The sequence below is a fragment of the Callithrix jacchus genome, chromosome 4, assembly GCF_049354715.1.
Source record: "Callithrix jacchus isolate 240 chromosome 4, calJac240_pri, whole genome shotgun sequence".
NCBI lineage: Eukaryota > Metazoa > Chordata > Mammalia > Primates > Cebidae > Callithrix > Callithrix jacchus.
Window position 1 is genome coordinate 76309603 of NC_133505.1, and position 249017 is coordinate 76558619.

The 249017-nt window shown below is 37.3% G+C and overlaps 4 protein-coding genes, 2 long non-coding RNA genes and 1 pseudogene across 9 annotated transcripts; 5 read left to right on the forward strand and 2 right to left on the reverse strand.

Moving 5' to 3' along the window:
- Positions 1–939: 939 nt before the first annotated feature.
- On the reverse strand, positions 940–83183 carry LOC128931787 (uncharacterized). 2 transcript variants are annotated; one of them, XM_078369510.1, is made up of 6 exons: positions 82499–83183; positions 79047–79127; positions 50382–50495; positions 13888–13996; positions 8997–12447; positions 940–3504 (listed from the first exon to the last, which is right to left on the reverse strand). In XM_078369510.1, exons 1-4 carry the CDS (start codon positions 82936–82938, stop codon positions 13924–13926), a joined length of 708 nt encoding a protein of 235 aa, XP_078225636.1. In that variant the 5' UTR covers positions 82939–83183; the 3' UTR covers positions 940–3504; positions 8997–12447; positions 13888–13923. The 2 variants fall into 2 exon arrangements, with proteins under 2 accessions (XP_078225636.1, XP_078225635.1); XM_078369509.1 differs by lacking the exon at positions 940–3504 and adding an exon at positions 48229–49137 and having other exon boundaries at positions 12362–12447.
- Positions 22793–26284, forward strand: LOC108591222 (protein FAM32A pseudogene; annotated as a pseudogene). The gene has a single exon (XR_013534327.1). The product of XR_013534327.1 is annotated as a protein FAM32A pseudogene (transcript).
- Positions 82887–102902, forward strand: OGFRL1 (opioid growth factor receptor like 1). Of its 2 annotated transcripts, none has more exons than XM_008994653.5 (7): positions 82887–83246; positions 87289–87378; positions 87527–87608; positions 90255–90333; positions 90433–90499; positions 90613–90758; positions 95579–102902. In XM_008994653.5, the coding sequence occupies exons 1-7, from the start codon at positions 83013–83015 to the stop codon at positions 96237–96239; spliced, it is 1359 nt and encodes a 452-aa protein (XP_008992901.1). In that variant the 5' UTR covers positions 82887–83012; the 3' UTR covers positions 96240–102902. The 2 variants fall into 2 exon arrangements, with proteins under 2 accessions (XP_008992901.1, XP_002746756.1); XM_002746710.6 differs by having other exon boundaries at positions 87530–87608.
- An 8142-nt stretch (positions 102903–111044) lies between these two features.
- On the forward strand, positions 111045–115300 carry LOC144582163 (uncharacterized). The gene is made up of 2 exons (XR_013534328.1): positions 111045–111193; positions 112753–115300. It is a non-coding gene; the product is annotated as an uncharacterized LOC144582163 (long non-coding RNA).
- Positions 115301–146786: 31486 nt separating this feature from the next.
- Positions 146787–162872, forward strand: LOC144582164 (uncharacterized). Its single transcript, XR_013534329.1, has 2 exons — positions 146787–154280; positions 161742–162872. It is a non-coding gene; the product is annotated as an uncharacterized LOC144582164 (long non-coding RNA).
- A 16808-nt stretch (positions 162873–179680) lies between these two features.
- On the reverse strand, positions 179681–206584 carry LOC100896436 (putative uncharacterized protein encoded by LINC00472). The gene is given in 4 exon segments (XM_017971213.4): positions 179681–182575; positions 189147–202306; positions 205814–205914; positions 205917–206584. Coding segments are annotated over 3 exon segments (435 nt in total). The 5' UTR covers positions 206161–206584; the 3' UTR covers positions 179681–182575; positions 189147–202216.
- LOC144582162 (uncharacterized) lies at positions 206125–237578 on the forward strand. The gene is made up of 2 exons (XM_078369512.1): positions 206125–206855; positions 236124–237578. Exons 1-2 carry the CDS (start codon positions 206660–206662, stop codon positions 236327–236329), a joined length of 402 nt encoding a protein of 133 aa, XP_078225638.1. The 5' UTR covers positions 206125–206659; the 3' UTR covers positions 236330–237578.
- The last annotated feature ends 11439 nt before the right edge of the window (positions 237579–249017 follow it).

The following is a 249017-nucleotide window of genomic DNA, read 5'->3' on the forward strand; positions in this document are numbered from 1 at the left end:
TTACTTCCAATTTATAGCCAGTCAGTCAGCAGTTCCAGAGGCCCACATGGAACTAGCATCTGCCATGGGGGCAGTCTTTGGGACTAAACCCTTAACCTGGGAATCTGACTCTAACTCCAGGTAGACTGTGTCAGAATTGAATTGCATTATGGGATACTCAGTTGGTGTCCACTGGAGAATCAGTTGTTGTGTGAGGAAGAGTCCCCACCAATTTTGGTGACCAGAAATGTTGAGTGTGTAAGTAGGAAAAACAGTTTTTTTACATTACTTAGAAATAATTCTTGATACAGTGATATACATATAATCATTATAAATATATAAGTATATAGATATAATGGAACAAGCTAAGATATTCATTCTGTCCTAATTTGTTCTATTCTGTAGAATATGTGTTTGTTCTTTTTCTCTTCTAGCGTGGTCCATATAATTATGATAATTACCTCTTAGTTCTGCCCATTGAAATGACCTAGAAATTATAACTCTCTCTATAGGTAAGTATATATATATATAGTATGATAACTCTATATGTGTGTGTGTGTGTGTATGTATATATCCTACTTCAATCTCCTAGCTCTATATATGTGTGTATGAGTGTGTATGTATACATCTCCTAGCTCAATCTGTTATATATAGCCCTGTCCAAGGTAAAGGCGTGGAAACTATACTGAGGCTACTATATACCTAGCCCCTGGTTTTTGGTCTTGATTTACTATTTACCATTAAAAGAAACCAAGGAATTTTGGAGAAATGGCTAGTTTCAGTGCTGGACAGAAAATGTACAATAAGCTTAAAGTATAGCAGATATCAAGGAAGCCACCAAAGACTAGTAGGTTTTGTCAAAAGTTGGAACCAACTTAAAAATAAGGCAATTTGAACATCAATAAGCCCAATAACAAAATTCACAAGATTATAATGAATTATAAAACTCCATATAACTGGTTTTATTTTTAACCAACTCTTTATTTTGAAATCTAGCATTCATTTTGTTTTTTCTATATGAAATGTAACACTGGATAACCAAATAGTAGATAAGGGGAAGCCTTTCTCTATAGAAGGATCCCAGTAAATAAATGGACAAGGAATCATAGAGTTGGAATATCCCCAGTATGCAACCCCTAGTGAGTTAAAGGCCTTGGACAATGAACATCGATGGTTGCTGACATCACAAAAAAAATTAAATATCATGTACTCCCTAAAACACAAAAAATTATTTAAACAAGTTTTATTAAAAATGTTGAATCTGCATCTGATTGTGCCTTTTGATTTACAGAAAACACAATTTACAAAAAAATACAGAGGACAGAGGAACATATTAAACTACACCATGGGAATGCAATAAACTGTTGGAAATTCTATAGGATAAATGATCCAGTTTCTTACACAAATAAAATATAGTGGGAAAAGGACAGAGATGAAAGCATAAATTGAGTGATTTAAAAGACATTAAAAAATATAGATGAGCTATAAGATTTAGGGAATTGTACTTGGGTAATAAAGAAAAGTTAAGAAGTGATTATTGTCAAAGCCAATGGTTACTCTTGGGAGCAGAGGTGGGGGCTGTCATTGGGAAGGACACATGGAAGACTCCTGGGATGCTGACCACATTCTATGTCTTTGTCTTAACATGATGGTGGTTACAAGAATATTCACTTTATTTATAAGTAGTTAAGCTATACATTTTAAATGCAATTCCTGTATTTAACACAAAAATTTTCAAAGAAAATTGTCCTTTAGGAATTTGTCATCTAGTATGAGGGAAACATATTATGTGAGAATATTTAGAATATCTAGTAACACACTATTAGTGTTACATGATTGGTCTCCAAAATAGGTAAAATAGCAGTTCAAAAGAAAGAAATGTCACTTCCAACTGGTGCAGGGAACTTTGATACTCTTTTTTTTAAAAAAAGCAAGGGAAAGAACAGTACATCTCAGCTCCAAACACTCTTTGCCTTGCTTTGTAATAGGGGAGCTGGACACTGCAGACACTTCTCCTTTGCTCTCTGATTTGATGCTAAACTCTGTCGGTAAGATGCTAAAAAAGAGATTGCAAAGTGTTAATGGCAGGAAAAAAGGACTTTTCTTGTTTCACGGAGTATGCTTTTTTCCCCCTTTACCTTGAATACTGTTATATTTTATTTAGAAATAATACAAAAGAAGAGCTCAGAAAACAAATTGCTCACCACCACCAAAATGTTGTCCTGTTGGTTATCTTCTTCCTCCTCAACACTCCCTCTGTGCCCTCACAGGCCCACCACAACAGAGACAAGAGTACAAATGGAGCTTACCCACATTTTCATTTTAAATCAATAATTATGATTTCCATTAGGTACAAAATTTGAAGTTGCAGAATTTTAATTAACTTTAAGTTCTGGGGTACATGTGCAGGTTGTGCAGGTTTGTTACATAGGTAAGCTTGTACCATGGTGGTTTGCTGTACCTATCAACCTGTCACCTAGGTATTAAGCCCAGCATGCATTATTTCTGGGCAGTAGCAAGCAGATTAGTGAGGAAATGTCGAGGAGATCCTTGTAATGTTCACCAAAGCACAGGCTCCCACAGTTCAGTGCTGGGTGATTCCCAGGTGGTCTCTCCATCAAGTTTCTTCATTCTCACAGCAGTCAGATGTGCATCTCTGTGCATCCATGCCTTATCACAGAAGTTGAATATTTCTAAGTCTTGCAGAGCTCTTTCCTCTAAATTTCCACATTCCTTCCTTACTCACTTTCCCTTGGCCTTAGGGATAGTAACTGCTTTCTGGAGTTGCTAACTTTGAGTACCTTAGTATTCTCTTTTATACCTTTTTTTTTTTTTAATTCCATTTTAGGTTTTGGGGTATGTGTGAAGAACATGCAAGATAGTTGCATAGGTACACACATGGCAGTGTGATTCGCTGCCTTCCTCCCCTTCACCTATATCTGGCATTTCTCCCCATGCTGTCTCTCCCCAACTCCCCACCTGCTGCTGTCCCTCCCCTATTCCCCCCAACAGAACCCAGTGTGTAGTGCTCCCCTCCCTGTGTCCATGTGTTCTCATTGTTCAACACCCGCCTATGAGTGAGAACATGTGGTATTTCATTTTCTGTTCTTGTGTCAGTTTGCTGAGAATGATGTTCTCCAGGTTCATCCATGTCCCTACAAAGGACATGAACTCATCGTTTTTGATTGCTGCATAATATTCCATGTTGTATATGTGCCACATTTTCCCTGTCCAGTCTATCATCGATGGGCATTTGGGTTGATTCCAGGTCTTTGCTATTGTAAACAGTGCTGCAACGAACATTCGTGTGCATGTGTCCTTATAGTAGACCTGGTCATTAGAGAAATGCAAATCAAAACTACATTGAGATACCATCTCACACCAATTAGAATGGTGATCATTAAAAAATCTGGAGACAACAGATGCTGGAGAGGATGTGGAGAAATAGGAACACTTTTACGCTGTTGGTGGGAGTGTAAACTAGTTCAACCATTGTGGAAGACAGTGTGGCAATTCCTCAAGGACCTAGAAATAGAAATTCCATTTGACCCAGCAATCCCATTACTGGATATATATCCAAAGGATTATAAATCGTTCTCTTTTATACCTTTTAGTGCTTAACTATCTTTACCTAGTTAACAATTCTTTATATTAAATTTTACCAGCTCAGATTACTGGTGTTTCTGTCATCTGCTGACTGGACCTTATGTTGATGCAATGTTTGTACCTGAGGCTACAGAAGTCAAACACAGATTCACATAGATAGTGGTTAGCTGCTGAAGGCTTCTGAGGAAGCAAATGATGCTTTCTTTTAATTTTAATTTTTAAAATTACAAATTGACAAATTATAGTTGTATATATTTACAAAATGATGTTCTTAAAATATTGTATCAGAAAGTTAAATGCGGCTAACTTGTTTAGAAGGAGAGCTAGGAGGTTTCAGACATGCCAGTGACAGGTAATAAGCATGATTGAGGGTTGGCAGAGGAGACAGAAAGGAGAGGGTGATCTGAGGAATTCTAAACAAGGAATTAGCAGGATTTAGGACTGCTCGGAGGCAGAAGCAAAGGAGATGTTGAACATTTCAAGCCATATAATTTCAATATATCAGGAATGTTGATCATTTTAAACCAAGGATACTGTTAAGGAGAAGGAACTGGTACTGGGAGCAAGGTGGTGATTCAAGTCTTAGACATTTTGAGTTTTAAATGACAATGACGTATCTGGGTGAAATTTTCTCGGAAGCAGTTAGTATAAACGTCTAAAGTTCTAGGAGAGACCATTATCCCAGCTATAAGTTAAGAATAATTATTCATGTACTCTTTGAGGCACATTCAGTCAATAACTACATGTTCTGGGTGTTGGGACTTAGAGTTGACTCCAAACATACGTGGTCTCTGCCTTAGGGGGCACATATTTTACTTGGGGAGTGTAGGCAAACACCTCTGGAAGATGCCCTATAAATCACTTTAGCATCCTCCTCTGACACCTGACATGGAGGTTGTGAGGGCCTAATTGGCTGTCCAAAACTTTTCAAATCTAGTAACAAAGTCAGAAATTGAATTCAGCCATTCGGATACATAGCTAATACTTTCTTTTTACCAGACCAGGCTGCCTGTCTAGACACAGAAGTCACGGAATGCACTCCTTCCTACTCCCACTCATTGAAATATGATCTCAGCTCTTTATTGAAGTGACAGCTGCAACAGTTGAGGTGCTTCTCTTTCTGTGGGAATTTTGCTTTTAACAAACATCAAACCCTTACTCTAAAGGATGAAGTTATAGTGGTAGGATTTCAGACACCGGCCAACCAAGTTTAAGTCTGATATCAGTGTTAGCTTCCTGACACGCTTGAAGTAGTACCATGTAAGACTGATTTGCTTCCTCTAAGGATCAGGCATTCCCTTCTGCCTGGTCATTGAACATTCTCTTAAGTTCAAACCAAATAAAAGCAAATGAGTCAAATGGAGACATGCCTAAGTCATGAGGATGAATTTTAATTCCAGCTCTCCTTTCACTCATGAAAAGCTAAAATTTTGCTGACAGGGATGTGGCAGGCACTTAGTGTGTTTGGGGTTATCTGGCCAACTGTTTTCTTATTTTTTTCAGATATTGAAACTGTAATGAAAGGGAATATAGAATATATTTCTATTTTCTACAGAAAATAGAAAATTTGAGGAGAACATGTGTTTGAGGGAGGGAGCCCCAATTCTTTTTTTGTTTTTTCAAGAAAACTAGATGTTGAAATCAGATAGCCTGTTTCACCTCATTATCTGCCAGTTTTGTGCCCTTGCTAAAGTTACCTAGCTTTCTGTGACTTTGTTTTCTCATTAGTGAAACAGAGATATGTATCAATGACTACATTTAACAGTTGTTGTTACTGTATCTGACCCCCTAATAAACACTATATATGGTTAATATGTTTAATACTGCTTAGTTCATTATATCCCACATACATGACTTATTTAGCTATTCCTGATTTTCTTTTCTGGGCCCCTGAGCTAGTAACTGCAGAAGAGATGGTCCTACCCTCAAGGAATTTCACTTTACTTGGAAAGACAAGACTTAAAGATCAGAGGAGATAGCTGGCAGTAAGCATTAGTAAAAATGCCAACTGCATAACCAAGTCAGTGCTTGCTGTGGGAGGGAGTGGGTTTTATTGCTGGACAAGATTACCCAGGACAAGATCAGTTAGAAAACAGGTGTGTAGGTGTGTGGATGTGGGAGGGGCAGGGACAGAGAGTAAAGAGAAAGTGGGCAGTGAGGAGGGAGATTTAGGCTAGGCATTTCTGCACCAGCAGCATTCTGATAAATAAAAGAGGAGGTCAGTGGGGAAGGAAGGGATGAGGTGAACAAGCAAAAGGAAGTGAAAACACATGTGTGAGAGACATTGCACAAGAGGGTGAGTCTCTGAATTTCTTTTGATAAGAATAACCAAGTTCTCAGGCCTACATAGCAAGTGGAGTGATGGGACCATGGTACTGAAATAAAACTAGGAGGCAGAGCTGGCTTTGAGAGGTCAACGCATTTGACTGCTTCCAAGATTTATTTGCTGGGAAGATTGGATGAGATACTAGATATAAATCATTTAGCACAGTGCCTGGCACAGAGTCAGTGCTCAATATACACTAGCTACTATTATTTATGCACTCCAGAAGTCACATTGCAGTAATTTAAATGCAATGCTAAAAGATGCCAGCCATGAATGAATATGGAATTGAGCATATTATATTTTCTGACTTTTGTTTGTACACTTGGGTCCTTTTTCCTGAAGCAAACAAAAAATATTTTTATAGCAGCAAGATTTAAATTGAATTGTCACCATGATTTTAGCTGAGAAAAGAAAAACTGGGATAATAAAACAGTCAGACCCTAGGCAAGAACTTCTAAGAGGCCTAAGGCCTCTTAGGGAAGCAAATTAGCCAATATTCTGTCACTTTTCTCTCTGATTATAAGTCTCACTTAGAGCTGGGGTTTTTTTCCCACTTAGAATAAAGGAAATGGAAATCTTGACAGCTTTTGGTTCAGAAACAGTTGATGGTATTGTTAGAACAAGCACATTCATATGCACTATAAAGCTCACCGAGAGTGCTAATGGCATTTATAGAGCCATGTGGGTGAACTACCTGAGGGGGCTTGGTTGTATTAGAATCCTGTTTACACAATGCAATGCATTTAATTTGTGAGAAATAGATTTAATAATTTATTGACTTTTTGTCTTCTTCCTAGACCCTGTATTCTTCTTTCATTTTACTTAAAAATGCATTTATTTAAATGCTGCATGAGCATTGAAGGCAAGCATTGTAACTGAAATTTTATACCAGTGACTCCATAAAATTACAAAGTAGAGTGTAGGAGATGAGATGTAAAGGAGCAAGAAATTAATGCTGTTTGTTTTAAGATGTTTTCACTGAGAGCTGGTATCTTTTCTAAAAAAGTCATGTGTTTGTCTTTTTTCACCATCAAAGTGAGGTAAGACTCTAGACTCAAAGAAGACTCGAACTGAGAGGTGGCTTGGTAATGGCCTGGTGCAACCCCGCGCTTCATAGATGAGGACATTAAGGGATTACGTAATTTGTTCAAGACCACAGCAGGGTCCACAATCAGGACCAGAACCTGAATCCTGCTGCTGGGTTGCGTGTTGCCTTGTTCCCCAGCTTGTGCTGATACCTCTAAAGAGTCATCACTGATAACTGGGTGATGTGATTAGGCTTTGTGTCCCTACCAAAATCTCATCTTGAAGCTTTCTCTTCATCTTCTGCCATGATTCTAAGTTTCCTGAGGCCTCCCCAGCCATGCTGAACTGTGAGCCAATTAAACCTCTTTCCTTTATAAATTACCCAGTCTTGGCAAGTTGTTTATAGCAGTGTGAAAATGGACTTATACACTGGGCTAGAATCATTTAAAGCATTAAAGGATTTCTAAATTGGAAGGGGCTTTTGGGAGCATCAGCCTCCAGGCTTTCAGTGAATCTCAGGAGTTTGCCCGAAGACACAGATAAGGGTAAAAGAGGCAGGCCTGGATCCAGCTCCCATGACCATTGCATTTCTTTAAACCACTAAAAAATCCAGTGGACTAATGATTTGCAGAATTTTCATCAAATAAATGGCAATAGGACCTGTCTTCACTAAGATCTGTGTTTCATACTGCCACTTACCCCCATTTTCTGAGACTCCAATTCTCCTCTGCAGACAGGAGGGACTCGGCAGGTGGTCTGTGGGCTTGTTGAGCTCCAACATGCACCATTTTGGTGATTCTGAATTCAGTGCATGGATGAATTCCCTAGATTCCTTCCATAAACATTTTGCTGCAACCAGACTAATTATTTCTCTTTCAAACAACCCATGACATTTCCTGCCTCTGTGCCTTTGCAAAACTTTTTAAAACCTTTTTTTACATTTTTGCCTCATCTTAATTTATTTAATTATGCTCCCTCTGGAATATAAGTACCAGGAGAGCAGAGACCTGTCTTTCTCACTGCTGTAGTCCTTCGCTTGTTGGAGTGCCTGGCACATAGTAGACACCCAATAAATATTTGCTAAAAATGAATAGAAATTATTATAGGTGCTGCTTAGTTCCCATCTTCTAAAGACTTATTAAACCACAGCTAGGGGTCTTTGATTCTTACATATAGATTCAATCAATTTCATCTTGGGCTTTTTGCTCAATTCTGACCCAGAAAAAAGAGATGTCAAGGCTTTTGCCAGGAAAGATATGACTTGGAATCAACTCAGTTTTGCTGCTACTTGGTCTCTGTCTTTGGACCTTAGCACTGGACTTTCTTTTTCCTCTTTCCAGAGTACATCTTACTCTGATGACAAATCCAGTGCCCTTTCCTACCAGGTGGCAGTTTGGTGTACCTTGTTTAACTTAATGTTAAAAAGGTTATGCCATAACTTCTGCCTATTAATTCTTCTTGTGGCTAACCTTCCTTCTGGCAGCTGCCACTGACCCTCCCCACAGTGCCTCCTGTACTCTGGGGATGGGTTCCCCAGGCCTCCCTGTCCTGCTCTCATTAAGTCAGTTACCTCATGATCTGTACCCTGTATGGGAGTCACAATTTTGGTACCCTGGTGTATCAGTATATATTAAGATATTTGTCTTGCCAGGCTGTTATTCAGAGTTCTCTCCATAAACTCTGGTGTACTGGAGGATGCGGCTGTTATTCAGAGGTCTCTCCATAAACTCTGGTGTACTGGAGGATGCTGTCTGCTCGACTTGTCCATGTTCCTTTCCTCGTGCTGTGTGTCTTTAGTCATCCTTGCCAACTGGGTGTGAACTGGCAAAGCCAGCCACAATCCTGGATGGCCTCTGCAGTGTTTCATCATAAACTCCAGTTAGCAGAGTTTATTGGCTACACTGATCTTTCTCCCAGAGCTTTTGTATGGGTCCCTTTCCCAATCATCTTCACATTCAGATAGAAGGGTTTCCTCATCTATCTACAACATGGTTAAGAGCTAGCATTCCAGCGTCAGACTGTCTGAACACCAGGTGTGTGATCTAGGCAAGTTACTTACCTCCAAGCCTCCATTTTTTCACCTGCAAAACAGAAGAGGAACACAGGCCATAATAGTATGTTGTCTCATATGATAATGTTGAGGACTGAATGAGGAGTAAATGTAGCCAGTAAATTCTGTGAGACCCAGAGTTAATGGGCTCTCCCACCTGCTTTAACTCTCCAAACCGTTCCAGCCTATGAGCTCCCATATGCTTATATGCCACATCACTTATTCTGGATTTAAGGTACAGTTATGCATTACATAATGATGTTTCCATCAATGATGGACCTCTCATGTGATAGTATTATAAATTACAATACTGTATAAAATTATAAACAAATACAACTATAATATTGTATCTTTGTTCAGATACACAAATACTAATGTTACAATTAGTAACATATTAGTATTTCTATGTTCAGATACACAAATACTAATATGTTACAATTGCCTACAGCATCCAGTACAGTCACATGCTGTGCAGGTTTGTAGCCTGCAAGCAATAGACTACTCCACATAGCCTAGGTATGGAGCAGGCTATACCATCTAGGTTTGTGTAAGTAGGTCATGATGTTCTCACAAGGATGAAATTGCCTAATGAAGTGTTTCTCAAGACATATTTCCATCGTTAAGTGACACATGAATGTACTAAATTGCAATGGCACTTTCAATTTTTAGATCCAAGTCTTGCACCTGCAGTTATATTGTCAGTTCCTTCAGGTAAAAATATGTGTCTGGTGCCATCTTGTATCATTCAGGCCAAGCCCAGAGCCCTGCATATACTATACAAACAACAAACCCTTTTTTATTGTTGGTATAAATATCATTTATTCTAAAAATCAGACACCATGACTCCACAAACTTTGATGAGACTGCTCATCCTGAAGTACATTCGTTTTGTTGATAGTGCATTGGCAAGGAAAAAATGCTAAGGCAGACAGAGACACTTACTAACCATCCTGGGGATTATGTGGGTGACAGCTATCCTGGGACAATGTTCCTTGTTAATGCTGTTCTTAGAGTCACTCACAGCAATGGTGAGAAATAAGTGATCATGTTGAAAACCTGCTTTTCTATTGGCTTAGGATAAAGATGATATGTGGGACTTAGCCAGTTGGAGACTAAGAGATTCACTCCATGGTATTTTATTTTATTTATTTTATTTTATTTTAGATGGAATTTGGCTCTTGTTACCCAGGCTGGAGTGCAATGGTGCCATCTCGGCTCACCGCAACCTCCGCCTCCTGGATTCAGGCAATTCTCCTGCCTCAGCCTCCTGAATAACTGGGATTACAGGCATGCACCACCATGCCCAGCTAATTTTTTGTATTTTTAGTAGAGACGGGGTTTCACCATGTTGACCAGGACGGTCTCGATCTCTTGACCTCGTGATCCACCCGCCTCGGCCTCCCAAAGTGCTGGGATTACAGGCTTGAGCCACTGCGCCCGGCTGATATTTTATAATACTGCTTTACGTGTAATGGCAGGCTCTATTCCTCACTGGACAGTTTCATATTTGCCCAGTTGATTGATGATTTTCCTGAAACTATGCATTTTTGACTTTGCCTACTATCGACCACAATAGAATGAAAACTGCCACAAGGATTATCACTAAGTTCAAACTTCTTAAAGAAGGAAATTTAGTACAATTAACTGAGCACATGAGAATAGCATTAAAAAAAGAGCTTATTTGGGTTCTGAGCACAAATCAACTGGCTTTTGTGCTCTGGTACTGTAACATATCTGCAGTGAAAGATTATAAGAGAGGAGAGAATAAAACAAGTAGAGTTATTATGGTATTGTCTTAGTCTGTTTTGCGTTGCTCTAAAGGAATATTTGACACTGGGTAGTTATAAAGAAAGAAGATTGATTTGGCACACGTTGTTGGGGCTGGAGAGATCCTGACTGGGCAACTGCATCTGGTGAGGGCCTCGGGCTGCTTCCACTCATGCCAGAAGGCAAAGGAGAACAGGTGCACGCAGAGATCACGTGGTGAGAGAGGAAGCAAGAGAGTGGGGAAGGAGGTGCCTCACTTTTTAAAATAAATGTTTATCTCAGGAACTAAACACTCACCCATGAGGGAGGGCATTAATCTTTTCATGAATGATCTGCCCCTATGACCCAAACACCCTCCACTAGGTCCCACCTCCAACACTGGGGATTAATTTCACCAGAGGTTTGGTGAGGGATAGGCAAACCATATAACAGGGATATTTCAGGATTAAGACTAGAGGCTTACAGGTAGAGGTTGTGAAGACTTGAAGAAAGGAAAATTGGATTCTAGTTCTTCCTTTCCTAAAATGCAAAAGTGGTATTATTATTATTATAGTCCCATAGTCTCTATGAAATGGGGGAGTAAATCTATTTCCCTATCAGGTTATCCTCAGAGATTTGTAAAAATTACACGTTTGCTAAAGGTCCTTATAAGCGTAAAAGCACTAAGTGCAAGGTGAACAAGATGGTTTTGTTGACAATAGTCCCCTGGGCCTATGTGTTCCCAGTGCTTGACACAGTGACCTACCTGGACAGACCAGGCAATGGGGCACAGAGTGCATGGTTCTGGTGGCTGCCATTATTTAACTAGAGATCAGCTGATCTGAAGGAGGGCAGGAATCCTTATGCAGTAAGCCATACATTCCCCTTAGACTGGATTTGCAAATTCTGATATAGGAACATAGAGGCCTTTGTTTCTGATTTTAGGAAAAGGGTCTGGAGGAAACAGGATGTCACATCTCAGGGTTTCTTTCTTTCTCTCCAAAAGAAGAAATCTTCAACCACATCGAGAAACAGATGATTGTTTTTTTATGGGTCAGTCTTATTTTGAAAGGAGAGGATTGAGAAGAATGGCCTTAAAATTACAGAAGGGATATTGTTTGGCAAAGAGAAGAGAAGGTGATTTTTCCAGGGGAAAGAAAAATGTGACAGCGAGAGAGCTGAAGGGTTTTATGTCAGCTTGAGGGTTGGCGGTAACCCAGTCCATTACCAGCATAGGCCTGGGTAGACTTCTGGATATTTTTTTAAAAAAAGAGAGGTAATTACCTTTCTGCGGTGACTTAAGGGCATTTCTGTTCAATGCCTCTTCATTTCTTTGTTGAGTCTATAAACTTGGTGAGGTAAAATAGAAATGTATATCTGCTTCAAGAATAACGTGACAAGCTATCTTTTACAGTGAATTCTTGCCATTTAGGACTTTGTATTTTTTAGTACAGTGACCTCTAAGAAATGAGAAATAATGACATTTGAAAGCAAGATGTCATGAAAACACACATTAGTGACTAATTTTTTAAGCATGTAATATGTCTTAAGTGTTAATTCCCAGAAAAGCAGCACCCATGTACTATCTCTAAATGGAATGGGAAAGATGAAAAACCAAGAGCCAAATATAGAGGATTTTGAAATTGAAGTGATTCATTGTCCAAGTTCCCAGGGGCTCAGAAAAAAAGCGACCAACGTCAGATTGTCCACTTTTCTGCAAGAGAATAACAAAGTAGTAAAAGAATAGAAATAATTTATAAAAGTAACTGACCCAAACATCAAAATTGCCACAAGGGAATATAGGTAATAAAATTGTACTGTATTTGGGATCCTGCTAAATGAGCAAATTTTAGCTACTCTTGCCACAAAAACAAAGAAGTGAGTAACTATGTGAGGTAATGGATATATTAACTTGCTTCACTATAATAACCTTTTAAACTACATACATGTATCCCACAACATGATGCATGTATTAAATATACAAAATAAAATTTATTTTTTTAAAAACAACAACAATCCCTCCCCCTACCTAAAAAGCCTAAGGGAGTCTCCAAAGGCTACCCTTAGGGAGAGATTCCTATAAAAATGTTTTCAGAAAAATTCATCTTTTTAAGTGTTAATAACATTAAAATTTTAAGAAGTACTTTCTGTCTATTAAATTCTGGGGGGAAACACTTATCCAGAGGCAAGAAACAGCTTATGCTAGATGATCCATTAATCCCTGAAGTAGACCTATAAATGAAATGGTTTATAGGGAAAAGAATTAAAGAATTTACAATCTTTGTCAAAAACTCAGAATAACTCCCATGATTTCTCTGTTTCAAATAAAGATTCATAGGCAGATCCAAAGAGTAATGATTTTTAAATTAAAAAATTTTATGAGCATTTCAAGAGAGGAATAAAGCTAGAGGGTCAGGGTCTTTCTCTGAGCGGGGAAAATGGATAATGTGGGAAGGACTATAAAAGCAAAACAGGAGAAGAAAAACCTTTTGAGGCATGCCCATGAAAATGCATTTACAGAGTACAGTAAAACTACTTAATACCCAATTTTTATTACAAAGAGAATGGTTCCCTAAGCAAATTAATAGCAGAAAGAAGATTTCTGGTAGGATCTAGAACTCAATTATGAGAATAAGTCATGCTTGTCATTAGTACAATTTACAAACCAAAAACGTCTCACCTGATGCTTATGTGTTTATAACAGAAGGGCTGCAAACAACTCAATAATGTTTTGGTAAACCACTGGGTTGGGTTAAATGTTTGTAACAATCATCACAGATGTTTCCAGTGGGAGGGATGTTAGAGAAAATCTAAATTGATTCAGTCTCTCAAGGTATACATGAGAAAAAGGGGTCCCTCAAGGACTGGGTGTTTGGTGAAAAGTCACAGCTAGTTAGTAAAAAACTGAGACTAGAATCATGCTTTAAAATTTCCTGTCCAGATTTCTTTTCTCTACTATAATCCTTTACTTAAATCAGTAATAGAATCATAAATTAATTCAGGTTGGAAAGAGGCCTTACAACTCATCTAATTTGGAAGTAACCTTTTGGTTGAAGTATAACATACACACTGAAAACAGCACAAGTCATAAATATACCACTTAGTGAATTGTCTCAAACTGAACACATCCACACATCAAGAAAGAGAGCATTACCAGAATTCTAGAAGATCCCTTGTGTCCCGCTTCCAGTTACTGCTCGTTCCATGTCCCAAGATCAAATATTTTTATGCCCAGTTCAGGAATGAATAAACTGAGGTCCAAGCTGAATAAATGATTTTTAAAAGCAAATTATTAGTGAGAAAACAAGACAGGGTCTTGTGAAGCATACTTTAATATTTTTCCATTACTTAATTCATCAAATTAACTAATTAACTATTTGGAATTACTCAAATTCCATCTCATTCAACAATATAAAGCTCAGCAGAGTATAAAACAGTAGTGAGTCCCCAAAATATTTTGTGGAATGAATTAATGAAATTATTTCTGCCAAGTGGCTGTCTCACTTGTTCTTATATATTTATGCTTTGACTGAATTTAATTTATGCATTGACTGAATGTAATATCTACCTTGTCTTTTGTTAGATATGAATCATAAGTTTTGAAGTTTCCTCCTGTTCCATACATGATCTCTGTGTTTTTTGTATGTTTCTCTTGTTCTCATTACATCATGTTGTTGATTCTAGGCTGTGAGTGGTTGTGAGTGAGGCACTATGAAGCTGTATGCATGGATGGTGTTTCCCTTTGCAGGAATTTTTTCTAAGGGGATTAGATGTGAACCACCTACTCACTAGGTGACTTCCACTATTCATATTTGAAGAACTTTTTTCTCTGGGGTTATTTTATTTTGCTAGAAAATAACCCTTTAAATGCCTGGGGGAACATGGAGACTACAAGTATTTTGGAAGCAGTGTGTGTGAAGTCATGGGGCCCAGTCATCATGCAGACTAAATCTTGTTTTTATTTCTACACCTCGTTCCCATTCTCCTTTAAGGATGAATAAAAGTCAAAGTCGTTTTTTTATCATCACCACCCAATGGTAATTTTTTACAATGCTAGTCATAAAATATGCTTCTTCTCCCATCAAATCTTGTTAGTCTGATTTTAAACAATTGTGGTTACTGCTAAGTTTTTGACTTTATTATAACATGAAAGTCACCTAAAGTGTACATTCAATGAATGTTGGAAATTGCACACAGTTTGATGAACTTTGGTAATTGGATTCAAGATACAAAACAATTCCATCACCCTAAAAAGTTCTCTTGTGCCTCTTTACAATTGATCTTCTGCCCCAACTTCTAGACCCAGGCAACCACTCCTCTGCTTTCTCTCACTATGCTTTTACCTTTTCTAGAATTTCATGTAATTAAACCAAATGGTATGTAGTTTTTTGTTTGTTTTCTTTCACTTAACATAATACTTTTGAGATCCACCCAGGTTGTTGTGTGTATTGAGTTCCTTTTTATTACCAGGTAATATTTCATCATCTAGATATATCATAATTTACCTGTTTACATGTTGGTGAACATTTGTCTTGTTTTCAGATTGTGACAATAGTGGATAATGCTTCATGTACAAGTTTTCATGTAGACATAGACATTAATTTCTCTTGGATAAATGCCTAAAAGTAGGCTTGATGTATATATGTTTATATGACACTGCCATAACGACTTCCAAAGTGACTGTGCCATTTCACATTCCTATCAGCAATGTATGAGTGTCATCGTTACATTACATTATCATGAACTCTTGACATTGTCAGTATTTTAATTTTTAGCCATGCTAGTGGGTATGTAATGCTATCATATTTTGATTTTTATTTCATTTCCTTGATGACTTGTGATGTTGGGAGTCTTTTCATGTGCTTCTTCTTCATTTGTTTATCTTCTTTTGTGAAGTTTCCACTCAAATATTTTTTTAATCTTCTCATTAATAGGTTGTTTGTTTTCTTCTTGAGTTCTAAGAGTTCATTTTATATTTTGGACACATGCCCTTTGTCAAACATTTATTTTGCAAATATTTTCTTCTAATTTATGACTTGCCTTTTTGTTTCCCTCACCCATGTCTAAAAATTTAAAAGTTTTCAATTTTGATGAAATGCATTTTATCAGTTTCTTTTCTCTTAGAAATATTATTTATTGTGTCTTCAAGAAATCTTTGGCTGATCCAGATAAAAAAGATTTTCTTCCATGTTTTTTTCAAAGTTTTATAGTTTTAGTTTTTATGTGTATGCCTATAATAAATTTTAAGTTAATTTTTATAAATGTGATACATGGATCAAAGTTAAGTTTTAAATAAAAATATCCAGTTGTTCTAGCTCAATTTAGAGATGATCTTTTCTTTGTTGAATTTCCTTGGCTGGAGAAAGAACTTGGCATATTACAGCAGTAGAAAGGAGGTCAGTGTGGCCTGAATCCAGTGAGAGAGGAGGGATTGTTATATAATGATGTTAGAGAGAAGGATAGGGGACAAATCTGGTAAGGTCCTACGGGCCTTGATAAGAAATTTGAATTTTATTCTGAGAGCAATATAATTGCTTCAAGGGTTTTAAGCAGGGCCACTGCATGATATGATTTACATTTTAAAAAGATGATTTTTCATCTGTATGCACCAATCCAGTCAAACCAACTTTGATGATGAAGTCGCTAACGACCATGCAATATTAAGCTGAGTTTGAGGGAGTTTTATTGTTTATTCAGTGAAGCAAAGTTTGACCCATAGCTCAGCAGTTCTTAAATTGCCAACTGCACATTTACCTCTTTTCCCCCTTCTTGTAAGAGACTGAATAAAACCAGAGCTAATGCACGTTTTTGGATGCTGCTACTGCCAGAAATCTGTGCCAGGTGTATTAAAAATGCTACCGGGTGCTTTATGTCCTTTGGCTTCTCTTCCATTGCCAAGGTAAACACTATGCTAATGCCAGTAGAAAAAAGCTTAAGAAGATTTTACAGTTATTAGAGATCACATACCCCTTGGTGATTATCACCAGCCTAATTTGAACTATATGGAATCAGCAAAAGATGAGAAATCTAGAATAGCATTTTTATACTAAAGAAAAATACCACACATTGTGATCATCCATTGAATATAAAAATTAATTAAATTAGCCTAAGAAGATCGATTCTGAGATTAAATACTATTCTTCTGTGTTAGGGTAGCTTTTAAGAGAAATTGTAGAAATCTAATAGAATGAATTTGGTTTTACTAATTTTACTGAAGATCAGTTAACTGATTAAGTTTTATCTAAATTACCTTCCCAGCTTAATTCCAAAAGGCTCTTTGTGTAAGTATGTATTTGTGCTTAAACGGTAGAGTTTTTACTAGATGCTTTAACTTTCCGAGTACTAAATATATTGAAGTTAAGAGATAAAGAAATGAAAGTTAGATCGTGTCGCTAAAATGTTATTTTTAAAGAATTTCACTGAAAGAATTCTGTTTGATCAATATCACGTTTGACAAAAGCATTTCCAAATAAGTTTCAAATTTTGCATCATAACTGTAATTCATCTACCACTGGGACAATAATGGCTAGGAGGATAGACAGCTTATTAAGTAAAATGTTTGTACTAGTTTTAATAGTCTTGGCATTCCTTCTTTTTATTTTCTTGATATTACCTCCACATTAACCCACATTTCATATTAAAGGTTATTTTTATGCTTTTAAATATGTCATTTAGATTTAGTCTTTGAACATGTTAACATTGATTGAAATAGCCTTGCTAGAATGGAGGTGGTAATTTTTTTTATTTAAAGAGATGTAGAGATATTTCCACTTCTGTTGGACTAGACATTGTAAAAATTCTCCTACCAAAAGCATCTAGAAATTATGAGAGAAATATCTTTGAAACAAAAGGCAAAATGAAACTGAGTGATAAGCTAGCACTAAAGCCCTGACTTCCCTGGAGATATCTAACAACACCAGAAACAGAGGTTAGGCTTTTGACAGCCTTGTAAAGGAATAGGAAATAAGCCCTTTTATCTAGTAAGATGGGCGAATAACTAAAACTCATATATAAGACTAATATGCTTACAGGGCTAGACTCGTGGTGAAAGGTCAAACTAAAAAAAATCCATCTTTTGATGAAGAAAACCAAAAGCAAACTTTTAAAATCTTAGTCCTTGGCTTCAGGTAAGTGAAAGTATCCCTTGAGAATTCAGAGTACAAGCTTATTGGAACCTGAGTTGAGGATTTGAACTTAAAACACCTACAGAGTTCAAGCAAGGATATGCTGACAATTTAAAGTGCTTCCAGGTGGGTAGTGCACCAGATTGGTAGAGCACCTACCAGAAAAAAACCCATACCCATGGGGAGAAAGGCATTCTTATGTTTTCTTCAAATTAAATTCAGAAAAATAGAAGCTCACACATACAAGGAAACAGTCCACAGTTAGCAGAGTCAACAAAAACAGTAAGCCGTGAATTAGAGGAATCACATCAGACCTGAAATGTTGATATTACGAGTATAAAATAAATGTGCTTAGTATGTTCCTGTAAATTATATATATTTTTTAAACACGACAGAAGACTAAGAGGATATTTTTTGATTACATAGGGTTGGAAAAGAACTACATAGAGTTTATAAAACTAAAAATATATTCATTTAAATTAAAACTCAGTGGTGGGTTAATCAAACCAAACACAACCAAAGAGAAGTTAATTAACTAAATCTGAAGAATTATGCAGAATTTAGCATAGAGAGATTAAGAAAACATAAAGGACAGTTTAAGAGAGATGGAAGACAGAATGAAAAGGTCTGCCATATTTGTAATTGGAGTTCCAGAATAAAAAAGTAGAAGAAAAGAAAATATTTGTAAAATATCAGGTGATAATTTTCTACAACTTAGTAAAGACAAAAATAAGAGTTAGGAAACAAAAAATCTAAACAGAATAAAACCAATCTTAACTCAGTCACATTGTAAATTAAAGTGAAACCAACAGTGACGAGAAAAGATTTAATGAAAGTGTCTGGCTAAAACAGACAATGTACTTTCAAAGGAATACAACTTAGAGTGATGTCACAGCAGCAAAAATGAAAACCAAGAAAACATCTATAGTGTTCTGGGAGAAAATAAAAGTTCATCTAAAACTGGAAACCTAGTTCAACTAGCTCTCAAGAATGAAAATAAAATACAGATTTTCAGGCAAACACAAATTGGGGGAGTTAATCTCCCACCAACTTCACTAAAGGAATTTCAAAAGGATACAGTACTCGGGGCAAAAGTAGAATGATCAAAGACAGAAGATTTAATATTCAAGAAAAAAAATCATATGCAAAAAAATAGGTAAATATGAGAGTAAATATAAATCAACTATGAAAAAGTAATATTTCTTATGTGGTAAAATGTAGAAAATTATTGTATACTGATAACTTTTAAAATGGAAGAGGAATTGTTATGGGTTGAATTGTGGTCCCCTCCAAAAATTTGGAATCCTAACCCCTGTACCTCAGAATAGTACTTAGTCTTTACAGAGGTAATCAATTTAAAATGAGATTATTAAGGGAGACCCAAGATAGCCAAATATGAACAGCTCTGGAGTGCAGTTCCCAGCAAGAGACATACAGAGGGTGAGTGATCACCGCATTTCCAAACAAGGTACCAGATGCATCTCAATCAGACTGGTTGCACACTCATTGTAGCCCAAAAAGGGCAAGCTGAGGCAGGGCAGGGCTTTGCCTCACCTGGGAAGTGCAATCCCTGGAGGAACCCCCTCCCTACCCAACGGAGGCCACTGGGGGCTTTTCCCATCCACTCCAGCACTCTGGTTCAGATACTGCACTTCTCCTGCAATTTTTACCACACACAGATGAGGATATTCCTGGCCTGAAAAGTGCCACAAGTTTCCAACACAGCTGTTTCAGCTGGCACTGTGGGTTTACGCACAAAAACTCACACAAATCTAGCAGCTGTTTCAACTGGTGCCAGGAATGCCTGGGAGACAGAGCCACCCATTCAACTGAAAAAGAGAGGGCTGAAAGCAGGGAGCCAGATGATCTGGCTATCTGGCTCAGCGGGTCCCACCCCAACAAAGACCAGCAATCTGAATGCTCTGGATTGCGAGTTTTGCAGCAAGCACAGCTCGACCTGGGACAGTCCAGCTCTGTGGGGGGAAGAGCATCTCCTATTACTGAGGCAGTCCACCACTACCAAGGCAGTCTGCCATTACCAGGGCAGTTCTAACTGTACCTCTGTAAACAAAACCACAAGGAAGTTCACACAGCAGCTGGGCAGAGCCTGCACCAGCTCAGCAACACCTCTGCTGGCAGACTGTGACTAGACTACCTCCTTGCTGGGCAGGGTATCTCTAAAAAAAGGCAGCAGCATGTCAGGAACTTATAAATAAAGCCCCACCTTCCCAGGACTGAGCACCTGGGAAAAGAGGTGGTTATGAGTTCTGCTGCAGCAGACTTAGACCTACCTGCCCAGCAGCTCTGAAGGGAAGAACAGAGCTCCCAGCACAGCACTAGAGCTCTGATAAGGGACAGACTGTCTCCTCAAGTGGCTCCCTGACCCCTGGGTATCCAAAGAGGCACCTCATAAAGGAGAGCTCTGGCTAACATCTGTTGGGTACCCTTCTGGGATGAAGATAACAGAAGAAACTGGCAGCAACCCTTACTGTTCTGCAGCCCCTGCAGGTGATTCCTAGAGAAGTAGGGTCTGAAATGGACCTCACATGGTCCTGTAGGAGAGGGGCCTGACTGTTAGAAAGAAAACTAAAAAACAGAAAGAAATACGTTCAACATCAACAAAAAGGGTGTCCACTCATAGACCCCATCCAAAAGTCACCAACTACAAAGACCACAGGTAGATAAATCCACAAAGATAGGAAGAAACTGGAGTAAAAAGGATGAAAACACCAAAACCCAGAAGGCCTCTCCTCCTCCAAAGTATCACAGCTCCTCACCAGGAAGGGAACAAAACTAGATAAAGAATGAAGCTGATGAATTGACAAAAGCAGGCTTCAGAAGGTGGGTAATAACAAACTTCTCTGAGCTAAAAGAACACGTTCTAACCCAGTATAAAGAAACTAAGAACCTGGGGAAAAAAAGCCAGGTGAAATGCTAACTAGAATAACCAGTGTAGAGAAGAACATAAATGACTTGATGGAGCTGAAAAACACAGCACAAGAACTTCATGAAGCATACACAAGTTTCAACAGCCAAATCGACCAAGCAGAAGAAAGGATGTCAGAGATTGAAAACCAACACAATGAAATAAAGTGAGAAGGAAAGATTAGAGAAAAAAGAGTGAAGAGAAATGAACAAAGCCTCTAAGAAATATGGGATTATGTGAAAAGACCTAATCTATGTTTGATAGGTATACTTGAATGTGATGAGGAGAAAAGATCTAAGCTGGAAAACACTCTCCAGGATATCAATCAGGAGAACTTCCTCAACCTAGCAAGGCAGGCCAACATTCAAGTGCAGGAAATACAGAGAACACTACAAAGATATTCCTCAGCAAGAGCAACCCCAAGGCAAATCATTGTCAAATTCACCAGGATTGAAATGAAGGAAAAATGCTAAGGGCAGCCAGAAAGAAAGGTTGGGTTACCCACAAAGGGAAGCCAATCAGACACACAGCAGATCTCTCAGCAGAGACTCTACAAGCCAGAAGAGAGTTGGGGGCCAACATTCAACATCCTTAAAGAAAAGAACTTTCAATCCAGAATCTCATATCCAGCTGAACTAAGCTTCATAAGCAAAGGAGAAATAAAATCCTTTATGGACAAGCAATTGCTGAGAGATTTCATCACCACCAGGCATGCTTTACAAGACCTCCTGAAAGAAGCACTAAACATGGAAAGGAACTACCAGTACCAGCCACTCCAAAAATGTACCAAATAATAAAGACCATTGACATAATGAAGAAACTGTATCAACTAATGGGCACAACAACCAGCTAGCCTCAAAATGGCAGCCTCAAATTCACACACAATGATATTAACCTTAAAGGTAAATGGGCTGAATACCCCAATCAAAAGACACAGACTGGTAAATTAGATAAAAAGTCAAGACCCATCAGTGTGCTTTATTCAGGAAACCCATTTCACATGCAAGGACACATATAGGCTCAAAATAAAGGGATGGAGGAAGATTTACCAAGCAAATGGAGAGCAAAAAAAAAAAAAACAGGAGTTGCAATCCTAGTCTCTGATAAAATAGACTTTAAGTCAACAAAGATCAAAAGAGACAAAGAAGGGCATTATATAATGGTAAAAAGATCGATGCAACAAGAAGAGCTAATGATCCTAAATATCTATTCACCCAATACAGGAGCACCCAGATACATAAAGCAAGTTCTTAATGACACACAAAGAGACTTAGACTCCCACACAATAATAGTGGGAGACTTTAACACTCCACTGCCAATATTAGATCAATGAGACAGAAAATTAACAAGGATATCCAGGACTTGAACTCACATCTGGACCAAGTAGACCTAATAGACATCTACAGCATGCTCCACCAAAAATCCACAGAATATACATTCTTCTCAGCACCACATCACACCTACTCTAAAATTGACCATGTAATTGGAAGTAAATCACTCCTCAACAAATGCAAAAGAACAGGAATCATAACAGACAGTCTCTCAGACTACAGTGCAATCAAATTAGAACTCAAAATTAAGAAACTCGGAACTGCACAGCTTCATGAAAACTGAACAACTAGCTCTTGAACAAGAACAAAGACACAATGTACCCAGTATCTCTGGGACACATTTAAAGCAGTGTCTAGAGGAAAATTTATAACAATAAATGCCCACATGGGAAGCAAGGAAAGCTCTAAAATCAACACCCTATCATCAAAATTGAAAGAGCTAGAAGAACAAGATCAAAAGAACTCAAAAGCTAGCAGAAGACAAGAAATAACTAAGATCAGAACAGAACTGAAGGAGACTGAGACACAAAAAAAAACCTTCAAAAAAAAAATCAATAAATCCAGGAGCTGGTTTTTTGAAAAGAAAAATAGACAGACCATTAGCCAGATTAATAAAAAAGAAAAGAGAACAATCTAATAGATGCAATTAAAAACATTAAAGGGGATATCACTGATTCCACAAAAATACAAACTCCCATCAGAGATTACTACAAACAACTCTATGCACACAAACCCATAAACCTGGAAGAAATGGATAAATTCCTGGACACTTGCACCCTCCCAAGCCTAAACCAGGAAGACATCAAAACCCTGAATAGACCAATAACAAGGGCTGAAGTTAGGGTGGCAATTAATAGCGTACCAACCAAAAAAAGCCCAGGTCCAGATGGGTTCACAGCCGAATTCTACCAGACATACAAAGAGGAGCTGGTACCACTCCTTCGGAAACTATTCCAAACAATACAAAAAGAGGGAATCCTTCCGAAATCATTTTATGAGACAAACATCATCCTGATACCAAAACCTGGCAGAGACTCAACAAAAAAAGAACACTTCAGGCCAATATCCATGATGAACATAGATGCAATAATCTTCAATAATATACTGGCAAACAGATGCAACAGCACATCAAAAAACTTATCCTTCATGATCAAGTAGGCTTCATCCCAGGGATGCAAGGCTGGTTCAACATACGCAAGTCTATAAGCATAATCCACCACATAAACAGAACAAAGACAAAAACCACATGATTATCTCAATAGATACAGAGAAGGCCTTCATAAAAAATTCAACAGCACTTTATGCTAAAAACTCTCAATAAACTAGGTATCAATGGAATGTATCTCAAAATAACAAAAGCTATTTATGACAAACCCACAGCCAATATCATACTGAATGGGCAAAAACTAGAAGCAATCTCTTTAAAAACTGGCACTAGACAAGGATGCCCTCTCTCATCACTCCTATTCAATATAGTATTGGCAGTTCTAGCCAGAGCAATTAGGCAAGAAAAAGAAATATAGGGCATTCAATTAGGAAAGGAGGAAGTCAAATTGTCTCTATTTGCAGATGACATGATTGTATATTTAGAAGACCCCATCATCTCAGCCCAAAAACTCCTGAAACTGATAAGCAACTTCAGCAGTCTCAGGATACAAAATCAATGTGCAAAAATCACAAGCATTCCTATACACCAATGACAGACTAACAAAGAGCCAAATCAAGAGCAAAATCCCATTCACAATTGCTACAAAGAGAATAAAATACCTAGGAATACAACTAACAAAGGATGTAAAGGACCTCTTCAAGGAGAACTACAAACCACTGCTCAAGGAAATAAGAAAGGACACAAACAGATGGAAAAACATTCCATGTTCATGGTTAGGAAGAATCAATATTGTGAAAATGGCCATACTGCCCAAAGTAATTTACAGATTCAACACTATCCCCTTCAAGCTACCAATGACCTTCTTCACAGAACTGGAAAAGAATACCTTAAACTTCACATGGAATCAAAAAGGAGCCTGCATAGCCAAGACAATCCTAAGCGAAAAGAACAAAGCTGGAGGCATCAGGCTACCTGACTTCAAACTATACTACAAGTCTACAGTAAGCAAAACAGCATGGTGCTGGTACCAAAACAGAGATATAGACCAATGGAACAGAACAGAGGCCTCCGAGGCAACACCACACATTTACAACCATCTGATCTTTGACAGACCTCACAAAAACTAGCAATGGGGAAAGGATTCCCTGTTTAATAAATGTTGTTGGGAAAACCGGCTAGCCATGTGCAGAAAGCAGAACCTGGACCCCTTCCTGACACCTTACACTAAAATTAACTCCAGATGGATTAGTCTTAAACATTAGACCTAACACCATAAAAACCCTAGAAGAAGAGTCCATCAATGAACCACTGGGGAGTGTCATGGAAGCCTATGAGCAGGTCCAAAAGGGACCCCTGAAGCTGAAAGGCGTTGCAGAACTCAGAGTGACTAAGCGGAAGAAGAAAAATAAGGACAAAGACAAAGTGAAACTCCTGGAAGCAATGGGAATGAGCAAAAAGGAGGAGGAGGAGAAGCAACGCAGCCTGGACAAGCAGACCCCAGCCCAGGCAGCCTTCGAGAAAGTGCAGGAGAAGCAGCAAATGGAAAGGATCCTGAAGAAAGCATCCAAAACCCAGAAGCAGAGAGTGGAGGACTTTGACAGACACCTGGACACACTCATGGAGCATTACGACATTCCCAACGTCAGCTGGACGAAGTCGCTGCCTACCCCCGGGATGGAGCAGCATTGAGGGTTCGCCAAAGGCCATGCTGGGGTTGTATGTGTTTCCTTTGGTATATTCTAGACACAGGGGTTTACACACACCCTTACATCTTCTGCTACAGACTGCTCTTCGAAGCTGTGCACCCTCATTCTGGAACTTGATTAAAGTAAAACTGTCCTTGTCCTCAGTTTAGGTTTCTTGGCAACATATAGAAGATATACCCTTTTCGTTTGGATGGAAAGTTTCTAAGTTTATCCAGAGGTAAATGCTTTTACCCCCAAGTTGCAGCTAACGCTCTGAGGCCAGCCAGCTCTCCTCTCCTGGATGAGATGGACTCCAGAGGGTCAGAAGCTGATAATGCCAGGTGGCCTGCCATATGCAGAACCCCGCAGGACCCAGTGTGGGTGCCCTTGCGAGCTTCCTGTAGCTTGGGGCCTGTGCTATTTATTCCCTGCAGTCCCCAGAGAAGCCACTTGCAACTCTGTGGCCTTGGGACTTCCTCCTTAGCCACCTGGCCACTGAGACAGCACAGCCTGGCTGGCAAAACAACCACCTAGGGGAAGAATGGAATAGACACGCCTTGTTCCTTTCTGAGCCTGTTCCCAAAACCCTCCTTCCAGGTACTTCTAATGGGCGTTGCCATGCAGACATTGCTAATGGATCACAGCATTCTTTGACATGGAACCCAGATACAGCCTGCCTCTCAGTCCTCAGCCGGGGGCTCCTAGCAGACTCTTGTATTTACTCAGAGTTGACACATTACCTGGAGCCTGTTTGGCATTCCTACCCTAACGCCTCAGGGGTGACAGGAGCAGGACAGAGCGCCAGCACAGACAGCCATGCGTGCAGTCAAATGGGAGGGCTCAGGCATCCATGGTGGAGGGCTGGGATCTTGTGGTTTGATTGTCAACCAGGACACACATGCCCTACATGTGCTGCTGGAGAAATAATCTCTCTTGATGGAGCTATTGAAAGAATAATGAAGGCAGAAGAGAAAAACCAAGTGTGGGATTTAGGGTTCCTGGGTAAATTATACAATAAAGCAAAAGCCAGTTAAAAAAAAAAAACCCTAGAAGAAAACCTAGGCAAAACCATTCAGGACATAGGCATAGTCAAGGCCTTCATGACTAAACCACCAAAAGCATTGGCAACAAAAGCCAAAACAGACAAATGTGATCTAATTAAACTCCAGAGCTTCTGCACAGCAAAAGCAATCATTATAATGAACCAGCAATCAACAGAATGGGAAAAAATTTTTGCAATCTACTCATCTGGCAAAGTGCTAATATCCAGAATCTATAAAGCACTAAAACAAATTTACAAGAAAAAAGAAAACATTCAAAAGTGGGTGAAGGATATGAACAGACTTTGTGAAAGAAGACATATATGAAGCCAACAAACATAGGAAAAAATGCTCATTATCACTGGTCATTAAAGAAATGCAAATCAAAACCACTTTGAGATACCATCTCACGCCAGTTAGAATGGCGATCACTAAAAAATCTGGAGACAACAGATGCTGGAGAGGATGTGGAGAAATAGGAACACTTTTACACTATTGGTGGGAGTGTAAATTAGTTCAACCATTGTGGAAGACAGTGTGGCGATTCCTCAAGGACCTAGAATAGAAATTCCATTTGACCCAGCAATCCCATTACTGGGTTTATACCCAAAGGATTACAAATTGTTCTATTATAAAGACATGCACACGTATGTTCATTGCGGCACTGTTTACAATAGCAAAGACCTGGAACCAACCCACATATACATCAACAATAGACTGGACAAGGAAAATGTGACACATGTACAACATGGAATACTATGCAGCCATAAAAAATGAAGAATTTGTGTCCATTGTAGGGACATGGATGAATCTGGAAACCATCATTCTCAGCAAATTGACACAAGAACAGAAAATCACCACATGCTCTCACTCATAGGCATGTGTTGAACAATGAGAACACATGGACACAGGGAGGTGAGCATTACACACTGGGGTCTGTTGGGGGGTAGGGGAGGGACAGCAGGTGATGAGGATATTGGGGAGGAATAACATGGAGAGAAATGCCAGATATAGATGGGGAGGCTGGAGCAGCAAACCACCTTGCCATGTATGTAACTATGCAACAATCCTGCATGATCCGCACACGTACCCCAGAACCTAAAGTACGATTCAAAAAAAATGAGATCATTAGGGTGGATTCTTATATAATATCACAGATGCTCTTATAAAATAGGGGGGATTGTTTCTTACTGTTTCTTGTTTTTATTTTTTGTTGTTGTTGTTTTGAGTCAGTGTCTCCCTCCATCCCCCAGGCTGGAGTACAGTGGCACCATCTCGGCTCACCGCCACCTCTGCTTCCCTGGCTCAAGTGATTCTCCCACCTCAGCCTCCTGAGTAGCTGGGACAACAGATGTGAGCCACCATGCCCAGCTAAGTTTCGTATTTTTTTGTAGAGCCAAAAAAATACAGTACTTCTGTATGTTGCCCAGGCTGGTCTTGAACTCCTGGGCTCAAAGGATTTGCACTCCTCGGCCTCCCAAAGTGCTTGTAGGGATTATAGGCATGAGCCACCACACCCAGCCAGATGGGAGGAATTTGGATCCAAAGAGAGGATACATACACATAGGAAGAACACCATGTGCTCATCAAAGCAGAGACACAGATGATGATTCTACAAACCAAAGAATCCCTAAGACTACCAGCAAACCACAAGCTAGGGGAGAGACCTGGATCAGACACTTTTCTTAGAATCCTCAGAATGAACCAACCCTGCTCACTTTGATTTTGGACTTCTAACCTCCTGAACTGTGAATCCACTTATTTCTATTGTTTAAGCCACCTGCTTATAATACTTTGTTATGGCAGCCCTAGCAAGCTAATAGAGGATTTTTCACAGGTAAACTTTTAATATCTTTCTATTATTTACAAAGATAAGACTGTATGTTTCGGGTAAGCCAAATATGTTAAATTTTTCTGGGAAGTCATTAAAAAATGGAAATATAATATATATATTCTACCAAAGTAGAGTATAAATGAAATAAAAAGATGAACCCTCATCAGAAATATGGCAGATTCCACCTCTGGGCAGGAAAGGCACAGGATAACCCAGGAACATCTTCATACCAGAAAGTAAGAAAGCTCTCAAAAATCCTACTCAGGGGCTCATAATGTCATATGATTAAGCTGCTCTGGTCAAAGATGGGAAACTTCATGCATCAATAAAAATAACAACTGCAGTGGATTAAAACATATCAAATAAATATAAATCCAGAAGTTTGATATGATACTAATAATTTATGATTTACAGAAATAAACACTCTGGCTACCTTTGGAGGGTATAGAAATTATCTCATTTAGAAAATAAATTTAGAAAGAATTAAGAATAAGCTTTTTATTTCCTAAAAGTGTTCCTGATGCTTCAGACAACACAAATAATTACTGTGAGAGTATCTCTTTGTAGACATATTCCAGGAAATAAATGTACAAGAAGTTGTCCAAATTGACCTATCACTTTTAAAAACTCCTGATGAATGTATGGGTTTAGGTAATGATCACCAATGGCCCAGCTTCAGCAATTACCGATATATGGCCAATTATTATCTATGTAGATTTTTACTTATTTCCCCCTAAAGAATCCCATATCTTCCACCACCAGGTCACAAATTATTTTGAAATGCTCTTCTTTTAAGACAACCTCAACACCATCATTACATTTTTAAAAATTAAAAGTGAATCTTCAATAAAAGATATTCAATCAATGTTTCCATTTCCTTGATAATTTAATTCCTTTAACTTAAAAAATATTCAAATAAAGCTTCTATATCATAGTTACATTTCAAAATGGCTAGAGGAGAACAATTTGAATGTTTCTAGCACAAAGAAAAGATAAATATTTAAGGTGACAGATATCCCAATTGCCCAGATTTAATTATATGAATGTGTCAAATTATGATACATAACCAGAAAATTGTACAACTATTATGCATAGAAAAAACATAGGTAAAAGAATAGTCAAAGGGGCCCCATGTAATTCAAACCCAAATGGTCTATTTTTAAAAAGCTACAATCAATCATCAATAGGCAGAAAAGATGAAAGAAGTTAAAAATTCAGGGAAATAAAAAATAAGATAGAAATATTCAAATTTATCAGTGATAAAAACACAGTTTTTAAATTTACATGGGAAAAGAATAAGCCCAAGATTACAAAGGCAATTTGAAAACAAAGGGTGGAGCAGAAAGAAAAAGGAAGTAATCTAACGATATGGAAACCATAAAAAAGAGAGAAATCAGATGTTACATATGTCCTGGTAGAAGTGCAACATACCACACATGAGATAGTCTTGCCAAAAAAAAACAACAACAAAAAACAACAACCGTTGAGTCTTAATTTGATCAAGGTTATTTTAGTTTATAAGACTAAAATAATTAAGGCAGTATGCAATTGGAATAAGGATAGACAAAAGAGTGAAGCCAGTATAAATGAAGAAAGGTACTCATATGTTAATCTATGAAGATGGCATAAAGATGGATAAAGGAATGAGGGATTATTCCATAAAAGATGAGCTATTTAGGAAATTATCAATTTTGAAAAACAAAATCAGATTTCAGGTCCCTATTCCATACCATATATAAAAATAAACCTCAAATGGATTAACAAGGTATAATTTAATGTATATGTAATACTATGTTATAATGTAGTCAACATAATATGACATGACATAATATCTATATATCTATTTATGTATGTCATTAATTCTAGGTGGAAAAGGATTTCTGGTTTTTTGGTTTCTTGCTTTCTTTGAGACAGAGTTTCACTCTTGTTGCCTAGGCTAGAGCGCAGTGGCTCATTCTCAGCTCACTGCAACCTCTGCCTCCTGGGTTCAAGCAATTCTCCTGCCTCAGCCTCCTGAGTAGCTGGGATTACCAGTGCCTGCCACCATGCTAAGCTAATTGTTTGTGTTAGTAGTAGAGATGGGGTTTCACCATGTTGGCCAGGCTGGTCTCGAACTCCTGACCTTAGGTGATCTGCCCACCTTGGTCTCCCAAAGTGCTGGGATTACAGGCATGAGCCACCAGAAAAAGATTTCTTAAATATGACGTAGAAGACACAAACCCAAAAGGAGAAAGATTGGCTAAATTTGACATTATCATCTTTTATCAAAGTAAAAAGAGATTATATTTACAACACATATTAATAACTGAATCAAAAAAGTTGATCTCAATTAAAAAAGGTGAATTGCATATAAGTAAAATTGTCAAAGGAGATGAACCAGAAACTCATAGAAGGCAAAACTAAATGGCCAGTAAACATAAAATGAAAACCTCAAAAATAATCAGAGAAATTCAAAATAAATTAACATATAGCCAATCAGGGAAAATAGAAAAGGGCTGCAATTCCAAGTGCTAGTGAGATGGCTGAGCAATACTTATCTACAAATCTGCTTCCAAGTATATACCTAGAACAGAAACTCTATCACATATACAAGAGACATGTACAAGAATATGTATAGCATCACTGTAAGAACAAAATATTGGAAATAAATGTCCATCATAAGCAAAACTGATAAAGAAAACTTGTGTGTAATCACAACAGACTACTATGTAGCAATGGAAATTAATACAAGGGTCAACGTGAATGAATCTCAAACATAATGTTAAGGAAAGAAACCAAATCATGGAAAAAATATACATCATGCTAATAGTTATATCAAATTTAAATACTTCCACAAATATATTAACTAAATAGCTAAATACAAAGGAGAGCCAAAATTTATTAAATATAAAATTGAGTAGTAATTTTTGGTTGGGGAGAAGTGGGCATATTCATAACAGGCCATAAGTAGACTGGTAATTTTTTTTCTTAATCTGGATGGTGGGTATATGGGTATCTATTATATTATAAACTTTTATATGTATTACATATTCTATGATTAATAAAATATTAAGAAGCAGGGGCAGAAAAATATGAATATATTCATTGAGTTTTTTAAAAATTATTTTTATTGTTATTATACTTTAAGTTCCGAGATACATACGCAGAACATGCAGGTTTGTTATATAGGTATACGCGTATCATGATGGTTTGCTGCACCCATCAACCCGTCATCTATATTAGGTATTTCTCCTATTTGCTTTCCCTCCCTGAGCCATTCACCCCCATGACAGACCCCACTGTGTGATGTTCCTCTCCCTGTATCCATGTGTTCTCATTGTTCAACTCCCACTTATGAGTGAGAACATGTGGCATTTGGTTTTCTGTTCCTGTGTTAGTTTGCTGAGAATGATGATTTCCAGTTTCATCTATGTCCCTGCAAAGGATATAAACTCATCCATTTTAATGACTGCATATTATTCCATGGTGTATGTGCACCACATTTTCTTTATCCGGTCTATCATTGATGGGCATTTGGGTTGGTTCCAAGTCTTTGCTATTGTAAACAGTGCTGCAATAAACTTCTGTGTGCATGTGTCTTTATAGTAGAATGATTTATAATCCTTTGGGTATATATGCAGTAATGGGATTGCTTGGTCAAATGGCATTTCTGGTTCTAGATCCTTAGGGAATCACCACTGTCTTCCACAATGGTTGAACTAATTTACACACCAACAGTGTACAAGCATTTCTATTTTTCCACATCCCCTCCAGCATCTGTTGTCTCCTGACTTTTTAATGATTGCCATTCTAACAGGCATGAGATGGTAGCTCATTGTGGTTTTGATTTGCAATTTATCTAACGACCAGTGATGATGAGCTTTTGAAAATATATTTGTTGGCTGCATAAAATGTCTTCTTTTGTCTGTTCATATCCTTCACCTACTTTTTGATGGGGTTAAGTTCTTTGTAGATTCTGGATATTAGCCCTTTGTCAGATGGGTAGATAGCAAAACTTTTTGCCCATTCTGTAGGTTGCCTGTTCACAGCTTTTGCTGTGCAGGAGCTCGTTAGTTTCTTAAAAGTGCTGGGCACTATGTTTTAGATACTGGAAAGGAATATAATGCTGAAAGAGAAAGAAAGCTAGTTCCTAGCTTTACAGACCTTGAAATCTATCTTGGAAAACAGATATTGAACAAATAGTTGCCACCATTCCAGATATCTTGCTATTTCCCAAACATATCATTTTTTAACGAATTCTTCTTTTTTCTATACCCTGCCTGTACTTCTCTTGATCCTTCTTCTACCGTGTAGGTCTCTGTGACTGTACAATTTTCCCTGATGTCCCCTGCAGTATTGATCTTGCCTTTCTTTCCAATACTGCTATGCCTTTCTTTTTAATCTCTAGAAGCAATAATTAGTTTTTCTTTCTGTCTCTGCCATCTCTCTGTGAGCTCATTAAAAATAAGGACCACTTACTATCTATCCACCATCATGACACACAGTAAGTAACATATATATGTCAAAAACTGTGTCGACACGTAAAAAATGAAGAACTGAGGCAATTATGTAGATAACACAGGTATCAAATAAAAGGACAATACAAAAGTCCTTCGCCTCAAAGTAAAATATTTTTGGACAAAAACTTATTTTAACATAGCAAATATAAATATAATTGTAGTCACCACTAAAGGTGATTTTCACTTGTAACAAGAAATAACTTATTTTAGCCCATTCTCGTTTTAGAATTTTCTTTGTCAAAATATTTCCTTTCCTTTGTGTATCAAACTCCGTTTATATGCCATCAAAATAAGTACATTAACGGGGAATTCAGAAAAATTTGATTAAAACATTATCATTCAAGCACTTTTTTTCTACCTTTGATTCATTCAGAATTTTGTTTATTATTGGCCACATTGCTTGGAAAAAAAATTCTTTTATATCAATAAGAAAAACACTAAATTTTTAGTTAGCATTTTTCTTTTCATGTTGAAACATTGTGAGGCTTCTCTGAGTTGCTTTATATGTATAATGATTGATATCTTATAGCAATAATTTTTTTTACTGTAAATTTGGTTACTACTTCAGATAATGTGCTACTTTAGTGTGGCATAACTTTTTTTCCCAAACTACTTCCAAGGATTAAGTCTTACTAAATATAATTTTCAGAAAAATCTATTAAATACATATCCAGGGGCACCTGTGATTAAAAAGACCCCCCATATGTTATTAAATTCACTTGCAAGAAGAAACAACTTGAAATTGAGATGACAGTTTTGCTATTATGTGCATTTGGCCAGAACACACTATGGAAACTATATTCTCTGCTGCCCTGTCACTAAAAATTTTTAAGATTTTCTACAGCAAATAATCTCTAATCACATACACATTTAAGAAGGTACTAGGCCAGGCGCGATGGCTCAAGCCTGTAATCCCAGCACTTTGGGAGGCCGAGGCGGGTGGATCACGAAGTCAAGAGATCGAGACCATCCTGGTCAACATGGTGAAACCCCGTCTCTACTAAAAATACAAAAAATTAGCTTGGCATGGTGGCGTGTGCCTGTAATCCCAGCTACTCAGAAGGCTGAGGCAGGAGAATTGCCTGAATCCAGGAGGCGGAGGTTGCCGTGAGCCGAGACTGTGCCATTGCACTCCAGCCTGGGTAATAAGAGCGAAACTCTGTCTCAAAAAAAAAAAAAAAAAAAAAGAAGGGTACTAAATCAAATGCCTTACAATCATAAAAACACAGATGAATTTAGTTTTCCATTATCTTGCCAATGACTGAAATCTGGCTTTTGCCCTAAGACTTGATTTTACAAAGACATATCCCATTCCTATTTCCAGGACTTCTGTGGCTTTTATTAGACCACCCTATCAACACGGAGAGAAGACAACAATTTAATATATATAATTCAAAAGAATTTCCTCAAGACTTTTTGAGGTAATATCAGAAAGTTTCCTTGATTTCTGCCTTAAAAGAAAATTGGATCTTAAAGTTAACTCTGCAGAAACACATCCTTTGGAGTATCACAAAGAAAACAGGTTTTCTGCCCGGGGACAGTTTCTACCGCTCTAGCAGATTACACTTACTATACTATGGAAAATGAAACACTACTAATCTGTTTGAAAAATTGCCCTAAGAAGAATATTTCCACTATTATTTCTTGTTGCATTGGGAGTGTCAGACATTGTATTCGGATAAGACAAAAGAAATAGGGGCACAAGAATGGGGAAAAATAAAGAAATAAAACTGTCTATTTGCTACTGATGAGATAATATTTTTGGAAAACCTGAGATAATCAAAAATAAAATGAACATATCCATAAATTTGGTGAGGATACAATTTTATCATATGAAAATCAATAATCTCATATATACAAACAATAATCAGTTAGAAGATATAATGGAAGAAAAACCCCATTTACAGCAACAAAAAATATGAAATAGGCATAAACTTAAAAAGAAATGTGAAAAATCTATAAGGAAAGCTTTAAATACACCTGAAAAGGGACAAAAGCGGATTTTAATTAAAAGTAATTCGTGTGTGTGTGTGTGTGTTTGAGATGATGTCTCTGTCACCCAGGATGGAGTGCAGTGGCAAGATCATGGCTCACTGCAGCCTCAACCTCCTCCACCTGGGCTCAAACAGTCCTGTTGCTTGAGCCTCCAGTATAGTTGGGGCCACAGGCATGTGGTGACCACAGGCACATGTGACCACAGGCATGTGCAACCTCGCCTGGCTTTTTTTTTTTTAATTTTTTTTGGAGAGACAGGGGTCTCACTTGGTTGCCCAGGCTGTTCTCAAATTCCTAGGCTCAAGCAATCCTCCTTCCTTCTCCTAAAGTCCTGAGATTACAGGCCCAAGCCAATGTTTCTGGCTGAAATTCTTTATTCTTACATAGAATGACTCACCATAAAAGAGTTAATTCTCCCCAAGTTAACATATATAAATGTGATCCAACAAATATCCAACAAGTTTTTATTTCTAGAGCTATATAAGTTGATTCTAAGGTTCATATTGTAAAATAAACAAAGTAGCTAGTAATATGTATTCCTAAACAGAATAAAAGTTTTCTCAATTACCAAAGATACACAAACTTCTATGCTTAATATAGAGGGTATGAATGCATACAAAGACACATTAGTAAAAGAAAAGGCATTATAGTAATTTCAGAAAGAGAAACAAGCATATAAGAAAATTTAATATATGATCAAGATGGTGTCTCAAATCACTGAGCAAACACAGGCTTCTTTTGTTTTTAAGTTTTGGGGTACATGTGCAGAACGTGCAGATTTGTAACATAGGTATACATGTGCCATGGTGGTTTGCTGCACTGATCACCCCATCATCTAGGTTTTAAGCCCCGCATGCTTTGCTCTGCCTCCACTTGCCCCCCACCCCTCCACAGGCCTCACCATGTGATGTTCCCCTCCCTGTGTCCATGTGTTCTTGTTCAGAAACACAGGCTTTTAAATAAATTATGTTAGAACAACTGGAAAATCACCCTTACTTCACATCATACACCAGAATAAACTTTAAATGGGGCAGACAGCTAATGTAAAATATGAAACTATATGCTATGGTTTGAATATGTCACTTCCAAAACTCAGGTGTTGTCAATGTGATAGTATTAAGTGAGGCCTGTAACAGAATATTAGACCATGAGGGCACTTCTCTTGACAATGGCATTAAAACTTTAAAAAGAGGCTTCACACAGCATTCGGCTCACTTGCCCTTTCATTTCTTCCACTATGTGACGAAAGAGTGCATCTCCCCTTTGGCGGATGCACCAACATGGTGCCATCATAAAAGGAAAGAGAGGGTCCCTTATCAGATACCAAAACTGCTGAGGCCTTGATCTTGGACTCTCCGCCTCCAGAACCATAAGAAATAAATTTTTGTTCTTTATAAATTACCCAGTCTCAGGTATTTTGTTCTGGCAGCACACACTGACTAAGATACCACACAAGGACTGGAAGAGAACTGGTAAAGTTTTTTAGTAAGCTGTGGATGAGTTATGACTCAAGTTTCAGATACAATAAGACTGATACAGTCAAGTACATTGAAAAAAAAAAAAACTGAGTAACCCCAAACACCATAAACAAAGTCAAATGACAAATGGTACATGGGGAGAAAATATTGGCTATGTTTATCTGTCTCAAAAATTTCCTTAAGAATGATGTCCACTATCTCCACTATCATTTCATGCTGGATTTGTCATAAATGTAGAACTTGTAGCTCTAATATATAAAAATTTCTTTAATAGATTTTTTAAAAGGACCAACAACCTACACAAAATGAGGAAAGGACACAGTCAGTTCACAGAAAAAAGACCCTCGAATATGTAAAAAGTTTAATAACTTCTCTAATAAGAACACATCGAAACTTCAATGAGATACCATTTCTTGCCTAATAGAATTTAAAAATTCAAAAGCTTAATAACATTTTGTATACAGGGCTATGGAAAACAGTTTCCCAAATATTGTGGATGAGAATGCAAAATGCTACAATATCTATGGAGGTAAGTCGACTTTATCTAACAAAATTACACATGCATTTATCCTTGGCACAGCAGCAATTCCCACTTGTGGGAATTAACCTGAAGATATACTTCCACAAATGTGAGGGAAAAAAACTAACAACACATGCACAAGGTTATTCACTGATGAATTATTTGTAATAGCAAAGTACTGGTGACAACCCAAATGTTCAACCACAGGAAACTGGTATAATATACTACAATGAATTCACACATGGAATACTAGTCACTATAAAAATAGACAAGATTGAGAAAGAGCTCAATTGATAGGAATTGATTTCCACGATATGCGATAATCTGGAAAAAAATCACCTAAGTATATATAGTATACTACCTGTTGTGTAAGAAAGGGAAATAAGATGATACATATGTATTAGATAAAGAAATATACATAGATAATAGGCACATGCACGTGTGTGTGCGTGCATGTGCATGTTTGTGCGTGTGTGTGTTTGTGTGTGCTATAAAATAGAAATACAGGAAGGATAAACCAAAAATGAATACAAGTTTTTACCATAGAAAGAAAGTGGGTGGGAACAGGGTGGAAGTGATAGCATTGGCAGTGAGACTACTTGGTATGTACTTTTTATATCGCTTTTATTTTTGAATGCTGTAAATGCTTTGCCCATTCAGAAATAAAACTAAAAATAATGAAAAAAGAATCCTGTAATTGGATATAAATGCAAATGAATGAGCCTACTTGTATAGAAAAGTAATAACAATCACACAGAAAAGTAAGTTTACTTAAGTACAATTTGTAAATAGTACCCTGACTGCATATCATTAATGTTTTTTTCTAAGTATGAGAAAAACTGCAAAGAAATCTTGACTTTGATTGCTAGTTTTGTTGTTGATAAGGCTATTGATGTAGTCATATTGGACCTCTTTTGTATGTATTATAGAAAAGAGAAATTAGGAAATATATTTATATCACTGCAAGAGACAGGAGTTACTAACATGAAATGGGAGAGGGTATTGGATTTGAATTGTAGCTATCAGTGTGAACTTCAGACATATCTGTATTTATAAATATGTTCCCCACTAAAAATAAAAAAATAAAAAATCAGAGCTCCTTCAGAAATGGCTCATTCCAGGAAGGGAGCAGGAAAATACAAGGTAAGGCTTGGACATCTTTTGCCAGAAGCATGAGGACATGTCAAAAGACTCAAGAGCTGTCTGAATGGAATCCCACTTGCCATGTTTGGGATAATTTTAACATAAAAAAATAATAATATAGGTAATGGATTACAACCTAGTAAATAAAAGCACTCATGAGTCCAAAAGTGATACTCATTAAAAAGGCAGATGGATATGAAAAGTAGTTCTTCACAAAAGAATGCCAGTTAATAAATACAGAAATAATAGAATTAGAAATTCCCCTTTTTCAAACACCAATATAATCATTTATTCAGGCAAAATTCTCAATGGATTGTAAAACCATTGAGTGAGAAATTGTTGGGGCCTAAGATATTCATACAATCCCCTCAAAGTATTATCCCACAGATGACATTAATTTCAAAACATAAAGGATTCCTTTACAATGTTGAGATCTTGGAGACACCACCATAACTGAGGGATCAGTGTTAGCATTATCAATAATGGGACAAACTGAATGACCATAACTCTGAATGAGAAGCAGTGGGAAGTATACTTATGTAGTATTCTTGCCAAAATGGCGAACATGAATGTAATAGTGAGGAAATAGTTCAATTGAAATCTGGGGCACTAAATAAGACAACTGGACTGAATTGGTTAAAAAGAAAAGTCGATATCAAGAAAGGCAAGCAAATAGCTAGAGGGATATGTTTTAAGAGATTAAGGAAACATGAACATCACTGCAAGGAGTGACTCTTTATTTGATCCCGGAAAAATAAAACAGGAATAGGAGACGTTAAAATAACCAAAGACATTTGAATACAGATTTTCATTTGATGGCATTATAGCAATCAGTATGAAATTCCTTTTGTGTAATAATCTCATGGTATTGTGGTTAAAAAGGTATCATGGTTAGGAATAAAAATCTCTTGTTTTTAGGTGACACACACTACAATACCCCGTGCAAAGTACTATGATATCTGCAACTATTTTCAAATGGTTCTGTAGGAAAAACAAAAACAAAACATAGAAAGTACAAGGGAAACAACAAACAGGCAAAATGCGAACAACTGTGAGTCTATGTGGAGGGTATATATTTACTGTACATGCTTTAAACATTTTTGTTGGTTTGACTTCCTAAAAATAAAAAGTTGAGGAAAAGCAAAAATAATTTTTTTCTTGAGGTTTCTACTCTATTGAGCATCTTAAGATGATTGCACATCATTTACATTCAAGTAGTTTATAGCAATTTTTCCTTACAGATTACAATCAGATTGATCAAATTACAGGAGTAGAAATGTTTATAACCACATCAGTACCCTTTTCAAGTTTAAAAATGTGATTCTAACTAAGGAGGGAAAACAGTGTGGTAGAATTTCCCTAAAATCACAGAGGCTTTATGCCATGCTTCTTAAAAGGTTTAACATTTCAAGAAGAATGTGGAAAAGAATTTTTAAAAAGAGATGACTCTTAGTTTGGAAAAATATTTTAAGTGGATTAAGCTCTTTTCAGTGTGCCTTAAAACAAAATACCTGTATTTCAAGACTCCTTTCTTGTAAGGCAGTCATTAAGTATCTTTGTCTTGTTGACTCACATTATTTCTTATCCATTAGGTAGATGACCAGATTAGTAGTTTGCACCTCAGAAAATCATGAGCTGCTCCATGGCAATTTGTGGTCTCTAGATTGCTTGGGTCCAGCCTTATTTTTCTTTTCTTTTTTTAAACAGAATCTTGCTTTGTCGCCCAGGCTGGAGTGCAGTGGTGTGACCTCATCTCACTGAAACCTCCGCCTCCCAGGTTCAAGGGATTCTCCCGCCTCAGCCTCTGAATAGCTGGGACTGCAGGTGTGTACTACCATACCTAGCTAATTTTTGTATTTTTAGTAGAGATGGAGCTTCACCATGTTGGCCAGGCTGGTCTCGAACTCCTGAACTCAAGTTATTCACCAGCCTCAGCCTCCCAAAGTGTTGGGATTACAGGTGTGAGCCACCATGTCCAGCCACCTAGCCTCATTTCTTTAGAAGTTTTCTAAATGTGCTCATTACTTCTCCAAATGGCAAATATGTGATTTGGAGTATCAAAACCTATCTAAATCTATGTTGTTTGTGACCAGAGACAAATGTATGTGTGGGGAAGAGAAGTGAGTCATCGTTTTGTAATTAGTGACCACCAGCCTGGCCAGTAAAACTACCAGGACACATACCAACCCTTCAAAAATTTTTCCTATGTTGATCTTCCAAGAATCAATTTTGATTACCTTCCTTATGAGAATGCAAAGCTTCATTACCTTAGAGCAATTATTTTTACTCTTAAAGCTCAGAGCTTCCATTTTGTGAATAACATATAGTCCCAAAGCATGGTGGGTAATGAGAAGGAAGTTTTTAATTCTCCCATTTAATTTGGCCAGTATTTTGCCTAACTCCAAATTAAAATGTCCATCCAGGCTAGAAGAGCTATATGGTCACCAAGGGGACTCAGGTTTTCTGGAGTCTGAAATTTGTTTGTTTTCATAACCAACTTCAAGAAAAATAATTCAAAAGTTATAAAAAGAAAGTCAGGTACAAACATAAATGTTTATTTAGAATGAGAAATTACATCTAAGTATAACTTTTATAAGTTAACAAATACCACAAATAGAATCCTGAAAAAACATATATTTATATGCATATATATGTATACACATGTACTCTATATAAATATAATATATAATACATGTAATATGTAATTATTATGTTTCTACTCAACTCCCTAATATATTTTTTCCTGTTTTGTCTGTAATCAACTTTTCATAAGACATCAGTTTTTGTAATATTTTCTATAAAGACAGTAGTGAGGTAATTCAGTTTTTCCTCAAGCATGTCTGATTGAGATTTATAGAATGCAATTACTTAGAAACTTTCGGCTTTTATAACTTGTTTTGAGTAATGTCATGAAATTTGAGAATTTGTTGCCAAATTTGGAAAGCTGTCTAACAAGTTTTTTTCATCTACAAATTATAAGATTTCAGGCCATCATTAGTACATTTTTTTGGTGGGAGAGAACTTTTGTTTTTACTGAGAATCAATAAAAGCCAAACTCTCACAATTTTAGATGTCTGATTATTGGAATTTTAAATTATGTTTCCAGGTATTTCAAGCCTCATTTCTCATTTCTCTTTCACTGCTCACATGTTCTGAAAATAGGAATTGTAGGTACCTTTGTGTAATATGCAAGATGAACAGTCATAGGAGATGGTAGGAGTTTTTCTGGAAGCAAACTATTCAGTGTCTAGCAATCTAACTGTACATGGAGTTGGCTGTGAACTACGTAAGTATATTGCACTGGACCCAGCACTTCTCCACAGCTGCTCTGGGACCTTCTGCCAAGAGGAGGAGTATGATACCAGAGAAGTCCTGGTAGAAGACAACAGTTTTAGCCAATTGCAATAAGAGTATCTTACTTCAGCAAATTTTACAAAAGCATATAAACATGTGAACACTTTACTAGGAATTAATCTTCATCAGTTTCAGAGTAAACCTATTTCTGGCCATGATTACAATAGGAAAGCTGTCCTTGTCCAAGTCTTTAGTATTTGCAGAGGTGCCAAAAATACAGGGATCATACTTTGTGGCTCTCTCCATTCATCCATGCCATGAACATCTGTGTAAGAGGAAGCTATATTTTTACTCTTCTGTTGCTGTATCTTCATTTGTTTGCCCACATGGATAGGTAGGAATGAATAACATTAGCAAGCTTTATGGGATGCAATGGTAGTCTGTATACAGCCTAATCCAACATTGTGAAATTTTCAATTATATTATCACTGGGATGTCTCATAACTGTATAGAAAAATATTTCGAATAACATTTTCAAATGTAACAAGTTTAATATTCAACTAAATATCGAATGTTAGGTGAAAGGAATGAATTAGGACCTGAAAGGACAGTGGGAAGGCTATATAAACGTCCACAAAGGCAAAAAGATATTAGCATAACATTACAAAATCCAACAGGAATATTTGAAAAAAAAAGGGGGGGTAAATACCACTTTGCATTTTCCCTTCTCCTGGGGAAGAAGTTATTTTTGTAGAGTAGAAAATATGATGGGATATTTCCTTTTTGAAGGTGGTGGCAGGTGGCTGCCTGTTGGAGTGTGAAAAACAAGTAGAATCATTTGGATGCAATTCTGAAAATATTAATCAAATGACAAAAATACAAGCAGGGAATAATTTTCCCTATGTCTTGGGATTTTTCTTTTGTGGAGAAACTTGGGAACTGATTGGAATAATGGAAGGTGATAAACTATGTTTCTAAGAAATAATAATTACCAACATAAAAAGAGATAAATTATTTGATAATATAGACTGTAAAAGGATGACTATCTTTCAAAACATTCAATACAGTTTTCTCCTTTAGCAGTTACTGTGTGTTTAAAATTTTTACACGTTTTCAGAACCTCACTGCATGCAATATTGCAATATATATTTATATTCTAGCCCAAAGAAATTTACATGGACTAATTTTTTATTGACATTAGTTGAGCCTGACAACCCTTTTTTATTTTTTATGCAGAGGGTTGTGTGTGTGTGTAAATGTGTGTGTATCTGAGCTTTCATACCAATAGATTGAGAATCTGAAAGTTTATGTTTTATTTCCCACCTTTTTCACCAACTAGTTATTTAAGAAAATTCCTTAAATTAAGCCTTAGATTTGTCATCTGCATAGTGGGGCATACAGCATCTAAGATTCATTTATGTTCATACATTCTATGAGTCTATGTATGTCTGATTGAATACTAGTATTCCTTTATTCAGGAAATTGATAAAATAGAACCTAGGGTATTGAAAATGAAAATATGATGAAGATTGCTGATCCCATAACTAAAGTAAATAGGTAATGAGTATTAATGGCCCTAAGAGTACTTAAGGCTTCCACCTAATCTCTCCATCAGCCATAATTTTTTGCCTTTTTTCTCTCCTTACTCTCAGCAGATGATCTTATCTCCTACTACATCTAGAAAATAGAAGCCATCAGACTCCATCATCTCACCACTGAGGCTATAAAAGATGTCTGCACCTGCAACCCTTTCCCTTTTTTTCTTCTTCCCTTGTGTTATGATGCATCGGATAAGTGTCCCTTATCTGATAAAGAGCTAATCATTCTGCTTGGGGTTGTAGCCCCTTCCCTCTAACCCCAAGGACTTCAGTGCTCTCTCCTTCTTGAAATAGCCTCCTCCCTCAGCCTTGCTGAAAACACACCCTGCTGCATTTTTACCCACCAAATTATCCCTGCTCTCTCTTCTTAGTTTGTTTCCAGGGATCCCTCTCTGTCTCAGATCTGTCATTGTTGGAGGCCATCTGTGCTTAGTCCAAGGTCCTCTTCTGCCTCTTCTCAAGCCTCATTTCTAGGTGCTCTCATATATTCTCGCAGCTTTATATCCTTTGTATTTGCTGACGAATGTCAAATATATATGTTCAGCATGACTGCATAGACAAATGCATATATGCAAATGACTACATGACTATTGCTTGCATGTGTCTCAAATACTCAAATTTAGGCTATATAAAACCAAATCCTCAATCCTGTCTTTAGCTAATTTCAACTTGGAAATAAAATTCAATTCTCTCTTTCTATGGCCTCTGTGCTCATGACAGCTCAGGGTAAACAACTATGGTCTTGATTTCTCTTGTGCCTACCACCAACATTCAAGCCTAGAGTACTGTTTTTTCTCCATCCAAATTATGTCATGAACTTGGCCGCTTCTCTTCATTTCAAATGCAAGCTTGGTGGTCCAGACTACTATACTTTCTCACATGGGCTTTTGTAATAGTTTTATGGCCTCCCTGCTTCACTTTTGTTTATTTATATCCCCTTGCCCTCCCAGCATTCAGAATATACAATAATGATGCTGTTATTAGAAAAGTGATATAAAGACAATAATTATTCAGGGAATACAGAAATGTAAGAACAATGTAAAAATTCTCCTGAAATCCCACCACTTGGAAATGCGAGCTAAATATTGTTGTAAAAGTCTCTTTGTACATTTCTTAGATAGGTAGATAGATGGCAGACGTTGTTTATAAAAAGAGATACTATCTATTATTATATTTTACTAATAGCCATTCCTTTAAAATGTGTGTGTATATAGGTGTGTATACATGCAAATATAGTTCTAACATTTACAATTTTGTCAAAATGAGGAAAATTGTATAAAGCATAAACAGCATAAAAGGGCTTGCTATAGAAAGCAACAATTGGTTACCACTTCTCATCCCTTCCTGAATCTGTCATTTTAAACCCTTGATAACTTTTATTTTACGTATTTAAAATTCTAAGTGGATTAGTCATGATGGTTTAGATTACCTACTTTAAACATTGTCTACCGACTTCCTGCCGTGGTAAATGAGGTTTTAGCTCACTTATACTTCCTTGACTTCCCTCTCTTCCTCTTACTACTTTCTTTTTTTGGTTTTGAGATGGAGTCTCGCACCGTTGCCCAGGCTGTAGTGCAAGGGCACGATCTCCGCTCACTATAATCTCCGCCTCCTAGGTTCAAGCAATTCTCCTGCCTCAGCCTCCCAAGTAGCTGGGACTCCAGGCATTCGCCACCACATAATTGGAAATTAAATTATGTTTAATTTGTTAACTTCCAATAAAAATATTTTTAAGTTTATAACATACAAAGCTGTAAATTATAAATTAATTATAACTATAATTTAGAAAATACCTGAAATTATCTAATGCTTTATTCCACTCAGAAACCCAAGAACCTAAATAGGATTAAATTATAGATTGATAATCTGTTTTCCAGGAACTTGTTTGTGTTGCTAAGTTATTTGGATATAATATTCTAAATTTCCAGTTCCCCCTCATTACACTGAATTTATTTCTCTATCGTTTTATGGCATCTATTGTTGCTAATGAGAAACCCACTTGATTTATTGTTTAATTACCATTTCTTGTTGGTAATCTGTTTTTTCTCCTTGTAGCTGGTAAGAGTATCTCCTAACTCTTGATGTATTCCAGTTTTCCTTTGGTAAGTCTAGGTATGAGTATATTTTTGTAGATCCTTCTTGGTTCTTATAGTTCATTTTCAATTTGAGGACATATTTTTATTCAATTTTGGAAAGCTCACAGCTCTTTTCTCTCCAAATATTACTTTCTAGTGATTCTCTCTACTCATTCCTTTCTTGAAGAAAAATAGACAGTCCTATTTGTCTTCAGACTATCTTATATATTTTTAGGTGACCATAAAAATTATCAAATAAATTATATTTATATTACATTTATATAACTAGAGCTCCACCTAGTCTCTGTTTTCAGACCTGGCTCCAGTCTGCTAATTTCCATGGAGCACCTTTAATTCTTCTTCCCCGATTTTCAGGGAAGATGCATTTAGGAGTTAAAAGAAGTGCCACTAATAATTACATCAGGATGACAGATGTAAATTGGAATTCTCCCAGGCATACTAAGGTGTATGATCTCTCTGCTTAGCAGTTTTTCTTTTCTTTTCTTTTCTTTTTTTTTTTTTTGAGACGGAGTTTCGCTCGTTACCCAGGCTGTAGTGCAATGGCGCAATCTCGGCTCACCGCTACCTCCGCCTCCTGGGTTCAGGCAATTCTCCTGCCTCAGCCTCCCGAGTAGCTGGGATTACAGGCGTGCGCCACAACGCCCAGCTAATTTTTTGTATTTTTAGTAGAGACGGGGTTTCACCATGTTGACCAGGATGGTCTCGACCTCTTGACCTCGTGATCCACCCGCCTCGGCCTCCCAAAGTGCTGGGATTACAGGCTTGAGCCACCGCGCCCGGCCCAGCAGTTTTTCATATTTTATTCTCTATGCTGTCTTCTGGGTGAATCCCTCAGTAATATTTTTCAATTTATTATTTTTCTTTTGTTGTTTCTTTTCCAAAGTTTTTCTTATCTTTGAATTTTTTATTTCAATGAATAGATTTTTAATTTCCAAGATGTCTAATCATTCTGTTTTTTAATTTACTTGGCTTGTTTCATATCTGTCTGCTTTCCATACTTTTGTTTTTTAAAAAAATTTCATAGTTTTTTCCATTTTTCCCCTTAAGCATTCAAAGCATATATATTCTTAAGTTTGGGCTAGATCAGTTTAATAAAATTTCACCTGGAATAAAATTATGTTCCAGTGGTTGCTTTTTGGCAGGATTACTTTCACAGCATTAGAATTCTCCTGCTTTGAAATGTTTTTTGCAGCATCATTTTGAATGAAATTGCCCCCCTTCTCTCTGCATCTTCATATTTCTCTGTCTAGTGGTTTTGCATTTCCTTCTCCCAAATTCCTCAACCCTACCTCCAAACCCAGTTCTGTATGACACTGCAGAACACCTGCCCTTGGTCTCAGCAAGCATATGACATCAGGCCCCAGGCCAAGTGCATTTAGCACCCTTCCTCAAGTGCAATGTGTGTTAGTCCTCTTGTTTCTGAAGTTATCTGCAAAGCCATAGCCCCAGGGAATGGCTGGCTGCAGACTTTTAACCTCCTTTCACCAGAAGGAGCCCAATCTAGCCTCTGTTTTCAACCTGTCTCCAGTATGCTAATTTCCATGGCACACCTTCAATTCTCCTTCCCTGATTCTCAGCTGTCACTGCCTACTTTAGGACAAGAGCCCAGGATGGCTGTGGCCTCAGCTATGCTCAGTTCTGCATTTCTTTTCTATTTCTGGTGCACAGGAATGCTTAATAGGCTTTGAACTCAGACATGTGTTTCTGGTGTTTTCTTTTATATTTTTACATGCCCTTTGCTGTGTTGTGTTAATATTTTAAAGCATGAACTAACTGCTCTAATTTAACCAGAGTGCATCAAGAGTAAATTGTATTTATCATAAATGAAAACAAGTGATTGTAAAATATACAGATTTACTAAATTTGGAAGCCACTGACAGATTTTCCTTGTACATGTCTCTAAATTACTTTTGTAAATGTCCAATACTGGTAGCATTAATGGAAAGAACAGAACCCTTTGTCCATAGGATCATTTAAAATTTTTTGTGTGAATCTGCAATTATTTCTGTTTTCTAAATTATATTATATGAAAATCTTCTATGAGCTGAAGCATTTTGGTGGTATAGGAAATTTTGACTTGGCTACTTTGGAATTAAACATATTTTACCCAGTTAAAAGAGAAAACATATTAAAATTTCCAAGTAAAAATAATTATGTAATCTGAGAAGGAAATACTTGAAGAGAAAGAAAATGAAAGGAAGGAAGGAAATAAAGAAGAAATGAAGGAAGGAAGGAAGGAAATGAAAGAAAAAGAAAAGAAAGAAGGAAAGACAGGCATATTCATTCTAGTGCTTTGAATAGTGCATGGCCCTTAGAAAATATCTGTGGGAAAAAAATGAATGGATAAGTACCTGAGCCTCACTCCATTTCTGGTTAGCACCTTTGTTGTAGAGGGAATGGGTAGGGAACATATTGTGGATGGATCGGGGTGAGGAAAGCATCAGGGCTCACAGGTAGTGTAATGGATCAGGTTTTAAGTGCGAAAATTGAAGTGAAGGATAGAGTTAGCATAATTGTCAGGGTGTTTGTTATTTTATAACCTGGTTGTAAAAACTGAGTTTAAAATTTTGACATTTATGTGGTTGTAATTTTTCTGAGCTCAGCCATGACTAAATGTCACCCTTCCTATTTGGAACCTATTACTGAGCTATACTGACCACTCAGAGCTGGGAAGAGACAGGCCACTAGTATGAGGTTATACATGAATGTCCTGCAAATTGCGAAGTCGACACATTTGGAGTAAAGAAATACACAAGTTACCCTCCTTGTGCAGTCCTGGACTGTGGATCCTAAAGAGAAGGTCCACTGAAGGCTGTCTTGGAATAGGTGGTTAAGTGTTCCCAGACACATAGCTTTAGCAATCCTTATTCCATCCACATTTCTAGAGAAACAATCTCTAGAGAAAAGGAATAAGGGTGAGTATTAAAGCATCAGCCAAACGGAATGACTGGTTGCAAACAATATTGTGCAAAGAAGCTAGGCCAAGAGCAAACCCATCAGAATTAAAGACTTTGTATCAGAAAGACAGAGAGGGGAGTTCCATTACAGCGCCTAATATCTGTTGGCTTTATTGCTTTCATATTAGCATTAAAATGCTTCATATTTGCTTATTTAATTTATAGCCACTAAAAAAGATTTGCCAGGGAAATACTTTATTCTTCTTTGTGATTTAAGTTTCTCAACAGAAAGAAAGCAAATTTACATTTGTTTAACACCTCCTGCATGGGATTTTTTGGACTTTGTCTCATTTTATCCTTATATTAATATTTCAATACATTTTATCTCCTTTTAAATATAAAGAAACTATAGAGCTGAGGGAAACAATTTGGCCAGGCTGTCAGCTTTAAGTGAGAGGGCTGGGACTGAAACTCAAGGAGGCCATATAGCATAATGGGTAAGGACTGTTGACTCCCAGTTTATTCAGTTAATTCTGTGTGATTTTTGTCAAGTTGCTTAACCTACTTCAGTTAAGCAGTGCCTCAGTTAACTCAGTTTTAAATTGGGAATAATGATCATTCCTCCTCCAAAGATTATTTTAAGTAAAACATTTACCACGTTGTTTGACACATAGGCATTTTCGTTTGTTATCAATAGAAATATAAATTTGTGTCCCCTCTTTAGAACGGAAAAACAAAAACTAAAAGGAGATGCAAAACCTAAAATGTGCATCTCCTTTGATTTAGCAATTCCAATTTAGAAGTTTTTCCTTCGGGGGATTAAGATGGCAGATATGAGGCAAGACTAGCTTGCAGCTCCCACTCAGGACAGAGCAGTCTAGACTCACATCGTGAACTTTCACTCCAAGAACTACCACAGGAACATACCGGGAAAGCCAAGAGACTCCACAGGCCCTTCCAAGGAGCTAGATCACCCCTGCAGGCTTCCTGAGATGCCGAAAAACTGTGCATCGGCTTGCTTTCCCAATGGGGAGACCCATGATGTAGGGCAGGTTCTCAGCCCTGGTCACCAGCTGCGTGGAAACAGGCTCGGCGCTGTTGTGGGGGGCACAGTGGGAGTGAGATCAGCCGTTAGGGCTGCGGGTCATGTGGGAGTGGGGTGAGGCTTTTGGCTGCTGGCTTTCCCCCACTTCCCTGGTGGCCTGTATGCTCTTCCCTTAACTCCCTCGCAGGGTGTGTGACATGAGTGTGGCTCACTGTCCCTCTGCTCAAAGCCCTAGGGGAAGCATGCAGACGGGCAGCTCATGGGGAGCGATGTTGGGCTCCAACCCCATGGTAGCACCTAGGGTTGAGTGTTTCCTGCTCGGGAAGCCCAGGGGACGTGTCTTACAGTGTACTCTTTCAGTTTTGCGGTCTACAGGCGGCTTGTGTTAGTCCGCTCAGTTAGACCCTCTGCCTTATCACAAGGACAAAGGGATTTCTGTATCCCCAGTTCTTGCCCTAGTGTACCGGAAGAATCGGATCACATGTGGGCTTGGGGATGGGTGCAAAGTTTTATTGAGTGGTGGAGGTTGCTCTCAGCGAGGTGGATGGGGAGCCAGGAGGACGGATTGGGAAGGTGGTCTTCCCCTGGAGTCGGGCCACCCGGTGGGCAGACTCTCCTCCTACCACCCCGACTGAATTCCGCATTGTCCCGCCGTTGATGGCCTGCCTGTGTCTGCTGGTGTCTCTGGGTGTGCTCTTCTGCTCCTCTTGACGTCCTGCCACTTGTGCCTGCTACGGTCTCTCAGGTTTTTATGGGCACAGGATGGGTGGGTGTGGCAGGCCAAAAGGCAACTTTATGGGAACGGAAACAGAAATGATTGTCCTCACTTAGATCCATGGCACAGGCCCCAAGGAACCCTCATCAGGGACCCAGCTTTTCTCTACTTAGCACTTCCCTGTCTCCTGCCTCCTGCTTCTGTATCAATATGAATCAATGTCCTTGGATCAAGTCAGACTACAAGAAGACTACACATTTAGACAGTGACATTTTTGTCATGCTTTTGCATTGTTATCCATGAGTTTTTATCTTAGGTTGCTTTCAAAATTGGCCATGCAAATTTATCTATTTGCTGTGAAACAAAGAGAGGTTATGATTTATTAAATCATATTCCTTCTATTATCACACAGGAGCTGTTTCTCACCAGTAAAATTTATTCTGACAAATATTTAGTGGGTACCCTAATTTCAGGTAATGATATTTGATGAATGCTTTATGACTTATAAAGTTTCCCTCTTCATCAGGGCTAGGAGGAAGTTCTAGGGTATCTGCTCAAACACAGTCACTCTGTTGATGCTTATGGTTGGCATATGCTGCCTTTTCCTCTTTTGATTGTGTTTTATTAATCTTATAATAAAGATCTTTTTTAATAATTCATCTCAAATAATTTTTGATATGATACAAATACACTGAATTATGAAAATACATTTTTTTTCTATTTTTGTTATTTTTTCATTTCTTTAGGTCTCTATAGCTAAGGTTTGAGTCCATAACATTTTTGGGTTTTGGCTCATTATGATCACCATCTGGTTTCTCTCTGCCCTTAATCTTTTCCCTATTTCCTGTTCCCTCCCACCAAAATGCTGTCACCAAACACATCTTTCTTTCCCATTGATCTACTGTTGCTGCCACCTCCTGTATCTCCTATTCCAGAAGACCTTGTGCTAAGCCATAAGCATTTTCTTGTTGAGCTTGTGCCTCCTTTGCTGTCTCTTCCTTTCCTGCTTATAGCATCTTCCTGGCTTCATCCTCTCTTTTTTACTTTACAATACCTCTAATGCTCCTGTAACACAAACTAGCACCAATATAAAAAAAAAATCTCATGTAATTTATTTACCCTTTAATAATCCTTGAAATGCATTGACTTATAAAAATTTTTTCAAGGCTGGGTGCAGTGGCTCATGCCTGTAATACCAGCACTTTGGGAGGCCGAGGTGGGTGGACCACGAGGTCAAGAGATAGAGACCATCCTGTCCAACATGGTGAAATGCTATCTCTACTAAAAGTACAAAAATTAGCTGGGTGTGGTGGTGCGTACCTGAAGTCCCAGTTACTCGGGAGTCTGAGGCAGGAGAATCGCTTGAACTTGGGAGGGGAGGTCGCAGAGAGCAAAGATTGCGCCACTGAATTCCAGCCTGGCAACAGTGTGAGACTGTCTCAAAAAAAAAAAAATTATTTTAAGCCTTAGCAATTGTATTCATCTATCACTACCCAGAGCTTTTGAATATATAAATTATAATTATAGTGTATTTTATTAATTGTGTTAGTGAATAGTTCTACAGAACTGGAAGTAAATCATTAGACATAGTCCCTTAACCCCTTTCTCCTCAACCAAAAATATGATTAATTTTATATATAGGTGTACTTTCTCCAAAGTCCTTTCAGAATGACAACGTAATAAATTCAACAGAAGACAAAAATCAGGATGGCGAGAGGCAGCTAGAAAACTGGAAAAACAGCACCCATTTGGTAACTGATTACTTACTTTTTTGTTGAATAGAGAGAGGATAAGTAAAGAATCCAGTCTGAGAAGAACTAAGTCTGAATCTTTGACATTACATTCCCTCAAATGTGTGGGTATCAAAATGAATTACAATTGGGAATAGCATTCCAAATTTATTACTCAGCACAGAACATAGCAGGTATTATTAAATTGAAGAATAAAACTAAAGGAGATATCATAGGAAAATAAAGTGGCATATTGTAAAATTAAAAGATCCTGCTTTTCATATAAATTGTTTAGCTGAAGCTGTTTGACTAAGAGTGTGAAAGAAAATTGAAAAGTCTCTTTACCTTAGAAATGTTTGTATTCACTGACATGCTTCAACTGGGTAATAAATCAGCTTGGGAACCTTTCACATAAAGAGATGTCACTATAAATTAGCTTTTACATTTTTATCTTAAGTAGTATCATCATAAAATATTCAATCAAGACACTAAAACTGTCAAAGTAGGTGGGTAATTTGAGACCTGGTGTTTAAAAAAAATCTAATTATTTTGTGTTGGGATTTTTTTTTTTTTACTTGTATATAAATTTTGATCTGTGAATTTACCAGAACTGTCATGGTAACAATCAATTGATAATTTGTTCATAAATAACAACTATTACAAATATTAGCAATCATGAATGCTAAGTAAGTACTTTGGTTAGAAACTAACAAGAATAGACTAAATTTAAAGAAAACAGCACACCAAAACATTTTGCCCAATTTTGTTCTGCCACAAAAGGAAAATATACTTATTATGCAGTTTTGTTTTTTTTTTTAGTTTTCTTAGGTTATCTTTCCTTCTATTTCTTAATTGTAAAACAAATTTTAACAATTACAATGATGATAATATATTAGATTTCACATCCCAGATTAAATATGATCTTTTCCCATCTTAGGTGAGGAGACCAGGAAACACATGAAGAAACTGCCATCTACACAGGTCACTGGGCATCACTTTTGTTGTGGCTTCTCACACTTCAGCAGACAGCAAGAGCTCATCTTCTTGGCTGTTTCCCAAGAAGACCCTCTTGCTCATTTCTTCCTTGCAGAGGGAGCATGTTCTCATTTTCAGTGGCTCTTTGACTCACAGGCTGCTCCAGTTAACTGTTGCCCATGTCAGGATTTTTTTTGCCCTGGTGACTGGTTTAGCTATGCATTTCTGACTTTGACCTCTGACTTTACTGTCCTCTCTGCCTCCATCTAACCATTAAGGTCCTGAGAGCTACTTTCTGCCACCTCCCCTAACCCCTCAAGCCCATTTGAGCAAGGCCAGCTCTGACTAGCCTCACACCAAGAGAGGGAGAGCCCAGACCAGGAACAATAAAGCCCAGATGATAATTAAAATAAAAGCACTTTCAGAAAATGTCATTCCAATGTTTTTGAAAATGACAACTATCACAAATTCTTGACTATTATCAGTCATTACTAAGCTGGCGACCTCAATCAAAAAACCACAATTATGAAAGCATTGTCTTTGAATTTCTCTTACTTTTTAAAACTGAAGTAATAAATTCCCCAGGTATAGACTTCAGACAGCATCTGTTGACTTAATCAGAAAGGAAATGCTTCAAGGATGAATTCTTTTCCTACTCTTTTGTCTTTTCAACAGATGATACATCTGAAACAATAGGCTGGAAGCAGGTGTATGATGGTCTGAGTCTTAGCTTGCATTTGGTAAAACTGACTACCAGTGAAGCCATTAGAGATGTTGTGAGATTGATGATGTTATGCTTTTTGAAATTGTCCTTGGCAAATTATATAAAATGCACAATTCTTCTCCAAAGACATATCATGAATTCTAGCAAAATGTAGTACATAATACACCCTTTCTCAGGGTTGAGGATTTTATTAGCTCAATGAGGCACACCCAGATTGAGTTAAAACAGGACTCTGAAATAATTCTACTGCAGTGTATCATTGTAAACAATTCAGAGTCCATTGAGAAGAGATGCTTGAATGAGCTGAGAGGGGGCTATTTAAACAACATCAAGAACTTCTCCTATTGTTAGATTCCTCCTTCCATATTGGATGGGGTCCTGGTGTTTTGGAGGGGGTAGGTCTTGCAGAGACAAACCCCAAAGATGTGAGAAGACCATGGATAATAAACCTGAATCCAGTGCACTAGTCAAATGTGTTGCCCTGAGCTTCTTAAACTAAATGCATTTGCCCTGTGCATAGGAAGGAACATCTGCTTGGATGAATTGGGGCAAGTTCGTCACCCCCAATAATTGATGATCTAAAATATTATCTTACATTAGAACAGAGGTACTATGAGAAACAACTTAAAATTCACATAGATTTTTAAAAAGAAGAATATGAATGTAAAGAAATCTACATTTGCATTGATTAGCCACCCCTCCAGCTATGGGTATAAATTTACCTGCCTTGGACTTATACTCTTATGGACGTGCTTATTTTGTATCAGAAAGTCGGTATCTAAGGATGGAGTCAGAATGGACAGGCAGAAGTAGCACTTTAGTAAGCTTGAAGCAACTCCAGACACCAAGGCTGAAATCCACACAAGACTGAATAAATATGCTAGGTACCTTTGTCATTCCCTCCCTGCTTCTTTACTTTTCATAGAACTAAAGCACAGAATCATTCAGTTTCAAAATTCAGAGAGACTTTTTTTTTGGACATCAAGTCTAATCTTATATAAGAAATTCACAAGCATCTTAAGAAGTGGTTTTCAAGTGTCTTTTGGCATACTTTCAATGACAGGAAACTTAACACTTTGTAAGTCAGCTCTTTCTACCTTTCAAGAATGTGAATTGTTTAGGAAATGTGAGCTTGGTATAAGCACTGGTTTCTGAAGTCAAATTGTAAGACGGAAAGTTGGCCTTAGAAATTCACTTATCCTGACTTCTTATTCAGTGCTCTTTTCATGAACCTATAGTAGATATTCTAGTTTCTGAAGTGGTCTAAAGAAAACTGGCTTGGCAGAACTCTGGAAGGGAAGTCCTAATTCAAGCCAGGGGGAATATAGCAAATTACATCACAGGAAGTTATGAAATCTAATTCAGTGGAGAAATATGCAGAGCTATTGACCACCTCCTAAGACTGGGACAGGAAATTCTTACTTCACTTTTGGGTTGCAGGGCTTGTTTACTGAAGAGTATTTTCCTCCTTTGTTATTTCCCTTTGGACCAGTTTTTGCAGATGACCCAAACATACTCCATTGCCTTGGCCTGGGGGAAATAAAAAGCTATTGTCCTATTCAATAAAATTAAAGGCACAAAAAAAACCCATAATGATTCTAGAATTACTCTCAATTGTAGAGAGTCAACTACATGTCACTTTCAAAATAATCCTAGGGCATTATTTCAAAGTGATAAAGACATTTCACTTTTAATTAAGCAATTAATTGTTCTCCCTTGTCAAGTGTGGAACTTATGTAAAGATTTTATTGGTACTTTATACATTTTTTCATAATATCTACCACTATAGTATATCATCGCCACTCCCATTTAATGCCATATTAACTGAAAATCTTTAAAAGGATATAGTGTGTATGAAAGCCAGCCTTATTTGGGGATCCACAGCTTGACACTGACATTCAGTTCCTGCTCATCAGCCCCTGAAGTGAAGGTTTATAGTGGATGTGCTCCATTTCAACAAAGTGCATTAAGTTCTTAGTCAAAACCCTTCTTATTAGAGAGAACTAGAAGGAAAATAATCCTGCTCATGCAACAGCAAAGGAAAGAAACCCTAGTGATCTACACCTTATTTTTAAAACATGGCCGGACAACCAAGGATAAAGAGAACTGTGAGAAAGGTCAGCAGCATTCCAAAGAATAAGCAAGGTCAAAATATGGAAAAACTGACCTCAGAAACTAGAAATAATAATCTGAGCCACAAACTGTTCAAAGTTTACATATAAGTTCAATCATTACAACAGCCTTATGAGGTAGATACTGTATTACTTCATTTTACAGATGAAGAAACTAAGGCACAGCCTCTCCTGCCTCCATGCTCAGCATCCCCAGGCTTAGCCTTGTGGTGCAGGAAACCATTTGTAGGGTCTGGAGTTCCCTCACCTCCTCCTAGCAAACCCTGGGTCATCTTGGCTTGAGTGGTTCCAGAGGCTCCATCAAGAAAGATGGTTGCCCTCCTGACTGTCTTGGCACAGAATGTTAGTTGTTTTTATCCTTCAGGTAGAATTTAACCTTTTCAGTTTCAAACTGGAACCAGAGAGCTATTCAAACTAAAAAAGCAAAGTTCATATGTGCAGCAGTAAAAGTTAAAAATCAAGTTATTAACATAGAGTTGTCTCTACAACAACAAAACTTCAGAATTTGGCAGTGTGCTGAAAGAATTGGAAAATTAACTGATTATAAGCAGGAAAATAGAGCAAAAACCGAGTAACAGTTGCTCAAAATACATAACAATGTAAAGTGACGTTAGCGTCAGTTAAAAGATGTGACACCTACACCTGATTTTGTTGTAAAGCTCGGAGAAATGAATGTAAGCAATTAAAAATGAAGTCAATAGTTTCAAGAAAGAGCAGAGGTTGATTATACGAAAAGCTTAATAAAGACAAGAAAACAGCTGATAATTAGTTGAATACTGTATCAAGAAAAATTAACATATGGGCTTTGGGTCACTGGAAACACGGGGAACTTTCAGAGGAAAGAGTACAACAAAGTACTCTTCTAGGAGAAATAGTAGATTTTGAAAAATTTCTTCAGTAAACAGGAGGATGTCAAGGGTGTTGGATGACTGTGATCACTAGAACTTTGTAAAAGTGAGAAGCAAACATAGAAAGAAGACAACATCTATAGAGGAAGTTTTGCAACACCATCCTGGAAGAACACAGGATAAAGTGCAACTGCATAAAAATACATTACAAATTTCTGACTCTAGAAGAAAAAAAAAATTCTATTCAAAATTGGAAAACTACAAAACAGCAAACAAGAAGAACACTTTCAAGTTAAAGGGAAATATGAAAAATAAGCCAATGCTTCTTTATAACAAGAATGTAATCACAAGCAAAAAAACAAATTGGTGATTGAAACTTAGAAAAAAAACAGAAAAGTATCTAAGTGTCAATTAAATATGCTCATATTTAAAGGAAGCTAAAAGAGGAAGACGAGAAAGAGAAAAAGTGGCAGGAAGACTATCAGTGTCAATGTAAACTGAAATTACTACCTGAAAGTAATACCCAGCAGGTAAAAACAGGAAGATTTTTTTGAGGCTTGAAAAAGAGATAAAAGAAAAAGGAAAAGGCAGAAAAGGCAAAACATGAGAAAAAATTAAAAAAAAAAAAAAAAAAAAAGGAAATCTGCTGCTGATGAAATTTCCAGGTTTCAAGAAAGATTTATATAAAAACTTGAACTGAAAATTCAAGGAAAGTGAATTTTCCTTGAATGGAAAGGCAAAGGAAAGTGAAAAGGCAGAACAACAAAAAGACTGTCACAATTAAAGGACTGAAAACAGTGTCGGTATGAGATCCCTGGAGGTTTTCTAAGTCTACCAAAGGCTGGGAAGAATTAGACCAAAAATATTTTACCAACAAGTTCTGGGCCACTTCTACATGCCCCACACAGGAAGAGCTATTTCCACCTGGAAACCAGTAAAGATATGAGATAATGAAATTGGTATTTATGTGATGAGAATGTTAATATATTCAATTATTCTGGCAGATATAGTGACTAATTTTGTTCTTTAAATATCACTAACTGACTCAAATTGATTATTAATTGTGTTGTAATGTGAATTGACACTTCCTTGCTGGCATTGTCATCAGTATTTCCTGTTTACATTGAAGAGGTATTAAAGTATGTGTTGGTTTATTACTATTTAAATAAGTTTATGTTACATACATTAGTTCATTTCAATGCTCAGAACATTTTGAAAGTATTTGGTTTTTGTCATGGCGTAGCAAAACAAATTGAGTGACAATGTTTAAACCATAGAGTGACAATTTTTAAACCAAAAATTTTACAACTTTTAGCAAGTAGAGGTAAGACAGCTGAGAAATAAAAACGTAAAGGTTTGTTTTTAGTTATAAATCAGTATCTTTTCTAAGTTTAACAAATGGGTAGTTTAAAATTTTTGTGTAACAGGTATTGTCTATCTGAGACAAACAAAAACAAAAAGAAGAAACTAGGGGGGAGAATAATATCTTTTCCTTCTACTCATCTTAGGTTTATTGGTTGGACCCCTGTAACAGAAGACAGATTAACAAGAGAAGAGCATATACATTTATTTCATGTAAGTTTTATGTAACACAGGAGCCTTCAATAGGAAATGAAGACCTGAAGAAAGGGTTCAAATATGAAATGTGCGTGGCTTTTATGGTAGGTTTGAAGAAGAGTGGATAGTCATGCAGAAACACCATAAGGCAGAGGACGTCAGTCCTCTGAGGTAAGTGTAGTAAACTGGGGGAAACTTGGCAAGGCCTGTTCGTTCAGATTCCACTGTGTCTATTCATCTTTGAACATAGGATGTTCCTTTCCTCCAGGTATAGGCAGGGCACCTCTCACATGAGGGTTTTAGGACCTGTTTCAGGAAGAGGTCAGAAAATTCCTTCCATGTCAGAGACCCTTTCTGCTGCTCCTGCTGTTTTCTCAATCATTATGCCAAGATGTCATCTTTTGGAGTACTGTGTTCTGGATGCCATCAAAACTAAGGCACAAACAAGTTCCTCAAGGTTATAAAGCCACAGCAGAGCTGAGAATCAAATTCAGGCTGTCTTGCTTTAGAGTCCATCCTCTTAATCACCATGCAGGCTGCCTCCTAACAGAAGAAAACTTTTAAAATAGAACTAATGTTTTCATGGATATTTGAGAAAGTATCATGACCTAAAATCAAAAATAGGATGCTCAAGAAAGGAAAAAACAGAGACCAAGAAGGAGAGAGCTCTTAGAGGTTAAAAATGGGAATGAGCAAAATAAAACAATTGAAGTACCCAAAGACAATTTTCTGAGATCTGCCAAAATAGTAGTTTCATGGGATTCATTATGAACCACCCCAGATCTGCAGTGACTGAATCTAGCAGTGACAGCTGCTGTTCCCATGGTGATGAAGTCAGGTCACTGCTTCTGCCGCTGCTGCTGAAAGGGGCCTGCTGTGGCAGCTGCCTTTGGTCCCCGGTGTCACCCAAGGACAGTACCTGACAGCATCTTGCCTCCTGCCCCTACAGGATCTTTTGCCTTCTACCATGGGGATTCGTTGTTACTGAAGACTCTCTTGACACCAATAACTATGCAACCTGCAAGAGTGTAGGAATTATTCCATGGTGCAATCTTTGCCCAGAAGGAGATGGGACTAGGCAAATCACACTTCTTTTCAGAAGGACTGTAGAAGAACATATCTTTAAATTTCCTTTCTGAAGCAGTCCTGTGGGACCCAGCAATCAACTTTTCATGAAGCTGTGGCCTCAGTATTTTTCTCCCTCTTTCATTCCCTTGCTCTGATTTTCTCTCATTCCTGCTTGGCATTAAACTTCTCAATAATAAAGGTTTATCTCAGGTGTGCTTGCTGGGACATCTAGCCTAAGACAATAGTCTTCATATGAGAAAGGCCCACCAGGTACCTGGAAAATGATCTAAAAGACCATTCCTAGACAAAGCAGCATGAAGTTTCAAAGCACTAATAAAGAAAAAATAAGAGCTTCAATTTTGGAAAATAATATATCAATGACAAAGGAACAAGAATCAGTGTGGAATCAGCAACCATGAAGGCTAAAAGACAGGGAAGCAGTACCTTCAAAGTTTATAATCAGTTAAACTCACAGCCAGGATGAAAGGAAAACAAAACAAAAATTCAGACATGTGAAGCATCAGATCATTTGTCCCATACATATTCTTTTTTAATAAATTACCTGAGTGTACTCCAGGAAAACAAGGGCATATCCAAGAAAAAGAAAGATTAAGGAGATAGGGATTTAAACCTGAAAGGGAAAGAAAGGGAATTTCCTGGATGACCGATATGCAGAGGACTAAAGACAAAGCCTGTCAGATTGGCCAGGAGAATGGAGGGCTGGGGAGAAAGGGAGTTCATGGAATACCATGATGTAGAGTCTGAAAATACAAAGATTATCAGGGCAAACGATGCAAGAACTAGAGAAAGGCGATTAGAGATTTTGGACAAAAATATATAAGAAAGTCTATTTACAAATGATGAAATAATAATGGTGTATAACTTTAAATCATTGGGGAGTATAAGAGAAGGTAATCCATTTGATCTTGATGCTTGGAATCATCCAGCAGTGGCCTAGCGGTTATGAAATTGGATAAGGAAGTGTATTATTTGACTCAACAATAAATAGTGCTTACAACATGATAGCAATATAAATGCTGCTTATATTTAATAGTAATAATGATGCTGTTTGTTGGTCTTTTAGCATGAATTTCTACATTAAGCAAAACAGATCTGGTTATAGTAGAAGGGTAAAAATAACTGCAAAGCCCAAGTTACAGTGTCAGGTTCAAATTAGCCTAGTTGTGCTGACTCTGACTGAGGTGAGGCCTGGAGGGCTGTTCACGATGACTCAATGGCCAATTAAATGCTTTTGGATTCACAGTTTATGGCAGGACTTTCACACACCAACAATTATGTAAATATGTTAGACACACACAGGCAGTCATGAGAGAGAGAGGAATGAACCATGATGAGTAGGTGTGGAGACCAGCATGCTGACTGATGAACCAGGCAGTCCAGATTTCCCTGGACATGCAACCAACAGGGATAGGGGTGGCGTTGGGGGTGGGTTATTTGCTGCTCTTCTGGCAGAACTTCCAGAGGCCACTGTGAATGAAAAGCAGCCCTCAGAATTCTCATGGGCAGAGCTTCTGCAGGTGTGTCGGCCATGGTCAGTTTCTTTGCTGTTTTTATGTCCACCCCCAACTCCCGCAAGAGTGTCTGTGGCCATTACCTCAGCCACTTTTTGGCTTCACTTTCTTGTAGGGTCTCCAGGTACCTGTCCACAGCAGGTGCTATCTTATCACCTCAGTCCACCATACCTATGCTTATCACTTTGAGGGGTTAGCAATTTCACAAGTGAGCTGAGTCACCTGTCATAAGTGACTCCACTGTGAGACATTTAGGATCACAAAATACGTGTTGCAAGTGTAGCTGACATAAGAAAGGAGGTGGAAGGGGAAGGAAGACAAGACTGTTCACTGTTTACTGTTTACTTTCTGCCAGTAAAGATACAGGATGAGGAGTTAAATGCTTTTGAAAGTTGATGGGAAAAAACCCAGAGATTTAATTTTTATTATTTAAATTTACAAGATAACTGACAGAAAAACGATATAAATTATAAATGCTAGAAGGGGAAGAGGGAAAGAGGGAGATGAATAGTGTTTCATGAGCTATTCTCCCATCTTTCATATAAGAATGTCAGCAGACATTGTCTAAACGTGAAACATCTTGATATTGAAGCATAAGCATACTGCCTGGAGTTATGATAACAGAAATAAGGATAGCAATGATCAAAAGAGGGCACTTCGCATGTGTGGGGCTATGTATGAGTAAGGAAGAGGGCACAGAATTTTCTTCATAAATGTTAATATTTTGACTTGTTACATGACCATGTTTCATTTTTATAGACAAATACAAAATACTTTTAAAAGCTACCAGCATATATTGATAGATGGCAAGTTAAGCCACAAGAATGGATTGAAATCTTTTGAGATAGAGTGTGGTGAAAAGTGAAGAGGGATACCTAGGATAGCCTCCCAAGGCGTTTCAAAATTGAAAGATTAGGGAGGTGAATGAGCAAATGCTCAATATCCAGAACAAGAACAGCAGCTACTTTGCTGAGTGGCTCCCTCACAACGTGAAAAGAGCCGTCTGTGACCTCCCACCCTGGGAACTAAAAATGTCGGCCACCCTCATTGGTAACAACACAGCCGTCCAGGAGCTCTTCAAACGCGATGCCGAACAGTTTACAAATGCCCCCTGCTAAAGTTGAGGCAATCGAGAGTTCCAGAATGTAGGGATGATTTCCTAACCAAACTCAGTCATAGCACATAGTAGAGAAGCATCCTAGAGAGACCAGCCCAGACATCAAACATTGGTGAAAGCACCTCATGTTTAGATGCCACTGAGGACAAAGAAACATGTGATCACAAACTGCTATAAAACGGTTCCATGGTGATGGGAAGGATGCATAAGCATGTGGATTATTCTGGAAAAGGGCTTGAGATCCCTGGAGTCAACCAGCTGAATATGTGCCTCCCTAGCCTCAGCTCTGCTTGGTGGTTCAGGTTTCTCCTACAGGCATCTGGAACTTTGATGCTGGTAGAAGAGAACCCTGCCAGGTGATGGCCAAATGTGGTCCAAAGTCACTACAATTTTGCAATGACTCCAAGGGCTGCTTCTGACTTACATCCCTTAAGAAGGTCTGGCAGTCAGTAGTCCGTGGCATGAAAAGAAAGAGCTACCCATACTGGGTGTATTGGGGGTACAGGGCACTTCTGAAGGAGGTTGTGATGTATAGTGGCCATACACCACACTATTGCTGAACACTCCATAAAATAGACTTGGTGGAAATCCATTTACTGTTAGAGTCTAGGTCTGTCCTCTTCTCTTTGTTTGGTGCTGTTGCCTGCAAGCGCAAGAACAGTATTTAATGATACACTGACACATGCTTTTTGTGCTAGAAGCTGAGAGAGAGGAAGTGGGGACTCTGAGTAACTCGGGCTGACAGAATCCCAGTGGACAGCATGTGACAGCTTCAACTTCGCTTCTCAGCAACTAGGATAATTGCTTCATTCTGTACTCTGTCCTTGCTCTTTTGCAATCCCAACAACAAATGGTTCATTTGCTTGTTCCTTTGTTGATTTGAACATTTGTTTAGGATTTGTATATGCCACACAATGTGCTAGATACCAGAGAGGATGATTTTAATAGACATGGGCCTTAGTCATGAAAGCTCAGGGTCTACTCATTTTCTAAACCTCTGAAGCACTTTATCTGCATCTCCCTTGAGATTTTTCTCTCTCTTCACATTGACCTATAGTTATTTACTTATATATCATCTTTTGTCTTAGGCTTTTGGCCAGAATTTGCAAAATGGCTGTGGGGAATGCATTTGATATGTAGATGTGTTTTTTCTTCTCCCTTAGAACTTAAAAACACTAGAATTAGTTACCACTTATAACATTTAGAAGTCTTTAGATAAAAATGATTTCTGGCTTCTCTTAAAATATTAGAAGATCTGCAACATTGGGTACAGATTCCCACATTTGGAGCTAAGTAGAGGTTGACTCTTTCAAATTGAGCATGAACTTTCCATCATACCCCAGTTCCCATCTAATGGCTTTACCCATCGTGATGCTTTTTTCTTTGGAAATATTGAGACTGATTAAATGAATATGATTGTAGATTAAGTGTGAATTAATAAGGAATTAGACTACTCCAAGTGGTGATTGGGAATAAATGAGAAGGGAGGGACACAGAGACAGAGTATAGAGCAAGAATTTTCAAGATATAGTGATGAATCAGGCATGGCTGGACTGGAATAGTAGTTATGACCTTAAGTGGTCAGAGGAGTGATGGTGTTGATAGCAGGCATGGTTGGCAGTGAGTCAGATGTCCTTTACCAGATGGTGCATACATCCCCAGCTGCCTTAAGAGTTAATTGATAATGGCTCACGGTTGCCCCCTTCATGGCCCCCTCTGGGGAGATAGCCATCCACAATCAATAATGGACATGGAAGTATAAGAGGCAATCCTTCTTGCCTCAAGGTGGGATCAATTCAGTGCTACAATTTAAGCTCCAGAGCTGTCCATGGGATCAGGCTGAAGCTGGACTCCAGCTGGGACCATAGCCTAATTTAGCTCCTTCCCCTGTCCTATCCTGCTTACCTTTCCTCCTTTCATCTGAGAGCAGTCTCTCAATAAATCACACACACCAGAGTCTCAATAAATCAAGCAGTTCTTGGGAATGCAGACTTACTGTTTATAACAGAATGAGGTGGTTTAAAATTTGGGAAATATAGCTAAGGTTAGGAAGCGGCGATCTGGGAACTCATCCCTGTAGGACTCCTTTTGTAATCATGATTTTATCTCTTGCTTGACAGAACAGGGCCTGGCATACACAAAATGTGCAGCAAATTTTATTTCATTTGTCAAACAAATTTGATTTGGAGTCCATTGAGTTTGAGGAAACATGACATCCAGTATGAGACATGGAACATGGGCATGGGAAAGTGGTTATAGCTGGCAATTTAGATCTTTTAAAGAGAAGGAAGCAATTGAAGAAAGAGGCAGTAATTAGTGTCAAGTGCAAATAAAATCTTTATTCTTTTCAATGTAAAAGCAGCCAACATTTGTCTTTACCTCAGTTAGGTACATAACTCCAATTGCTCTAAATCAATGAGTTATGATCCTTTAGTAATGTTTAGGCAAAATTGCAATTAATGCATTTTGCTCACTGCTAGTAAGTAGGTCTAGTGGAAAAGAAGATTAACATTAGATTGGGAAAATTATTTATGGATTTCGTTTGTATTCTGTATTGCTATTGCCAAAAGATTGAGTGAGCCACTTGAAAATCTCTTAAAACGATGAAATGTACAGAATATATAAAATAATCAAGTATTTGTTGTACTTAGGAGATTTATATCTCTTTTCACTGAATTAATTATACTTTCAAAAAATAGAAATTAAAAAAAAGTCACAAGCATTCAGGTGTCCCAAAGATCACATAATTTATGTTTTCAAATACAAGGCTTCCATTATCCCCAGAAAAGTGGCTTTGAATGTTTCAAACCTTGGTTGCCTAATTTCATCCCATAAACTGTAATTATAGCTCTTTATAACATGCTAAATAATTCCTCCTACTACTGGATGTTTATACCTTTCAAATATTTATAGGCTGTCATCATTCCTTAGTCATCTCTTCACAAAGTTGTACATATTTTATTCCTATAATATTTTTTCATAAATCAATTTCCTCAATACTAAACTGCTTTTCTTATTTCTCCATTCAATTTGTCTCCATCTTTTGATATAGTGCTAATCAAAGCAAATGATATTTCAGGCACAATTTATCCTAAGGTTGTTTGAGAGCATTAAAATTTTCTCATTGGGGATAAAATTACTCATTTACATGTAGCTCAGAATAGTGCTGACTTTGTCGGTATTTTTGTCATTTAACTTCGAAAATACGTAACTAATTTCCCATGTAATGGTATTCAAAAATATCTATGCCATTACTGATTCTTCACTGATCATGGATTATGTAGGAATTAAATGAGTGCAGAATATATTTCTGTAATTTGTTTCTTATAAAGAAGCTAGAAATGAGATTCAATATTGCATATATCTATAAACAATATTCTTATTTTTCCCAGTGTCCATCCAAATCAGTAATATCTGGAAACTTAAAAAATATTTTCACTCTAGATTGTTCAGAGATATTAAATTCCAAAATGGTTCAAGGTAAAAACTTCATTTTTACTGTTTTGACATAATTTCTTTCTTACAACTTTTCAGTTGACTAGGCTATGTTATTATGACAGTTTGTTAGGGCAATTCCTTTTGCTTATTATGTCTTGAGCATCCCACTGATTTCATTTATTTATATATATATATATATATATATATATAAGTGTAACATATTGTACATATATATATATGTTATGTGTATATATACCCTAAGTGTAACAGTTATTGTATAAAATATAAAATGCTCAATGTTTTCTTCAACCTTATTCCTCAACAGCTGTATCCTGTATTTATGTATTGCAAGTTTTACAGCATCTTCACATCCCTTCTTAATGTAATACCCCCTATGGGTCTCTAACGCCATCAAGGATAGTAACAGGTCTGGGCTCTGAAGGTCCCACTTAATCTGACTCCACAACATCTTTCTGGTCTCCACTATTTTCACTCCACCCCATGAGCTCTTTGCCCAACTACGTGCACCATCTGGGAAGCCTTTTGAAGAATCCCGTAGAATTAATTGCTCCTTCCTCCCAGTTCTCGTTGCCTTAATTTGTACCTCTAGGATAGCTCTTGTTTTGCTGAAAGATTTACTGCTCTTTGTACATATTGCCTGTCTCCCACATATCATTACATGAACTTATTTTTCCTCTGCCCAGTGCCTCCTAAGAGTAACATTTAATAAATAACTGTTGAATAGTGGCAACTCAAGATTTTACTTAGGATCTGGGGTGACAGTCCAGTTGAAACCTGGGAGACCTGTCCTGAACCTGCATGGGCAGAGCAAATGCACTGCCTCTACTCAGGGTGCTTATTGGAGGGTGGTTTTGGGTGAACTGAGAGAGATCATAAGAGGAACTGCCCTTTGGTGTTGGAAACAACCAAGTGAGGAAAGAAGTTGAAGACAGTCAGGTTAAGAACAGCCAAATGATTCACAAGAGTCACCTCATGAATTATGGAAATTAAAATCTTGGGCTCTTGTTTTCTTCATGATATTGGTTCCCATGATTTCATTTTGCTCTGGGTCTTTCTCTTGCTCTTACACCTACTGACATTAAAGGAGAGGACATTTTTCTATTCTCATGAAATCAGTTTAAGAGACAGTGTCACCTTTTCCTATCTTGGTCCCATAATCAACCAATGTTCAGTCCGAAAATGACAGAAGCCACTCTAGGTATTTCAGACAGAAGTGATTTCATACAAGAAACTGGTTTCAAAAGTGCTGGAAGGCCTGAAGGAGCAAAAGGCCAAAGGTGTGCAACACAGAGCCAGTGACTACCAGTGACTACAGGAAGTCGCTACCAGGCTTGGCTTAGCTGGAGGAGCACAGAGGCAGGGGAGACCTGGTTGGGGGTGGCTCCCAGCAGACAAGGCTGGAGGCCTGAAACCACGTTGCTACCAACTCCTCTGTCACTGTGCTGCAGCTGCCAAAAGCCACAGAGAGTGCAGCCTGCCGACTTTACTGGACTTTACTGCTGCTTTTCTGCTCCTGGAACTGTGGACAGTGCTGGAACCACAGAAGGCTACTATTGCAGTAAGAAGCAGTTATTATTACAAATAAACAAACAAAATAAATATTTTATTTCATCTATCCAATCTCCTGTGAGTGCTTGTATTTAAAAGAACCTATTCAAAAATTATTTGGCAGAGAAATTTGGGAAATTTAATTTTCTGTTAAAAAAGGGAAGGGAGGGAAACAGAGAAATCTGGCAAATAAGCATCACACACCCTTATCCCACAAAACATTTGGCATAATTCCAGTTCTCTACTTTCTTCTCCAATAACAAAATAATTATAGCAAGTTAAGTGTCCATATCAGTACAACTTAACATTCATAACCTGGTAAAAGTAGTTTCAGTATATTCAAATTTTCCAGGTGTTTATTTAGATAAGCATGATCTACAATGCATTCTATAGAATATATCCTAACAAAATGGTTCAAGGTGAAATGAGTTTGAGAAACTCTGTACTTTATACCCATCTCTTGGAATTTCACACTTCATATTAGCACAGTAAAGGCTCTCAAAAATCCATTAGTCTCAAATCATATTTGACATTGTTTGACTTTGCAGTCTATATACCTTAGTGAAAAAAAACAGACTGATACTGTATTAGTCACATACAGTATTCTAACATCGGGCTACTCAGTAGAAAACTGTTCCTGGACCCTAATGAGATGTGTACAGAAACTGAGTAGTAATATTTGTAACATTTATAGCAATTTAATAAGACTAACTTTATGTCTGTTAAATCTAAAAAAAAAAAAATTCTTTAATTTTTTTCCTAATAGTTGATTTTGTTTTTACATATAATTCTGATAGACTGGGGGGAAAAGATTTGATCCTTCTCCAGAGAGTTTGAGAAACTCTGTTATAGTAGAAGTAGAATACAGTTGCAAAAGCCTTAAAGAAGGGAAGAGACCACTGAGTTTAGGAACTGACTGTAGGCTCATGACTGGGAGCATAGCTATGTGCAGAGTTGAGGACAAAAACATAAAAGGACTGGATTTTATTCTGTACAATGGGGAGTCACTGAAGAATTTTCAAAAATTTAAACTGACACGTGATTATAATATAGACGTTAAAAACAATCATTCTAACTGCTTTATGAAAAATGAGTTGAAATAAAGTGTGTAAAACAATTGGTCAGTTCAGAAGCCTTCAGAAGTTCAGTGGGAGAGGATTCTGGCTTAGACTGTGACAGTGATGGGCTAACTGAGGGAGAACTGGAAGAGAGCTGACACATGCCTCCCTTGTGGGTTGGAGGCAAATGCGGAGAGGGAAACGGCAAGGGGATCAGGAAGATGCCTAAGTTCCCCAGAGGAGAAGTTAAGGCCAGATATACACCTTCAGGGATGATCAACATTTAGTTTTCATAGCCATGGGAACTAAGTAATATTGAAGATACAGTAAAAGGGAAAAAATTGAGGGCTCAGGACTGAACCCTGAAGAGTATCTTTGGGCCTTCTATAGTCCTAAGGAGGAATCTAGCTTGAAGATAACCAATTACCTCAAAGACATGTTATAATTCCTACATGTTCAGATTTGTGTCTAGATATCTCTAACATTGAATCCCATTCAGTACATTTACTGAGTGTCTATACGGTTTAAGAGACTGAGGAAGGTGTTGTAAAAGGTAAAATCCAAACGAGCAAACTTTAAGAGTTTGGTATCTGGATACATACAAAAATCTAAGATACGTACAAAAGTGCAAGTCAAATTTGACAGATGCTATAAGAGAATTATAAAGCAAAATGGGAATCTACAGAAGTCAAACTGGAAAATTTCATGGAGAAGGTTAGCATTGAGCTTGTCTTGAAAGAGGTACATGAATGTTAATAAGAAAGATCACATGTATATATATGTATGTGTGTATAAATACATATATTTTTCCCCATGCAGCATACATGTACATTTATGTCTATATCTACATTAGTCATTGTATATATGAGCTCATAGTTCCAATCCAATTCTAGTTCAACAGCACAGTGTTAGTCTTTCTCTAACATACAACTGGCTTCCACAGTTTAAAAGAAATTTGTTTTTTTATTCAATGTTAGTATATATAAGTAAGTTTCAGAATTGCTAACTCATACCCCTGTGAGAAACACATTAACTAGCATATAGCAACTAGGTACAATAGTTTTTTTTTCTTTAGTTTTAATAGAATTCAATCAAAATACTGACTTCTAAAAGTTACTTATGTTAGTTCTGTTCTCTACCCGTGTCAGTGTGGTAATGTCATTCATAGGTTAGACTAACAACATTTGATAGTTTATATTCCATTTTGGCATACCTCCACATCTTAGTATATTTTTATCTAGTTTATATCAAGTAAAATCCACTCATTGTGGTGTATAATTCCCTAGGTTTTGACAAATGCTTAGGGCCAAATATCCACCTCCATGGTCATGACAAAGCAGTTCTCTCACCCCAAAACTTCCCTGGTGCTGCTCCTTTGTAGACAACCACTATCCCCACCTGCAATCTTTGGCAATCACTCATCTGTGTTCTGTCTCAATTTTGGTCTTTTCCAGGAAGGTATATACATGGAATAATATGGGTCTGTCTACTTTTACTTGGCAAAATATATTTGAGATTAATCAGTGTGGTTGCAAGCATCAATAGTTCATTTCTTCTTACTGCAGAGTAGCATTCCCTTGTGTGACTGTTTCATGCTTTATTTATCTGTTCACTGGTTGAAAGACATCTGGGCCAGAGTTTGGGGTTATTATGAATAAGGCTATGACAAACACTCATGCACAGGTTTTTGTGCAAATAACAAGTTTCAATTCTCTTGGGTGAATACGTAGGAGGCTTTGAATTTTTTTCCTCTTTGTGTTTCAGTATAGGTAATTGCTGTAGACTGATGTTCAAAGTTCACCGATTCATTGTTACATCTTCTGATGTGCCCATTGAAGGCATTCTTCACTTCTGTTGCTGTGATTTTCACATTTTGCATTTCAGTTTGATTGATCCTTATAGTTTCCATTTCTCCTGACATCGCCCATCTGATCTTGCATGTTGTACTCCTCTTTCACTACAGCTTTATCATATTACTCATAGTTATTTTCAATTTCCTGTAAGATAGTTCCAACATCTCTGTCATATCTGGGGTTTGGTTCTGTTGACTGCTTTGACAGTGCGGTGTTCTTTTTTATCACCTTTTTGTATGACTTGTAACTTTGTTGAAAGCCAGACATCTTGTTAAGGACAGCAGAGATGAGGAAAATAGATTTTATGCCTGAAAATGCATACACCTGTCTGTCCTTCTGCTAGGATTCTAGAGTGAGAGTCTGAGTTAGTAGTAGGGCTCAGTTTGATTTTCTTCCTCCACTGCAGTGGTTATCCTTAGGGCACCAGGAGCAATAAATTCCTTTGGTGACAGTTGGGGGCTGGTTTGCCTGTAGCTTTTTTCAATTCTGCTCCACCCTAAGTTTTAGATCTTCCCTTTGCATTATATCTCAGAAACGGTCTGTGCCCACACTCTTCGGCCTCTTCCAGCAAGATCCCACTGTAACTTGCTACTCCACTTGTGAGCATGTTGAGGGGGAGGAAAAACGCTCTGTCCTATTAAGCCGTGTCTTAGGCAGCACTGTGTATGGGGGTGTGGTCTTCTCAGTACTCCTCTCCCTCCCTGTAGTTCAGGGCCTTATAGATATTCTAGTGCCTCACCCCAAGGTGGGGTGACCAACTCCTCCCAGTTTCTCAGGGACTTTTCCAGTTTTAGAGTGCAAAGTCCCATGTCACTCCTGGATAAACTGAAACTAGTAGTAGAAAGTATTTTCTTTTTTTTATTGTACTTTAGGCTCTGGGGTACATGTGCAGATCATGCAGGATTGTTGCATAGGTACACATATGGCAATGTGGTTTGCTGCCTCCATCCCCCCGTCACCTATATCTGGCATCTTTCCCCACATTATCCCTCCCCGACCTCCTTGTTCCTCAGCTGCAATGGGTTTTCCCCAGCGTCCTAAGGGTGACAGCCCTGGCTACCCTCCTCCCCTTAGGTGAAAGCTTTTGTCCACAATAAAAGAGAAGGTCCTGGTCAGGGAGAAATTGCTCCTTTCAGCAGAGGCTGCTATTTTGCTTTCTCACTGTGCTACTGATAGGGATCCTGGAGAAGAGCTTGCAGGGAAGTGCAAACTCTCCTGTACCTGAAACTCCCAGGGCCTCCACATTCTCATACTAGCCCACATGCAGCCTCTACCAATTCATTAACTATGCTGGCTGGGTCCTTTCTACCAGTGTCTTGCTGTGTCTGCCCCAAATGCCACTATATACCTATGAAAATGGCAAAAATAACCTGAAATAACAACAAAACCAACTGACAATATCAAGTGCTAACAATGAAGAAGAGCAAGTGCAATTGTCATATATTGCTAGTGGGAATCCAAAATGGTATAGAAATTCTGGAGCAGTTTGGTGGGTTATTTTATTTTTGATATTTATTTATTAATTTGTTTAAAGACAGGGTCTTGCTGTAGTGTCCAGGCTGGAGTGTAATGATGCAATCATAGCTCACTACAGCCTCAAACTCCTGAGATCCTCCTGCCTTAGTCTCCTGAATAGCTGAGATTATAGGAGTGAGCTGCTATGCCTGGCAGATTCTTAAAGTTAAACATACACTTACCATATCACCCAGCAATCCCATTTAGCCTAGAGAAATAGAAATATATTTCACAGATGAAAACTTAGATACAAATAATTACAGCAACTTCATTCACAGTCACCAAGATTTGGAAACTATCTCAATGTCAATAGGTGAATAAATAAGCAAGTTGTAGTCTTCACAGCAGACTACCGCTCAGGAATAAAAAGGAACTAATTATCCATACACTGATAAATGGATCTGAAGGCAGTATACTGACTGAAAGAAGCCAGTCATAAAATGTTACGAACCAAAAGACTCCATGTAAATGACACTCTAGAAAAGGTAAAGCTATTGGGAGAACAGATCAGTGACTTAAAGGGGTTAGGATCAGAGAAGTGATGACTAAAAAGAAACAGTATTAGGGTAATTTTAGTGATGCTGGAACTGTTCTGTATCCTGACTGTGTTATCAGTGGTTCCATGAATCTACACACATGCTAAGATACACAGAATTGTATAGCAATAACTTATTTTTATGGTTTTAATTTTTTGAACAGGGTTTAAAACAAAAAACTTGAGTGACAAAAACATTCCTATTATTTAGATTACTTAGAATGTTTTGATATTAAAAACAACCATTAAACTAATGTTAACGAATGTATTTAATAAAAATTATAGGGTTAAAAAATGTTACAGTTATCTTTTTAACAGAGGTTTTCTTTGAAAATAAGATAAGGGATGCAAAGTTCAATATAATTCAATAAACATTTTTTGAGTATCTACAGAAATTTAACAAATGGTATTTGTAATATTTATGAGTTAAAGATAATTATGAGACAGAAATAATCATTAGATAGTACTAGGTAATAAAACATACTAATTACCATAGTGGTTATAATAGCTATTAACTAGTAGAGCAAGTGTAAGTATAATGACCATCAAATAGTTTAAAATTTTCTGTTAATCATTCAATGAAGACATAGATTGTAAAGAGAAGCTGAATCTACCTGGTTATATGCCATTATGTAGAAATAACAGAGCTAGCAGAGGAATTTCTATGGACCTACTTATCCAAGTTTTTCTAACACAGAGAAATCTACAGAGTTGAAAATAACATCAACTTACAAGACATGCATGAGCCCGAAACTGTTAAAATATTGGGACTTTCTGTAAGAATTCAACATGTACTTTGTATCTCTAATATACCTTACTCTCTGTAAACACCCAGTATATATTAAATTAATATACTGTAAGAGATCTAAGTAAACAATACAAATCCAGTTTGTAAAGAAAAGAGGGCCAAATGTGCAGAGAGATAAAATTTCAACATGGTAGCTGACATTCTAAATGCCAAAGAAACTTCCACAATATTCCTGGATTGCATGTAAAAGAGAAATGGAAATGATACTTTAGGGTAGTTACTGAAATTACAACCAAACCTGACTGCTCCTATCTAAATATCTGACTAATACAGGCCAATTATGAGTATACTCATCAACCTATGGCAGCTATGAGTTGCATATACAGTGGTGTGTGTGTCTGCATGTGTATTGTGTGTGTGCAGCTGAATTTTCTTATTAAACACATTTAAAAAGTTTGACTCAGATGTACAGAGTTTGAAAGAACCGCACTTCATTGTTGTGTATGATAATCCACTGCCAGACAGACTGCAAGTTTATCACTTTCCTTGAACCCATCAGAAAACTGAGGTTGCAGGACAACCTACTGGCCCCAAATCTGAGGAACAAGAAGTATCTGTAGGGAAAGATAAGACAGCTTGCTGACCTGGGGCAGACATAGTCAGACACTGGTAGAAAGAACCTAGCCAGAATAGTCAATGAATTGGTAGAGGCTGCATGTGGGCTGGTAGGAGAATGTGGAGGCCCTGGCAGTTTCCCATACAGGAGAGTTCACACCCTCCTGCAAGCTCTTCTCCAGGAGCTCCACCAGAAGCACAATGAGAAAGCATAACAGCAGTCTCTGCTGAAAGGAGCAAGAACCCCACCCCCCTCAACCAGGACCTTCTCCTTTATCTCTCCGGTGAAACAAAAGCTTTCACCTAAGAGAAGGAAGGCAGCCAATGCTGCCACCCTTAGGATGCTGGGGAAGACCCACTGCAGCTGAGGAATAGAACACACTCTCTATTCCTAGCTTCAGTTTGTCCAGGACTGATGTGGGACTTTCAGAGCTACAACTGGAAAAGTCCCTGACTGGGTGCAGCACTAGAATATCTATAGGGCCCAAAACTACAACTGAGGGAGGGAGAGGAGTACTGAGAAGACCACACCCTTGTTAAGATGGGAACTTGGGTTTGCCTGTCTGTCTTTATACCTTATTGAAGTTTATGAAGGCCTGTTCTCAGTAGGCTGGTCTTCTCATGGACATCTAGTGTTAGGCAAAGAGTTCTTAGGTGTGAAAACACATCATCCATACAATTTTTGAAAAGTCATACATTTAGTTTTTTATCAAAATTTAAAACTTTTGCTCTGCAAATGATACCATTGAGAGAATGAAAAGACATGTTAGAGGTTGGGTGAAAATATTAGCAAATTATGTATTCCCCCAAAAAAATTGTGTAGAAAGAACTCTCAACATTGAACAATAAGAAAACAATGCAATTTTCAAAATCAGCAAAAGATTAGAAGCAACATTTTTACCAGGGGAAATATAAAGCTGGACAAATAGATAAGCATATGAAAAGATGTCCATATTATTAGCCGTTTATGGAAATACAAATTGTGATTAGTAACACTCATAATTAGACAAATGAACAAACAAGAATTTGAGAAGTACCTAAAATATATCACTTCTTATAAAAGGTTCTGAGAAAGAAAAATATCAGCACCAATGCAATTTGCTAATTTTTTTTTTGAGATGGAGTTTTGGTCTTATTACCTAGGTTGGAGTGGAATGGTGTTTGGCTCACTGCAACATCCACCTCCCAGAGTCAAGTGATTCTCAGGCCTCAGCCTCCCAAGTAGCTGGGACAACAGGTGTGTGCCACCATGCTCAGCTAATTTTTGTATTTTTAGTAAAGATGGGGTTTCACCATGTTGGCCTGGCTGGTTTCGAACTCCTGACCTCAGGTGATCCACCTGCCTCAGCCTCCCAAAGTCCTGGGATACAGGCATGAGCCACTGTGCCTGGCCTGCAATTTGCTAATTTTAATTAAAGGTAATAGTTGAGGTAACAATGGGGTGTCTTTAAGAACTGGGAAATATGGTTTTCCTCTGAGAACTAAGTTTTGATTCAGCATTAAATGGATTCAGGTTAAAAACAGCAGTTACCACAGCAAGAGTGACTGCAAGGCTTCCAAGGCAGCCTGTGCCCTGATCACAATATTCACGTACAAGAAGACTGAAAATCAGACTGCCAGTCATCAAAAATCAAAATACTGAGAGGTGGTTGATAAGTAATCATGATACCCAAGCCCCCAGTGCTCCCACTCTCTCCCGGACACCCTGGAACTCCCCATAATCCAGCAGTTAGCAGAGCAGGGAGCCTCCAACAGTGCCCCTCCTGCTGGCACTCTGCTTGACTGGAGCCCATAACTGGGTTGTTATACATTTAGAATATCCTCCCTGAATCATCCACTCAAGTAGTTTAATCACTGATGTATCCTCAGAAAAGGCAGCATCCAAAAGACACAGTGTGACCAATAGAACATTTCCTGGGGTTGAGGATATGCTGTTATGCCCCCCATCATACACAAAAGGAGGCTGTAGACTTTGGGACCTTAAGATCTTTTAACATTCAAATCCCATAGCATCCCCTGTTTTGATTTCCAACTCACCAAGCTTGGTGGGCAGACACTGGCATGGACTAGGCTTACCAGTTACAGTTGTCACTGTGAATGAAGATTGACATTCTGATTTTACAGGCTAGTCTCTTGAGAGCTCACCCCAAGAGCAGGTTAGTATGAGTGAGCATCCTCAAGTCCAAAGGCTGCCTCTCCAGTGTGCTCAATTCCCCATGGGGAATGCCACCCAGTAAGAGGTGGTAGGAGCCAGCCAGTCTCTCCAATAACTCCTCTCTGCTTATACAGGCTTATCCCTGGTAACTTCTACCATCATCAGTAGTTATGGAACATTAGTTTTCTACATTAAACCATCGTGTCATTGTCTTTAAGCAGCGATGAAACAGTTGTTTCAACCTTCTCTGAAGCTCATTTTAACATCAAGAAGCAATCTCTAACCTGCAGGGTTGGGACTAGGTGAAGTGAGTAAGATGGTTAGGGTGCAAAATTTAAGGAGGCATTCACTCTCAGGGTCCCGCCAGTGCCCTGAGTGTATTTTAGGTCAGCTTTGTTGTGTCACCTGTATCTCCAGCTCCAGTGAAGAAGGGAAGTAAGTTACTAGTGATGAGATCAGCTGAGCTTACGGAAGGTGAGAAGGAGAACCAAGTTCTTGACCTTTCTCTTCTCTCCTTTTTGTCACTAACATTCTTGAAAAAGTATGTTCTACACCAGCAGCCTCTTCCTCCTCTTTCTATTCACATTTTTATCTTTTCACCATTTTATAGAAATTACTCTAAGATCACAATATGCAAAATTTGTTGGCCTTATTTTAGCTTTTCTCTAAATAGTATCTCCTCAGCTTTTGATACTGACCGTGGAAAAAGGTTTGTGTCTCATTCACCATGTTTTTATCAGCATCTATCACAGATCACAGCGACTGGCTCCTAGAAAGCACTAACTAAATTTTTATTGAAAAAAATAACTTATTTTATTGACAAAAGAAAGAAAATCATTCCCCTTTTGTTGTGTTCTCACAGCATTTTGTTCATGGGATCTTGTACTATCATTCATATTTATTCATCTGAGTTCCAGAGGGATTGAGAGCAACAACTGCGTCTCGTAGTTCTTTGTATCCTAGCCTAGCAAAGGGCCTGACATAATAGGTGTTCAGTAAAACTTTATAGAATAAATAAAATTGGTGACTAATGACACAATGATGTTCTAGTTACTCCAGTGATTTGTGATGAATCATTTCAAAATATAGTGGCTGATATGGTTTGGCTGTGGCCCACCCAAATCTCATCTTGAATTGTAGCTCCCATAATTCCCATATGTTGTGGGAGGGACCTGGTGGAAGATAAGTGAATCATGGGGTGGTTTCCCCATACTGTTCTCATGGTAGTGAATAAGTCTCACAAGATCTGATGATTTTATAAGGGGTTTCCTTTTGCTTGGCTCTCATTCTCTCTTTTCTGCTGCCATGTAAGACATGCCTTTTATGATAGTGAGGCCTCCTAGCCACGTGGAACTGGGAGTCCATTAAACCTCTTCTTTATTAAATAACCAGTCTCTGGCATGTCTTTCTCAGCAGCACTGAAACCAACTAATACAGTGGGTTAAAACAATAATTGTTTATTTCCTCTCACTTTTTCTGTTGGTCAGGAATCTAGGAAAAGCTAGGCTGGATAGCTCTCACTGCTTAAGCAACAGAGGGGAGGGGCCATTGATGTGGTTGCAGTCAGATGTCAGAGCTGCAGGAATCTGAAGGCTTGACTGGGGCTGGATGATCCCTTTCCAAAGTGGCTTACTAACACTGCTGGCAAGTTAGTGCTGTCTGTTGGTGAGGGAGCTCTGTTTCTCTCCTTGTGGGCCTCTCTACAGACCTCCTCAAGTGTCCTCATGACATGGCAACCGGCTTCCCCCAGAGTAAGCAATCCCAAGGTGAAAGCTATGATGCCTTTTACGACCTAGACTCAGAAGTCACATGCCTTTTTATATCCCTCATATTTTACTGGTCACACGGAACCGACATTCAGTGTGGGAGGCGACTGAATATCAGGAAGTGAGGATAATTAGGGCTGACTTGGAAACTAGGTACAATAGATGATTGACCATGAAAGAAAAATTTCACATTAAAGCAAAGCTATTCTCCAGGCACACTTCTAAAGGTAATTGTAAGCTATGAAGCTGGAAGAAATAGTTGTTGCCTGATTGGATGGCCCTTATCTTTGAAGATATAGGCATCTAGATTAATTGTATTTCTCTCTGCCACCTGTAGCAATACCTCAGTTCTCTCCTGATGAGGTTGCTGACAGTCTATAAGGAATTAGTCTTTACCCATCCCCCAAACAGCACACTCATCTCATAGAACACCAGACCAGAGTCTGGGGTTGGTTTAGGCTTAAGCAGCCTGGACTTTTCTTTGGGCAGGAACATGATTTTATTCCTCTGGTGCATTGAGGCTGCAATTAGGTTTTAGGAATGCATTTATCTGTATCCCCGTGGCGTGTCCCAAGGCCCAGTGACAGCAGGACTTCTGGTTCTGATGTATCCTCATAGAATCATCTGCACTCAGAGGAGCCTGGAGGAAACCCATCCCTGCCAACTGCCCCTGGGGTCCTTTTACAAGATAAAGAGAAGGCAGAAACTCCAAGGAAGGCTGGAGGAAACCCATGAGAATCACATATTCCTTGGCTACAGATTTAATGACAAGTGCCCTTCTGAGCCGGGGGAGAGTCTAATGTGTTTACTCATCCATTTTTTATTCCATTACTTGTAATGATTCAGAAGAGATAAATTTCAAGGATCAAGAATAAGAAATAAAATAAAAATACATACTCAATGTAATAATTGGGAAAAAAGATTGTGGAATACATGTCCATTTTTATTCATGGAAAACAAGCAATTTTGGAGGGTAGGGGCAACTTTTTTTTTGGAAGTTAAATATTCCTATATCTCAGTGTTTACACTTTTTTTTAAATCAAAATATGGTCTAAATCCTGAATTATCCAAATAAGAACGCTAAACATTATTTCTGAATGTCATTATTTTAAAAATTTAAATATGGCTCTATTTTTAGTCTACAGGCTGAATTTATGTAAATGATTTACCAAATTCTTATATTAATTTTAATTTAGCTCCACTGATTCCTTATTATGCACTAATTCAATACCCAAATTCTATGAACCTTTTACCTTTGCTTTATTAACCACCTTAGCACGATTAGTAAAAGAAGTCTTTAAGCTATGAAAACACTCAGTATCAGTTTTGAGTCTAGAGTTGGCCTTTGAATTGTAAACTATTTCTTAGTAATAAATTAGTTCTGTAAAAATGTTAAACACTCTTAGCAAACCATATTGCATGGATTCTAGAATGTACAATTTTTCAAATTTAAATATCTTTGAAATAAGATGCATCTGAGAATGATTCTTAGGTTCCATGAAATGCAGTACGTTATTGCTTTTGGTGTATGCTCCAGTGGCCTGGAAAAGGCTGTGAAGGCGCCTGACACATGTAGCTAGGTCAGTCATCTGCTTCCTATCTGTTACTTTACCAAGAAATAATAAAACCAACAGAAAGAACTATCAGAGAAAATGGAAACAGGGCTGCTTTTGATAAAAGAGGCTAAAGATTGGTTTTTGAAAAACGAACCAGTATCCAAAAGCCTGAAACCAAATGTTCTGACCTGGTTTGTCCCTTACACACCTTGCATACCTGCTCCTGGCCACTCTGGCCTTAGGGGCTAATCTTGTTCTTGCCTGGGGCATTTGTCCATGCTAATTCCTTGGCCAAGAATGCTCTTCTCTCTGCCCTTTGCCCGGCTAATTTTTTTTTTTGTTAGCCTGTCCTTCACGTTTTTTCTCTTTTATGTCACCTCCCCAGAGAAATTCCCTTTTAGAGTAAAGCCAAAACCCCATGATCTCACTTTGCCTTCATTGTACTTACAATTTCTAATTATATTATTTTTGAATTTGCTAAATTGCTGTCTTCCTTAATATATTCTAAACCCCCTAGGTCAGGAGCTCTCCCTAGGGCAAGGTGGCTTTCTGTAATGGATGCTGATGAAATAAATTGAGAATAACAAAGATGAATGAATAAATAAACACCCCCAGCAGTACATGTACATCATATCCTGCTACTTTTTGATAAATTCAATGTAGAAGATTTGAAAGACCACATGGGTTCAGCAGAGTCCTGGCAGCAGTTTAGGTGCCAATGAGGGAATTTAATTCATTTGCTACCAATATTTGATAGTAAAATATTTGACATTTTATATCTACAATAAAAGCAGGCTGGGTGTGGTGGCTCACACCTGTAATCCCAGCACTTTAGGAGGTTGGAGGTGGGCAAATCACCTGAGGTCTGGAGTTCGAGACCAGCCTCACCAACTCTACTAAAAGTACAAAAATTAGCCAGACATGGTGTTGCATGCCTGTAGTCCCAGCTACTTGGGAGGCTGAGGGAGGAGAATCGCTTGAACCCAGGAGGCAGAGGTTGCAGTGAACTGGGATGGAGCCATTGCACTCCATCGAGAGACTCGTCTCAAAAAAAAAAAAAAAAAAAAAAAAAAAAAAAAAGCAGAAATCTCTTTGCTACTACAAGTTCAGTTTAGTTGAAATTAGACATATGTGTATTTACTTCTGTGTCTCATTTAAAACAACCTGAAAGCTTTGGTTATGGTACATAGGAATTGCTTTAATTGGGTCATTTCTTTGAGAAGAATAAGAAGGAATTTTAAGGAAGAGGTAATGGAGAGCAGAGATATTTTTGCAACAAACCTTAGAAAGATTAAAAAAAATGCAGAAAAACATTGGATTGCACAATTGCATTGTCCAAAAAGGAAGAAAGATTTTTGTAAGAGGGACTTTGGTGATGTTAGCAATGGGCAGGGATACAGGAGAAGATATCTCAGAATCATACAAGAAGTATAGAACATTTGCAGAAAGGAAGAAGGAAAAAAACAAAATATATGACATATTATAAACTCCTACCTTAAGAAAGGAAGATCCTGGGAAATTTCCAGCAGGTCTTGTCTGGTCAGAAACTGTACGTGAGTTTGCACATGCTGCGTCCTGCATGAAGATGTTGAGTTAAGGTTCTAGGAGGAAACTCCAGTCCAGGCCCTGCTCACTAAGCCCTGGAGGAAGGGTATCTTATTCTCAAGAACACCAAGTTCCCATGGGTGCTAGTAGAGGCCCTTGGCTATGGTCAACGGAAAGAATATTACAGCATGTTATTACTAATTTCAGATGTTTCTTTAGAGAACCATCTTCATTATTTAAGATAATACTATTTTTTTCCCTCCATAGATTTCAGGTTCTTGGGAAGTACTGAGGAGTTAACTTCTGAGGTTGGAGAAAATGGCCCTTGATCTGCCCTTTCCTTTTATTTGAAAGACTCTCAAATTATGTAATAAAACTTTGTTCACGTTCCTAAAACAGAATTGACTAAAAGACAATCAAGATATGCCAGATACATTTGGGTTTCATCCAAAAATGTTTAGTTCCTGAAACACCAGTTCCTTTGTAAGATGGCCTCACCCTTAAAGGATTTCATAACAAAGCTGAAAATGGTTAATTTGAAGTGTGGCTATAGTATCTGCTTAATTTAGAGCAGATTCTACTTACAGGGAATCAAACTATATTATACTCCATTGTGATAAGAGTTTCTCCTTGTTCCACATGTTTATATTAATGTTGAATTATATGTTCTTTAAAGACATATTGGATGAATAATCATTATAGCTAAAATATATTAATAAATTAATAGATGCCTGGCACTGAGCTAAGTGATGATTTTTTTATATGAAGCAAAGGTACACTTCTTTATTGTTGATGCAGGAATGTTAAACAGTGTGAAAGGTAGGGATAATAAAGTTTAGGCACTTGAGAAGGATAATTTCTGTGTATAGAACCTTGGGATGACAGGCCTTCAGAATTAACTTTTTAAAATAATACATAGATTAGGCACAATGTGGTCATGCTAAGTGCTTTAAACTTTTAAAATTAATTATATAAGGTTGGTGTTATAATTCATGTAAAAGTATGTTCTTTAGAAAATATATTGCACAATCTGGCATATCATTTATGGTACTGATAAATGATAAAAACTGATACTTTTTCAAAAGTGGTATAAAAGGTAAGGATTTAACTGCAGTAGTTACTTATATGTTTATATGCACAAACACAGATACGGTTACACAAATACTTCTCACCATTTCATCATCTACTGATGTATCACAAACTACTGTTACTGTAACCTACAGCAACAATCATTTTATTGCATTTCACTCTTCTGTGGGTCAGAAATCTGAGCAGGGCTTTGCTGGGTAGTCTCTTTATTCCATGTAGGGTCGACGGAGGTCACTGAAAGATAATCAGCTGGTGGATGGGTTGGTCTGGAGGATTCAGTAAAAAACCAGTGGAATCCAACAGGGGCTCAGCTGGCATCATGACCAGAGGATGACCAGAGGCCACACACAAGTGGCCTTTCTAGTATGGCAATCTCAAACTAGCTGAACTTTTGACATGGGAGCACAGGGCTCCAGAGAAAACATTCCAAGAGACCCCAGTGGAAAATGCAAGTTTCCTTATGGCTTAACTTAGAAAATCCTAGAATATCACTTCTTTCATATTCTATAGTTAAGCAAGTCACTAAGGCCAGCTCCTTCAAGAATAAGGAACAAGACTACTTCTCAACGGGAAGAGAGCAAAGAACATATGGCCAACTTTAATCTACATACACCTAGACCAACTGATGAAGCATCTGGAACACAACAACTATCCATAGACTCTCTACATCAACAATCTTGGAACACTTAAGCCTGGATAGACAATGTCTACTTCTGCAAGGTGTTCTGGTCTTCTGCCAATGGAAAATCAATCAAATCCCCAGCTTTGAGCAGTGGACCCATACGTGGCTGCCCCACATCTTCTTCTACTAAGCCATGATGACCAAAAAGTTTTTGTTTGTTTTTTTAAAGAGTCTCACTCTATCACCCAGGCTGGAGTGCAGTGGCCCGATCTCACTCACTGCAACCTCTGCCTCCCAGGTTCTAGACATTCTCACACCTTAGCCTCCCGAATAGCTGGAATTACAGGCACCTGCCACTAAACCAGGCTAATTTTTATATTTTGTGGAGATGGGGTTTCTCCATGTTGGCCAGGCTGGTCTTGAACTCCTGACCTCAGCTGATCTGCCTGCCTCGGCCTCCCAAAGTGTTGGGATTACGGGCATGAGCCACTGCACCCAGCCAAAAAAGTCTTTTTGTGCATCCTGTGTCTATTTATTAGTTCCAGAACTTTTCCCAGTCATAGGATCACAGAAGGTCAGAGCTTGGAAGGGACCGCAGAAATAAAGTCTGATTTCATTTTACAGATGAGGAAGTTTAGGTTCATGTGACCTAAAGTCAGAAACTGATTAGTGACAGAGCCACAGCCTAGATCTCCTGTTGCAATGCATGAAGAGCTTAGGTAATCCTGATTTATCCATGGAATAGGCAGCCTATTTGCCTGATTCTTCTCTTAGGAACAGTCCATCTACCATGATTTGCCTTCCTACTTCATCATGAAGCATTTAAAAAGAAACTATTCATTCCAAGTTCAACAGTTTATTCAAGTATCTAGCTCATTTTTTCTCAGTTCATATTTAACAAATGTTTACTGAGCCTCCACGAAGTTGACAGCACTGTCCCTCGCACCAGCCCATGCAGCTGAACAAATTCAGACACACTTTCAGATGGGGACTGCCTGCAAAGAGGCTTCCCTTCTAGTTAGAAAGTCAGAAGGTACATTTCGCAATAGTCACTTTACTCTAGGTCACATATTTGATTATGCTACTTTATCTTTAAGAACCTCTCTAGGCTGGGCGCAGTGTCTCACACCTATAATTCCAGCTACTCTGGAGGCTGAAGCAGAAGATTCCCTTGAAACCAGGAGGCGGAGGTTGCAGCAAACCGAGATCCCGTCTCTGCACTCCAGCTTGGGCAACAGCGAAAGACTCAGTCTCAAAAAAAAAAAAAAAAAAAGGAAAAAAGTACTTCTGTAACACAGTTCCCTATTCTCCTTTGTTTGCAGAACAGACCAAAGGGCCAAAGCTTCTTCCCTTAGAAACAGCCCATCCATCTGTTCAAGGATTCCGAGATTTTTGCCTATTCAGAGCATCAATTTGGAATGGGTGTAAGACTACTCACAAATCAATGTGATGGTTCAGTTGTTACTGTTTCTTTTGTTTCACCAGACGTTTGCTCATTAGATGAGGTGACTGATAGCTCTGACTTTCTAGACCACAAGGACTCTAAGTGGCTGCCGTAAGTACAGTCCTGGCAGCTGGGATTTCCTGTTTACATGGTGCCCAGGCACCATTAGCTTTTGTCTTCTGCTGCAGCTAATGTGTCTTTCTCGTGGGGGAGGGGTAAGGAGAGGGGGAGTGGGACAGGACCCACCTCTGACAGTGACACCTCCTCGACATCACGTCCATGCTGGTACTCAGCTCCCAGAACTGGCGGGATCCCTCTTCCCGCTCAGCTGGGAGATGCCCCAGACAGGCATTCCTGGCTCTGGGCGGCCAGGGTAACAGCCCACCCCCATCCACTCCGGGGACCACCAGGGGCCGCGTGAAGGCAGATGTTCTGTGGAGAAACGTGGAAGTGAGGGGGCACCCAGGGCCGGCGGCTGCAGTTGGCTCTCCCGTGGGCTCTGGGCCGGAGCCGCTCCCGCCCGTGGGGAGGAGAAGGAGCCGGATGGGCGGGTTTAGGCGCGCGTGGCGGCGGGTCCCGGGGCCGCCGGCTCCTCCCCGCGAGGGTGCCTGTCCGCCGCTCGCCGCGCTGAGGCAGTGCGGGGCGGGCGCGCCTAGGCTGCCGCCCAGCGCCCTCGCCGCGGCCATGCCCGGGCCCTAGCGCGCCTGCCGCAGCCCGCGCCCCGCAGCCCCGCAGCCCCGCGCCCGCCGCTGCCTCTTCAATGGGCAACCTGCTGGGCGGGGTCAGCTTCCGCGAGCCCACCACCGTGGAGGACTGCGACTCCACCTGGCAGACCGACTCGGAGCCTGAGCCCGAGGACCCAGGGCCGGGCGGCGGCAGCGAGGGCCCGGGGCAGGAGCCCGAGCAGCCCGCGCAGCCCCCGGAGCGAGCCGGCGGGCGGCCCAGTGCCAGCCCCGCGCCGGACGAGGATGCCGAGGCGGCAGGCGCCGAGCAGGTACGCGGCCCAGCGGTGGCCTCGGGTCGGGTTGGCTCGGGCCGGGGTGCCCCAGACAGGGGTGAGCGCCAAGCCGCCCTCGCACGCGGAGGACAGGGGCACCCGGGGGCTGCTCGCCTCTGAGACCCGGCCCCTCCGCGCCGCGCCTGACCCGCCTGGCGGTGGAGCCCGGGGGCCTGCCGGAGCCGCCCACTGCCAGCCTGGGGCCTGGCCGAGGGCACGGCGGGGAAGTCCCTCAAGGCAGAACCCAACTTGAATGGGTATTTTCTTTGCCTCTGCAGCGCAGCTGGGTTATGCAAAGGTGGGGTGGGAGGAACCTGTCTAAAAATAGAGGATTGTGACAACCCCTCTAGTGAGTGTTATTGGGAGAAAAAAAAATTACTCAGAGTAAGATGGGGCTACAGGAGCAGGCAGCCAGTGCTCTCCCCCTACAGTGAAGGCTAAGCCATCGGAAGTGTAGACGGCACGGGTCTGAGATTCATACGTCACTAATCTGCCCAACTCACACCTTTCAACCTAGGATTCAGGGCACTCTTCATGAATCTTATTTTCACCAGAAAACTTGTTGATCCAACTGTGCTTGAACCATTTGACTAATACAGCTTGGAGACGTTAGTCAAACGATAAATAACCCCCTTAATCTCTGATGGACTGAAAATAATCAGGAACTTTTTTAAAGGAGGAAATATATAGCCGACCCTCAGAAGAAGCGTGTACATCCTTGAGGTGGTTCAGGTTTGCCGCTCCGCATTAGGACCTTCTCTTTATCAGCTATGGGCAATCCAGATTGAGAAAACGGAATCCAAAGTCCAATGTGACCACAGGGTTTTGGGGGAATCATTACCTCAATATTACAGCTAATGCTGCCTCAACAGTCTTGATGAACAACTCTGTTTATGATTTGCTCCTTACCTAAGTGAAGTCTTAGTGCAGGCTCTGTGCTAAACGTGCTATTTAAATGAACTACAATTTTGGGGTGGGAGTTTGCTGTGTGGTCTCCATTTTAGAGAAAACTGAGGCTTAGAGAGAAAAGAAAACTTGCCCAAGATCATTGAGGGAGAGGACGATGCAAACCTAAGTCTATCATTAATATTCAGAGCCTTGGACTTGTGGAATTGTGAATTTCCATCTGCCCCTGTGTCTGGTTTGCTGCTGTTGTTTTGCATTGCTAATTCAATCTTATTAAATTATTAGATGCTGCATTCTCATGTTTTTCCCTTCCATTTGTCTCCCAGTTAAGTAACCTCCTACAGAAATTTGGGATATCAAAAAATTCCAGCTAAAATTCAATCCTATTAACGAGGTCCATCTATATAGTACTTTTTAATAATGTTTCAGTCAGTTAATTGCAACTCCAGTAACTAGTACACTACACCAGCCCTCCCTATTCCTGTTTAATGATTAATTTTTCTTGTTAGTATCAACATCTGACTTCCAAAAATATCTGCTTTTCAATTTTGCCTTTTGACTTTCAACCCCATTTGTTACCTCTTCCTTAGAGTCAATCTACTTGCAGGTAATACTGGAGCTACTTTTAAAGCGTATCCCAGACGGACTCCTTCACACTGCTTCCATTGCATCATCCTAGTCCCTCTGAATATTGGACAAATGATGGTGACATTAATGAAGACAGGGAAGTCTAGGATGAATGTAGCTTTAGAGGTTAAGTCAAAGATTCTCTTGAGTTTGATATCCTATTAGACATCCAAGTGGAGTTGTTGGATAGTTAATTATTTGTTGGGTAGTTACATTACATCTATGAAAGGAGACTTAGTCCAGGGCAAGAGTCCTCAGCATCTGAGATCAATGGTATTTAAAGTCATGGGAAGATAAGGGGTTATCAAAGAATGATGAGGAATGAGGGCCCTGGGCACTCCTCCATTTAGAGGGTATGAAGGGGAGGAGGAGCCAAAAAAAGGAGGCTGACAAAGGCCCAATGAGACAGGAAATAAACTAAGACAGTATAGTATCCTGTAAGCCAAATACAGTGTTTCAGGAAGGAAGGATGCTTTAATTGGCCCAATGCTGTTGGGAGGTCGCCTGAGGTGAACATTAAGAAATGGTTTGGCAAGATGGAGATTTATTGGTGAAGTTCACAAGAACTATTTTGTTGGAGTGCTGAGGACAAAAGCCTGATTGAGGTGGGTCATGGGAAATTGGGAAAATAAGAGAAGGAGACAGAAAGTCTGGGCAATTCTTTGGTGGTGATCTATAAGAAAGGAGCAGATATATGGATCTGTAATTGAGGATAGACTTGTGTCAAGGAAGGTTTTGTATGTTTAAGATTAGAGATACTACAGCATGTTTAAGATCCAGAAGAGAGGGAAATTTTGATGATCCAGGGAAGAGGAACAATATGTTGTTGAACAACGGAATCCTTATTTGAGCAGGTGAAAGAGGTCTGGGTAGAAAGTCCAGAGGGAATAGGGGTTTTAGGAGCAGGAGCAGATGCTGGCAAGACAGTCATTCTTACGATAATCCTGAGAAATAGTTGAGCATGAGTCATTATCTTTATTTCACAGATGATAAAACTAAGATTCACCTAAATGATTTGCTTAAGGCCTCACAAATATGAAGTAGCAGAGTTAAGATTCCTCGTCTTCTGACTTCAAGTCTTGGGTTACTGCTACTACACCAAGGTTCCCATACATCCTTCATTTTTATTGTGACTGAGATTGATTCAGACTTGTACTTGGAACCTACAGCCTGGAATTCTTGTTCTTCCACTGTCACTGGACTCTGGGTGGTGTTCAACTTCTCTAAGCCCCGATACCTTGTTTCTAAGATGGAGACACGTAACTTGTCAGTCAGGTGTGTTTGAATCAAATTAAATAATATACAAGTAAGTGCTTTGTAAATGGAGAATGCTTTATACAAATGTAGAATGATACATATGGTTGTAGTTGAGGCTAAATAGATTCAGAAACTTGCTAGGCAGAGCTATTTTGAAACGTGTGGCAAGGACCAGAAATCAAGCTTTTCCTTGCTTATGTAACATGACAGAGTAACTAATGTTAAGCATCAGAAGATTTGGTGTTGAAGTAACTCCGTACTTATAGTAATAGTGAGAATCACCCACCTCAAAACTGTGTGAAAATTACTTAGAGGATGCCAGTCTGTCAACACAGATGGAGGACAGGCATTGAGGAGAAAACAATTTGGGGCAAAGCTTTTAATGACTCTTAAAGGTCTAAAGTTTTTCTTTTTCGTCATTGTCATCAGCATTTTCTCATACATCATAATAGTATATATAGGGAATGCAAATCGATTATATTAACCTGCATCTTATACAGGGAATGCAAATTGATTATATTAACCTGCATCTTATACTTTAACAATACTTCATGGTGATAGAAATTTTGCTTAGAGTTTAAATAGTATGAGTAAACTACCACATGTAAGTTATTTCAGTTGGACATCATTTTATTTGAAAGCATTTTATTGCTTCGTGTGTATATATTTTAAATGTTTATATCACATGATTATTCATGCCTTTGCGTATTTGTCATGGTGTTTGTTATAAAGGATGGAGTTTAGAAAGCTAGTTTTGAAATCCTTTCTTGTCATAAATGTTACTTGACTTTCAAGTACAGCTAAATGTTGCAAATTTAATGACAATTTTCTTTGTAGAACTGATTTAGTATCTTAACACATTCTTAGTATTTTGTAAAATATTCTAAAATAAGTTTTATCATAGAATCACTTGGACAGTCATTTGGTAAATGTCCTGAATTCCTTTTAGAGTTCTCTTTCTGATGGATATTGATCCATAACATTGGCCTCTATAGGTTTTTGGTTAATAATAAAGTGGTTTATTCAGTAATATATCTTAGGACAAATGTTGTTGGTTAAATAAACAAAATAGGATGCTAATATAACTAGTAAGCATTATTAAAGGAACATTTATAATATTTATCAGTTTGGACAGATTGACCATTTCTAGGCTTTCTTTTTGGATCTTCATTATTTTGTTTGTTCTAGAAATTTCTTGCTGAAATTGTCTTGCATCAACATGTAAATGGAGTTTCACTTTTTATTTCAGGGTGATGATTCCACTGAAGCAACAACGGCCAAACCAAAGAGAAGTTTTTATGCTGCGAGGGATTTGTACAAGTACCGACACCAGTACCCAGTAAGAGTATAGAGTATTATTTTCTAAAATGTAAACTGTTTTCCTTCTGTTTTTAAGTGTATGGTGCCACTGAGAAAACATGCATGAAGGGTCCTTATATCTTTACTATATTTCTATGTTCTGGAGATTGATTTATTTTTTTCTCTAGCAGAACTTCAAAGATATCCGATATCAAAATGACTTGAGCAATCTTCGTTTTTATAAGAATAAAATTCCATTCAAGCCAGATGGTGAGTAACATATACTTGGTAAATTGCATTAAATAATCATATTCACTTGGTTTATTTTGTGGTTTATTTCATAGATTGGATTTACTTTGCTCTGCAGTCTAATGTGTTCCCTGTGTCCTAGATCATAGGTCTGTGAGCATGCACTTGGTAAATTCTGGAAGAGCTACAGATACCTTCCTACCACTTGTTTACATTGCTATTATCTGAAAGACAGTAGGGACAATCTTTATCAAAGGAAAAGAGAGGAGATATATAGAACCATAGAATTTTAGGTTATTAAGGAACATTGGAGAAGATCAAATTCAGCTTTCTCATCTCAAAGATTAGGTCACTAGGACTTAAAGCTTAGATGACTGACTTGCATGTCACTCAGTTGCAGGTTCCAGAGTCCACTGTTCTTTCCATTGTGCCGTAGCTGAAAATTATTGAGAATGTGATTGTAAACTGCTGTTTTTATTTAGAATTATCTTTCCTGTCAGTTTTCAGATTCAGGTTATCAGTAATCTATAGCAATCCCTGTTTGAAGTTCCAATATTATGGGAAAGGAATGGCAGATACAGTAGATCTCCAGCCTGCTCTGGCAAATACACTTGTCTCCTTCCCAAACTCTGTAATTGCCCTCATAGGATCTCTTCCAAACCCATAGTGAAAAGATGCAGCTGCTATGGTAAGAGACCACAACATCACATATTTCACTGAGGCATCATGCTGTGGTTCATGGTGGTCATCCTAATTTTATCCAGGTCACTCCCGCAAAGCTGGCTTCTCTCCCAAGAGCTTTTTTCTGTGTGAAGTGGTCAGACTACCCTGGCTTCTGCTATTTGCTCTCAGTGGAAACTGAGCCAGTTTCATGGCAATGTGAGTCATGGAATGAAGGTGATAGATTGCAAGGCTTTTAAGTGGCAGGACCTTGCATTCTTTGGTGAACTAACTCGAGGCAAGAGGTCTAAAGCCTGGATGGAGTTTGGGCAGAGGGAGTCCCAGTACTGTGTACTCACAGACCTACCAGTTGGGAGTTAATATTTGAGAACATTGCTGACATGACCAGATCTATTTGTCTTCAACTTTCTGGTGTTTCAAAAGTCTGCTGTGATTTGGAGGGACACCTCTGGATAAAATTGCACAGTTGTATTTACTAATGATAGAAATGTGCTGATTTACCAATGGAAAAATATTGATTATTCATTTTGTTAGGACTAGGGTAGGAAAATCTTTGGAAGAAATGCAATGATAGATTGTTGATTTGAGTCTGATGTAAATTGTATACAATTTACTGAAAAGAATACCTTTAAGTATTAAAAAATATTGAACATAAAACTATAATATTTAACTTTGTTTTATCTACTAGGGAATTTATTTTTTAAGCTAATATTTTTGGTAATCTTTATTACAAAGTTTGTTTTGAAATCTTATATGATTGGTGGGGGTCAGAAGTTTTTAAGTCATATAAAATATTATTCTAGTTTATAAATTATATCAACTCACTTTCCTCCCTAGTACACACACACACACACACACACACACACTACTTGCAGTAATCATCATCTTGCAATGGTCTATTTGACTTATCAGGCAAGAGGAGTCGTAGTTGGAAAGGAAAACAAATGGAAAATTTGAGGAATGGTTTCAACCTGCCAATAAAGCCAACAATATGATTCAAAACAACTTTTTACCAAATCTTTTCAGAGTGGACCTCTACTGTAAACTGGTGATCTCTGGAGGAAACAAGAATGAGATGAGTTATGTTTGGAGAAATATTATATTGCTGTGTTTTTTCTATAAGATTGACTAAATGGCTAGTCAATTGTAAAGACCTTGACAGACTTAGGAACTAGGAGGATTTTGTTTTTGTGAGTTCTTGTAGGGGAAGAATGGACAGGGTGAAAAGGGCTTACTTCTTAGAACCAGAAAAACCTATGTTCTACTCCAAGATTTACTTTAATAGTGTGTGACTTTGAACAAATCGCCCAGTTTCTTCATTATTAAAATTAGGATCATAACACTGGGAGCTTTCTGTCAAGACTAAGCTTGATAATGTACACTGTGTGATATGGGCACAGCACATAGTAAGCACTTAAAACTTTTTTCTACATTTTTCTTTTCTCCCTTTCCTTCTCCTTTGTTTTCTCCTCCTTTCTTTTCCCTTTCCACTCCCGTCTTTCTTTTCCCCTAGGTATCATTTCATTTTGATCCAATCTAGCCTTTAAAGAACTATGTAACTCCTAGGCAGGGATTGGCAAACTTTTTCTAATAGGGGCAAATAGTAAATATGTTAGGCTTTGGGGGACATTGGGTCTATATTGCAACTATGCATCTCTGCTATTGGCCACAGACAGGACATAATTGAGAATGGCTATATTTCAATAAACTTTATTTACAAAACACCTAGCAGGCCACAGTTTGCCAACCCCTGTTTTTGAGTATATTGCCCAACAGAACCTTCGGCAATTTGAAGTGCCATTTTTAAAAAATTAGATTTATTATATAACTGAGTATATTGGCATAGGGTATTCATCTTTTAGAAGCATTTTTCTTGTGTGCTACTATTAAATTTAAACAAGTTTAATATAAAACTCTAATTCAAATTTTAAAATGTCTTCACAATGTTTTAAATGTCTGGTTCATTTTTAAATATTTACTATTTAGGTGTTTACATTGAAGAAGTTCTAAATAAATGGAAAGGAGATTATGAAAAACTGGAGCACAACCACACTTACATTCAATGGTCAGTTACATATTATCTGTCTTGAACCATGTCCTATTTAATCATTTATGTTTTCCAGACAATGTTAATCGAAAAATTTTATTTTTTTTTAAAAAATAGGCTTTTCCCCCTGAGAGAACAAGGCTTGAACTTTTATGCTAAAGAACTAACTACATATGAAATTGAGGTAATGCAAGCTCATTTCATTTTATACAAGGTGGCCAAATAATACTGCTGTTTTACTGTCCTTGTAGCTATTGCATCATTTCAGCTGACATTTTTTTTTCGTTTTTTTATTAGGAATTCAAAAAAACAAAAGAAGCAATTAGAAGATTCCTCCTGGCTTATAAAATGATGCTAGAATTTTTTGGAATAAAACTGACTGATAAAATTGGAAATGTTGCTCGGGCTGTTAACTGGCAGGAAAGATTTCAGCATCTGAATGAGTAAGTAAAGCCCCTGTGATAAATCAGGGGCCAGCACAATTGTTTTCCCTTGGTCAGACTTCTCTGTGAAACATAGGAACATCTAGCACCTGAGATGGGCCCAGGAATTTGGATTCAAAAGCTAGTCTGAAATGCATTACAATCCTGTACCATATTCTAAAAAACAAAACGACAGCAAAAAGGAACAAAATTCTAGGTAGAAACACAGCTACTCAGCTTCAGATCTGTTTCTCCCTGAAACCTTCCTACTGCCCACAGCCAAATATTGCCTGTCTCCCTCTTCCTTATGCCACATTTTTTTTTTGTAGTTTATTGTTATTGCTTGTGTACAATTTTGTGTATCCCTTCTTGTAGGCTATAAGCTTTGTGGGGCACAACCTGTTTCTAAGCATAATGCTTTCTTAGATTAAATTCATGAATGGAGCCTATGATGCGTAAAAATCATTTTAGAAGAATGAGATGGGCCAGTACTTTTTCTAAAACGGAAAATTACACTTGTCTTTTCACTGTTAGTTAAAGCAAAAACTCATTTTTGGTTAAAATTTTCTGCATAAGTTTTGCAATTTATTAACAGTTTATTTGGAATTCTTTTGCTGTATACATTTGCTTGGATGTTTATAACTTTTATTAATACTCATAACCAAATTTTATTTTTCTTAGTATTTTCTTCATGTGCAAACTGTCCGTTTTTCATTTTAATTATATTTAAATTTTAACTAATTAATTACAGTTACATTTAAACTAATTATAGTTTAATGATTTATCAATGCTGGCCTATGTAGGCACCAGCTTTAAAGTACTTTTAAGCATATTATATAATTAGCTAAACTGAGCAAGTACTGAGAACAAAAAAATTATAACCTAAGCAGTTTTTCTTTGGCCACAACAATCTGAGTTTTGTGCATCAGTTAACTAATTTTTCTGTGTGTTTTTATAGATTGCTTTGGTAAAATGGGTATAAATATTAATGTTAAGCCTTTTTACTTTATTACTTATAATCAATGATATTAAAATGGTAGTTTGTACTAATATACTAAACATATGGGCATAAAGCTTTATATTCCTGACTAGAGACCCATTAACTCATAACTCAAGTTAAATTTGACTTAAATTTATATAAATAGGGCACTTAAAGCATAAGTAAATATACCTCTACCTAAGCAATGCAGGTAGCTCTGGGCAAAGTTTCTAAGCACTTACATTACACTGTGAAAGAACTGTATGCAGGCAGATTGTTGACATGAAAGACAACAAAAGGAAGAGTAAATCTTTTGAAAGGATTCGATAGTACTTTATCTTTCATGTATTGAACAACTATCATTTTAGAGACTCACCTCAAGCTTATTTTTGATTGGAATAGGAATCTTGCATAGTAAATTTTTGTGGAATGAATAAATGATGAACAAAGTATGGTCTTCAGCTTAAGTCTGAGTTTTTTTGTCGTATCTGATTTATAGGTGGAAAGTTGTTTTTTTTTTTTTTTTTTTTTTTTGAGACGGAATCTCGCTCTGTTTTCTAGGCTGGAGTGCAGTGGTGCGATCTTGGCTCACTGTAACGTCCACCTCCCGGGTTCAAGCAATTCTCCTGCCTCAGCCTCCTCAGTAGCCAGGATTACAGGTGTCTGCCACTATGCCTGGCTAATTTTTGTATTTTTAGTAGAGACAGGGCTTTACCATGTTACTCAGAGTGGTCTCGAACTCTTTACCTCAGGTGATCTGCCCGCCTCAGCCTCCCAAAGTGCTAGGATTACAGGCATAAGCTACCATGCATGGCCACACAGTCTCTTTTTAAGCCTGTAATTAAACAGTTTCCAGGCTTGAGGCAGGGGAGGGAGCCTGAACTAACAGTCACTTCTCACTCCTCTGCCCCATCCTCTCTACCACCTATACCCTTTTTCCTTTATGTATTGCATAGAGCTTTTCCAGCTGTGAATTAACCGCCTTAGAATCTGCCAGAAAACACATTTCTTCTCTAGTTTAGTTGCAAAAAAACCTTTATTGGCTAGATTTGAACAAATGATAGAGGATTCTATGAAAACATCTATTCTATTTTCTTCAATTTGGTCCTTTTCTGACTTATTCTTAAATGTCATATCTTATTTGTATTTGAATGTGTATAGCATCTTGAGGAGTTTAGAGTAGGCAGGGAACTCAATATATTTATAGTAGCTAAGCAGAGGAAAAATATTGAATCAAAGTGAAATAAAATAACATTGAGTGAAAAGTGACCTTTACTAAAAGAGGCAAAATATTTTCAAACATCAGAGTACAAATATATGGACCAACCACTAAGATGTGTTTTCAATTTTGTTTGTAATCAACTTGGATTACTGAGCCATATTTAGACCCTGGGATGCCCTCTAACTTATTTTCTATTTCCTGGTTCTCACCTTGTATGTCTTCTCTCTTTACCTACCTACCTACCTAGTTTTCCTGCAATTTCTACACTATTTGCTACTCTTAACCTCTATCTGGAACCCCAGCTTCTTTATTTTGCCTATTTTACAACCCTAAGATAGTTTATACACTGTAAGGGTTTTAGCCACTCTTCTCTATACCATTTGTGACATTACAAATCACACTGAAACACCCAGTTGCTTTATTTTGTAGTTTTGTTCCAGGATCCTCATCATCATTTTTTAACCCAAGTTTTTGACCTTTTATACTGTTGTGTAAGTATTTTTAATTGAAGAACATATAGATATAATAAATACGTACAGAAACTTGAACTTGAGCATTCATCTAGGATTGGCTATATAAAACTGAGCTGGTTGCAAATATAGTAAATTTTGTTTAGTCATAGAGCTCCTTTTTTAAAAAATAAAAATCTTCTACCTTTCTATACATCTTTTTCTGATAGACATATGAAGCAGATATTGCCCAAGGGTTTTGTCACTAAGTTTTTAGAGTATGCAAACTCTGTAGGTTTGTAACAACTAAGTTGCTCCTGCTGTTAGTGACACATTGTCTTAATTTTACCCAAATTTATATTGTCTCGAGTGTTACTTCCTATTTAAAAATGCAGATGTATAAAACTGAGACATCTGTGCTATATTTTACCCTCTGGGCTTCAGAGTTGAATGTTAAGACAGTAATTTAGTGAACATCAGAAAATGGAAGATGATGAACTGTTGGGCTTAGCTTTTCCAGGGTTTGGTTTGTGTGAATCATTAAGGTTTTCGTTTTGTCCAAAGAAATTTTCTCATCAAAATGTAAGACCACAGAACCTTACCCTCTCATCCCTTAATGCATCACCATCTTTCTTCTGCCTTCAAGTAATTTGCTAATTATTTCTAAGTAAAATCTTTAAGCATTTTTGGAAGGTAGGACAGGTATATATAATGTTTGTAGAAAGTTCCATGTCTGAGGTATGCAGTGGGCTTGTTAAGTGATGGTTATGGTTATGTGACAATACTGGGTAAATAAATTTCTGGGCTGTTGAGAACACCTATGATTAATACACGTAGCTCATGATTCTTTTAGAATTTGTCCAGGCATGTGTAATAAAGATTGAGCTGAGTGAAGTTGGGAAGTTACATCATGAATTGTGACAATAGATTTGGAAAACATTCATCCAGTAATGGCATTAGTTTTGCGATAGAGAGGAAAGATGTTAGGTTAATCTAGAGAAGAATATCAGATAGGGAAAGAGGAGGAGAGAACTACCAGGGTTTGAAGAAAATTAGGTTAAGTTGGGATAGGTACTAATATGGTGGTCCTTAATACCATATCTTTAAATAATACTAATAGTTTAAAAAAGTATCTAGTACTTACTAGGTTCTAGATAGTCAGCATGTGTATCATCTCATTTGATTCTTATAACAGTCCAGTAAATTGTGGGTCATTTTCCCCATCTGACCGATGAGGATATTGCGATTTAGAGAAACATAGTTTCACTTAGCTGCTAAGTTACAGAGCCAGGGTATGAATTCAGGTTAGACTCTGAAGCCCATGTTCTTAACTGTTAAACTATGTTCTGCTAAATACGTCAGTTTTGTATCCTTCATCAGAACTGTTTTAGCAAAGTAGAGTGTTTCTTGCTGCTGTGCTTGTCAGTGGCTTATATGGTAGATTTTGAAGGTCAGCTGGCATTTTAAATTGCACCAGTAAGCTGTTAGCTAATGTGTTTATGTATAGCAATGGTTACCTGTGATGAGTACAGTATATTGATGTTGGTACAAATAAATGCTGTGTTAGATCATCTTCAGTGTATTTTCAGTAATAAACAATTCAACAGTGGTAATAAGTTTAAACCTAAGTATTTTTCTAATATGAAGAACTCAATAGGCAAGGGAAGTTTATTTTACACGTTTGACTTTCACATAGATTGACATTACATTGTGGCATAAGGCTTTAATATCTACTGGTTTATTCTTAATGATATCTAATATGGCTTTAAAAAGTCATTACATGGCATATTTCATAGCTTACATTTCCATAAAAAATATTTTCCCGCCGGGCACGGTAGCTCACGCCTGTAATCCCAGCACTTTGGGAGTCCGAGGCGGGTGGATCATGAGGTCAAGAGATCGAGACCATCCTGGTCGAAATGGTGAAACCCCGTCTCTACTAAAGATACAAAAAATTAGCTGGACATGGTGGTGCGTGCCTGTAATCCCAGCTACTCGGGAGGCTGAGGCAGGAGAATTGCCTGAACCCAGGAGGCGGAAGTTGCCGTGAGCCGAGATCGTGCCATTGCACTCCAGCCTGGGTAATGAGCGAAACTCCGTCTCAAAAAAAATTTTTTTCCCAATAGTTTTTATTCTTCTGCTTTCCTACACCGGATATGCCCCATTCATTTTATTCAATCTTCTCTTCCAGGTCCCAGCACAACTATTTAAGAATCACTCGTATTCTTAAAAGCCTTGGTGAGCTTGGATATGAAAGTTTTAAATCTCCTCTTGTAAAATTTATTCTTCATGAAGCTCTTGTGGAAAATACTATTCCCAATATTAAGCAGAGTGCTCTAGAGTATTTTGTTTATACAATTAGAGACAGAAGAGAAAGGAGAAAGCTCCTGCGGTTTGCCCAGAAACACTACACGCCTTCAGAGAACTTTATCTGGGGACCGCCTAGAAAAGAACAGTTGGAGGGAAGCAAAGCCCAGAAAATGTCTTCCCCTCTCGCCTCCAGTCACAACAGTCAAACTTCTATGCACAAAAAAGCCAAGGACTCCAAAAATTCCTCCTCAGCTGTTCATTTAAATAGCAAAACAGCTGAAGAAAAAAAAGTGGCACCACAAGAGCCTGTGGAACAGACAGACAGGACCAGCCCAGAGCCCAGCAATGAAGCTGCCAAGCCAAGAAATACAGAGGACAGTAATGCTGAGAGTGTGAATTCTCAACCTGAAAAAACAGTTACAAATCCCACAGAAAAAAAGGAGAGTGCGTCTCCTGAAAATAACGAAGAAGGTGAAAATCATAACCAAGACAGTGAAAGTCCTGGAAATACAAATTGCCATGAAGTTGTACTAGTACAGTGAATCATCAGAAAACCCATAAGCCAGTTTAGGTTAGAGGAGAAAATAACGACTATCATTTATCCTAAAGAACAGAGACAAGGTCACATTTCAAATTTCAGCCATCTGTTTGTGATTTCTGTCATAAGCATTTTATTGTTGTTTTCATTTTGGATAACAATGAATTAAATATCTAATAAGGAGATTTAAGACAAGACCCAATAAATAAATGTATTCTGTAATGCTTTTAGGATGTAAATTTTCAAATTCTGTGTATACTAATTGCTTTGAAAATATTTTCAGAATATCTAGAAATTACCATGTAGTATTTTGTATACAAAATATATTCGAGAGTCTACGTGAAGAAAACCAAGAGGATAATTTCACTGGATTGCCACACCTTTACCCAATTTATGGTTTAATTTTTTTTTTTTGAGACAGTCTCACTCTGTCACCTAGGCTGGAGTGCAGTGGTGCTATCTCGGCTCATTGTAACCTCCACCTCCTGGGTTCAAGTGATTTTCCTCCCTCAGCCTCCTGAGTAGCTGGGACTACAGGCACATACCACCATGCCTGGCTAATTTTTGTATTTTTAGTAGAGATGGGGTTTCACAGTGTTGGTCAGGCTGGTCTTGAAATTTTGGCCTTGTGATCCACCTGACTTGGCCTCCCAAAGTGCTAGGATTACAGGTGTGAGCCACCATGCCTGGCCAATTATTATTGTTATTACTTTTAACAAAGAGATTGATCTTTTCAAATGTATTCAGAAACTAATTTGGATTCTTTGATTCCAGCACCTCAACGTGTTTATTTTGATATTCTGATAAGTGAAATAGATGGCCTTGTGGAGCTCTGACCTCCCCAGCTCATCTGTCAGTCCTGCTGTCCTCACCTCCTTGCCTCTTTCCATGCTTACCCTTGAGCTACAATCTTTGTCAGCTAGCATTTGTGTTTCTAGTGTAATTGGCCCTCCATATCAGAGGTTCAGCATCTGTGGATTCATCCAACCATAGAATGAAAATATTTGGGGGAAAAATTGATGTTTACATCTCTACTGCATATGTAGAGATGTAACCATCTTTTTTTGTCATTATTCCCTAAACAATATAGTATATTGTCTTTTTTTGTCATTATTCCATAAACAATACAGTATAACAACTATTGACATTATATTGTATATATTAGGTATTTTATAATTAATCTAGAAATGATTTAAAGTAATTTACCTAAGGGACTTGAGCATTCCTAGATTTTGGTAACTGCAGAGGGTCCTGGAACCAACCCCCCCATAGATATGAAGGGACAACTGTATACCTTAAGATGATCTATGTGGAAATCTACATGGAACAGAGTACCACTTTCTAATTGTATGACTTCAAGATTTTGCTATAATAAAATTTTCAGTATAAACTGCTTAAAAACAAATTTTGATTGAAAAGTTCAAGAAAAAAACTGTATTCTCTGGCCATTCCATATAGATTTGTTGGTTGATTCTGAATGTAAATGACTGAATAATTAAAAAACAAGAAGTTATTCATTTCTAAAAGGCATGCCTCTTGCACTGTGAACAAGACAGTCCCTTAAACCATGAATATGTCAGTGTTCTATGGATATAAAATTAGTAATGTTGCTTAGTCCAAATGTGCTTTTGAGAAAGTATGGTTTTGTGCATCTCAAAGTTCTCAAACTTCAAATGGAGAACAAATTTAAAAGTCCATATATGCAGCTCTAGTAAGCCCTTAATATGTTACATAGCACTGGCTAAAAACAATTTTGTTTTCTATATTATTACTATTACAAATCAAAAAAACACTGTGATAAGAACTTCAAAGCATACATAAAAATATAGTTAAAGCAATGAATAGATGAAAGATTTCTATTTTATTTCATTTAGAAAACGAAAAATTCCTTTCAACTTTTAAGAAAAGTTTAGGGAATTTGTAATATGTCCTGCTTTCATATGACATATCATTTTCTGTTGCTTCTATTGAGCCACGTTTTCTGCAGTGGATTTCTTAAAAATAATCACACTTATAGCGTGCCTCTAGAAATATGGTTTTACTGCTTTGAAGTTTACATGGAACATACCAGTTGCTTAACTCTAATTTTTATATGAAAAAATATAATTTTTATATGAATCTCAGCACTTTTGTTGTATATTGTATTCCAATTAGTATGGAACACTGTCTCATTTTTAATTCCCATAATATGCCAGTTTTGCTTTCTAGTGTTTTGTGAGTATTAGGATTTGGCAATCTGCATTTTCATTTCAGTTTGTATTTTACATGCAAGAAAAACATGGACCCTCTTATATGGTGCTCGTTGTAGCAGTGTCTCCATAGAGCTCAGTAAATAGTTTTACAAGGTTTAGAGGATGAGAGAAGGAAGACTGTCAAATTAGCCAAATTGTAGAAACACAAATAATTTAATTCAAAGTTAACTTACCGATTTTGTATACAGGATAAAGTGTTCAGACCACTTTCTAAATGCATAATACTAAAAGATTGTGACCAGATACTACAATATTAATAAAGCTAGCAGATATTAAAACCAATGAATGTAATCTGAATGACTTAGAAATTGTAGTATGTTAGAGCCCTTATGAGTAGAAATGTTTCATTTAGCAATTTAACTTTTAGAATATTATTCCCACTTAGGATTTTGATTAGATTAGACCGTAAATTTGAGAATATTTAGTCTCAAAGGGAAAACTTCCTGGCATCCATCTTAAATAGTGGTGTTTTCCCACTATGGTGTTTTTAAATGCATATTCATACGTAACTGTGTTTCTTATATTTCATCTGTAAATAATTTAATCATTCAATGGAGAACAAGGATATCATTCCTTTTGCAGATAAAAATTGTCTAGAAATTTTTTTCTATTGATAATGCTTTGTATATTAGTTTTTAAAATAAGATCTATATACATGTATTTATGTGTGTCAGATATGAAAGTTCTCTGGGTTTTGCTCCTATGTTTTGTATTTTTAAAAACTACCATATGCTTGCAGAAATTTATCAAGAAGCTGTTACAAAAAACGCAGTGAAGCATGACCAAATAGCTAGAAATATTACTGAATCTTTACAAATGTATAGTCTTTATTGTTGTACTGTGGAGTGCAAGGATACTAAATACTGGCTATTGATAAAATACGAACTTGTATTTCATGGCAAATAGATGTTATATCGCTTGATTAGTCTAGAACATTTCTAATATTTTGTGCTTTCATATATCAAAGGAGATTATGTGAAACTATTTTGAGATACTGTAAAATTACATGTAGTTATAAGATATATTTCTGTAAAGAGTTTATAACATGAGGAATATTATACCATTATACATTTTCATACTCAATCTCACAAGAAATTCAAAAGAATAATGATAAAGTAAACATATTTTCACCTCTGTCTAAATCAAGTCTAGTTATCAGCTCAAAAATTATGTTGTATCGTTTTATTTTGAATTTAGGCTTTGGGACTACTTTTTTCCAGCTTCAATGAGAAAATAAGATCTACAACTCAGGAGTTACTAGGGAAGTTCAAGTACTTTTCTGCCAAGTATTAAAAATATAAACATATGAAAATGCCATAATGCCTGTCATAGTCATTGCTTCCTATTTTGTCAGATAAAATTACCTTGCTTCTAGATTTTATACTTTAATCTGAGTGAAAGTATGATCTGGTGAAAAGGAAAAACAGTACAGTGTTACATCTGAGTTACTCTGAAAAATCACAGTAGTAAATGAACCTCAACAATGAGTGGTCAAAAACTGGTTTAACTAATGGGGGGATAGTATTTGGTTAATTATTTTAATATTAAATTTTCAAGTTATAGAGTTATGGTTGAGTATTCATCCATACTGAGTAATGAAACTTTTTAAAACTATAATTGGGACTCTTCTAAAGATTTTCTAATGAAAGATACAAAGGATATTCTTGATCTTGCTTGATTGTAACGGTATCTACAGGTTTTTAATGTCTGTTTGGGGTGAGGGTGATCCTCTGTTGTAGGAATGTTTTTAAGATTTCTATTTTGTTTTCCACTTAAGAAATTCCCCTCTCTCATTTGGAGTATATGTGTTAAACATAAGGTAGGTTGTATTTAGACATGCTAGAATCATTAAATGTAGGTGAAGTTGTAGAGAAAATGGCCTGGGTCAATGTAGGATCTAGAAAATTAGGAGTGTATATTTGTTGTTTTTTTAAAATTTTGTATTATTTATTACAGGAACAGATTTGTGTGGGTAAACAGTGAATACTCCCCTGCTCCTTCTGCATTCTAGTTATCCAACCCACCCAGCAGACTGTGTTCAGAGACAGAATGTTTTTAGAAATTCCTATTACTGAAATTAATAGTATAGCTATAAATATTAATGTCTGGAGGTATACAGATGTGCCTTAATGTAAATGATTTTCATTCAGAAGTTTACATTTTTACTCCATTATAAAAATCTCATCATTGGGAACTTTCCAAACCATGAATATCAGTTCTTTTGATGGAATTTGGAGACATTGCTATTTGGGACAATAGCATCAGTTCATAAAGAAGTGTACTCACCATATTACATTTATTTATGCCTTTTGTAGTTTAGCTACATACCATAATTTTCATTTTTAACATTCCTTGTTACTGCAGGTAATATTTGTTTTGCTTCTTCTTAGATGTAGATAGATACAGTAATGGAATTATATTAAAGAAATTATTAAAAATTTAATTCCAGTAGACAGTTGGAGAAATCTGAAGCTAATTTGAAAAACTTTTATGTTGTCATCTCATTAGAATCATTTTAAAAGCATTATTCTTGCATTTTTTGTAGGTTAGAGTGTTCTTTGTCATTTTTTTTTTTGTATTCTTTTGTGAAGTTTGTTTCAATTATTTGAGGAAAATAGCTTTAATCTGTTTATTTTCCTGAATTAAAGTTTTCACGTAGAGAATACAATTAGATGTTCTGTGTTATGACTCAAACTCTGGCTGGAAGTAGAGTTCAGAGAGGGAGAAGGGACAGGAATCACTGTGGGCGTCTCAGGAAAGTGCTACCAGTGCTGGGCTCCACTTCTCCCTTGGCATGATGGGTCCTCAGATCCTCCTCTGGATAATGAGGATGAAAAGGTCTAACTTCTAGGGAGGAAGAACCATCTTGGACTCCATAAACAATTTCGATGGGTATCAGTTCTCATAATATCTGCTATAATTTATTTTGTAGTTATTTAGAAACTTGTAAGCAATTGGGCACTAGTAAATTATAGTTATATTTCAATGTTTCCCGAGATCATTATTAAGCTATGAGTTTTCACCCCTATTTATTTAAAAAAGGAAAGTTGTTCATTTATAGCTATATATTAATATAAAAATTTTTATAAATGATTAAGAGAAAAAACAGTAATGATCACTTACTGTGCTAAAATACCTTTTCTAAAAATAACCTCTAGGGTTTTTCAGTTTTACTTTTTAAAGTATAGTCTGTGTAACAGTTTACATTAACTAGAGAAGTTAGATATATAATAAGCTTTAGTACTAAGACATTTACGTTCTGCACTCAAATGGACATTTTTTTTCCAGTGCTAACAGATTTTGTTTCATGTGAAGAAAAAGAAAACACAAATGAAAGTCTAGAAAAAGCAACAGAAAACTCACCACAGAAATAAAGACATAACCCTTGATAAGTTTATATAAGTGCCAGAATTATTGGAAGCAGGTAACGAATGATTTAAAAAAAAGCTTTGTTGTGGGGCATGCTTTAAGAATCAGCTCTTTGTGCCAAGGAGATCAGGTATTTGTGTGCAAACAGATCCCATTAATACTCTCATGTGAGCCATGAATTCCGCTTAATCTGCGTTGAAGCCTTCAAGTAGACTGATAGATGTAATCAAGTAATAAACTACCAAGTTTAATTTCTTTGCCTGTGTGTATGAACAGTTGGTAGTTTTACTAATAAGTTAAACTGATGGACTGGTTGCAGATAAGAGAAAGACTCAGTGATAGGTGGTTTGTGTGAGTAAAGTAACTCTTTCACTGTGTCAAGAGTTGAGAGCATATTAATTGTGTGGCATAATTGTGAGAAACAAATGGGAGCAAAAGGTTAGGTCCTTTGATGAGCATTTTCCTCCTGTTTTTAAAAAGGGCTTCAAATTGTTTCCTAAGTAAGGTAATCTTTCTTTAGTATTATCTAAGAAGAGGGACAGCAGACTGTCATTTGGAAACTATTGTGTCCCCTGTATTTTAAATATTTCAGGAAAATGGCTAAATTGTTACAAACCTGTGATTTACTTATAACAAGCTCTGATTCTCCAGTGGCCACTGGGCCTTCTCTGTGCTCTGTATTCAATTACAGTATGAATTACAGAATGCTGTGCATGTTTGTTAGTACCAATACCATGTGTATGTGGTAGAAGTTGTAACCAGTTTCTGGATCTGTATGGTATTATACTTATTTTATAATTCTGTAATCGTATGGCAGTGTTATGCCAAAAATGTATAAAGAATAGTTTGTTGCTTACTGCTGTATTTTAAAATATTGTTTCTAAAATAGAGTTCCTTTTGAGTAATTATTTTTATTAACTATTGCCAAATATATATCCTGTAAAACTAATAAAAGTCACTACATCTTAGGTAACATTTTAGCATTGTGCTAGAGTACATTATGGTGATTTTGCACGATTAAAATATTTTTAAAGAACCAGAAAAAAGTGACTTTGTTTTCCTGTCATTAAACATGTATTTTTTATGATTAACATAAGACTAACATTTTCTTTTATCCTCAAAAAAAAAAATATTGTGAAGGGTGACTCATATGAAGTTGTTTTTCTTGTACAATTTTACAGAACAGATCACATATGTAAATACTTGGATGTTTGTTATCTCTTGTGTAATCCAATTTTAGAAGTATTTTTCTTACCGATAAATGAGTATGAATAACTAATGAAGATGAAAGATGTTTTTCACTTAAATGGGCTAATATTTAAGTAGTCAAGTGTTTTATTAAGAAAAAATGCAATTGCAAGATGTGAAGATGGTGCTTTAAGAATTGCAGGACAATGTAGACAAAAATGAGGAAAAGCATAACATTTGAGCTTGGCTGCATTCTATATAAGTAGGAAAAGAAGTTGAAAGAACTAAGAATAAGTTGTAATAAGAGTGAAGTCAGACTGAGCATAACTGAGAAACTGATAGCAAATAACAGCCTCATGGTGATTGAGCATGATTTTAACTTCAGTCTTTTGTATGAATGGTTTAGTCAAGAGAGAAGTGCATACGTGCAGTCATTTTCATAAGGGAAGAATAGACACATTCTGGTAACAGAAAATAGGATTTTCTTTTCCTGACAGATTGGATGTCTGAAGATACCATAAATTCTGAAGAAAATGGAGATTCTTAGGAGAGTAATAAATAAATGCAGGACTGAGCCTGCAGTTCTGCAAGAATGTAAATTTCAATACGGGAGAGATTTTAAGAAAAGATTCATAACATTTCCTTATTTTAATCCTAAAGTGGATGCAAAACAGACAAGCTGGTATTTCAGGCATGTGGGAAATCCCAGCCTGGATCAAAATGATGACAGGCAGTTTAGGCTTTGGTAGTGGTGATTGGATGAGCTTTCAGACTAACACGGGGAACAAGGAAGGATTATCCTGCCCTTGGGATTATCCCCATGAATATGTAGGATTAATTGAAAGATTTTAAAATAGGATACTAAAGAGACAGATTAGAGAGATAGCATGGATTCAACTTGACTGTTCAGGAAAACAATTTTGCTATAGTAGTTAGCATTCTAATTTTATAACTTTATTGCATATTCAACACTAATATACAAATATTTTCCTCTCAAATGGTATATACTTTTGTTATTGAAATAGCTAGTTTTATCTACTCTTAGCTTTGAAAAGAAAGGTTAGAAGAATGAATAAACAAAGGATAATGGTTGACAAGGTGAACCAAATGAGGTCTGACAACTCACCTTAGAACACTGAGGTTGTCTGACATCTTTAAATGGATGATTTAACTGTTGTGAGGAAGAGAAGTTCAAAAAAAAGCCCTGAAGGGAAAAAAAGTAAGGTCAGAGACATTTTGTTTAATGGGAAAAGAGCAGGCTTTGAAGCCAGATGGACTTTGGTACAAGTGGCAACATCATCTATAATTGGCTGTGTGGTCTTGGGCAAGTAGTGTAAATTCTCCGGGTGTCTGGGCTCTTGTTGGTAATACCTGCTTTGTGGGTTTCTTGGAAGGATTGGAGAGTGTAGGTGAAATGCCAGGAACATATTCCAGACACTGGTTAATAGTAGCTGCTGGGGTTCTAGGAAAAAAAATAAGATGCTTAGTTATGACAGGACTTTGTAGCATTTATTTTAGTGAAGATCAGTCTAATCTAATGGAGGTTAACCAGGTTTATAGGTTGAAACAAATACTCTAAGTTTTACTTTCATTTTAGTATAGTTTTATTTTAAAAGCTAGCAGGTATGGAATTAATGATTTTATATTAGATATACTGATATTGACAGGACAGAACATTTTCCTCACTGTGGATGTAACGAATGTACAAAACAGCCCTTTGTTACTTAATTTTTTGAAATGGTTTCTTCTCTTCCAAGAAAAGAGCTGGAGTGTGAGACAGAGGTGAAGCCTTTAAGTCAGATGACCTTAGTTTATTTTAGTACACTATCAGTTTCTTATTGAAAGCTAGAAATTTTAATTTCTAATACTCCAAATAGGTATGTACTTTATATCTTAGTGGGAGGCCAACTAAAAGTTAACTATTTGAAAATGTGTATGTAATTAATTCTATGAACATGGTAGCCTAATTGCTATTCTTTTCTTACAACTGGAGTTGGAAGAATGAATAATTTTGTGCTAAAGAAACATTCATCTTTCAAAATTCAAAGTTATAGATATTTTCATACTGTGACATCAAAATGGGGCCACTGAAACTCTTGGGTCATTGTTTCTTACAGCTGTTTATCCCCTCAAAGTACCACCCCTATATTATACAGAAGATGAAATTATTCTCATTGTTAAATAGAAATTAGACATTTAAATTTTTATTAAATAAAAATCTAGACTGGGTGCAGTGGCTCACACCTGTAATCCCAGCACTTGGGAGGCTGAGGCAGGTAGATCACCTGAGATCAGGAATTCAAGACCAGCCTGGTCAATATGGGGAAACTCGGACTCTACTAAAAATACATAAGTTCGCTGGGTGTGGTGGCATGCACCTGTAATCCCAGCTACTCAAGAGGCTGAGGCAGGAGAATCTATTGAGCCTGGGAGGTGGAGGTTGCAGTGAGCTAAGACTGTGCCATTGCATGCCAGCCTGGGTGACAAGAGTGAGACTCCCTTCTCAAAAAAAAAAAATCTAGCATTCAACGAATTTCTCCTCATTTTATCTGTTTAAGTGTCCAGAAATGAGAAGGGAAGTTATATAATGTGCATAGTTGGTAGTGTGAGTCCTAATTTAGCAGATAATGAAGGTGAGGGATGGACAGGTGTCATGACTCTGCTCCTCTAAAAGCTGCAGATTCAAGAATTTGAGGGAACCAAAGCTATGTGGCTCTTTTCAGTGGGTTTGCAATATGTGGTTCTTTTTAAGTCAGTGAACACCTCTTAATAGAATGCATTCAAGAGCATCAGCCCAGACAGTGGGCTGACCTGTGCTACAGTACTAATCTAAGACCAGAGTCCTCTTCATGAAAGAGGCTTTCTCACCACTTAATGTGTTTGCCACCTGGCCAGTGCTTATGTTTGGTAGGTTCTGAAATAGGTCCAAACACTTCCATTTGGGAAACAAACCACTGGGTCTATGAAAAATGGTCTTTAAATATAATCATCTCTGACAGCATGTCTGACTGTACATCGTAGCTCTTCCAGATTGCATCCCTGGGATGATGTGGAGTCTGCTGTACTGCTATAACCCTGACATTTCTAATCTCATTGAATGACACTGCCTGATCCCCAAATTGGAAACCAGGGAGCTATTCCTGGCTTTTCATTCATCAAAACATGTAATTTGATAACAAATTTGTTGATGCTATTCCTTGAATTTGACTCCAATCCCCACTTCATCATTACCTCCAGTGCCTTCATTGATCTTTATCTGTTGCAAGAAACTCCCGATTCTTCCCTCTGCCACCAGGAAGCATGCAGCCTTCACAAAATGTCATGGTGTATCTTTGTATCTTAGGTGCCTAACAAGGGTCCATAATAAGCACTTAATAAACAGTCATTGAATTAAAAAAGTGTTCAGCAGTAGTATCTTGAAACAGATGTACAGCTGCTTATAAATATACAAGCAGATATATAAGTCTATGGGTAGCTACTCATGACCCCTTTTCAAGGTAAGATTTCTTCAAGACAAATACCTTCCAAAGTGAATTATTTGTATGATAGAAAGATTTCATAAGTATTTAATGTTTTGTTTTACAAACCCAGATCATGGTTCCTTCCTGGTTTCTCGAGTCACTTAGCAACAAGGATCACTAGTTTTTAAACTGATTTAAAAGCAGTTTCAAATTCGAGGTTAAAAGGAAGGGAAGTACATGGTCCCATATTTTCCTGCTTGGCTTGCAATTTTAAATAAGATGAATTAATTTTACTTCATATTTAGTAGATCAAAGAAGTACCTGCTTCAGTGCCTGGCTGAGAGATGCCTGGAAATAAACAAGTGTGAGCACCAAACGGAAGTGTCTGTGAGAAAACCATCTGGAGCATTTGGCAAAATAAAGAATTCCCTTGGCAGTTCACAGCAGAGCTGACTTCCCCAGTTTTTACAATTTAGACAGAAATTCTGATTGACAGCAAAGGCTACTCTTTTAAGGTATGCTTTTCCTCTTAATGTTTGATTTTCAGATTGTATTGTTTGATTTCAGCTTTCCTTTTTTTCTGCATGTTGACAACAAAATTGAAACTATAAGCTCACTTATTTTAAGGTTTCCTTAAATAGAAACCCTAGGGATTTTCTAGTCCATGGAAGTAAATGATCACTTAAATTCCTTCAACCTTCTTGAGCTTGAGTGTTTTGGAGGCTTCGAAAACACTCCAGCCTAAAAGATTTTGTGAAAGGGGTGGTTCCTCATTTTGTTTGTCCTCTTTTAGCTTATGGTGATGAATTTGAATTATAAAAAACTGTAATGAGGTCACAAAATCATTCACACCAATTCAGATAGGTCAAGAAATGTAGTGCCTGTTCTTAATAGATTATCTGATCTTCATGAGCCCCGCCCTGCTTATGGTTAGGGGAATCTTCCATTTGCCAGTAGAAACTACTATTACTTCATGTTTATATTTCTCCTTTTAAACATCCAGACTATTCAAAATTCAAATCAGGACCAGTATAACAGCCTCTTTGGAATGACTATTTGATTTGGTAAATTACTAGTCATTCACATTTTCATTCACCTCTCTTTTTCCTGCCCAAGATGGCTTCTTGGGGGCATTCAGGAGGTCTCATCTGTGGCAATAGAGACCAGGTGAAAAGATATATTGGGTGTCCTCTGGATGCTCTCAAATTGGAGCTGTGGAGTGGCTGGGCTAGGCTGCTCCTCTGGACTGGTAACTTCCAAGGTTCAAGTGGTCTCATCTGGCTGTCTGAGTTTAAACCTAGTGGTGCCTATGGTGGAGCCAATAGCCCAATAGCCCAATAGCCTTCAGTCTTGAAGCTGTTACTAACAGCTTCACTTAGACTCCAAGCTTCTGTAAAGTCCTGGGCAATGTAGGAGGCATCTGATGTAGAGATTTGTCCCTGCAATTTGAATTTCATGGCCATGTGACTTTAGGAAAGTTAAGAGACCCTATGATCTTCAGTTTCTTTGTAAAGTGGAAATACCTGGCAGAGGCCTGAAGGTTATAATATTGCAATGTTTATTCCTGACACAGACTGGATAATATATGACTAATGGCTGTTAGTATAAATAGTGACAGTCTTTCCCTTTGCCCAGTTTAAGGCTTTTATTAGGGCTATAACTACAGCCTTTTGGGCTGAAGTCCTATGAGGAAGGGCCTGAGCCCAGATGACCCGCTCCAGAGTGACTACGGCTGCCCCCCAATACCTCACTCCGTTGACTATAAAACTGCTGCCATCTGTATACAGTACCTTTTCCGGGTTCCATAAGGGAACGTCAGTGAGGTCCGGTTGAGTGGTTTAGATGACATTTATTTTTTGTTGACAGTTATGTATGGGTTCTTCTGGCTTACTATTAGGCAGCAGTGTGGCTGGATTTAGGACTGTAGTTTTCAGGAACTTGATGCGGGACTGGTCCAAGAGTAGAGCCTGGTACTGTATATGCAGGCATTAGACATCCACTTTCCTGAGCCCTGCGGAGTAGTGATTCTACTGCATCGGGTGCTACTAGGTTCAATTCCTGTCCCAGAGTTAGTTTGTCTGCTTCCTTTACCAACAGGGCTGTTGCTGCCACAGATCGAAGGCAGGCTGGCCATCCAGAGGCTATAGGATTAAGTTTTTTTGATAGGTAGGTGACTGGCCTGGACCATGGTCCTAATGTCTGGGTGAGCACCCCCTTCATGATTCCTTGTTTTTTATGTACAAACAACCGGAAGGTTTAGAAATATCTGGCAAGGCCAGGGCTGGGGCCGAGGTCAGAGCGGCTTTAAGTTTATTAAAAGCCTGTTTTACTACTGTCTAAATTAGGGGTTGATTCCCTTCTGTGCAAGCATACAGAGGCTTGGCTATTTCGGTAAAACCTTAAATCCATAGCCTACAGTTCTTTACTGCCCCAAGGAACTCTCGAACTTGGCGTTTTGTGGTAGGGGTGGGTATTTGTAGTACTGCTTGGACTTGGCTGTGCGCCAGCGCCCAGTTGCTTTTTTATATGATAAAGCCCAGGTAAGTAACCTTTTGTTGACAGAGTTGGGCTTTTTTGGCCGAGACTTGATATTCCAGAGTTTGTAAAGTTAACAGTAACAACTGGGTGGCTTCCTTGCAGGCCTCTAGGGTTTTTGAGGCCATAAGTAAGTCTTGTATGGCTCCAGGAGTATCCCTGTTATTAAAAACCTTCTGGCAATATCCAACAATTGGGTCAAATTCATTCCCTGGAATTTATCTGGTTTTTGTAACTTTTTCCTGATAACGGGCTGACTAGGAGACAAAGGCTAAGTTCATGGCCCGTTGATTTTCCGGGCCCTCAGGGTTTATAGGAGTATAGGCACTGTATGCCTCTTGGAGGCTTTCCAGGAAAGCAGCCTGCGACTCCTGCAGGCCGAGTTACTGTTCCTACCTTGGAGAGGTTGATGGGCCTCCTTGCCACCCCCTTAACTCCTGCTAAAAGATACCAGTAAAAAGTGTTCAGAGCCTGGTGACCCCACAAGATGTTGGGGTCCCATTGGGGTTAGGTAGAGGGAAAAACCTCTTCAATTTGGTCCCGGTTCTCTTCTACTGTTCCTCTCCCTGGACTTATGATGGCTTTCAGGACTTCCTGTCTAATTCTGCCTCTTTCCTCTGTGGTGAACAGAATCAGTAATTGTTGGCAGTTGTCCTCAGTGGGGCGATGAGTCTGGAGTACAGATTCCAAGAGCCCTGTTAAAGCCTGGGGCTTCTTAGAGAATGGGAGATGTTGAGCCTTCTAGTTATATAAGTCACTTGATGAGAAGGGGATGTGAACAAAGAATGGGCGGCCCTGATCATCTTCCCGCGTAGGGGGCGCCTCTCGGAGAGGAAGGACCGCTGGTGGGTGTGGAGCCCTGCTGCATGTGTGCAGGGGGGACAAGGGTTGGTTACTGGTACTGTCTGGGGGAGGATGCCGAGGCCCCAATTTGGGGGGCCTTGAGTATGGTGGAGGTAAATCTTGATTTTCTGCCGGAGAAGGGAGTACGGCTGGCACTGAAGGCGCTTTCTTGGGGCTTGCCGGCATAACTTGTAACCCAGTCTGCTTTATGCAGTGTTTAAGCCAAGAGGCGGGCTGCTGAACTAAACCTAGCCACTGGTCAATGTACAGAAACTGATCTGGGTGCCCAGGGGAACCTGTCACCTCATTCCATACAGCCTGGGTTACCTTGGGATCATATGTCCCGGTGCCTGGCCACCCCACCCCAAATGATGGCCTCTCCAATTTACAGAGTGCGGAGTTTTTTCGGGGTTAGTTTTGCCCCATATTGGCCTGAAAATCTAGCCTTGAAATTGGCCGTTATGCACTGGAGGGGGGTGCAGGGCCGGAAATCACACGATTCCATCTGGTTTCTTTTTTTAACCTACCAGTTGTTACCCGGATCTGTTTGCTTTTATAGTACTTCCCATTTTGGAAAGCGTTGTACTCATGCCTTGCCTTTCCAGCACCGGTTTAAGTATGCCTCTGCAGCAAGGTCTTGTAAGGAGGGGGCAACAAGCTTGATAGGCTTCTCCCTGGCGTGAGGCAAGGAGAAGGGCGGAAGTGGCCAGGGGTGTAGGTCGACGTCACGCGCATGGGACCACAGCGGTGAATGGTACGCTTTTTAGGAGATAAAAACCGCTTTGGTAGGATTTTCCCTTAGATGTGCCCTTAAGTCCAAGGGCTTAGGGAAGGTTGGAAAATGACTCAACAGATGAACAAAAGGGCCAGCCAATTAACCAGGTGTGAATTTTGAATCCACCATGGCTTAAAGATCACAGAACTTTTGCCAATCAGTTTGTATTGGACGGCGGCAACCCACTTCCCAACAGTCAGGATGGTGCCAGAATGCTGAATTGGGGTGTGTACCGGAACAAGTTCCTTAGCAACACCGAATCTCCTTTTGGCCAAAGGGGCAATTTTTTTCCGTCCTAGGCAGGCTTGCTAATTCCTTTCCTAGCGCCTGGTTCCCAAGGATGGAGAAAAACTACATCCGAGCCGCCGAGGGCAGAATTTCCTTTCAGACCTTAGAAGAGGGGCTGTGCAGGAAGGGAGGAGCTGGGCAACTGCTCCCGGGAACTGATAGTTCCCGGGAGGGAGTCGTACTGGGGAACTGCTGAGATGGAAAACAACTGAAAACTGAATTACCCAAGCCTCCATAACGTCTCACGGTAGGCTTGCCTAGTCACAGATTAACGACCGCGGTTCTGTCTCTTGACCTAGGCTTCTGACAGACCAGCCCCCCCGCCCCCCACCCCGCGATTTTCGGAGCTGACTTACCTCCGGAGGTTTCCAGGACCCTGAGGAATTTCGAGTGAATGTCCGCCGGGTAGTCGCCCGTCCTCCACGGGGCTGAAATTCTGGGGCCCTGGAACATCTCAGGGGACGCCTCCCCTACATGTCCCTGAGGTGGGAGCCGCGGCTGGGGCGAGACTTCAGGGATTTTCTTTGAGTGATGACGGAAAATCTCCCTGGGGCCTCCAAGTGTTGGAATCGAGCAAGCACGAAATCACTACTGAGACAAAGACTAGGCCAAATTACAGGGTCTTTATTGCCGGCGGCCACGGAGGACTCGCGGCCCTCTAACCCATGGCCCGGAAAGGAGGGTGTCAAGCCCTTTTATGCCCGTAAACCACCTCCTGGTTGGGGGTGAGGGTGAGGGGCTTTGTACATTCTGATTGTTACTTAAGTGGTTCACAGAAGTTAAGATAAGCATTTGTTTACACATTGTCTGGGTAGGGTGGAAATTGTAATAAGTAATTAAGGACTGCAAGTAGCAGGGGCCAAGATGGCTGGGTTGGGACTGCTTGCCTGTCACATTAGGGTTACAGAGAGCAGTTTTAACAGAAAGCCGAGGTATGGCTGAGGTATGCCGTTTATAGGGCAATTACCATGTCATAGTAGCACCTAGAAGATCCATCTAACTTGGCGTAAGTGAAAAACCTAGAGAGAAATAACTTCTCTTCTCTATGACATAATCTTCTTAATAACAGGAATCTGCTCCTACATCCTTTCCAGAGTTCCATTTTCACTGCCTTTCATAGCTTACAAAATAGTCAAAAATCCTCATAAACATTAAGTAGGAAATGCATTTCTACTTATTTTTCTGTCATATTAATTTCAAGTATTTTATCTGTCATCTTAAGTGTTATATTTTCTGCTTGATCATTTGATTGTGGCATCTCTAAAATAAGCAATTAGATCATGTTCAACACAGGGAAACTAGTCCCTTGAATTTCTCCCTTACTGATAATCTCTTCCACATCTTTCTGTTATCATTGCTTTCTAATGATTCAAAGTAGTTTTCCTACCCCTAAATTCATTCATCATGTGAATATCACCATGTGAATAATCCTTCTAAAGCTATTCCTTAATCAAATCATCCCCCTTCTCAGAAACCTTCAGTCACTTGGCTTACTAACAAACCTAAGATTCATTAGTTTTCCAGGGCTGGTTCCATTCTCTTTTCTAATTTCCCACTGTTCCCCTGTGAATGATACAAGTATTTGGCCACTACTTCATTCCTCTCCTACCTCCACCTTTTCCTTCTTTGCATTCCAGTTCTCACCCACATTCAGTTTGCATGCCCCTCCTCCACCATCACTCACAACAGGTGTGATTCCAGCCACCCACTGAAGCATTTTTTCTTTCCCTTCCAGTTACTGCTGCATTCAATTTATAAACTCTTAAAAGGGCTGGGCTTAGTTTGTCATCTTTGTTTCTCCCACAGAGAGGCCTCAACACAATTTGAGTGAATTCACAGAATGAATCATGCAAGTTTATGTGGTTGAGAAGCAGAAGAATAAGGACCAGAATCTCTGACTCCTCATTCTATTACTTTTTACACCACGGCTGTTGCAAAAATATCCCATAGGGCTTTGAATCGCCTCTAGGAGAAGGATGAAGAGAACACGGTGCTCCAAACATATAAAACTGAATCAAAGAAGGAAAGAAGCAGTAAAACTTGCTGCAGGGAATCATCTTAGCAGAAAGATCAGCTTAGATGCCTCTTTACTTCTAATCTCATATGGTGGTAGAGCAAACGGACTGTGAAGTTCCCTATGGAAATTGTTACTATTCATTAGATCTTTTTACATACACTTTTTTTTAGAAGGATCCTGATTGGAGACTTACAGTATATTTTGTGCATGGTCAATTCTTTGTAAGTGGGTTCAAACTTTGTGTTGAAGATTTTTACAAAATAGACTTTTGTACAGCACTTTTTTTGAAGGCATTAGCTTCCAAATGCATTTAGTATGACACATTCACCAGGCCACCCTTTAACACCACTATGTTTGAGAAGAGCTGAATACCATTTTGACCAGCTTGGTTATGACACTGCATGTTCCAATAAAACACAGTCTGTCTTTGGGTTGGCTTGGCCGTTTCTATAGCTCTTATACTTGTCTCCTCCTTGTGCCAAATTATACCTCAATGTTCTGACAGGTAATACTAGAAAGTATACTGTCTTGGTTGCAGCAAAAGTACATTTCTGGTGTGGACAAAATGTGGCCACTTGCCTGTGACATGACACGCAGGTGGATATATGTACTTTTATTAATGTCAGTTGAAGCAGATGGACAAAACACACCATGTGGTGGAGGCTACTGACTGCCCTCCTTTTCATTGTACAGATGTAGCTGAACACATGGTTCTTCAGTGAGAGACTCATTTCCCAGCCTTATTACAATTACATGAAGACTTGTAACTATGCTGTTGGGGTAGAGTGAGGGAATGTGGTATGTGCTGCTTCTGGGCTTGGGCCTTATACTGGCTGGGTGCTCTTTTCACAAGCTGGAATTTAAACCTGCTTCCAACTCTGCTCAGCATGATCATATTTTAGAGCATGAGAAGGCAAACATTTTCTTCACATAAAAGGGCCAAATAGTAAGTATTTTCAGCTTTGTGACCATTCAACTCTACCCTATGATGTGAAAGCAGCCCAAAAATGATATGTAAACAAATGGGCATGGCTATATTCCAATAAAATGTTACATGCAAACCCAAGTGGCAGGCTGGATTTGGTCCATGGCCTGTAGTGTTCTAATCCCTGGCTTGTGAAGAAACTGGAAAGAAACTGGGTAACCTACATGGCTGCAAGGAACAGAGCTGCCCCAGACCAGACCACTCTTCTCCAGAAAGTTTATAGAGAGGGAAACTTTCTTTTAAGCCACAGTACTTTGGGGCCTCTTTGTGCAGCAGTTTGGCTTTTCCCCTACTCAGTACACATGAGCGGGCACTGTTGACATTTTTTAGATTCAGCTTCACATTTAAGAGCAGGAAGCTTTAGTCCAGAACTCCAGCCATGTGAGATTGACTCTTCACTGGGTCTTATATTTCCCCAGAAGGCTCGAAGTTATTCCATCCATTTTAGTTAAGGAAGGTAGATTAGTTTTGTCAGTAGTCATCTGTCTATTTGGATTGTCTTAACCTTTCTTGAAACCGATGGAGGTATTCCCAGGGTCTATTTGAAGACCCCTGAGCTGCCTGGGGAAGCATAGCATGCGGATATAATATGTGAAGGAGGTAAAATTTTTCTTTGGGGATTTGTTTGTTCCTCCTTTATCCGAATTCCTTTTATCCCTCCTCAGATCTCTCTCCTATGGCTTAGTCTTAGAGTATTGGTTTTTCTTAGCAATAAAGTTATAGCTCATAAAACTTATGTCATTTTTGTTTTGCTTTTTCTATTAAGTTACACGACCTTTACAGAAAATTTGGAAAATAGAGAAAAACTGAAAAGTTACACATGGTACAACTCACAACCACAATCATAGGAAACAATTTTAGTGCAATTTCTATACAGTTTTGGCTTGTACTGGGACATAGTTTCAGAAAAAAAAAAAAAAAAAAACTTCAAAATTCAAAGGGGTAAGATTCCATAATTAAAGCTAATGGAATTGGTGAATGATTAACTATTTCTGCCTGAATGTTAGGGGTAATATTCCAGTTTGATCTCAGAGTAAAAATTACTTTGAAGCAGAGAATAAGGAAAAGTCATCCCATAGTAAAAGAAAAACACGGAGGCATTAAAGTGTACATTTCTATGAAGTATTTAATAGTTGACTATGGTCTTGAGTATTAAAACTTGGTGCTCCAATTTTCTTGTTTAAGCATTGGGAATGGTCCTGTCTTTTATCATTCTAGAAAATGGACTATGTGAAGATAAGCCATGTTCAAATACTTTGAACTTTTGAAAGAAAAGGAACCTAAAGTTCTATGGTATAATTAAATATCAGATTTTTATCATTCTTATGATTTTATTCACTAACAAGATAAAATGCTTCTAGTCCTTTCTGTGAAAAGTTTACAAGAAAAAAAGGTATCGTGTTTTAATATTTGTTTTATCATCTGGACTTTTAGTCATAAGCTATTCAAAAGTCATTCTTATTTGAGGTTAAATGAGAATGATATTCATTTAATTATTTTTGGATGTTTCTGACTACTATTCATTCCTCAATACTTACACAATTTTCAATTTCAATCATTACTTTGGCTGTCTCAATAGCTATATAATATTCAAGTACTAGTCTTGTAAGTGTCATTAAAACTCATCACTACCGTGTATTCAAAAAATAAACATTTCAGTTGTAGACACAAAGAGTTCAGAGTAACTAAATATGATAGCAGTAATGTTTAATATTTCTGCTTTTCAGGTAAAAAAATCTAAGCAGTGCCACAAGGAAAATACTTAAAAGTAATCCAAGTACCAAAATGAGTACTTGGAAATGTCAGACCCATGCCCATTATAATCTTAAATTCCTCATGTTTTATATGAGCACTATAACCTCTTGCCAGGAACCATGTCAACAAAATTGTATATTATTTTCAAAGTTAAGATTGTATTCTAATGTTTACATGGATGAAATTAAAAACTATGTACATAGACCTAAACGAGAGTAATTTTGTTGTCATTTTGCATGTTAAATTTTATAGTTTCACTAAACCAAAAATGGTTTAAAAGGAACTGCAATTCGGGTATGACAGGTGTAGCAAATCAACTCAAGTCTATAAGAAACATCCCAGTTCTTATTGCCTGTAAATCAAATTAAACAGGCCCTTACGCCCACTCACCAGGCTGCCAGGAAACCAAATTTCAGTTACTTTAAGATCCCTGATTCTCCCAGAATTGTATCGATATCCAGGAAGTCGAATATTATGGGATCAAGACCAAGGTCTCTATTTGCTTTATCACTGTGGTCCCAGCTGACATATCAGTTTAACTTCAACATCGGTGGTTGCTTAGTTTTGTGGCTCTCTGCTCCGTAGTAAGGGAGGTAGTGGGTTTTTGCCAAGGCTGAAATTGCCAACATTTGGGGTATCTCCTCCTTAGGTGCACCACAGAGGCTTCCCTCTGATGTTTTACAGTATTTTTGTAGAGACACAGGGCTAGATTGAGGGTATGAGGAGGCCTAGAGGCAGCCAGCACCCTGGTGACCAGGCCCTGTGCTTAGGCATGGGCCGATTCATTTTCCTCTGGATGAAAGTACCATCTGCTGCTCATCAAGCTGTATGCCTGCTGGGCTACATCTGCCTAGAGGGGGCACCTTTACAGTTGGAGCAAAGTCTTACGTGGCTAGCACTGCCTTCCAGCACTGCCATGAGCACTGCCCAAGTTCCTGCTACTTGCACAGTCCTCAGATCTCGTGTTTCCTCCCAGCACATGAGACAGAAATCCCTTCTCTCAGCATTTCTGCTTCTCAAAGGCACTGTTCTCCCATCCTCTTCCAGGACTCCCTCAAAATCCCATTTGAGGATTTACTATTTTCACCCAGAGTGAAAAAGTCCTTTGGGTGCAGGTTGTTGTTCTCTGCCTGGCCAGGATACCCACGGAAAGGGCTTACCAGAGGAGACAGGTGAAGCTGAGAGTGCAGTGCACACTGCAGTTTTCAAAACCCCTGCTGCACAAGCACTAATGGGAAGAAGCATCCAGGGGATTTCTGCGGGGTTGATAATGTTTTGTTTTCTTATCTGGATAATGGTTACATGGCTGTGTTCAGTTTGTGAAAATACAGCATTAACAGTTTAGTTACTATGTGTGCACTTCTTGGTATATCATGTTTCAATAAAAAGTAAAACCTAAAAAAGTTAAAATTTTTGCTCCACTTTACATACTAGTTTTTAGAAGGTCATAGTTCTCTAAAAATACTGAGACTATAGTTGATTAATCATTGCATACTCATCAAATCCCAATACAAAAACACAAAATATTAGTTAAGGAACTTGAGAAATGAAGTTATTTTTCCTTAAAGATATTAACATCTCAGATTAACATTTCTCCCACAGTAGTGCAAATATTAAAAACAAAGACTCAGTGAGATCTTGTTATAAGTGACAAGAATATCCTGGCATACAGTGGCACGTAAGTGGCACTATCTTTAATTCTAAAAGCTCTAACTATGTGGTCTAAGCAAGGAGGCACACATTTATCAAGGCAACCTGTCTGGCAGAGTGACTGCTGTTTTTCCACCTGTACCGGAGGCTGGACTGGATGTTATTCTTCTGTGTCTTGGGGGCCCAGGGTTAGTTTGTTGAAATGACTTTGCTTTTAAGGAAAGCACATGAGCAGCTAAGGTTGGCTAACAACTATTGAGTGTTTGCCTTGTGCCAGGCACTGTACTAAGCAGAGCTGACTTGAGTGAGAGAAGCCAGTTCAAATTACTAGAATCTAATGGTCTGGAAGGAGGTCTCGGACATGTCGATATTGCATATTAATGCAAATCCTGAAGATTTAAGGTGGATGACCCTGTTGAAGGGGTTTTTGAATTACTTTTCTTCGGTTTCCAATCTTTGAAGTAGGAAGTATTGTATTTTAAAGAGGATAATACAAATTCACGAAAGGTTAAGTGAATTGCTCAGTGTCACACAGCTAATAAGAGACCTAGCCAGGATGTGAACCCAGCTAGACTGACTCCAGAGGCTAAGACATTAGCAGTTAAACTGTGCTGAGTAATGGTTTTGTATGTCACCAGAGTCCAAACAGCACAGAGTAAGATGAGGATGGATGAGCCATGGTGCGAACGAAGAAGAGTCTGAATGTTGGAGATTAAGCCAGATAGCAAATGACACCGAAATAAGGGAGTCTTGGCAATGTGGTAAATGTTTTTACCGGAACGTTTCAAATATAATTCAAGTTTATTTAAAAATCTAAATCAGTATCTTACAAACCAAAAAGGATTCCATCCTAATCAACTTGATACATATTAAATGATCAGTTTAAGTTATTCTATTTTACTCGGAGAGTTTTAAATCAGTATTCTGAGATAATTTCAGTTGCCATAGAATTCCCTTTTGATTTTTAGTAATATGAAAGTATTCTTTCCTCCATCAACCAACATTTAAAATACATTTCTTTCGTATTAGTGGAATTTTATGTGCCTGCTAAGTACCATGTGGAAATAATCAAGTCCCATTATGAACCCAAAGCCAATTCAGAAGCAATTTCAAAGCAGTTTACCCACTTAGTATAAGCAGCTGTGCACTTTTAAATTTACAGTTTAACATTTTAAATCCCTTTAATTTTGAGCTTACTTCTTTGACATAATTACTTTGGCAGGATCTAGACCATGCTGGGGTTTGTAGCACAGGGACTCACTGCTCACTACACCTATGTACCAGCTACGTACGTCTGTGAGGAAGATTTAGCGTCTCTTGGAATTTAACTAGCTTGCTTTCTTTGCTTCTAGGACTTCCACAAATTCTTGCAGATCACCTGGGCTTGGGTTGGGGCATTACTTCAGTTACTTGGAGAGCGAACACAGGTTCTCCACTAGCGTTATTCTTTTTCAGGGCGTCGGCCAGAAGTATCTGGTTCCTTGGCCATGTGTGTTAAGACTGGACCTTATGGCCATCTCCAACTCGCTTTCTTCCCCAGTTCCCGACTCCAAGGATCGGGTCAAGGGAATGCAAATCCCTGGCAAAGAAGACACTGATGAAGGCAAATCATAAAGCCTCTCTAAGGCATTCAGGGCCTGAGTGAACCCAGGAAAGGTCTATAATCATCTGAGAAGTTGACTATTTTCTCCAAGAACAGATGGTAAGGATTTAAATGCAGGCCTCAGAGCAGATCAACTCTGACTCTGTCTTGAGAAAAAGGGCTCAATCATTTTATCTTTTTGGAGCAACTTGCCCACCTGACAGCAGGGAAATGCTTGCTGCCCTTATTCTTAATTCTGTATTTATAATTAAGACGCATGACTTAAAAACATTTCCTGGTCAAAGAAAAAGTAGCTTGTTACTTTTTTATAGATGGCTAAGTCTGCCTGGGAAAGCAGAATTTAAAAAACAGACCTGAATGCTGATGAGAGTCATGTCAAGACCTGGAAGAAGGGTATTCTAGGCACCAGAAAAGGGAGGCATGAAGATCCTAAAGGAGGAATAGACTCCATCTGTTTGGAGAATAAAGGGAAGGCAGGCATTTGTGCTAGAGGTTAGTACCATAAGCAGGGGATGAGGACTAGAGGGGCAGAGAAGAGAGGCAAGCAAGAACGAGGTCACGAGAGCTTGTGGAAAATGGTAATTCGCTCCACTTAGTCTCAGTGTAGTGGAAAGCCTTTGGAGGGTTCCTTCAGAGGCTTTAAGCAGGGAGTAACATGCTGCACTTCATGCTAGAAGAGATCACTTGGGTGTGGTGTGGAAAGCAGATTACCTAAGGAGATGAGAACAATCAGAAGTTATTTCTTTATCTCTGGCAGGAGATGAAGGTAGCTTTGATGTTAGCATTGGAGGTGCAAGAGGAGAATAGATGCAGGATGCATTTTGGAGGAAAAATTGATAAAAATTTGCGATGGATTAGATGTGGGTGATAAGAGAAAACTATGGAAAGAACAAAATCAAGGACGAGCAGGTGTGTAATGGTCATGTTTACTGAGATGAGGAAGACTCCATTTCTCATAGCAGTCCTTTAAGTTGCGTTCTATTATCCCACCTATCCCATGCTATTCCTGTATCTGTTTTATCCTTTACGTAGCTAATGTATCTCTATTGTTCCTGCACCTACTGTAATGCAGAAAGGAAAACAAAATCTTAGCACTGTAGAGCAACTTGGCCAAAGAAACAATTAGAATGCAGTGAGCAGAGATTTAAGCCTGTTCTCGACCGAGACCAACTCTGCCATAGAGATCCCCACCCAGGCAGCGCTGAAACATTAAGAAGCAGACCCCCAGATAGAACAGCAAAGTGGGATTATCCACTTTGGTGGACGGCCTTCTGAGCAGAGGACCTCATGGGGCGAATAGCCTTCCCAGTAGAAGGCCACAATCAGCTTCTGACCCACCTATTTAGTCTCTCTGAACAGGTGATTCTTATTAACAAACAGCTGTTCAGTGTTTTCTCATAGAACAAAAATAAATTAGGTAGGCAGCTGATGCCTGCTTACCACTGGTCACAGACAAACTAAAAATTGTTCTCCACGAGGGAGCCACGGGGGCAGGGTCACATATCCTGTGCTTAAAGGATTGTTTTAACTGGTGTATTATATACATGTACTGTTTTGCTACTTTAGAATGCCCCAAATAGTTTTCTACCTGTGGGGGAGGGGGGTACGGCTAGGTTTTCCTTGCCGCTGTTCTTAGCAAACAATATATTTTATCATACACTCAGCATTTGTCAACAGTTCTGCCTGAGTCCAAGGTCTGTGTCATAATCACCACTTTAAGGTTATCTTTTGCTTATCAGCCAACAACTACCATTGTGAACGTTTCTATTTCCTTTCAGCCATAAGATATATATTTTAAAACATCTGTGACATACAACATATAACTGCCCTAGCTTTCTCATCAGCTATTATAACATAAGGGTATTATATTCACAGTATTATCTTCCATGCAAACTATCATCCTGCTAATGTTTCTTTTCAAGGGAACAAGACTATGATCATCAACGTATGGGGAAGAAACTGGTAAATGGCCTAAGAATGTTTCTGTAAGGGAGTAAAAGAAAAGAATATTTGTTTCTTTGATTCAGTATTTCTCTAAAGGTTTCATTTGAGAATCTATATATGAAATATCTATGCTTTTAACATAAAGCATCTTGTTGCATATTATTATATTTATGAGTAATTATTTTTAAAAACATCTAGTTTTATTCTTTAAAGTTATCTTCAAGCCTTTAATACTTTCTAAAAAATATTTCCTGGTCACAGTGTTGAGTAGCTGAGTAAGCTTACCTATTTCTCAGTATCAAGTTCAGTTCACCTGTTTCTCAGTATTGAGCTTGGTGTGTCAGTGCATACTATGCCTCATTGCTTTATCCTGACTCCCTTGATTTCAAGTAAACGATGCCCAATTCAGCTGGTTCAAATGATGATAATAACATTATTAATATTATCTGGGATTGGGTTAACTGGAAAGTAGAGATTGAAGTGAACAGGGACTTTCAAATCTGAGTTTTATATGACCAGTGCAAAACTAGGGGAGCCAGAATGAGGAAGAAGGGAGACTACTCAAAGACGAATGGGAAATCAGTGGGATAGGAAGCATTCACCTTGGCTCCCTCTTCCTGGGAGTTGTGTCCAGAACAGCCAGTCACTCAGCTGGTTTACCAGGAATTTCTCCAGACAGGTCATAGGGAGAAACTATACCTTGCAGCAGTACAGGGATGCAAGAAGGAGGGGAATATATCTGCCTGACTCCTTCTCATCCCTTTCCCATTCATCAGAGTTTGCTCCATGGGGGGTTCAACTTCCTGTCACTTCTAGCTTGCATCACAAGGAAACTTCAGTGGCTTCTCAGCATGTTTTTCCCAGCTACCTGGGTTGGCCAAGGGTGAGGGCCCTGCATTCCCAGAAATGTGGACTGTCTAGGAGGTGAGAGGTAGAGATAATTTGAAGAGATGCATGAGATTTGATATATCGGGATGGCAGTGGGCTGAGAACTGTGCTTGGATTATCTTATTGAAACCTCATTAAAACCCTGTGAGGTACCTATTACTAGCCTCAATTTATAGACAGGAAAATTTAAATAAGTGGTAGAGTGAGTTTTTCACATAGGCTCTTGGACCATAGAGCTCACAACTTCATCGATATATGTTCCTTTTGAAAAGCTATGGAAGAATACAAAGGGGATTATTAAATGAATGAAAATCCATGGAAATACACAGTAGGCTCTCCTGAGAAAAAGGGTTTGGAATTGAACTGCCACTGGGAGGCAGGCCATCTAGAGGTTGCAGGGTCTTATCTTTCTGCTTCTTTGTATGATTCTTGGCCTTTTCCTTACTCTACGCATCAGCCTCCTCTACGCCTTCCTACCTTTGACTACTGCACAATAACCTTCCCGCATTTTCTGTGCCTTCTGTGACCCTGATTCTCTTCATCATCTCCTCTCAGACTCTACCTTTGTGCTACACTGTGTCTGTGTCCTGGTTTTCCATTTCCACATTTCTCAGGGAAGTACTGGCCCAACAGAGCAGTTAGCGTGTGTTGGTTGCAAATAATAGAAAATAAGTCTATTATATTCTATTACAAGTGAATTTATTAAAAACTCAGATTATCAGAACCTGTTTGGAATTTGTGGGACTTAAGAATTTCCAGTAAGTCTTAAGAGCAAGACCTGATGGATGCCCCATGTATGTTAACAGCCCTTGAGTGGTCTTTTTCCTTTCTGCTTTGGCATAACGTGGCCTGTAGTTCAAGCCCTGAAAAAGTGGGTGTGATTCACCAAGTATGAATGATGTACCCGCCCTTGGCTATGCCAGGTAGTAACAGAGAAATCAGCTGAAATTAGTTGTTGAAATTAGTGAATCTAGTGATGCTTGGATTCACTTTCCCAACAGGATTGCACATAATAGGGGAGCTAATTACCCAGAAGGCTATAGGATGCAAGAAGGCAGTGGGTGATAAATGTTGTGCAGACAAAATACGGAAACTGTTCCATGCCCTTTCATCTTTTAGCTTACCACAGCACATGACTCATCATTTGCTGACGAGACTATAAGTGGGCTGTTCTATAAAGCTGTGGCCAGCCTTAATGCATTTCAAAGTAAAACAGAAATGATCTTCCAATTATCTGCTATTCTGAATTATTTATGACACCACTTCCTTCTGTGTGCACATCCTCCATCTGATCATGGAAAATGATTATCAGACACAACTTTGGCTTCTTTGTGTTTCTTTATTTACAAATACTTCTTCAGCAGTGGTCTTTTATTTACTACTGTGACAGCTGTTATGGGAGATACAGGAACACTGGATAAGATGTGATTATTGTTTTCAGGTTCTTGGAACTGAATATAGGGAACATAATACAAAATAGTGTGGATAAAAGAATATAAAACAGTCCATAATTTCATCTATGTGTGTAGTAGAGGTTGAGAGTATAACTTACGTTAATGTATAAGGAGCTAGGAGAAATGTGTAATTTAAACCTTGAAAGGATACATTTAATCTGGGAAAAATAAATTTGTGGTATGGTAGCTAGTTGATCTATGTCCCGACTATGTTAGGCTAAATTACAATTTTTGCTATTCACTTGTTCCAAAAGGCAGGACAGAGGTTTATCTAGAGTCTATGTCTCTTCTTCAGTGTGCTGCTTATAAAGATTTTGTCCCAGGGTCATTCTCCTTGGCCATCATCCTTCTATGTAGCCTTGCAGGAAAGTGTTACAGTTCTGCTATTTCTAAATGTCACAGGCCCAGCCCACCTGTCTACTGCCATCTTTTTGCTGTGAATGTTATGAAACACCTCTGGAAGCATAAATAACTTTATTACTAAGCTGTGAAGTAGAGGAAGTTGTTAATATTGTATGAATTGCATTCCATTCAATTTTTACTTCTAATGGGGCAAGATCTTACTATATTCTGGAAAGTATATCCTTAAAACTGCTAAGTAGTATGTACTAATAAACTAAAAGGAAGCCCCATTGCTGCTGGAAATTTGGATTGTCAGCTTGTTTTAATAAGTTCAGGTTTACTTATAAGATCACATTTTCTTTAGGAATTCAATTGATTATGGCAGCCTAACTCTCAACAGTAACTATAAGAAATTAGATTTTATTGTGAAGTATAAACAGGCCTGCAATTGATAAGACTGAGCATCATCAAGAGGCTTGTGGACTGCTTCACTGTGGGAAGTAAATTGACACTGAAAGCTTTTGGAAACTGAGGTATATAGCATTGGGCCCAAATCACTGATGTTTTATTTTATTTGAGGTATTTGAATAGGATGTTAGTTGGCATGTTCTAATACCATGTGATGAAACCCAAGTTTGAGCAAAGTATTAACCTTCTCTACAACAATCAAAAGTTACACAAGATTTTAAAATTACCACCAGATCTTTGAGGAACAGAGGAAGAAAGGGTTTGAGAGATATCACAAACTGAGCTACTTCTGAGGTGGGTTTATTTTTCTTGGGCCACTAATAATCAAGCATTAAGTTTTCTCCTTCTCCAAATTTAAAAACTGAGAGTCCATCCTACCCTTTATTATAAGTTGATTAAAAAACAAGAGTCTCTACAAAACTCAGGATACTAGGTTCTAGTTCTGGATTTTCTACCAGCTCCCATGATTCTCAGCCTTTATGTGTCCAGTGACAAGAAACATGACTCGCAATCTTAATTTGCATAATCTTCTCTCAGGAACTTCCCAGGGAATGTGTAATTTCTGGCTCACAAACAGGAAAAAGACTGATTCATTCTTCTGCTCAAGAATGAATCTTGGAATGCAAATGAGCATGTTACAGAAATAATCAATGTGATCTAATTTCTGAAAAAAAGTAATAATTTTCCAACATTACTTTTTTATTATTAGTAACAAACTACTTGTGACATAATTTCAAGCTACAGTGACCTACCACGTATCTGAACACTTGGCTGGGATCAGCTGCATTTGCAGTCTGGCTGTCTGTGAATGAACCAGTTAATTCCTCTGTGCCTCACTCCTTATGTGTAGGCACATTCCAGTTCTGAATTTCTACAAGTACTGTCATACAGCAGGAACCAAGCCATGTGGGGCTATTCTCTGTGTATTTATCTCATGAGAACATAAGAAATTGCTTGCTTGTTAAGTCTTACAGTTCCTTTAACACCAATTTCTGAATTTGACAATGGCACAGGAATATGATTTGGAGTATGTAGGTATTTTCACTGATATTTAACTAAAGGTTTATGGCTCCTCCCTTGAAAATATTCACATGCTCTTCAAGGTCCATGTTGGAGCTGTCAAATATTAATGCATAATGAATGCAATAATATTATGATGTAAATATTAGTGTGATGTAAATACAAAATTTATATTTGCAATCCATTCCAGCCCTGGAGCACTAGCTTGTAAATTCTGGGAGAATCTGGACTGTCTGATTTGTTCACTGTTCTATCCTCAGAGCCTGGCACAGAGGAGATATCAAGTAATATTACATCTAGTAATATTTTTGAGTCGATTAAAAGATTCCTTAGTAATAGCAATTCCTTAATATATAAGGTAGAAGTTTTAAAATTATTATTACTCAGACTTTTTTTGTTTACACAAGAAACAAATCCAGCTTTAAAGAACTTAAATAAAATGGAAAGGATACTGTTTGTGTGATCAATTCTAGAATGAAGGGTATGTGCCTGGTCTAGGGAGCAACTCTTAGGGGCCAAAATCAGCAGGCTTTCTGTCTCCATCTCTCACACCTCATTTACCCCAGTGTCCTCCACAAGGTGACTCATAGCCACTGGCAGCATGTCAGTCACATTTCAGTTTTCCCATCAGAGAGGGGTTACCTCCTTTTTCTAGTTTCTGTTTGATTCTGTTATTTTTACCCACTCTTAGCAGCAAAGGTTAGGGGTCAAGGCAAAGTTCAGTAGAAGGTCTTTTATCAAGAATTTGTTAGTTTATGTTTAAACACGGGTTAAAGAAGGTTAAAAAGGATATTTCTTAAACATTTTTATTATACCTTTAACTATTTTGCCAATCTTTTGATGTAAAGCCAGGACCTTTTTTTAATTGCTAGTCTGACACTGTTGTTTGGAGCTCCAGCTTGTTCTTCTTGATAAGAACTGACCCATCCATGCATCATATTTTTCAACTGTGACTTCTTTAAAATGGAGCAAAGATCTAATGATACTTGCAATATATCTGAGTGAAGAATCCATCTGGATGTTTAAAAATTTCCCTTCAATTGTGTATAATGGTATTTCCCATAATTAATTTGTCAGGATATTTTTGTTTTGTGATTTCCTTTATCAAGTTTTCCTAAAGCTTTCAGAATACATTTCGCAGAAATAAAACTTTCATTTCTGCTGTGCTTATTTTATGTTTGTTTAATATTTAATGAAATTACTTGCTTACAACAACTAGTAAAACTACTATAAAGATGTAAGAACGAATGCAATAGACTTGATTACTATGCAACTCAAAAGGGACAATTGAAGCATTCAGACATTCTGAGAGATGCTGCCGAGCCATATTGCTCATTGTATACTGTATACCTGCTGGTCTTTTTTAGCAGGTGAATGAAAAGTATCTGTTGCTCTTGTGATTCACTTTTAACAAAGGTAACACTGAGTCTTCACAGTGTATGGGAGGGACAGAGAGGCATACATACAAACTCATAATGCATAATGAGGTGGTTTGCAATAAAGATATGTACTATGAGAGCAAAGTAATTCTGTCCAAGGATAGAATGTAAGTTGGAGCTGCTTCTTTAAGAATAGCAAAGAACAGAAAGGAAACAGCACATACCAAAGCAGGAATGTGTAAATGAATATTACAGAGATTGTCAGAGAGCCAAATCAAGAATGAACTCCCCTTCACAATTGCTACCAAAAGAATAAAATACATAGGAATACAGCTAACAAGGAAAGTAAAGGACCTCTTCAGGAAGAACTACAAACCACTGCTCAGGGAAATCATAGATGACACATACAAATGGAAAAACATTCCATGCTCATCGACAGAAAGACTCCATATCATGAAAATGGTCATACTGCCCAAAGTAATGTATAGCATCAATGCTATTCCCATTAAACTACCATTGACATTCTTGACAGAATTAGAAAAAAACTATTTTTAAATTCATATGGAACCATAACATAGCCGGAATATTCAGGAGAATCCTAAGCAAAAAGAACACAGCTGGAGGCATCACAGTACCCAACTCCAAACTATACTGCAAGGCTACATAACCAAACCAGCATGGTACTGGTACAAAAACAGACATATAGACCAATAGAACAGAATAGAGAACTCAGAAATGAGACCAGACACCTACAACCAGCTAATCTTTGACAAAGCTGACAAAAACAAGCAATGGGGAAAGGATTCTCTATTTAAAAAATGATTATGGGAAAACTGGCTAGCCATATGCAGAACATTGAAACTGGACCCCTTCCTTTCATCTTAGACAAAAATTAAGTCAAGATGGATTAAAGACTTAAATGTAAAACCCTAAACTATAAAAACCCTAGAAGAAAATCTAGGCAATCCCATTCAGGACATAGGCACAGGCAAATATTTCATGACAAAAATGCCAAAAGCAATTGCAACAAAAGTAAAAGTTAACAAACGGGATCTAATTAAACTAAAGAGCTTCAGTACAGCAAAATAAACTATCATCAGAGTGAACTGACAACCTATAGAATGGGAGAAAATGTTTGCAATCTATCTATCTGACACAGAGCTAATATCCAAAATCTACAAGGAATTTAAACAAATTCAGAAGAAAAAAACAACCCCATTAAAAAATTGACACAGCACATAAACAGACAATTCTCAAAAGAACATTCATGTGGCCAAAAAATATATGAAAAAAAGCTCAGCATCACTGATCATTAGAGAAATGTAAATCAAAACCACAAAGAGATATAATCTCGTGCCAGTAAGAATAGCACTTACTAAAACGTCAAGAAACAACAGATGCTGGTGAAGCTGGAGAGAAAAAGGAATGCTTTGACACTGCTGGTGGGAATGTAAATCAGTTCAACCATTGTGAAAATAGTGTGGTGATTCCTCAAAGATCTAGAGGCAGAAATATCCTTTGACCCAGCAATCTCACTAGTGGGTGTATATCGAAGGAAATATAAATCATTCTATTATAAAGATACATGCATGTGTATGTTCACTACAGTACTATTCACAATACCAAAGACATGGAATCAACCCAAATATTCATCACTGATAGACTGCGTAAAGAATATGTGGTACATATACACCATGGAATACTAGGCAGCCATAAAAAGGAATGAGATCATGTCCTTTGCAGGGACATGGATGGAGCTGGAAGCTGTTATCCTTAGCAAACCAACACAGGAACAGAAAACCAAACACTGCATGTTCTCACTGATAAGTGAGTGCTGAACAATGACAACAATGGACCCAAGGTGGGGAACAATATGGTATCCAGGCAGCATGGGTCACCAATGGTGCATGTTTAAGACTATGTAATGAATAGCTGAATGATGACATATCCTGTCAGTGTATTTATTTGGCTCTTTATATATATCACTTGGAGATAATGCCAAAATCATACCTTTGAAGTGGTAATAAATGCTAAACCATTTCAAAATGGCTGTTTGCCACACACACCTCCCTGCTCATGTACATCTGGAGCAGAGGACTGCAAACTGAACGTGGTAGGCCATGGATAATATGTAGGGTAGATTTTAAAGAACTACCAGAACTAAGCAATAATGGGAGATGAGACAACTCATGAAGAATCTTGCAGCTATGCTCAGAAATTTGAAATAAGGGTAACAGAGATCTCAAGAGTTCCCTTCTCTGAAAAAAAGATAGTGACAATGACAAGCCAATACTTGCATTTTCCCATTCTTTATGTCACTTTCTTATGAGACTGTGATCTTCTCCTAAAAATATTGAGTGGACTCAGAACTAAATACCAAATCATCGTGTACCCATCAAACAAGATGACAAAAACATTGAAAAATAGCCTTAGTTGAGTAACTTGGGATGTGGAATGATCTGGCTTAAAGATGGAATTTTGGCTTATGTTGCATATGAAAAATGTTCAAGAAAATGCTCAGCACAGGAGGTTTGCACAAATTCTGATGTAGATAAAGCATCTTAGGATCCCACAGGTTCTGCTGTTCTTCTACAAGCTTCCACCATCATCATTCACTCTGACATAAGCTACAAGGGATTTGGCTGTTGATGTCTCTCCCTCTTCTGGTGCCATATCTTTACCCTGGCAGGTATGGCTCCTGGTGATAGATGTCATAAACATGCACAGACAGCATGATAATAAAAAGGTTGTGGTGTCTCAAAGAAAAAAATAGGGAGACTGATGCTAGCTGTCAATGAATGTGATGATCAAGCCTATTTTCTTATACTTGTTAGTAACTTCAGACTTTTTAAAGAAAAAAGGAGTATGCATTTGGAAACATTATCAGGAAGAATAACCTTTAATTGAAGATAGTGTATCTGACAGTAAGTCATGGATGGATTTTTAAGAGGAAGGAATACTACTATAATGAGCTCTATAAACTGGAAAAAATCATGAGGTAGTTGACAGGTTTTCAAGCATTAAAACTTTCCTTTTAGCCTTGAGTCATAGAGTTTGATCCTTTCAGGCTTGATCAGGCACTGACAGGGCTAACATGTTGATTCTCAACACAATTGACTGAATAGATTAAGAAAGATTTAAAATATATCTGACATTTCTAGAAGTCATGCAAATATAAAACTGTTTGAAATTTTGATTTTTACTTATCTTGACTAATTTCATTTTTTGCATGGAATTGAAAGATCTTATTTAAATAAAATGATGGAATTTTACAATTCAATTGTTGATCAGTAATATAATAGAATTTTTAAAAGCCAATTCAAAATAGTAGATAGGGTAGAGGTAGTGAAATGCAAAGGTTGAACTCTGAGGTCTTTGCAATAATGATTAGACTCAGACACTTGCAAAAGCCCTGAAATGGTAATTTGTTGGGCTTTGTTTAAGAGATGCAGTTATGAACTGCAGTTTGAGTGACCATCCCATTATGACTTCTGTTTTGACCTTAGAGTTTCTAGCTCTGCCCAGTTCTTAAAGAAAGAATGCATCTATTCTGTTTATTAGACTCATGAATTAATCCAAAGCAGCATAAATGGCAACTCCGTATCATGGTATAGAAGTTTCTCCAGCACAGAAGGACTCAGTGGTTCACACCTGTAATCCCAGCAATTTTGGAGGCTGAGGAGGGTAGATTACTTAAGGCCAGGAATTCGAGACCAGCCTGGGCAACATGGAGAAACCCTGTTTCTACCAAAAAATAAAAAGTGTCTTCTTCATTTCTGCCTTTTCTAAGTTATTGTTTTCATTGAGATAATTCAACTATAATTGTATTATATGTTGCTACTGCCATTTACCCACATTGGTTTTACATATATTAATCTATTTTTAGGTGAAGGTGGTAGTTCACCAAGGGCAGCATTTTTTATTATGACTCACAATAAGAAATGTATGCCAACTTAATATATATAAATTTATAATATCAATACATTTTAATAAAAATTATCTTATAAGAATTTTGTATATAAAATATATAAATATCTATATAATATTTATATATAAATTACATAACTATGAAATGAAAGACTCACAAAACAAGCCTTATTCTTGCCACTAGTGATGCCCACTGAAAGGACCCCATAGCGTGTGCACCACTCCCAAATCAGTGTGTCAACACTATTCTGGCAGCCCAATCTCATACAATTCCACAAAAGAAATATTGTGCCAGTAAGCAAGAGTAATTCCCTTACCAGGCCACCTCTTGGTACCAGGGTTCATCCACAGGGCCCCAGGATGACCCCATAGACATGAGTTTCAACTCTTTGGGGGCATCTGGTTGACACTAGGTGAGAGTGAAGGGTTGCACAGTAGAGCAGTCCAAAAAGGAGGAATAAGAAATGGGACCTATGGGAGTCCCTGACCAGCACTGCTGGCCCCAGCTAGTCCTACACACTATGAGGAAGCCACTGCAATGAGTAGTGGGAAGAGATGCTGAGAGTTTTGCCCTCTATTTTACTCTATGCTATTATATTTCACAATTTTAAAATGTCTTGTGACCCTCTAGATTGACAATTTCCAATCATTGCATGCCTTTCTGTCTTTCCATTCAGTGTCCTGGGAGAAAGAATTTGATCAACCACGTTTGAATAGTGACTATGTCTTCACTAATCAGCAGTGGACAAGTGGAAAGGAGAGTGGGATTTTGTGGTCCAGACGTGGCCATTTTCCATCCCAATGTTTCTGCATGAAAGGGACGAATTTCAGCGGTGGGTATCCTGGAGGCCAAGCAGCCACCCTAGATGGTATTTACTAGAGAAACAAATAGCCTGAGGATTTTGGACCCCAGACCTAACCTGCTCAAGGGCTCTAGTTCAAGGGATGTTGACAAGTAAGAAGTATTATATGATTTTATGGGAGGAGATCCCAAGAAATAAAAGAATGAGTAATTTACTCAGAGTCACATAGGGAAGAGACAAGGCTTGATCCATGTCTCTCATTCCCAGTCCATGACACCTTGTTACTTATTCAATGCAATGGACCCAGAAATCAATTAGCATTAAAACTGCTTCAAAAACAAAACCCCCACATAATCCTAGTTAGTATGATGCTCTTCAAAAAGTGGTGTCACGGCTGCATATCTTAATGTAGTATGATGTGTGTCACTGCTGCATATCTTACGTAGTGTGATAAGTGTCACTGCTGCGTATCTTATGTAGTGTGAAAAGTGTGTCACTGCTGCATATCTTATGTAGTGCTACAAGGGCTTGTTTGATCATTTGCTCTGGTACTCATATAGGTCCAGCAGTTTGTAATTTCCTGTGACACTTCTTTTTCCTTTTTATTAGATTGGAAAAGAATTTCCCTTCTTTCATCCTCAGGTTTTTTTTATGTCCTTTATAATTCCTCAAAATGATTGAATAGTGGCTCTGTAGTGACAGCAGTAAAGCAATTTGTGATCCTTCAAAAAGATGCAGTGCAAGTAAAAATTATTACTCTGTGTTAACAAAGTAACTATGACACATAATATATTTTACTCTGATCCTCATGTCCATAACTGGCTTTTCCAGAATTATGACTATGAAAATGTATCTTTAAAATGTGAAACAGACATTGGTCAAACTGGAAAGAAATATTTGTATACTATTTTTTTTAAGAGTCAATGGGGTTATAGCCATAGGCATTTGCGGAAGCATTAACTGCTTCTGGGTGAGAACATTTGTGGCCCCAAGTTAAGCTTCTATTTTTCTTTCTGAGTCTCTTTCAGAGCCCTGGTAAAAAGATATTTTTTTTGTGTTTGTTTTTTTTTTTTTTTGAGATGGAGTCTCACTCTGTCACCTAGGCTGGAGTGCAACTGCACTGTCATCTCACTGCAACCTCTGCCTCCCAGGTTCAAGTGATTCTTCTGCCTCAGCCTGCCAAGTAGGTGGGACTACAGGTGTGTGCCACCATACATGGCTTATTTTTTTGTATTTTTAGTAGAGACGGGGTTTCACCATATAGGCCAGGCTGGTCTTAAACTCCTGACCTCATGATCTGCCCGCCTTGGCCTACCAGAGTGGGATTACAAGCATGAGCCACCACGCCCAGCCGAGATTTTTTAGTAAATAGATAAAAACCCAAGACAAGAGCCCTCACTTGATATGAATTTATGATGACCACCTTATACTTGCTGACTACCCCATGATATATCCACAATGAAGAGTAAAGCTTTAAAACTATCCGTGGTGCGCATGTTCTCACTCACAGGCAGGTGATGAACAATGAGAACACATGGACACAGGGAGGGGAGCATCACATATTGGGGTCTGTTGTGGGGGCAAAGGGAGGAACAACAGGGGGGTTGGGATGCCGGGGAGGGATAACATGGGGAGAAATGCCAGATGTAGGTGATGGGGGAATGGAGGCAGCAAACCACATTGCCATGTGTGTACCTATGCAACAATCCTGCATGATCTGCACATGTACCCCAGAACCTAAAGTACAATAAAAATAAAAAAAGTATCTGTGGGGTGTGTGTGTGTGTGTGTGTGTGTGTGTGTGTGTGTGTGTGTTTCAGAACAGATGTTTTAATTCAGAACTTAGGTGACTGCTCCTTTTAGAAAAGGAAAGTGCCAGTAGAAACTGAAATACAAGGAACTCAGCTAGTGGTCAGGAAGGAACTTAGCTGGACGTGGTGACTGTTTTGTCAGTAGTTAGTATCTGGTTGTCACTGTCATACAGAAATCTCTGGTTTTTGCTTCAAAAGTCTGAACACAGTTTTAATTTAACTCTCCTCTGACATTTATTCCTATCACCTTGTTCTCCATAGAAAGGGTTTCAAATGATTCCATATTTTCTAAACCTTAACTGGATTTAATTCTCCCCTTGGTGACTGAAAAGACAGCAACCTATGCACTATGCAACTGTTACCCTTCCCCCACTCGACAAAAATCTCTTCCCTTAGTTTTTGAAGAATGAACTTGAGCTGCTTCCTAAAATTATTACTCGCTACTAGGAACTGAGTCATTGAGAGTACTGAGTAAGAATTCTTTTACCAAGGTAAGAACAAAACAAACTCAAAAAAACATTCCAGGATGAAAGGGAGCAAGTTCTCATTTGTCCTTAAGTCATTCTCTGCTCATGAAGCTAATCTGCCTTCTAAGGAACTTGCTGTCCCTTTGAAGGCCTCACTTATTTTAACCTAACAGTGGACTATAGGGCTGTTCTATTATTCTGCTAGCTCTCTCTGCAACTTTCCTTTTCACATTGAAATTGAGGACACAACAAGATGAACCTGCACAGGGAGGAATTCAGAGTGCTTAGCTGAAATTGGTAGTAGCAGAACACAGATGTCTGTGGGTGTCCAGACAAATTATTGGTCCCAACTCACCAAAAATATTCCACTACATCCAGGAGTAAAGTTATTACTTTCTGAGAAGAGTTTCCTGTAGGGAACAAGCCATGAGGTGTCGGTTTTTCACTGAAAAATATCAGATGGTTCCCCAGGGTGGGGCAGGAATGTCTCCCTTATGAAGCTATTACCTCCAGAATGAGTTATCAACAAACCATTCTCTGTATTTGGTCTAATTAAACTATACACATTTTGGGGGGTTGGGTATAAAACAGAGATGCTGACATGCCAGCATTTATGCTGCTGACACAAATGTTCTGAGTAGAGTTGATATAAGTGGTGCTGACACAAACCTTCTCCTTGAGAACAGCTGCTAGAGGTGTTTTGCTTTTCTGCTATCTTCCAGTGGATTAACTTTAAGCATTGTCTGGGCTAAGAGTTGAAGCATCTTCTACTGAGATTTAATTCCCTAATATAAAAAATTAACTACTGATTTCTCAATTACTTACTTCTTTCATGTTAATAACTATTTAAATTAAAGCATGAGTTATTTTAAAATTCAGTATTAGATGAAGAATGCAATACTGATTATTTTTATACTAGAGGCTTAGTTTGCAGAGCTCCACAGATGACAAAAGTTCATTTAGTTTGGAATGGAAAATGGAGGCATGACTATTATTGCATATAATAAGTTATGTAACAGATTTCATGTTAATGTGACTTGTGAAATACCTAGTTAACTGACAATTAACTGCCACTGCTGATAATTTTGTAAATTAATCGATGAAAGGTATAAACGTTCTTCAAGGAGAATTGCACACATATTCAATACACACGTATTTAAAGGGTTTGGGACATTCTAAAGTCATCTCTGAACCAGATCAAGTACCTTCTTCATTGATTCTTTTATGTGATCAGAGATGCATTTGCCACCTATATTGGGTGATACATTATCCCCAGGAAGTCTTTTAGAAAATGACATCTTCACTCTCAGTGTCTTTCTTTAGTACTGATAATCAAAGATCTTGTGAATTAGCAGGATTAACTGGCAGTTGAGTGCATATCAGTTCAAGTCCTCCAAGAAGCTGATGCCAAGACAGGATTAGATACACAGGAAATAGATGGGAGGAAACTCCCGTGACGGATAAAGGAGGAGGTAGCAGGAAGTGGCAGGTGAACCTTCAGACCTGGAAGCATTAGAAGTCCCACATCGGTCAAGATGGCCTGATGGCCTGCCTAGGGCAACCCCACCTGCTCCGTCTTTACCTGGAGAAGACTGGAAGAAACATGGCCTGGGCCTGAGTGCCATAGTGGACTCAAAGGAGCAGCATTTGGAGCTGTCAGTCAATTGTGTTCCCCATGCAGAGTCTCTTGAAAGGAGGTGCAAGGAGTGGTTTCCATGGCTACCAGAGGGGAAAAGAGGCTCCTTGTAGGTGCAAAAATGCAGGTTATTCTCTTCCCTTCTATCCCCACTCACATTTTGACAGCTGCTCCTCTTTGGCCATATGGCTTGGCCAGCCAAAGTGTCACACAGGGACAGGTAATATGGTATCTTCTGCCTTAGTTATTTTTCTTTCTCAATACAATATATACAGGCATCATAATTGCTCCATAAGGGGATGTGGTGGAGGTTGAATAAAGCAGCTTTATAACACAACCTTTACCTTTTGCCCCGGGCCAATGAACAACAACATCATCACCAACACAATAAGGTATTGATATTTAAGTGTGGAGACCATGATACTCATCAAAATCATACAGAAGCCATGCTAATATCAAGAGTCTCTTCCAGCTTGTGGTCTCAGTAGGATTAAGTCCTAAGAATGATGTCCAGTTTTCATCTCACTCCTGTTCCAACCAAGACCAAGAGGGCTATGGGACCTTTCTTTCATGTCCACTCCATGGGGCAAGAACAAGCAAAAGACAATGGAGGACTCTTTTCCCTGAACAATGGAACAGGAGATGGGCTACTCTCCCCTGGGTTGTGTTCTCTGGGGAAGTGAGATGCAGTAGAAATGCGCTGGGTGGGAGAATGAAGAGGTCTGAGAGAGTAAAGGGGCAGGGACAGGGCAGGACCCTGAGGAGAGCTACCCTGTGGTAGTAAAGTGAAATGCTCCCAGGATTTGAATGGTTTTCGATAATTTATTCACTCATGTAACAAATAATTATGCGGCAGTTGGTATGTACCAGATAGAGTTCCGGGTGCTTGGAATATATATCATTGAATAAAACATTTTTGCCTTCTCATAGCTTATATTCTAGCAGGGAGATGCTAAGATGTAAAAAGTAATAAAATACATAAGCAAATTATGTCTAAATAAATACGTAAACTGCAGCTTTTCTTAAAATTGATTTTCAGCAGGAATTGCCTCATCTGCAATTACTAGAAGCAAAAGTCTCTTTCCTCAGATTTCTTGTCACTTTTAAACTGCTTTCACCTGGGATTCCTGTTTCTTCTCCTGGGAAAGAAACATTTCCTCTGGAGAAATCTACCTAGTACAGTTTTTAAAAAGTCACTGACAGAGTGAGATGTATTATTTAATTAATATCTTTGATCTCGGAAAAGCCTGTTTTTTAACTGGATTTTAATAAACTTCCCAAAACCTATTCACAACATGTATTTCAAATATAATTGGCTAAAACCAAATTAAAACACACAGATCTTCAATTTGAAATTCAGTAGGCTATACCTACCTGGAGATGGGCATGGTGCTGGAAAAAGAGTCACAAGCCTCACTGATTATGATCTAAAATCCAGACCTCCTCGGTAATAAATAGGGGATGAGACAATAAAAAGTACTCAACTGCGAGAAAGGCAGACATTTCAATTCTCCCTTTGCTGCATTAAACAATACAGCCTGCAATCTAGAGTGCCAGGAGGAGAAAGCCAAGTAAGAAATAATGACTTCAAGTGTGTAGGGCTCACAATTAAACCCTGACCCCAGCCCTACGGCAGCTGAGCATATGCAATTCCAACTGGATTTGATGGTAGTGCCTTCTCTGCCCACCCCACCCCCTCTTCTCAGGAATTCTTTAAGGTCTTCTGGGTTTATCTTATTAGGATGAAACCCTCCAAATTAGTTGATTCATAATAAGATTTAAATGATATACTTTAAAAGAGAGGATAAGTGAATCATCAAACTACTTCTCCACCCCAACCCCAGGCTTATACAGAGACTGTATTTTTAATGTCTTAAATTAAAAAGCAAAAATTATCTTATTAGCTGTGGACAGTTGAAACTTTAATGTATTTTGATTAAGCCGACATTCAATTAGAAGACAATGTAGGTCACAACTAGAAATTATTTACAGGGTGTATAGCAAGATCCCTCTGCCCTGTTATGACTAATATTGTGAAGAGCAGGCTGCACTCACTCTCCTCACCCCCTCTCCCCACTGGCTCCATCTCCATTCTGCTGCCACTGTTCTAGTGAAGCTGCCCTCTCTGACCTTCCAGTGGCAATGTAACCATCAATCCTTCTCTGGCTCAGACTCAACATTCTTCACTTTTGGTCTCCTTTCTTGGTTCCCATGGCACTGCCTTTTCTTGGATCACTTCATCTGGTCTCTTGTCAGATTCCTTTCACTTCCTTCTCTTCTCTTCCTCATTTCTTAGAGACAAAACCCCAAATACAGTTGTTTGCTGTAATCCCTGAACTTAAAGTTTCAGTTCTGAATACACAGCTATCTTCTAAAATCTACAAATTAACGTCCTCCTTCATGTCAAGTTCAAAAGTCTGAAACAGAAATTAACTTCCTTTCCCTTTTCCTTCTCTTCCTATGTTTACAATATCCCCTATGTTCTCTCAGAGAACTTGGTCAGAATCATCTTCAAGTTGTTCTTATCTCTCAGTTCCTACATTTAATTACCCATCCAATCTACTATTCTATTTTAACAATTTTGAATTTCCATTCCCAGTCCCACCTTCCATATCTAGGCCCATATGAGACTTTCTGTCTGGATCATTACAAGGGCCTTTTGATTGGAATCTTTTCTTTAAGAAATGCTGTTCTATTTCATATTATGTGCCAATGTTGTGCTAGGAGCTTGGGGTATGAAAGGAATTAGACTACCTTTCTTTGAGGCGCTCACAGTCAGTGGGAAAGATGGATGTGAATAATGTTCACCTCCGTATTCTATGATGAGCATTATACAAATGAATACAGTCCTAGGTGGCCCAGAGAATGGGTAGTTAATTCTGCCTGCAGGAGGTGGACAGGGAGTCAAAAAGAGCTCACATAGAGAAAGTGACTTTGGGGTTGGGTTTAGGAATGGATTTCACCAGAGGGAGAGTTGTGGGGAAGGACCTCCGGGTTCAAGAGGACATTACTTCCCACAGACATCAGGGAGTATGGTGTGTTTAGTAGTCTGGTGACCACTGAACACACACCGTGAGGTAGGTACTGGGTGGATGTGAGGCTAGAAAGCGGATTGCGCCAGATCGTGAAGTGCTTCCAATGAGGGATGTGGGTTTTGTTCTACAGATAGTTTAGAACCATCAGTTTCACTTCCCACATCTAACGAAACATTAAGTTCTTGGTGGACTCAACAAACTAATACTCTATACTATTTTCTATTTACTCCAATTCCATTAACCTTGTCTTATTTCTGGCTCTATTTGTGGAGGATCCTAGTTAAATTTCCCTTCACAAGAATGAGGACATCTCTGTATCTCATCCTCACCATTTAATTAATGATATTTTCACTCTCTTATAGAAAATAAATGGACTTGGTAATGTAAGGCAGTATCAGGATCTGTCTACAAATTTTCTAGAAGGCAATGTATACATAAAGTTATATATCTTGCATTTAATTTTCACTAAATTCCTGTGATAAACCTCCCTATCTAGAAACTTTGCTTGCTCATTTTAATTTGGCTACTAGAGAATAGAGAGGTATTTCCATATGGGTCCATGTCACTGAATACAGGTGTTCAGCAACAGAACACCTGCCGCTGAACATGGATGTGGATGGTGAGCAAAGCCCTCCATATCTTCCTATTCAGGAGGAGTTGCCACATGTTCTCAGTGGCTCCTTGGCTGCTTAAGCTATTGATGTACCCCACATAGACAAAAGGGTACAAAAGCAAGTTTGCTAATATCTGTTGCCTTGAGTAGAAAACAAAAAAAAAATTACAGAATAAACCTTTGGCTAATTTCAAAATATCCCTTAGTGTTTCAAAACTTTGTCTTATTATTTATTATACAGAATCAAAGTAGGTCTTAGAAAAGGGAACATCCTTAATGTTGGAGAGCCTTTAAAATAGGCTTTCACTATGTCCAACCGAGATTATTGTGCTGATTAACTGATGGTTTCCCCATCTCCTGTCTTTCTTCTCCAGTTATTTTACATTCTTTCTGACTTTGCTGTCCAAAATGCATATTGGCCACCTTTATGTTTAAACACTCTAGTTTACTTCCTCTTGTTTCATAAAGTCCAAAATTGCTAGATATGGCCTACCTCCTTCTCTACCCTCATCGCCTATCTTTACCTAACAATAGCACATGAAATTTCTAGAAATATCCCCCCAAATATATGGGAACTGTATAATTTGTGCCTCTATCAAATATTCACTTTTCTCTCTCTTTTTATTTTTTTTCATAAAGACAGGGCCTCACCCTCTTGCCCAGGCTGGTCTCGAACTCCTCTTTATACAGTGTTTGTGGAGGCCATGGATTGATTTCTGAAGGTCCTCAAACTTCCTGAAATGAATACTTATTTTGAGTAAGATATACATTATAGCATTTTTTAGGAGGATAAGCTCCATATCTTTTGTAAGATTTTCCAGTAGGTCTTTAAACTCTAAAAGCTTAAGAAACACCATAAATCTGTTGAGAGCTAAGACACAGATGACCAAATTTGATAGAACAATATAGAAAGTAAGAATAAAGGACAGTGCTGCAGTCTGATCATCAAGCATGGAATCTCATTTATGAGATTCCAAAATGTGAAAACTGAGGCCCAGGGAATTTTAATGATTTACCTGAGTTCATTTACAAACTAAACTACACAATTTAGATTTAATTGTGCAATGTCTTTTCTATTGTTTGCTTTTTCATGTATTTATTGTTTTATTCAATTAGAATAGAGTGGAAGATACTTAAAAGCAGCAACTATGCCTTGAAATAATGATTATGATGGTGATGACGATGATAAAGATGATTTTAGAGGAAATTATTAATAAGAAACATGTCTAAGACCAAGAAATATACAATTATATAGTGCTAATTCTTACATATTTAGAGTACTCAATTTACCTGGTAAAAGTCCTGGATAATGAGAATTTACTGATTTAAATAAAGTGCATCCAATAAGTCAGGCAATTTCCAGATAACAATGTGATTTTTTAAAAAAATGAAATACTCTTTAAATGTTGGATCTACTAATTTGCAAATCTTAAAACATGTTTTTCATATGGAACCCAATTGATTTATGAATTGCTTAAAGAAAGAAGATGAAATTTACCTAAAATATATTTTGTTGGGTATGGGAAGCAGAGGAACCTGCTGTACATTTTTGTTAAACTTTCACTAGGTAGTTCAAATCTCATTGTCGATTTTACTGATTTATACAAGGTTTTAGAAATGGTATTATTTTGTCAGAGAACTAAAGTGCCCTCTACTGTTTCTTCTCTGTCGTTAGAGCCAGCTTTCTGTTAAGATACTTGATTTAATAGAAAAGTTGTCCTTACAGAAATAACAGCATATATTCATTTCTGATAAAGATTCTCAGTATATAAAAAATTATCAATGAATAAGCAATTTGAAGCATTTATATGTTTTATAAATTGACCAGTAAATAAAATCCTACATACTTGCTTTAAAACCAACAGATCTTTGAGACTTGTTAAAAAAAAGAAAAAAGAAAAAAAATTCCTACATATTTGCCTTAATCATATTTTTGTCACTTTTACCTTAAAAATTCAAATTCCACTTTATAAAACACATTTCTACTTTTTGGCATTGGTTTCAATTCATTTTGTACAGCATAAATTTTGTTCACTATTTTGACAGTAGCTTTTTTTAAGAAGATGACCAAAACAGATATATTTTTAATTTAAATATTCAGAAGCATAAGGAAATTAAGAAGGGCCAATTACTATTTTCTGAATGTAATTAATAAAATTTACAAGAGAAAAAAATCATCTTAAGATGTCATGTTATTAACTTAAAAACAGAATCATCTTACAAATTTACATATTTACGTGTTGTAAACTTCAATTTTGACTAATAATTATGCATGTCACTTCCCTTCACTAAAGTATTCCAAGTTAGCTCTGAGTCATTTCGACCACTATTACTTACAGCATCATTAAGAAAATAAATAAATGTCGTTTCCTAGTCTTAAAATTTCAGTTATCTACATGCTTAGAGGCCTAGGATCTGTAGAGAATACTCTTTTACAGGTTCATATATCTAATTAGTTCAGAAACGTTTCTCCCTTTCTCAATCTCTTTTTCATAGGACTTTTCCATCATTGCCAAGGTTTCAAAAATTTGCTAGCTGTTGGTAGCTATTCAGTTCTTGCACAAAGACACAAATCTTGGCTGCTGGCCTTTTGGCATCTGCTAATTCTTTTTTAGACCTCAATTGAACTTTCAGTCTGTTCATGGAACTTCAGAGGATGACAATAGAAACAGCTCCTATTTGTCTTTTCACCCTTCACTTTTAATCCTTTCCACAAGCCACTTGAAAGTACAGTACTAGGCAGTTTAAGGATAGAGAGGGAGAAGAAAATCTATTTTCCATTCATAATCCTTTCAGTCTCCCATTTTTTTTTCATCCAAAGAAAAGCAAATTAAGCAATAGACATTAAAACTGGTGATAATCTAGCTCACATAACTAAGATTGACGTTGGGTGAGCTTCAATCTTATAATGCAGACATTTAAGTCTCTTCTGTTATGCCAGAATTAATCTATAGAAATAGCCATGAATGTTCATACAAAAAAGGGGAAAATGGCTTAACAGTGTGAAGCAAAAGCAAGAAGTGCATGCTAGAAAGTTGGGAGCTCACACTTAAAAAAACTACAGAACTCAAAATTTGCCATAACGTGCAGGTCCTTTGTGGGCCTGTAAATTAGGCAGTTAACACCTTATCTGAACCCTGGGAAGAAGAATTTTCAGTTGCTTTTCCTTGCCCTCACTAACTCTTCTACAAGGGAAGAAGCATACCCTGTCTGCTTGGTGACTGCTCGGACACTGCTTCCCAAGTTGAACATGTCTAGATCAGAGCTCAGACCTGCCTCCATAGGTACAAAGGCCATAGACCTTGGATGGCAGAATTCTGGGTGATTGGGTTACTCTCCTTCAGATAGGTTGCCCCAGGGATTGGGACACATGATTGTGGCTGCTAATCTAAACCATAATCTTCACTCAAATCCTATTGGTAGTAAAAATGTTATGTTCATTTCTGGAAGATGTTAGAGGACCAGTTTATTATAGTGCCATTTGTCTCTGGTGTATTTTTCCCTATGCTCTGAGGGCAGATGCACTGTCAGCTACTGAGCTTGTGGGGCCAATAAGCTTCAGCAAATTCACACTGTAAATCCTCTTGACCAATGAGTTTTTATCCATGCTATACTGAGTGTATTCTGCAACGTAAGCTATTTAATTTGCTGTTGCTTCTGTTTCTGACATTTATTTTGTCTTCTAGAAAACTTTCCAGATCTATGTTTGACAAGACCATATGGGAGTAGAAATGTGGATCCAATTACAAATGAAGGAAGCTTACTATGATGGCTGTTAAGATCCGAGTTTTACATTGCCTTTAAAAAGTGTTTGCAGGAACACAAGATAAAGATAAATGACAATTTGGGATTGGTGGAAGTTCTTTAATATCCTGAGGATCACTATAAACTTCACGGAAGCCCAGGAAGACTGGCTGACAATCGTATCAATAGTAAGTGGAAGAAACTATGGATGGCTTCCTAGGATTTGAAGGGAAAAGGGACATAAATGTTGGATGCCACACATAGCCCATTGCCTCAGGAGCAAGCTACCCTGTCTGAGCCTTGGAATCAGATATTTCTCCTAGAACCCCTGGTTCCTTTTAGTGAGGACCATGATTTGGGTGTTAGGTTTGCTCACGGCTACTCTGGTCTTTGCTACTTGGCTTTCTCAGTAAAGCGAGTTAGAAAGTCTATGTACATATATATAAACACACATACACACATGCATACACATGCACACCAATAAACAGACATGTAAATATACATGTGCATGTATCTGTGCACATAAATATATATATATATTTTAGAAATCATGAGTTCAAGTCAAATCTTCAGTTCCAATACACTCCCAAAGTGTACTTTCTTGCCTTCCAGCATTCCATATTTGTACATCCCTTCTTCCACAGTGAGAACTTCTAACCACATCAACATATTTACTCATTTGTACAACTCTTTGGTATACCTGAAGTAGGTTTGGAATTGCTTTGCCAATGCCATTACAATAACAAGTCTACCAAAAAGATTTTTGGATTTCTTTGCAGTTCTTCTTCCCCTCCTACCCCAAGAATGAGGGGATATAGTTAGATACTGTGTTTTTAAGTTACTTTAGTTGTTCTTTCCTTCTTCCTTTACTTTCCTTTAGTATGGCTGTGCTGTTCATTTGAAATGTAATTAGGTTAACGTATTTTAGTTTGTTTTCAGTTTTGGAACTTCCTTCTTATTCATATTGATTTTATTTTTGGAATATGTAGAATATTAACATGCTTTCAAAAGTCAAACTGTACAAAAAAGGTATAATCAGAGATGTGTCACTTCTTCCTGTATTCCTTCTATCCAATTTCCCCAAACCCCTAAAGGCAAATAACTTGCTTTCTGATTTGTGCTTATTATATAAATAATATTCATTTATATGAATCTAAAAAATGTCCCTTCTTTTATACACAAAGTTAGCATAATATATATGTGGACATTTTGCTTTTTTCCCCTTATTAAGTCTCCCAGAAATCATTCCATAACAGTAAATAATGTTCTTCCTTACTGCATAGTACTCCATTTTATGTACATACCACAGTTATTCAACCAATCTTCTATGCTTGACAATTAAATATAGTATTCTATGAATAACTTAATACATGTGTTTTCATATTGTTTCAGATTATTAAATATATACATTTGAAATAAATTCACAGAGGGATTTCTGTGTTGAGATTTGGGTATACATAGTTGCTTAGAGATGGCTAAATTCCCCCTCAATTTTACATGGCTGTGAAGCAAATGGACTGTTTCATGAAGGCTTAACTTTTCAATCAGCAAAGATTGCTCTCCATGTTAGAGAACTTTTATTTTAGAAACTTTTGTGATTATTTTTATTGCTGAAACTTTTTTATTATCCTTTAAGTTCTGGGATACATGTGCAGAACATGCAGGTTTGTTATATAGGTATACATACGCCATGGTGGTTTGCTGCACCCATCAACCTGTCATCTACATTAGGTATTTCTCCTAATGCTATCCCTCCCCTAGCCACCCACCCCACAACAGGCCCTGGTGTGTGATGTTCCCCTCCCTATGTCCATGTGTTCTCATTATTCAATTCCCACTTATGAGTGAGAACATGTGGTATTTGGTTTTTTGTTTCTATGTTAGTTTGCTGAGAATGATGGCTTCCAGCTTCATCCATGTCCCTGCAAAGGACATGAACTCATCCTTTTTTTATAGCTGCATAGTATTCCATGGTGTGTATGTCTCACATTTTCTTTATCCAGTCTATCATTGATGGGCATTTAGGTTAGTTCCGAGTCTTTGCTATTATGAATAGTGCTGCAACAAACATACATGTACATGTGTCTTTATAGCAGAATCAATTATCGCCCTTTGGGTGTATACCTAGTAATGATATGCTGGGTCAAATGGTATTTCTGGTTCCAGATCCTTGAGGAATTACCACACTGTCTTCCACAATGGTTGAACTAGTTTGCACTCCCACCAATAGTGTAAAAGCATTCCTTTTTGTCCACATCCTCTCTAGCATCTGTTTCCTGATTTTTTAAGGATCACCATTCTAACTGGAGTGAGATGGTATTTTATTGTGGTTTTGATTTGCAATTTCTCTAATTACCAGTGATGATGAGCTTTTTTTCATATGTTTTTGGCCACATAAATGTCTTATTTTGAGAAGTGTCTGTTCATAACCTTTGCTCACTTTTTGATGGTGCTGTTTTTTTTCTTGTAAATTTGTTTAAGTTCCTTGTATATTCTGGATATTAACCCTTTGTCAGATGGATAGATTGCAAAAATTTTCTCCCATTCTGTAGGTTGCCTGTTCACTCTAATGATAGTTTCTTTTGCTGTGCAGAAGTTCTTTAATCAGATTCCATTTGTCTAATTTGGCTTTTGTTGCTATTGCTGCTGTTTTAGTCATGAAGTCTTTATCCATCATGCCTGTGTCCTGAATGGTATTGCCTAGGTTTTCTTCTAGGGTTTTATAGTTTTAGGTCTTATGTTTAAGTCTTTAATCCATCTTGAGTTAATTTTTTGTATGGTATAAAGAAGGAGTCAAGTTTCAGTTTTTTGCATATGGCTAGCCAGTTTTCCCAACACCATTTATCAAATAGAGAATCCTTTCCCCATTGATTGTTTTTGTCAGGTTTGTCAAAGACCAAATGGTTGTAGATGCGTTGGTGTTATTTCTGAGGCCTCTGTTCTGTTCCATAGTTCTATATATCTGTTTTGGTGCCAGTACCATGATGTTTTGGTTACTGTAGCCTGGTAGTATAGTTTGAAGTCAGGTAGCATGATGCCTCCAGCTTTGTTCTTTTTGCTTAGGATTGTCTTGGCTATACGGCTCTATTTTTGGTTCCATATGAATTTTAAAGTAGTTTTTTCTAATTATGTGAAGAAAGTCAATAGTTGCTTGATGGGGATAGCATTGAATCTATAAATTACTTTGGGCAGTATGGCCATTTTCATGATATTAATTCTTCATATCGATGAGCATGGAATGTTTTTCCATTTGTTTGTGTCCTCTCTTATTTCCCTGAGCAGTGGTTTGTAGTTCTCCTTGAAGAGGTCCTTCATGTACTTTGTAAGTTGTATTCCTAGGTAATTTATTCTCTGTGTAGCAATTGCAAATGGGAGTTCACTCATGATTTGGCTCTCTGTTTGTCTATTATTGATGTATAAGAAAGCTTCTGATTTTTGCACATTGATTTTGTGTCCTGAGACTTTGCTCAACATGCTTATCAGTTTAAGGAGATTTTGGGTAGAGATGATAAGGTTTTCTAAATATACAGTCATGTCATCTGCAAACAGAGACAATTTGACTTCCTTCCTTCCTATCTGAATATGCTTTCTTTCTTTCCCTTGCCTGATTGCCCTGGCAAGAACTTCTAATACTATGTTGAACAGGAGTGGTGAGAGAGGACATCCTTGTCTAGTGTGAGTTTTCAAAGGAAATGCTTCCAGCTTTTGCCTATTCAATATGATATTGGCTGTGTGTTTGTCATAAATAGCTCTTATTAATTTAAGATATGTTCCTTCAATTTAAGATATGTTCCTTCAATACCTAGTTTTAGCATGAAGGGGAGTTGAATTTTATCAATGACCTTTTCTGCATCTATTGAGATAATCATGTTTTGTCATTGGTTCTGTTTATGTGATGGATTACAGTTGTTGATTTGCATATGTTGAACCAGCCTTGCATCCCAGGGATAAAGCCAACTTAATCATGGCAGATAAATTTTTTGATGTGCTGTTGGATTCAGTTTGCCAGATTTTATTGAGGATTTTGCATCAATGTTTATCAGGGAAACTGGCCTGAAATTTCCTTTTTTTAGTTGTGTCTCTGCCAGGTTTTTGTATCAGGATGATGCTGGCCTCATAAAATGAGTTAGGAAGGAGTCCATCTTTTTCTATTGCTTGGAATACTTTCAAAAGGAATGGTGCCAGCTCCTCTTTGTACCTCTGGTAGAATGTGACTGTGAATCTGTCTGATCCTGGGCTTTTTTTGGTTGGTAGGCTATTAATTACAGCCTTCATTTCAGAACTAGTTATTGGCCTATTCAGAGATTTGACTTCTTCCTGGTTTAGTCTTAGGAGGGTGTATGTGTCCAGGAATTCATCCATTCCTTCTATATTTTCTAGTTTATTCGCATAGAGGTGTTTACCAATCTCTGATGGTAGTTTGTATTTCTGTGGGATCAATGGTGATATCCCCTTTATCATTTTTTTATTTTGCCTATTTGATTCTTATCTCTTTTCTTCTTTATTAGTCTGGCTAGCGGTCTATTTACTTTGTTAATCTTTTGAAAGAACTAGCTCCTGGATTTATTGATTTTCTGAAGGGATTTTCTCTATCTCCTTCAGTTCTGCTCTGATCTTATTTATTGTCTTCTGCTAGCTTTTGAATTTGTTTGTTCTTGCTTCTCTAGTTCTTTTAATTTTGACGTTAGACTGCTAATTTTAGATATTTCCTGCTTTCTCCTGTGGGCATTTAGTGCTATGAATTTCCCTCTAAACACTGCTTTAGCTGTGTCCCAGAGTTTTGGTATGTTGTGTCTTTGTTCTCATTGGTTTCAAAGAACTTCTTTATTTCTGCTTTAATTTCATTATTTACCCAGTAGTCATTCAGGAGTAGGTTGTTCAGTTTCCATGTAGTTGTCTGGTTTTGAGTCAGTTTCTAAATCATAAGTTCTAATTTGATGGCACTGTGCTCTGAGAGACTGTTATGATTCCCATTATTTTGCATTTGCTGAGTAGTGTTTTGCTTCCAATTATGTTGTCAATTTTAGAATAAGTATGATGTGGTGCTGAGAAGAATGTATATTCTGTGGATCTTGGGTGGAGATTTCTGTGGAGATGTCTACTAGGTCCACTTGGTCCAGAGCTGAGTTCAAGTCTTGAATATCCTTGTTTATTTTCTGTATTGTTGATCTGTCTAACATTGACAGTGGGATACTAAAGTCTCCACTATTATTGTATGGGCATCTAAGTCTCTTTGTAGGTCTCTAAGAACTTGTTTTATGAATCTGGGTGTTCCTGTATTGGGTGTATATATATTTAGGATAATTAGCTCTTCTTGTTGCATTGATCCCTTTACCATTATGTAATGCCCTTTCTTTTTTGATCTCTGTTGGTTTAAAGTCTCCTTTATCGGAAACTAGAATATTGCAACATCGTTTTTTGTTTTGTTTTGTTTTGCTTTTTGCATTCCATTTGCTGGTAAATATTCCTCTATCCATTTATTTTGAGCCTATGTGTGTCTTTGCATGTGAGATGGGTCTCCTGAATACAGCACATGGGTTTCAACTCTCTTTCCAATTTGCCAGTCTGTGTCTTTTAATTGGGGTACTTAGCCCATTTGCATTTAAGGTTAATATTGTAATGTGTGAATTTGATCCTGTCATTATGATGCTAGCTGGTAATTTTGCCCAATAGTTAATGCAGTTTCTTCATAGTGTTGATGGTCTTTACAATTTGACATATTTTTGCAGTGGCTGGCACTGGTTTTTCCTTTCCATATTTAGTGCTTCCTTCAGGAGCTCTTGTAAGGCAGGCCTGGTGGTGACAAAATCTCTCAGCATTTGCTTGTCCATAAAGGATTTTATTTCTCCTTCACTTATGAAGCTTAGTTTGGCTGGAATATGAAATTCTGGATTGACATATATATATATATATATATATATATTTTTTTTTTTGAGATGGGGTCTTCCTCTGTTGCCAGGCTGGAGTACAGTGTTGTGATCTCAGCTCACTGCAACCTCTGCCTCCTGGGTTCAAGCGATTCTCCTGCCTCAGCCTCCTGAGTAGCTGGGATTACAGGCACACTCTACCATGCCCAGCTAATTTTTGTATTTTTAGTAGAGACGAGGTTTCACCATGTTGGTCAGGCTGGTCCCAAACTCCTGACCTTGTGTCTGCCTGCCTCGGCCTCCCAGAGTGCTGGGATTACAAGCATGAGCCAGTGTGCCTGGCCTGAAAATCATTTAAGAATGTTGAATATTGGCCCCCACTCTCTTCTGGTTTGTATGGTTTCTGCAGAGAGATCCACAGTTAGTCTGATGGGCTTCCTTTTGGGGACCTTTCTCTCTGTCTGTCCTTAACATTTTTTCCTTCATTTCAACCTTGGTGAAATCCAATGATTATGTGTCTTGGGGTTGCTCCTCTCAAGGAGTATCTTTGTGGTGTTCTCTGTATTTCCTGAATTTGAATGTTGGCCTGTCTTGCTAGATTGGGGAAGTTCTCCTGGATAATATTTTGAAGTGTTTTCCAACTTGGTTCCATTCTCCCTGTCACTTCAAGTGCACCAATCAAACATAGGTTTGGCCTTTCCACATAGTCCCATATTTCCTGAATGCTTTGTTCATTCCTTTTTGTCTTCTTTTTCTCTAATCTTGTCTTCATGCTTTATTTCATTAAGTTGATCTCTGATATTCTTTCCTCTGTTTGATCTATTCTGCTATTGATAGTTGGGTGTGCTTCACAAAGTTTTTGTCCTGTGTTTTTCAGCTCCATCAGGTCATTTATGTTCTTTTCTAAACTGTTATTCTAGTTAGCAATTCCTCTAACTGTTTTTCAATGTTCTTAGCTTCCTTGCATTAACTCAGAGCATTCTTCTTTCAGAGGAGTTTGTTTTTATCCACCTTCTGAAGCCTACTTCTGTAAATTCATCAAACTCATTCTCCCTCTAGTTTTATTCCCTTGCTGGTGAGGAGTTGTGATAATTTGGAGGAGACGAAGCATTCTAGTTTTTGGAATTTTCAGCATTTTTGTGCTGATTTTTCCTCATCTTCATAGATTTATCTACATTTGATTTTTGATATTGGTGACCTTCCGATAGGGTTTTTGTGTGAATGTCCTTTTTTTTTTTTTTTTTTTTTGAGACGGAGTTTCGCTTCTGTTACCCAGGCTGGAGTGCAATGGCACGATCTTGGCTCACCGCAACCTCCGCCTCCTGGGTTCAGGCAATTCTCCTGACTCAGCCTCCCAAGTAGCTGGGATTACAGGCACAAGCCACCATGCCCAGCTAATTTTTTGTATTTTTAGTAGAGATGGGGTTTCACCATGTTGAACAGGATAGTCTCGATCTCTTGACCTCGTGATCCACCCGCCTCGGCCTCCCAAAGTGCTGGGATTACAGGCATGAGCCACCGTGCCCGGCCATGGATGTCCTTTTTGTTGAAGTTGATGTTATTCTTTTCTGTTTGTTATTTTCCTTCTAACAGTCAGGCCCCTCTGCTGCAGGTCTGCTGGAGTTTCCTGGGAGTCCACTTAAGACTCTGTTTGCCTGGGTATCACCAGCAGAGACTGCAGAGCAGCAAAGATTGCTGCCTGTTCCTTCCTCTGGAAGCTTCATTCCAGAGGGGCACCCACCAGATGCCAGCCAGAGCTCTCTTATATAAGGTGTCTGTTGATCTCTGCTGGGAGGTGTCTCCCAGTCAGGAGGCATGGGGATCAGGAACCCACTGGAGGAGGCAGTCTGTCTCTTAGCTGAGCTTGTGTGCTGTGCTGGGAGATCCAATGCTCTCTTCAGAGCCAGCAGGCAGGAATGTTTAAGTCTGCTAAAGCTGCACCTACAGCTGCCCCGTCCCCCAGGTGCTCTGTCCCAGGGAGATGGGAGTTTTATCTATAAGTCCCTGACTGGAGCTACTGCCTTACTTTCAGAGATGCCCTGCCCAGAGAGGAGGAATCTAAAGAGGCAGTCTGGCTACAGCAGCTTTGCCAAGCTGTGGTGAGTTCTGCCCAGTTCAAACTTCCCAGTGGCTTTGTTTACACTGTGAGGGGAAAACCACCTACTCAAGCCTCAATCATGGCAGATGCCCCTACCCCCACCAAGCTTGAGTCAACTTCAGACTGCTATGCTGGCAGCAAGAATTTCAAGCCAGTGGATCTTAGCTTGCTGGCTCCATGGGGGAGGGTTGAGGGAAATGCTGAGCTAGACCATTTGACTCTCTGGCTTCAGCCCCCTTTCCAGGGGAGTGAATGGTTCTGTTTCTCTGGCATTGCAGGCACCACTGGGTTATTAAAAAAACAAAAAACTCCTGCAGCTAGCTTGGTGTCTGCCCAAACAGCTGCCTAGTTTTGTGCTTGAAACCCAGGGCCCTGGTGATATAGGCACCTGAGGAAATCTCCTGGTCTGTGGGTTGCAAAGATGGTGGGAAAAATGTAGTATCTGGGTTGGAATGCACCATTCCTCATGGCAGTCCCTCATAGCCTCCCATGGCTAGGGGAGTGAGTTCCCCGACCCCTTGTACTTCCCGGGTGAGGCAACACCCCACCCTGCTTCTGCTCACCCTCCATGGGCTGCACCCTCTGTCTAACCAGTCTCAATGAGATGAGCCAGGTACCTTAATTGGAAATACAGAAATTATCCACCCTCTGCATTGATCTCACTGGGAGCTACAGACTGGAGCTGTTCCTATTCGGCCATCTTGCCCAGGTCCAGTGTTGAAACTTTTAAGTATTATATTAGTTATTTGAATGTCTTCTTTTGTGAATTAGCATTTGATATATTTTTCCATTTTTCTACCTAAGTCTATCTTAATAAAGTATGCCTCAGATATTATGACAATGAATCCGCTTACATGTTTACAGACATTTCCCCAAATTAAGTGCTTTCATATTTTGTTTGGCATATTTAGATAAATAAGGTTTTAATTATCTTTATTTATATTAGTCCATTTTCTTGCAGATTTTAAAATATTGCTTTAATGCTTGGAAGGTTCTCTTCCATTTTCAGATGATACAAACATCTGATTATTTGGCCTTTTGAAAATATTTAACTCTTTAATCTAGCTACAATTTAATTTGCAATATAGTATAAAGATCTAACATTTTCCCCCAGTAGTTAACCAACTATCCTAGTACTATTTATCAAGTAATTTATTCTTTATCTATGGGAGTATAACTACCTTTATCATATACATGATTTTATTTGTAGGCTCTCTTTTCCATTTCACTAATGTGTTTGTCTATATCTGAGACAATACTGTTTCATTCTAATTATTGTAACTTTGAAGATCTTTTCGATATCTGGGTATGGCATGTCTCCTTCAATATAATTTTGTCAAAACCTTCTTGACTGTTTTCACCTATTATTTTCTCACCTATTTCTTTAATAATAAATTAACTTTGGTGTGATATGGTTGGCTGTGTCCCCACCCAAATCTCATCTTGAATTGTAGCTCCTATAATTCCCATGTGCTTTGGGAAGGATCTGTTAGGAAATAATTGAATCATGGGGGTAGTTTCTCCCATAATATTCCCATGGTAGTGATTAAGTCTCATGAGATCTGATGGCTTTATAAAAGGTTTTCCCTTTCACTTGGCTCTCATTCCCTCTTGCCTGCCACCATGTAAAATGTGCCTTTTGCCTTCTGCCATGATTATGAGGCCTTCCCAGCCACATGGAACTGTGAGTTCATTAAACCTCTTTTCCTTTATAAATTATCCAGTCTCAGATATGTCTTTATTAGCAGGAGAACGAGTCAATACACAGTGTGATTTAATCAATTATTTGTCCAGAGCATATCACATGTATTCATTTCATATTTGTATTTGTGGTCTCAGCAGAGTTGATAGTTTTCTTCATGTTGGTCTTCATGTAGCAGGTGTATGTTCCTGTAGGTCAGAAGTTCAGTTGGCTTGGATGATTTTCTGCTCTGGTTTCACAAGGTTGAAATCAAGGTGTCATCAGGATTGCAGCATTTTCTGTCTCTTAACAATGCTTAATTCTAAGGTCCTATATAGCTTCATTTGTTCTCCTTGTGGATCTTAATATTTATTTGGGAGATGTGAGGATATCTGGAATCAGGCTACTGTTATTATTCTTTAACTTAATTTTTACAACAGTTTTATAAGTTATTATCACTTCTCAGTCCATTAAATAAGAGAAAACTGGGGCCCACAGAAGTTAAATATTACTTAAGAATGAGGTAAGTGGGACACCTATGATTTGCTGATACACATTTAATAAAATTTCAGGGTTGAAGAAACTGTAACATTTCCATTGCTCAGTGGCCACTGAAATTCCTGCTTGAGTATCTCCAGTAATAAGGGACTCATTGCCTCTGAATGAGCCTGCTTCATTTTTGGATTCTCTAAATATGGCTAAAAATTATGTTGTGTTGAATTCTGCTTCTACGTATCTTCAACTGTGGTCCAAGTTATGCACTTTGGGGTTGGAGCATAGTTTAAATATAAGCCTCTATCCTTGTTCTAGCCCATTATTGGAAGACAGCAATGCACCATGGTTTTCAATAATACACTTTTAATTTTTTTTTAAGAAATAAAGTTTTTGCCATATTGCCCAGGCTGAAATGCAGTGGTCATTCATATGCATGATCATAGCAAACTGCAGCCTCAAATCCTTGCCTCAAGTTTCCTAAGTAGCTGCAATTGGCTCAATCATACATTTCTGAGGGCCCTTCATCAAATGGCCACATTGTTTTACTTGCTTTACTTATACCTCTATTGTGTGGTAATGAACACAGTACTTGGAAAATGCCAACATAAAATAAAGTAGGCAATTTGTTGTCCTACTTTGGAAATTATATCCTGTGTATGTATATTTTGGGGTATGTTTATCTATGATTACATACAAGTTGTATTAATTTTTTGGAACATTATGTCACTCTGTGGGCCACATAGGTAGTGGTTAGGAAAATTCCTAAGTCTTTTTCCATATGTGATGATTTGCTACAGCTACTGTACTGTAGTAAATGCTGTAAAATGTAACCACTGGGGGAAACTGGGTAAAACGTACATAGGATCTCTCCAAACAATTTTTGCAACTTCTCATAAATCTATAATTATTTCCAAATATTTCCCCATGAAGTCCTTGTGCAATTAGCCGTCTGACGCCAAGAACTGGACTTCCATATTTATACCAATTCAATTTCATTGTATCCAATCCTGCCCATTCTTTCAGGCTGCTGAGATTTCACTTGGACCTTGATTCATCTACTGTAACACTGTTTCTTTTAAAAAATAAATCAAAAATATAAATCATAACTCCAATAATATTAATAAAAATTAAAATGTGATGAACAGGACTGAAAGCAGAGTCCTATTGCCTGGCACTCAAATCCTCCCCCTAAATTGATGATTCTTAAAGCAATACTTTTAAAGCTATATGACAAGCTATTGGGAGAATACAACCCCTTTTCTTTTAGCCATTTAACATTTATTAATGCACACCTACCTGAAAATGTAGTCAATCATTTGAGGATCTTATAAAACTTAGGATTTTTACTTCAGATAAATGGATCAAATAATCTTCTCTTTCAATACATCATCTTCATTCTTTCCCTGCCTTTCCACCCCCTACCCTAGTCCTTTTCTCAAAGAATAAAATCCACATAGGTACCTTTTAATATATTCCATTGTTTCATCTCAGTATCACCAGTACATAATGTTACATGCTTTCTATTAGCTCTTTGTCAGCATGTATTGGCATTTTAATTTTACCTTAGTGTTTTTTCTCTTCTCCTCAGACAGGAAAACAATACATTTGCCAGTTGGCTGCCTGTATGTTCCTAATAATAGACTGACCTAATTGTAAGTATATTCACTGAACATGGGGAACTTATCACCTACAGTGGGGCATAAAAAGATTATTTCTGGGCTGGGTGCGATGGCTCAAGCCTGTAATCCCAGCACTTTGGGAGGCTGAGGCGGGTGGATCACGAGGTCAAGAGATCAAGACCATCCTGGTCAACACAGTGAAACCCCGTGTCTACTAAAAATACAAAAAATTAGCTGGGCATGGTGGTGTGTGCCTGTAATCCCAGCTACTCAGGAGGCTGAGTCAGGAGAATTGCTTGAACCCAGGAGGCGGAGGTTGCAGTGAGCCGAGATTGCGCCATTGCACTCCAGCCTGGGTAACAAGAGTGAAACTCCATCTAAAAAAAAAATATATATATATATATATATATAGTATTTCTAATTAAGATAGCAATGAGAATATTTCATAGGAATTTATCTCCTGTAAAATTCTTATATAGTAATAAACATCCACATAAGCTCAATATAGTGAAAGACACATTATTCTCAATGGAAAATCAAGATATTTTTAAATGAAAGCCTGTCATATTTAGACATATATCAAATCCCTGCTCCCAAAACAAATAGAACAACAAAAAACCTGAAGGCTTACTGTAATTAAGTAGACATTAGACCAAATACAGGACCTATTGGAACAGCTACACTTTACAAAGGAGTATAAATTTCACCTGAACTTTATTTGCTAGTTGTTATTACCAACAGAAAATGCTGATGCTCTTCGAGTCACCAAGAAAGGCTTCATCCTCTAAGATACAAAAAAGTTTAATATGTCTTCAGATTATAGAAAAATGATATAGCAAAACTAATCTGTATGCTCATTTGTATATTAATTGCTGTGCTGGTTATAAGAATCTGTGCACATAATAACATGGTGTAGAACACACACACACACACACACACACACACACTGTCACAGTACCAATGTCAGTTTATTGGTCTTGCTACTGTGCTGTAACCAGGGAAAACTAGATGAAAGGTACACAGGCTCTCTCCAAACAATTTTTGCAACTTCTTCTAAATCTATAATTATTTCCACATTAAAATAAAAACATTCCAAACCTACATAATCTATTCACTGTATAGTTTATCCCACAAAAGTTAGCTCAGTTATCATTCAACCAGTATTTGCCAAGATTAAACATAAATTTATTGCCTTTAGTCATTTCTAGAATGAGGCAGGACTATAAACAAATAAACTAGTTTAGAAGAATTACTGAATGTTAGGAGTTTTGTGATTAAATGAATAAAGTAACCTTACAAAGTTAAAGTAATCAGTCAATTTTCAGCAAGTAAAAGAAAGAAAACCCCCAACTCTAAAAAGTTAGGTCTGCTAATTAAGGGGTTAAAGCCTTCTTTTTGTTTTTTTTTTCCTTATTACATGAACATGTACTGCATCACAGGTCATTCCATACTCAAATAATGCAAGAGGCAAGGTTCTCAGAGTCTTCTATTCATTTATTTTCAGGAAGATACTCCTCAGGAAAGAATTAGAGTTGCATGTGGTTCTCTGTTGTTCACTGTGATCATAGTCAATGCCATACAGCTAAACTGTTGGGCATACTCAGCTGGCAGATTGGGAGATCCTCACAATTCTAAATTTAAACATATGAACCTGGATAATTTGGTATTGTGTACATAAAGGGATTACACACACACACACACACACACACACACACACACACACACACGAAACTGACCCAATAGTCTCATAGTTTTTTTTTAAATAAACATAGAAATTGCCCCATCTGGTTTTAAAACTTGAAACTTACATTTGGTTTATTAGAGTTCCTTCCTCAGGAAACCACCTTCAGACATCTCAAAAGAAAAAAAGTATTAAAAGAACTGAAACTCACCAGATCTCCACATCCAGACAATGAGATGCCAGACCCTTCATTCATCATGATTGCTTCCTTACCCCTCCTCTCTAGTTCCTGTTTTCTTACACACTGTTAAATTTCTTCCCTGCTGTGTAAACCCCTAGCTGGTCAGGGAGATGGATTTGGGACTGAGCTCCCATCTCCTTGGCTGCAGCACCAGATTAAAGCCTTCTTCCTTGGCAGTACTCATCATCTCAGTCACTAGCCTTCTGTGCAGCAAGGAGCAGCAGGACCTAGACTGAACCCCTGGTGTTTCGGTAGCATGCACATATATACATACATACATACATATGGATGGTGGAATTACTTTATAGAGCCAGAGTGTCTGAGTGACAACCTATAAGAGGGTGAAGTCTTGTAGCAGCTCACACTGTGAATAAGCACAGTGAGGAATATGAGTAACACTTCGGATATATTAGCATTCTTTAGCTAATATTATTGACAGTCTATTGCTAGAACTTGAGTCTTATAATTAAGCAAGCCATGAAAATTTCTCATGATCCTGTAGATCATCATATTAAGCTCCAGACCAAACATGTAGGCCACAGAATGACAAAGATTTTTCTTCTATATTTTCTTAATCTTAATCTTAGACTAACCATAGACATCAGATTGAATTTTTAAGCACTTTCATAAAATTAAAAGGCAAGTAAAAGAATGAAATTTGGGCTCCTACAGGTCATGTGATACCAAAAGAGCAGAAATAAATGAAAAAACCATGGATCGTTGAGTCAGAGAGCCCTGGATTCTAGATAAATACCTGGCACCAATAAGCTTAAGAGTGTGTGAGAGTTATTTAGGCAAATTAAGTTAGAGGAGATTATGTCATGGTTACAAACACTCTCCTTCCTCCAACCCTGCCTTGAATCTCAGGAGTTTATCAATTAATCTGTGTGTCCAACACCAGTAAGCACAGTGGTGCTATCCAATCTAGCCATTCAAAGATCAAGGTGATAAAGACTCTGTCTTGAAAAACCTTTCAACAATGCAGGAGGATGGGTACACAAACTCTTAATACTTCCCTGGCTCTTCTGTTCACATTTCATTGATGAAAACAAATCTCACAGCCACACCTAACCTCAGAAGATGTAGAGAAGTACAATTGATAAAGGCAGAAGAGAGCCGAATGCCTAGGCAAATAGGGAAAGGTCCCCAGAGAGTCTCTGACCCATCCCACAAGTCTTTAGAGTAGATGCTTTGTGCAGATAGGGGAACCAGCAAAGGGGGCTCATCTAGGCATGCCCCACAACCACTGGGGGGAATGGGGTGGAGCCACCAGGAATTCATGCCTCATGAGGGGAAGGAGTTGGGCCTCTTCATCTTGTGTGTGGTGGCCTGGTATTCAATTTTTGTGAGGTGGAAACCTACATACAGCACCCCTCTCTTTGTTGACAGCTTTCTTTTCACTTAATAAATTCCATCCTCGGCTGGGCAAGGTGGCTCACACCTGTAACCCCAGCACTCTGGACGCTAAGGTGGGTGGATCACGAGGTCAGGCAATTTAGACTAGCCTGGCCAACATAGTGAAACCTCATCTCTACTAAAAGTACAAAAAATTAGCTGGGTGTGGTGGTGGGTACCTGTAGTCCAAATTACATGGGAGGCTGAGGCAGGAGAATTGCTTGAACCTGGGAGGTAAAGGTTGCAGTGAGCCAAGATCATGCACTGCACTCCAGCCTGGGCAACAGTGCGGGACTCCATCTCAAAAAAAAAAAATCCATCCTCCTCACTGTTCCATGTGTCCGTTTGCCTAATTTTTCCTGGTTGTAAGACAAGAACTGGATTTAGCTAAACTAAGGAGCAAAAAATCCTGCATTACAATCTTTTCATGTGCCAGAGGAGAACAGGAAGATTCATAAACAACTCCAGTTACTGCCACATTTTCTTAAATCTTTCAACTTTAGTTTCCTTCCCTGGAAAATCAGGAAGATGATACCTAAATTAGAGGATGCTTTTACTTATCACTTCACAGTCACAATCAGACCCCTGGTACCACACTGCCTAGGTTGCAATCCCAGTTTTAAAGCTTGTTAGCATAACCTTGGGCAGTTTTCTTAATCTCTCTCATCTCAGATTTCTCATTTGAAAAATAATGTCCATGCTTATTACTGAACTGTGAGGATAAAATCAGTTAATATAAGCAAAATGTTTAGAATAGTGTCAAGTTCATAGTAAGGACACTTAAGTATTTGCTCTTGGCCCCTGGCATGGCTTTGGAATGTACAGTACCCTCTGTGATTATTGGTTATCATTATTATTACTATAATAGAAGCCTGGGGTGCTGCTGTCCAGCATTGACTTACTGAATACCTGTGAAAAGAAAGTCAGTAAAAAAATCAGATTCCATCAAATGAGTTGGAGTAGATTATGTAGAATTTTCAAAGGTTCACTGAAGTATAAGTTTAGCAATAAGCTGTACAATAGGGGTAGTCCCCAGAAAATTAGAAGTTTCCTGAGGTGGGAGCATCTACTTGCTTGCCACTAATGTCCAATGTTAAGACTGAGCTGAGTATTTGTGGAGTGGGATGGGTTGGAATGGTCCAGCATAATTGCAGTGATTGCACTGCAAATAACAATGTCTAATCAGATAGGAAGTCAGGCAGAGACTGGCTTCTTCAGCACACTCATACAACTGGGCTAGCTACAACACTGAAACTATTTTTAAATTCAAAGGTGGTTTTTAAAAACATGGAATTTTATTTATCTTTTTACCTTAGAGTATTTGATAGTTTTAGATGCTATTATAAAAGTAGCATCTTTTAAAAATTTTAATTTTTGTTTGTTGCTAATATATATACAACTGATTTTAATATATTAACCATCTAGTTTTCCAATGATAAATTTAACCAAAATAACACCTAAAAAAATAAACCCTGCTTTCTGCAATTTTAAAATGAAGAGAACAAAATTATATTTAAGTTTATAGAAATCTAAGCCAGAGTAGTTTATAGAAGTATATCATCACTAGGTATGAAAATATAATTTAAACACAGAGAGACCAGGAGACTATAAATTCATAAATGAATAAAGCACATATGACACCTTTATTTCTACTTTTTTTTTTTTTTTTTAAATACAGGGTTTCACCATGTTGGTCAGGCTGGTCTTGAACTCCTGACCTCAGGTGATCCGCTCACCTTGGCCTCCAAAGTGCTTGGATTACAGGCATGAGCTACCACGCCCGGCCTTCTACTGCATTTTTAATGACACCATTAGGCTTACAATGCTTGTCAATTAAAGCCTTAAAGCTTATGTATTTTTTTAAAACATAAATGGATGTTTACATTTAAAAGTAGTCTGTTCTTTTAAAGTCTTTATAGTGTTTGCTTAGCAACAAATATACAAACATAACATAAAGATAAATCATCCTTACCAGCGTTTAGAGAGTTACAAACTGAATAGAGTTAGGTTCAAATTAATAAAATTTACTTGTATCATATACAATGATAATTTTAATATACATAACATACGTTACATATATAAACACACTAACATGTAACTTTTTATATTATATAACTCCTTAGCAATGTTATCTCAGCAAATATGAAGAATTTCAGAAGTTCATGGAAAATACATATTATAGAGAAACTATATATGGATTTCAATTGTTGTGTTTTGCATCAAACTAAACTTGTACTAACTTGTAACATGTCTGAACAGGATCTATTTTGAGGCACAAAAAAGGATAACAAATCAGTCTGACAAAAGTCCTTATCAGAGCAATGTGAATTCTGCTAAAATTGAAGCAAGAACATCAAATTTTTGGGGAAGCTTGGGTGGGAGAATGGGGAAATCACTGCTGCTTTACAAAATGTTTGTGGGGACAATGCCCTAAAGAAATCAGCAGTTTACAAATGAATAATTTATTTTAAGAAAAGATGAGATGATGTTGAAGATGAAATTCACTACAGAAGACAAATCACATCAATTTGCAAGGAAAAAAAAATCTTGTTTATGCCCTAATTGAAGAGTACTGAAAAAAAAAATATCTTGTTTGTGCCCTAATTGAAGAGTACTGATGATTAATAGCACAAACCATAGCCGACACCACAGACATTCCAACTGGTTCAGCTTAGACAATTCTGACTGCAAAATTAAATTTGAGCAAACTTTCCACTCAATAGGTGCCAAAATCATTGTGCTTAGACGAGCTGCAGACAAGAGCAGAGCTTTCAATGGAAATTTTAAACAAGTGAGATCAAGGTCTTAAAGCTTTTCTTTGAAGGATTATGATAGGAGATGAAACATGGCTTTACTGGTATGATCCTGAAGACAAAGCACAATCAAAGCAATGGCTACCAAGAAGGGGAAGTGGTCCAGTCAAAGCAAAAGCAAAGCAGTCAAGAACTAAGGTCATGGCAACAGTGTTTTTTTTGGGGTGCTTAAGTCTTTTTGCTTGCTAACTTTCTGAAAGGCCAAAGAATGATAACATCTACTTATATTATGAGACTGTTTGGGGAAAGCTAGCCAAAACTTTAGCAGAAAAAATGTCCAGGAAAGCTAGGGAGTCCCTCTCCACTATGACAATGCTTCTGTTCATTCTTCTCATCAAACAAGGGCAATTTTGCAAGAGTTTCAATGTAACTTCACTAAGACATCCACTTTACTGTCCTAATTTCACTCATTTGGACTTTTGTTTCCTAATCTTAAAAAAATCTGTCAGAGAACCCATTTTTCTTCAGTTAATAATGTAAAAAAGATAGCACTGATGTGGTGAAATTCCCAAGACCCTGTTCTTTAGGAATAGAACAAATGTCTGGTATCATTGCTTACAAAAGTGTCTTGACCTTAATGGAGCTTATGCTGAGAAATAAGGTTTATAGTTTTTATTTTTATCTTTTAATTCAATTTTTCCATGAATATCTTGAAGTCCCCTCATATTTATATAATAATGACCTCTCAAGTATGCTTAGTAATTAATCTTACTTACCCATGTCACAAAACAGGCTAGTTAACACACAGAACATATCTAGAAGAATAATACTAAACAAAAAATAAAATGATGTAGCTTTATATCAAAGTTTTTCATAGGCAATAAAATAAATGTTCTGAAATATTTAAATACATTTGGTTTTGAAAGACAGGGCAATAAAAAGATTTAATAAAATTATATATTTTACATATATACATAAAGAAGATATTTATATTCTGACATGTAATATATTTACTTGTAAGTTCCATGAGAGAAAGGACTTTGTTTCCATTCTTTGCTATATCCCTTGTGCCTAGAAGTTAACATAGTAGATGCTCAAAAAATAATTCTTGAATAATGAAATGAATTTCAGCACATATTTCAGTAAGTTTTGAAACACCTGTATTCATGACTAAAAGTTAACATAAATTTAGATCTGGAATATTTGAATGTCCCCTCTTTTAATTTAGGCAGAAAAGTGAAATGCTATGGCAAAGCATATGCTTCACTCTCTTCTTCATAGAGTTGCTTTTCCCCTTAACCATGTTATCTGCCTCTCCTAGCAGAAAGTAAAATTCCAAACGTCTACAACAATTATTTCTTTGAGGAGACTGTTGAACATTGTCTCAAAGAGCGTTTTTTTTTTTTTTTTTTTTTTTTTTTAAGCCTGTAGGCAAAATCTAAAAAGGTTAATGACTCAACCAAGCCGGAGTTGCTCAGCAATCATGTCAACAGTATCTATCTACTGTTCAAGGTCAGTTTGTTCAAGTACTTCCCTGAAATCACATGCTAAAGTCATTGTATTTATATACTTTTAAAAAATAAACTCACATGAAACAATTGCTCCTATTGTATTAGACTCTACTCTCAGTGAGGAGGTAAAATTAAAAGCTCCTCTAATACTTCTAAAGTAGTAGAGTCTCTAGGTGACTGGTATGTGCTGATATGCCAAGACTATAGTAATTTTGTTCAGATTTGTTTAATATTTAAGGTAAGCATGAAGTTAATTATTTAACTTCTTAAGGACTTGTTACATAATAATATTTAAATATTCTCTTTGACAAGAAGGCTTATTTCATATTACCTTTTAATAAAACAGTTATGGACTCAAATTTTGGGTAAGTTAAATTCTAGATTAGATGTTTGATCTAGACCTTTGATTTAAACAATTTACATGAAAGAGTTTTTCTGGTTAAGGCTGAACTTATCAGTTAGTTCTGTAGATTTTTCTTAAAATTATCTTCTTATATTCCATTCCCTACCTCTGTATTTTCCTTCCTCTCCTGTCCTCCAACAATAATCCTATCTTTTCCTGAAATATGGAACTATATTCTAGCTTTAAAGAGCAGACCTTACTCATATTGTTTATCATTACCTCTCTTAAAGCATGGGGCTCCACAGCATCTTTGATCCCTGATAAAATACAAGTCCCAAGACACCAGAATTTTTTTTTGCTTTAAGAAAAGGAGACTTAAGTGTAGAATCCATCAGGTTAAAGGAGAAATGTTTAACTTAACGTATAGGTAATGTTATGTTGATTTTACAGATGAGGCTACAGCAACCCACAAAACGTAGCCTCATACAAGTTACCAGAACTTTTATCATTTACGTATCTGGTAATCTTCTTTTTCTTTTAAACTGGGTGAAACAGTTCAAAGATAACTGATGTTATAGATTATCTTACATTTCTTCGGGTGGGTTAGTCAATTCACCTTTTTTCCTTTTACAGTTGACCTCAGAAACAAACACGGGATAGAATCAATTCTAAGACATATAGAAATATTCAAAATCCATTTCTCTTAGTTGATTTCCAAGGCAGAGAGAGTAAACAGCCTTCTCCCAGCTTTCTTATTTTCCACAGCTGAGAGTGTAGGATGTTTACAGTATCTGTCACTCAGTGCTTTCTAGGGTGGGGTTGGCGGTCAGCAGCACAAGCCTCAGGAAACCCAGCACCATTTCAAGATACCATAATATGTCACAGGAAAAGATCAGAAAAGTATACTTGGGACTAAATTATGGCTCTTTTAGGAGTAGGGCTGGAAGGGTGGGTGGGGAGGCCATAGGACTGACTTTGTGCTGCCTGCTCAGTTCTTGTTTTCTTCCTGTTTTGCACATCCTAGGATATTCCTAAGGTCTCTAGCTTTGGGCTTGCACACTCGTGGATTTGGTTAATTTTGAATTTTCAATATTCTGTGCTTTCCCAAAATGGTCTCAAAACATTCACCAACCCCCTTCCTTAAACAGTACACATTCACCAACCCCCCTTCCTTTCTGACTATGAGGAGACATGAAATGCAGCTTCACTCTCTGAGCTATACAACTTTGTTTCGGCTCACTCCTGCACAGAACTGAGAATAATGGCTAAACTGCCCAGCTAAAGAGAAGACCATCCAACAATTTAATTACCAAAACTTAGTTACCTTGATGATGGGTTACATAATAATATAAATTCAATCAAATGAGCAAAAAGTAAATACGTTAGAATACAACTTATATGCATAAAGTGGTATATTGCAAATTGCTAATATAATGCTAAAATTAAAAAAAAAACATATTTGGAAGGAAGTAAACCTGCAATAGAGGCATACAGAAGACCAGAGTCAGCTGCTTCCTAAAGTTATTTTTCTAAAAATGACTTATTCAAATAGTTCTTGGACTTCATTTGCTAAGCTGGACTAGGTAGACAAAATACTTGGGTGAAGAAGAAAGTCATCATTACTATACATTACAGAACAACCAACATGATAAGAGACCATATTGTAAACCAAAGTGGCACATAATTCCAAACTGTTACAGGACATTATTCATTTCATTCAATCACTCATTCAACAAACATTTGGGAGTGCCTGACATATACCAGCAATGTTTTAAATTCTGGGTGATGAGAAATGAAGCATATTACCTTTACCTTTGAGAAAGACACAGCCCAATTTGCAAGGTAGACACATACACCATTATTATAAGTGTTATGATGGGTCAAAAGACACTTGTGAGTTGGCTGATAGCCTGGCTGAGTCTTGAAGACTGAATAAAATTAGCGAGGTGAAGATGGTGCTAATGGGGATTTGGAAGGGATGGGTAGTGAAGAAGACATTGTAGCTTAAAGTGTGTCAGAAAGAAGTTATCCGATGGAGAAAGAAAAACAAAGGTAATGTATGCTGAGACCTTTAAGAATTCAGCAGAGGTGGAGCCAAAGATGTACATGGGTGAAGGGTAAGGGGAGAGGCACAAGGGAAAGACAGGGGTCCTTATGTGCCAGGGTAAAGGGTTTGGGCATTATCTCCAAATGATGGGTGCAATTGAAAGACAGTAAGCAGGCAAGTGGGATGTTTGTGTCTTAGAGAATTTACTCCAGTTTTAAGGCGGCAGGTAAGGAAAACAGGAAAAGAATCACTGCAGTAGTGTAAGGGAGAACATGCAAGAGCCTTAATTAGGGAAGACCCAGTAAGAACACAGAGAAAATGAATACCAGAAATTATAAAGACAAGAAAAACAGCAGAATTCAGTGTGACTAGTTGAGGGGATAGGCACTGTGGAGACGGAGAAGTCATGGGTAATTCACAATCCTGGCTTGGGCGACAGACTCTTTCAGGCAGGAGGGAAATAATAGGAAGAAAAGTAGTGAAGGAAAGAGCCCTGAGAATAATAACTTGAATGGGCTGGGCTGCAAAGTTTATGACCCCATGCTTAGTGAATACTGAATTCTGTCATCACCGAAAGGATTAAAACATTTTGAAGACTAAATCATACAAATCTCTTCTTTATTCTGTTTCCACACTTCTGCTTACGCTTCTACCTGGCAAGTGCCCATACAGTCTTCAAATCCCAACTCAAGTATTCGCTCTTGTGAAACCTCTCTGGTCATCATCATCCCTAACACCCATACCCCTCCCCCAACCTGGGGAGAAATTATTCATTTTTCCTTTTACCAATATTATACTGTGCCTAGGTCACATAACTGCATATGCCTAGATCACAGAACTGATACTTTATTACAATTATTTGTTTATCTATCTATTGCTCTACTAAGGAAGAAACATCGTTTCATTTAACTTAACTTCATTTCATTAGAAGAAATTCACAACACGTATCCAGGATTTGTTTGGTACTAAAGGAGGTTCTCAGTGGAGATCTGATGAATGAATGAATCAATGATGCCATCTATCAATGCCATCTACCACCTGACAGTCTGATAACAATGTTAAGATGATTATTCAGGTTTTAAAAATCTCTAAATAAAAAATATTTACCAGTTTCTAAAATTTTGTTTTTATTCCCCAAAAATTCAAGGTGAGGTTGTTTTACTTTTCTAAGAAACTCATAGCTAAGAAGAGAAAGCAATCTCTCCTTAAATGGCAGCATGAACTCCCAGAAAGTTAACCTTTTATGAAGGCAGCCTAATCTTTAAATTTTATTTTCATGATGGATTCCAAGTGAAGAAAACCCAGGATACATAGTAAATGCAGAGAAAAAAATCCATGTAAACAGTTTAAAAATAGACAAGAATGAAAGAAAATGGCCATAAAAGTTAGGTACCAATATTGAAAAATCGTTTAAGAACTTAAAATTTTCTACATGGAAAGAACCATACCTTATTAAATAGTCACTAAAATAATAATAGCTACATAAAATGATGATTTTAACTACTTAAAGTCTAGTCTGAAAAGCTCCTTTTGTAACATGAAATCTACTCTTTTGCTTCAGTAGGGCTTCTGATGTAATAGGCATTTTAGTCACACAAAACCAATGTCCAATAAACTAGCATTTGGTCATTTACAGTTCTGAATGAAAACACATTCATTTCATATGTAGATTATATTTTATCAAATTTGTCACATTCTGCATCAAAAAAATCTTATTTAACCATTGATTAAAAAAATATTTGGCAGTAGTAAATATCACCTTTCAGGACTCCAATTCCCAACTTCCATTTTTTAAATTAAAATGTAGCAACTTTACAGTATGTAAAGTTTTTAATTTAAAACTTACATTTTAAAAAGTAAAATGTAGCAGCTTTACAGCCATAAATGATTCACTGTTCCCAGATTTGAAGCTTAATATATTTTGTGTACGAGGATTTTTGGCAGCTCAGCCCTGCCCAGTCATGGGCTTTACTAATTCTTAACGTCAGGCTTCAGGTCTCCTACAATGGTGGATTTTAGAGATGGAAAGAAAATTCCTGGGTGAGGGTGCTTCTTTGCTTCTTATTCTATTGGCATTACCTTCACAAGCTACTTTGTCACCTGCTCCTTTCCTTTGCCTAGTCTAACATTTGCCATTTCATCTTCCATTTAGCTTTCATCTTGCCCAGTATATGGGATGAACATTTAACAAGAAATTATCATCCCCTCATTGAAAGCAAGATCCAAACCTTCCATATGTAACAAACACACCCTTAAGGAATATATGAAAATTTCCAATAAAAAACTATGAGAAAATCATAATGAAAATGTAACAGTACATACTCTATTTTAAGTCTCCTTCACTTACAGTAACTAAAGGTTCTTACACTCATTTGTTTTTATTTACCCTGGATCCTAAAGGAAAATTACAGCATAGAATAACTCATCATAGTTAAAATATATGGAAAATCAACAGTAATGTGATGTTACTGTAGATAAAAGGACAAAATATGTTCATAAAATTTATGGAGATTTAGTCAGCTCAAAAATTCCATGGTTTTATGAAAATATCCTTTGCTCTGAGAAAGTCTACTTCCTCTTTAATTAACTTTCTCATGTTCATCCCAGAGAAAGCTCTCTCCACTCTGATCCAAAATTATGATACTTTGAATCTGTGCTTGATGAGGTTCTGTCTCAAGTTATCACTCTAGCTTACATTAACCTGTTTACATTTAAAATTCAGTAAATTCTATAGTGGAGGGAATAGCTGGAATTCCATATCCTCTTTCTATAGAATGCTGTGGACAGAATAAAAAAAAAGTTAGGAGACCAGTCAATCTGACATAACCTATTCTATCATGGTTTCCTTAAAAATTCTTTGGGCTTTTGATTCCTGTATTTTTTTTTTTGCTTTTTTGCACTTACTATTTCATTACATACATTTTTTTTTTTTTGCACTTACTATTTCATTACATACATTGTTTGGTCAGAAGAAAAAAAGACAACCTTGTTCTGATGAATTCATATATGTGAGAATATATATATGTATATACACATATTTAAACTGCTTATATTCGTTTTAAGTGTGCAAATTTTTAAAAAAATTAATATTATGAAAGGTTAATTTTTAACAATATGAGTTTACATTTGGATTTCCAATTAAAGTTATTTAAAAAAAATAAACAAGATTTTCTTATAGACAATTTTTGGAGTCTTCTCCCAAATATATGATCAAGGTTACAAGCTACATAACATTCTGATACTTCGGATTACAATAAATAATTGTGGGTCTTATATTTAAAAGTTAGCTAATATTAGTTTACAGCAATGGTGATGGGATTTGTGACACTATGACAAAACGGAAGATATTCTATCCAGTGTCACTGAATTGAAATATTAATTTAAAAACTTAATCTGCATATGTTAATAATTGCTTTTTAATTTAATCTGGAAAATAGCAGTCCTGACAATATTTTAGTTATATCTTGAATATTTACTACAGGCATATTGGAATAACTTTGGAAACAACTGTCACTGCTACAGAATATCAGATTATAATAATACTTGGTATGAGTTCTAATTTTAATGAGGATTTATTGTTTCAATGAAGAAGTTTTACCAGTATAAAAGCTACTTTGACCAAATACTGTCTATTATGTATCAAACACACAAGTAAGCAACCACCCATCTCTGTATTTAACACAGTATATGTGCTTGTGTGTGTGACAGGGAGGGGTATCTGGAAAGCTACCCAACAAAATGATAGTGAGTTACCACTGGAGAAAAGTGGAGTGGCTGGAACTGGAACTTGGGTATCAGAGAACATTTCAACCTTATTGGCAATTTTAATACTTTAAAAAGAGAATGTACTTATGCAACATGTATACCAATTTGAAAATTACATCTGGTCATTTAAATTTAAATTCTCTTTTGATCCAAATTAGAGATAGGGTTCACTTGAAATTCTGGCTTCCCTAGATATTTAATCAAGTTGATTAACTTTGTGACCTTAAATACTTTTAGAATCCTCTCTGAGCCTCAGCTTTTATAAAATGATAAAACATTATGGTATCTTACAGGGTATGCAAGGTACATTCTCAGTAAGTATACATCCTCAGACGTACTTCATACCACCAGTCCCCAAGCATTTTTCCAGTTTCATGGAAAACAATTTTTTTCATGGATGGGAAGGGGCATGGTTGGGGGAATGGTTTCAGGATGGAACTGCCACCTCAGATCATCAAGCATTAGTTAGATTATCTTAAGGAGGGGGGAACCTAGATTCCTCGCATGTGCAGTTCACAAAAGGGTTGGCACTCCTAATAGAATGTAATGCTGCCACTGATCTGACAGGAGGCAGAGTTCAGGTTGTAATGTTCACCTGCCACCACTCACCTTCTGCTGTACAGTCCAGTTTCTAACAGGCCCTGGCCATGTCCCGGGGGTTGGGGACTCCTGCTTTATCCCATACTGTCAGTATGAAAATTTCCAATTTTACCATGTAACAATGTCTTTTTTCTTCCAGCCTAACTTCATTTTTTCCCGTATTTAGTGCATAGAGCTTTTTCTCAAGCCAAAGGTGGAAATGTAAGGAACACTGGCTGCTTTCTCCATCAGGGCTTATGGCCCAAGTCTCTCTGTTACAGAAAGTGACGTGAAGCCAGGATGGGAGAGGCCTCTTGTCATCCTAGTTGATAAAATGATTCCTTACAAAAAATGTTCTAGAAAAAACAGTAACAAATTTAAAAATAATTTTTTTCAACCTCAAACAGTACCACTAGATGTCACTATAACACAAAACACTGCTGGTAAATTTTCTACACAAGTGTAAAGAAATGCAAAAGTCCACATTCTAAATAAGTGAGTACTGTCTTACAAGGCTTTCCATGCCAGTAACTTACATTGCCATACAGTTACTAAACTGCATATACCAAATAGATGAGAAAAGGCATAAGCCTTACTTTTTTTAAAAAAAAATTGTATAAATAGTGAGTAATGAATGCTAAAGGAGATATAATGCAGTAAGTAGATATTTATGGGTCAGGGACTTCATATTTTCAGTTTGGCCTTTTGGTGGGAAAACTTGAAGGTCCATATGATTACGGTGATCTGTCATTTCACTGAAACAGATTCATCCAGGGAGCAAGTGAGTGAGTCCAGCTGACTGCCTGACACTTAACTTGTTCTATACTCCATATTGGGTTCACCTCTTAAAGACATAAAAAATAACAATTGAAAATTCTCAAAACTAATAAAATTACAATAATAAATTATAATATTAATTTTAGAGGAAATTGATTTTAATAATTACCCAGATATTTTAAAATCCTTTTCATACAATTCTTAATTTCTTGAAGGCAAACTCGTAGCACTGCATTTTGTGTTTCAAAAAATATGGATGTAATGTATATGGCAAAAATAGCACCAAAGGATAGAGGAGAGGTAAGCAGAACTTTAGTGTTGCAAGATTTATATAGGTAAAACCAAAGTTAATTCATAATTTTAATTGCAATAAATAAGCACATTATAGTCCCTATCGTAACCATTATAAGATTAAGAAATGCAGCTTTAAAAAGATAACAGAATTGAGGGAGGACTCAAGATGGCGCTGTGAGAACAACCCAGGATTGGAGCTCGCGTTGAATCCGCAAACGGGACATGGATGAATCTGGAAAACGTCATCCTCAGCAAACTGACAGAAGAACAGAAAATGAAACACCGCATATTCTCACTCATAGGTGGGTGATGAAAAATGAGAACACATGGACACAGAAAGGGGAGTACTAAACACTGGGTTCTATTGGGAGGAAAAGGGGAGGGCCAGTGGGAGGGGGAGGTGGGGAGGGATAGCCTGGGGAGAAATGCCAAATGCGGGTGAAGGGGAGAAGGAAAGAAAAGCACACTGCCATGTGTGTTCCTACGCAACTGTCTTGCATGCTCTGCTCATGTACCCCAAAACCTAAAATCCAATAAAAAATTAAAAAAAAAGATAGAATTAAAATGATAAAGTAAACAACATTTAACACAAAAGAAATCAGGAAAGGAAGGTATGAGGAACAAGCAATACATGAGACAAATAGAAAACAAACAGTAAAGTGGCAGACCTAAATTCAACTGCCTCACTAATTACAGTAAATTTAAGTGGACTAAACACTAATGAAAAAGCTTGTTGGGGCAAGCTATATATATATATATAAAACCTAGACACAACTATATGCTATCCATAAGAGGTACACCATTCAACCTCAGTGGCTTAAGCTTTAATCTAATCAGCTTATTTTCCATTATGATAGTTTGCTTCTCATTAAGTGGAGTCTCCTACAATTATCCACTGTCAACTTGTGAAACAGCAAATGTCTCTATCTTGGTCATTGAAAACAACCTTACAGGTTGATAGGGTCATAATGGGCAATAATCATGTTTACCACATTATATTACCAACTGCACACTCCTCCATGTGGGTAAGCATTACACATACTTCATGATGATGACGACATGCTTTTATCACTTAGATTTGCTTCAGGAAACACAACTGGTACAATATGTTTACATCTGTAATGCCATTAATTACTGTTAAAATTATAAATATTTTATATTCTTTAAACAGTTAGAAAATGTACTAATTCAAATGCATAGAATATTATAAATTCTCCAAATAGTTAGAAAATATACTAATTCAAATGCAAAGATAGTTCTTCCATTGAATTACCTGAATAAACATGTGCTAAAACAGTTCTGGATTAATGATTAATCAGGCTTTCATAATATTAATAGCTAACATTTTTCAGTGCTATCCATGTTTCAAGCACTGTGCAAAGTGCTAATTATCATAACGCTGTAAGTAACCCATGCAGAAGAAGAAGCTGACACTTAAACTTGCTCAGAGTCACCCAAGAGTTAGGTCTAAACACAGATTTATTTTTTCCAGCATCTATGTAAACATGCACAACCTAGACAGAGAAAGTATAAATGTAAGGAATAACATTTTAGTTCTAAAAGCTTGATATTACTATTGATTTTTAAAAGTACTTAAGGCTCAGATGTATCTGAAACTTTTATATCCTCTTACACCTTCATCGAGAACTACATAGACTTTCAAGTTAATTCTCTGGGGATTACACAATATCTTTATCAATCCTTGTCTATCAATGTTTCAATACGCAAAAATGGATCAAGAATCTGCTTCCCTTCCAGAGCTATGAGATATGTCTCCAAAGAAAAAATTCAAATAAAATATAGAGATAACTACTTTTTGTAATTAAAAATTCAAGTCGATGAACTTTTTGAGTTAGTATTTTGCAACTACTACATTTAATATGTAATATATACAGTGTAGGTATGACTGCAGTAAATAGAATTTTATTAGCTTCACTGCTTTTGACTTGGTGATAGTGCTTAAGGTAATTTATTGTAAGGAAAGTGATACAAACCAAAATGCTATATGGGAGTACTGGTCATCAAAATGAAAACAATTTTAACAGTAATTTGATACAATGTGGTATGTGAATGTAATACAGTCATTTAAATGATTCATATGATGTCTATGTATAGTTTAAGTTTTTTTTTTTTTTAAAAAGCACATACTACTACTTTCAGCACATCCACATGATTACATCTGCAGAAAAATGGACAGGTACTGGAAGGTAATAGGCAAAATCTAAAATATTTGGCTTTGAATCGTTAGATGATGAATAATTTTTGTGGGGGACTTTTTGATATGGTTTTCTCAATGTCTCAACAATCTTTAAGACAGCAAAGAGGAGAGCACCTAGACTCACAATGATGAGATTTAGATAATTGAGGTAATGCTCTTTTTAGGTAAGTCAAACAAAAGATGTTGGCTTGCCACATAATAACTGACTTTGCTTTTTAAAATAGGAGCAAGAATGTCAAAGTTTCTCAGGTAGCTGATTATATTTAGGTAAACATGCATAAAGGACTCCTTATATTCTAATACAACTTCTGAAAATGATTTCTGTTCAGGAGCACTAAGGGTGGTTTCCTTGTGCAGTATTTTTTTTCTTTTTTTTTTTTTGGCAATTGTATACTAATATGACAGACTGTTTTGATGAAAACCAGGACCCAGTAGAATTAAGCAAAGAAGAAAAATAGTGCTGACATTTTTACAAATTAATATTAAGATATTTTGGTAGTTTGTTTCAATACTTAGTCTTTAAGTCTTTCTAATTATGTTTATCCACACAGATTTATCACAGATCTTTATTTCTTCCATTATATTAAAATTGACATTTTGCTTCCATTGAATAAAATAAACTCATGATGAAAAGTCTTATAAAAGAACATGCCTTTTGTTACCATTGCAAAATCAAGACTTCTAATCCAGTCTAGTCTATTTCCTCCCAAGCAAAAAAATCTTTGAGGAAAAGCTGACATCCTATTACTTGAAAATTTACAGAAGAATTATACATTTACTTTTCAACCAGTCTGAAGGCTGAAGAGTTTGCAAGGAAAGCAAGAAAATGTTAAAAATGTCTAAACAAAAGCCTGACTGGTTCCAAATCTAGTTGCTTAACCACCAGGGCACAAGTGTGCAGTAAGAGACATCTGGGGCTGAACGCAGCAGAACTTACAAACTTCAGAGGTGTTTCCCCACCATCTCTTCTGTCTCCCCAGAGGGATAAAAATAAAGCAACACTAGCTAAATCTTGAGGAGTGAGTAGTCGCTTAAGAGTTGGGTCAAAAAAAAGAAAAGTAAAATCAAATTAGCTATTTCTTTATCTTACTCAGTGGATATTTGTAGTTTGAGGAGAGAAACTGGACTGCCTGATTGATAAAGCAACTTTCGGTTAACTACAGGCTTCATTTATACTTGATATTCTGGCCTTATTCGTTCTGCTAAGTTGACACATTCCAATAGGGTTGCTTGTGATAAAGTTTAACACATTCCCCTTTATGCTCATTATGTTTTCTCTACAAAGACATATCAATAAATATTTATATTATTTTATCTTTTTGTTTTGAGAGAGTTTATAAGGTTATACGAATGGAGTCAGGAGATCTGAGTTTGAATCTTGGCTCCACTTACTACCTGTGTGACCTTGGGCAGGCTATGAATTTTAGTATACTCAACTTTAAAACAGAGATGGTGGTGATAATAGCAACTCTGTCATTAAGATAAACCTCAAATTTCTTAACTGACAAAATGTAGGTTTTTCTTTGTGTAAAAGATTTTAAGGGTCTACAATGTACCAGCACTGTTTTCAGCTACAGAGACTCAGCAGTGAGTCCCTGATACCCTGGCATTCAAGGAGTCAACTGCGGCAAGAGGAACAGCAGTAGGCTAAATGATAAGTTTGAAGGAGAGCTATTTTAGATGGAGGTGATGGTCACGTAAGGCCTTTCTTACTAAAGTGGTTTTTGACCAGGAAGCTAGATGAAACTGGGGGGCGGAGTGAGTCATATGTGTATATCTGGCATCATATATCTGCCTAATTTTATTTAGGCAAGTTTCCACATATAAGTGTGACATACATTTGTACAGGAAGCTACTATACAGAGAAACAGGAGTTTGAAAGAAGCCTGGGGATTAAAGAGACCAGCAGGAAATTATATAAAGAAGAGGAAGAATGTGTCAGTGGAGAAAAGGAAACTTTTTTCCTCACATGCAGTGTCTGCGTTTGAGCACAAACACTGTGGTCTAGAGGATCCCTAGAGAGTGGAAAGGAAGCTGAGTACCTAGAAGTAGGCTCCTGCAGGGAGCAAGCTCCAAGGGATGATTAAATATGCCTCTCTTCCAGTCTTTCTTAATGGGGCAACTCAACTTTAGACACCGGAATAAACTGCACTGGAAATGAGAAAAGGAACCCAGTTAGGGTTAAGTAGGGTCTTGGGCTGATGATCTTGTTTCTTCACTCACAGTCCTTTTAGATCTGTGCATAGGATATGATTACTTAGAAATCAATATAATAGTCAGCCTAGGTGTAGTATGCACCTAAATAAAGGACTTTCCGAAAATGATTAATTTCTCCCTCTTTATAAACAGTGGGAGAGAGATAGGTGTTGCATAAGCAATTCTTTGAAAACGCTCTCAAAGAATATTAAACTTAGGCAATGTAGAAAAAAAAACAAAAAGAAAAAAACTGACTCATAGTTCTCCTGGGCTTCCTCTTCCCTTGGTGGCAAAACAGTAAAAATTCTCATATGGCAGTTCTAAGTTCAAAGACATTTACTTCAGATGACAGTGCCATTTTTATGTTAACCAGTTATGTGAAAGAAGCTCTTGCTAGTATGTGCTTGAATTATTGGCCTGAGAAGTCTATTATTACTAAATGTTTTAGGAAACAAGATGCTCCAAACTTCAGTTTCTTAGGGATTATGTGTTACATAGTTCAACCAGTTTCCCAATCCATCTAGACCTCAACATTGAATTTGATTTTACATTCTCAGCAATTTGAAAAGCTTCCACTTCTGCACATGCTATTTCCCAGCTCTGGCCTGCCTACTGCTTACTCACAATTAGCTGCTTTACATTCTCACCCCACCCTTCAGCCTCTCTGAGAACCAGGCAATAATGGACATTTCTGGGGGCAACATATAACTAGTACACAACTAACTATATCCTAAACTCTCAGCATAGGGTCTGGTTCAGAGTAACAATTTAATAAATATTTATTAAATGAATAAACAGATGTCTGAAACCCTCTGTCTTGGATCAGCAATTATCTTTTATCTTTTCTGAAAAGGACCTTGGTGAGAAGGTGGGCAGGTATTTATTCAACGGAGTGTTAATTTTTATTTCCTCCTCTTTTTATCTCATTACTAGATGGCAGACAGAGGAAATGTATTAGGCAAAGTCTATATGACTAAGTCTGTCAAGATATCTATGTGGGGAAATTTAGTCTGAATCTGAATACAGTTAGGGAGATTTCACAACTGCTGAACAAATGTACTCTAAAGGAACTGATGGGCCGGGCATGGTGGCTCATGCTTATAATTCCAGCACTTTGGGAGCCCGAGGCAGGTGGATCACAATGTCAGGAGTTTGAAACCAGTCTGACCAGCATGGTGAAAGCTCATCTCTACTTAGCCGGGCATGGTGGCACGTGTGTGTAATCCCAGCTACTTGGGAGGGTGAGGCAGGAGAATTGCCTGAACCCAGGAGGTGGAGGTTGCAGTGCACTTCAGCCTGGGTGACAGAGCGAGACTCCATCTCAACAATGACAACAATAATAACAACAACAACAAAAAAGGGAACTGATGATCTACAGATTCAACCTGGAGGAGAGTGTTGAGAATTAACCTTTACAGGTCTGTCCTTGTTTAGACACTTTCTATGCAACATTTTAATTTTTATTAACATTTTAAACTAGAGGAAAATAAGGGTTTCCAAATTTGACAATAAAGAAGGTAGTAATTATTTTGTAAAAGTGAATCAAGAACCCCAAAAACCTAAGATAGATTAGGACAATAAGCTAAAACTAACTTAATTAGGAAGCATTTCTAAGAATTTTCCTATGGAGGGAAAGGAGACAATGGCAGCTCTTGTGAAGTCTTAGGGATAAATGTGAACACCTACTTCAATTCAGGTAATAGGCAAAAAAAGCACCAACTGGGGCAAAACAGAAATTCATGTGAAAAAGGAAGTTCTGACACTAAGCCCAACCAGAGTAACACTGATGTCTGCCCAAAAAAAAGAAAAAAAAAAAAAAACAACATGGTTTGAGCCAACATTAAGACAATTGTACTATCTTTAGAAATCAACCAAGTATTTATGGAACTTCCACTGGCACTGTTCTAGGCACCAACAGAAAAGTGAGGGGTGGAGAAGTACCAGGCAAAATCCTTGCTTTTAAGGTACTATTTAGTCAGGAAGATTAGCAAGTACAAAACAATGTAATAAAAGACATGAATTGACAGGCTCAACTATCAAGGCAATGAGCCTTCAGAATTCCCAAAGCCAAAGCCCACCCTCATCCCCCCAAAAAAATGGAAACAAAAACCAGAGGGTATATTATACCTCACAGGTGTAGTCCATTAACTGATGTTTGGAACTATGGCCCTATGTCATCAAGAATCTGCTATAAACAAGGTCCATTACTCTCTTTAGAGAAGTAATAGCAATACATTTTAGAAATTGTCTTTTTGGTTTGGTTAGTTGTTTTAGTTTTAAATGAAATATAATTCGTGTATCTGGAAAATTTAATTGTGGGGATTAGCTCATTCCTGAAAGGGGTCAAAAAAATCAGGCACTACTGTACGTAGTTAAGCACTGAGGTGTACAGGCCAATCTGTAACACCTAAGAAGGAAATGAGTGTAATAGGCCAGAGAGATGAGATCCATAACAAACTATAGAGCCAAGCCAGATTTGCAGGCTTTGAGTACTCTGAAGTCATGGCACAACAAAGACTTTGGAGTGCTGATGGGAGGATGTAGTTGGGACAGCAGAGGAGGGAAGAGCTGCTGCTTCTAGATAAAGTGGATGTATAATTTGTATACTTTACCAAAATACCAGCATCATGTTATTCTTTACAGCTATGGTATGCTACATAACCAACAATGGCACATTTCCATTTCAGATGGGGTCTCCAGTGCACAATATTTTCCCTTATATGCACCTATGTTTGAACTTTTAATGCTAGAAAAAAATAATGCCACCCCAAATTTGTGGCCTTTAATCTCAGTTGGCCTTCAGTTAAGCACAGTCTCTCCATAGCCAGCATGTTTTTATTTTTATTAAATGCTTGCATCAGCTTTTCCAAACCTCCACTTCTTCCCTATTTTCATCCCCTTCAGGTGTGACCTACCTCACTTCCTACTTCATGAAGTACGTTCTGACCTCTGTATTACTGTTTCCCAGATCAAATCTATTCTAATGTCCACCCATCCTTTCTTCTTTATAGGAAAGACACCTCTCCTTCTGTTGCAGGCTAATTTCTTGGTCTTCACAACTGCTGATACTGTGGTCTTCTCTCTTCAAATTTCCAGCATAATTTTCCTCTTCCTCTAGAGGCTCCCTTGAGCAACCCTCCTTTATGCCTCTGCAGCATTTTTTTCTGCCCACCTTTAGATGTCCCACTCTCCCATGGTCACAGATTCTGTCCGTGGTTGTCTTCTCACACTGACTTGGGCAGCATGTTCCACCAGGAGCTCTTTTTGAGCAGGCTCCACTCTCCTTGCTTCCACCCTCTGCACATGCTTTTTAGATTTCTGGGTTGTCTGCTCCATTGATACATTTACCCAGGATCTGCTATGTTTCAATATGTTCAGATCTTTCTTTTTGAACTGATTTTCACACTAAGCTCAAAAGACCTTCTTTTACCCACCCCTTCTAAAACTCTCAACAGCACCTCTACCACAGGTTCTCTCATGCAATCACTGCCTCCATTTTTATCTTCATTTGTCAACTCCTTGAAATAAGAGGCTGCATTGTTATTTGCCATATATTTATGTGGGTAAGGGTTCAAAAAACATCAAGTGAATGGATTTTCTATATGTAAAATATGATGTCAGTAATGATATGACTCAGAAGATATCCAAACATTGTCTGGGTGACCAATTGGTGGGACTCCTGTTTGATAAGGATGTGGACCAAGTAATTTAATGGTTCTACCAAGAGAAAGAGTTTATGTTATGATGATCCTATACCAAGTAAATCTCCTTAAAGTTACTGTTTTGAAGACTAGAAATTAATATAGTCTAAATAAAGTATATAATAAAAGTACACTGGTGGTATTGTTTTTTTCCTTCTTATGTTTCCTAGCAGACACTCAAATACTTCAAACACAGAGAAGTAACTTTTGCTCTGTGTTATGGTGGCCTGGGTCACTGGCTAATGAAGACCTAAACCATTCTTTTATTCTATACCTATAAACTTATTAATTATTGGAGAAAAGGGATTTACCTATGTTCCTCAGATGCCCTCTAACTTTCTGCAGAAACTGTAACCAGCCATTTGACACTATCTGGGTGTGCTAGACTTAGGGAAATTTGTGCCATCAGCAGCTTCACTGGAGATATCACGTGGCTGGAAGCAAGGGATGATGATAAGAACATCTTTTCCCCTACTTTGTATAATTTTTATTTTCAAGATAAAGTTACTTACATTTAAAGCTTTTTAAAATACCAGGTCTTACAGTGCATGTATGAAAGAAAATAACTTCAACTTCACAGTTTCTGGCATGGCTGGAGACATTAAAAGAGCAATGCTTGTTGACCAAAATCACAGTGTTCAACATTCTAAGACTTACTTCCTCACTAATTCCCCATAAGCAAAACATTTAAGCATGGTATGACATTAAGAGACCACAATTTTTTCTTCTGCGGACTACCTTTCATGGAAATGATAAAACGAAAACCAATTGTTCCACAAGGTCCAATAAAACAGTCAAATCCTCCCAACAAATTCACAGACACCATTACCCTTAAACACCCTCTACTTATCAGAGGAAGAAAAAGAAAACTTCCTTAGATCCATTCAAATATAAAAAGTCTTTACTACATTGAATTTTATAAAATCCCATTGTTAAATACTTCCTTTCAAACTCCTGCCAAATGGGAGGATTACTGCTCAAACAGACAAGGAATATATAACTCCTCCCACTGCCCTGATGAACATCAGGGTTATGCTTTGGCACACATACACATCTATTTTCTACAGAGGATGCAGCTTTTCAGAGATGTGAAGGATCTGGAATGAGAACACCAGCCCTCATCAAACCACTTCCTCTATTGGAAGGGAGTTTCCCAAATAAGTCCTCTGAAGGAAATACTGAAATGAAGTCATCCATGTTTTGTAAAGTAACAGTAGCTTGATGATGTGACTGTCTCAGAGTGATACAAGGTACAGCAGTTAGAACAAAAGTTCACTGGGACTTTTAATAAAGCAAGTTTTTGATAAATATTTACACAGATGTACACACAGTTATTTGTTCTGCTTCAACAGGACTCATCCAAGTGCTAGTTTTAAAATATAAACAGTGGGAAACTGCTGTAGTAATGACTAGGAAAATACTGCAATTATTTGCAAGAGTTGAAAACTGTTCCTTTAATAAAAAGTAGGAGGCTGTGTGGGAGAAAAAGGAGTGAAATTCTCTAGCAAGTGAGGCCAGTTGGAATTTAATAATTCACTTTGGCAATCATATTTGTTTAGTCAGCAGGCCAATGTTCCTACTGTGCTGCACAATGCCAGGGACAGTCTTCATCTTAAATGCCCACTGTTAAGAGAGCAAATGTTTCTAGCCAAGCTACATAAATACTATTACTGCAGCAGTCCTTGAATACATACCATTTATTACATATCTCTGAGAAGATCTGTGCAGCACAGAAAAGACTCTTGTTAGTTCAGAGATTAATTTGCCTGAGATGGCATAAGGGTATTTGAAAATGTGTTATTAAGCAATATTTCAGAAGTGGCCTATGTGTCAGCAGATAGTTATGCTCTAGTTATAGAATATAAGATAGTCTCCAAATGATATTTTTAACCATCTCCTTAGTAATATAAACAGACACCAAGACATGGAAACTTCTCATTGTTTTCTCTTTTTATTGCAGTGTTTTAGTCTTCAAGGATATTTTTCTCATCACTGTTCATCGAAATTAATTTCTTCTTCAAAGGTCAGACATAAAAGTGAAGAGATTATAAGAGCATATATATATATATATATTTTGCTATAGTTTTAAGGCATATAGATGTAATTGATAATTAGAATAACACAATTGGGTTAATGTAACATCTACTGTGCAAACAGCTCAAATTTATAAGTAACAAACTAGCCATCTATGGGAGGTCCATATGGAAATCAGGGATGTAAAGAAAGTATATGAAACTGAATTTATATCTGTACACATCTACTCATACAGATACCTGTTTCCTGTACTTATTCCCTGAATTTCTATCTGTACACATCTACTCATACAGATACGTATATCATACAGACAGCTGTTTCCTGTGCTTATTCTATGGTTCCCTTATGTTTAGACCTTTTAATATAATTTAATTGGTTAAATTAACACTTCACTAGGATTTGCCTTTTAGAAGTTATGTACAGTCACCCCAAAGCCACAGACCTCTTTTTTTAATTGGCACATATTCAAATAATGCCTAGCAAATATTTTGTTTTCCTTTTGTTAACACATGGCAGAAATGTCTGTGGAAAAATCTAAACCTTCTTTCAATGGAGGAGAAGAGATAATTAGGTATTTGGAGAGAGGGGCATTCTGTGCGTAACAAAGCACAGAGTTTCATAACTCCTAGGCAATGAGACTTGTGCAGTTAGTCCCAATCAGGAGTTACTTCCTTTCCACCAAAAAGTGCCTTGATATAATCCCACCCACCACCACTGAAAGGGGCAGATCCCACAGAGCACAGCCCAGGAGAGGTCAGCTTCCTGCACACCAGATACAGAGTGCAGACTGGTGGCACCAGAATGAGGAGGGATTTCTTGGTGGCGCATGGGGAGCTGACATTTTTTAGAGTGCACTAGAGGAAAACAATCAGAGAAATAGTTCTAAAAAATTAAATGTTCAAGCCTGAATTTAGAGCAATAGATTGAGATTTAAAAATCTTCAAACTTATATTACAAGAGCTGACCAGGAAGCTCCAAGAATGACAGAAGTGGAACAAAGAAACATCATGAAGGAAGAGAAAAGCCACGTCTCACTCAATGCCCTCAGCCTCAATTGTCTATGAGTTTGGTGAAGTTCTCTACTTGGAAGACAAAAAGTTATGCTGTTTATAACTTGATAAAAAATAATTTTGTTTTAAAAAACCCTTTTAGAAAATTAGGAATAGTTCCTATCTAGCATTCCTCATAATACTTGCTGAAGAAGACAGCTGTGATATAGAAAAATAACATCCTTTTATAGCTACCTTTGTCAAAATAGCTTCTCACTTTGCAGGCCCAGTCTGACCCAAACCTCAGAATCTCCTGGACTAAGAACAACTCAGGCCATTGTGATTTAGAAGTATCTCAGTACTAGTGAAGACACCAGGAAGGCCAGGAGACAATGGCAGCATTAGAAGGTCCTGGTTGAACAGAATATATAATTTCATTTAACAGCTGCTGAAGCTCATTACACTGGCATGAATGATTCTTTACAACCACAAAAAGAAAGAAAAACAGACAGCAGCCTATTTACAGATGCAGTGAGAGCTGTCCCTTGCTTTCCAGCTTTCAAGGGAAGCAAAACATGTCTGCATAATAACTTTAACCTATAATTCAACGCTATTTAAAAGTGTAGCTTGCCATAAGCTTACAGAGATATTTTTATACAACATTTTCAAAACCTCCACAGTCTCCCAGCAGTTTCTGACTGAATTGCTTCCAGGCTTGCTGTTACCTGCTGAGGGGCCTATCAGGCAGCAATCTAGCCAGCACAGGCAATCTCTGTGGCACATACCCTCCCTGCACTCAAACGTCTCTCCAAACATACTTTGTACTTCTTCTTGTTTTCAACCTGAGGAAAGTACAGCTTAAATGCCAGAACACAACTTTTCTAGCTTAGTGTTCTTTCTTTTGTGATCTTCAGCACCTTTTTCTTTACTTTACCTTCTCTACTACTTACTGAGTAACCTTGAGCAAGTCACTTAGCCTTTCTATACCTTAATTACCTCACAGGTAAAGTTATGAATGTACCTACCTCACAGAGCTATTGTGAGGATTAAATTATGACTAACACAAGTAAAGCACCTAGAATAGTTCCTGGCACATAACACAAATTCATAAAATGCCATTCAGAATTTCATTATTACTAGTACTACTTAGGACGTCATGCACTATTACTACTGATTTCACACATACATCCTTTATTCCACCTGAAGAAAAATTGCTTAAAGGTAAGTACTGGCATCCAGAGGGAGTAAGGTGCATATTAGTACCCTTCCTTGCCCTCCTCCCTCTTCCTACCCCTTCCCAACTCTTCACCAGCATCCCAAACACACACATTGAGGAGTACTACTATGATGGGTCAGGTTTACAGACTTTTTTTTTGGCCAGTGAGCTGAGCTAAAGGTTCAAGGACACATAGACGTGGTCATTATGCCATCTGCACAGACTTCCACGGGGACGTTCCTCCTCCCAAAAGTAAGCAGAAAGTTGTGTTCTGGAACAGGTCCCAACTTTTACTTCTCTTCCATCTTCTCTTCTTCTTCAACATATGCCATAAAAAGAACTGCCCAATATAGGGCTTTAGGTTACGGGAGCATGAAATAAATAATTCCAGTGTGACTCATTAGCATTCTATCGTGGGATCGGAGCAGATATCCTATTTAGTAATAAGATGTTCTCCTGTTGTCTTTTCCTCTCCTTAGCATGTGTTTCCTGTGGACCCTTTTCCGAGAGGGGCCGCTGATTGTAGGTAATGCTGGGGCTGTGTTCCACATACCATCATTTGCACTCTTATGAGCACCACAGGGTTATCTGCACCACAGAAATCAAGTTTTCAACTTTGCATCTTTCAGCACCTAACATTCACCATTCTTTATACAAACAGGCATTCAATATTTATTGAAGTAAGCAGTTGTTCACCTTTTTATTTATTTATTTATTTTTGAGAGACGGTCTCACTCTGTTGCCCAGGCTAGAGACCTTTTTATTTTTTAAATGTTACTAACATTCTGGTAGGGTCAGTCACAATGATAGAGGTCCTATTATTTAATTAAACTAAATTAAAAATTTAAAGACTATTTCATAATAACAAATACTAGTCTAATGCCTACTAGTAAATTTCAAATCTGTCACTATGACTGACAAGACCTTACATTATTACCTGGCCTTTGCTGACCTCTGACTCTGTTTCTCTGATTTTTGTACCAGAATACTTCATAATTTTTACTTGATCTAACACTTCTGGTCCCTCTGTTCTTGCCCTTGCTGTTCCCTCTGCCTGGAATGTTTCTCCCCCAAAATTGCATTGGTGGGCTCCTCCTCACAACTTCTGTCTCAGGACAAAGAAGGAGCCCACAGCATGAAGACGAGGGAATGAGGGAATTCTTCCCCTAAGAAAATGACAATTAGATTGAGACCTAAAGTATGAATGTGCATATGTGTGTATGTGCATGCATGGGTGTATGTGTTTGGGGGTAGAGGTGAGTATAACAAGAGCATTCAATCTATGCAGAGGGAAGAGATAAGGCAAAGATTTTTTTGAGACATGAAGGAAGAGAACAAGGTTGTCTGAACAACTGAAAGTCAGTGGTCAGTGTGGCTGGCGCTTAGAAAGCTGAAGGACAGCAGTAGGTGGGGCATAAATCAGATCACAAAGACCTCTTTAGAAGAAGCTCTACGAGAGGGCAGCACTTACACATTAGCCCTAAAGTTACATCTTAAACTAAGATACAGATTAATCATTATTCATAAGAAAAAAAAATAGTCCTGCTTTCATTAGTATTCTCTTATTTTTGTCTAATGTAGAAAATCAACAGTGCTAGAAAAGTATTAGTCATCCTAGGACTTAAAATTTCCTTCAGCAAAAGAGAGCTACCACATCCTGAGATTCAGGGGATGGGACTGCTCTTACAAGCCACTGCAAGTTTGTTTTCTAACTCTAAACATAACCCTAACTTCTCTAGCACTAGTCTTACTGTTGTCTCAAGTGGTAAACTGAATGAAAGTAGTTTTAATTAGCTGTAAGCATATCACACATATTCAGTAAGAATTACATGTGTACCAACAACCTGAATAGATTCTATTGTATACAAAAGGAACAGAGAAATTACATTTCAGTAAATTGCATTTTGATGAACTGAATTTTACTGTTTAAGTAGTCTTAAAATTTTAGAATTTCTAATAACTCATGATGATTTATGTTTTATTACAGAGATTTTAGGTCAAATTATAAGAAATCAATAAAATCAAACCAGAAACTAAAGTTAAAGTATAGAAAGGTTAGATAATTATTTCAATGAACATTATTGCTTTTATGAATTAACAGTATGTGGATTTCCTAATTTCTTACTCAGTATCTGACTATCTAAATTTATTTTAAGCCAAATATAGATTCATTGGGGTACAAGAGTAGAATGAGAATTGTAGAAAGACAACTATAGAGCTGATATGGCCAAGAAAGCCACTGAAAGCACATAAAAAAGAACAAATGTTTGAAAATTAAATTTTCTAGATGGGGAGTCCATAGTTTAAAGATTGTAATTCTAAAGATAATTTTAATCTAACATGATTAAAGAGTAATTAATTTAGCAAAATCACTTATTTAATATGCACTTAGATCTATTGAGAATGAAACATGAACACTCAAAGTTGAATGCTTGAATTTGCAAATTTTACCAATTATCTGATTCATTTCTGCATGGCTATGCTCAGTGCAAATAAATCTTCACTTAACTAGGGCAACAATGTTTTTATTGCGCTAACATTACACATCTTAAGAATAAATATATTTCTACTGTCTATAGGAATTATGACTGCAAATGCTATTTTATGGCATTGAGGTATTTATTTACATATGTAACTACATGCATTTCTTTAGCTTTTACATAAATTTTCCTTCATTGACAGGTTATTGGTATAAGCATTTGATCTTTTCAAGAGTTTACTAAAAAAATACCAAATTCCAAAATTCAGAAATGGTAGTCAGGTTTTACAAGGAAACACACTAATAACAACCTGATGATATATTACCATACTGTATAATATTTTGTAATTTCTAACATACTTTCCAATAAGTTATTTTGCATCCTGAAATCTCATGTTTTCATTTTCAAAATGAGAGTTGTGGAAAGATTCTCATATTACTAAAAGTTGTGAAAGCACCCGATGGAGCTCCTTCATTAATTTCTCTAACCATTCAGGGCACTGAAGTCTGTGGGGACAGTAAGTTCACATTTGGTGTTTGTGCTAAATGAATCCCCAACCTACTTTGTTTCAATTTGCATCAAAAAGCCTCTACCCTGAAAGTACTGCATTATTAAGGTTATATAATAATGAAGTATACAAATTAGGAAAGGCGGATTTAGCATCACTTGCTTGGCAACATTAACTTGCCCATCACATTCACATTGAGATTTTAGAAGAGTACATTAGCAAGAAATACTTCTCTGTGCATTACAATAGAAGTCTATTAAAGAATATTTGATTCATTGACTATTATTTATAATAATAAACACATTCAGAGGATACTTTTTTGCATTTTATTTATGGGTTTTTTGCCATTAGGAGGTGTAAAAATGAGGAGGAAAAATAATAATCATAAAAACCCTCAATCTCAAATGATTTAACAGTTTAGTTCTGTATTTGTTTGCAGTGCACACAAACAACTATAGTACACACTAGCAAATATATCTTTCATATATATACAGAATACTTTTTCTGATATAGAACCACATGAAGAAAGTCTTCTATATTATTTTAGTGAGACTGTTAAGATGGTTCATTAAGAACCACCTTTAAAATTTCAGTAAGGTGTTTCCAAAATTAAACAATTAACTTCCACTCTTCTGATACAGAAAAAACTTTCAATTAGTGTTATTACGCTACCAAAAATTGATATCAGTCAGGAAAGACTGTTTTCCCCTTCAATGGTAATATTTAACTGAAAGTTTAGTGAAAGAAAACAGAGCAATTCTGACAGGAATCTGGATAGAAATGGGTTTCTCAGCTCTAGGTACTAATTCTGATGCAGTACTGCATTCAAATGCATTTCCCTTGACTCCACAGTCCTCAGGTCTGGTTTTAGTTATTTTGTAGTAAAAAAAAGCCTTCATATATGTGTAATATTTATAGATAGCATCATTGTAAAATGGAGTACAACTTCAAATCAGAGTTCAAGGTCAGGAAAAATAAGTATCACTTAAATGACCACTGACACTTTTAGAAGCTTTTAACTTCCTTTAGAAAGCTCCCTTTCAGGCATGTGCCAATTTTAATTTTGGCAAATCATGAATAAAAACTAAATGTATAATAGTTTTCATGATTACTCAGTGGGGTGCTATTTTTTAAACATTACTAACTTTACAGCAACACTCACATTACATTTAACTAACACACATTTTGAGTGTTTTATTTTCCGTAAATGACCTAATACAGTCCATTTTAAGAATTTTATGCTTTAGTTTACAGATATTTTATTATGCTGATGTATGAAATTTTAAAAATTGACAAAAAAATTTATGTTAAATATTAGTTTATCTTGCCTAAGTGTATGCACGGTAACTTTGTCCACATAGTGGTAGAAGTATAATACTGTAAACTCCAGAAGTTGTTTTTTTGTAAAATAAAAAATTGCATCCAGATCTTATTTCAATTATAAATAACACAAAGTTGATGTTATTTTATTTATCTTTATATATTTATTTTGAGACAGTGGTCTCACTCTGTCGTCTAGGCTGGAGACCATCTCAGCTCACCAAAACCTCTGCCTCCTAGGTTCAAGCAATTCTTGTGACTCAGCCACCCAAGTAGCTGGGATTACAGGCGCCTACCACCACGCCCAACTAATTTTTGTATTTTTAGTGGAGACAGGGTTTTACCATGTTGGCCAGGTTGGTCTCGAACTCCTGACTTCTTGTGATCCACCCACTATGTTGGGATTACAGTGGTGAGCCATTGCACCTGGACTCTTGACCTTATTTTAAAATAGTATTTCACACATTACTGTGAAAATGTGGGGCACAAAACATAACAAATACTAGGTATTAATTTCAAAACTACCCAGAATGGCTTATGGAGGTTTGTATTTGTTGATTTAAAAATATTGTAAAATGTTGTAATTTTTACAAATTAAAAAGTTCCCATAACTAATTATTTACATGAAGAAAACGACCAGATACAAGTGGAAAACGGAAAATTTAGAGGGCAGTAAGATAAGAGAGAAGATATAAAAACAGGAAGAGAAACTAAAGAAAGTAAAGATCAAAGATTTAGGAAAAGTTTAACCATTTCTCCATACCTATAGTCACATAGTCATTTACCCAGGAAATACAGTTGGGTGCTCCCAGAAAAACAGCTGAGTTATTTGCTCTAGGTGTTTTCAGTTTACCAATTAAAATAGGCCACATACTCAGTTCCAGACCCAGGGCCTGGAAAAGGCCCCCCTTCAGTGGCATTTGATGACCCTCCTATGGCCCAGTAGGGCTAATTGAAGTTTTCACTTGATAGCTTTATGTATGAGGGAAACTTAAAGACATTTCTAACACATACTTCTCTCCATCTCAGGTATTAGAACACATGCCTAATATTTCAAATAGTGGTATGGTCATACTGTTTTAGTATCACTTCTTTATTATTATCACCAATGGGTATTAAACAGGGAAAAGAAGCTCTAACTTTTACATCAATGAAAACATTATACATTACAAAATACTGTGTTTAGAGGACAAAAGATGTCACCTTCATATCTTTTTAAAGTGTCTAATTTCTATTTAAGTGTATACTTAATATTTCTATCTCTATTATAAATGTAAATAATTCTATTTATACAAATGTATACAAAATAAATGTATACAAATGTATACATCTGTATAAATGTATCAAATTTATGTAGAAATGTATATAATTGTATAAATTTATCAAAGAAATAGCAAGGTATTCAGTTTTAGTAAACAAGATATTTCTATTTAAGTGTATAATATTAAACAAATCTGCCGTAAGAAAAATATGCACTCACAAAAAAGGCAAATTAGAAATTGTCCTTCACAGAAATCCACTACAGGATTCTGAATCTTAACATTGTCTTCATGTATTTAGGATAGAATTTGATGCATTTATTATTTTTAAGAGATATGAGTTATTATATAAAGCTAAAAATCCAACCAAATGGAAATGGTATCCACAAATTCCTAAAATACTATTCTAATCATCTGAAACAAGAATAAGTTTTTCAAATAAGAGTCAATTGAATCAATAGTTGTTTATTCTAGATATTTTATTGAGAGCTGCTACTTTATTAAAGACTAAGCCTATAAGGAAATAAAAGGGGTTTAATCCAAGTAATGTGAAAGTGAACTAATTCTTCATCTTACTTTCTTTTTACCCCACATAATTTTGATTTCATTAATGGATTTTGTGTGTGTGAGTGTGTGTGTGTGTGTGTGTGTGTGTGTGTGAATGGCTCTAAAAAACACCTATTTTGAAACTGCGGAAAGGGAAGGACAAAACAAATCACTTCATAAATTTGTGAAATACTGCCCTACTATACTTTTAAAAAATAATAAAAATACTATAACATTTCTTCACTTCTCTCATGAATACTTTATTTTTGATATTGCAAATTCTATACATACACAGATGTATAGAACTCAATGCCCTGCTGAAGCCCTCTAAAAATGTACAGAGATGGTTTTAAAGTCATTTAATTTATACTATCTTAATCCAAGCTTTGTAAAAATGTATCTAAGAGATAGCAAGGTATTCAGTATTAATAAACAAGATAGTGCTCCTAAAGTAGTCCCTGAAGTCCAAGGCAGTAGGCAGCTGCAAACATCCGACTGAAAGCCCATCTATGGCTTCACAGCTTCCAGTCGAGGATGTTTACAGTTGCTCACTGTCAACAGCAATATACCTTCTTTAGCTTTCTGTGGGGTTAACCTGAAGAAGTAATCCAAGCTAGCGTTTGTAAGATGCAAAAAACAATTCTCTAAATTACTGAAGTTTCATTCAAACAGCAATACTCTAGAAAAATGTTTCAAATTCAAAACCAACAAGACTCATGGATGTCTATTATTCATCAACCAAGTTTCTAATTTCTATAAAAGTGTTGTGATATTCTAAGACAACATATGTCAATGGTTTCGTCCATTACTGTTAGCCACAAGAAGTAAATAGGCAAGTGGCCAGGTTACTTAATATGACTTCAACATGCAAAAGTGACCAAACACAGAAACTAAATTATCTTAACAGCATAAAGTATACATTTAACATTAAATACTGCAGTTAAGTAAACTTAGACTACCAGTGAAAATATAAACGGTCTACTTGGAAAGTGATAAACTCTGACAAAAAAAAAAAAAAAGAAAGAAAAAGAAAAAAAAAAACTTACGTGCTGCTTTCATAGATCTCTTTTGCTCAAAAGTCTGCTCCCAGAGAGGACTTGTACAGTCAGCTGATTTTTGAAGGAGTAAGCAACAATCAGGAGAAAAACAGAAAAGAATAACGAGGTATAACACAGGCATGTATCAGTTTGTGGATCAAAGTTTTCCACTGGAAAAACACAGAACCTATCACTCATAACAGTGACGCACATTAACTCCAAATTTGAATGTTTTGAATTCCACTCCCATTCTCTTATGAAAATAAATGAGAAAAACTGAAGGTTAAGCTCTATCAGTCACTACTTTCCTGAAGTAATTTAAAACCATTCTGAGTCTAGTAAAAGATTAAGTTGATACAGAAAAGTGGGTGTGCCTTTCCCTGAGATTTGTTTTTAGATGAAGTTACCATAAGGTTCTAAAATTGCATAAGTCTTAGTAGTTGTGATACCAAACCTGAAACAAAAATAAAATCCACACAAAAAGCATCATGTTTACTGAAACTTAACAAATATAAAGAAGTCCATAAATTACTTTTTCAAAGCAAAGGTAACTCTATTCCAATAAGGTTAAAAAAGTTAATCTTTGAGTCAGCAGGTGAAAACAAGCTGAATTATGTTGTGGCCTTTTTCTTTATTAACTAAGGACTTTGAACTATTAAAACTTCCTAGGGAACCAGTTTTCTCAATGGGTCAAGTCACATAGGGGAACAAAGCAAACTTTATCAGTGCTGTGCAATTCCACATTCCAGAAATTCTTAGTACTTGGCATTCATATACCACTGCTGACTAGAGCTTGGGTCAATCCACCACTCAGCTGTGGCTACCAACCTTGTGAACTTCTCACCAAGATACCCACTTCTTTTAAGTTAGCCACAACTAGACAGGCAGAGTACTCTTTAATTAAAATAGATAAATACCAAGGCTTACACCCTGGTGGGACATTGTATATCAGTGACTTTATACAAAAAGAAAATATTTTACTACCATAAATTTTTCTCAAAGTGACAGGTCCCCCCTTCTTGCCTTGAAATCTTATCACTTTTAAATAACTGTAAAGTTAACATGTAAAACAGTGACAAGTAAATACTAAGCAAACAACCTCAATAACGAATAATTCCCTGTGGAGACAACAAACTTTAACCTAACTTCAAAACAGCCTTTTGCTCAGAACTTCATAAATAAACACCAAAAGTTCTCCAAACAAAATAATTAAAGACCATAAGATCTTAGTTTTAAGAGTTCATAAATAAAAAGGCATTTTATTGCCTAAATGTATATGGGCTCCTCTTTTAGCAAGATAGGAGCTAAGTGAAATCTATGTGACAGCTAAAGCAGGTTTGTTCCAATAGGATGCCAAACAATTTTGCCAGTTTAACTGAGACTCCGTATTACTTAAACTATCTGCTCATTTCTTTGGTTACTGAGCAATATAGGTTCCACTTGGATTGGCAATTTTCCTAGTGAGAAGGTGGCAATATCATGACCAGGATAGCTTTTTCTAACCCCACACACCTTGACTGCCTCTGCCATAGCCACAGGGCAATTCTTATTCAGTTGATGGGGAGGCTGCTGGGTATGTGAATTTTGCAAAAGCTATCAAACGATTTTGCTACACCTTCAAGACAGTGAACCACTGATCTAGAAGTACTGAGCTAAGTAAGTTTGTTTAAGACTAAAAATATCTTGCTGTGACCAGTAAATCCATTTAAAAATCGTGAATTAAAAACAAATACGACAGAATAAGAACTAATTGTGTTCTATACATCAGACCCTGATTTGTCTTATACAACCCTAGGTATGCTTATAAAAAACAATGTACCTACTTTAAAACCATAAGTGCAGGCTTTAGTCCTGTTAGACAAGGTCTCTAAAGCCTTCCCACCTTAAATCACAAATCTGGATGTCTGTACCCTGGACAGGCTTTATTATCTTGCTCGCATCCGTTTTAAGTGCTTTAAGGATTAATTCTTTCTGGTGGAGCATCTAGGAGCAGCCCATATAAAGTGTAAAAAAATTGCTTTAGCTACCCTGAACCATTCAATCTTGAACCCTCTCAACTGATTTTATTATCATTTTTATATTTACAAACTTTTATACTATTTTCCCTAAGATATGCATAACTAAAAATAAACTAAAGCCATCCAAGCTGTCCCCCTCTATTTATATAACCAATTATCTGGATTTTAAGATATTGGAATTCTTAAACTGAATAGCCCATACTTGAATTTTAAGATTTTTGGCACTTATCAGCAAGTGGCAGAGGTTACCACTTCTCACTCACTCACTCAATCTAATCCTATTTAATCTACCTGATCTATCTATCTAATCTATCCATTTATCCATCCATCCTGGGACTCTCCTTTGGCCATGGAAATGCAAAAGTGCCTGTAAGTGACCCTGACTCTTAGAGAACAATGCTTCTCTCTCCTCTTCCACCCTTTTCCTCTCACGTCCATCTAACATTTTCATCTTCTATCCTTGGAGTGTTTGCAGTGGAACTCTAAGAATGAATGTGTTCCATGTCAGCACTGGACTCAGTGCCCAGGCTCTATATCCTTCCATCCTCCATCTCTTTGGGGGCTCTTAGTGTCCAGGGTAGCTGCAGTAATAGTTTTGGCATTCATCCTCTGTCCTGTTCCTCTGGAAAAACACACATAAAGACAAAAAAAATCCAAGTGGTCTTTGATTTCTTTCCTAGAAAGCATACATAGAACTGATCTGAAATAGAAGTGACCTAAATGTACAAACAAAATTCTGCCTTTTAAAATGAATCTTTACCTTCTCTGATTCATACTTTTAAACATGGCCCACATGCTTTTTAGTCTAATTCAAGGGTTTCTAATTCATTATATTTCCTGCTAATGATAATGATGAACCTTTCCTTGAATTTCTTTATAAGTAATACAAATACAGATCTACTTACTACTTGCCTCATGAAAGTGGACGAAGCCTGTAGGAATTTACTGGGAGTGATTTCCTATGGATTGTGCAAATGTGAAAGATTGTTAAGGAATTCAAATTCTAGGAAGCAAAGTATTATCTTGGATAGTATAGAGCTTACAGTTATAAGGAATAAAAACGCTAGAAATGAATATAGCTTAAATGTTTGCTGATAAAATGCTAATGAAAAATAAATTTAGAATTAAGCAAAAGTGTATGTACTCAAGTTTAAAGCCTTAATTTTAATACAGCCTCAACTAGGTATTTGTTGTATGATAAACAATGTCTATACATGATCTCATTTCATCCTTGCCACAGCAAGATTCAGCATGTATAATCGTTACCCTCACAGATAAGGACAACAGGCTTCAAGAGCTGAAATAATATCCATTACTCGCTTTTCTATTCTGATTTTCTTTTTAATTGTAAGCTTTTCTGAATCATTTGTGGAGTACTGGAGGGTGTGTGTTTCAATAAATATGAAATAGTTAATCATAGTTCAATGAAAATTGTATTTTCTTTTTAAATTGGGCATAAAAAGTTAATAAATGAAAATTTTTTGAGAACAGAACAAATATTGAGATCCTTTGGTGATGAAATAATTCATTCAGTGACATTCATTCATCCTGCATATATTGACTTGCCAAACTCTCCTCTAAGGTAATACTGATTTACTATCTATGCCGGGGCTCCCCAGAAAGGAGTTCTCAAAGCTTGTCAAATAGCTTTTATAGTTGTAGCTACCCTACTTTGTTCCTCCTGCACTGGAACACCCATCTGGCTGGAGCCTCTCCTTCCTACTTTGGCTGGCATTCTTGCAAGGGAGGGGGATTCCAGAGGGTCAGGGCATCCCAGCCCCCAGGCTAATAGGGGACTTTTCACCCCGATCCCATCCTGCTCCCTCCCTTCCTTCAGGCAAGTCACTGTCAGCAGTTCCCTGGCACTTCCCTCAGACCACCTGCTGGCTCAGTTCACTCCTCCCCAAGTGCGAATGCTCCAGGAGACTCCTCTCAGGAAAGGCAACCCTAGCCAAGAAATGTCTTTCTATTGAAATAGGTCTTATTTCTAAAGGGACATTAGGTAGATTTAAGATGAATTTCACTCTAATAATTACATGGCTAAATTTAGAATTCAAATAGCTTTTAAAAAAAATCAAAGCTGTAAGATTAAATTATCTACACAATAAAAACTGAACACAATAAAGTGTAAAGAGAAATTATTTCAGAGGAATATAATTCTATAATAGAAACTGCATTTTAAAATATGCATATTTTGTTCATAAATTTCACTATTAAAAAACACCCATTTCTAATTTAGGTCAACTGTATATAGTTGATATTTCCATCAATATTTTAAGAACTTAAGTGATTTTGGTGACCTTAAAGAAACACTAGAAAGTAATCTGGTACTCATTTATTATTTTACATTTTAGAAAGCATTTCTAAAGCCGAGGTTAGTTTAGAGTATTTTATTAATCATTTTGTGTAAAACAACAATAATCACCACAAAAAAGCTAGATTTCTGACATAGTTAGAAACTAACCCATTCTGAAATTATATAATCATTAGAACAAGTTTACAAAGCTATGCAATGACAAGAAACATTAGATATCCCATCAACTTAAAGAAAAGCCAAGAAAGAAACTGATATAATCATTACCATGTTAAAAATTCATGAATTTTTTCTATTTTTCTGTATTTTACAAATTTTGTTTAATATTAACACTTTAATACAAATTGCTTTAGAAACAACTGACCCATTTCAGACATAAGAAATAATGTATTTCATATCTCAAGAGTAATGTAGGCAGATCTACAAGATCCTTCTTATGAACAGTTCTCTATCTAGGTAATCGTTGGAAGGAGAGAAGACTCCATACACCTCTTCCCTGAAGGCTATGATTCTGTGTCAATCACAATTGTATCTACTGGAACACCCCAAAATGTGCCTTGTATACAGTAGATGTTCAGTATATACTGGCTAATTTTTAAGATGTTAATGAGAAGATTCTTTTTTTTTTTTTTTTTTTGAGACAGAGTCTCTGTTGCTAGGAAGGCATGCAGTGGTGCGGGTCACTGCAATCTCCACCTCCTGGGTTCAAGTGATTCTCCTGCCTCAGCCTCCAGAGTAGCTGGGATTACAGGTAGGCACCACCACGCCCAGTTATTTATTTATTTATTTATTTTTTGTATTTTTAGTAGAGATGGGGTTTCATCATGTTGGCCAGGATGGCCTCAATCTCTTGACCTCATGATCCACCTGCCTCAGCCTCCCAAAGAGCTGGGATAACAGGCGTGAGCCACTGCACATGGCTGATGAGAAGATTCTTAAACACACCTTACTTATATATTTATCCAGCATCCTTCTTTTGAAAAACGTAAAATCTCACAGCGCTTTAAAAAGTACTGTTTTACCCTTTAAAACGTGATGGAATTGAGACAACACTTAATAATTGGTACAGGTTAGAGCCCTAACATGAAGAGGTTCCCCACCCATCCTGTGGTCTATGAGAACTGTCCAGAGACCAGCCGATGTTTTTGCCAAGGCGGGAAGACACATAGCATCAGACCATTTTGATAGTGACCAGCACAGACAGGTCTCTTAGGCTTGCAGTCTGTTCTCTTTCTGAATGGAAACAAGGATACCCACACCTCACAGACCTCTTCTGAGAAGTGACTGACGTAAGGCACAAGAAAGTATCACATATATATTCATAATTTTTCCTTATTATGACTCTGATTATGAATACATTAGGGCAAATTAAACAGAACAGTGTTTACTAATGGAAGCAAACTATTAAAATGTTATTTGGGCTTTTAAACTAGCTAAATGATCTCATTTCACCTCACTAGACATCTGTTTCCTCAACTGTAATAAGACGCTTAATCAGATTCTCTCTATAATCCTTTCAGCTATAAAATTCTATGACTTAAATTCCTTCATTGCTTGAATTTATGTCGTAGAGTGGAAACTGGAGAAAGGGAGGGATGAAGAACTTTTTTTTAAGTTTAACATACATGAATCATGAAAACAGACTTCCCTTATCTAGTGTGATTTTTTCTAATACAAAGAACCACCAATTATCCTGAATTCATTCAACATCACTTCCCACACCCACACATTTTTAAAAATAGCAAGACTACAAAATAGTTTCAGAGTATATTTACAGACACAGTAGTCAGTAACTGGCTTATGAAGCTTTCTATAGAAGAACTTTTCTCCAATATTGTTTGGCATGGGAATTGGTTTGCAAGCAGCAAAATAAAAGAGATTCATATACCTTTTACCCATGGCAAACAGTGACACAGCATACAGAAAACAGGGTTATGAAATTCCTTAGAACAGGGTGCAGTGGCTCACACCTATAATTCCAGCACTTTAGGAAGCCTAGGAAAGACTGCTTGAGCCCAGAAGTGAGACCCCATCTCTACAGAAATAAAAATAACACTAGCCTAGCATGGTGGCATATGCCTGTAGCCCCAGATACTCAGGAGGCTGAGGCAGGAGGATCACTTGAACCTGGAAGGTTGAGGCTGCAAAGAGCCCTGTTCATGCCACTGAACTGCAGCTTGAGCAACAGAGATACCCTGGCTCAAAAAAATCTTAAGAGTCCAAGATTTAAATCAGGTTAACAGATCTTTATGTCACTGCACAAGAGAATGGGCAGCTGATACAGTTTGGCTATGTCCCTACCCAAATCTCACCTTGAATTATAATAATCAACACATGTTAAGGGTGGGGCCAGGTGGAAATAACTGAATCACAGGGCAGTTTCCCCCATACTGTTCTCACAGTAGTGAGTAAGTCTCATGAGATCTGATGGTTTTATAAGTAGGAGTTCCCTTGCACAAACTTCTTGCCTGCCACCATGTAAGATGTCCCTTGCTCTTCCGCCATGCTTGTGAGGCCTCTTCAGCCATGTGGAACTGTGGCTCAATTAAACCTCTTTCCTTTATAAATTGCCCAGTAGTGCATATGTCTTTATTAGCAGCATGAGAACAGACTAATACAGCAACTTAACTTGAAACAGCTCTCTGTATCTCAAAAAATCAAAGATACTTTCAGTAGATTTTTACTGCAAGTTAACGTTTGATTTAAACTGTTGTGGGCTAACAGAACCTCAGTGGCTCACATAAAGATTTTCTAGACTTTCAACAAAATAACTGCAAACTTCTAAAATAAATATCATACTTCTATTCAAAGAATAGTTATTAAAAAAAACTCATGTTATGATTGCATTCTACTGTATTCACCTAATTAATATATAGTCACAGCAGGTTTGTGCTAAATTTGAACCACTAGGGATAACTGATGATGAAAATACAGTATGACTGGCCCTAATTTTATTTGTAGAGTTAAGCATTAAGAGTAGAGTTTTTTAAAAAAGCTCAGGTCAACCAAACAGGGCAGCCACAGAAGCAACGGCAATGAGCCACCAACTCCTGTTTTGCTTCTCTTGTCTCTACAGATGAAGAGTCTGAGAAAGCATGGGATAGTTTCCATTTGCTTCAAGGCCCAGGTTCCCTTTCTCCCTAACTCTAGAAAACCTTGGTGTGGCAGCAATCTAGGATAAACAAATGGGGAGAGCGGTGTAAAAAATTAAAATTTCCATGATTATAGGAAAGCATGAACAAGTGGGAAAAATTGATAAATGAAAAAAAAAATGAGAAAAAAACTCCTTTTCCTGCTATCTCCACGTTTTACTGGTGATTCCTCACATGTTTGAACAGCAGTTATTGCCATGCATTGATCAAGAAAAACATCTTTACTTTGTTTCACAGATAGAAACCTAACCAAACCTGCTAAGATCATACTTCTCTGTGTGACAAATGAACAACTATTTAAAAATAAATAAATTTCTTCAAATCTAGATTTTTACCATCTAGCAATTTTTTTCTTTTTTGAGACAGACTCTCACTCTGGACCAGGCTGGAGTGCAGTGGCACAATCTTGGCTCACTGCAACCTCTGCCTCTTGGGTTCAAGCGATTCTCGTGCCTCAGCCTCCTGAGTAGCTGCGACTATAGGTGTACGCCACTACAGCCAGCTGTTTAAACTTAGTGTTTTTCATAAAAGCTAATGAATAATCTACCTTTTCTACAGAAAACAGGATAAAAAGAGAGCTTAAGGTTTACAAATAAGATTGACCATATTCTTTGAATTTTCTGGAAGACTTACAATTTCCATTATTTTGTCCCAATGTAATAACAAAACAGTAGGAAATACTTTCTGACTGTGATCCAAGAAAAGTCATTATAGATGATTTGAGAAGCATCAAAAAAATCCTAAATTCCCCAAAGAATTCTTATTCTGACTTTAGTTTTACATTCTACGGAACAATGCCACACTTCCATTTTACCAAAATTATCTATTAAGAAAAGAGAACTTATAGGCAAATGTACTTTATATTAACTTCAAAAAATGTAATTAATGAAACAAATTACTCTAGAGTTTCTGAAACATTAATTTTTTAAAAATCACCACATTGGTTAGGATTCTAAGGTATGCAAGTCTTACTTATATTCTTATTTTTTCCTTCTTTCTAATGCTAGTATTAAAATTGCCTCTGGTATTTTCTAAATGTGCTCAGAAGTCATAGGGCTCTGATAGTTTTTTAACTAATAAACATAGCAATAGAGTACCTGCAGTTCTGCTAACAATATTGTTTATAAGTCCAATCCACAAAGGCAACAGAGAAAAACATCCAGTATAAACAAACATTACTTAGATACCAGTGGCATCTTAAAGCAGCACACCCAAGTCTCAAAATGCAAAAGGGAGAAATTTTCTACTCCCACGATGCCAGGCACCACTCCCTGGTAAGGCATATGTCAGGTAAAAGACAGTGACATTGCCTCTGTTACTGTGAAGCTGGGGAGGAGGTGTGGGTGTGAAGCAAATCAGTAATTCTCTATCTTCATTTTTTCACTTTTTCCCCTCATTATATCTCTTCTTTTCCACAATGTCTCTCCTTTTTCCATATTTCTTACTTTTAGCTCCTCTCCCATTTTCTTCCATCCCCGATTCCAACAATAAGATAGCTTTGTCTTTTAATTCTGTTGCTTAACATCAATCTCTAAATTTTATACAACATACATTCATAAACACTACTGGATAATATTTTCAAAAGAATATACAGAGGACAAAGTGGGGGATGAAGTGAGATGAGGTTAAAGCTAAGAAAAAAATTATCCACTGTTATTTGCAATGCCTAACCTTCTAGCTGAGAGAGAAGTTAAACACTCCAAAAAAGCAGCAGTCAGCCAAGAAATGCTAGGAAAAGGTATGACATAAAGGTTCATGTAGCCCTATGAGAATCACATGAGCTAGTATAGCCACCTCACCAGGCCGAACAGGCAGCTGAAACCTGAGGAAACCTCCTCTTTCTAAGTTTGCCCTTTACTTCTAGAGCTCAGAGGCTTAAAATTGAGGAATGAGCACATGTTGCTCTTTAAGACTAGGGCCAGCTGAGTCCCTGATCCTTTCCAAGTAGACACATCTTCCCAAACTCTTGCACATACACACATACTTCTGTTGCTTCTTAGCACTAATAAATTTTCCACTCTGCCTACACTTAATCACTCTCCCCTTCTTAAGGTCTTACCATCAAATAAAACTTTGTATCTTTTCTCAATTGTAAAACGAAGATAATTATAATTATGGAGTTAGGATTAAATATTCTAGTATTTATAAACTGTGTTAAGATATGAAACATGTATCAGTGTTTGGGACATTAAAATATTTGTTCAAATAAAATAAAAATAAAGTAAACATCTGTGAATATATATATCCAAATCCAAACAACAAGAAGTTTTTCACAATGGCAAAACAGACTTCAAACAGAAAAGAACACTGAATGTATTGAATTTGTCACTGTATCATCAATGCTATAGAATTACTAAGGACTGAGAAAGATTTCCTAAGAAACCAGGCTTTATCTCAAACTTCCATGTTTAGTCAACTTTGGTCCTGAAACACTAATTATTAGGAAGAAATACATCTATTTATTTTCTGAAACTACATTTTATAAAGTGGAAGTATGAGAGTCTACCCTTAAAATGGAACATCCTGTATCTGACTACTCAGCATTGCAGTCATTTGCATTCTTTGGGTATTATTATTTATATAACATTATTTAAGACATTTCACTGTATATTCTAAAAAAAAGAGTTTGAAGTGAAATGTTTAAGAGAAACAAACTTACTTTCATTTCAAGTCAGTACAACAATAAAATGAGAAGAAGAGCTAAGATGAAAACAGAAAAATAAAAAAGGGACAATATTGAAAGAGATGATGATGATAAGAATATAATGCCAGCTTCATGACAAAAATCTACCATGCTTATAATGTGTGACTAAGTAATTGATAAATGGCATCAAAACTTATTATAAACAGAGATCAGAGTGATCTTGAATATGGACCTACCTATCTGGGAAGTATAAAATTCATGAAAGTGAAAACTCTTCTTTAAACTTCAATTTTCCTATTTTAAAATTGCTTTTAAAGTATAAATGTTCTAAAAACATGTTTGGAGTCTCAAGATAAATTACCAAAAGTTAACAATTGTGTGTGTGTGTTTCTTCTATTAGAATTTAGCAAGAAGTTTAACTATTTTTTTCCTGGTTATTGAAATATAAACTGAAAAAATTTTAAATTGAAATGTCATCTTATAAACTTGTAAGACAGCTAACCATATAAAAAATTACTTCCCAAAGACTGATTTCACAAATTTAAGACCTAGAAAATTTTAAACATGTAAACACCTGTTCTCTCAGTTATAGTAATAAAGTGTTAAGATTTTAAAAATATATTTGACTTTTTAAAAATATTGTGTTTACAACAAAATTCTAGTCATAGCAATTCAAGGAATATACTTAGAGTTTTTATGAAAATAGATAATTAAATCCTTATTTAATAGGAAGTATTAGCACTGATATTTTTAATCCACGCAAATAGAATTTTAAAATTTCCAAAAGTTTCTGTTAAAGATGTACAGCTTTGAAGTGTTAAGCTTGTCTAAATTTTAGCATTGTAATTTAAAGAGTTCTAACTTCTGAAGGAAGGGGAGTGCACTTCATTTAGCCAAGAAATTTCCATTACTTCTAGATTAAGAAGCCACACCCCATACAACTACTGACAGGAAAACATTTTAATTCAAACCTCTAACACTACCCAGCCTGAAGCAAAGTTAAAAAAAAAAAAAAAAAAGGACACCAAAATACAAGCACAGCTCACATTTTCAAAGAAAGGAAACTCACTAAATAAGTAGCAATTATGCTGAAGAATTTATATGCTAAAGCACGAATGAATATAAAAATACCAGAGCAGTCAACCATAGCTTTAGCACTTTGAGTATGATTAACAGAATGAACTTTCAAAGGTCAATTAAACGTCAACACACTTTAAAGAGATATTCTTAAGTCTGGTCAATGTATAATAGCATCTCTTAATTCAGGGGTATCCTTCTAAGTTTAAGCATAATGTGCGTGAGATAAATGTACATATATATGCAGAATTATAACATGTCTCCAACCAGATTACTACAGAAACTCATATAGCATCTACCCTAGAGTTTTGACTATGTTAATATTCCCCAAATTATGAAATGATTAAAAGAAAAAATAAATATATTCTTATATAGCACTATCTATGAAGATAAAATGTTTATGACTAAGGTTTATTAAGAAGTTGATCCTATTTATTCAACAATACAAAATCATTCCCAAGAATAATGTTACATTGTCCACAATACATATTATCCAGATACCTAACTCATCCCCTACTAATGTTCCCTGAATTATTGTGGTTAAAGAGTTTGGAGAAAAGGAATATGGCATTTAAAAATTGCCAAGTTTAGCATCAGAAATTTCTGCAATAGTACAAAACAAGTCCTAAAGGCACTGAGTGCCCATCACTGATATTTCCATCCAAGAACTCGGTAAGATCTTCAATCCCATCCCACGTGAACTAGGCCAAATTGTCCAAGAGCCTCACAATGAGTAGAGACCACCAAGATTATCTGGCCCAATCCTTTCCACTTAACAGATCAGTAAATATAGACCCAGAGAGGTAAAGCAACCTGGTTTGGCTCACACAGCTCCTTAGCAGATGTCTAAAAGCTCAGTCCAGTGCTTTCTTCTCTACAGAAAATCCATCATATACTTTTTTTTTCCCCATTAGGACTTTAAGATCAGGTTATAATTGACCAAATAAGGGTGGCTACCATCAGAATTCAGAGAAAGCTGGGATCTTTAAGAAGCTAATGATCTGGGAAGGCTCCAAGGAGAAGCTAGAAATTGAAGAATGAGTAGAATCTGGGTGGTTTGAGAGGAGACATCATTAATGAGGGAAATATGGGCTAATGCATAGTGGTGAGCCTGCCATGTTCCTGAACTATGGAGACAATGTTTACAGGAAAATGAGGTTTTTAAGGCCACCTTATAAGCCAGACAGAAAAGGTCAACTTGATGAGGGAACAAACAGAAAGTGATTAGGGGACTTTCATTTTAGAAACCTGATGTGATAAACTCAGACTAGTCTAGCAAAAGGTGTGCAAGAATAGAGGTGGGGAGACAGAAAGACTTGAGGTGCTTCATAGGGGTCTGTTTAATAATATTAACACCTTATAGGGCTTTTGTGAGGAACAAGTGAGTTGATAGGAGAGAAAGTACTTGACAAGAATAAATGCCCTAGGAAGTAAAATTCTATTAAAAGTCTGTGGGTGGGAGCCTCTCTGACCAGATCTCTGTGTTTTGGTGACATACACTTATCTATAAATGCAAATTTGGAGATGAACTGTGGATCTCCTCCTATAAGATCATAGAATCTCTTCCCTTCAATATTTCTAAAAGCTAGATCCCAAGGGGGAGAGACAGCTGCCATCCTTAAGCCCCTCCAAGGCAATAGATCAGTAATGCTAAAATCCAAAACTAGGATTCTGTCTTTGAGGCAGACCCATAATCAGTGTTTCTCAAAGTGAGTCAAGAAAGTATATAATTAAGTGCTAAATAAGGTAGTGCCAAAAAGGAAGAGAGTAGAAGAGACAGCACCTGGGCCAAGAAGGTACATGATGAAAGTTATTAGCTGGCACTGTAGCACTGCAGTCCACATCCTTTCCTACCTTTTCCCTCTGCTCAACAACTATTTAGCAATGTGACCTTCCATAGAGCTACTTATCTCCTCCTGTGTTGTCTTCCTCTCTTTTCCTTCTTCTACAGCAACTCTCCAGGGCTACAAAAAAAATTTGAAAAAGTTACTATAATAAATTAAAAGCTACATATATTGAATATATACTGTGTGATTTATTAGCTGATTATAATTTAATTTATAATCTTATATAATTTACAAAACAACTCCTACATGGTAGTACTATTATCTTCATTTTTCAAGTAAGGAAACTGAAACTTAGAGAATCAAGGATGTAGATTAAAGCCACCCAAGGAGTAAATGGCAAAAGTAGGATTGCAATCATGATTGGCTGACTCCTCAACCTATGTTTTGAACTTCTCTTCTAAACAATTGCTGTCCCCCCTTTTTAACTGATAAGCTTGAAAATCCTCACTTATACACTGGGCATTTATAGATGGAGGTTAGGAGCCGTTATATGAATTTGTAGATTAAGTTTTGACAACCGAGAACAGAGGTGCCTGGACTTAACCACAGTTGCTTTCCAAGTTATTTGCTTTAGGACTAAAATTTTTTAAATGTGAGGCTTGAAGGATGTTGAGGGGACGGCCCTCCATCCAGCATTCTTGTCTGTTCTCTCTCAGGTCATCTGTCCCTTAGGGTCCATTCCCAATCATTTGCTTGAAAACTTTATCTCCCTAGTTGAAGAGAAGGCTGGGACTGCCACTCCCACAAATCACCAACAAGCTAGGGAGACTGGTGGGAGTATCCTACTAGTAGGTGAGGTCTGTGAACTGTGGTCTCTTGAGCCTTGCGTCTCAAAGCAGCTTTAACTCTGCTCATAGGTGGTACATTCTATGTTGATTTACCTGCAGAGGCGGTTTCAAGAGGGGTTTCCTGGCCACAGGGCCCAACTAAGAGGTAAGGCCAATGTGTCTAGTGCTAGAGGGGAAATGATCAGAGCAGTGAGCATCTGGGGGCCTTTTTAATGTTCCTAGAAGAAAGCAACATGGACGTTACAACTGTGGCAAAAAAACTCTAACACCAATTCTTAAAATTTAGTGTGATTAACTGTCACTTTTGAAGGAGCTCATTAACCCATTTATGCTGGAGGTTGGTTGCAAAATTTTTTGTGAAAAATCGGACCTTGGCGATGACCTTGAGCAGCAGGGTTTAAATAACTCCCAGAAGCTTAGCATTCCAATAATGGAACACTAGGTATAAATGGGTCTTACGAGTAGAAATTACAGGTTCGGTTTACAGACATTCTGATTATGTAAATGTGGGATGTGTCCAAGAGTTTGAAGTTTTCTAAGTACTACAGGTGATTCTGATACAGGAGATCTAAGGACTACACTCTCAGATACACTGCTGTGATCTCTTACAAGGCTGCCAAGCCAGCAAATCTGCACAGAGGAGAACCCATATTCTACCAAAACAGTTTGTTCAAATATCAATGCTAGGTTCTAAGTTGAGTGGTTACTTTGAAATAACTTTGGAAAGCCACTAGGCTTTCCAAAAGTTTCCAGGTTTACAAATGTTGAAGGGGTGCATTAGTATTTTCCTTATGTCACCAAATAGACCCTCCAAAGAATAATGGCATTTCTCACTGCAGTCCACATTCCACATTAGACCTCTTCTACACAAAGTGATTGTCTAGATTGAAGACCTTCTTGGCAAGATGCTACTTCCAGTGCTTAATTTACATTTGGTGAAAACACTGATGATAATTTTCCTCACTGCGGATTTAGTTGATTTCAAAAGGTACGCTTTCCTTCATGTAACTAAATTGAATGGTTTATTTCAAGCTATTCTAAAAATGAATTTAAAAACATCAGACAGCATTCAATTGAGATATTATGGTTACGATTGGGCCATTTAATTAGACATCCAATCACAATGCAAATAGCTACTGATTAAGAAATATACCTTTTCAAAGGTTTGTGTTCTTCAAACAAAACTAGGTCATAAAATGTATTACGTTAAATCAATACTGTTTATCTTTCTCTTAGGAAGCCTATCACTTGTCTTTGTCTCTTTCCAAATGTGTAGACCTGTTTTAAAGTATAAATGTTCAGGCTAGATACTGGAACTAAGCTCTGTTTTTCTGCCAGTTCCTTCTTTGATATCTTCTTTCTATTACAGCATGATCACCATTCTCTTTCACGAGGACAAGATGGACCTTAGTTATTCTTATCTGAGTATTTTATTCAGCAAATATTTGTTGAGTATATTTATGCACTTACTTTTGTAAAGAACTTTTTTTGCTATAAGAAAGCAAATGTCCAGTGGAGAAAATGTCCACTAAGAGAAAATGTCCAGTGGAGCACCTGACATCTAGAATTCACTCTCATGAAATGGTGAGAACACTTAAGGACTTTGTCATTTACAGAACAAAATAATTTCTCCTGTATACACTACTAAGTATACCTGGAGCATTTAAGATAATTTTGTTATGAAAAATGTCTGATTTTACTGTTTAGAGAAAAAATGCAGGTTATCATAACCAAAAGTTAACACACCATTTGTCTTGCAATACAACCTGTGATGACAGTATTTCAATATCATTGCCAGACTAAACCTTTAACATTAATTATTTATCAAAATTATACATGCCACTAACACATCTCAACAAAGAAGATTATGTAAGTAGCTGCCTTGGCGTCAGTAATACTGAACACAGTAGCTATTTTCAATCCTTCATTAAAATTAGATCAAGATGTACTTGCATTACGTGTTGCTGTTCCTGTAAGGAAGATTTACATTAGTTTAAGACTTACTTAGGGTGTAAGTGACATTTTCTTTTTCTTCTTTATCAGAAGAGTCCCCTCCTCCAGTGCCCACTGCCCCAACCCAAAAAAGTTTTCAGTAGAAAGAACACAGAAAACAAAAACACAAACACCTGCCCTGTTCTCTCTCTTATGCATAATAAATGCTTTGTTCTCCCCCTAAACTGGATCCAGCAGGGATCGCTGGGGGCACCTGCCACTTCACCCCTCAGGTTTGGCTCTCTGTCCCCTCCCTGGCCCCTACGATTTCAAATGGTGCAGCAAAATACAACAATCCTAAGGTTCGTAAAATAAGCAATGGGTAATTTATTTTTCAGTGAAGGAAAGCCTTTAAATGCTTTAAAACATCAGACTTAAAAGTTACTTCTGAGTAGGCTGAAATGTGACTCCGGACCCATTTAAACATATCCTGGCCTATCTCTTCATAACTGACGCACCGTGTTGAGGCCCTAGGAAAATCTCAAAAACGGAGATGCAGCCTACAAACTGGACGACACCATAGAGCATGTTGCTGTAGCCCCACAGATTACCCACGAGGAAATCTAAGTGGTTAAGTCACTTGTCCAAGGTCAAGCTGGGCCAGTCACTTCTAACCTTTCCATCTCCCACCCAGCCTCACACAGGCCCTCGGCAGCGCAGGCCCCCGAAGGGTTCCCACGGATACAGTTCCAAAGTCAGTGGCATGTCAGTGCCCTTCAAGCTACCGCACTTTTATTTGTTCTCCCCGTCAGCTCCAAAAAGTATTAAAGGCACTCTCCACGCCTTGTTCCCAAGCCCAGGTGCCCTAAACCGCTTGAGCCCACCGCGCCAAAAGCCGACTCACCCGCAGCCCGAGGTGCGGGAGCCCTCGGACGGACTCCGGCCCTCCCCGCAGTCCCCGCCGGCCGCGCTGCGGCCCCGACTGACGACGAGTCAAGAAAGTCACCGCGGTGACCGCGGACGCGAGGGACGGGCCGCGTTGCGCCGCCCCGCGGAGGCGCCGCAAACTTTTCCCCGCTCGCAAGTTGCCGGGCTCCGCGGCCGCGGACCGACTTCCTTCGCCCGCCGCCGAAGCGAGGGGGCGCCCCTACCCCGGGAGGGGGCTGGGCGAGCCGGGACACGGTCAAGTTGGGGTCGAGGGAGCGTGGGCGCCCTGCACTCTGGGGCACGCGGGGCCGAGCCCGGCCGCATTGTCTGCGCCGCCTCGGACCAAGCCCGGGCGGCGGTGGCACAGGCAGGCGCGGCTAGGAGTTGCAGTCCCGAATTTGCCGCCCCCTTTCGCCGCCGCCTCCCACCGCGTTCTTTGTGTGTCTCTCGCCGCCCTCCGGCAGCTACGCCGCTCGCCTGACAGCTGATGGGCTCACCGCGCCGGGTCCCGCGTCCTCTCGGCAGCCGCCGACGGAGCCCGGCCCGGCCGAAGGAGGAGGGGAGAAGAGGAGCGTTGACAGATGCTGTCTTGGAGCGGCGACCGCCGGGGGAAAAGCGTGGACTGCCTCAGTGAGACGCGGCTGGTCGGCAACCGGCCCCAGCCTCGCGTTCGCCTTAAAGATCCTATTGGCTAGGACACCTTCCCTCCGCAGCCGCCCGCGCAGCTCCGCTCCCGCGCCCTGCGCCCGGCTCCGCGGACTAGCGCGCCCGGTCAAGAATCCTGGGGAACCCGCTCCGCCCCCTGTTCCAGCGCCCTCCAATAATGTCGGCGTACAGAGGGCAGTTCCGTCCAATCAGGCGTCTGAAAGGCCAAGCAGTCCCCAGGAGTGTAGCCAATAAAAGGCGACTCCGGCAACACACCCGCCCTGATCCACTGGGAACAAACCGCCCTGAGCCCTGCGGTGGGACCGATCCTGGCTCCCAGATCAAGTCAAGTCCGGCCGCAGCTGTGTCACAAAGTGAGTCTCTGAAGACAGGTCCGGTGCTTAAATAACTATTATTCTAAAGAGTTGAAGATGGGAACTGTGGACTCACTAAAGCTTTGCTCTCGGGTTAAAACGCCTTTTCTGGCGAAAGTTTGTATATGAAAGAAAGCTGAACAAAAATGTTGTAGCGCTAAGTGAAGGCCTTTCCTTTTAGAACACTGCTTTGCAATGCTTAATCAGCCGGCGCTCAGGTTGATGCATTTAGATCCCGAGGGTTTGTGTTCCTAAGTTTGCCAGAATGTCAGGAATCTGAAACAGGCTAGTTTCTATCCTGCTTCAAAACACAGACTGTCACTAGCACTACCATGTTGTGTTGTGTGTTTTTTTTTTTTTCCATGAATGAAAATATAAGAGTTCGGTATGTAAATTATCTTTATTGTGAACTTTATTTCTATAATAAAGTCATACAAGCTGTCTTCAGTGGAGGCGAGATGAAATACCGGAAAAGAATATAGATATAGATAACATATATGGAGGATATCTCTATCCATCTGCCACCCATCTATCAGAAAAGAACTGAGTAAAGCACTGGCTATAAACGACTGTAGGTTTTGATCACAGGACCTTACAAGTAGTAATAGGCACACTGGTTATTTATTTGATTTGAATAGGATGGCTCATTTGTTATTGTTCATATGAAGTTTATAAACTTCACAGTTGTTTAGTGAAAGTGGACTGCACCATGACAAAAAACAGTATTTGGCAACACATATTTGCATATTTTAAAATAAAATTACACTTAATTTGTACTTCAAATAGTTATGTCAGTTTATTTCTTCAGGTAATAAACTGTGCACTTAAAAATTTTGTACACATGCTGCATGCTCCTTTTTTATAAATTATTTTGATGACCAAATTGATTTTTTAAAGAATGATCTCTACAATGAACTGAAAGGAGGGAAAGAGAGAGATCTCAAACAAGAAAAAAATGGCTATATTACCTCCTTGCTTTCATGATTGAAACTCACCACGTCTTACCACATGAGAACATGACCCCTGAAATGAAGTTTTGTTAACAGATCCAGGTTCTGGATTGACCTTGAGCAAATCTCTTAATGAATAACTCTGTTATAAGAGAACAATATGCCTGGCTCTACCTCCCTCCTTGGAGTGCTGTGAGATCCAACCAAGATAGTGTTTGTCAGGCACTTTGCTTTCTGTAAGATACTGTGCCAAATGCAAAATCGTCTTAGATGTGTTATTCTCTGCTTATTAATAGAACATTAATATTTCCTCAGCCGCACATTTTTTCAATCTGAAATATATTTTTGAGCACATCAGTTTTCTCTCAAAATAGATCTGAATGAAACTCCTGACTGCTCATTCTAGATCAAAGCAGTACTTTTAGAGTTTATTTCTTTCTCTTTTTTAATGGAAATGATGTTAGAAGAGATGAGAAGAATACTGAGGAAAGAATTCTGGATGGAAAACGTTTAAAAAATTGTATTCACTACTGATTACTCCTGGTATATTTCTCAAAAACAAGATGGATCATAATGTCCAATTTAATACTCTGCTCATAATGTTTAAAAATTTATGCAAGTTTCAATGTATATGCCTAAGTAAATTTATCCTATGTCTGCTAATAGTTTTAGATGGAAGTAGTAAATGACTTGGTCAAAGTTATACCCATAAATCAAGTACTGAATTTAAAATTTTGGAGGTGAATTTATTAAAGATTCACTTATGGCTTTTTTACTTAGTTGTCAAAGAGGAAAATAAATGGGTATTTTTAGATTCTATGTGTCATATTATAATTTGTTTACTTTTCTCAAAATATACAGCTAGTACAGAAGTTTAATTATTACTTCAAACAAATGTACATATGGTGACACTAGCATGTAAGATTTGCTGAATTTAGTTGAACCAGCAGTTTTAATTTTCAGCTAATTAACTACATATTTCATTTTGTGAGTGAAAATTGTAGAAGAATTTATTAATATTAATTCAATATACATGACTTTTTAAGTATATTCAAGTCAAAACCAGTGTTTGGTAATTTCCTGATAATCAACAAGTCCGCGCCTATTTATTACATGGAAATCAATACAGTGATTGTCTGGGTAATATTTGTGATTCCACTGTGGTGATGTTTCATTCACTAAGTAATATTTTCAGTGTTTCATTAGTGATTTCCTCATCAGTTGTCTAAAATGGAACGAAAGAACTGAAGCTATTTTAGAGAGCTATCAGTTTTAGCACATTTTTAAATGTTTATTAGGGAACCTGACTTTGGGGTTAGTTTTAGCATTTGTAAAGATAATTTTTAAAAATACATAGACATCTTTTATAAGTTCCCTCACATGATCTGTGGTAATACAACTAACAACAACATTATTTTCTCTCTGTATCTTTACATTTAATTTGCTATCATCTTTTTTTTTTTTTTTTTTTTTTTTTGAGACAGAGTCTCGCTTTGTCGCCAGGTGCCAGCCAGGCTAGAGTGCAGTGGCGCGATCTCGGCTCACTGCAACCTCTGCCTCCCAGATTTAAGCAATTCTTCTGCCTCAGCCTCCCGGGTAGCTGGGACTGCAAATGTATCATCTTAAGATTGCTTCATCACTGAGTATAACAAATACCTGGATTTATATCTTCTCGATTCTGAGAGTTGAAATGCTTCTGAATTTCTTGTCTTGGAAAATCAAAGTTCCACATGACTTCTCAACAAGTAACAGTCTAATTCATTCATCTGAAAATGATGTTATCAGGAATAATGAAATAATATCTATATAGATAGAGTAGAAAAACAATTAACTCTATTTTTCTTCCTATTTCTTGGGAAGAAAGCATTTAAAAATGTGCTAAATTTTCTTTCTATTTTATGGATGAGGAAAAAATGTCTTTGTGAACTACAACATCAGATCCCTTTAACTCGCCTTTTACAAACTTATATTTTGTTGATTTCTTGAACCCAACCATGTAGTTTCCTTATTGTGTAATGTATTTATGGCAGGAAACTTTTATATGCATATGGAATAACAGATAATTTTGGAAAACATTGGTGAGAGGCACACTAGACTCCCTTCTCCATTTTATCTTGGGTCACAGTCGCTCAGGAAAATTTCTTTTAGAATTAAGTGTTAGGAGAAATTTTTTTTTTCTGAAATGAAATCTTTGTAGCTTTTCTTTCTTATTTCGAATACCAGGAAGCTTGGATGTATATTTACAGCTTAATTTAGCCATGTATGGCCTGCTTTACTGTAATTTTTTTTTCTTTTTTAAATTTTAATTTTTTGTAAGTACATAGTAAGTGTATGTATTTATGAGATACATGAGATCTTTTGATGAAGGGATACTTGTGTAATAATCACTCAGAGTAAATGGAGCATCTATCACCTCAAGCATTTATCCTTTCTTTTGTGTTACAATCCAGTTATACTCTTTACGTTATTTTAAAATGTACAATAAATTATTGTTAACTATAGTCTCCCTATTGTGCTATCAAATACTAGATCCACTCTAATTTTTTAATAAGCACAATCTTTAACTTGTCATGGTTTATTACTATTCATCTGCACATTATTGGCTTATATATTTGTATGTATGCATTTTATTTAATCTCTGTAAAATAATTTCTGAAACTAGATGAAATATAAATAAATAAAATATTCTGAGCCTCACATAAATTCTTGAGTATGAAGAGTTGAACGTAACCAGAACATGTAGTGAGGACAATATGAAGGATATTGATGATATTTCCTTCACAGAGGAATAGTATTCTAATTCACCAGGTATAATATCTCTAAACCTGTTCCAGAGAGGCAAGAATAAAAATAGATGTACTAGAATGGGAAATTTTATTACATTTATTTATTTTTTTCTTTTCTTTTTTTTTTTTAGACAGGGTCTCATTGTGTTGCCCATGTGAGAGTACAGTGGCATGATCATATCTCACTGCAACCTCAGACTCCTGGGATCAAGTGAATCTCCTGCCTCAGCTTCCCTACTTGTTGGGACTACAGACGCACTCTACCATGTCCTGCTAATTTTAATTTAATTTGTAGAGATGGAAGACTTGCTATGTTGTCCAGGCTGATCTTGAACTCCTGGCCTCAAAGGATCCTCCCACCTTGGTCTCCCAAAGTGCTGGGATTATAAGTGTGGGCCACCATGTTTTGCCCTAAGTTTATTTTTCAAAGTTAAACTTATTTTTAAAAGACATCTCCTCAGGGACATATTGTCTTAGCACTGTTGTAGAAATTCATCATATTCATTTTTTTTGTTTCATAAGCTAGATTTGAATTAACTAGAACCAGTAAGTTAAAAATATCATTTTAAAACAAAATGGTTTATGCAAAATAGATGGTAGTATCCCTCTTTCAAGTCAGAAGGTCAGCATGTAGGAGACCCTCCGTGGAGTTAGAAAGATTTCAGTCATAAGGGATAGAAAACTCAACCTGGCCTAAATATAAAAGCAAAAGTATATTAGTGCATATAATTAAAACTCTACAACCTTGATAAAGTAAAAGTAAAGGTACAGCTAGCTGACAAATGTGGGTGATGAAAGAAGGGGGCCAAAGAAGAAGGCCTGGTAGGGACATCATGCCACGTAGAGAGATGCCAAAAAACTGTATTGGACAAAATATGGTTTTATCCAACTTTATTAGATAACATTTACTGGACAAGAAACAAAAATGTAAGCAGCACTTCTGCGTTACAACCAACAAAACTGAAAATGATAATGTAAGTATCAAAATTGCAGAGGTGTTGAAAGAAGGACTAATGTAAGACCTCATTTTACATAGGTCATTTTATATAGCTGAGGGCCAGGTAGATAAATAAAAAATAAATAACAAATATAGAAGTATACTAGTTATTTCATTATTTAAAATTCATGTTTTATTCAAACAAAAAGTTTATGGTTTTTTTTCTACAGGCAGAAACTATAAGCAGAAACTAAAGGGCTTTCCTTTGGCGGGGGGTTGTTGTAATTATGTGTGAGGAGGGTTGAGGTCTTGTTTTTTTTTTTTAAACTGTAAGGGTGGTTTTGATGAAAATTGTCAACATTACAGAAAAAAAGTCTTAGCAGAATGTATTTAAAAATAAACGTAGAGTATTCATATATATTGGGAAATCACAGTTGTATTTAGTGTAGGATAAAATGAAATTTAGGACCCAAGTGAGAATATATATATGGTTTTTAAAAGCAAATATAATGTATATATAGTGAAATTATTCTGCGCTCTTCACAAAAAATTCATAATACAGTAGATTGTCTTATTTTTGTGCTCAGGAACAACCGTGCCTTCTCTGGACCCCAGAGATTATGGGGCAGATTGAGTATGGGAGAGTGCTTATTAAATGCCTGTTTGTTTTTTGATGAAGTAATTGTATCATTTGAAACTGTTTGACTCAGCACACAGGAAAACTCAATAGAAAATGTGCTCAATTGTGAGCTTCATAGTTTGAGGAATGAATGAAAATTACAGAGAAGATTCCATGGAAAGTTACAAAAGGAATTAGAAATCTGGAACACAGCCGATTTGGAAGAATAAACATTTTGAGCTTTTGGGGCTCCAAATTTTCAGATATAATTCATTGTTAATTTTCTGTGCAAGTAAAGGAGGATAGCAGGCCCACTGTGAAATGCTCCATGGGGGTCTATTAAAATATTTCATCTTGGATAAGAGGCAAATCAACCCACAAGACTGGCATACTACATTGTGAGAATTCATAGGCCAGGAAAAATATCATTACCAGAAGCCATGGAGGAAGAAAAGGGGTGTGTGTGTGTGTGCCTGTGTGTATGTGTAAGAGAGAGAGAGCAAGAAAGAGAAAGAGACCAGCCTGAATAAATGTTACAATCACTGACAATTGATAATAAAATTATCAAATGGACGTAAAAGGCAAGTCCAGAATAATTTAAAAATCATGATAGAACCGAAAATCTACTATCAGAGTGTAATGCTTAATCCTAATTTGGAGATGATATTGTAGAAACTACCTGAACTCAAACCAAAGCGTCTTCATGTAGATGGCATCTTTCCAAGGTTTTCTAAAAATAAATACAGCAACAATAAACATTTATTTTTCATTAATGCTTTTTCACTTGGAAAGTACCTTCACATACATAATGTCATTAGATCCTTATAACTTTTCCTCAAGATAATGAGGCGGCAGCTTAGCTTAGTATTTCAATTCAAAGGCACATTTGAATTCTGCTACATAAATGGGACTCAACCAAGCCATTAAATCCTCTGGGCCTTTAAATAAGGATGATAACAATTATGGATGTTGAATCTATCTCTCACTACACGTTCTGAGGGTGGAAGCAGCTAATTTCTGTGAACATGCTGTGCAGACCCTTATGTGAGTTGCCAATGTTCTTATTAGCATGGGTTCTATTCCCATTTTATAGGTAATGAAAAGGAGATGCTGAGATGAGGAGATAACTAACCCAGTTAGATAAGATGGGTCCATGGCCCCAGATCCCCAGGTCTAATTACTCCTGGTGCTCATTGCACTACTTTGATCTGAACTTTAAACTGTGATCAGTAAATACAAAAGTAGAATTGTCTGGTAGTTTCCTCAATTTCTTTTTTGGATTGAAGAGTTAGAGTAGTTGATTACCAGGGTCCTTTTAGGTGTAAATTCTACAATAGTCAAAAACTTGCTTCCCCAGCTTGCCCTGGGGTCTCTATTGCCCTCCAGGGGATGAAGATAACCAAATGGTGGTTAGAGTTCTATGTAGAAAACAGAGAGAAATTTTCCTGGCTCCTGAGGGAAAAGATGAGGTAGAGAACCAGGAAGATGATGTGAGATTGGGAACTATAAAGAATGAAATATTTCATAAAGATTCCCTGAATGTGAGGATAGAAGAGACATAGAGAGAGGACTTCTAAGGTACAAGTGCAAATTTTCAAAAGTAAAATCTTCTAAACAGATAAATGGCCTTGTCTGTAGTTTTTGTAGTGGAGAGGTATGGGTGGCTATTTGTTTGGTTTTGTTTCAATGGATTCAAGTAGAGGAAAGGAAAATATAAAGTGAATATGAAAATATAAGCCTCTCCCTTACTTCCTCTAGAATAAAGAAAAAAAATCCTTCTCAGAAAAAATATTAGGTGTTTGGATCTATATCTAGATGACATATAGAATAGAATGAAAACAAAGAGCAAAAAAACCCCACACAACTTCATTATATTCAAGCCTGTGAGTTGGAGAAACAGAAAGACAAATTCCAATTTGTTGAGATTACTGCCGAAAAGTAGAATGATGTATAAAGAACCCCACATCATGTGTTTACTGCTATAAAAGCTAGTTGTTTGATGAAGTTAAGTATATCTATCATTACAAATTTTGCCCTTAATGCATTATCCCACAAACATTATGTTTAATTCATATAGTGGTGTAGTAATTAATTCATTTATAGGTGTAATAAATTATGATCTGTTAAGGTTATATCCTATATATTTTATAAGTAGAATAAAATCTTGAAAGATCAAGACCTAAACATTAATTTGTATACTTTTCTGTATTTTTTGAAATATTTCCAATAATTTGTTAGAATTAAAATCCTTTTAAAAGCTCTTGAAAAGGTATATAATTAATAAGCTCTCACTCCTCCATTGCTACCTTAATTATTATACAGTTTATAAATAAGAAACAAGTGAATGCATTATATGAATTATATTATTTTATCATTGTGATAAAATAATTTATTTTCATGCCAAGGGACAACAGGGAATTAATGTAAAGAGACAAAATGAAATTTTAGTGTAACATGTCTAACATCTAAATTATAGTTTTTTTGGTCAGCTGTTTATCTTTCTTTGAAGGATATGAAAAATCTTAATTATTAGTTTATTCTAGGAAGAATATTGAAGGACTAGTAAATAATATAATAGCAAGTAGTCCCAACTTTTGAAGACAGAAATTTTCCCTTTTGAGGACTTTAGAGTAAAGTAGAGAAGATAAGTGATATATATATGGCACTCTCTGAGTGGTATAATTTAGAACAAAATTCTCAACCAGAAAGATTTTGCCCCAGAGAACATTCAGTAATGGCTGGAGGACATTTATGGTTGCCACCTTCCCTGAAAGAAGGAGGGTACTACTGGCATCTGGTGGGTAGAGAGGCCAGAGATGCTGTTGTACATCCTGCAAAGTTCAGGACAGCCCTCCAATGCAAAGAATTATCTACTCTAAAATATCAATAGGACACAAGTGGGAAAACCTTGCTTTAAATGCCTATTTATTTATGGAGAAATGAAATAGTACCAGCAACTTCAAAACATTTTTTAAAAAGCAACAAGCCTTATTTATATGGTTTCTTAGAAAAGCAATGGAAAATATAAATTTTAGTACCCTTTCCTCAAAGTAGAACTATTTCTAGTACATGTTTTATAAATAAGATAATATTAGAAATTAAAAGTGGTTTACAGTGTTTGAGAAAATAAAGTTGGAACAGTAAAACTCAGACAATGCATGTGCTTCTTCAAGTTAGCGAAGACTGGCTTTAAAAAAAAAATTCCTCAAAGGAATATTTTAGCTAGTTATTTGAAACTGTTGGGAATGTGAATCCAATGATCTGCCAAGAGCATATATTAATAGTGACTGCTATTCTCCCAAGAAATAAATGAAAACACAAAATGCACTTATTACAATGTTTTCTGTGTCCTTCAGAATGTCGAGTTATTAGAAAGGCAGTTCTGGGACACGATGCACATACACAGGGCAAAGTCCTTCTTCCCACCATCCCAGTGTGAAACTTGCAGTCTCCAAGGAAAATTCTGGGGTAGGAAAACAACAGAAAGGTGGGCAGTGGTTTGTATTGTGTTAACCCCAAAACCGTGAAGCATTTTTCAGGGCATTTAACAATACGCTTTCTGTTGGTTAGTGTATGAATTTCAGTGAAGGTCATTGCATCTTTTTTTTCCTCCCTAGAAAGGGCATTAACGGCTGGGCGCCGTGGCTCATGCCTGTAATACCAGCACTTTGGGAGGCCGAGGTGGGTGGATCACGAGCTCAAGAGATCGAGACCATCCTGGTCAACATGGTGAAACCCCGTCTCTACTAAAAATACAAAAAATTAGCTGGGCATGGTGGCGCGTGCCTGTAATCCCAGCTACTCGGGAGGCTGAGGCAGGAGAATTGCCTGAACCCAGGAGGCGGAGGTTGCGGTGAGCCGAGATTGTGCCATTGCACTTCAGCCTGGGTAACAAGATCGAAACTCTGTCTCAAAAAAAAAAAAAAAGGGGGGGGGCATTAACATGATTGCTTATAAATAAGAATGAAGACTGTTAACTAATGTACACCCATGTGTTTATATTACTCCTTTACTACTCTTTCCCTCAAAAAATAGAGTAAGTTTTCATGAAGATGAAAAGGCATAACATGATTGTATTTTGTTTTGGTTTTTAATTAGACATGCTTAAGGAGCCACAAAAGTGTCTTTGGCAGGTTAGATGAAGACATACTGGGGACCAAGTTACTTTTTACTGTCAGAGGCTTTTCTTTTTAGTATATGGTAGAGTTGATTCTATTCAGTTAATCAGAAAGGCATAAATCTCCTTCTGTAAATACTTACATATGTTTTAGTTGGTACAGGGATCAGGAGGGAAAGAGGATTACAGATTACATTGTAAATGTTATATACTTGTTTATAATTGTATAGTTATTTTGTTAATAATTTCCATCTAGTCATAAAAATGACATCTGTTCACTACTTAAAATTTTGAAAATTCAGGAAAATATACAAAAAAATCTACAGACACCACCACTCGCAGCCCAGGTCAACTTCATTCTAACCCTTCCGTAAAATAGGACTCGCTATAAGGTTGATTCTACCTCCTGGCTCTACCAATTGTGATCATTTACACATTCCATCAAACTTCTTCCAAATCAAGTTTTATAATGGCTGCAGCATGTGTTTTAAATGGCTTCACCAAACTCAGTTCTATAAGTGGTTCTGTTTTTTCTCTCCTCTGTAGCACCTAGAGATTTAGAATGCTCACAAGCCAATGAGTTCTGATGCAAACATTGATAATAAAGGCTATGGTTTATGCAAATTTTCCTCTCTGGGCATTTGCCATTGCTCTGTCCCTTTCCTTCATACTCACAAAATGCACTGTAATGTGAGTAAGAGTAACATTACAGAGGTAACCTTGACTCCACCCCAATTTATTAAATAATGTTTAAAGTTTGGTGCCTTTACTATCAGTAGTAAAAAATTTCTTGTGACACACCTCACAATTGATTTATTATTATGTGACATCTTAGATGACTAATACTAAATTCAACTAAATGCAGTTGTCATCTAGCAATGAATGTCCCTGACATCAAATATTCTCTAATTATTTCCTTCTGATAACTGGCTAAAAGTAGAACTATTGAATTGAAGGACATTAATTCTTGATATAGATTCCTAAACTTGCTTTCTAGAAAAGTTGTTCCAATTTTTGTTCCAATTTTGTTCCAACGCTCACATTCAACAATAGTGAGCGTTGGAATTAAGTTTCGCTAATTTGGTAAGTAAAAAAATATATAGTCTTTAAAACAAAGTTATTTGAAATTGAGTAATTTAATCTTTCTCCTCATGTTTAGTTTTCTTGTTTCTTTACCTTTCCCTCCTTCCTCCCTTCTTATGTTTCTCCCTCATTCTCTCCCTCCATCGCTCTTTCCCGTTCTTTCTTCTTCTATGAAATAGCTATTCATATTCTTTGTCAATTTTTCTAATTAGGTTTTAAAATTTACGTAAGCTCTTTATATATTAGCTATATTAAACTTTTTCTCATAAAGTGGTGTCAATTATTTTCCTCAGTGGTGTGCTTTTAAAGCTATATTTATTTTTTCCTGATGACAGTTTTTATTTCTGTTTTCAATAATCTTTCTTGTTGTAGGGAAGATTCTAATTATAATCTCCATAGTAAAATGTATACTATTGGGGTGCATTTATTTTAATGCCTTTGTAATTACAAACCACTTTCCCGTCCTGAGACTTGATAAATACCCACATTTTTTGCTAGGAGTGAATGTGTGTACTTTCAGGGTTTGCGTGTGTGTGTGTGTGTGTGTGTGTGTGTGTGCTTGCTTGTTTGAGACATGGTCTTACTCTGCTGCCCAGGCTGGAGTGTAGTGGCATGATCATGGCTCACTGCAGGCTTGATCTCTCCTGTGTTCAAGGGATCCTCCCACCTTAGCCTCTGGAGTAGCTAGGACTACAGGCACATGCCGCCAAACCTGGCTAATGTTTTGTATTTTTTGTAGATACAAGTTCTCTATGCAGCCCAGTATGGTCTAGAACTCCAGAGCTCAACCATCTTCCTGCCTTGGTCTCTCAAAGTGCTGGGAATACAGGCATGAGCCACCATGCCCAGCCTCAATTTTCAACACATACAGTATTTGCCTTTGAACACACTCTATAAAGTTTGATAAGGAAATAGTCCTATTTTCATTATTTTAAAACAAGTTCATAATTTTACCTTGGATTTTTCTCTCCCATATAGCTATTTAGGAAGGCATTTGGTAATTTTCAATGTGTTAGACTTTTTGATTGCTTAAACTTTAAAAAATATATAGTTTGATTGCATTATAGTCGGAGAATGCAGCTCCGTATAATTTCTAATTTGGGAACTTTTAAATGTTTTCTTTGTGGCAGTATTGGTTAAATTTTTATAAAAAGTAATATATTATCTTGAAAATGATATACATATATATTTTTTAGTTCTTAGAATAGACATTAGTATATCTGTAGATTCATCCTTACAGATTATAAATTTTAACCAAATATCTGTTTATCCATGGCTAAGAGAGATGTGTCCATGTCACCCATAAGAAGGTACTTTCCTTTTACATTTCTAATATCCCTGATTTATGTATGTTAATATTATACTAATTAGCTTATAAAGTTCAATAACTATTATATTTTCCTTGTGAAACATATTTGTATTAATATGTAATGACCCTCTTGGTTACCATTAATAGATTTCTGTCTCTGTGTCTTTTCTGAAATTAATATTTTCTGTTTTCTTTTGTGAATGTCTGGTGTAGATTTGCCCATTCTTTTATTTTTAACTTGTGCATATCATTTTGTTTTAGAGTGTTTTAAAAAAGCCACTCTAAAACATTTTTCAACCATCATATAGTTCAATGTTTTTAAACTGGAACTGAAGTATTTTTAATTATTCACAGTTATTATTATAACTAAAACATTTACTCATATTTCTTTTCTTTGGGCTTGTGATTTTTCTCATGTTTTCTTAGTTATATTGCATATGGCTTAGATCATTATGTTCTAAGTTGTATTAAAGATTACCTTTACGTTTTTCAAAATTGTACTTTAAGTTGTATTTTCTAATGATTAGGATTGTTTAAAAAAAAAAAGATTTTGGCTCCTTTCAGACAAAATGAGGAAGTTAGCTATTTCCTTCTCTGCTTTGTTTTTCTTCACTTCTGTGTTTCTCTTAATTTACAGTTTTAGACCCAGATACTTGCCATTAAATTAATTACTTTCTATGTTTCCCTTCTGTTTCATAACCATATTAGCAATAGTTATTGAGATTTACCTTTCTGTTTACTAGTTTTGATGACTTCCTCTCCTTGAGGTCTTCATTAGGATTCATCTCTTGGTTGACAGAAATACATCTTTAACATTGTCAAAAACTATACTTGGATAGTTTATTTTCCAAGCTCTCACAAACCCAGGAATATCATTTCTCTTTCCTTCATAACTGAGGGTCAAATTCTCTAAAAACACAATTCTTCAAACTTTTACCCTCACAATTTTTCCCCTAAAACATGTTGCTGTGTTGTTTTCTATAATTTTGTTTGAGGAGAATAAAGTATTATAAATAGCATGTGTTTCAATTTTATTAGAAATTATTAACTTTTTTCTTTCCTAAATGCATAAAATAAGTTTTTTAAAAAAATAATTAACTTCAAGAGAAGAAGGAGGATCATGACAGACAAGAGGCAAGACTAGATTGCAGCTCTTACTCAGATGGACAGAGCAGCATGTGGAGTCTCACATCATGAACTTCTGCTCCAGAACAACTGCAGGAATAAATCAGGAAAGCCGAAGAGAATCCACAGACCCTCTAAAGGAAGCAGATTGCTCCTGAAGAACCCTGGAGACATCCCAAATACTGTCCTGGTATCCACAGCGGAGAGACCCAAAGATGGTTCACATCACAAGACTCTGTGCAGACAACCCCTAGTACCAGTCCAGAGCCTGGTAGACCTGTTGGGTGGCTAGATCCAGAAGTGAGGTAACAATCACTACAGCTCAGCTCTCAGGAAGCCACATCCAAAGGAAAAGGGGAAAAGCTCTACATCAAGGGAACAGCCCTTGGACAAAAGAATCTGAAAAACAGCCTTGAGCCCTAGACCTTCCCTCTGACAGAGGTTACCCAAATGAGAAGAAACCAGAAAACCAACTCTGGTAATATGATAGACAAGGTTCCTTAACACCTCCCAAAATTACAGTGGCTCACCAGCAATGGATCCAAACCAAGAAGAAATTCCTGATTTACCTGAAAAAGAATTCAGAAAGTCAGTTATTAAGCTAATCAAGGAGGCACTAAAGAAAGGCAAAGCCAGATTTAAGGAAATTTAAAAAATGATACAAGAAGTGAGAGAAATTTTTAATAAAATAGCATAAATGAAAAACAATCGGCTGGGCACGGGGGCTCAAGCCTGTAATCCCAGCACTTTGGGAGGCCGAGGTGGGTGGATCACCAGGTCAAGAGATCGAGACCATCCTGGTCAACATGGTGAAACCCCGTCTCTACTAAAAATAGAAAAAATTAGCTGGGCATGGTGGCACATGCCTGTAATCCCAGCTACTCGGGAGGCTGAGGCAGGAGAATTGCCTGAACCCAGGAGGCGGAGGTTGCGGTGAGCCGAGATCGCGCCATTGCACTCCAGCCTGGGTAACGGGAGCAAAACTCCGTCTCAAAAATAAATAAATAAATAAATAAAAAACAATAAAAACTTGGGAAACAATGGACACACTGAAGTGCAAATGTTCTGGAAAGTCTCAGCAATAGAATCGAACAAGCAGAAGAAAGAACTTGAGAGCTCAAAGAAAAGGCTTTCAAAATAACCCAATCCAACAAAGACAAAGAAAAAAGAATAAGAAAACATGAACAAACCCTCCAAGAAGTCTGGGATATATTAAATGACCAAACCTAAGAATGATTGGCATTCCTAAGGAAGAAGAGAAATCTAAAAGTCTGGAAAATCTATTTGGGGGGATAATCGAGGAAAACTTCTCTGGCCTTGCTAGAGACCTAGACATCCAAATACAAGAAGCTCAAACAAGACCTGGGAAATTCATCATGAAAAGATCATCATCTAGGCACATTGTTATCAGGTTATCTAAGTTAAGATGAAAGAAAGAATCTTAAGAGCTGTAAGGCAAAAGCACCAAGTAACCTATAAAGGAAAGCCTGTCAGATTAACAGAAGATTTCTCAGCAGAAACCTTACAAGCTAGCAGGAATTGGGGCTCTATCTTCAACCTCCTTAAACAAAACAATTATCAGCTAAGAATTTTATATCCAGTGAAACTCAGCTTCATAAATGAACAAAAGATACAGTCTTTTTCAGACAAACAAATGCTGAGAGAATTTGCCACTACCAAGCCAGCACTGTAAGAGCTGCTAAAAGGAGCACTAAATCTTGAACCAAATCCTGGAAACACATCAAAACAGAACCTCTTTAAAGCATAACTCTTGCAGGACCTATGAAAAAATAGAATAAAAAATCAAAACAAAAAACCAAGGCATAGAGGCAACAATTAGCAAAAGGAATGGAATGGTGCCTCACATCTCAATACTAACTTTGAATATAAATGGCCTAAAAACTCTGCTTAAAAAATACAGAATTGCATAATGAATAATAGTTCACCAACCATCTATCTGCTGTCTTCAAGAGACTCACTTAACACATAAGGACTCACATAAACTTAAGGTAAAGGGGTGGAAAGAGACATTTCATACAAATGGATAGGAACACGAGCAGGAGTAGCTATTCTTGTATCAGATGAAACAAATTTTAAAGTAACAGCAGTTAAAAAGACAAAAAGAGGCATTATATAATGACAAAACGACTTGTCTAATAGGAAAATATCACAATCCTAAATATATTATGCACCTAACACTGGAGCTCCCAAATTTATAAAACAAGAACTCAATCCCTTTTACAATAGCTGCAAACATACTTAGGAATATACCTAATCAAGGAGGCGAAAGACCTCTACAAGGAAAACTACAAAACACTGCTAAAAGAAATAATAAATGACACAAACAAATGGAAATACATCTCATCCTTATGGATGGTTAGAAATGATATTGTGAAAATGATCATACTCCAAAAGTAATTTAGACATTTAATGAAATTCCCATCAAAATACCCCATCATTCTTCACAGAACTAGAAAAAACAATTTTAAAATTCATATGGAACCAAAAATGAGCCTGCATAGCCAAAGCAAGACTAAGCAAAAAGAATAAATCTGGAGGCATCACATTTCCTGATTTCAAACTATACTATAAGGCTATAGTCAACAAAACAGCATGGTTCTGGTATTAAAATAGGCACATAGACCAATGGAACAGAATAGAGAACCCAGAAATAAAACCAACTTCTTATAGCCAACTGATCTTTGACAAATCAAACAAAACATAAAATAGGGAAAGAACACCCTTTTCAACAAATGGTACTGGGATAATTGGCAAGCTACCTATAAGAGAATGAAACTGGATCCTCATCTCTCACTTTATACAAAAATCAATTCGAGATGGATTAAGGGCATAAATATAGGATGTGAAACTCTAAAATTTTTAGAAGATAACATTGGAAAAACCCTTCTAGACATTGGCATAGGCAAGGATTTTATGACCAACAATCCAAAAGCAAATGCAACAAAAACAAAGATAAATAGCTGGGACTGAATTAAACTAAAAAGCTTTTGCACAGCAAAAGGAGCAGTTGGCAGAGTAAATAGACAACCCACAAAGTGGGAGAAAATATTCACAATCTATACATCTGACGAAAGACTCATATCCAGAATCTATAACAAATTCAAACAAATCACCAAGAAAAAAACAAACAATATTATCAAAAAGTGGGGTAAGGACATGAATAGACAGTTCTCAAAAGAAGATATATAAATGGCCAAAAAACATAGGAAAAAGTGCTCAACATCACTAATTATCAGGGAAATGCAAATCAAAACCACAATGCGATAGCACCTTACTCGTGCAAGGATGGCCACAATCAAAAAATCAAAAAGCAATAGATGTTGATGTGGATGTGGTGAACAAGGAGCACTTCTACACTGATAGGAATGTAAACTACTACAACCACTATGGAAAATAGTGAGGAGATTCCTTAAGTAACTAAAAGTAGATCTACCATTTAATCCAGAAATCTGCTGTGTATCTACCCAGAGGAAAAGAAGTTATTACACAAGGAAGATACTTGCACATGCATGTTTATAGCAGCACAATTCACAGTTGCAAAACTGTGGAACCAACCCAAATACCCATCAGTTCATGAGTGAATAAACTGTGTTTTATATACATGATGGAATACTAACTCAACAATAAAAAGGAATGATGGCATTCACAGCAACCTAGTTGAGATTGGAGAGTATTATTTATTTTTTTACTTTTTGAGATGGAGTCTTGCTCTGTCACCCAGGCTGGAGTACAGGGGTGCAATCTCAACTCACTGCAACCTCCACCTCCCTGGCTGAAGCAATTCTCCTGCCTCAGCCTCCCAAGTAGCTGGGATTACAGGTGCACACCACCACACCCAGCTATTTTTTTTTGTATTTTTAATAGAGACAGGGTTTCCCCATGTTGGCCAGACTGGTCTAGAACTCCTGACCTCAGGTAATCCACCCACCTTGGACTCTCAAAGTCCTGGGATTACAGGCATGAGGCACCACCCTCAGCCTGGAGAGTATTATTCTAAGTGAAGCGACTCAGAAATGGAAAACCAAAATCATATGTTCTTACTTGTAAGTGGGAGCTAAGGTATGAGGATGCAAGGGCATAAGAATGATACAATAGACTGGAGACTCAGGGGGAAAGGGTTAGAAGGGAGCGAGGGATAAAAGACTATGCATTGGATACAATGTATACTGCTAGGGTGATGGGTGCACCAAAATTTCACAAATCACCAGTAGAGAACTTACTTATATAATGAAACACCATCTATTCCAATAACCTATGGAAATAAAAAATTTAAAAAAAATTAACTTCATTTTTTTATCATAACATAACTCAGTGTAGTTGTATTTTATTTATTTCCCATTGATTTCTGCCCTTAATATGATGAACATTTTTTATTTTACTTATCAAGTCCTTTAATGGTGTTATTCATGTAAAGTTTTGTGGATTTTTTTTCCATCTGTGACATTTTTCATTACCCAATCTATTCAAATTGCTTGTGTTTCTTTTTCTTGAGATTATCTGTAACTCTTAGATTAAGCTTTGGTTCTTCATCTTCCATGACTACCATCTTCTTTCTGAGGATTTCCATCTGTTTAATTTTACTCTGCTTTCTGGGGAAACTACTCAGGCATGTCCTTAAAATTTCTGATTTGATTTTCCATAGTGCAAATTCTAGAACATATTGCTTTTGTTGTGAATTTAATTCAACTATTGAATATTTTAACTGTTCAAAAAAGTACTTATTTATCTACTACTTTACTGAGGAACACTGGGGTTGTTATAGGACTTTTGCTATTATAAATTGCTATACTGTAAACACACATGTATAACTCCTGGTGCACTTAAGCAAGAGTATCTCTAGGGGTTCTCATCTATGAGTGGAATTTTTGAGTTTTACAAATACATTTTTAATGTACTCGTAGATCTTTTTTTAAATCACTCATGTCACTTTTACTCTTATCTCACTTTCATTTCTTTATTCTTTTTATAAATTTCTGCCCCTATTTCATAGAGAAAACACTTTCTTGCATCCTATAAAAGATGATGAACATCTTCTAAAGTAGTTAAAGCAACTTTAACAGGTGTGTTTTTAATGTAGGAGTTGAGAATTGTGTTCCTTTTCCCTTTTCTTTTCAGTTGTATCATTTTCAGTTGATTGTAGTTTTGATTCTTCTGTTTCTATTCATATTTACATAACCATATTTTTAATATTGTATGTCAGCACGTCTTAGCACCACCATTTTTCCATTGGGAGAACTGTTAGACTAATATGCCAGCTCTTAGCCTAATTAATACCATATGTTCTAATTGACAGTTCTACGGCTTATGATGAAGTCTTCTTCCTAATCCTCAATTCCTGACTTTCTGTCCAGCTGGAAAGTAATAGTACACATAAAACTAAAACTCCTGGCATTTTCCTCTTTCTGTCCAATTGTTTGATATTCCTGGAGATTGCTCTCAAATCCTGGTGTAGGTTTGGCTGGCACTCTTAGTTTCCTTTCATTGTATTTTCATCTTTTTCTTTAACTTTAAACAAATTTAGGTGAGAAGTTGGGAAAAGCTTCACAGGCACTGCTATTTGGGTTTTTCTTTAAAACCAGACACTTTGTATATATCAAAAGGATCTTTTCAAGCCAGAGAGACTTGCTTGTTGACTTGACACCATGAATTCTGGAGGGCACTTTGGAATTTTGTATCCATATTACTCAATTATATAATCAATGATGAAAATGAATAATTCAAAGACTTGATAATCACTCACATACTAGTGGTTTTTTTTTTTTTTTTTCCCAGCTTGGTGCTTCCTGCTGACCTACTTCCTTATAAAATAACACAACAATCAGCTGGTCATGCAGATCTTATTGAAACTAACAAAGACTGCCATCTGTCGTTGTGCATGATACGTTCTTCAGTATCAATCTTAGATTGCTTTGTGGTACACAATAATTTTCCAAAGCATTTCACAGTTTTATTTTATTTTAATCTTTTTCAATATCTTAGGGTCACTATAAAGAAAACTGAAATCATTTCAATTTTAAAGATGATCAACGTAAGGCAGAAAGCAAGGGCACTGTGTTATAATCAAACAGAAAGCCACTCCAAAAATTAACAGTGTAATCCAAATCACATGATTTCTGGCTGATGCTTTTCTCTCTTTCTTAGCATCTGAGCTCCATTCCCTTTTAAATCCAGTATTTATGACCATTTGTAAAGCGCATCTCCAACCAGTGCAGCTGCCTTTTAGATGTCTGCTCTCTCTGCAAAGCATACCTTTGCAAGTGTTGCTTGAAGAGTACTCAGGGGAAAGAGTTACATGTTCAGCCAACCATAACACCCTCACACTTACTGTTTTAAGAATAATCAATATTCTTGATTAAACATTTTTATTGATAAGCAAGCAGGTATTTTAATGATATTTTAGATATCTTTTTTATGATTAGAGAAGTATTACTTGTTTTCATATGGAGTAGCCTAGCTTGTTCAGAAAAATAGAAGGAGAGCTTAATGGAGACCTGTCATCTTAGAAAAAAATATGCAAAAATATTTGAATTTCTAATAGGTTTCTAAAAGTTTTGGTTGTTTTTTTTAGTAATTTATATTCGGGAGAGATACATATATCTTTAGTATTTTGTAGTATATAGATAGACTTTATAAACAAAAGAGTATTCCTTCCTATTAAGAAATAGAGATCTAGACAAATAATGGGGATAACTTTAGCCAACTTATCCTTGTTAGATGAAACAGTTCTCAGTTCGTATGAGAGAAATTAACAGACACTTTCTCCAAAGAACAAATACAGTAATATTAAGAGAAACAACAAGCAACTCACATTTTTTTTGTGTGCTTACTAAATGTCAGGTTCTTTTCTACATCAATTGTAACTCATTTAACCCTCAGTACCCCAAATGAGGTAGCTAATATTAACTGCATTTTACAGATGAGAAAAATGATGAAAAGGAACCTTCCCAAGATCTCATAGCAAGTGGAACCAGAAATCACACACATGCAGTCTAACATCAGTGCCTACAAAACACCCATTATGCCATCCTCCCTGAAAACTGAGCCAAGAGATTTTTAAATCCTGTGTTTGTAAGCAAGCTGATAACTTTAGTCAACTTATCTTTGGTAGAAGAAACAGTGCTCGGTTCGTATGAGAGAAATTAACAGACATTTTCTCAAAAGAAAAAATGCAATAAAAAGCAATAGTGCTAAAGAGGACATGCTTATGGAGATTAATCTAAAAGATGTGTCTCTTTGACACATCTTTCCACATTCTTCCATTTATTTCACTCCACTGGGATTTGCCCAGTACCCAGTGTAACCTTTGCTTCTTTGGCTTACTCAGCAGCCTTCAAAATGGGAAACATTATGAAAAGAAGCACAAGTGTCACAGAAGCCAGCTGGCAGAGAGAAATTCCAGTCATATTGTGCGTCCCCTTGTGAGCTTTTTATTTCAGTTGTGCTTTGGCACACACAAGTTGAAATCTCAGCTGGCTATCTGCTTCTTGGGGGATGACAACTATACAATATTTGAAATGTCTAAACACAGCTAACCAGATCTGATCTTTATCTAATCAAGCTCTAGTGATTAAAAAAATTATATGCCAATATGTGGGCCATAGGTTGCTGAGAAATAGTTACAAGAGAATAGAAAAGAACAATCTCTTTATTCTGTGGCTTTGGGTTGCCAGTAGGTTAAAGGCTGAGAAACAAGCCCCAAACATAGCTCTATTGTATCATAACTATTCTCAGAACTGCTCTGTGGCTCTGCAGGGCCTAGAGCATAAAGCCAAGGCATGTCACTTGGCATTTGAGTGTTCGATGGTCTGCCGACAGCCTCTATCTAGTGTCATCCCTTGCACATGCTGGGCTGGTATGCAGAGGCTACTCATGGCTACAGCTCTGCTGTTGGCTGCACACACATGCAGTCTTATTAGTCAGTGCTTATGCCTTGATAGATGTTAAAACTTTTTAATCTCACTGCTTCTTTACATATGCTTCATATACCATACTTTTAAAGTGAAATCCTACTCATTTCTTCTCTTAGACATTATGCTTTTTAAGATCATTTGTTATTGTTCATTCTGTTTTATTTCTATCACAATGCTTAGTGCTTTCTGGGCCATAGTAAGTTCTAAACAAAGTTGCAGTATGAATAAAAGCATCACAAATGCCACTCCTTTTTTTATGAAACGGAATCTTGCTATGTTGTCCAGGCTGGTCGACTACTAGGCTCAAGTAATTCTTCCCCCTCAACTTCCTGTATAGGTGACACTACAGGTACATACCACCACATTGGCTCTGCTTCTTGTCTTTCCTTCAGAAGGGAAAACAACTGTGGGTATCTCTCGGGGAAGAAGGGGCAGGGGAGGGCAAGGATGGGAATGTTAGCTTGAGAAAGAAGCATGTGTATGTCTCCCAGTCCTACTGGCACAATAATTTTCCAAAGCTGTGGAAGTGCAATGGAAACCACGAAACAGTTCTGTTTCTTAGCAGGTAGGGAAAAGAGAGATCCTCCTCCGAAACTCTGATAGTTTTTGTGGAAGGAGAAAATATTAGGCCAGTGTGAAGGATCCAAGGAAAGAAAATATGAAGAGCTCACCAATGAGAAACATGCAGGAGTTTCACAGTCAAGGAGGATAACATGGGCACTAGAGCTCTAACCCCCATTGCAAGCAAACACCTTCTCTGCCCAAGGGTTGTGAAATGAAGATAACTGGCATTTATTAAATATTTGCTAGTATCATCTGAAAATAATTTTAAACATCAATCTCAGACTTTAATACCAGGCTGCTTGGATTCAAATTCTGGTTCTGCTACTCACTGGCTTTGCTATCGACCTCATAGGATAGTCAAGAGAATTATAAAAGAAATACAGATTTATAGAATGCTGAGATTACAGGCTACTATGTGGCACATAATATATATAGGCATGTGTTAAATTGAAAATGTGAACACATCATTTCCCAAGAATCCCTGTTTTATGTAGTAGTTTTGTGTAGTTCATCATAATTTTATAGCAACTTCAAAACTGATGGTAATAAATGCTGACCATCTGTATACCCTATAATTCAGCAACTCCTTTTTTAGGTATATACTCAACAGAAATGTGTATGTACGAACACCAAATGCAGGTTCTAGAATGTTCATGGCAGTACTCACCTAACAGCCCCAAACTGGTAACTATTCAAATGCTCCTAACAATAAAATGAGAGAACAAATTGTTGTATATTCACACTACAGCATACCCTGTAGCAATTAAAACAAAAGATCTACCACTACTTGTGACAATGAGGATGAATCTCACAAACATGAGCAGTGTAAAAAAAAGCTAGCTAGACACACAAAATAATATATACTGTATGATTCCATTTATATAAAATATAAAAATGGGCAAAACTAATCTCTGCTGTTAGGAATCAGGGAGACTATTGGGGGCTGGTAACCTTTTCCTTTTTGATCTGGGTGTTGGTTACACAGGGGCATTCATTCTGTGAAAATTCATTGAGCTATTATATGTTTTTAATATGTCTACTTTTAGTATGAATGTTACACTTCCATGAACAGTTTTAGAAAGTGATGGGACAGTGAAAGCAAAATAGAACCTATTATAATCAAGAATTACTAAATAATAATTAATATGTCATGAGGAAAGTGATCGGAAAGATAATCAATAAATCTTTGGGGTGAGAAGATGGAGAACTGTTGGAGCTCAGAACCAACCAAAGAAGGATTTTAACTGAACAGCTTAGCAAAGAACATTCTTCCAGAGAGGCTATTTGAGAGGTACTCCCACATTAAGCTGCCTCACAAGAGCAAGACATCAACTGGGAAGACATCTCCAGGGACCACAAAGGTCTCCCTGATCAACAGAGAGGACATCCCTTGAGACCTGGTAGATGTGATAGAACATCAGTTTGAATAGATCATTAAAACTGTCCAACAAAGAAAGTATATTAGGCCATTCTTTCATTGATATAAAGAAATTCCTGAGACTGGGTAATTTATATTTTTTAAAAAGAGGTTTAATTGGCTCACAGTTTTGGTGGCTCTACAGGAAGCATCTGCCTCCAGGGAGGCCTCAGGAAACTTACAGTCATAGTGGAAGGCGAAGCAGGAGCTTACACAACATGTGGTGAAAACAGGAGGTTGGGTGGAGAGGTATCACACACTTTTAAATGACCAGATCACATGTGAACTCAGAGTGAGAGCTCAGTTATCACCAAGGGGTTGGCCCAAGCCATTTATGGTGGGTCCACCCCCAAGATCCATACATCTCTCACAGAGCTCATTTCCAACACTGGGGATTACATTTCAACATGAGATTTGGATGGGCAAATATCAAAACTATATCAGAAAGCATCAAAGCAATACAGACAATCTAATCACAAGGAAAATTGTGTTGTATCACTGGGTTTTGTATCAGAAAACAAAAATGGGAACTCCCTTGAAGTACTTTGTGGAATTATGACCAAAAATGCTTCTGCTCCATAAGAGCTGGTGAACATGATCCTATTCACCAACTTAGACTGTGAATTGTGTGTGCATATATATGTGTGTGGTGTGCATAGCATAAGAATGAACTAACATATATAGATAAAACATTGCCCTGAAACATCTTTCTAAGAGATGTTGTTACAAAAGACAATATTTGAGGTAGGCTCCACATACCATTGATATAGGTCTGTTCTGTAGTCAGGGACATGATAGGTTAAGTTGAGTAGGTTTGTCTGAGAGCCTAAACCACCTCCATATCTTTCCATCATTCAAACATATATGCATTTATCAAACTGAAATGTGAACATATTATTCTCCACCATTGCATCATTGGAACTAATGAACTATAAATTCTAAGTTAGAAATGATGAAATTCCAACAAATATTTTGGAACTGCTGTTATTACCAATAAAGACATTGGCAAGATGCCAGTTTAGCCATTTGGAGAGAGTTAGTGTCATCTTATTACTATGTTAGTATTCCAAATATTCATCAGAATGTTTTAGCCCCATTATTTTAATCTTTATAACTTTAAAGAATAAAAGGAATTTATGTCATAAGAAAGCCCACCAACTAAGACTTCAATACTTCAATCCTGTCTGTATAGCAGCAACCACTGGTTAATAGGGAACTGACAGAAGCAAGGCTTTTGGCTGCTACATTATATTAAAACTTATAGGTGAGTTTTATTTCATTCTTTTGTGGCCATCTAAAATTTATTTCACTTTTACTGCTTTTGAATATTTTAATTTTACTTAAGTTCAGGGGGGTTGATCATGACATTGGAGAAGGTGTTATACAACTTTCTTCCACTTCATTCCATTATCCCCATTCAACTTCTTCTCACCCATCTCCCAGTGCTCATAGTTAAATCTCTTCTTTCTGTAACTGCCTTCTCTGACTGTTCTTGCTGCCTTAAGGGCCTTTTAGCATAACAATTCCTACGTCCAGTCAATAGCCATGCTATCTTCTCAAACTTACTGTTATATTTCACAGATAAATACAGCTAAGGAGTTACTTATTATCACAAAGGCAAGTAAACAAGTTTCATGTGAAAGCATTATTTGTCTTAAAATAAGTTAATATAGTTTCTTTCTTTTCTAAAAATATCAGTGCTAATAATACAAATAACACAGATGCCCAGAAAATACTGAGTAGGTTGTGGGTTATGTCTGTAATTGTACATCTTATTAATATGTTCAAGAAAGTGTGTGCCTATGAAGAGTGACTTCAAGGATCCAAAGTGTTAAGTGATTAGATAAAGAGGTGAAATGGACAGTTAGCTGGTTTTGTATAGAAGAAGCATACCATTCCTCATGGAGGAACTTGTAATTCAGAAGAGGCTTCAGTGGAGGAAGGCAGGTGGGTGATGCAAGCCTGTGGCAATGGAAGAGCCCTGGCTTTTAAGCTAGTTGTCCAGTGATCAAATATAGTCAGTAATTAAAATCTGGATGGCTCTTTATTTTTTTTTAACAGGGTCTTGCTCTGTCACCCAGGCTGGAGTGCAGTGGTGTGATCTCCACTCACTGCAACCTCTGTCTCCTGGGCTCAAATGATTCTCATGCCTCAGCCTCCTGAGTAGCTAGGACTGCAGGTGTCCACCACCATGTCCAGCTATTTTTTTTTTTGGTAGAGACAGGGTTTCACTATGTTGCCCAGGCTGGTGTTGAACCCCAGAGCTCAGGTGATCCGCCATTGGCCTCCCCAAAATGCTGGGATTATAGGTGGGAGCCACTGTGCCAGGCCAAAATCTGGTTGGCTCTTGAAATTATTTCTTATTGAATGGATGGATACATTGAATAAATAAAAGAAGTGGGTTTATCTAATACAAAAGCTTTGATCTGTTGATGAAGACCTTATATTACATGTGGATCTTAGATTAAATCTTCAGAAAGTTAAGATCAGAACCTATTTTTTGCTGTATTCTAGATTTTTTTTTTTAAATGGAGTTTCACTCTTTTCACCCAGGCTGGAGTACAATGGCGCAATCTTGGCTCACTGAAACCTCTGACTCCCGGGTTCAATTGATTCTCCTGCCTCAGCCTCTCTAGTAGCTGGGATTACAGGTGCCTGCCACCACACCCAGCTAATTTTTGTATTTTTAGTAGATGGAGTTTTACCATGTTGTCCAAGCTGGTCTCAAACTCCTAACCTCAGATGATCCACCCACCTCGGCCTCCCAAAGTTCTGGGATTATAGGAATGAGCCACCGTGCCCAGCCAAGATTTTCAGTCAAGCATATGCTTAGTATATCAAGAGACTCAGAAGATCTTTGTGAAGTGCATATATGCAAATATGTCCAAGTAAAAATTCATATGAATAGCATTTAAACCAATTTTATTGCTTCAATAAAGTTTAATTATGATGAATATAAACTTTAAGTATAATGTGAACAAAATAGTTAATTGTTTTTTAAGAAATGTTCTTTCAAGAGGTTAGATATCTAATTGTAGACACATTTCATTTCTTTCGGATACTAGCATTTCCAAAAAGACTTAAATGACCTGTAAGAATATTGAAAATTTGACAGCTTATTATTAGCTTACCCTACTCAGTAGAGAAGATGATTATTTATTATGTGCCATATACTTGACACACTTAAGCAATCCTTACTTCTTATAATTACTCTCTGATAAGTATTACATTTTCTATTTTACAGATAAGAAATCAAATTCACTAAGTAACTTGTCAAGGATACAATACCTAAGTAGAAGAAACAGGATTAGACCTAGGTCCACCTGCTTCCAAAACCTACTTAGTTTCTATTGTACAAAGCTGTCTCTAGAGACAGTCAGATGAATGTCAGATGAATGAAGACACGCACATATGCACACGCGCGCGCACACACACACACACACACACACACAGCAAATTTCCTTACCTTCATCCTAATCCAAAACTTGGATTGGCAGCAAAAGCATACAGGTGCTATAATTATGTAGGCAACAAAATAAAAGCTAGGGAAAGCATATTCTGAATAGGGGAGAACATGGTTTATTCTTGTAATCACTTAACTGAATCATTGCTTTTTTTTTTTTTTTTTTTGAGTCAGAGTTTCGTTCTTGTTGCCCAGGCTGGAGTGCAATGTCACGATCTTGGCTCACTGCAACCTCCACCTCCCAGGTTCAAGGAATTCTCCTGCCTCAGCCTGACTCAGATTCTAATCGAAGCACAGTGGGAGTTTAGGAACAGTGTTGATGTTTTTTTTTTTTCCACTTACCTTTTCCTTTGTCAATGTCATGGGGTACTAGGAATCACTCCACTCTGAAGGATTCCCTTGTCTTCATGACCCAGTTTCTCTGGCACTATGTTTATTCTTATGACGATTGTGGTGGTAGGGGGGACTTGACTAGATCCCTTTTCCACTTTTATTGTCAATGGAATTTAATAGAACAACTCCTTTCAGGCTCTTCAAACACTAACTCTCTATTTCAAACTGCTTCCAAGTATGTCAGTACTAAATAGAAATTTCTAGGGAAAGAAATAAGCCATATGTTGCTTTTCCCTTCAGCTTATTTTAACCATATGGTACTAGAAATGGGAATGTAACAGTGCTATTAACTTAAACTCCCCATGTTTCCAGCACTACTGTTCCCAGTTAATTTAAAGAAATCCTTACTATTGGCCTGGGAAAACTGTCTTTACCAAATAATTAAGGGGCAACGTGAGGAAAGAAAATGTCGCCGAAAGGTGAACTCAAGCAGGCCTGAGCCTAAGAACACCACTCTAAACCCAGAGTTCACAGAACACGTACTGAACTATTGCAAGAGTTCTCTATTTGCACTTAATTCCAGCTTGGAACAGTGCCCACAGGTTGTCAATGATACCCTACTAACTGTTTTTAACAAAAGGGCTGAGTCTGAAGCATTATCCTTCATTTGAATTACACATAATGAATACTTCAGAAGCTACAGAAGTTATTTGAGGTAAGTATAAAAATATTTTTACTTATAGTTTTATAAAAACCATAAACACATTTTCAAAAGGATGACAACATATATTCAACATAAATTCAGTAGGATACTAGGTTTTTTAAAAGTATTTATGAAATAAAAATTTGTTCAGTTTAGAAATTAGAAAAAACTTAAGCAATTAGTCACATAGAGATGCAATCTCCACTCTTCAAATATAACTGTTGATTTATATTTTTAAAAGATGTAAAATAATATAAATTAATTTCATGTAAACTAAAAAGTGTAATTCAGAGCCTTTGCAAATTTTATAATCGTGTCTGTTCTTTGTTTTCCATTTGGTTCAGGGTATATTTGGACACTGAGATGGTTTGGCTTTATGTCTCCATCCAAATCTCATGTGGAATTGTAATCCCCATGTGTTGAATATAATGTCTAGTGGGAGGTGATTGGATCATGGGGCGGTTTCTGATGGTTTAGCATCACCCGCCTAGTGCTGTCACATGATAGAGTTCTCACGAGAGATCTGGTGTTTAAACATGTGTAGCACTTCCCCCTTCTGTCTCTCTCTCTCCCCCGCCCCCCGCCATCTTGTGAGAAGGTGCTTGCTTCCCCTTTGCTTTCTGCCACAAGTGTAAATTTCCCGAGGCCTCCAGTCCTGCTTCCTGTTAAGCCAGAGGAACTGTGAGTCAATTAAACTTCTTTTCTTCATAGATTACCTAGTCTCAGGTAGTTCTTTGTAGCAGTCTGAGAATGGACTAATACAGACACAGATATGGTTTTCATTTTTAATTTTAATGTAGTCATGTTTATCAATCTTTTTCTTTAGCAGCTTTGGCTTATGAAGTCTCATTTAAGAAATTCTCCCCTACTTTAAACTCATAAACATACTTAAACATTTTTTTTCTTCTAAAAGTTTTAGTTTTCATTTGTAGATATTTTAACAGGCCCGAAATTTATTTTCCTATATAGTAGGAGTTTATATCTGATTCCCCCTCACCTACATAAGAACAACTGATTGTTGCTGCAACATTTATTGGATAATTCATAATTTCCAACTAATTTGTAATGACAATTCTGTTACACAGTATTATTTGAGATACGTCAGTTTCTAGTAAAACTATGTTAAACTCCTACACCATGACTGTGATTTGCAGCTTCTCCTTATTATTCTTTATGGTCTAGTTGTCTTTGATAATTCTTCCTACCAGTTAGGGTGTGATCAGAAAATCAGGAAGACTTTGAGTGACGTTGAGGAAGGAATTTATTATAGGGGTTGGACCATAAGCAACTGTGGACTCTGGCTAAACCGTCTGTGCTGCTTCTTGTCTGGGGCTGCACCTGAAAGCAGCAGGGCTGACAGGAAGGAAAATGGACATGAAATGGGGAGAGCAAGAATAAATCAGAAGCTATGGGAAGATAATAAAAACTCAGAGGACACTCTAACTTTGTCTGTCTCACTGCCTTCAGGCCTCCACATTTGATGATATAAATCACCTGTAGCGGAAACTGAAGCCCTTTGCCTCAGAGCTGCACATACTGGTGCAGAAGTCACAGAAGCTTGGGAAGAGATCCAGCAAGAGTCAGTTATAGCACCAGCTGCTGCCCCAGGTGCTATAACAGCTGAGCTGCAGAGCACAAATATGGCTATTACTTAACTCCTGCCTTCCAAATTTCATGCAAATTTCTGTTGAGGCCAGCCCTAATCTGGAAGCATACAGGGATGGGAATTCTGGAAAGCCTAGTTTCAGCTTAGCTAACATGACAGTGCAAAGCTAACACAGGTTCCCTCACTATTGGGTTTCTTTCCTTATTCTTTTAAATGCTTTTAGCTTTTAACTATTTGGTCCGATATTAATATTCTTATACTAATTTCTTTTGTTTAGGTGTTGCTTGATAGAAGTTTCTCATATTTAATTTTCTATTTGTTGTAGACATGAATATCCATGGCTCATATCTCCTGCTCAGGGAGCATAATCAACCAAGTTTCCCAGCTGCTGTTCTTCTGGGTCTGCCTCAGTTCCTGCTGAAGTCACAATTCCCACAGGCTACTCAAGTAGCAACTGAGCATAACAGGAGAACTAATGCAGGTCCATTTCTGGAACACATGGGACTCCACAACCAAGAGACTTTGACTTAAGGACTCCTGATTAGAGTGTCAAAAATGCCTTGGAACTGCACCATGGTCTAAAACTCTTCCTTTTCAATCCTACCTTCTCTCTCCCTTTCACTGGGGTCAGACCTGCATGACAGGCTGCAGGCTTCCTTCCCCTCTTTCCCCCTTTTACTTTACAAACATTTCTCCAATACATTTCTTACATTTCTAATTTTGTCTCGGTGTCTGCTTTTTGGAACTAATGCACTGTATATCTGTCACTTGTAAAGCATGTTTTAAGAGGTCTATGATTAATTTTATTTTAATCTGACAAATTTTTCTTTTAATGGATGAGTTTAATCTACTTATCTATTTGTGATTTATGGTATATTTAGCTTTACTATTATATTGTTTTCCATTTGCCAGCCTACTTCTTGACCTTTAGTTTTCTCCTTTCATGTTTTCAATTTGACTGCTTAAATCCTAACAGGAAAAGTATGGGATACTAAAATAAGATAGCTTAAACTATCAATGGCTTAAATTCAAAGTTATTTCTCACCCATTTGCATGATAATTGTGCGTTGACTTATTTAGTTTTTCAGAAACCCGAACTGATGAAGGTTCCATCTCAACACACTTCCCTAAGAAAGGCAAATAAAAAAGAATATACCAAATACCCACTGGCTCTTCAAGCTTCCATCTAGAAGTGATACAGGGCACTTCCACCCCCATTGACTAAATCTACTTACTTGGCCACTACGTTAAAGTATTATAGTTACCTAAATATTTAAATTCAAATGGGCAAAGCTATCATGTGTCCAAGTAAAAAAAGGATATTTGTGTATAGTCCTATTGACTACCTTTATTCCCCTCTGTTGGATTGGAAGCAATACAATGTATTCTTATTCTTCTAATTGTTGTTCATAAATAGGTTTTAAACCTATCTACCTAACGATACAGACCTCCGTATCTGTGGATTCCGCATCTGTGGATTCAACCAAACATGAATTGAAAATATTTGAAAAAATACATCTGTACTGAACATGTGCATAGTTTTTCTTATTTTCCAAAACAATACAGTATAACAACTATTGACATAGCACTTACATTGTACGAGATGTTACAAGTTATCTAGAGATGATTTAAAGTATACAGTAGGATGCTCATAGGTTATATGTAAATACTATGCCATTTTATGTCAGAGACTTGAGCATCTATGGGTTTGGTGTCCACAGGAAATACTGGCAGTAATCCCTCAGAAATACCTTGGGACAATTATATTTCTTTCTTTCTTTATTTTTTAACAAAGCCTAAATGGATGTAATATTTTAATCTTGTATCTACATTCAAGAAAACAGTAATGAACTTTAACTATCTCTCTTTTCTTCTTTGCTTAAAATAAATAATTTATCAGTTGCCTTCTTGACTGTGTTTTTATATTCATAAGCATATTTTAAACTTCAAGATTCTAATTTTTTTATATCTCCAGTTCCTATTACATTTTTTCTGCCTAATTTGTTTCATAATTTAATGATTCTTTACATTAGGGGTCTGCAAACTGTGGCCCATTGTCCATATCTGGCTCACTGCTAGTTTCTATAAGTAAATGTTTATTGAAATACACACATGCTTATCCATTTGTGTGAACATAAATGAATAAACATGTGTGTATTTCAATAAGTGTTCACAACTTACTACAGTTCAACTTACAGTTTTTTACTTTATAATAAATAGTGCTTTCAGCTATGTATAATATATTAATAGTAAGTACCTGTATAACTCTTCGTCTTTCACTTTCAATACAGTGTTCAATAAACCATATGAGATATTTAACACTTTGTTATAACATAGGCTTCGTGTCAGATAATTTTGCCCAATGTAGGCTAATGTTTAAGTGTTCTGAGTATGTTTATGATAGAATAAGCTAAGCTATCATGTTTGGTGGGGTAGGTGTATTAAATCCATTTTTGACTTAAGCTATTTTCGATGTATGATGTATTCATCAAGACATAACCACATTGCAGACTGAGGAGCATCTTTATTGTCTATGGCTGCTTTCTTGCTATAACAGCTCAGCTGAGTAGTTAAAAAAAAAAAAAAGACTCTGTGGGCAGCAAGGACAAGAAGTATTTACCACCTAGCACTTTACAAAAAAAAGTTTGCATTCCCCTGCTTTAAATGAGCATGAACTTCCATTTTAAAGTTTTGATCACTTTAAACATACTTTAAAACAACTCTTTTTCAGACTGTTATACAACGTTAATTTCACCTGGCGAGCTGTCTTCCAAGAATTGCATTTCCTTGTGGGTTTTAGAACTTTGAAATACAGTCTCATTTTGAGAAATGTTTTGTTTGTTAAGTATTTTCTTTTTCTCTCTTCCAGTGTCTTTCCTCCCTCTTGTCTGTTTTGTAGTTATCACCACTGGGTCTCAGCACTGGAGTATAGAGATTGGTCTTACAATGGTAAGGTTTGATGAGGTTTTCCTTCTTGATGACTATCGGATTCTTGTGAATCCAGTCATCAAACCAGGAGAGTTGTTTGTGTGGTCAGGAGACTCTCCTCCCTCAGCCTCCTTGCTGTAAAACTTAGCCACTGTTAATAATCAGTAGTATGTTTTGAGCTGTTTTTGATCAGAGAAGAGGGCAGACTTACCATAGCCACTAACTTCAATTGATACTTGGTTCAAATCTCTGGTACCATTCAGAAGCAAGTGCCTTCTTAGTGTTGCCTGCTTCTAAACTAGGACCCTACCAGATCTGTAGCTTATTCCAGTTCATCCATTTTTATTTCTGTGGTTTCTGACCCAAAGAATTGTTTTTCATATTTTTTAATATTGGATTTAGTGTTTGGTTTTCCTTTAAAAAATTTCAACATGTTATTGGCACACATTTGGAGCAGAGGGATGCATCAAAGCATGAACTGATTGCACTACCTTGAGTGAAAATCTTCATTACATAGTTTATGTGATTATATAATGGTATCTGTTTATAATATCTATTTACTGGGTAATTAAAATGATAATATGAGTTTAAATGAAGTTATTTGAGTGACTGATGACAGAGTAAATTCAGAGTTACTTTTCACAGGGGTACATCACGTTTTCAAACTGTAGAATTTAAGTAGAAGTATTAAAGTAAATCAAATTTTAATTCAGCAGAATAGAACTATTTTTATAATAAGTAATATAAAATTGACTTCAATAGAAAATCTTAGATCTGCATCTGAGAAGACAAAAGAAAAACAAAATCAGTTAGTAGAGTTGTAAGTTTTGTCAAGGCAAGGAGGCAAAAATAATTACATGGACAGAGAGTAAGGTATGATCTAAACTACCAGCAATATTCATGAATTGTTTTTCATTTCATCCAAAGTCATTCATTTTAGACCTCTAGTGGTTAATATTCAGCTGTTAGTTTATTGCTTAATGGTTTAAAGGAGTAAGACCTCATTTTTTGAGACTGAATTTTATTTTCTGATACCATCTTCTTTGTTCCTATTTTTGATTTCTGGATTAACCTGGAGAGTCATTGTTGAAGAACCACTGGTGGAAGGAGGCTGAGTCCCTCCATCAGTGCTTCACTAGAAACATCTATATTGGACTATTAGATAAATGGGAAATAAACTGGTGTATTGCCACTAAGGTCTGGTGGTTTATTGTTACTGTAACTAGTGTTGCCTTAATTAATTCAATGCTAGAAGATACATTTCCGTCCTGCACCTGTTCTCTTAGCAGATTTTTAAAAAATGTTTTCAGCTTAAAGACATGTTTTCTATAGCTGTAATTTTTGTATGTCAGAGGAAATCAGAAAAATTTACCTTATATTTATAAAAGTTATTTTCACATAATCAACTAGTAAGTTTTTTAAACTGAAATTAAGCTTCATTTAGGTCATGAAATGCTAATTTTATTTTCCATTAAAGCAAAATAAAGATGTATTTTATTAGATGGCTCTTTGTCATCTGTTTCTATTCAATGGTTGCTTACTTAATTGCTTGATCTTAGTCTCAAAACTGAAATGATATTTGAGTGAAGTCTATCCAAATTTGAAAGTTATCATTGAGATGAATATGTTGTGTAGTCAACCAAGAACAGGGTTTGCCTAGTGAAGCTTGAGAAAGATTATTTTAGAACTATTACAATAAAGGAGTTTCAATACATCTGAACAATTTGTACTACACTCTCTTGAAATTGCTTCTCTGTTTCTTCAAATAGATACTTATCGAGTAATTTCCATGTATAAACTACCACGCTGGGCCCTGTAGGCAAAGAAAAAGAAATATGATTCACTGTCTCAGTCTCTGCTCACAGCCTCCAGGGTGTTAAATTCTGGAGAGAAGGGACACTCAAATATGTTACATGAGATAATGTGTGATAAATGTCAAGAGTGCTAGAGCAGTAAGTAATGCAGGAAAATAATCCAGAGAAGGGATACAAAACCTGCAGCTGAGGTAATTAGAGGTTTAACTTGAAAAAAGGGATGATTTAGTGTATTTGTAACAGGTTCAACAACATACCCAAACTCTATGAAACACGGTGAGATGGTTTGTGGCAAAGTGTCTTTAAACCCCTTGATTTCAATAATGAGGTTGAGGCATTCTTATGGAATTTTGCAGAGACATAATTCTGACATTAGATGACAAATCTATTATTCATAAAAAATAGAGATGTAGGGTTCCTACTACATATTCAACCTGAAATAAAATTATTTTGCACATTATAGTGAAGATAATAAATTTAGATTTAGAATAGGAAAACTTATGGTGAGGTTTTGACTTCATAGGATAAGCTGAGATAGTCACTTAATGTCTCTAAAACCCAGTTTTTTATGTAAACTGGGTATAAATATTTCTATCTTTTTTTCTGAGACAGTCTCCCTCTGTCACCAGACTGGAGTGCAGTGGCATGATCTCGGCTCACTGCAGCCTCCGCCTCCCAGGTTCAAGCGATTCTCCTGCCTCAGCCTCCTGATATTTCTACCCTTTTTATGTGAGTAGTAGTTATGAAAAGCAAATAAGAAATGTATAAGAAAGTGTTTTGTAGACCATCAAATGCCATGAAAATGTAAAGGGGTAAAGGATGTGTGGTGGATTAAAGAGGAACACAGATGTCTGACACTTAACTAATTAAAAGGAGTCTTTACCCTGTTCCTTGACTTGAGAAAGAGGGGCTTGTGACTGTTTGGAATAATGGAACACAGTGGAAATGATGCTGTGGCAGCTTATTGGGTCATGCTTTAAGAGATTAACAGGTTCTATGTGCTGTATTATAGGAATTTTTGCTCTTAAAACTGAGCAACCATGCTGTCAGGAAGCCCAATAATTTCATATGAGAGAATCTGAAGAGGTCCCAAACCAACTATCTCAGCTAAGTCCCAGCCAACAGCTATCACCAACTTGCCACTTATGTGACTGAACAGTGAATTATTAAGCCCTAGTCAAGCTACTTCAGCTTACATTCTGTGGAAAACAAATGTACTTCTCCTGTCATGCCCTATGTAAACTGCAGATGTGTGTCAGTAAAATAAATAACTATTGCTGTTTTAAACTATTAAATTTTGGGGTAGTTTGACACTCAGAAATGAGTTACTAGATCATGATGTTTAATAAATGAATTACTATATTATTTCAGAGTGTATTATAACTCACCATAAATAATTTATTTGCTTCTACTATAATTTTTATGATGTAGTTTGAGGTGTCTTCACAAGAAATATGTTCCAGAGAGAGGAAAAGACTCTTCGGCTGGTTCAGGCTTCCTATGAGCATCTCCCTCATTTAACTGTTACAATGGATCCAATAATACTTAACTTATTTTATGAAGGAGCAGGATGAGATATAAAGCTTGTGGTAAGGTCTAGTAGAAAAAAATAACAACAGAGAGGCTGGAGAAAAGTCATGACCTCTTCCTCAGTATACTACTCTTCTGAAAATAGCTCATTGTTTGCTACAGATACTTTGTAGAAATTGAGCATCTGAATATGGAACATCAGACAGCCATGTGACCTGAGATGTGTAATGTATTTCACTGGATATTGCCTGATGTATCAAAAAATTTTTTCACCATTTCTTTAGGTGAATTTCTGCTAAAGCCAAATTCTCTCAAGTTGTATCTGTCTTAAAATATCTCTATTTTACCTTAATTTTGGAAGAATGATTTTATGGGGTACAGAATTCTAAATCAATAGTGTAATTCTTCCTTCAGCATCTTAGAGATGTCATGCCATTGTCAGTTAACTTCCATTGTTTCTGTTAAGAAGTCTGTCATATTCTTGTTTTTCTTTTTGTTCTAAGTGTAGAGTGTGTGTATGTGTGTGTGTGCGCGCGCACGGTGTGCACGTGCATATGCATGTGTGTGGTGGCTGCTTTTAAGATTTTCTTTTTATCTTTGGTTTCTTGAGGATTGACTTTGTATTTACACTGTTTGAGCTTCACTACATATTTGGTTTTGGGTCTGTGGATTGATAACTTCCATCAATTTTGGATGCTTCTTGGCCAATGTCTCTTCAAATATTTCTTTGGCTCCATTTTATATCTGTTCTACTTTTAGAAATCCAATACACATATGCTGGCCATTTGATACAGTGCCACAAACTGGGGGTTGGTTGCTTTTCTCAGTTCCTAAATTTCTTTTCTTTTTCATTTTAGTTTAGGTAATTCCAATTCATTTGTCTCTAAATTCACTTATCCTTTCTGCTGCTTTTTCTAGTCTGCTATATAACAAATCAAATAAATTCTTCATTTATGCTATTGGGTTTTCAAATCCTAGAATTTTCTTCATTTTTATGTTTCCAGGACTCTACTAAAATGAAATTTGGCACCTGTTTCTACATGTGAACCATGTTTTCCATTAATTTTTCTTTAAAAATATTTACGTATTTATATTTGATTTTTTATTCACTAATTCTAATATTGTGGTCACATTTGGGTCTACTTTAATTGATTATTTATTGGATTGATTATGGGTCATATTACTCTGCTTGTTTTTATATTATACAATTTTTTATGCCAGAAACTGTGTGGGAAAGTACCATATATATTATTTACTCAAGGAAAAGAAATGTCTGTTCTTGTGGTTGGCTGTAAGTGATTAAGCTAAAGCAATCTGATGTATAGTTGAGCTGGGTCTGAGGTTTATCATAGCTTTTGTTAGATCTGTTAATTTACCATATGTTTCAAATGTTTTATAGGCAGCATTGTAACTAGTTTATCTGGGCTCTGTACAATTCTGGAAATGTCTTTATGTTTTACATCCCAGTGCCTATATTACCCAGATTTGGGGGTTCCTGTGGTGGTCTTTTGTCTCTTTAGCCCTACTTCTGATTTTCTAAGCCTCTCAAAATCTATTCACACTTTGCTGCTTTGCTGTTAGGTTTTGGCTGCTACTGTCTTGCAATCAAGTAAGGCTCTGGATGACTTGCGGCTGATATTTCTCAGTTCAACTGTTGTGCCTCCAGCTTTTTGTTTCTGTGTAGTTGATCCACTCTACAGGAAATATCTTTCTACCTTCTTTCCCCATTCCCCGGCATTGTAGAAGCACTGTTGTGCACTTATTAAGGGCCTGAGGTGCAGAAAGCTCTCTCTGCCCTCTTGCTCTGCTCCTACTCTTCTGCAAGCTACTGCATGTGTTCAGTGAAGGCCCTGTGAAATGAGACTGGCAACAGGGTGTGGAAGTTCACTCTCACAGACCTCCTTGGAATCTCATACATCATGCCAGCCACACATAGCTATGAAACCTTTATTAAAATTTTGGCTAGACTCTCCTTACCTCTGTCTTTAGTGGGTTTGCTATTTCTCCTTACATGCCCACAGATTTTGGGTTCCTCTCTCATAGAAAGGGCTTTTCTATTTCTGGAATTTAATTTATTAAGATTTTGTTTTTATCTTTAGCAATCTAATGGAAAAGCAAAAGTAAAACCATAACTTTATAACTTCTCTGGCTTGTTGTCTTTGTTAGAGTGAGAACAATGTTCTCTTGACTTTATACATTCTAACCAGAAGCTCTCATATCTTTATAATACATTTCCTTTCTCCTTTAGTTTTTCAGTTATTTTTGATGTTTGCAAACAATGACTACTGATATTATTCATCATGTATTAATAAACAAAGATGTGTAAAATTGAATTATAAAAATTTTTAATTTCATGAAACATTCAAATAATTATTTTAGGCAATTACTATAACTAAACAATATGAATATGATTGGATGCCTCTTCCAGATCTTAAATCTTTTGATTCAAGTAAAGTCTATTACTTTTGCTCTGTTCTGAAGCAAATTTTTAAAAAATTACTACTGAAACACCCTTCTTCATAAATATATGCAAATGGTCTTTTTACATAGCTTCATACTTAGCAACTATTTAATTTATTATATATTAGTATGTGTTATATATAATATTTGATATACACATAAATATTTATGCCTTTAGTCTTTTTTTTTTGTCTCCCTTCTAGAACTTCTACCATTTCCTAAACTCTATGACTACAGGAAGGTCAAAATAAGGCATTATGTTTAAGGGAGGGAGTGCATGCAAGAGAGAGCAGGCACAAAAGTTAATAATTTTATTTGCTTTTGTAAAATTGCTACTATTTCTTCCAAGGATCAATGAATATTCCACAGAAGAATGCCATTACTTTAAGTTACCATGTATTGCTCTTGCGTATAGATGCTTTATCCTCTATTTGTTGATGGTTCTTGTTGATAAGATTTGCTGCTCTTACATTGAAGAAAAACATGTAAATGTTATCAAAATACTTATGATTTATAGAGTAATTTCACTGATTGAAAGTGGCTTATTTGTGGCTGTAACAGAAAAATTAACTGTGAACAAACATTTGTTCTGGTGCCTTTATTTATGCAAGAAATACCAATTATTCTGGATTAGGAGTTAGTCATAAAATAGTACTACACAGTGGGTAGAAGAGTCACATACCTGTGCATAAACAAGACACATATGTTCTGTTGGATAGTACAAACACGGCTGGACATCTTAGTTGTAATAATGCGGCTCCAAATTTTTCTAACACAATAGTGGAATGGATTGGTTAGTGCTGGTCATGCTGAGATCAAAGATCTATCTTATTTTCTTCATATGTAAAATCTTATTCAATCATAGGTAAAATGGGTGTACAAAATAACACAAGAGCTCTAATAAAGTCTATGCCATTCATTGCTTTTTGATATGAGCTGCTTTATATTCTGATTATGTTGCTGCTATAAAATGAACAAAGAGTAACATGAAATTTGATAAAGACAAGAAAACTTTTATTAAACTTTTACAACAGTGAGATAAATTATTCATGCAATTGCATGAATAATGGTATCCATGCTGATTAAATCAGCTAAGAGGTAGCAAAATATTCACGTGCATGGCATGAGTTCCATTTTCAAACAGTTCTGAAATGAAAATGCAATATAAAACAACACAGTAGTTGGTCCCCAAAAATGGAAAGAAAAAAATGTGGAGTACAGTATTAATTCAAAAGAGGGGAAAAGTTTAAAGCACTTGTACTTCTGAAATCCACTAGCCAGAAGGAATGTTCAAAGACAGAAAAAATAATCCACAACTTCAAAGGAATTTAATGAAAGAGAAATAGCAAAGATGATGAGGGTGCAAGAGGGACAGACCTAGGGCTTAGAGGAGAGAGAGAATGAGGATTTATCCAATGAACCATTCATAGCCTATTCTATCTGAGACTTGAATAAAATAGGATTCTCTCCAAATTAAGCTGTTGGGCACATGCCAGCATTTTGGGATGATCTGAGAAAGGAGCTGCTGTTGGTAACAAATGAGGTGTCTTCTACATCTCCCCTGCCACATGTTTTGAAATTTGTGACTATCACTTGTCCTTTCATCAAAATGTTAGCAAAAGGAAAGTGTCAGAGTTCATACTTCTCTTTCCACATCACTGAGCACATGAAATGGAGGAGAAAACCCTTGCCACCCACAGAATTCCAAAGAGCTGAGAGCATGCTGCAGAACACACTGGAAAAGTAGGAGGAGAGAAAAAATAGCTCATAAATGAACCCAGTAGAGAAGCAGGGAGGAAAAAGTGGCATGAGGGGAAAGATACTGACCAAAATGGTAAAATTCCTTACCAGTGATGATGCACAAATCCACCTTCAGAAGGCAGGGTGCTTTCACTACTGAGTGGTCTATCTGATTAGAGTGATTGGCATATACATGTAGGGACGACTGGAGACCCCTAGTGTCTATGGGACTCCCTGCCAACCTTCAGCCTTACTGTCTGCTCGCGGCCCTGTCCATTCTGATTGGCTGGTTCAGCTGTCCTGATTGGTCAATGCCACTGCCCTGCTACCTGTTCCTTAGAATAACGATCACCTCTGTTCTTAGTCCAAGCTGCAGAGAGCCCTAAAGCATTCTCTCATCACTGAGGGTACCTCTCCGGTTTCTTCCTGTGGTTCTCCTGTGTTGCCGTGTCCTCCTCCCTCCTCATTTGCCTTCTCTTCTGACTAGATGTTCGATTTCCTGGAGGCATCTGCCAGTCTCTGGGGCCTCTTAGGCCTCAAGAGTAAAGACAGAAAGGTAACCCAAGAACATGCAGTTGAGCTCTGTTGCTCCTTAGGAGAGACATAGCATAATGTATACTTATTTTAGTCTTACCTTAACTTTCTTTTGAAAAAATCCATCTGTTGTCACCCAAGTGCTTCTCATTTCTCTGGTTTCCAAGGCTCCCCCTTTCTTTTGATAATAACAGCCAAGTTCCCAACCTGCCTGACTGTAGAAATTCTAAAGCTGTTCCCCAACATTTCTGGGCATACCTAGTGAGTGTCTAAATGCTGCATAAAGCTTCTCTGGCTTCCACTTGTTACTTGTTACCAGGGAATGCCACTCTAAGGCCATACCCCACCAATTATCTCATTAGTCTTCTTCAAGCTGCAGCCACTATGCCTTTATTTCCCAAACACAAAGATATCATGCTTGACAAAGTAAATGAAGACTTGTAAGATATGATAGGAGATTTATAATACAGAAGGGAACACCATTTTTTAAAAGTTCATATAAATTTAAGGGGTGCAAGTGAGGTTTTGCTACCTTAATATGTTGTGTAGTGGTGAAGTCAAGGCTTTTAGTGTATCCACCACTAGAATAATGTACATTGTACCCATTAAGTAATTTCTCATCACCCACTCCCCTTTCACCCTCCCCACCCTTCCTAGTCTCCCATGCCTATCATTCCACATTCTATGTCCAATGTACACAGTATTTAGCTCCCACTTAGAAGTGAGAACATGTAGTATTTGGCTTTTTGTTTCTGAGTTGGGAAAAAAAAGTTTAACCTATCACTGTCAGAGTCTATATTATTTTTCAAAGGACCCCCTTTGGTCTCTCCTTGTCCCTGACAGCTGCCACAGTGTGGTGCCCAACTGTGGTCCATAGTTTCTTTCTTAGGTCCTCTCCTCCTAGAACATAGAGCCTCAACCCCTTATATTTGGGCTTATAAGAGGAAACATTATTGGATATAATAATTATCCTAGAAGTGTTATTCTTTCCTCCTAAAAGGCAACCATTGCTTGAAAAACAAATCTGGAATACAGAATGTATAAATTCCATTCAAAAGTATGACATTTGAATGTTTCACCAGTCAGAACTTTCTCAAGGACTAATGGCTAAGTAAATTCATTATCATACATATGCATGACTTTAAAAGGTCCAGCAGAATGGTTTCTGTCACACAAAGCAAGAGTCTGCACTAAAGACAAATTTAAGAGGCTCAACCATTAGAGCCTCAGAAAGTTGGGAAATCTTTAGATCCAGTTTCGAGGACACCACCTTTTATATGTAATGGATTTTTAAGTGATGGTACTGCTGAAGAGAAGATGAGAATGCCTCAATTAAACAAAGAACTTATAACATAATGTTGAAACAGAATTATTTAGAGGCTAATGATCCCATTTCTTTCCTTTTTTTGAGATGGAGTCTCGCTTTGTTACCCAGGCTGGAGTGCAGTGGCACGATCTCAGCTCACTGCAACCTCCTCCTCCCAGGTTCAAGTGATTCCCTGCCTCAGCCTCCTGAATAGCTGGGATCAGAGGCACATGCCACCATGCCTGGCTAATTTTTGTATTTTTAGTAGTTACGGGGTTTAGCCATGTTGGTTAGGCTGATCTTGAACTCCTGACCTCAAGCGATCTGCTCGCCTCAGCCTCCCTAAGTGCTGGGATTATAGGCATAAACCACTGTGCCAGGCCCTATTTCTTCTTATACACCAAATTCTGCTGCCACTAGTGGTGACTCTGTTGTGTAATGGTGCTCCCTCTAAGAAAGAAGAATGATGCCTTCTCAAATTATGGAGCTGAACCAGACTTTCCTTCTGTCATGTTATCATGTTGGATATAGTGAGTGTGATAAATTAAACAATTAATATTTCTTCAAACCTACATATGCCAGGCATTGTTCTGGGAGTTCAGGATAAAAAGATAATGAAAGTGTGGTCACTATCTTTAAATTGCTTCCAGTTCAATAGGAAAAACAGACTTAGACGTGCATAGTATCAGTAGTGAAAATGTATCTTGGCTATAATGAGTATATTGTCAGTTCTGGGACAGATGAGAAGAACAGAGGAAGAAAGTTCTTTATCAAGTAGGTCATGTTTAAGTCCTGATAGTAATTGGTGATTTCAAGGCAGACAATGTTAGGGGTGTTGGGGGTGCATTTTCAGATGTGTCTGCAGTGAAGTGTGCGACAAAGCATGCATGTGAACGCTTGAATAATT

Bases quoted from the DNA above. Each gene is read 5' to 3' on its own strand.
- LOC128931787 (XM_078369509.1), bottom strand. From the start codon at position 82,938: ATGGCCGCGGCGAGGGCGCTGGGCGGCAGCCTAGGCGCGCCCGCCCCG. The intron at 79,128-82,498 runs GTGGGTCCTGTC...ATCTTCATGCAG, and splicing joins AGGAGGTGTCACTGTCAGAG to GACGCAGCATGTGCAAACTC. The intron at 49,138-50,381 runs GTACGCACCACC...GTTCCCATAAAG, and splicing joins CCGAGTAACTGGGACTTCAG to TTGCCTTTTGGCCTGCCACA.
- OGFRL1 (XM_008994653.5), top strand. From the start codon at position 83,013: ATGGGCAACCTGCTGGGCGGGGTCAGCTTCCGCGAGCCCACCACCGTG. The intron at 90,334-90,432 runs GTCAGTTACATA...TTTAAAAAATAG, and splicing joins AACCACACTTACATTCAATG to GCTTTTCCCCCTGAGAGAAC. The intron at 90,500-90,612 runs GTAATGCAAGCT...TTTTTTTATTAG, and splicing joins TAACTACATATGAAATTGAG to GAATTCAAAAAAACAAAAGA.
- LOC144582162 (XM_078369512.1), top strand. From the start codon at position 206,660: ATGTCGGCGTACAGAGGGCAGTTCCGTCCAATCAGGCGTCTGAAAGGC. The intron at 206,856-236,123 runs GTGAGTCTCTGA...TATTTGTTGTAG, and splicing joins GGCCGCAGCTGTGTCACAAA to ACATGAATATCCATGGCTCA.